The 261,349-nt window shown below is 39.0% G+C and overlaps 2 protein-coding genes and 1 long non-coding RNA gene across 3 annotated transcripts; 1 reads left to right on the forward strand and 2 right to left on the reverse strand.

Moving 5' to 3' along the window:
• Positions 1–14,077: 14,077 nt before the first annotated feature.
• RNF125 (ring finger protein 125) lies at positions 14,078–46,723 on the reverse strand. Its single transcript, XM_080821931.1, has 6 exons — positions 46,384–46,723; positions 31,046–31,199; positions 27,145–27,239; positions 24,921–25,011; positions 17,848–17,955; positions 14,078–14,944 (listed from the first exon to the last, which is right to left on the reverse strand). Exons 1-6 carry the CDS (start codon positions 46,545–46,547, stop codon positions 14,858–14,860), a joined length of 699 nt encoding a protein of 232 aa, XP_080678057.1. The 5' UTR covers positions 46,548–46,723; the 3' UTR covers positions 14,078–14,857.
• A 26,081-nt stretch (positions 46,724–72,804) lies between these two features.
• On the reverse strand, positions 72,805–106,646 carry LOC308353886. Its single transcript, XR_013967823.1, has 6 exons — positions 106,609–106,646; positions 105,468–105,527; positions 84,030–84,191; positions 75,399–75,474; positions 73,226–73,363; positions 72,805–72,937 (listed from the first exon to the last, which is right to left on the reverse strand). It is a non-coding gene; the product is annotated as an uncharacterized lncRNA (long non-coding RNA).
• Positions 106,647–106,716: 70 nt separating this feature from the next.
• On the forward strand, positions 106,717–182,168 carry TRAPPC8 (trafficking protein particle complex subunit 8). Its single transcript, XM_080821022.1, has 29 exons — positions 106,717–107,210; positions 114,645–114,839; positions 120,357–120,446; positions 121,269–121,443; positions 124,005–124,158; positions 126,263–126,356; positions 126,977–127,233; positions 127,575–127,690; positions 128,399–128,549; positions 132,528–132,628; positions 133,893–133,998; positions 142,894–143,025; positions 146,703–146,927; positions 147,881–147,989; positions 149,817–150,011; positions 150,589–150,719; positions 152,907–152,981; positions 153,464–153,590; positions 154,002–154,156; positions 156,409–156,851; positions 160,385–160,532; positions 162,227–162,323; positions 163,584–163,652; positions 163,743–163,801; positions 166,042–166,221; positions 169,484–169,585; positions 173,112–173,257; positions 180,073–180,162; positions 181,094–182,168. Exons 1-29 carry the CDS (start codon positions 107,054–107,056, stop codon positions 181,326–181,328), a joined length of 4,314 nt encoding a protein of 1,437 aa, XP_080677148.1. The 5' UTR covers positions 106,717–107,053; the 3' UTR covers positions 181,329–182,168.
• Positions 182,169–261,349: the final 79,181 nt, after the last annotated feature.

The following is a 261,349-nucleotide window of genomic DNA, read 5'->3' on the forward strand; positions in this document are numbered from 1 at the left end:
CTTACTACAGGGCCTCAGAAGTCTGTTTTGCTGGTAAAAGTGGTTGCTTGTCTTTATAAAGAAATGAACTGGGAAGATGGGGGGTGGAGGGGGAGGGAGACTCATGTTTCTCTGTCTATCCTTTGGTATCTTTTTTAATTGGTACCATGTGCAGTGTCGACTTTCAGCTGGTTTGCACCAGCATAGCTCTGTGAGTCCTTTTTAGCTTGCCTATTCTGGTTGGGCAATAGTCTGTCCTGGTTGGCCAGTGCCCATTTGGTTCCAGTTGTTAAATATTCTTAACATTAATCCTGACCATGTACATAAATAATCTATTTGCTGAAGGCATATAACTTAATTGTTTAAGCCTGTTTTGGAAATGTTCTTTTAAAAAAAAATAAGCAACATTCTTTACATTCCTGATGAATTAACCCTAATTTCTTCTTTTCCCCACCTCACCCCAACACACACACACAGGCAGATGGATGCCTCCGGCTGAGTAGGAAGGAGGTCAAGTGAATAAAAATGTGAAAGAGAAACCATACAGGGCACAATGTTCCCATCAACAAACATTTATAAACCCTGTTCCCATCCCCCACTCTAATAAATCATGATTTTTGTTCAGTTTTCTTTTTTTCTTTTTTTTCCTTTTCTTTTCTTTCTTTCTTTCTTTTTTTTTTTTTTTCCTGGCTATGTCCTTTAGGAGGACATTCTCAGCTCAAGGGGAACTACCATGATTGAGAGGAACCATGAAAAGAACAAGCCAAAGAATAAGCCAATATGCTGACCATGGTGGAGTGAAAGATAGAAGGAATGCAGGACCTTAATGTAGTTAAACCATTCTAATAATCTAATTAACCTTGAAAACTGTCCTACCTACTGTTAAGCCTTTCTACTCGAAAACATTCCTAGTCGACTATTTTGCTACTTGTAGCTCAAAGTATCTGAGCCAGACATTTGCTGGTTGACCATCAGATCTGCTTCCCTACCTATGACCTGTTCTGGTGTATATTGCTGGAGGTAACCATTACAGACAGTTTCCCGTTTTCCCTTGCCAACCGACTTCTGTCTATATTCAGCCAATGTCAGGTACTCGTGAGACACTAGAAGGAAGAAGCCAAGGCATTATTCCCTCCCTCTCTCTGCTTCTGGCTGTGTCTTCATTTCTTCCATGTTTTCAACTTCTGGAAGACCACCCTTCCCTCTCAGGTCCTGGAGCCTGCTGGGCAGTCCCTGCTTTTTCTCAGTGGCTTCTGTGTTTGCCTTGCTGTCGCACATGGTCTTTCAGCTCTCCTGACATCTTTGTAATTGTTTTCCATATTAAACATCCTCTTTTGAACTACTTACTGAGAGCTCTGTTTCCTGATTGGATCTCATCTCAGTGGATTTTCCTAACAGAATCAACACTTTAGGAGGAGATAGGAAGGCAAAGGAGGATGAAACACTGCGGAAGTGGTTCCTCTTTCCCCAGAGAGAAGGAACCAAGTTACTTGTCATTGTGAGTTTAAATCCTCTCCTCATAATTCTACAAATTAACACAAACAGAAACTCAAAAGTTAGATTAATAATATCAAGTATGGAATATAAGGGAATTTACCCTTTTTTAGTCCACCCCAGTTTGGGATGGTTACATTTCAAATCTTTCATAAATGTCACTATGAATATGCATTTTTCATGCTATTTAATAACATTTAATTTCCTATCAGCAGTATTTTACATACTATTGGACAGCTATAATTTTTATTTTATTTTATTTATTTATTTGAGAGAGAGAGAGCGAATAAAAGAGAGCATGAGAGGGTAGAAGGTCAGAGAGAGAAGCAGACTCCCTGCAGAGCTGGGATCACGCTGCGGGACTTGATCCCAGGACTCCAGGTTCATGACCTGAGCTGAAGACAGTCGCTTAATCAACTGAGCCATCCAGGCGCCCAGACAGCTATCATTTTTACCAATATCCCTATTCGTAACACTAAAGGTCTTTTTATCCTATAGAACCCAGCTTCCATGTTACAGTTTAATAAAATAGAGGGGATATAGGGCAAACATGTGCCAGTTACACTCTCTCCCAAGAAGGTAGAATTGAGATCCCTCTGTTCTACTCAGTCTCTATTAGTGCCTTAAACATGATGGACAGCACCCTATTCCTTTGCCCAAGCAGAGAAAACCGCTCAGTATAGAAACCAAGCCAAAAATGAAACAGATATTTTGAATGCAGCTGAAATTGTTTCATGGACTAAACTATGCTGTCCTAGGAAGCAGAGCTATGGATTAGACCAGAAATGGCAATAGAGTCCAACAAATTAACTCACCTTTCAACTTTTGTTTGATGTTGCTGGGTTGCTGGATTTTTTTCATCTTTGAGAGAAATACAAAATTTTAAATTAAAACCTCTCCTTTTCTTTTCTCCTCCCCTGCCTTTTTTCTTTTTCCTCCCCTCTCCTCTTTTGCTTCACACCTTTATCGACATCCTCTGGGAACACAGCTTAGATAAAGGCAATTATAACAAGATTAGTTCCAGTGTAACAGTGAAAACAAAAGCCTAACACCAGTTTTAAAAAGCAAACAAAGCCTGATTTTTAGAGAACTAGAAGAACCCTCCAGCAGAAATATACACCTAGGGGCGCCTGGGTGGCTCAGTGGGTTAAAGCCTCTGCCTTCGGCTCGGGTCATGATCTCACGGTCCTGGGATCGAGCCCCACATCGGGCTGTCTGCTCACCAGGGAGCCTGCTTCCCCTCTGTCTCTGCCTGCTGCTCTGCCTACTTGTTATCTCTCTCTGTGTCAAATAAATAAATAAAATCTTAAAAAAAAAAGAAATATACACCTTTCTTTCTATACCTAAAGTTCAATTATTCCATCCATTCCTCCTCAATACATACACATATATTACTTCTTCAGGACACAATCTAAAGTACCATCCAGCTATGATCCTAGAGGCAATGTCATGGACTATTTTTCCAGGCCAGTGTCTCATAATTTATTTATTTATTTTTAAAGATTTAATTTTATTTATTTGACACAGAGAGAGAACATACAAGTAGGCAGAGTGGCAGGCAGAGGGAGAGGGAGAAGAAGACTCCCCGCTGAGCAGGGAGCCCAATGTGGGGCTCGATCCCAGGACCCTGGGATCATGCCCTGAGCCTAAGGCAGCCGCTTAACCGGCTGAGCAACCCAGGCTCCCCTCATAATTTATTGTAAATAATTTATTTATTCCTTTAGTTGAGTCTTAATCTGATCCAGTTGTAATACCTCATGATCCTATAGCCTTAGACTAAATCATAAACATAATCCCTATCAACTACCTCTTATGTACCACAATGCAGAACAAATACAACTACTATGAAAACTTCCACTTAGAACATGGAAAGAGGGGAAGAAATCACAGGGTATGTATCATTTTCCTGCTGGCCAGAGTTGATGAAGTGAAGCAGAGAACCATTGAGTCTCATTGGCATCATTTGTTTGACTTGGCAGTGGTGAGAGTTCTGTTGTCACTAATACAGTTCTCTGATACTGCCTGCTAGAATCATTCCTATCACTAAGGGAACACCTAAAAGGCCATTAGAGTAAACAACCTGTTTGGGGAAAGAGGAGGGGCATATTTCATTTGCAATTTATTTGTTAACTGTATGGGGTGGGAAAATGGCCTGAGGCCATCTAAGGAGTTTGGACATTCTGTGCCATTGATTTCAGCCCATCACCGGCCTGTTATACAGTATGGTTTTTGCTGGTGCTACAAATTCGAATAAAACCACAGTCACCTGTCTTATCAGTCTCATTTTACGTGAGCTTCCTAAAAATTAAACACCAAAAACTTTATCAGGTCAGCATAGCTGCTCAGTGGAAGAGCCAAGGCTGGGCTCTAACTCACAGATTTTCTGTTCAATAGCAGCAACTTTGGGATCCACACATATGTAGCACATTCTATTTGACAAAGTTTATTTCAGGACAGTGTGGGTGAAGAAACTGTCTGGGGGGGCAGAGAACTCTTCTTTCTCTTCGAGAATGAATAGCACCCTGCTCCCAAACTGAATTCCAGGCCAGTGTAGTTTGCACTGGCAGTGTCATCCTGTTTGTCAGGAGGGGAGCCAGGGTGAGGCACTCTGGTGTGGCCCCGTGTATCCAGGTACCCCACTTTCTCCATTAATCCCTCCCCTTTGCAGTTGACAGGATCTCCCACTTTCTCAGTCAGCATTTCAATCATACACATAGAAGATGAAGCAAGTCAGAGAACTTGACCTCTCTGTACTTTGGTCTGTCTTGTTTTGGACCTCAGCCTTATTATTTCCCAATTCCTCTTTTTTTCTGCTCACATTCAGAAAAATCTTGATGGCTGCATGCAAATTTTTTGTTGTACCTTACTGGAGGTACTCAGGAAAAATCAGCACAATCTGATGTATCATTCTGGGTACAATTCGGAGAGAGAAATTACACAGTAATTTGGCCAGAGAAACTTTAATATAAATTTTTTTTTCTCCCTAATAGGGGATTGGTATAAGAAGTAAAGAGGACTGTGAAGAATATAAGCTCGAATCCTTGCTTTAACAGTACATGTCCTAAAATTAGAACCATATAGAGATTAGCAAGGCCCTTGCAAAAGGATGACATGAAAATTCATGAAGCATTTATGCTTCATATTTAAAAAAAAAAATTAAAAGAGAGTTGAAATAGAGTACCCAGAGAAGGGCCCCACCACTCTGGATGGAGATCCAGACCTTGCTGGAAAGGAGGACCCAGCTGTGGTTCACTGGTTGGCAGAAATGTCTCTATGGTATCATGCTGGTAGAACTGGCTGGAAACATATCCTCCAGGATGCAAGGGAAAGCTGTTCACAGAGACACGTCTCATGGAGGCATTCTGTTGCAAAACCATCCAGGGGGACTTTGGAGGAAAATGTGGTCTGGCAGATGCAGCTGGGCACTGCACACTGCCGAATCCGGGGTTGGCTCTGCGCGCCGTGGGAAGCGAGCAAACGAGAACTAGGAGACAAAACCCTTTTCCTCCCACAATTTCTCTCTAGTGCCCTCTGTTGGAAAGACCTATTATTGTGCCAGCTGGCAAAGGCAAAACGTTTAAGGGCCCAGATCTATTTTCACACAGCAAGCAAAAAGTATAAATTTGGAACTTCGAATTAACAGACCAATAACTGGCAGACTGATCCAGTGACATTTTGCTACTAAGTTTTCTAGAGCTTTATCCTTTATAGCCATATGCCTTAAGCCCAAGAAACTTAAGGATATAGTGTTGGCAATTGCTTTGTATCTACATACAAAATCTTAAATTTCTCACCTTACAATGCAGGAATCTGTACTTGTCCCAGTCCCTCATGGAACCACAGCTCAGCTAGTTCTGCATTTTCTCTGATGATCTGAAACAATGATCCCACTTCTGGTATTGATGTCTATATCACTTGGGACTCTAAGGTTGTGAATTACAGAATCCAACTTGAACTAGGTAATGGGGGAGATACATTTTAAGAATGCAGAAATATTGCACAGAAGCCGTATGAGTCAAGTTTCTTTTTGCACAGGAAGTGATAGAAATCAAAGTATTAAAACAGCTTAAGCAATAAATAGAATTCTCTAGTTCACATAATTCCAGTGATAAAGCCAAGATGATACGTGTTTGAAGCCAGACACTCAAAAGATATCATCAGGATTTAGTTTTTCACTTCCTCTTGGCTCTTTTCTTGGATTCACTTTAGCCTTAGGCATACTTCCCTCAAAGTGGTCCCCCAGTGCTAAATTATTTGAGCTTAAGATACTCAGTGTGAAAAAAAGTAACAACAGTACCAGCAACAAGAACAAAAACTGCCTTCTTAAGAGTTCCATCAAAAAATCCCATAATGAAGTGATATGAACCCAGATTGGTGACTCATAACAATAAATATCTAAGAGAGCGTACAACCACTGCAAATAGGGGGAAAAGAAGCAAACAAAGCTGTCTGCCTTAAACTTTATCCCAAGTCTGGAGAGAGAGCAGTGGGTGGAAAAAATAGCAATCGGGAGGAGAGTTGTTCAGTCTCTATATTTAAATACTTTATTTTTGAAATCTCAAGAACTTTACCAGTGTGATACTTCTTTCCTAAATTTCACTGACAATTATAATTTTCCAAACTGGGTGGCACAGAATTATATATAGACCATGGTATTTGGTTTACCCACACACCAATTTTGTTTGTTTGCTTGTTGTGGTAAAAAACCATATAACATTAAATTTACCATTTTAACCATTTTCAAGTGCATAGTTTACTAGTGTTAACCATATGCACCTTGTTATGCAATGGGTCTCTAGAACCTTTTCATCTTTTCAAACTGAAGCTCTAAATCCATTGACCAATAACTCCCCTTCCCTCTTGCCCCTAACAACCACCATTCTATTTTTTTTTCAATTTTTAATTAAAAAAAAAAGATTTTATTTATTTATTTGACAGAGAGAGACAGCACAAGCACAATCAGGGGGAGAGGCAGGCAGAAGGGGAAGCAGGCTCCCACTGAACAGGGAGCCGAACATGAGGCTCAAACACAGGACCCTGGGATCATGACCTGAGCTGAAGGCAGACATTTAACTGACTAAGCCACCCAGGTACCCCACCATTCTATTTTCTGTTTCTTAGAGTTTGACTAGATGATTACAATTTTTTATTAGAAAGTTATTATTTCTCTCTTTAAGATAGTTTTCAAACCAGCATGCCTCAAGACTGAATATTTAGAGAACACACTTTTGAAATACTATCAAAGGACAGTATGAGTTTACTTGTAAGATTTTGACCTTTTTTTAAAATTTTTTTTTTAAATTTTAAATTTAAATTTTAAATTACTCATTTGGGGGAGAGAGTATGTGTGAGAGTACAAGCGGAGGGGAGGGAGGGAGAAGGTCAGAGGGAGAGGAAGAAGCAGACTCTCTGCTGAGCAGGGAGCCTGACCTAGGGCTTGATCCCAGGACCCTGGGATCATGACCTGAATCAAAGGCAGGCACTTAATTGATAGAGCCACCAGGCGCCCCAGATTTTGACCTTTTTGCATACATTATTAAGAATGTATCAAAGGGACAAAAATCAAATACACTTAGAAGTATATTAAATTTTATATATATATACATGTATGTGTATGTATATATATGTGTGTATATATATGTGTGTGTATATATATATATATATACACATATATATATAAAATATCAAATCCCTCGTGATGGGGTTCGTGCCCTTATAAGAGAGTGCTCGTGCTCTGTTTCTGCCACTTGAGTACAGCAAGAAGGTGGCCATCTGCAAGCCAGGAAGAGAGCTCTCACTGGAAACCAAACCCTGATGGAACTTGATATTGGAACTTCCAGTCTCCAGAACTACAACAAAATACCATTTCTGTTCTTTAAGCCACTCAGTATAAGGTATTTTACTATAACAGCCCTAACAGCCTAAGACATATGTACTGATTGAGTTTATAGTGAGGCTCTTTGGAGGTAAAGATAAATGCCATCCCCTGCCCTCGAGGAAATTCCAGTCTCAAGAGCATTTGGCCTATACACAAAGAAATATGACGACTGTAGCAATGAAGGTGAGGTTGAGGGACAGATATAAAGGATAGTGACTCTACCTGGATGGCTCAAGAGTCTTTAAGGAGAAATCATGAAATTTATTTTACGCTAAGTGGAAAAAGTATACAAAATCACGGAGGCACGAAAGCATATGATGGGTTGGGGTTAGGAGGACTGGAACAATAAAATATTTCTTAAGAGCTTAGAAATAAGGGTGCCTGGGTGGCTCAGTGGGTTAAAGCCTCTGCCATTGGCTCAGGTCACGATCTCAGGGTGCTGGGAGCGAGCCCCGCATCAGGCTCTCTGCTCAGCAGGGAGCCTGCTTCCCTTCCTCTCTCTCTGCCTGCCTCTCTGCCTACTTGTGATCTCTGTCTGTCAAATAAATAAATAAAATCTTTTACAAAAAAAAGCTTTTATAAGAGCTTAGAAATAATTTAAATCTCTGGGAGTTAAAACTAATCAGAGTTGACAGGGTTTAAACGTGATAATTTAGATATAAATTCTTCCCAGGCCGACCTGACAGTAAACTGAATGATGTATTAACATCTTTAGTGACAGTGCCAATCAAAAGGCCACATTTTAAAAACTATTGGCCTGGGGGTGCCTGGCTGACTCACTCAATAGAGCACGTGACTCTTGATCTCTGGGCTGTGAGTTCAAACCTCATGTTGGGCACAGAGATTACTTTTAAAAAAAGAGCAAAAAACAAAAACAAAACAACAACAAAAAAGAGGTCTTTAAAGAAATAATAAAAACAGGGGCGCCTGGTTGGCTCAGTCATTAAAAAGCGTCTGCCTTTGGCTCAGGTCGTGATCTCAGGGTCCTGGCATCGAGCCCCGCATCGGGCTCCCTGCTCAGCGGGAAGCGTGCTTCTCCCTCTCCCACTTCCCCTGCTTGTGTTCCCTCTCTTGCTGTGTCTCTCTCTGTCAAATGAATAAATAAAATCTTTAAAAAATAATAAAAATGAAAAATATTGGACTCTAATTTATGCACTTTTTGTTTGTGTGAATGGCACTGCAATAAATATGATCCTGCATATAGGTTCCATTTTGGAGTAGAAATGCCAGGGAATATTTCCAGAAATAGAATTATTATGTCAAGAGGGAAGATATCATCACCAAATTGCTTTGGAATGTGTAAATTATACCACTAAACCACCATAGTGTGCCAGCTCCACCACAGCTTTCTTGTGTGAAGAACTATCAATTGAGAAATTCTGCTGACAGACTGATTCAAAAAATATACGAGAGATCATACTATGTCAGACATTGTGTTGAGAGAGAAAAATAGTATTATAGTGTTCAGTATCTCTGATAACCAGTAATGTTTGCATGTTTTATATATATATATGCTTTACAATGCTTCTTTATTGTTAACTATATATTTACATTCATTGCATATTTGTCACAGATGAATGTTATCTCCCAGAATTCATGTTAAAGTCCTAACTCCTTTTAATGAAAAGGAAAAAGTGACTCAAAAGACAAAATTACTGTTTTATGTTTGAGGAACTGAAACATCTTTCATTTGGTAAAATAATCCTAAATTTTGAGTAAAGTTAAGCAAAACATGACAATGGCAAAATGAATATGAGTTTATGTTTCTAAAAAGGTAGTCTCTTTTTGGCGTTTTGTCTCTCCTGGCTCAAATTCATGACCCCGAGATCATGCTCTACCCACTGAGCCAGCCAGGTGCCCCTCCACACGTATTTGTAATACCCTTTTGCTGTGGACCTCCTGGTGTCTGTCAGCTCTTCCTAGCTTTCTACTCCCATGGTCAGCATTACCATTATTTCCCAATATTCAGTTCTCTTCTACCTAAGGAAGATTGCGTTTCTCCCAGTGGCTTGAAATTACATCTGGCCATGACTTGCCTTGGCAAACGAAATGTGAGTGGAAATGACCTGTGTAACCAACTCTCCAGCCCATTGTGGTAAGGGGTGGTGGGGAAGCACGAGGTAGTATACAAATGCCATGAAATCAAAACAATCTGGGATTCTGAGGCTGGAGAACAGCTGTCTGGAGAATAGCCAGGAAACACAGGAGACTTTGGGTGAGCGCAGGGTTTGGGGTTGTTTGTAATCACAGGATAACCTAATCTATCTTGACCAATCTCTCACTTTCTCTGGGCTCTCATATGGCTGCTTTGTGGCAATGATTAGCCTTAATCAAGACCCATGGGTGGCCTTCTCTGAAACCACGATTAAAAAACCAGATGATTTTCCAGTAAAAAAAAAAAAAGTAGAAATTTAAATATTTCTTAACTTCAAGGATCTCAGGCATAGGTTTCCCTCTGGAAATATTTTGTCTTATCTTCAGTTAAAGATAATCTAGGTGATAAACATAAGTCTTCTTAACCCATTCTGAGTTGCCTCTATCTTTTACTTTCAGTAAACAATCATGAGAGGTCAAGTCAATAACATCTGTGTTCTGGCCTTTACCTCTTCTTGTGAAAAATCCAAGCTCTTATATGTTTGGACATACTCTGATCTGGGGTACATATGATAGCTATTGCCACCCAAAATTTCATATGTATTTAGTAAGGAATAGGATTTATAGAGTCCATTTACATCTTACCTTTTAAATTCCAATGGAGCCCCTTGTAAACAGAACTAGTACTAAGTCCGTGACACTCAGCATTACTACCTTGGCCTAAATCTGGGTTTCTAAACCTCAGCACTGCTGACATTTTGACCAGGGTAATTCTTTGCTGTTGAGAGCTGTCCTACGCACTGGAGATGTGGGGCAGGATCTCTGGCCTCTATCCACTTCCCTGCAAATAGCACACCCCAGTTATGACAACCCAAAACGTATCTGGACATTGCGGTGTCCTCTGGGAGGCAAAATCACCCCTATTCGAGAACTACTGGCCTAAAATGAAGGTATATGTTTGTGATAGATATTGCCAATGATGATAATTTTAAAAGCTAAGTTTGTAAACAATTATCAAATCCATATTTAAGAACAGACACAGGGGGTATTTTAATGAAAGCAATGGTCCTGCCATTCTTTATTTCTAACAATAATACATATTTACAGAAGGAAAAGAATTGTACATTTTAAATTCTGATCATCATACAGATTTGTTGTTGCAATTGAATAATAAAAAAACAAATCTCTTAGTGACTTTTTAAAATAACTTCAACGTTCAAAGGTACAAATGATGGTATCATAAACTTCCCATAGCTGGAGTAAGCTCACTTCAAAATGAAAGACACCTAGCACCAGGAAAAGAAATGAACCAACAAAGGATCTCCTAGGAGATCTGATCTGAAGCTCTGTTTATCATAGATGCACTATCCAATTTTTCAACCTACATTTTAGAAACTTGAGGAAAAAGCACATGAAGAAAATCTCTGTAGGTTTTTGTTGGGTTAGAAGACTTTAGCTTTTAGAGAATCTTTTTTTTTTTTTTTAAGATTTTATTTATTTTTTTGTCAGAGAGAGTGAGCACAGGCAGACAGAGAGGCAGGCAGAGGCAGAGGGAGAAGCAGGCTCCCTGCTGAGCAAGGAGCCCGATGTGGGACTCGATCCCAGGACCCTGGGATCATGACCCGAGCCGAAGGCAGCCGCTTAACCAACTGAGCCACCCAGGCATCCCAGAAGACTTGAGCTTTTAAAGAGTAACATGTGAATCAGTTTTTCCCTTTATAAGGCCTTGAAAAAAATGCATCTTGAGGTGCTATAAAGAAAATGAGTGAAACTTTTTTGTTAGTAATCAACAGCTTCAAATACTGGTTTTCATCCCCCCCCCCTTTATTGAGAAATAATTGACACAGATCAGTGTATAAGGTTTAAGGTATACAGTATGATGGTTTGGTCTGTGGTTTTCCCTTTTGAAAACAATGAATTATAAATTCCTTTTTATAAAAGGTTAAAGGCACAGTGAAACAACAAATATTTGCACTTCACCATTTTAGAACTCAAAATAATTCAGAAGGCAAAATAATTCAGGTGGCCAGCACCTCATTTGTCCTGTAGGTGGCAAAATTATCCTAAGAGGAATCCAGGGAGAGGCTGCAGATTTGCTGCACTGAGGTTAGTAGTGGTAGATGACTTTTAAAGCTTTACCTAAAATCCAGGTTTTAAAGTTTTGAAGTTTTTTCAAGTTTTACAGATTTAAGGATGCCTTTTGTGTAGCTCTGAACTAACAAAGACTTATTTTCTGGATAGTCGGTACCCAAGCTCAGAAATACATTGTTTTATTTTTTAGGGATTAGATTTTCAATCTGATTATCTCTGAAAAATTCCTCTCTTTTTGCACTTGTTGTCCAGCGGGTTTTGCTTTATTGGATAACCCATCCAAATTGCAGGACAAGAGCTTGTGAAACTAAAAATCTGTTCTTGCTTGTCTGCAGCTGTGAAAAGCAAGCTTGAAACCAGTATCTAAAAGGGAGGGAATAAGGCTCTCCAGATTTCATCTGGGTTTACCTTTTTCTAAATACTTCACAGTGGATGGCAGAATAGTAATCTAGTCTTTAAAGAAGGAAAGGATAATTTATTATAAAAAATTGGGGGCACCGTGACTATGACTATATTTATGTCTAAGGAACAAAGTTCACAAATGATGACAATTAAAAAGCTAACTACGGCCAAGTATTTTATCCTCAGTTGTTATCACTAGTTTTCATAGCTTCCTTTGCTTGCTTATACTACAGAGACGTCATTCTGCATCCTGGATGCGTCATTAAAGAGCCAAATATGAAAAATAGAGCCATCAGATAATCACTAGTAGCAAGCACTGACTATATAGTTATTTGAAGAACTAAGACTAAATGGGGGTTTGGGGCGCCTGGGTGGCTCAGTGGGTTAAAGCCTCTGCCTTCGGCTCAGGTCATGATCCCAGGGTCCTGGGATCGAGCCCCGCATCGGGCTCTCTGCGCGGCAGGGAGCCTGCTTCCTCCTCTCTCTCTGCCTGCCTCTCTGCCTACTTGTAATCTCTGTGTGACTTGTGATCTCTGTCTGTGAAATAAATAAATAAAATCTTTAAAAAAAAAAAAAAAAAAGACTAAATGGGGGTTAGAAGGGAGAGAGTATAGTATGTTATACCAGTATGTTCTGGAAACGCTGACATAGTATGACTTCTGAAAACAGAGAATGGGAAAGGCAAATGGAAAAATTTTAATTGTTTCAGTTATCAAATTGGTGGTGATATTAGCACTGTTATTCTGAGGCTGCTGCATGTGTAAGGTAAGTAAAGGAAATGAGTAACTGTGGGATATTCTAACTCTATCATGCCCTATATGGGTCCTTGAAAACCAGGATTCTCAGTATAGAAAATGGAAATACAGTTGTAATAGAAAGCATTAAGAAAAACTCTGTAGTTCTCAATTTGATTTGGAAGTTTCACAATAAACTCACAAAGTGTTTTATCTTACTAAAAAAAAAAAAAATAGAGATTTCCTAGCTCTCTCCTAGAAACAATGGCCAATCTAACAGCAATGAACATTCTCAGAGCCCTGATTATGGTTTTGAAATACCATTTCCTACTGAAAGTAACCAGGCTTCTTAGAGAAATGGCTCATTCCATGTCTGGGGCAGGTAACACACCAAGTTGAGCCTGGAATATCTTGTCTTCCAGATAGCAAGGAAGGTAATAAAGACAGTGTAGTGTCAAAATGACTCAGAGGCAACTTGGTGAGGCTCCCAATGGCAAAAGATGGGGACAATTTGAACTTAAATAAGGTAATATTTGAAATGGGCTGAAGCCTATCAAATACGTTTGAACCCATGAGTTCATAACACTGAAAAAAAGTGATCTCTGGAAGGTAACTGGAAACAAGTTTATTATCTTGAAAATTAGTAAATGAGAGGAAAATACAAATATTTAGTTTCCCTTTCTTGTACAAACATGACCAGTGGTAAACCAAATAGTGGATATGGGGAAACATCTCTTTATAAAAATGTTCTAACTAATAAATGAAAGAGAAATAATAGAATTAGAATATCCTCCAACTCACAATAAATCAGTAAGTGGATCTAGACATTGAGTATTAACTTCAGCTGACATCACAAATAGAGAGAACCAGACATTGTGTACCCTCTGGCAAAAGAACACACCATAACCTATAGTCTTGCCAAAAAGGACTGAACCTGAGTCTAGTCAAACATCTAGATCCGTGTGTCAATATCCAGAGGAAAGAGGAACATGCTGAGTACCATGAGTACATAGTTAGCAAAATACAACAAAACACAGACTGTGGGAAACTCTATAGGTCATGAGACGAAGTTCTTTAGTAAATTCTAAGGAAAAGAAAGAAGGGAGAACCTATAGGTTAAAAAGATGTAAGAGATGTAGCCAATAAAACAATTTTAAGTGGGTAAGATTAAAATATAGTGTGCAGAGATACACACTTGGGTAATAATAAAGAAATGCAAGGAGGTGATTATAATGGGTATCACTGTAGTGGTTACTTCTGTGGAATTTGGGAAGATGGTTGATAACTGTGACTGGACACACAGAGGATAACCGAGTGGCTGTCAGAATTCTAAAATGGTGTTTCCTTATAATGATGTAAAAAGCTACATTTTGTTTGGTTTTCAGTATTTATATTTTGTATTTTTCTAAAGGAAAAGAAGTAAAAAAAAATCAAAGCCCTTAGGGTTTTCCACTAAAAATTATGGATGTGAACACTTCTACTATAAATATCAGGTTCTTAAGAAACTGCCTATATTGTAGAAATATTTCTAAATAATAAGCTACAAATATTTGAAAAATATAATATTAGATTCTTATTGTGCATAGTTATAAAATTCAAAGAATTAAGTATACATTCCTAACACAAAATTTATTTTGTTACAGTATTATGTTTTACAATGTGGTTAAGTGGACTTTGTTGACTTTCAAAATTTTCCTTATCTACTCTAATACAAGGCTACTCATATTATCCTATCAGAGATTAGATGTACACTAGAACAGATTTTGTATTTCCTTGAATGTCCACACTTGGTTATATTCTCCGTCTTTTTACACAGAACAAAGATTAGTTATCTTGCTCAACCATGATAGTATATATTAATATGTAACGTTACACACAGTATCATTCAATTTGCAAATAAAGACCCTTCACCCACATATCCTGCCTTAAGTTCTCTTCCATATATTAATGGCTGATAGAGACTACTTTTTGTTAAGTTTCTAAAAAACTCAAGAACGTAAAACAGATTTAAGCCATCAAAATGAAAGCAGTTTTAAAACGCAATATAACAAGAAACATGGACAAACGTATAACCGTGTTGTACATTTTCGCCCATCGAACATCGACAATTCCCCTCCACTTGTTCAAGCAGCATCTTAACAAATGGTCCAAGTGTATGGTTTCCTTCTCTTTCCTTTTAATAAAATTATGTGGTGTTTGAGTGATTCACATATTCCAGAAGTGACCGGTCTAAGACCCTTCGGATAAGAGCTTCTTCAATTATATTAAAATCCTACAATAAAGAAAAATAATTAGAAACATATAATCAGAAATGACAGTTTTCAGCAACTGGAGGATAAGGGTCAAGGCAGTGCCTCATTTGGCAGGAAAGTAGAGCCCCGAATTTAGCAAAAACTATCATAAATACCCAGGACTTCTGTTCTGGGGCTAGTGCATTTTCTATTTAATTTTACTGCCTAACAACTAACTCGTTATTGTCATAGTAAAATAGTCTTGATTTGGAATTCAAATTAGTAATTTTAGTCAACATTATAAATCGCAGTTACGGTGCTATGTTCCAAATAAACATGTAATACAGAGTAAAGTCAAGACATTCCTGTAGAATTCACCAATCTCGGCAGTACTACTGAGTATCTATTTCTGAAAAATATGTTGAACACAAAACTCTCTTTCTCCCTGCCTCCCTATGGCCAAAATGGCTTTCAAAACTTTAAGTCAGCACATTCTGTAAATAAAACAAAAACTATTAATAGCCCTATTCTCTGCAATCCATCTCCTCTTCAGCAATAAATCGAACAAAAAGAAAAAAGTAAAATCTCTTTTGGAAATCCATTCTAAAACATAAAAGCATAAAAGCAAATCAACAAAATCCAAAGGAAAGCCATAAAGCCCAGAAAAGCACGAGATCTGGAGTGAATCCTGGCTTTTTTGTAGGCAATTATTAACCTTTGAGCTTAAGGGGTTTCATGCTAAGTGAGGACAGTGACGCAACACTCACTTCACAGAAGCTGCTCTAAGGAATAAAATGAGACACTATACTTAAGGTGCACAGTACAGTACCCAGTAGCTTGGGAAACCAAAAGTCCAAACAAACAATTTGGCTTCCACCTCACTGCCACATCCAAGTGGCATCCAGTTTTGTGTGGGCTAAAAGGACTCTCATCAAAGTTGCTTCCTCCTGACCAGTCCTGGATTATACTTTGGAAAATCCTGAGAAGAATGGACTGAACATGAATAGCTGGGACAGATATGAAATCAACCTGGTTTTTAGAACATCTCATGGAGCGAAGGTAAAGAGGAAGCCCTATGGGTTGTAAAAAATGAGAACCTATAGACCAGAACGAGCCTCTGCTGAGTCCGTGTGCACTTCAGGTTCCCAGAAAAGACATTGTTTGAGCATTGGAGCCTGTGTTGTGGCGCCTGCTCAGCTCTTCAAGTGGTCCTAGTACCCTCTCCCCTTTTCCAGGTGGCCTAATGTCCTTGCCCAAACCGTGCAAATCACTTTACACGCACTGTCACATTTAATCCTCAACAAGAGCTTTGGGGATCAAGTGCTTTTCCTCTCCTCACTTCACACATGAACAGACAGGCTCCATGGTTAAGTACCTTGCCCACAGTCACAGAGCTGTGACCGAGACAGAGCTGTTACTCAAACCCAGGTCAGAACCCAAGCTCCTTGTGTTGAATCTGGATACAGTGGGCAGATCAGAAAGCAAGGAGACATTTTCAAGGGACAATCTTCAACAATTATTAAATTCTATCATGAAATTGCATACAAAGACAGCAGTCAAAAATCATGTGAAAATTACATGCAAAGCTAAATTTAGCTCTTAATACTTCATGTATTTAGATAGCGGTGACAATAATAATACACTACTTCACAACATGGCTATGAGGGATTTTCCTTCTATAATAGGCAATACCCCTTTGTTGAAAGGGACTCAGGAGATAACACATTACCCTCACATGGCAACACACGGAGCAAAGCAGAACAAAGGCTACATTAACTTTTCACTTGTTATTCTCATTCCTGATCATGGGAAATACAGTCATAAGTTAGAACTATTCATACTACATCTAACTTTTCTTCTATCCTAAAAAAAAACAAACCAAACCAAAAACCAAAACAAAACAAAAAACAAAACCTAAGTTAGAACTATTCATACTACATCTAACTTTTCCTCTACCCTAAAAAAAAAAAGAAAATCTTGGGTTGGGGGAGGGAGCATGGGAGGAAAGGCGTCGAAAGGCACAAACTTCCCCTTGTGAGTTAAATAAATACTGGGGATGAAATGTACTACATGAGGACTATAGTTAACACTAATGTATAGCGTGTTCAAAAGCTGGTAAGAGAGTAAATCCTAAAAATTCTCATCACAAAGAAAAAAAATTCTGGTATCTTTAGGAGATGATGGATGTTAAATTATTGTGGTGATAATGTCACACTACGTAAGTCAAACCATTATACTGTATACCTTAAACTTACACAGTGCTACATGTCAATTATTTCTCAATAAAACAGAAAGAAAAAAAAGGTTAATATAATGAGATTGGCCATTAGTTGGTAGTTATTGATGGGTAGTTACTGATACATGGGGGTCCGTGGTACTATGCTGTCTGCTTTTGTATATGTTTATAATTTTTCATAATACAATTTTTTCAGTGTAAAAACGTTCAGTAGACACGAGTTTTGTGTCTCATGGAATTTAAATAAAAAATGAGGCCTGTATGTCTTACTACACTGATAATGCTTTATCTGTTTTTAGCCATTCAATGTACTATAATAGCAAGACGCAGAACAAACTCTGAGCCATTTCGTTACTGATGTGATTTCATCTCATCTCAGCTACGTAAGTTTTCAACTTCATAAAAATTAAAAATATATATAGGGAGGGGCCCAGAGTAGAAATTAAAATAATTTGAAAGTGAAATCTAGTACCTTATACAATGACTAATTACCCAGATCACAAAGAAAATAATTTTGTCTAAGGCAGATGATATCAATAGTCAAGTTTATAAACATTATATTTTTATAATTTCTTGCTTAATGCTAATACTTAACTTCAGGTCTATACATATTTTTTTCTGCTGTAATTTTATTCACTTGGATTTAAAAAGGTAAGCTTAATGCACAACAAACAGAAACATAATGTAAAAGTAAAATAATATACTTACTATGAAATCATCATAAAACAAAGTGTGATTGACTTGCAAATGTCTTATTAAACTGCCACTAAAGCTGCCTGGATTCTCATTAGGTAGTAAACGGCAAAGTGGACAGAACTGGAAATAAAGAAAATCAGGAGTTCAAGAAAGAATGTAAAATAATCAGTGTCGGAATTAAAAAATTAAATAACCATTCAACAAAATGAAATTTAACTTTATGAATCTACTGGCCATTTCTCAGCATAATATTTAAAAACTGCATAAATATTAACAATATTAACCAAATAAAATTGCATTTATTTCTTCATATGCATTTCCTGTACTTACCAGTATGGCTATTTATTTCATATTTATCAATCTATTATTTAAACAATATTGCAGTTAGTAGATGTACCATTACTTACTTAATTAGTTTCCTCCCTTTTTAAATACTTAATGGCTTTAAAAAATAATCTTTTTAATATTCAAGTATTTATAAACTCAGGAAAAATTACAAAAATAATGCAAGATTTCCCATGACTCCATCATCCAGCTTCCCCAGTGCTAATACTTTGTAAATGCAGTACTTTACTAAAACTGGGAAATTAGCAATTAACTAGACTACAAACCTTAGTTAGATCTCACCAGTTTTTGCATGAACTCCATTTTTTGGGTGTATGTGATGAAAAACTCCGGGGACCTGGGTGGCTTAGTCGCTTAACTGTCTGCCTTTGACTCAGGTCATGATATCTGGGTCCTAGGATCAAGCCCCATGTTGGGCTCCTTGCTTGGTGGGGAATCTGCTTCTCCCTCTCCCTCTGCCCCTACCCCACATGCACCTGTGCTCTCTCTCACTAATAAATAAAATCTTTAAAAAATATATATACTGCTTTATTACTTTTTTTTTTACTGCTTTATTACATTTTAACCTAGGGTTTTTAAAATTCTATTTCTTCACATTTTCCTTTTTTAGAATATGAGATGCAGCACCATTACTGACGGCTAGGTATGTGTTAGGCATTAAATTAGGTGGTATTCTCATCTGATCCTCACAACAATCTAGTGAATTAATTATTATCCTATTTCTTTCATGAGCCCACTCTCAGAAAGAAAAAAAAATTAGCTTAAATTTATACCACTGTATATCAGAACTGGGATCTAGGTCTCCTAATAGACAATTCAACATTCTTTTCATATTATAACAGAGCTTAATTTATCTGTCAGGATGGTAACATCTCCCTTTAAATTTAAAAGAGGCCTTCTTGTAATTCTTATTGTTTTATAGGGGTCTCAGTTTCTGTATGCTCAGTATCTAAACATAGTTCAAATTCCAAATCTTGCTTTACTCCATTAATCTTTGTCTTATTTTGAACAGAATCACATCATTTATTGGGAAATTTATTACTACTGCTTTATAGTCACTTATGATTTTCTAAAGCTCTAGCTATCTTCGTTACTTGCCAACACTGGCTATCCCCAAGATAGCACTTAATATACCCTGAGACCCCTAGGCGGTAATGAGAACACAGCTGAGACCAAGAAATATTTTAACAAAAAAGCAACATTAATTTTTTTGCAATGTGAAGGAAGGGACACTAGTATAGACATTTGTTCACTCAGTACTCTTTATAGTGCCCTCTACTATAGGCTGTACACCTGGAATATGGAAACCAGTGAAGACACAGTTGTGTTGCATGACCTGTGAAGTCAGAAAGCCTTCAAATCCCAGCACCAGCTCTTACCAGCTGTGTGACTGACTTGAGCACATGAACTTCCCTCTTGGGTCAAGTGGAGATACCACCACCTAACTTGTAGAGTAGTTATGACGTTTAGAGATAATGTCCTCTATGTGCCACGTACATACTAGGCATTTAATAAACACCATGTGTTTACTACTGTTTGATCCTTGTTTCTGAAGAGCTGGAGCTCCATGAGGGAAGAAAGCCCATGTGTCCTGTTCACTTCTGCATTCCTAGGACCGGGAAAATAGTTCCCAATTTCATCTCTGCCTCTCACTGACTTGGCCTTGGCAAGTCATTAATCTTAATCTGCAACAGGAGACTTAGCTCTGCTTTGCAGAGCTGTTTGTATATTTAAAAGATGTCATTTAACATTATGAAGCTCAGTCATTCTATTAGCTCAGTCCTTGGCACAAATCATAAATGGCTGCTATCGTTATCATGTAAGCAGATACTTTCAATACTGCATAGCAAGTGCTATACCCAAGATGTTACACCATATATTCAAATGTTATACTCAAAAAGGCAGTTCAAGACCTAAAAAAGGAATCATGAATTTTGCCCAGGAAATCAGGAAAGGCGTCAGCCAAGCTGCTGGTAACTGAAAGGAGTCTTGCAGAATGAGCCAGCAATGCCAGAGTGAGAAGCATCACGGGCAGAGAAATAATGTGGGAAAAGGACAGGCCTGCTTAGGGAATGGGAAAAGCTCTGGGAAGCTGAAGGTAGGGCATGTTGGGGGGAGTGGTAGGGGACAAGTTTGGAAGGATAAGTTGGGACCAGTTCTGCTCAACAGATATTTGAGCACCTATTAGGGTTTCCGGAGGACCCATGTCAAGAGTCAGAGGTACAGAGATGCTAAGCCCTGATCCAACGATTAAGGAGATTCCAGATCTAGAGAAGGACAAAGATACAGAAAACCTGGAACTTTAAGCCAAGTAGTTTTTGTTTTCAGTCTGATGTTGACAGGAGGTAGTGGAGACTTTGGTCTTCTGCTGCACATAGTATTTAGTTGTGTAACTCAAGAGATTTCTTCCAGAAGGACACTGGAAAACAACAGGTGACTATCTGTACTACTCTAAGGATTTATTTTGTGTCCTAAATCAAGGGATCTGACCTGAGGGAAGAGAAAGAAATGGTAAGAGACTGACTAATCATCACCAAGTACCTAAGTGTTCACCTACATTCTCACTAACATGCCAATTTGCTACCATCAACTCATCCTTTATTATGTGCCTCCACTCAATGCTCCCAAGGCCATGATACTCATATTAGGAATCAATCAGTGCACAGTGTATATTCAAAGGATGCTGACCTCATCTCAGTATGGACTTTATTTGGTGGTGAACTCCACAGGTGAGAACAGCCACCATACCAGAAGTTACCACCAACTTCAATCCTTCAGAACATTTATTACAAGGAAAACCCAGTTCTATCTATGGTTTAGATTAACCTCCATAGCAACTATCTGATGGCTAGTGCCATCTGGGGAAAAAATTCAAAATTCCTAAATCCAAAAAAAGAGAAAAGGGACATGCGCTAAAATAATTACAGGCAAATATATAACCAAAATTAAGGTACCAGATTGCACATCTAATTTAGCGAGAGTCTGAAAGCAAATTTAATAAAGATTTTTCTTCCTTCCAAAACATTTATGCACATACACTCCCACAGCCTAGTCGACTCACAGATATTCTAAATACCCACAGAAATAAACCACTGTGGGGCAGGTGGCTCAGGCTCTAGTCACCATAGTTTATGTTCCAAACCAAAAGAAGTCCTGTCCCTTCCCTTAAGAAATGAATCTTGGGAGCAAGGCAGAAAATAAGAGACAATTTGAACGCTTGAATCTGGGTGAATGGAATTATGTTCTTCTTTAATATCTTCTTTTTCATTATCACTATAGCCACCCATGTGCTAGGTTCTCCGCCAAGAGGTGGGCAGGCAGTGTTGAACAAGGAAGTTGAGTTCCATGACTTCATGAACCTGACAGCTTATAAGGAGAGACAGACGTGAAATGAACACATGATTACGAATTGTGATAAATGAGAAAAAAAGAGGGGAGGAAAGCAAGAGCTGAAAGTAACTTGATATCATGGAGGGCTTCCCTGAGGAAGAAAAGATTTCAGCAGAGTTCTAAAGGATGAATAGGAGCCAACCACCGAAAGAAAGAGCACTCTGCGGAAAGAACAGCCAGAAAGTGTGGCTTTTGCTGAAACAGGTTCTCTCTCCAAAACAAAATATCAAATTTCTCTCAAAAGTGGTCTCTCAATTCAATCTGAAGCATGCTGCTTATGTCACTGGTCTCCTGTGAGTTTAATATTCCACAGACACAAATTTTCAAAAAATAAAACATGGCAGGGGTGCCTGGGTGGCTCAGTCGGTTAATGAGTTTCGGCTCAGGTCATGATCTCGGGATCCTGGGATCAAGCACCGTGTAGCAACAGCACTTAGGGAGGGAGGGGTCTGCTTCTCCCTCTCCCTCTGCCTGCCCCTTCCCCCCCCACTCCCATGAGTGCTCTCTCTCTAATGAACAGATAAATCGTCAAAAAAATAAAACATGACAGAAATAATTACTATGTGACAGAAAGGAGCTGTCGGTTTTTAAAGCTGCATTTAAGAAAAGTAAAAATTCCTTCGTGTTCTTAACCTGCTACCTACCCCAGTCATGAGCAGCTCAGAAAAGATTAGTTGCTCAGGGTTCTATCTCAGAATTATCTAATTTTATCTAGAAGGCAAAATCACTTGCTCAAATCCCCAACTGTCATGAAACTTCTTACACCAGATTAAGTCAGATGAGGTCACTGATCTTATCTGCAAGCAAACCCAACAACCCAGCCCCTCAGAGCAATAATTCCTTGCTAACTTCTGCACCAATCCAGAATCAGCTTTGGATCTAGGACTTCTCCTGAGGTGTTTTCGCCAACATGTCCCCACTGGGCATCCCTAAGCATGTGAACCCCAAATATGCCACAGTATGTACTTCCAGCCTTTTCATAACCAAAGCACATATCCTGAATTCTAGTGGTTCTAGATCCTTCAGAGTGACACGTGGCTCAAGTTTCTACTCAAGAATGAAACATTAGCAGGAAAACTGAAGGTTTTCTGTTCTAGACAGCCCTCATGTATTACAGAACCACAGATTTTGTGAACAATCTGCTCCTGCCTCAAGGCCATGACAGCATCCTGGTCTTTTGAAATTCACCATTTCACTCCCCTACCCTTCCAGCTTGGGTTCCCCAACTGCAAGAGCACATGGCTTCCTCAAAATCTCCATTAGCCTTGGTTTTATGTAGTTGCTAAAGTGGTAGTAGCCCATCATTAACCCCTGACTCATTCACTGCTACCCTGTGAAAAGGACATCATTATCATCCCCATTTTACAAATGATGAAAGAGAGGCAAAGACACTGGGATTGGTACCAAAGTTTATCTCCTCCAAAGCCTACGTTTTTGACTATTAATTCTACAGGCAAACCGATCCCACCATTCCTGGTTTATTTCTTCCCTTACATCCATTTTCTTCAGTGTCCTCTATCTATCACCTCTAAATCAAGGAAGAGCTAGCTTCCATGGGCCACCTTCAATCTGATGGTCAAACTGAGCAGCACAGGGACTGGGATTCCTGCTGGAACAGGTGCACAGTACCAATGGCCAGCCCAGTACATGACCTGCCCCAGAGTGCGGTTGCCATGAAGCCCAAGACCATAGTCCCAAGCACCTGGTGTTCCTCCAGCCAGAGCAGCACCTGGGTACTAGTGGTTAGGGCTCAGGTTTTCTGGCTAATCCCTTCTTAGGGTTGCTAGGAGACAAAGGAGCACTTAGAACTCAGTTAAGTGGTCACTATTATTATGCCATCCTAACACTTTCTTCTAACTTCCTCTAGCTCCCCAGGGACCTGTCATAAAACAGTTCTGTAACCCAGTTCCTCCCACAGAGCATCTACAGCAGTAAAAGCCCATGATAATCTCCCTTGCTCTCCCAACCCACATCAAGCCATTCCAAGAACCAAAACCCCTAAAACATTAGGATCAGTAACAAATTCTTTTGACTGTGCTGTGTGGCTTTTCTTGGGAATTTTCTAGTAGAGCACAGGGGTTCACCATGCTCAGGGGCTAGAATACTGTATTCAGATTGGCTCACCTATTTTCCAGCTGTGTGAACTTACAAGACTTAATTAACTTCTCTGAGCCTCAATTTATCATTTGTAAAATGGAAGCAATCACACCTATCTTCTAGGACTGCGAGAACTACCCCTGTTGGTAAATTATCTATCTATCTAGTATAGTAACTATGTTTCAATCTCATCACTTTCCAAGAGGATTTTATAGAAAAAGAAAATCCTTAATACTCAAAATAAAAAAAAAACTCGTATCTATATTAACCACACACATACACATGTCTTTGTATACAGATATATACACGTATATTCATATATACAAATATATACATGTACACATTTATAACATAAAACATTTTATATCTCCCAAGCCTTTATTTTAATTTTAAAATAAATGTACCCAGTATAAGCCAGGTTAAGGTGAAAGTGGTTTACTCCTAAACTATAGACAGAAATATAAATTGACACAACCTTTTTGGAATGCATTTAGAAGTATATTTCAAAAGCTATTAAAAAGTTTGCAGTTTCTTGGTCCCAGAAGATAAATCTAAGAATTTCCTCTTGGGGAAAAAAAATCTAATAGAAGGAAAAGTTCAAACGTACAAAATGAATTAAAATCCTAAAATTGGTAACAAGTGTACAAAAAATAGCAAAATGGTTAAGTAAATGAGGATGTACCCAGAACCACCCTGCTTTCCTTCACAACTATACAAAAATGAAAATTATCAAAGCCACACTGCAAAGTAGAACTAAAATGCCAGGCTGAAAAGAAAAAAAAAGGAAGCATCACAATGAACTAGGAAATGATGAGCAGTATGTATGGATAAATAGTCAGACTATGAAATAAAACAATAAACTGAATAAGATGAGTAACTTTCTACTTTTCATTTCTAATAAATTGTCATGATATCCCTATTTGTGTTATTAAAAAATGTTTTTTACTGAAGATGTGGCCACGGTTAGTATACTTAAGTTGGATCTTAGCTATGTATTTCGGATCTTCTTAGTTGATTATGCCCGTAATTATGTGTAAGAGAGAATGTCTAAGTTCATAAATGAAAGAATGATTGTACATTAGTAATTATTGCCACTTTCAATTCAACACCTTCGCATATTACTAATAGTCTTGGAATTATCACAACCTTGACATAAACTATCCTTTAGAACTATGAGTAGAAGCCTACTCAATGATTTCTAGTGTATATTATTTGTAGACATTACAGAAATGTCTAGTAACAAAATTCCTTACCACAGACCTCCTTTCTGATCTGTGATGGGTAATACAGTGATCCAGCAAGCTCTCTTCTTCCAACTCCCTCTGACAAAATGGACACACACACCTGGAAGTCACACAGAATACAAAAATTACTAACGTTGTCGGCATTTAACTAAAGGTAAAAAAATAGAATGTATGCAGATCCAGTTCCCAGCCCTCGTTCTTTCCGATTTGACATTACTTTTCCATTCTGATAATGGGCAGGTGCCCACATTTTTTCTCGTGAGAAAAGTAAGTATCCTCATAGGGACAGGATAGAGAAACAGTTAAATAAACTGAACATGAAGCACTTCATTCTCTTTGGAAGAGAAGTGCAGACTGAGCTCCCACTGACTGAGAAACTGAGGGGGTCACATCACCCAGCTGTCCCTGGGTCACTTTTTCTGTTTCTTTTTTCCCCTCCCTTCCCTAATTCAGGTCACATAACTGGGTGTTACTTTTTCTCCAGCTTCACCAAGCATCTGTAACTACCGGGGTAGCTAAGGAGTATTTGTCCCTTACACTGTGCTGTCCACTACAGGAGCCTAGAGCCATACATGTGTACTGGCACTTGAAACATGGCTAGTGAGATTGAGTTGTCCTGGAAGTACAGAATACACAATGAGTTTCAGAAGCTTAATATTAAATAAAGAGTAAAATATCTCAATAATGTTGATATCAATTACAAATCAAATGATTGTATTTAAGCTATCTTCAGTTAAATAAAATATACTAAAAATTAATTTCACTGTTTCTTTTTACTTTTTTAGTATGGCTATGAGAAAATATGAAATGACCTATCTGTTTTATTGGACAGTGCTGCCTTAAACTCCTAGGGACAATATGGAGGCTTGGAATTTTTTGCTCACTTTCCATCACAGACACAACTTCCTGTTCCCTGACACTTGTACTCCAGATAAGCTGCCTGTGTAAGAATTTTAAAAATTTCAATTATGTACTAATAATTTATTTTATAAATCAAAGATTTCTACCTTTGATGCAAATATTAATTTATCTCCTAAGACTGATTAATCAAAACCCCTCCTCATTTTCTGTTATTTTAATTCTTTATTATCAATTCTAATTAGCAGAAGAAACTACGATTTAAATGAGCTCACATATATTTTTAAATTTTCATGAAGCCTATCAAACTTACAATTAAATCCACACCTTTTCTTAGCCCATTTATTATCCTTCCTTCTTACTGGCCCTTGCAGCCAATCTAACAGAATTCATACTCCGCTTTGAGCTAAAATCCTCATTTAAATTTATAACATCACGGTATAAAACTAATCCTACAATAAAGAATACATGACAAAAGGAAGTATGGCAATCTTTTAGACTTTCAGGCTAGGAAATTTATGCTTTGAGTGTATTTTCTTAAATAATGAAGACTAACATTTTCCTTCAGGAGAGAGAAAAAGAAAGTCACATTCCCACTGAATACCACTATTTGTAACTGAGCTTATAAGGAGATTTAATGGTTTCCAAGCCATTAGCCTATGTAGGGAAACACAAATCATTTCCTTATTTTGTTGGGAGAGAGACTTCAAACTTTGCAATTATAGGATAGGTCATGGCCTGACAGGATAGTAATGGCCCAGATTCATTTCTCTCTCTTTTTTTTTTTTTTAGGAAAAACAAATAATGATCAATATTCTCCACTGCCCCTACTAACCACCTCCATCCTTCCTCCAGCCCCGTTAAAGATTACCCACCAAAAAGTACCGGGTTCAGGATGCCTGGCCCAGGCCTGTTCTTCCTTGCTAGACTATATACCGAGATGTCACTTCCTACCTTCTAAAGCCAAACCAGCAAAACCAGAGGAAAGGAGCAGTGGCAATGGAAGGGTGAAAAAGAAAAGGCTCTGAACCAGGACCGACTTAAAGCCCTTAGTCAGAAAGCAGAGCCTTGCGGAACTTGGACGGTTCCACATTCTATTTTTGGATCTTCCTTAATGCAAACTTGTCTGAGGAAGTTCTCCCAATCTCTCCAGCACTCGGTTGGTTCCCCTCATGAAATGTTTCTTAGGTAGAGAAAGCAAAATTCTTTCACAATTACTGCCATTAACAAAAGACTACCAACAACAGGTGTATGGTTCAGAGCCTAATTACAACTCCACACATATGTTCACAATAAGAAGGTTAGCCTATCCAGCCTATTAACTTCTTTACAGGCAAATCAAGTTTAACATTTAACTACTTTTGTCAAAACAAACCTGGTTGTGGTCTCCCCAAGTTCCTGCAGCGGTCCATACTTATCTATATACTTCTCACAAGATCTTATGTGTGCCCTCATTTCGCTGAGGCAAACCTATATAAAAGCAAATTCAAAATAAAGTCCCTGTTGAAAAGGGGCTCAATGAAGTCTTATGTGATCCAGCTTTATTACTTTCATTATTGCAAATAAGGTCATAACAATGGGTCAGCTGATTGAAAGGATATATTCCTGACAAGAGTAAAACAAAGTTCAGGCATTATCAAGAATAACACTTTACAAATGTTTCTAGTACTTAGAAGACCCAAATGTTGAGTTCTTGAGTTTGTTTTTCTAGAAAGCATATTTATTTTATTTTATTTTTATTTTTAGAATATTTATTTATTTGAGAGAGAGAGCGAGCGAGCACACACATGCCTGAGCAGTGGGAGTGGCAGAGGGAGAGGGAGAGGGAGAGAGACTCCTCAAGCTAACTCCACACTAAGCACAGAGCCTGATTCAGGGCTCCATCCCAGGACCTGAGATCACGACCTAAGCCAAAATCAAGAGTCAGATGCTTAACGGATCGAACCACCCAGGCTACCCTAGAAAGCTTATGTTTTTTAAAGTGGAAAGACAGGGCACCTGGGTGGCTCAGTCGGTTAGGTGTCTGCCTTCCGTCAGGTCATGATCCCAGGGTCCTGGCATCAAGTCCCACACTGGGCTCCCTGCTCAGTGAGGAGCCTGCTTCTCCCTCTCCCTCTGCTTCTCCCTCTCCCTCTGCTTCTCCCTCTCCCTCTGCCCCTCCCTTCTGCTCATGCTCTCTCTCAAATAAGTAAATAAAATCTTTAACAACAACAACAATGTGGAAAGACATATTAACTCAAATTTACTTTTTTTGGACACCATTACCTAACTTGGTGATGGTAAGAAGTGAGAAAGAGAAAGGCGAGAGGGGAAAGAGATCAAGCAAGATGGAGGGGGGAAAGAAGTGAGAAGAGACGGAAAGGAAAAGAGAGATAAAGAGAACCAGTAGATGCATTTTAATTTTAAAGATGGCCGTAGTAAGTAAAAGGAAATCCTGTGCCTCGGGGAAGGATATAAATACCACGGTTTTATAATATATCCAGCAGTATTACATGAATTCACAATACACAGTATACTTAATGACCCCATTAAGAGCAAACATAAAAGACCGCTCTTACAGTCCATTTTTACCAAGGCAGAATAAAGAGCCCTTGTTCCTCCAGATATACATTCGGAGATCCTCACCATGAGGGTTCTGTGGCTAAATAACACAGTCTACTAAATGTTTCATTAGAAACTCTGATAAGATCTTGCACTAAAGGAAGCTTTGCATAGCTGTGGTAAGGTGGTCCACCCACCCTGCTTCATTTTGCTTGAGCTACGGAAGTTAAACCTCAAACATGAAATCTACCCAGTCAAGGAAACTGTTATGATTGCTTAACAAAAGACAAAAATAAGAGCAAGTGGAAAAGTGAAAACAAATCCCTGTTTTACCAATATCCACCTAGGCCCCACTGAGGTAGCTGCCTTAAAACACACAGTTTTCCAAGCTTTCATACCCAGCTTTGCTCATCAATTCTCTTGCATCTCTATTACTTTTCTTAAAAGTGCCTTTCTTCCTCTTTGTATTCCTTGAACAACAAAGATAAGCAAGCATTTTTTTTTTTTAGCAAGCATTCTTGATACAAATTAGAAATCATGGCATGTCTAGTCACAAAATTATAGAAGACATTGTAAGAGATGGCAGAGGAAACATAAGGCACTGTGCTTGCTCTAAAGGGGCTTATCACCTAATGGGGGCGGGGAACCACACCTGGACAAGTAGACAGGAAACTGTTTGGTACTAGGGACTGTAATACTAGGAATGGAGACCTTGCTGGGACTCTGAAGAATAAAGAAAGTCTGAACATTTGATTCTAGAAGGAATGGCAATATTCCTGGCAAGAGGAGTTACATAAAAAAGAAGGGACGGATGTAAGAAATACTTTAAAGGAAAAATAAAAATACTTGTGAATAATCAGATATAAAGAGTGAAAAAAGGAAGGGGCTTTCTAGTCACGATATTTGAGAGAATAATCCCGTTTCTGACAGACACCAAAGGTGGGATGAAACACTGGATGACAGAATACTATAGTGAGTTTGACTTTGTGCGTGTTGAATTTTTTATGATGACAAAAAATACCAACGCAAAAATAAGTAATAATCTATTATTATGAATGTAAAAAGCTACTGATTTTGAGCATTTACCATGTTCCAGACAGTGCTACAAGCCATATATATTTTATCATTTTCCCTTACAACTATTCACCATTGTGTGACACGAATGTTACCTTTTCCCTCCTTTTACAAAGAGATGAACAAAAACTTAGATAATAATGTCCCTACATCACAAATAATGAGTGAGAGAATTCACGTTTGATCCCAGAAAATCTGACTCCAAAGACCGTGTATACATTCTGTAGTCAGACAGCCCTGAGTCGGTTACTGAGTCTTTGATAAATATTCAAAAACTGTATGTGCCAGTCACTGTTCAAAGGGCTGGGTTCACACCCAGTCTCCAGTAAAACCTACACAGTCCTAACCCTCATGGAACATAACTCTGGTGGGCATAACTGATGTATGTAAGTTTAAAAATCACAAAAGCGTAATTCCAAATGTTGACAAATAGTACATAAAGAAAGTGCAGGGTACTCAGAAAGCATAACGGGCTGTGATGTCAATTAACAATCGAGAAAGTATTCAGACCCTTAACACATCATCTCCCTCTTGATCTCTAGACTCCCTATGATAGCATCTTCCCGTTAGCAGTTCAAATGTTAACATACTTAAAAATTGGTGGATTCTTCTCCAAATCTGCTCCCCGTCTCAGCACCTTCACCTACACCTACACGTGTCAGAAACCTAGGAGGTATTTTTGACACTGTATACTCTCATTCAGCCCCACATCCAGTCTGTTACCAATTTCCTTCAATTCTCTCCTAAGTGCCCCTGAAAAGAGCCTCTTATTCCCTGCCCAATGCTCTCACCGTAATCCAGCTTCCTTACCTGACCCATCCCAAATTGGCTCCACCAATCCTGCTCTTGCCCCCTCCGAGCCATTTTCCATTCACATGAGAGAGCAGTTATTTTAAAAATATATACCCGATCTGGTGCGCCTGGGTGGCTTAGATGGTTAAGCGTCTGCCTTCAGCTCAGGTCATGATCTCAGGATCCCGGGTTTGAGCCCCACATCCGCCTCCCTGCTCAGCAAGGAAGTCTCCCTCTCTCTCTCTCTGCCCCTCCCCCCCAGCTTGTGCTATCTCTCTCTCAGATAAACAAACAAAATCTTGATAAAAATAGATGTATAAACCTGATTAAAAGCATACACTCTTTCCATGACTCACATTTAGGATAAAACCTAGACTCTTTTCCACAGTCTCCCAAGACTTCACATGATCTAACCAGGCTAGTACAGGCTAGAACCAGGCTAGAACTCGCAACAAGGGGACAGGATCAACACAGAGAAATGCTGCAAAGTCCAGAATATAGAAGGAATTATGCCGCCAGATTTAATAATAAAGCTATTCATGGATAGGCTGCAAAAGGGTAGCAGGAAAGGAGGCCACATGATGGGGGGGTGGGGCGTGGGTTGGTCACAGGAGTGATGGGAAGGGAGGAGATGGAGGTGGTTGGTGAAAGTATTTGTTTGAAAATGAGGAGATGGTAGGAGTCGGGTGCCAAGTTCACCAGAGCCTACACATACGAAACTGGAGAAAAGGCAGGGGAGAGACAGAGACAATAAACCTGAGAAAGATGGGGTAGGATGAAGCCAAAGGCACAGGTGAAATGATTTGCTGCGTGACAATCTTCTCAGCGGTCCAGGAACCATGGGCACAGGCAGAAAGAGGGTCACATACCGGGGTGTCACACTCAGTGCACTTCTGGTACTCGGATTTCATTCTTTTCGCTACATCAGTTGCTGGAACTCCTTCCGAAGGAAGATAGGCCCGGCAATAAGGACAGGTCCATTTGTTGTTCTTTAGACTGGTAGCAATACAGGAACGGCAGAATCTGCCCAAAACAAACCGAGAATACGTTATTTTCCTTAAAGGGTTATCAGGGAGACAGCACTATGTATTCCTTTGTGTAAAGTGTACGTTAATGACACCTTGTACACTAGGAGCTGTGTCGCCAAGTTCATGGTGCATTTGCACCCTCTGCTTGGCAGAGAGCCTCTTACCTTCCCAGGAAGACTGCTTTGGAGTCAGAATTTCTCACTACACACACTGCATGCGTTTGAACAGAAGGGCACAAAGTGGTGAAAAGAGCATTCCGATATGCAGGATTAAAACTATAACCCAAAGGATAGCTAATGTGTTCTGCCTTTTCTCTAATCCTATTTTACCCCAAATGTAGTTGGGGGGGGGTTGGAAATAGGTCTCTGCTCTGTGGGATTTCGTATGTTAGATAAGAAAATAGCAAGAGGCCAAGGAGGTAAAATACCATGCATGTTATCCATCTTGTAACAATTTTCATGTCCTCCCCACGTATAGAAAATTATCTAATCCAAATGACCGCTATTAGGAATGTCCTCTGAGTCAAGAAATTTATTCTCTGGTTTATTTAAAGATGATCATAATAAAATCTTAACATAATCAACAGAATTCACAGAAAATCTGGACCTCTTTATAGGATCTGTTGAAGGCTAAGTGCGCACAAATGTAAAAATGACATTTAGGTAAGTTATACACATAGAGTGACTTGAGAGCTCTTAAGATACTCACTATACCATATCTGGGAGTATTACTATATGGCAAAAGTTAAGCTTTTTTAAAATTTAAATATACTGGGGCACCTGGGAGGCTCAGTTGGTTAAGCGTCTGCCTTTGGATCAGGTCATAATCTCAAGGTCCTGGGATCGAGTCCCACAACAGGTTCCCTGCTCAGCAGTTGAGTCTGCTTCTCTCTCTGCCTCTTCCCACCCCTTGCTTTCTCTCCCTCTCTTTCTCTCTGTGCCAAATAAATAAATAAATCTTTTAAAAAGTTTAAATATATGATATATATTGAAATCTTCACATATCAGAGGTATATAGTTCATTGAAATTTCCCAAACTGAACTCTCAAGTGTATTAGCCAGGACTGATGCTTAAAAGAACTCTCTTTTGCATCTGTTATAAAATTCTTATATGCACACAGAAGATGCTGACATTTGCACTGTTGTTCTTGAGGCATCTGCTTGATTTTATGTCTGTCCAGCATCCATTTCCTCTTTTTCTTGCAATAGCACCCTGATTTCACTCTGCAGGAACTGTACCTCTTGAAGAAGATACAATCTGGTGGGACCTCAGTCAAGGGGCCCACAATCCCCTGCTGAAGACAAAGACCTGAGTCCTCTGCCGTCTTCCACTTCTCTGTGCTCCAAGTGATGAACTCCAAGTTCTAAGACACAATCTGCCCTTGCATTTCTCTGAGTCCCTGAGAAGTGGTTCTCAGAGTGTAGTCTCGATGATGGCAAAAAAATATCAAGCAAAAATAAGTAATAGTCTATTATTATGAATCTATTATTATTACAAGTGGTTCAGATGCTCAAGTTGTAACCCTCATACAACATCTAGGGTTCTGACATGAATTAAATTTACATGATTTAGGGGCAAGCAGATGATACTTTTTTTTTTTTTAAGATTTTTATTTATTTATTTGATAGACAGAAGTTACAAGTAGTCAGAGAGGCAGGCAGAGAGAGAGAGGAAGAAGCAGGTTCTCCGCTGAGCAGAGAGCCTGATGCGGGGCTCAATCCCAGGACCCTGAGACCATGACCGGAGCCGAAGGCAGAGGCTTCAACCCACTGAGCCACCCAGGTGCCCCGATACTTTGTTTTCTTGGTCAAAGAAAGTCTTCCCCTTTCCCCCCAACTTACTTGAGTTTTATACCAATACAAACAGAAGATATTGGTGCCGAGCCCTGTGGTGGGCGCTGATAGACATGATCTCGTTTAGCTCTCAGAGTGATCCTAACATGCTGCTCTCTCCTCACCTGACTGGAGGCGAACAGACGTTCAAAGATGGAACAATTTGCCGCATTTACACAGCCTGAAGACAGCAGTACTGTGAACCTCACACAGTTTCAGAAGAGACTCAAAAAGTATGAGGGGAAGTCCCCAACTTACAATGGTTCCACTTGGGATTTTTTGACTTTATGGTGATGCAAAAATGATACTCATTCATTAGAAACTGTATTTCATTTTTTGAATTTCGAGCTTCTCTTGGTTGGCAGTAAATCATCTTCTCTCCATGCTGGGCAGCTCCCAGGCAGTCATGCAGACGAACAACGGATACGCTTGCAACCACTCTACACCCATCCAACCATTCTGCCTTCTACTTTCACTACAGTAGTCAACACATTACACAAAATACTCAACACTTTTATTATGATATAGGCTTTGTGTTCGATGATTTTGCCGAACTGTGGGCTAGTGAAGTGTTTTGAGCTATTTAGGGTTGATGAGGCTAAGTTAGGATGTTTGGTAGGTTAGATGTATTAAATGCATTTTTGACTCACTTTAACTTAGAATATGGATTCATCAGGACATAACCCCACTGTGAGTCAAGAAAGATCTGCAGTCCTTTTTTTTTTTATACAGATTTTTGTTTATTTATTTGACACAGAGAGAGAAACGGTGAGAGAGGGAACACAAGCAGGGGTAGTGGGAGAGGGAGAAGCAGGCTTCCCGCTGAGCAGGGATCCCGATGTGGGGCTTGATCCCAGGACCCTGGGATCATGACCCGAGGTGACGGCAGACGCTTAATGACTGAGCCACCCAGGCACCCCCTATCTGTAGTCCTTTTTAAGTCACCTCAATTCCTCCCAGTGACAAGCAGAAGCAGCAGAACTGTTAGACTGAGGATGTACCTGTATAAACCAGTCAAGTTTGTACAGAGTACATTTCTACTGTCATTTTGTAAGTGCTTTTGCACCTGTTTTTGTAGCTACAACTGATAACTACAACAACGGAAACGCCTACTAGATACACATGAAAAGCAGCACACTTACGGCATCTTAAAAAAAATCAAGTCCCTCATTGTAACTCCCTTACGTTTGCACAATGGTGTTACATGTGGCATGAAACTCTCAAATGAGCATTAGACAGACATTACTGCACTGTATGAGAATACTAGTTGCAAATCCTATAGAGCAGTCAATTAGCTGTACCCATTTTAACAAAAGTGATTATTAAATGGAGAAAACACATCAAGACTAAGGTGTTTTGGGACAGACTGAACTTGCTGCTTATGAGTTACATAAAAACCATGACTTTTTAAAGTGTTACCAATAAGGAGAGGAATGGATGCCACTGCAGCTTAAGTCTTGGTTTTTGGGGTGCAGAAATGAGATTGCAGAACCGCTTAGTTCAAAAAAAATCTGAGGTTAAAAGTCTCCCGTTAGAGGTACAGATATCAAACTCAAGTCTTGTGAACTGGAGAATTTAACATCCTTACTCTGGTACATTAGCATACAAAGTATGTAAGTGATCAAACATTAAATGAATTGTCTAATTAGAATCCACACAGGGCTATTCAGGTTTAGGCAGTGTGTGTGTGTGTGTGTGTGTATGCTATATAACAAGGTACAAAACAATATAACTCAAAAATAAAACCTCTTAGAAAGCAAACTGGTGCAGCCACCTTGGAGGTGTCTCAAAAAGTTAAAAACAGAGCTACCCTATGACCCAGCAACTGCACTACTAGGTATTTATCCAAAGGATATAAAAATAGTGATTCAAAGGGACACCTGCAGCCCGATGTTTATAGCAGCAATGTCCACAAGAGCCAAACTATGGAAAGAGTCCAGAAGTCCATCAACCAATGAATGGATAAAGAAACCTGGGTGGCTCAGTTGGTTGAGTGTCTGCCTTTAGTTCAGGTCATGATCCTGGGGTCCTGGGATCGAGCCCCATATTGGGCTCCCTTCTTGGTGGGGAACCTGCTTGTCCCTCTCTCCCTCTGCCTACTTGTGCTCTCTCTCTCTGTCAAGTAAATTAAAAAAAAAACTTAAAAAAAAAAAGATGTGGGGTGTGTACACACACACACACACACACACACACACACACACACACACACACAATGGAATATTATGCAGCCATCAAAAATAAAATCTTGCATTTGCAACAACATGGATAGAACTAGAGTGTATTATGCTAAGCAAAATAAGCCAGTCAGGGAAAGACAAATGCCATAGGATTTTACTCATATGTGTAACTTAAGAAACAAAACTGATGAACATAGGGGAAGGGAAGGAAAAAAACAGGATAAAAACAAAGAGGGAGACAAACTATAAGAGACTCTTAATCTCAGGAAACAAACTGACAGTTGCTGGAGGGGAGGTGGATGGAGAATGGGGCAACTGGGTGATGGACATTAAGGAGGGCACTTACTGGGATGAGCACCGGGTATTATATACAAGTGATGAATCACTAAATTCTAAGCCCAAATTAATCACACACTGTATGTTAACTAACTTGAATTTAAATAGAACAAAAAGAAAACAAAGTACAGAAATATATATATATACACACACCTAATGAGCTATTTATAGGTTTACAGATGTATAAAAACACTGAAAAAGATTTAAAAAAAAAAAGAACATTTACCTACCTTTTGGAGAAATGAGAACTAGAAGAAAGGGTGGATATGTGATAGAAATAAAAAAGAACATTTACCCAGTTTTTTTTTGGAGAAACGGGAATGGAAAAGAAGAGGTGGGTATTGTCATTGTCAAATTTCAAGTTTGAACCCTATGGCCATATCACCTACAAAATAAATGATCCTTTAAAAAGTAAATCACCTACAATCATTTGGAATCAATGGTCTGGTAGTTTTTTATAAAACAAAATATATAGGCATCCTTTGGTCCTGCAATACCAAGCTCATGTATTCATTAAATAAAAAGAAATGAAAACACATGTCTCTTTGTACAAGAATATTAATAAGGAATGTATTTACAACAGCCGCAAACTGGAAATAACCCCAGTGTCCATTAACAAGAAAATGAATTAGCAAACTGGGGCATATTCCTACAATGGAACACCACACAGCAATAAAAAAATAACAAATTACTAATATACACAGCAACATGGATGAACCTCAAAGACATACTGAGTGAAAGAAGCCAGACACAACAGAGCACAGTCTGTATAACGCCACTGATACGATGTTCTTGAACAGGCAAAACTGATCTATGGTAAAGAAAAAAATCACAATGGCTCCTGTCGGGATATATGGACAGGGATTGGCTGGAAAGGGACATGAGGGAACTATCTGGGGGGAATGAAAATATTTTATATCTCATAGGGGTTATACTTAGGATGTTTTCATTTCAGTACACGTGTAATTTACCTTAAAAAAAAAGTCTGGTTAATAATATGCAACTTTTTAAAAAAGATTTTATTTATTTATTTGAGATAGAAAAAGAGAGAGAGAGCAAGTGAGAGAGAGAACGTAAGCTGGGGGACAGAGGGAGATGGAGAAACTGGCTCCCTACTGAGCAGGGAGCCCGATGTGGGCCTCCATCCCAGGACCCCAGGATTATGACCTGAGCCAAAGGCAGATGCTTAATCGACTGAGCCACCCAGGTGCTCCAATATTGTGTATCTTGATATAAGAAGGAAATAGAGTGTGCTGATCATTGTAACCTACTCTGAAATGTATCCAAAAGAAGATGAATTGATGATGGGTAGGTATGTGATAAAATGAGAGAAAAAAGCAATATAGCAAAATTGATAATTGTAGAATCTAGGTAGTGAATATATAGTTGTTCAAAGCACATTCAACTTAGCTCTATGTTTAAAATTTTTCATAGTAAAATGTTAGGGGAAAAATGTCAGAAAAATTAACCACCTTACTGTGACTTAAATTTTCTTTACTCCTGAGAAAAACTGCGTTGTAAAATTAGGAAGGGAAATGTTTGGAGGGTAAGAGGCCCGAAATTTTTAATGGAACATGAAGAGAAAAACATTTTTAAAAAAATATTTTTAAGGGCATTCAAATTCAGTGTGAGGAAAAGATTATACTGCATTTATGATTATTTAAATAAACATAAAGAACAGAACAATTTTGAATATAATAAAGGGCTGAGGAGAGAAAATATAAACCATCTAAAACTGGATATGTGTAGCTTTTAGCAAGAACAGTTAATCCATGGTTCTAGAGAAGACTATGAGAGAATATATAAAAGTGCACAAACATCCCTAGACCCACCCATATAAGCATTCATGCACTGGTGAAACTTTTAGCAAGAGGCTTACTACTGACAGCTTACATTATGCCAGGGACGAAACTGTGGCAGTGCCTAAGGTCCCTGCTCTCTAGAGTTCTAGAATGAGGCGGGAGGCATTAAGCAGCTAAACAGATTGGCAAATGATAAATCCTTTGAGAAGAAGAAAACATTTGACAATGAAAACAGAGTGAGTGGGGCAAGGGGAGCATTTAGGTGGGTGGTTCCTGAGATGATATTTGAAGGCACCCCTCTAAGGAAGATCTGGGAATGGTTTTCCAAACTGAAAACAAAGGGTACAAAAGATGGGGACCATCCTGCTGAGATACAGAAAGCCAGCATGCTTGAAAGGCAAGGGGCCCCAGGGAGAGTTAGTGGAGATGTGGAAGGGGGAGTAAAGTGGACAGGAGACAGAGCATTAAGCCATAACTCAGGGTGATAGATAGGTACTTGGACAGTTTTAAGTAGGAGGGTGACAGAGTTTGATTTACATTACATGGATCACTCTGGTTCTTGTGTAAAGAACAGATTACAGAGGTACAAGAGCCACAGCAGTGAGGAGCTCAGGGTTAAGCCACTGGAAGAGTCAGTTCAAGAGAGGATGATGGCTTCGACCAACAAAGTAATAGGAGGCAGTGTAAGTAGTCAGGCAGATTTAGGATTTATTTTGGAAGTGAGGCAAAGGGACTTAAAACATACCAAATGACAACAAACACATTATACTAAGTGAGAAAAGTCAAACACAAAAAAGACTACTTACTGTATGATTCCAAAACTTAGTGACAGAAAACGGATGGGGTTGTTGGAGCCTGGGGTTTCGGGAGGGGATTGTGCACAACAGATTTGAAGGAACTTTTTAGGGTAATGGAATTAACTGTTCTAGATCTTGTTTGTGGAGAAAGGTATATAATTACCAAAACTCCTCGACTTATACACTTCGTATGAATTATACTGTATCACCTCAATAAAACTGAAAAACAACACAACCAAACAAAAATGCCCCAGTGACAAGAGGCCAGAAACAACCATCGCGTGAAGCAGATCACAGAAATACACACAGCTCAGAACCATTCAGAATCTTGCTGGCCTCCCTCCTCCACCACTCCAGGCACAGAGTAGTTACTCAGTAAATTTAAATAACTGAAGCAGTTATGCAGAACAGATCAAAGGAGAATTTTCTGGGCAGGGCCCAACATTCGCATTAATAAGGAAGAGCGTAAGAGTGTTGGGTCCTTCTGAAAGAACCCAAGGGATAGAAATGAACACAAACCTAAAGAGATAAGAGATAAGAGATTCCCGTTTGTCTCCCCCTTCTTCACCTTCATAAGGTGGCTGAGAATGATGAATGAGGAGACTGAGGAGAAATTAGGTGAAAGAAGCTGAGGATAGAAGTCAATTACTTTTTTTTAGACCAATTCAGTGTTTTCAAAAATTCTGAGTTGCCATTGCTTTAATATTAGACTTTGTGGGGTGTCCGGGGTCTTAGGCTTCAGTGGTGGGTGTGACGCCTGCTTAAGATTCTCTCTCTCCCTCTCCCTCTGCCCTATCCCACCTAAAAATTTAAAAAAAAAAAAAAAAAAATCAGATTTTACAACTAAACCCAAATTTCTGGCTTCTTTTAAAAGCTAGTCTTCTCCAACTCCGGCCTCAATTCCCATGTGGACTCACGGGCTGGCACCCCCATCCTGCGGAGGACTCACCCTCCACATTCATTTACATTACCTGGCAGTTTGCAGCTCCTGAAGACCTGAATTAGGAACTGGATAATGGCTCTGTGAACTTTGAAACCAGATGGAAACTAAACTACCCCACTCCCTTTGATAATTTTATTAGCCCCTTTCTGTTTCCCTAAATTCAGTGATTATCAATAAAAACCCTTTTATAATGAAGAGGTCAGCAAAGCACTGTAGAAAAATGAGGAAAGGCTTGCTGAGGACACTGGGTAAAATCAGGCATCCAATCTTAGGAGGTAAAACTGAACCCTAAGTATTGTCAATTTAAGGAGGGAAGGGACATTAGGGACTCCATGGGTCTAGCACTAGACAGGCAAAGTAAGTATTCAGACATGGTTCCCAAATACAGCTCTGCAAAAGCCACTGGCAACATGAGGCCAATGTAACATTTTATTTATGTTCTCAACACTAGGCTGCCTCACTATGGGGAGGCCAAGCTGAATGGATCGGAAGCCCTCGAGAAGGGGCTTCGGGAGCTCTACACAGAATAAGGGGAACTGTTATTGTTATTGTTATTCTAAGTGATGATAAGAGTCTCAGACTAAAGTATTCCAGTGTAAGGCAATAAACACACACACACACACCCCCACACACACTCCCTCCTGGCCTGCAGGTCAGCCTAGCCAGCCCTGAGTGTAGCTATTCCTAGAGCTTCCAGCCCCCCACTGCCCCTGAGATTTCCTTTGATGTTATTTCTGTATCCAGTTAGGTTCCAGAGTTCATCCTGGGACTCATTCAGCCTTCAAACCCCAACTCTGCATATTTCTACACTACATTATGTGTTGATTTAAAATTTTACCCCTTCAAGACAATTTTATTTCCTTTAACTTAAAATCTTAGCGGGGTGCCTCTCTAGAACCTTCAAACGTGGTCCTCAGCTTGCTGTATTTTACTGTCAATTAAACAGGGTTAGCTAAAGCTGTGCTTCAAACTTTAAAGTGAATATAAATCACCTGAACATCCTATTAAAATGCAGATTCCGATTTAGTAGGTGGGAGATGGGGCCCAAAATTCTACAGTGCTGCTGGTCTGCGGGGCCAGTAACCAAGTTCTAAGGAAAATCTGGGCATAAAACTCCATCTGCTACATTACTTAGGTTCTGTTTGTTAGAGAATACATAATTTAATAGATCACTAATATTTAACTTGCCTGTGACAATACTAATGTTACTAAATAAACACACAGCAGTCCAACAAACAGAGGCGGTAAATTTCAGGCCAGCTTCATTACATCTTTCTGAAATTCTCAGTAATCCAAGGACAGATGAGCAACCCCATAAAAAGAATGGAGGTCAGAAATTACCATGGGACTCCTATCTATTACTCAACCACAGAGCATCAGTTGGCTGGCACTATAGAATGGCTGTCCTCGCTTGAGGGGCATTCACCAAAGTATTCCAACTGCATGGTATTTTGGAATCACCCATTAATTCAATGAATACTCAACACCCACTAAGCGCCAGGCCCTGAAGGAGTGGCAATGTAGAAAGCAGCATTCCTTTCCTAGAGCAAAGGCTCGCCAGAGTTTTTGGACCTTGAGGGTACCAAATTCTCTCACCACCCCATTTTAAGTGATGCTTACCCAAGCGCACTGGGAGGAGGAAGCATTCTATATACATTTGTTTTAGCATCAGAGGCCTACATGTTCATATTTAAACTTCAAAGTTTCGCCTTGAAGTCAAGTCACAGGTCAAGTAATATGTCAATGGTAAGTGGAAATCAGATGGAAACTTCCACAACATTTCACCTCTTCAATTCAACTCCCTGCATCTGTGCCCCTTTAATGCCCTACATCCCATGAAATGGAGGAACCGTCCATTCTCCTGCTAAGGCCAAGCCTTCCCCTGGCCCCAACCCCTGCTGCAACTCCCAGCTCCTCTCTCCTACTCAAGGGCATTGCTCCTGAAATTTTCTCTTCTTCTGTGCATCAGTTTCCCTCTCCCTATTGGGTTATTTCCATAACCATGTAGAATATTCCATTTTCCTTCTCTTAAAAAAAAATTTTTTTTTAAGAAAACTCTTTTGATCCCACTTCTCCTTTCAGCTATTACCCAAATTCTCTTCTTCGCTTTGCTTCTACAACTCCATGAAAGGGCCTTCTACGCTCCCTGTCTGTGGCTCCTCTGATCACTCACGAACCCACTCCCCTCCCCAAGTGGTGGGGCCCACCATCCCACTGAAACTGCTCTTCTCAAGGTCCTCAAGAGCCTCCACATTATGATATCCAGTGCTCAATTCTCTTGTATAGAAATCTGACAGAATAATTTCATGTCTGTTGAATGTAATTAGTAATTTTAAAAACGAGGGCTTGTATTTTACGTAACTTTGTTTTTTAATTTTGTTTTTCCATAATACATTTTTCATTTTATAAAATACAAAATATTTTTATATATTTATATACTAAAAAATAAAATATTTATATATATATAATATATATTTTTATATATTTTATTTTATAAAATATAAAATATAAAATAAAATATCAGCCAGCGATGGGCTGAAAACAACAAACCAAACCAAACCTCACTGTTTTTTTTTAGCTGATAATTTGACAAACGCTGCTTTGAATATCTTAAAATTGCTACTCCCCCACATACTTCCTATCACATTTCCTTACTCATTTTTTTTTTATCCTTTACACCTGTCACTATATAACAAGAGACATACTCCTGGCTGGAATCTTGTTTATTGTCCACCTGCCGCATGAGAATGCAAACTCCAGGAGGGCAAGCAATTGTGTCTTATGCGCTCAGCACAGAACAGGGCAGATTTGCTGCATCGATAAATCACAGCACTCCATGGGACAGCAGATCTAACCAAACAACCCATAAAAAACTAAAATGATAAGGATGAAGTAAATGAACAAAGATTTTATTTTAAAGAACACTTTGCCGATTCCTACTGTCTGCTTGAGTGTGTGCATGGGTGCCTGACAGCCAGACTTCTTAGAAGAATTCTGAAGGGCCTATCGGAAAGCCTGATAATGATCTAATTTTTGTTTTTGATAACTTAAAATCTCGGTTGGTAGATGTGATGGTTAGTCTCCTGTGTCAACTTGGCAGGATACAGGACTCCGTTATTTAATCAAACACTTATCTAGGTGTAGCTGTGCAGGTATTTTGTAGGTGTGGTTAACACCTATAATGGGCTGACTTTAAGTAAAGAGACTATTATCCTCAATAACGTAAAGCAATTCCTTAAAATCAGTCTTTCTCACACATGTGCGCGCGCACGCACACACACGCTATTGGTTGTTTCTCAGGAGAACCCTCACTAACAAATAACATACGAGCGGGCCATAAATATCTGTAATAATTAATAAAACAAGTAGCTTTATAATCTTATGTGAAAAATGAAGTCTTTGGGATTATACACCTCCTGTAAGAACGAAAGGGGCAGCAAAATGGACAAAAGGGGGTCAAAAGGTACAAACTTCCAGTTATAAATCAGCCATGGGGCTCTAAGGTACAGAATGGTGGCTGTAGTTAAGAAGATGGTGTTGTATATTTGAAAGTTGCTAAGACAATAGATCTTAAAACGTTCTCAACACAAGAAAAAAATATGTAACTATGTATGCTGACAGCTTGCTAGACTTTCTGTGGTGTTCGTCTTCCAGTATGTACAAAGTTCAATCATTATGTTGAACACCTAAAAACTAATATATATCAATTACACCTTGACAACATTTTTAAAATAAAAAATAAAATATACTAAATTTTAAAAAAAGATTGAAAGCACTGCTGTATATTTCTGGGCCAGCTGAAAACTCATCAGGAAACTCTCGGGCCCTCTTTAGAGAAGCCCTAATTTGATGCAGCCTGTACTTGACCACAAATGGAAAGTTTTAATCTGCTTACCTCAAAGTCCTTCAGAATTATCCTCAAGAGTTTCCTTTTAAAAATTAGGAAAATTTGGGACGCCTGGGTGGCTCAGTTGGTTAAGCAGCTGCCTTCAGCTCAGGTCATGATCCCAGCGTCCTGGGATCAAGTCCCACATCGGGCTCCTTGCTCGGCGGGGAGCCTGCTTCTCCCTCTGCCTCTGCCTACCACTCTGTCTGCCTGTGCTCGCTCGCTCTCTCTCTAACAAATAAATAAATTTTAAAAAAAATTTAAAAAAAAATTAGGAAAATTCAAAAAAATAAAAAATAAATTAGGAAAATTCTGTGACTTAGACCAGTTTAATTCAACTCAATTCAGTGAAGATGTGGCTCTTTGTACCTTCAAGTATGCCCCAGTCTGTACCTATCAGGTTTGCTAGACCCATTCTCAACCTCTGCATCCTTTTAGGTAACTCCCTAAGCTCCAGCTCTGACCTTCCCCCAAACCCATTCTCCCAGTACCTTGAGGATATTTCCATTTGGGTATCTCCCTATCAGACTACTATACACCTGACAAGCTCCATCACGAGTTCAATATCTCCGGGGCTGAACTCTGCCCCACTTTATCTCTGTCACCTGTTAGGGAGTTGCCTTCCACTCCTTTCTCCCCCTTTATCTATCATACCCAACTGGTCAACATTTCTTTATAAACACTTATTTTAAACGTAAATCGGATTCCCTTTCAGTTTCACTTATACAGCTTCAACTTATCAGCACCCTCCTCCCACCCACTGATAACCGAAGAAAAGGCAGAGGTAGGAAACCTTTTCCCCAAAATCTGTTTAAACAACTGATAAACAGAGATATGAATAAAGTCAATTTGAAATGACAGCACATTAAAATAGAACTTCTTAAATTAAAGGCCACCAAAGGAAAAAGAACCAAGCTAAAAGGAAGGCTATCTGGGATATGTCAGAAATGTCATAGGTCTATCTTTTGTGGCCCAGTTTTATTCCAAAAGAAATACAGATAAGACATAATACCCATTCCTGGATTTTTGCTTTGTGAGACGACTTTAAAAGAAACAGAAATTATGTGTTGAGTCTTTATGATGGGCCACATTTACATTTTAAAAATACTCATATAAAAATTCCATTATTCACCATATTTTACAAATGAAGAAACCGTAAAAAGAGATTAAGCAATGTGTGGTCACACAGCAGGTCTGTGGCAGGGCTGAATTCAAATCCTGCTCTCTCTCAAGCCCACCATTTCTACAATTCATAGAGTGCTACATACATATTCATTCAATGCATTTTTGCCATTATTAATAACTTGCTTGACTTGCAATAGGTTTCAACAGAAATCAGCATCAACAAAAGAGTTTGTTTGGAAATCAGCTTCAATATGGGGTAATATAGAGAGATTTCATTTGCTTTTCTTTATTTTCCAATATAAGGTCAATGGAAGGGAGTAATTCACTTAGGAAGGACAAATGGTGTTACTAGCACTCACTATCGCCAGTGCAGAAGGAACTCTAGTTAACATTTATAAAGTGGAGGGGGCCCAAGTAAATTTGCCAAAAGGAGGAATATGGAAATTCTGCCCACAGCCAGAACAATGGACATAGATTTGTCAAAACAAAGAACAGTAAAGTGCGGGAAGGCCATTCGTCCAGCCCTCGTGCTACTCCATGACTATTTTTCCAGTTGCTGGTTTCCTATTCAAACTCTAACAAAGAAAAAGAGTAAACAAAAGATTTAACTTTTTACACATTTATATTATCCTTTAGCAGAGGCAAAAACACTGCAAACAGCAAGTTACAGCCTTCAAAATCCAAACCAGGGAAAACAATCCCCAATCAGACAACAATCTCCAGTAACAAAGTCACCCACTTCAGTTCTACAAAAGGAACCTTCAAGACTTCATGTGGATCTCTGGGGCAACTTAATGCTCATACAGACTAAACTTACCCACAGTTACCAGGAGGCTATTACCACCCTGAACTAATCAATAGGTTATACTGTTACACAATGGTACCTTGGCTTCCATCTTGGCCCTGCGATTTATGTCAATGAGCTACATCTGGACAGCTGGGAAACAACATCAGTAATCAGTCAGGAGGTCAATTAGACTGGAGTTTAAAGTACATAGCTGAAACAACAGGCCTTGAAAATAGAGCCACAAAATAATGACTAGGGCACCGAGCTATTTAAACACTGTGTGGGCTGCGTTTTTCTTCCTGCATCGCAGGCGGCTTTTCAGTGGTGCTTCTCAGTTACTAGTCTATAGGTGTCAAGGGCCATCTAAGTCCTTTGAAAAACCTTTTGTGCCCTTGCATTTATAATGAGGTATTTTTTCCCCTGGTAAGCCAGAAGCACTTCCTAGCCATTGCGGTATGGCCCCGGTCAGCCAGAGACATTAAGTGGGCTTCCACTCCCACTCTATGCAACTCCTCCAACATGCACACACCCGGTGGCACACCCGTGCAGCCACCGCAAGAAAGCTTCTAAGTAAACCGAGAACACGAATCCACAGATCCAACTCCCATTTCTAGTTACTCAAGCACACATTAAGGGCGTGCCAATTTTACACAGGGATTCTGTTTTCAAACTCTTTTTAGAAACTACTCTTTTTTATCTACACTTTCCATCGATTTAGGGAAGCGATGCGTAAGGCAGACTGTAGCCTCCTGTCACTTCGTGGTTGGATTTTAAGGGCTCCCTCAAGGCTTGGTGCTAACGTTCAAGTCCCTGCCACACCCCGACAGGTATTTAAACTCTAACGACTACAGAGTCTCTTGGACGTTCCAATTTGAGTTGATCTTTGAGGGGCTTGAGTGTTTGTATGAGGAAAGGGAGGTGGGGGTGGACGGCCAGTTTGCACAGATCTGTGTTTGCTCAAGAGGCTAGCCTCAGTGGGCGTTCTGGACACGTGCAGAGAGCCAGCAAAATAAAAACGACCTGGGTGGGGGGCGGTGAGGGAAGCACCTCTCCATTAACTGAGCTCGGCGGGTAACTGCTCTGCAGCAGCCTACTCCCTTGTGCCCAAGCAGGTGCCGGCTGTCGGGCCAAGAGCACCTTCCCCCGCTGGTGAGCCCTAGCTCCTGGCGGGTCGTTCGCCCGGGAACCCCATCCCTGGGCTCTACACCTAGGCTTCGGGAACAAGCAGTGACCGGCGGAGGGGCCGGGGGCGGGGGGGATAGGGAGGCGGGAGGCGCTGCAGGGCCCGCTTGTTGCTGTTTTCGCCTCCTGAAATCCTGTGTCACCTTCCGACCGGTCATTTTTCCCGTGGCGTGGACTCCCCAGGTCCGGGTGTCTCCCTGCAGTAGCACCATTCAGGCGCGGGCTTCTGAAATCCCCCACGCCCTCGGCTCCCCCACCCCACCTCGCCCTCCCCAGAAGCGGGCGCGCAAGCCGAGCTCCCCCGGCACTTACACGTGGCCACAGCGGGTCCGGACAGGCTGGTGCAACACCTCGAGGCACACGGAACAGTCGAAGGACGTGACGGGCAGCTCGGGGTCCCCCCTGCGCTCCAGGGCCCGCGGGTCGGCCGAGGCGGGGGCGGATTTGCCGCTATCGCTGCTCAGCACGGAGCCCATCGCTGCGCTTCTCGCCCAGACAGCTGCCAAGAGCTCAGTGCCTGCTGCCGGTTGTTTTGTTGTCCTGCGGTAGAGGAAGGAAGTCCCGGCCCAGCTGTGATCGCCGCCTCCCAGCGCGTCCAGCTAGAGCAGCCTAGCAGCAGCCTCAGCCTCGGTGGCCAACCTCCGTCTAGGGCAGACGAGTGCGCCGCCGCGCCGGGAACTGGCTTTCGCCGGCGGCCTCGGCGGAGACGTGCAGGCGGAGGCGGCAGCCGCACGGTGCGCGATGCGACAGCCCGAGCTCCTGGGAGAATTGAAACCTGAAACCTCAACTGCGGAGCCAGGGACCTGGGCCGGGCGTGAGCCTCCGGGCGTTCGCATACATCCTCTTTACCCATTCTTGCAAGTTCGAGGGAATGTGGGTCTGGTCGTGCTTTATGGGAACCAGAACCCGCTGGTAAGGTGATGATCCTGTCCGCCCTGCACTGTTGTAATCATAAAAGGCAACGAAGACCATCTATGACGGGTGCGTCTCCTAAGACTGTGCTAACCAGGATTTGAAGATCGGATCAATCAATACTCCATTAAGAGAGAGGTCGCATGGGGCAGTGAAAAGGGTTGTGGAGATCCAGATTCGAAGCTCAACTCTAGGACAAGGGTTCTAGTGCTAAATTCTACCACCCCAGTTTCCTCAGCTCAGGGTCTCCTGCTGTTGCTCCGATTCTCTGCCCCAACCTCTTTTAGACATGACCAAATATATCATTTAATAAGTCACACATTTGGGCGCCTGGGTGGCTCAGTCGGCTAAGCGTCTGCCTTCTGCTTGGTGACGATCTCGGGGTCCTGGGATAGAGCCCCACTTAGGGCTCCCTGCTCAGCCGGGAGTCCACTTCTCCCTCTTTTGCCCCCCTCCTCTGCTCCTCCCCCTCTGCTCTCTCTCTCTCTCTCTCTCAAACACATAAATAAATAAACAAACAAACAAATAAATAAATAAAATTTAAAAAAAAAAAGTCACACATTTAATAAGATTTCTTTAGTGTCCGCTGCATGCCAGTAATGGGAACACAGTTCCTGACAAGGAGACAAAATCCCAGCTCTCACAGAACTTACTTTAAAAAAACAAAAGCAAAAGCATTTCTTTCGAGATACAGATTCATACACTTATCATTTATGCATAACACATATAATGTAATATATGTAATTATGTAATATACATATACATAAATATACATATACATATATGTAATATATATCCACACTATACATCATGCAGTAATACATGTAATACGTAACAATCCCATAAACTTTACCCATTTTTCCCCAGATGTTATTACTTTTAATGAGAAGATAAAAGTAATCAACAGATAAACGAACAAGTCATTTCACATGATAAGAGCCATGAAGAAGGTAAAACAGGGACTGAGGGTGGGAGTGGGGAGGATAAGAAGGTCAGAGAATACTTTTTGGATAAGGCAACGTTTGAGCAGTCATGAATAATGAAAAGGAGTCAGCCATTAAGAGATGTTGGAAAAAGCTTGCTAAGCACTGGGACCAGTCAGTGAGCAAGGAACAAAGAACAGAAAGAAGCCATGTAGAGACAGAGCACAGGACCAGTAGGTTCGAATGGGATCCCGTAAGATAGGAGAAGGGCCTGATTATATTCGATCTCATAGGTTAGGACCAAGAGTTTGGATTTTATTTCAAAACCATGATTTCATTTACTGTGACTGTTTTGTGGTTTCAAAAAGCTAAGAACAAAATAAGAATGGAAGCAGAGAAACCGATCAGAGGCGACTGAGTTAGCCCAAGTGAGGATGGTAATGGTTCGAACCAAGGAGTTATCTGGGTCGAAGGCAAGGGACGGACAGATTTGGGATACATTTATGAGAAAGATGCAAAGGGGCTTGCAAATGAATTGGATGTAGAGGTGAAGGAAAAATAGCCATCCCTATTTTTAAATATTTTATTTATTTATTTATTTATTTATTTATGAGAGAGGGAGAGTGCATGCATGAGTGCGGAGGGATGGGGGAACAGAGGGGAAAAGAGAGGGATGCCCCACCAACCCTATCTTTAAAAGAAAAGAGGGAGAGGGCACTCTACCATTCCTATCTTTAAAAGGAAAACAGGGGCACCTGGGAGGCTCAGTTGCTCTAGCGCCCAACTCTTGCTTTTGGTTCAGGTCATGATCTCAGGGTAGCGAGATGGAGCCCCACACTGGGCTCCATGCTGTGTGTGGAGCCTGCTTAAGATTCTTTCTTTTTCCTCTGCCCCGCCCCCACACTCATGTATGCATATGCTCACACATAATCTCTTTCCCTATAAAATAAATAAAATCTTAGAAAGAAAGAAATAAAAGAAGCCCCTCCCTTGATTCCACATGTCCCTCAGTTCCTGCCCAATGTCCTCTTGAAGGCCAAATTTCTTGACCTACTTCTCCACCATCTGTGTCTCCATTTCTTAATTATCCTCTCTTTATCTAGTCCAGCCTGGGTTCTGAACCAACTTCCCACACCACTTCCCTCTGTCTAAAAGCTGCTTCGTTACCAGTGTCACCAGTGGCCTTCTTGTGGCTGAAGCCAAAGAATCTTCTTAGTCTTTTTCTTCTGTGACCTCTCAACTACATTTGTTGGTATAGAGCACTCCCTCCTTGTAGAAACTCTTTGGCTTTCCCACTTTCTTTCTGGCTGTTCTTCTCCATCTCCTCTGCTGGCCTCTTCTTCTCCACGGAAAAGCTAAGTGCTAGGGGTCCTAGGATTCTGTCTTAGGACCTTTTCTCATTCCTTGCTCCCTCCCTAAGAATCTCAAAACTTACGTAGATTCTGTTACCATCTTGGTTCCAAAAACTCCCAAGTCTTCATCTCTCCTCTGGCCACTCAAATGCCCAACTGCTTGCTTGACATAACCACCTGGTTGCTTCAGGCACCTTCATTCAGCCTGTCCAATAATGAACTCATTGTAGTGAACTCCCACCTGCTCTACTTCCAGTTGTTTATCCCTCTCTTAGTAAATGGTGCTATAATCCAGCGGGTAGCTCAATCCAGACGCCTGGGCACCATCCTGATTTCTTCCCCTTCCTCATTCACATTGAATCAGTAACAGTCACAATCACAATTCTGCCTCCAGTGTATCTCTCGGTAGCTCTTGAATGAGTTCTCTAACCCCATGGTAACCACATACTTTAAATCATTGCATTCTCTTTGTGGCCTGTTGCAATAGCTTCTATCTGCTACACCTGCTTCCACTTCCACATACCATTGTCCAATCTATTATGCACATTGTAACTAAAGTGATCTTTTGAAACGCAAAATTCATCCCATACTTAAAGCTTTTAATGGTTCTCCATAACCCTTAGAATTAAATTGCAGATCATTAATAAGATCTACAAAGTCCTGTGTGATCTCTCTTTCAATAAATATAATAAAAATGTCTTTGGTGGTAGGGAAATTCAACTAAAACTGCCTGAATCAATATGGATATTATCGAAGGTAATTTAGTCCAGAGGTGAGCACTTCCAGAGTTGGCTCAGTAGTTCAGTGATGTCCTCAAGTGTCCAGTCTCTTGCCATCCCTGGTGTATCCGCACTGCCTTCCTCAGGGTAGAAAGACTGCAAGAGCAGTTCCAACTATCACATCTACACAAAACAATCTCCAAGACCAGAAAGGAAAGATGGGGATTCTCCTTCTACCTCTGTCCTTTTATATGGAAGGAAAATGTTTCCTAGAGACCTTCTTTTGCAGATTTTGCCTTATATCTCCCTGATCCAGATTGGGTCCCATGACCATCCTTACACCAATCACTAGCAAAAGACTGAAATTCTATCTGAACAATACAACTGGGGGTTTTTTACCAAGAAAGATGAGGGTAAGTTAATTGGATAGGCTAACAATAAGGCTTCCCCAAATAACCATTTTTGGCCCCATCTGCTATCATTCTCTCCCTTATTCTCCATGGTCCTAAATTTTCCTACTTCTTTCAGTTCCTTGAGTAACTAAGTCCTCTTTGACCTCTTTGGCCTCTACACATGTTTTTTTGCTCTGCCTGAACACTTCCTGCCAATACCCACCACTTTCAACTTCCTCTAAGTCAAAATTCAGGTCTTAGTTTGGTGACTACACCACCTCCATCTCATATTATCCTTGATTTTCTCATTGCCTGCTGCATTTGCCTTCCTATTTATCTTGCTGGAGATACCTCTAACTACTTCATGAGTTAGAGATAATGCGTATAAAGTAACTTACATGTAGGAGGTGACATATATATTTGTACATGTAATTTATACAAATCTCAAAGGTAGATATTATTGTTCCCATTTTATAGGCTCAGAGAATTTAACTTAGCAAAGGCCACATAGTAAATTATGGAAAAACAATGTTTTAATTCTAGATCTTCTTTTATTTTAAAATTCATGTGCCTGCAGTGCCTGGGTGGCTCAGTCGGTTAAGCGCCCCACTCTTGATTTTGGCTCAGGTAGGGATCTCAGAGTGGTGGGATCCAGCTCCATGTAAGGCTCCCACTCCGGGCTCATTGGGGAATCTGCTCTTCTCCCTCTCATTCTGTCCCTCCCTGCTGCTTGCACCAATGCGCTTGTGAGTTCTTTCTCTCCCTGTCTAAAATAAATGAGTAAATCTTTTTAAAAATAAAAAATAAATAAAATAAAATAAAACCCATGTGCTTTTCACTAAGGAGCTTGTGTAGAGAATAGAAGCACTAAGAATCTTAGAACTAATAATAAGACAAAATTAAATAAAATAAAACAGAAAAATGGAATATGGGAAGCTAGGTAAAAATGAAACATCTGATATTATTTATAAGGGTCTTAATCAATTTATGAAGGTGACAATAATGATAATGATGATGATGGTATCAGTGAGAAATAAATTCACAATCCAGATTCTAAGTCATAGAAAGCATCAGTATAAATCAGTATAAAGGAAATTTCAAAGCCTTTCGATCAACATCTCTGATATTACATGGAGCGGGAAGAAAGACTTGTACTATATGATCTTTTGCACATTTTGACATTGTACTGTGTATATCCATTGTAATAGATGAAAATTAGCAATCTTTACATACATATGTCCTTTATCTCAATAATTCTACTCCTTGAACCAATGTGTGGACAAACATGTGCACAAGAAGGCATAATCAGGAATGTTCTTTGTAGCATTGTCTATAACACCAAAAATTTGCAACCAACAAGGTTTCCATTCATAAAGGAATGATTAAATATATTGTAGTCCATACGTGTTGTGGAAGGCAATGTAATTGTTAAAAAGAACAAGCAAAAATTTTATAGCATTTAACTCTATATTAGATATCAATCTAAGTGTTTTATATGTGTTAACTATTTTGTTGAAGTCATTGTTGTTGTTGTTTGTTTTGTTTTGGTGGGCAGCAAAGTTTATTGAGAGTACAGTAAAGTACAGATAGTACAAAGCTCCCGAAGAAGGAGGGGACCCAAGAGGGTTGCCCTGTGTTAACTAATTTAATCTTCATAATATCCCTAGGACATAGGTAACTAATATCCTGATTTCCAAGAAAGAGAGATACAAAGAGCTTGAAAACTTGCCTTAGATCACATTTATGGTAAAAAGCAGAGTTGGGAGTCCCACCCAGGAAATCTGGTTCTTCAGGTCTACGAACTTCATCCAGTACTGGCCTTCCTCTATTGTGGACAACATGGAGGTATCTCTAAGACACTTAATAAAAAAGGATGCTGCTGAAGAAAAGCATGTTATTAAACCAAACAAAAATCAATATAAGGTATACTTCTCATGGAGAAAAAGCATTATATATTTCTCACTGAAGGAAGGCAGCACAGTACATTTTCAAGATCCTAGTTTTTTCTCTTGCTCTCCCTTTTCTCCCTGTGCATGCTCTACATTACTGCTTTGGTCTCAGTTCCCTCAGTTGAAAACCACAGATAATGTTTACTTGTAGAATTGTGAGAGGCAGACCTCAATAACATTGAAACCCTCACTCATTGCCTGGCATGTAGTTTTAGTTCTCTCCCTGATGTCATTCATTCTCCAAACATCCAGTGAGAACCTACTATGTGGCAAACTCTGCCGGAGACACTGGGGGCACAACCAGGAGCAAGACTCAGTGAGGTGAAGAGCTTCTCCTCTTCGTCTATGACAGCACCACACACTCTTCCTTTGGAAGAATTTTCCTTCCATCATCTCACATGACTCTGGTGGGCTTGCACATCACACAGTCTGCTTTTTACCCCTTATGGGTAGGAGTTCCTGTTGCTGTGATCTGCAGTTTCCCTGGTGTCTGTCCTTCCTAAGTATAGTTGATACACATCCTTTTTATTTCCAAGCTATGCAGCATCTTACCAATACCTCCTTTTGTTCTTGATTAATTTATTCAAAGTTGAGTTTTGTTGCCTGCAACCAAACTCACTGACATATTTGTCCTGTGTCCTCAAGGACTTCCATCACCTAACAGGTAAGATGAACAGAGAAACAGAATTACATTTATAATTTGGTAAAACCCATGTGTAGACAGAGAAAGAACGATGTTGCTGCCTTATGCCAGGGGGATATAACAAAGGGGAACGCTGCAGATAAGGGAACCTGGAATGAAGGAAAGAAAGACAGAGCATTCTAGAAAGAGGGGACCTGATGAGCACAGACAAGGAAGAAAGAAGGAGTGCGCTCTGTTTGAAGGGGGTACAAACATTTCCTTGTTCCTGGAATTTTAAGCATACAGCGGGCGATGGGGAAAGAACTGGAGTTCTGGGCAGAAGCGAGGTCATGAAAGCTGTATGCAGGTTAAATATTTTCAACTTGCTTTGTGGTGTGGTGGAGCCAATCAGGAGCTTAAGTAGAAGAGACGTGTCGATACCTGCAATTTTGACAAGTCACTTTGTTTATGCCAAGAGTTCTCTGACTTGGGGTGCGTGGGTGGCTCGGTCAGGTGAGCGTTTGCCTTCAGTTCAAGTCATGATCCCGGTGTCCTGGGATGGAGCCCTGCATTGGGCTCCCTGCTCAGCAGGGACTGTGCTTCTCCCTCTGCCTCTGCAGTAACCCCTGCTTGTGCTCTCTCTTTGTACAAATAAATAAATACAATCTTTTAAAAAATAAAATACAAAAAGGAAAAGTCCTCTCACTTAATCCAGCAACAGAATCACCTGAGTAGCTTATTAAAATGGCCCCATTCCAAGATATTTTAAAACGGTGGGCTGGGGTAAGCTACAGAAGCTGCACTATTTTTAAGAGTAGGCTCCACACCCAATTTGGGGGCTTGAACTCACAACCCGGAGATCAAGAATTGCGTGCTCTACAGACTGAACCAGCCCAGAAGCTGCATTTTTAACAGACCCCCAGCTGGTTCTAATGCGGGGGTCAATGGATCATTCTTGGAGAAAGAGGATTCCACACGATGGGCAGCAGATGCTTCGGGTGACTTTGACAAGATGCAGAGATGTCAGGTCGGAGGAGAGAGTCACTTACATTCATTCCTAATGAAATCTGTCCATGACCACGGCCATGCCTCCTTGATACTGGAGACATAACATTGGTTCATACTCTGGCACTGAAACATATATACTTCTGAACTTACCAAGACCATTAAAAAACTTCTAATCCATTAACCTGTGGAGAGTAATAAAGTTTCATTATATTCTACAGAAATATAAATAGCCAAGAAGTGATCTTGAATAGTGTTTAGAACACCTCCACCATCTGTTGTCTGATGGTAAGATGAGGCACTCTTTTCTTCTTCAATGGAGAAGGACATCATCATAAATGAAGTTCTATTGAATGAAAGACCCAGGAGTTCAACCAGGGGAGTCAGTCAAGTGCCTGGATCCTCTGCCTTGGTTTCAGCACAATTGGTTTTTCAAAGACGAATATTGTCTTCAGTTTTCCTGCCAGCTGGTCTCACTCCTCGTTGCTGCTACTCTTCCCAGATAGCATTTCGGCAGCCATGCCATTCTGCCCATTACAGTTTCCTGGAGCTGTGAACAGTCCCACTACAGCATGTCTTCAAAGCGTGTGCATTACTCTAGGAATGACTCTCAGTGAATACTGCTGTTGACTTTTAGTGGGCAGCCCAACTATGTAATCATTGAACCAAGTCCACATTTGGGGTGTTTTACTTCAGTGACCATGAAGTCATGGCATGCTTGGAACAGGAAAGGGTCACAGAAGGCATCTGACCTCGTCCTCTCATCTTGCAGATGAGTAAACATTTCCAACGAGGTGAAAGCATTTGAGTTGCATCCTTCAGCATTTCAAATGCACACATCTGAGAGAAAAATTAAGTCACTAAGTACTTGGGAAGAGCTGGCCTGTTTATAAGAGATATAAGCTATTTCTGGAGGCAAGATCACAAAAGGTGAAAATAAATATAACAATAAATGATTTAAATAGGAGCTTATTTTTTTTCAAGATTTTATTTATTCATTTGACAGAGAGAGAGATCACAAGTAGGCAGAGGTAGGCAGAAAGATGGGGGAAGCAGGCTCCCTGCCGAGCAGAGAGCCCGATGCAGGGCTCAATCCCAGGATGCTGAGATCATGACCTGAACCAAAGGCAGACGTCCAACCCATTGAGCCACCCAGGCGCCCCTGAGCTTATTTTTAATTATATATATTATATATATAATATATGTAACATATATATATATATTTAAATATTTTATTTATTTATTTGACAGAGAGAGAGAGAGATCACAAGTAGGCAGAGCGGAGCGGGGGGGGGGCAGGCTCCCCGCCGAGCAGAGAGCCTGATGCCAGGCTCGATCCCAGGATCCTGAGATCGTGACCTGAGCTGAAGGCAGAGGCTTTAACCCACTGAGCCACCCAGGCACGCCAAATTATATATATATATTTTTAAGTAATCTCTACACCCAATGCGGGGCTCGGACTCCTGACGCAGAGATGAAGAGTCACATGTTCTGTGGACTGAGACAGCCAGGTGCCCCTACTTAAATAGTAGCTTAAAACAAAATTAGAAGCAATTTAAGAAAATAGTTGTAGGGGCGCCTGGGTGGCTCAGTGGGTCGGACCTCTGCCTTTGGTTCAGGCATGATCTCAGGATTCTGGAATCGAGTCCCGCATCGGGCTCTCTGCTCCGCGGTGAGCCTGCTTCTCCATCTCTCCCTGCCTGCCTCTCTGCCTCCTTGTGATCTCTGTCTGTCAAATAAATAAATAAAATCTTTAAAAAAAAAAGAAAATAGTTGTAATTAATTGTATACAAATATAAGATCTTTTTTGTGATTTTGCTGGTAATTATATAAATAGTTTGCCATTGGACATCCTTCTATTACCCATACAACTAGCCATCTTTTATCAAAGGAGAATGTTTATGCCTCAGCTTTAATTCCAAAACATGTAATTGCTTCCCATGCTGCCATTATAAAGGGCTAGTATCCAAAATCTATAAAGAACTTAGTAAACTCAACACCCAAAGAACAAATAATTAGATCAAGAAATGGGCAGAAGACATGAAGAGACATTTCTGCAAAGAAGACTTCCAAATGGCCAGCAGACACATGAAAAAGTGCTCAACATCACTCAGCATCAAGGAAATACAAATCAAAACCTCAATGAGATACCACCTCATACCAGTCAGAATGGATAATAATTAACAAGTCAGCAAATGACAGATGTTGGTGAGGATGTGGAGAAAGGGGAACTCTCTTACACTGTTGGTGGGAATGCAAGCCAGTGCAGCCACTCTGGAGAACAGTATGGAGGTTCCTCAAAAAGTTGAAAGGAGAGCTACCGTACTACCCAGCAATTGCACTACTGGGTATTTACCCCACAGACACAAATGTCATGATCCGAAGGGGCACGTGTACCCCAATGTTTAATAGCAACAATGTCCACAATAGCTAAACTGTGGAAAGAGCCTAGATGTCCATCGACAGGTGAATGGATAAAGAAGATGTGAGATAGATAGATAGATAGATAGATAGATATAGGAATATTATGCAGCCATCAAAAATTGAAATCTTGCCATTTGCAATGATGTGAATGGAACTAGAGGGTATTATGCTAAGCGAAATAAGTCAAACAGAGAAAAACAATTATCATATGATCTCACTTAATATGTGGAATTTGAGAAAGCAGACAGAGAGGATCATGGGGGAAGAGAGGAAAAAATCAAATGGGATGAAACCAGAGAGGGAGACAAACCATAAGAGACTCTTAATCTCAGGAAACAAACTGAGGGTTGCTGGAGTGGAGGGGGGTGGGAGGAATGGGATGACGGGGTGATGGATATTGGGGAGGGTATGTGCTATGGTGAGTGCTGTGAATTGTGTAAGACTGATGAATCACAGACCTGTGCCTGTGAAACAAATAATATATTATATGTTAATTTAAAAATAAGCAAATAATATAGATAAATGATGTCTTTTCACTTAAGGAGGAGATAGAAATATATTTTATCAGTATATGTGAGTGTATGTAAATATGTTCCTATTATGGAAGGCTTCTTTAAGCTAGTAGATAATAATATAAAAAACAAGAGATACTATTTTGATTGATTTCTATGGGTCATGCACAATGTTTAAAGCTATATATGTATGTGTTCGTGAATGTATGTGTTGATATTATAACAATTCAACCATGCATATGTACATATAAATACATGTGCATTTATATACATTTGTGTGTGTATAGTTTAATGTTCATGACAATAGTTTTTTCTTATCCCCTTTTCAAAATTTAAGCTCAGAGAAAAACTTGCCCAAAGCCAAACAATCTCTACATGGTAGAGCCAGAATCTGAAATCTTGTTGTTTGAGGCTCCTAAAAGTCTTTGCGTCTGACCACAGCACAAACATGGTACCGGTTTTTTCGATCCTACCATCAGACATATAGGTTGGACTGTGTCTGTTCTGTTTATGTTGCTTGTTTTTTTAATGTGTTAGAAGTTTAATATTCTGAATTCCCAAATCCCAGAAAATAACAGGATATAGTAAAAACTGGCAGATTGGATTTTTTTAAGGCACAACGTTGGTAACTTAAAGTATCTTATAATATTGAAGATGTCCCTGGAATAAAACAGATGTAAACTTTATTATACTGATTTCATAAATGAAAAACTCAAGCAAATAAAGGGGTCTAAAATACCATTTACTTCTAGCCAATGCCCTCAAAATTGGAAACATAGGTCAGCTGAAAAATAAACACACAGAAATTATGGTAGAGGTTTAATTCCAATGATCTGGAGTGGCAACAACAATTAGGGTAGAGATTTTATGCAGAAATTTCTGGGAAACTTGGTGGTAAGAGCTATTCTTCTGTGACTCCAACTAAAAGATCAACTTCTTTTAAAAAACAGCATCGTGGTTAAGAGCTATGGGCATCATTTTCTGACATTCTATCAAAACCCGTATCAACTGTACCCTGTGAAAGAACTGTGGCATCCTCAGATGTTGAAGTCAACAGCAAATTGCCTATAAGAAAGAGTTAGAACAATTACATTTTGTGTGTTGTTTGTGTTCCTCTTCCCCTCTCCCTGTTTCTATTTGGTCTTTTGCTTCAACAGCTGGAAAAGTGGGGCAGGGTGGAGAGACGTGGTTCACATGGGAATTAGGGGCCACGGACAAAAGTAGGTGCAGACCGGTGGACCAGGTGGGATGATGACGTGGAGCGAGGCAACTCTCCAGATGCCGTCCCAGGTGCACAAACCTTTCTCACACCTGGTGCCCTGCCAGGGCAGGTGGCATGATGGCTGGATGGAGTCACTCTCTGTCCCTTTACAATGAGCAAAAGCTGTTGAAGGAACAGATGTAGTGAATCAACGGACACTGGATGAAACTTATTAATTTTACAACTTCAACTGGGATTACTAAAAGGGTAGAATTTCTCCAAACTCAGTACAATATTCCAAAACAACATTACTGGTAATGAGTTTATTAAAAGCACAATATCCAAGATTATAGGAAAAGGTCATACAAAGAGAATTAACTTAAATTCATAAATCCTTCTTCATGGCCCTGGGCAATTGGATACAGCGTGTCAAGAATTTGCCACGATTATTTTGTAATATATATATATATACCTCTAATGAATTGTATTGGCCTCTTTTCTTCTTCTAATTGATTCCAATAGAAAACTGGCTACCTATCACTCAGCATAGGAAGAGGGCTGTTATTAAAATGCCAACATGTGTATCGTGAACAACTTTGTGGTCAGAAATGCATTAATATAGTGTGTCACATTTGAAGCTGTTAATTTAGTAATTTACATATGAGTCTAATCAAAGACCAGTCCACTTAAAGAAAAGTAAGTACCTCTAAGTTTGCTTTTTTTTTTTTTTAACCTTTATGTATAATTGCTAACCATAATACATAAGCTAACAAACTCAGGAGACTTAATGACAATATTGCTCCATTAGATTTGCTGTAGAGTATTATCTGGAACTCCATGCCAAACGAGAACGAATAGCCAGAAGATTCGGCCAAAACCTAAAGTTATTAATAGGGATCTGTAGAGTAGCAGTCATACAAGGACAAGAGGGCTTTCAATAGAATGAGGTTTATGTTAAAGTAATATAAAATAAACGTTCATCACAAAATTGCAGGAATAAAAATGAAGCAAAGTATTTAAATGGAACCACAATATCCCTGACACCTATAAGGCCTAACTCAGAAATAACGGCCTTTCCCACAGCAGAGCAGTGCCCTCTCTCTAGCTGGTCTCTGTGTTAGCAAAGTGAATACAGAAAAATCAGCTGATTCCAGGTCAGCAGCTGCAGAGGTAATGGGGAAAAAAAAAATCATTGTTTTCTTTAAGGCTCTGGAGAATCCCCTTACAGGAGACGGGAGAAAAAATCAATGCCAGATGGCTCTCAAGGAGATGCCACTAATGGTTCTTCTACTGCAAGTCCGCTGTGAAAAAAAATTCCTTCACAGCGAATCAATAGGGCAATGCAGCACCAGAAGCTGCCCGTCTCGTGAACCACTGATGTCCCCAGCAGAGGTCGGCGCCTTCCTCAGTCTCACCCCTCCAGGCCCAGCAGAGACCATTTCTGACAGCGACAGTGATTGATGACGTGGTTCAGACAAAGCAGCAGAAAATTTCCCCCCTCTCACTTCTTATTCGTTGTTGAAATGGTATTTTAACCTACTTAAAGAAAATTTATAAATAATATTAGATACCATTCATAAGGCGCTTACTGTTGGCCAGTAAAGTGTGAAGGGCATTGCCCTTTTTTACTGAAGTATAATGGACATACAACTATTCATTAGTTTCAGATGGATGATATAATGATTCAACCTTTGTATACATTATGGAATGAGAACCACCGTAAGTCTATTCTCTATCTGTCACCACACAAAGTTACAAAAATTTTTTTTCTTGAGACAAGAACTTTTAGGATTTGCTTTTTTAGTTTTGTTTTTTCCTTCCTTCCTTCCTTCTTTCCTTCCTTCCTTCTTCCTCTTTCTTTCCCTTTCTTCCTCCCTCCCTCTGTCCTTCAATCTTTCCTCGCTCCTTCCTTCCTTCTTTCCTTCTTTCCGTCTTCCTTTCTTTCTTATAAGCTCTATGCCCAGTGTGGGGTTTGAATTCACAAACTTGAGATCAAGAGTCGCATGTTGTATGGACTGAGCCAGCCAGACGCCCCTCTTAGCAACTTTCAAATTTACGATATATTATCATTGATTATAGACCCCATGCTGTACATTACTTATTTATCTTATGACTGGAAGTTTGTACTTTTTGACCCCCTTTGCCTATTTCACACTCTGCTTCCCCACAACAACCAATCTATTCTCTGTATCTATGGGTTTTGTTTTGTTTGTTCATTTGTTTTATTTTCGATTCCACATGTAAGTGAAATCATGCAGTTGTCTTCTCTGACTTATTTCATTTAGCAAAATACCAACTAAATTCATCTATGTTGCTGCAAATGACAAGGTTTCTTTCTTCTTGGGTGCCTAGATGGCTCAGTGGGTTAAGCCTCTGCCTTCAGCTCAGGTCATGGTCTTAGGGTCCTGGGATCAAGTCCCGCATTGGGCTCTCTGCTTGGCAGGGAGCCTGCTTCTCTCTCTCTCTTTCTCTGTCTGTCTCTCTGCCTACTTGTGATCTCTCTCTCTGTGTCAAATAAATAAATAAAATCTTAAAAAAAAAGATTTCTTTTCTTCTTTATGGCTGATTACCATTCCCTTGTGTGTGTTTGTATGTGTGAGAGACCGCCCTTTTTTTTTAAAGTATGGTCCACACCCGAAGTAGACCCCAACTTGGGGTTTGAACTTACAACTCTGTGATCAAGACCTGGGCTGAAGAATCAGATGCTTAACCGACTGAGCCAGCCAGGTGCCCCAGTGACACCTCCTTTATTCATTCATCCATCAGCGGACAGACACTGAGATTGTTTCCATAACTTGACCATTGTGAATCACGCTGCAATTGACATAGAGGTGCATATATCTTTTCAAATAAGTGTTTTCATTTTGTTCAGATAAATACCCAGAAGTAGAATTGTTGAATCTTACAGTAGTTCTATTTTTAAATTTTTCAGGGACTTGCATCCTGTTTTCCATAGTGGTTGCCCTGGCTTGCATGCCCACCGACAGGACACAAAAGTTCCTTTTCCTCCACATCCTCACCAACACTTGTTATTCCTTGTCCCTTTGGTAACAGCCATTCTGACAGGTGTGAGGTGATGTTTCATTGTGGTTTTGATTTGCATGTCCCTGATGACTGATGGTGAGCATTTTTCATATGCCTGCTGGCCGTCTGGATGTCTCCTTTGGAAAAATGTCTATTCAGATCATCTGCCCATTTTTTTTTTGAAGATTTCATTTATTTATTTGGCAGACAGAGATCACAAGTAGGCAGAGAGGCAGGCAGAGAGAGAGGGGGAAGCAGGCTCCCTGCTGAGCAGAGAGCCCGATGCGGGGCTCGATCCCAGGACCCTGAGATCATGACCTGAGCCGAAGGCAGAGGCTTTAACCCACTGGGCCACCCAGGTGCCCCCTCTGCCCATTTTTTTTTTAAGATTTTATTTATTTATTTGACAGAGAAAGAGAGATCACAATTAGGCAGAGAGGCAGGCGGGGTGGGGGGTGGGGGAGCAGGCTCCCTGCTGAGCAGAGAGCCCGATGTGGGGCTCGATCCCAGGACCCTGAGATCATGACCTGAGCCTAAGGCAGAGGCTTTTTGTTGTTGTTGTTGTTATTGCAAAGTTTCTCTGTTTTTTTTTAATTTTATTTATTTATTTTTTATTTATTTGTCAGAGAGAGAGAGAGGGAGAGAGAGTGAGGGAGCATAGGCAGAGGCAGAGGGAGAAGCAGGCTCCCTGCCAAGCAAGGAGCCTGACGTGGGACTCGATCCCAGGACGCTGGGATCATGACCTGAGCCGAAGGCAGCCGCTCAACCAACTGAGCCACCCAGGCGTCCCCGGAAGGCAGAGGCTTAACCCACTGAGCCACCCAGGAGTCCCCCTCTGCCCATTGTTAAAATTGGATTGTTTGTGTTCTTGTTATTGGAAATCATTCATCCTTCACTCTTGGACAGGTATTATTTTCTCCATTTGAAGTGATGTAACTGGCATGAGGCCGTGCAGCCTGCATATGGTGGAGCTGGAATGTAGACCTACACCTGTATGGTGGAGCTGGAATGTAGACCTACGCCTGTATGGCCCTGGTTTCTAACCACCACACTATATATTCTGTTCTAAAATACGAAGTTGAGAAGAATAAATTCATAAATAATCCCATAGCCCTGGGAAGACTGCTTTCATTTTCTTGCATTCCCTTTCTTTGCGGGTCATATGACTATTGCTGCAAACTTCTTTTTGGTTTATTATTGCCACACACACCCCTTACCCGCCCCCCCCCCCCCGCTGTCTCCTTTCGGTTCAGCAAGAGTAACCGCTTTCCTAGAAGTGACTTTGTACCCAACACACCTCCCCAGCCACCAGTCACTGTTTATTAGTTCAAGGGTGGCTACCTGAGCCAAGCTGGGCTTGGAAGTTTGTTCAGGAGGAGTTTTGAAATTTGGGCAGAGAGATGTCAAAAGCTAGAGAAGGAGGGAGAAATGGAGGGAGGAGAGGAAATGAATCCATTTCTCGTTGCTTTAGCTAGAGCACGTAAGCGTCAGAAGCTATGCGTAGTCCCGTTCTTCATCGTGGCCTGCAGGGATAGAGAAGACAGCCTTTGCACAGTGAGAAAAAGGCAGAGCACCAGAGAGGGGTGGAGAAGGAGGACACTTGGACTCCCCACAGTGTTTCAGGCTTTGCTTTGTTCCCAAGGCCTGGCTGTGACTCTGTCCTTGGGTTCTGCGAAATGTGTCGATTTTCCGAGAAGGTCTCTCTCTTACTTAAGACAGTTACAGTCTGCTCTTGTCACTCACCACAGGCTTCTGAACTGATTTTTTATAACAAAAAATAATACTAAAAAGTGCTCTAAGCATTTGCCCAGTTGTCCGTCTCAGAAACACATCAATAGGTCTGGAGGGGAGACGGTGTCAGTGGAGTGCACAGACGTCCCTTCGATCAGCGGGGAGCAAGGACAGTCTGACTCTCACACCAACTGGACCCAGAAGGAGACTTACCCGCTGCTGCAGCTGCAGGCTCAGAGCAAGGGCAGGCTTCTGGGGTGAGTTAATCCAAAGGCAGTTGCACCATTTCCTTTTGCATTGTCTCCTCCGTGCCCATCTTCTTCTTAAGCCATAGCAGGACAACGGCCACCTGTGACTTAAGGAGGTTTTCCTAGTGTCCCCAGTGTATTTTCGTGGCCCTCAGTTCTTGCTACAATTCCTGTGGCCACGGTGGTGGTGTGTGCTCAGGGGAGGCCCGAGTTCCTGAACCAACATCTGGAATGTCGGATGCAGGATGGAGAATATGAAGATCATGGCAGTTCCTGTAGGGCAGGCATGGAACAGATGAGGGAGTTTCTTCCACAATGTCTGCTCATGGTCCTTTGGGGTCGACTAGCATCCTTGAACATGCGCCTTTCTCTTCCCTGCTGAGAAGCAATGGCTATGAACAACATTGGCTGTGGAGACAAGACTGCCAGAGATCTTTCAGATTTCTGGCTTTTCTCTGAATCTTCTTCCTGTCTTCAGCAGCACCTGCCCCTGTCACATTCCTTGCTTAAGAAACACTGGAGTCTTTGGTCTGCACTGAGGAACCTTGACATGGTGATGATAGCCCCTTCTGAGACAGCCAGGGAGGCTGGGGAGGAGCCAGGCAGCTCCCCGGGGCCGGTAATCCTTGTGGCCCTGCGTGAGCTAAGCCCGCTGCCGAGCTTTATCTGGGCTCATCTGCTTCTTGTGACAACTTGCTATTTTTCTTGGCCCTGAATTTCTGAGCAGTAGTACTGGGTCTGGAGATGGCTGGCACCTCATAAATACTACCCAAGTGGTTGAGAGGCAGAACAGATCTCTCAAAACAGAATGCCTAGGCTTGTATCCCAGCCTGGACATTTACCAGCTATGTGACCTTGGACAGCCTACTGAACCTCTCTGTGCCCCATTCTCTTCATCTGTAAAACAGGGTTAATCATGGGTTAAGTGAGTTAATGTACGTGAATCATTTTGAAGAGTGACGGGTACATAGTAAGCCCTAAGTGTTTGCTAACATTATTGTCATTATCATTTATTACCGGAGGTTGAATTCCCAGCGAACAGACTCTGAGACAGGAATTTAGGTAGAGTCACGTTAACCCACAGTACTTTGCAATCAACCCCTGGAGTGAGATTGGGATTGCGCAGAGGGAGGAGTTGAACTGTGATGCAGTTGTCACCCAGCCCAAAGGGAGAGGTGGGCAGGGCATTGTCCTTTGAAGATTTTGTGCTGCTCCTCACTCCACCTCCCTACCCTCTGTGAGGAATGTTGGCTGCAGGCTTTCCCTGAGGACAGGTGTGACACAGAGCCCAGACAATTTCTAAGGCGAGACCTGGCTGTGAGCCACTAGCAGACATGACTCTGGGTATGAGTGCTTTAGTCATGGAGGGGAGATGTGGGCGGTTCCCCCAGCAACCACCACATATGTCTTCCTACCGGACCCACTTAAGAGAGGACTCAGCCCAAAGACATTGAGCTGTGGTATCAGCACCGGCTTCAGCAAGCCGGGCATTGTGTTGTCCTCTTTATGGATTCCAGCTATAGCTCCTCAGGGGTCCCGTGTCTCAATTATAAATCACCCCCCACCCCAGTGTACAAAGAACATGACAACCATAAAAAGTTGTAAAATGGGGGGCTGGGCAGCAACACACATTTCCAAACACATATCCTCTCCTGTTGGGGGGGAATAGCAGAAGCTCCTGGCCACGCACGGGGGTGAGGTCCTTTGTTAGCCACACTGGCTATGGACACTTACCAGCTATGTGACCTTACAGCTGAAGCTGTGCTCCCAAGGGGACTGCCCTTTCTATTGCCTTTGTTGAGCCCAAGTTCTGTCCTCTGGGAGGATCTCTTCTATTCAGTGTCCTCTCTGGCTATATCTGGGTTGAACATCAGCACAGAAATCCTCTCCTAAAGGATATATATCTATTAAGGAAACTGTTTCTGGATGGTAGGCTTTCCAGGTCATAGAATCACTTGGAGTTTGAATGGTCATGAGGTATTAAAAAAATACTTCCCCAAAAGCCCCACAACAAACTTCCCTTATTGGCTTGAATCAAATCAAATCTAGACTTAAAGTAAGAATGGTCTAAATAGCTTGGGCTTGAGATCCTGAATTAATAATTGGGAAAGGGGATGGGCTTATCAGGTTGGGTATAGCCCTATAGAGGTCATCAGTTTCCCAAGCCCTGGGCTGCTAGCCAATGGGAAAGTGAAGCAATCGATGTTGGGCAGGGATCCATCTCTTGGCCCATTAGCAATTTAACTGGATCAACTGCTTGAGGGGGCAAGATATATAAAGCACTGATGAATTTTGAGAAATTTGCAAGCTGATCTCCTCCAGTCACACTAAAAAATCCACAACTGTACCTTTAGCCTAAAAAAATTGCTTAAGGGAGATGATCTATTCTAGAGTAAGGCTGAGGGATTTTACCAGCAGCAGAGAGGAACAATTAGCAAATCAATTATTTGGCCTTACTTATATCACTATCATATGATGGCTCATTGTTCATTTCAGAAATGTTAATTTTGAAATCATTAATGTCAAGGGTTACCTAAAACACAATTATCAAGTGCTTTATCTGTCTCCCAGTTAGGGACCCGATCTCATTCAGCCTTACAGACCTAATATCTAGCGGGTTTTAAACACAGTAGGAACATGATGAGAATCTGTTAATAGCAAGGGGGAGGTTCCTTGTATCTAGTTACTCCCAACAACGCAACAGTTACCGATATTTTTAAAATGAGCTCTGCTTGGAATGCAACCTTTTCTTCTCTCATCCGTCTGTATACTTAGCACAAAATGTAGGAATACAGGGAGTTTTTGAGAAATGGAATCATAATATTAATGTCAACATACCTTTAAAGCAAATGAGGTCTTCTAAATTCTTTGAAAGTGATGGAAAACGGTTTGCTTTTTCAGGTGTATGAATATGTCCGCTATTTCCTGTCCTGATAAACCTTTCCTTATGGGAAAAGTAAAAATGTGTCGAGTTTTCCAAAGCCTTACCTGTTCACAAGCACACGGAAAGGTACTAACAATCTCACCGATTCTCAGACCCTCACTCAGTGATGCGGGAGCTCTTCTATCCCTTCCTCTACGAGCATCAGGGCTTCTGGGGTCCTTCGTTAGCCACACTGGCAGCCTGAAGCTGTTTCCCATACATGCTTGCAACTCGGTCTCTTCCCATGGGGCACCGTCACTGCCGCACAGTACCTTCTTTGTCAGATCGTACCACCCTTTGCTGGCTGCTGCTGCTGTATACCCTGGCAGGGCTGTTCTGATTCTCTAACACAGGGTGGTTTGCCTGATATCTTTACCTACTCATTCACGAGAGAGAGAGAGAGAGAGAGAGAGAGTAGGCGAGTGGGTGGGGAGCAGAGGGAGAAGAGAGAGAATCCGAAGCAGGCTCCACGCACAGCCCCGAGCCCAATGCTGAGCTCCATCTCATGACCCTGAGAGCATGACCTGAGCCGAAATCAAGAGTCAGATGCTTAACCAACTGAGTCACCCAGGTGCCCCTTACCTACACTCTTAATAGGCACCCTTCTCTCTGTTGGTTACTATCACTGATTCCATATTAATACATATAATTATATAGAATATTTTTATTTGCTCATATTGTTATTTATGGACACATGAGAATTTGTATACTTTTACTGCACATTTTCATGGCACATTTTACTGCACATTTTATGCATGGACTGTAACTGATTTAATGAATTCCCTATTACTGGACATTTGGTTATTTTCTTGTTATTATAAATAATGCTGCACTGAATATCCTTGCAGTCAAACCTGTACCTTTCCTTAAGTTTTGCTTTAGGATCATAATAGCTAATTTAATCTGTTTTACATGCTTCTTAAAAACAAGGAAATGATTTCATAAGTAGTTCAAGGCCTGAACAGTTTTCAGAATTTAGAAGAGCAACTGACAAAAATAGAAAACACTAACAATCCTACCATGTATACCAGCTTAATTACCAGCTACAACAATTCAAGGAAGAGCTGTCCAGTGGCCTAGAGCAACGATCTTCCTGGCGACTTTGGTTTTGTGTAGAAGCTGCTTACCATCAAGTAAACAATGTGGTTTTGAAATAATTTTCAGATGTTTTATTGTTTTTGCTTTAAATCTGTAATGAGCCATTTGAATCTAAAGAAAATACAACTGAATAAGAACTAAAGGAGCTCCTTTACTTTTTACCATTTTTTACCTGGGTAAGTAGTACAAACATTTAAACAGGAGAGTAGAGTTTATAGAAGGGCACACTCTGGAGAGACTAATAATGGGAAATCTAGTGAGAGTAAAGAAAGGACTTCAGGAAATTTCTAAAGCAGAGCTGGCTGTTTGATTTGCTAGGACTGTAGGAAAACTAGCTGAAAAGTGGAAATTAGGAAGGAGATTGAGGGTGTCACCATTTATCTTAGTTCTACTTTGTTCCTTCCGCTGGTTTCCTCACTATGAACCAGAATCTAAATCGGCTTCGGGAGAGGCAAATCCTAGGTCAACTATACACCTCTTACTCCAGGGCTCTCTCCTTTTCCATAGTGGTTCTGTGCACCATAACCCTTACTCACTGATAGGAAAATTCTCTATATCCAGGTAGATCTCCCAGTCATGACCACTACATTGGGTGACTTATGAATTAGTTGTCTGCCTAAAATAATAACAGCTATTATTTTTATGTACCACATGCTGGAATAAGGTCTTTATTTTCATTATTTTATTTTACCCTCATAATAAACCTTGGTTCAAGCCTACTTAAACAATAAGAAATTGTACTGGTTCGTATTGTAAAAAATGCAAAAGCAGTATTGGCTTCAGGCAAGGTTTAATCAGGGTTCTGTTTCCATTCTTCTGCAATTCTACTCAGTTGTATGTCTGCTGTATTCTGAAGCTCAATTCCCTGGTTATATGGAATGGGTGCTGGTGGTATGGGGGCTCCTTATATGCTTTTTTGAAACATTGCGGGGTAGGGCTTCAACAGATGAGTTCTGTGGGGACACATTTCAGCCCACAGTCTTTCATATCTCCTTAGCCATCATCCCTGGCCCAATCATTATTAGCAAGGAGAATGGGATTCTTATCATTGCCTTAGATGGATCAGCTGAGATAAAAAGAATTTGGGGAAGTCAACCACAAAGTATATGGTAAAGTAGGTACACTTTGCAAATGAGGAAACTGAATCTGAGATATGTTGAGTGAATGGCCAAGGTCATGCATATAATGAGTGGGAGAGTCAAGATTTTAAACTTGATTGACTCTAAAGCCCTTGTTCTTTGCAGTCCATGACACTAGTGTCTCTTGTTTGCTTTTCTAATTTGCAGTTTATCTGCTCCTTCTAATTTTAGGCTGTGTCCTCTTTCCATAGCAGTTACCCTGCCCCAGCCTTGCAACCTGAGTGGACAACCCAGGACCCTGAGCTCCATGCCCCACCTTGGGCTGCAGGCATGGAGGGTCAGACCCAAAATGTGAAAGGTTCCCCAGTGTCCTCTGGACTGTTACTTAAAAACTTTTTACAAAGTCCTTACTTTCTGAAGGCGCTTTAAGTGCTCTTTACTTAACTTTTTTGGTGGGATGCCACCCTTCTACTTTCCTGAAATCTCCATCAACGTTTAGATCTCCTAGTACTTGTTCACACTGTTCCACCTGATTGGAGGTCTCTGACTGGATTTTGTGACCCTCCTGCTGGGAAAAAATAGAAATGTTGAAGTAAGATAACCATGATACTGTGATTTATAATGGGAAACATAGATTTGGTCTTCATCCTTGCTTCCGTTTCACAGACCTCCAAAAGCTCTTGGCATTTCCTAAGTGACAGGAGCACTGGGAACATCTTTTGTTATACCATTTGGTCTTTTATTCTTCATTCCTGAAATAGCTTGGGAGCCATAAAACCGTAAGGAATGTCTTGTTATTCATAACAACCCCCTTTCAACCACACATGAGCTTATGTTATTGAGGTGACATAGATACAGATGTGTTATTCTAGGGACAGGGGCTGGTTGCCAGGGGAACCAACCATGGTTACAGGATGGAACCTTCGGTCCCACCTTCCAGCCTCCAGGAAGGGGAGAGGGGCTGCAGGTTGAATCCGTTGCCGGGGCCAATAATTTAATCAATCATGCCTATGTCATGAAGTCTCCATAAAAGCTTAAAAGGACAGGGTTTGGAGAGCCTTTGGGTTGGTAAACACATGGAGGTTTGGGGATAGTGGTGTGTCCAGAAAGAGCAGGGAAGCTCCGCGCCCCTTCCCACATAACTTGCCCCATGCATCTCTTCCATCCGGCTGTTCGTGAGTTCTATCTTTTTGAAATAAACCGGTAATCTAGCAAATAAATTGTTTTCCTGAGTTCTGTGAGCTGCTCTGGCAAATTAACCAAACCTGAGGAGGGGTTGTGGGAACTTCCAATTTGTAGCTGGTCAGTCAGAAGCAAAGGTAGCAAGCTGGACCTTGATTGGCAAGGGAAAGGGGAGTGGGGGTGGGCAGTCTTGTGGGACTGAGACCTGTTGAAATAAAACTGCTAGACCCAAGATGGAGCCGCTCCTGCGTGGGGTGCCACATCAGCAAACTAAAACTTGGATAATTTTCGCATCCCTATAAACGCTTGCTTGTCCAGAATTGCTGTATATCCAGCCAGCCAATTCTCAACTGCCAAGAAATTGTAATGATTTCCTTGTTCTAAATAAGGTCAGATATGTGACCTCAACCAATCGACTTAAGCCAAATACCTTTTCCTGATTCTGATGGACCTGCTAGTCTTATAAGGAAATCCCCGACCTCCTAGCCAATCATACCCTGTTTTCACGTTGCCTTTTCTAACATTTTCTAAAAATCGCTCTCTCCCAAACAGCCCTTGGGAAGAGTGCTCCACCACTTGGGAGGCACAGGACTCTGCCAACCATGGATTGCTTTCCAGTGCACAAAGGACATCAAACTTGTTACTAAATTGTTTTATTTTTGTCATTTGACAGCCCTTAACTCGTGGGATCTGATAGTATGCCCAGGTCGGTACCATCAGGATGGGGTAAAATTGTGGGACACCCTGGTGGTATTCCAGAATCGGTGGGTATATGGAAAACCCACACCTTTGGTGTCAGAGTGAGGTAGTATTGTCATCAGGTATGGAGAATAGGGGAGAGACAGAAGAAGTAGGTTTTGTTTTTTGTTTTTTTGTTTTCCTTTGCAGACACATGGGTTCAAGCCTTCTCTTCTATTTCCTGGCTGAGTGACTCAGAACAACTTGGTTAAACCTTCTGATCCTCCGTTTCCTCCCTTGTAGATTATAGATACTAATACCCATTTCACAAGGTTGTTCTGAGACATTAGAATCCATATGCGAAAATGTCAGACAAGAAATATGAATGGGAAGTCCTACTTCCTATTTCCTTCATAAATTTTCTTTCATCTCAACCTGAGCTGGTTACGCTCTCAGAACTGTCATAAAAACCACAGCTAACACAACTGGTTTGACTAACACAACTGGCACTATGTTGTGATAACTCCTCTGTTGTTGCCTTAGACTTCCATTTAAAACTCATAACTACTTAACTTTCCAATTAGATTATAAGTAACTCGCAGTCTCTGTAAGATGCAGCACAGGGTCTTGCCCATAGATTTGGAAAGAATATCCAGTGCAAAACTTTCTCTTCTTCAGGCATAGTTAACACTACTTTAATATGCTCAGTGAATACCAGTCATTCTCAGCTATGAGGCTGACAGTAGAAACACGATGTAGGAAAACTATGTCCCCCCCTGCATTTTGAAGGATGGCAGGAGTCATTGTGAATAAGAACAAAGACCCTTATTGCTATTCTGATGTGGATGTTGTTAGTACTGCCTCTGAGATTCTCAGTAACCTCAAGAACAGTCCGTTCAAGCCTCCACGGGTGGTCCTGGGCCAGTTTCCATTTCAGGGTCCCTTTATCCCAGTTTTTTTTTTTAAAAGATAGCTTCTGCCTTGGTTCCTATTGCAAAAGTTGTTTTCCTGGTATCCTTCCAAGAATTCCATGCCAAGAATGACATGATTGTCATTTGTTGTCTCTAGTAGGAACTTCTTGATGATGAAAGGGGATGCTATTTATATTTACATTAAGAAAACAGGCCTCATGCAGTACTAGTCTAGGCTAACTAACCATCCTTCTATCCTAGTACTGGAGCTTTGCCTTAGGTTTGCTTGTTTTTTCCTTGAGGACCAAGAAGAGCCTGTCATTGAAATCCAGGCTGGTTGGTGAGTAGAGGTCACCACCAAACAACGGATATCCCAGACATGGATTGCCTTACCTGAGGACACTGTCTTTTGTCCTTCTGGCTGGACTCCTGTGGTCAGCTGAGTCAAAATCTCCCACCCCCTTCCCACAGGAGTAGACTGGGCCACATCCCAAGATTAGTCGGTGTTTTACTCAGAGAAAATAGCCACATTCCCATGCGATGGGGTGAGTGCTGGTTAACCAATTACCTGGTTAAGGTACAAACAGTCCTCATATAAGAGCACAATAGACACGGTGCTTTGCACTTAGAGAACTCTTCCATTACCACGTGTGCCGTTATTTACAGCACTCCCAGCCCGGCACGAAGTAGGTCATTGGGTCAGAACGCTTTTGGGGAGTTCTAGCAAACCAGTGTTGCCTTGGCTGTGACTCCCAAGCAACTCCCCACCCACCCCAGCTTTTCTCCTGGGGGTCTTGTCATCTCTGCCAAGTCAAGAACTTGGGTTTTAAAAGCTAAGTGAATTGGTGGGTATGCACTTTATAGTGATTATTGTAAAGTGAAAGTATCTTAAATGAAGCGGTGCACCTTAAAGATAAATTTTTGGTCAATTATACCTAAATAAACCTGAAGAAACAAACAACAAACAAAGAACTTGGGTTTTTCTGAATCCTGGTTTTATTTATTTATTTACTTAGTTACTTATTTTTGACTCCTAGTTTTAGACACCACTTGATGCCAAAACTTCCCAAGACTTCTTTGCCTCTCATTATATTTGCTCCTTGAGCTAAAAGCACTTTCCCTAGAAGGCCATATTAAAATTGCACATTGACTTGAAGGGGAAGAATGTCAATTAGGACACAGATGATGCCATTGCTTTTGGGTGATCAGAATACCGACACCTCAAAAAGGCAGCGTTTTTAAGGTTGAGGGTGGGGGTTGGTCCCTAGATATGTTTGCCTAAGGGCTTATCAGTATAGTTTCATCTCCTTGAGGGTATTTCTGTTAAACAGGAAGATAAGATCAGAAGACTCCAGTTAAAAAAACTTCCTTGAAGTAAGTTCAGTCCCCTTTTCTTGGTCTGTATCGCTCTTCAGTGATCTTTCTGCCTCTGGAAATTCAAATAAACTCAATTCAATAAGCATTTATAGAGGCCAACTTTGTGCATGGTATTTTAATAGGCACTGGTGATACCAAGTAGAATGAGACGTAGTCTTGGCCTTCAGGAAACTCGAAACTAGGGGACACCGGGGTGGCTCGACTGGGTAAGCAGCTGCCTTGGGCTCAGGTCAGGATACTAACGTCCTGGGATGGAGTGCCACATGGGGTTCCTTGCTCAGCGTGGAGCCTGCTTCTCCCTCTTCCTGCCAGCCCCCCGCCCCACCCTGCTTGTGTGCACGCTCTCTCTGATTTGAAAACAAAAACAAAAACCCCTAAAAATCTGGTGGACCATCTGAGAGAACTATGTACCCCATAAAAATTATCTGCCCTCATTTTCAAAACTTCAGAGCTCCCACGTTATTTTTTTTTAAAGATTTATTTGAGCGAGTGTGTGTGACAGAGACAGAGCACAAGAGTGACAGGCAGAGAAAACCTCAAGCAGAATCCACACTGAGCACAGAGCCTGACGTGGGGTTCGGTCTCACAACCATGAGCTCACGACCTGAGTGAAAACCAAGAGTCCAATGCTTAATCAACTGTGCCATCCAGGCGCCACACCATGTTTTTTATTTCCTTTCCACTAAAAACAATCCACCACCCAAGGCTACCTGCTGAAAAAGAACAGATTATACACATCTCTTTTAAGGAAAAATTCCCATTAGGTTGAAAATGCATTCTAATTCTCTATGTCTTTTAGAGATTTTTTTGGTTGTTGAGTCTCTATATAAAGTAGATTAAGTACAACTAGATTCACATTTATAGTAAATTCTAATGCATACTTCCTTCCCACCTGAAGGAGCTCGAGAAAAGACAAAGAGGGTGGAAAGGAATATCACAGCTATTTCCATAAAGCTGAAAAGCTGCAACCTGCACGGTAGATGTGCTCACTCTGGTTTTCTTCAAAAGACACGTGGGTCTGCATAAGCACCTATGGGCACATTTAGAAGGAACATTAGAAGGAACGTTAGCAAAAGTCTTCTAATTACTAAGTTTCCTAAAAATGGGAAGAGGTCCCATGAAGTAGTACATTCCTTTTCACTAACTTTATTTTTTAAAAATTTAAAAAAGATTTTATTTATTTATTTGCCAGAGAGAGTGCACAAGCAGGGGGAGTGGCAGGGAGAGGGAGAAGCAGGCTTCCCGCTGAGCAAGGAGCCCGATGTGGGACTCTATCCCAGGACCCTGGGATCATAGCCTGAGCTGAAGGCAGACGCTTCACCCACTGAACCACCCACCCACTTTCACTAGCTTTACACAAAGTTGAAGCTAGATAACCTGTTGAAAGGGGTACTATAAGGTTGAAGATGCCTATATATTTTTTAATGAGGCATCTGGGGGCTGCACGCAAGGGAGGGAGGGACCCCTGGAGGATGCTGGGCCAGTTTGAACTGAACATTTTGAAAACCAACTTTCTTGCTGCCCTCTAAAATATGAGTATGGTATATTTACTGAAAGAACCTCTTCTCTTGGGAGTGGAGGGAACTTGATAAAAGACAATATTATCTACAGGATTACGCAGGTTTGGAAGCTCTCAAGGAAACTAGGATCGCTGATTGTGCCCCCAGGTTTTGTCAATTAGAAACCCACATCTGTTGGAGGAGTGACTCGCTTTAGGCTGAAAGGCTGTTGCTTTAAAAAAGAGACACAACCTGGGACATTATTCAAGCATTTAGAGCAAAGTTTAAACCCAGCCGGGATCAGTGCTTGGGTATTCATCAACTTTGCAAATGAAAACAAAATAAGGGATGTCTGGGTGATTCAGTTGGTTAAGCAGTGGCTGCCTTTGGCTCAGATCATGATCTGAGAGTCTCATGTCCGGCTTCCTGCTCAGCAGGGAGTCTGCTTCTCCCTCTTCCTCCCACCTCTCACCCCACTCGTCCACTCACTCTCAAATAAATGAAATCTTTAAAAAAAAGTAACAAAATAAAATTGAAAACAGTCATACGTATATTTGCCTGTTCGTGAAGATGTACTTTTAATAATGTTGTTGCTAAATTGCCACTGATGACAATTTAAATACAAGTTTTAAACCAATTGCACATTTTCTTCACAACTGTTTTAAATAGGACTGTATCATTAATTAAAAAAACTGGTCACTGTGGTATTGTGATTTATAACAAGAAATATGCATGTGTTCTTTATCCCCCTTGCTTGCACAGAGTTCCTAAAATGCTTGGGATTTTCTAAGCTAAAAGGGCAATTAAAGTGTCTTTTGTTATGTTAATGAAAAGACTTTGGAAAGCGCCTGGGGAAGCTAGTTGGTTGCTGAATCCATCAACACTGGCCTTTGAGTTCACTAGTAATGTCTATGTAAGACCAAACCTTTAACCTGCAGGATCTGATGCTATCTCCTTGTAGATATGTCAGAATTGATTGACATCAGTTGGGGTCCCAAGAAATGCTTGATGGTGTGGGGACCCACCCCCTCTGCCAACACTGGAATTAGTATCAGAAGCTATTTCGATACCTTGTAGCCTCTCAAGTATTTACTTGGTTCACTGTCTGGAAAACTAGTATTCTTAGATTCAGAAATCTAAGTTATAAAAATATGAGATCTTCCAGTCCATCCCTGCATCATTTATAGAGTTGTTTCATCTACATAACAACTGTTCTTTTATGTTTCCTAAAAAAAATTCATAATAATAGCTTATACTTACCCATATTCTGAGCCACTCACTGTTCTTTACATGCATTGACTCACTTAAGAAAGCTACTTTCCAGGTTAACAATCTTAAGGAGAAAAATAGACCTTTTTCTTTTATAAGCAGTTCTTATGTCCGTGATACATATAGCAGAAATGATCTTTCGTTTTTTGTTTTTGTTTTGTCTTGGTTTTGCGCGTGTGTGTGTGTGTGTGTGTGTGTGTGTGTGTTTCTCAAGGGGACTGTCATGCTTCCCTTTCCTTGTGTCTCATCTCAGAAGCTTCAGAAAAGGGAATTGATTCCAAGACTCCTAATACTCACTGTATCAGAATCTCTGCCCGCAGAGCAATCTTCCTCTTCCGTTTCTCGGTTCTTCTCTGTCACTGTTGCTTTTACTCTGTTAGGCAAAATGGAAAATGTGCATCATCCTGAGAAAATAAATTTGGAGCCCTCTTCCTACATTTTTCTGTAATGCCATATGTTGGGGGAAGAGGTAGAAGAGAGAACAGGTACCCTAGGCAGAGATTGTTCTTGTCAATAAGGTCAATCACTATATCACATACATACGCCTTCAAGATTTGAACCTAGAGCTACTCTTTCATTTCCCATAGATATCATCACTAGCAGCGGCTTACAAAAGCAACACTTTTGTGTTTCTTGGTTTTTCAGATTTTCTCATCTCTCATAAACTATGTTTATTTATCCAGCTAGTAGTATATTATGAATTTTGAAAAAGTAATACATGTTTGTGGTAAAAAAACAATTAAAACAGTCCCAAAGGGCACACAGTGAAAAATAAGGGTTCCCCCACAGTAATACCCACCAACGGCATACCACTGTGGCCAATTTATGGGGTATTTTCCAAGCATACTCCATGCACACCAAACATATAGATGTATATATAAGTCCCTTTTGAATACAAAACAACATTCCATGTCTTCTTTTATTCATTGACTAGATCCTCTTTTTTCACTTCATGGTCAAAAGATGACACTGAGTTCTCTTTGATACTATGCTTATTCTGTTTCCAGGCTTTCTGAATTACATTTCCTTCAAGGTAAACTTCAATATCACCATAATGAAAAGGCTGAGGATTATCTGACACCACTCTGTTATTTGGATCCATCCCAAGTAGATCTTTGATTCAGTCAACAACATTGCACAGCTTACAGGTAGAAGGAAGCAGAAAAGGATACAGAGGAGGAGAAATGGCTAAATCACACACCAGTACTCATTAGGGCAGGAGTTTACAACGGTAGATTGTGACCCACAGGGAGGTTGTGAAATCCATTTACTGAGTTTGAAAAGTCCAGGATTCATTAGAATTAGAATATCCTGCAAGTAAAGCAGGATAGAAAACAGGCACAGCACCTATAGAAGAGCTAAGTATTGTCTTACAAAACATTCCTGTCAGCATTACATTCACAGGCATGTGTGTACTGGTTTCCCACATGAAATCTATCCTCCCACCTGAAGTCACAGAAAAAAAAAAAAATGGAAAAACATTGTCCCCGAGTTTACTCCTTAGGAGAATAAGTCCTTTAAATCTTAAGAAAAAGTTTGAAAAAGTCTGAGAACCAGTTTGTTTTTTGGAGATTCAAAACTTATACCAGTAGAGGAAGTTCTGCAGTGAAGCTCATTTAATCAAGGGTTTCCCAAAGACGGGCTGCAGAACTCTTCCCTGTGTTCCAGAGATAGCGTGAACCTCCTCCAGCACCAGTGCAGGGAGAAGCGCAATTTCATCTGTGTTGTCATGGCCTCCAGCTTCTACTGCCAAGCTGTCTTCTTTGAGAGTGCTAAATCCTGTCCCGGATTTTGATCTCCTTCTGTCTAGCCCTGAATACTACAAAGAGGGCTAAGACTGCTTCTCAAGTTTCCTCTAATCCAGACATGCTAAGGTCTGGGGCCAGAATGCAAGAACCCAGGGTCTTCCCTTAATAATTCCTTTTGCAGCTCTGCTGGTATTTACATAAGGAGCACTGGCTTAAGAGCCAAGTCCTAACATCAAGGAGTAATGCAGTAACACTTAGTCTAAGATACTGTCATCCTAGACAAGTTACTTAACTCCTCCATGTCTCTAGTTACCATATCCAAAATAAGGAGGCTGGACACCGATTTTGGAAGTCCCATTTTGCACAAGTGTTTGGGTCTTTATCTGGTATTTTGAATTTTCATAGTAATCCTGAAACTTCTCTCCAGCCTATCTCCCTGCCTTCCTTCTTGACTTACTTTCCAAAGTTTTATTGAGAGTCTGCTCTTTGCCAAGCATTGTATCAACTGCTGGAGATATGATGGTGAACAAATAATTTTTACATCCCGTTCCCAGCAATCACCTGCCTGGACAAAATGGTGTTTCCTTAACTCTGTCCAGTCTTGGCCCACGTGAATTTTGAGAAGGATATTCTTGCTCCTGATCCCTCTTATTACTACAGAAAACATTTATTCATTTTACTGAAACATCTACTCTGCTCAAAAATAAATAAGTAAATCTATGACTATATTTACATTAGAAAATGGATTGTGCCAGTTTTCTATTTGGGATACTTCCCCAGTAATACCCCCGTGTTCCGTTGGAGAAGGCCCATGATATCTGTAAGTGCTGCCACCATACAGTGTGTGGTCTCAGTTCTTATTATATTCATGCTCTGAATAAGTCCTATCCAGTGGAATTTGTGCAGGCAAGAATCACTTCTGAGCAGCTGACAGACTGACTTAAAATTAAGTGAAAATGCTTGTGGATGCTAATGTAACCATTCCTTAAAAAGGGTGGAATATCCATGTTAAACCTAAATATCAAATATACTGAGAAGGTGGGCACAAAACTAAATGTCCCATGAACTTTAACTGTATATTCTACAAGTCCTCTTTAAAACACACGTACACACACACAAACAGAAAAACAAAATAAGCAACATATGCTGGCTATTCTTTTAACATTCAGAAATACTTTTGGAATGCCTGCAACATACATGACAGTCACTGTAAAACCTTATTTTTAGAAAAATTCTTATGTGTTAAATGACATTAAAAAGGTATACTCTTGGGGGGTGCATGGCTGACTCAGTCAGAGGAGCATGTGACACTGGATCTCGGAGTTGTGAGTTTGAGACCCATGTTGGGGGTAGAGATCACTAAAAAAAAAAAAAAAAACAAAAAACCACCCCAAACTTCAAAAATAAATACATAAAAAATAACGTATACTCTTCAAAGGATGGAAGATGATCATAATGTTGTACTTTTTACTGATCAGATCACATCTGGAATGCTGTCTAATTCTAACACAGAATTTTTAGAGCAATACAGACAAATGAAAGTGTTCTCAGAAAAGCAGGGGAAAATGGAAAAGAAACTTAAAACCATGCCTAAATGGGACTGTTAAAGAGGTATATATTTTTAGTCTAGAGAAGAGCAGATTATAAGGGCACACAGTAGCTAGCTGGCTCTCTTTGCATTTGTGAAAGGAGGTAGTATTTTTGCTATATATTGCTCTGGAAACCAAAATCCAGACAAAGCGTAGAAGTCATGAGGAGACATGTTTCAGCTCAAGCTCAGATGTGGATTAGACCTTCGCTTTGGTACTCGATCACCAGGGGCAGCCAAGCAGAGGCTAACCTAATACCTGCCTGGAATATTGTAGCTTTTAATTCTATTTTCAATATTAGGTTTTTATGTCCCTTCTTGCCCTTTGATCAGTCAGTGTGAAACCCAGAATCTGATAAAGGAACATACAATTCTACAATACATTTGAAGAGCTTTAGCTGGTACTAGCTGGTACAGAACCTCGGGGTTTTTTTGGAACCATGTTATTCACAATAAACTGACTGCAATGTTGTGCGTGACCTCATTCATATTTCTGATGTGTATTTCCAAGCATAAGTACTGTAAAATATCTCATCTTAGGACCTCAAGGACATAATTTCAAGATATGTATAACTCGCAGAGCCAGAAAAGTAGTCTTTTGGCTTTTTAGGAATCGAAACTTTAAGAGGATTTCCTTAAAATAGATTGAGTTCAACTTGCCCTGCAATTTTCTGGAAGAAAACCTGCTATCAATTTTCAGAGAATCAGCCTGGAAAGTGCTCCCTGACTTTCAGGAGGAGGATGAAAATCGCACTCCATGTGTATCACATCCTGTGCGTGGGCAGAGTGACTCCATCAAGTGTCACTCATGGATGCGTGCCCTGAGTGAGAATTGGGAGTAGGTGACAGGACGAAGCCAATGAGGGCATATGGCATAAGAAGAGAGAGTGGGGGAGGCCGTGCTAGGAGGGTGGAGCTCTGTAGGAGACAGGAACGACTGGCAGGGCCTCTGCAAGCAAGGGTTTCAGCATTCAGCAGAGCAGTGAGAGTAAGCACAGACCCATGCAAGGAGACTGGACAGAGTAAGAGTCCTTTCCTTTCCAGAAGGCATTTAAGTTGCATGAAAGAAGAATTGTATAGTTTCAGATTTCAAGCCATTGGTATTGAAGAATAGAGAAGCCCACTGATTCTGATGGCAAAAATACTACTTTATATTTGAATACTACCTTTGAAACACTATTTTGAATTGTGTAGTATTTTGAATGGTATTTGAAATACTATTTTTCAAAGTTCTTTGTCATTTAATGGGACCAGATATAACACAGTAGAAACTTCAAGAGTCTTGAAATTTTTGGAATCCCAAACCTGACTAATGACTGCAAAATTCAGCGTATCAAATATCTTGGTAAGGCCAGTGAATTTAGTGGATATCACTAATACCTCTGCATTTTATTTTTGTAGTAACTTGTAAAGAGATCATGGCCCAAATTTCACTATTCTGGCCCATTGCGTATTTTGGAAGGTTAGAGTTAGTTTTGTGGTGCAAAATTCTGTCCAGAGGGGAATTGGGCCAGGACATTGCTGCTATAGCTTAAATAGGCATGAATGGCAGGTCCAAGATGTGTTTTATAAGTTTATTCTGGTATATTCTAACAGTTTTTCTTTTTTTCTTACAGTTTTAAGGCTTGTGCCAGTGATTCCTCAAACAAAAGCAGAAATGCTGAGTGTTTTTTTTTCAAATCAATATTCTTCATACCTTGTAGTCGTACTTAGAAAGTGCCAAGTCTATTATTTTTCAAATACATTATTAAGAATTCTAGGGGGGCCCTTGCTGCCTTAGTCCGTTACAAGTCCAACTCTTGATTTCAGCTCAGGTCATGATCTCAGGGTGATGAGATGAAGCCCTGCGTGGGGCTCCATGCTGAGTGTGGGGCCTGCTTAAGATTCTCTCTCTCTCCCTCTGCCTCCCCCTCTTCTGCTTGCACTTTCTCTCACTAAAATAATAATAATAATAATGATAATAATAATAATAATTCTATTCAGATTCATTTATTGAGCATTTATTGAGGAGAAACCTGAAATACAAGTTATGATATTATAAAGATTCAGGGCAACAGAAAGGGGTATAGCATCTAATAGATAAGAGTGTGGAGTCAGAGTCTGTCAGAATTTAGATTCTAACCACTACTACATGATACTTCTTGGGTGAATCAGTTTCTCTAATACCAGGACCCACTTCTTAGAATTGTTGTAAATTTTCAATGGACTAATGAATGTAGAACACTCTGAACAGTGTCTAGCCTTTGGTAAATGCTCTGTAAGTGGTAGCTATCTTTTTCAGAGATTTCTACTTGGAATTCTAAGGATTCAAGTGAAAGTTTCCTTAATCTTACCATATATTTTGAAGTATTGGGAAAGGATTTTAGATCTTGGGGCCTTTGGGAATGCCCTACTGAAAGAATTTCATTGTAAAAAAATCAGAGAATTTAGGTATATGTAGATTAAGGGATTTGCCCAAGATTCGAAAGCCAAAGAAAATATCAGGAATTCAGTCTTCTTATAATCTTTAGAGCACTGCATAAACATGCAAGCAATAACATGCGGGCAAAAGTAAATAAATACCCAGAGACAACTTTGGATCACAGATACTATTAACACTTGTACCCTCTGGTGTTTTATGTACATAGCTTTATTTATCATTTTTAAAAATTATTATAATTTGCTGTTGTTGTTTTGAGAGAGAGAGAGAGAGACGCATGAGTGGTGGGGTTGAGGGGCGAAGGGAGAGAGAGAATCTTAAGCAGTTTCCACACTGAGCAATGGAGCCTGGTGTGGGGCTCAATCTTACCACCCTGAGATCATGACCTGCGCTGAAATCAAGAGTCAGCTGCTTAACCAACTGAGCTACCCAGGTGCCCCTGTACGCAGCTTTAAATGCAAGATGAGTTATTCCAAGGTGAGTTTAAATGAGTCACTTGAGTCATCTTACCTTTTGGAAAATGCACTCATTTGTTTTTCTAAGCTAGCAACCTTAAGACAATCATCTATACATAGGCATGGTAGAAGGATTAATTGGGGAAGGCGAACCATATAATTCAAACCAAATGACCCTTTGGTCTGAACTGTCCAAATAACTATGATTAACTTGGTTGTGTTTTATTTTGTTTGCTTCATTTTGGAAACTGGGGGATCAGCAAGAGAAGTATATGAAGAAAGAACTGAATTTTTCAAACAATTGTCTCAATTTTCTACCGTGTTAAAAATAATCAGTGTTTCACCCTTAAAATAGATAATAGGAAGTGCTTTGAAAGTGTTTTACCCCAAAATAAGGACACTCAGATCCTGTCATTTCACTATTCTACAAAATTTCCATTTCCATTTTATGTCTAAAAAGTATTGCTATTCTTAAGATGTTTACTCTAAGCTGCTATCAGCCAAAACTTTATAGTGCAGTGTCACTACTGTCCATCAGCAGAGAGCAAGGCTAGCACAAAGATTTTGAAATACTTGTCTCAGAAGAGAAAATGTCTTAGACATGAGGACCCAGTTTTCCAATATGCATGCCTTGGATTTAGTCCAAAATGTAAACCCTAAAATCACCTATCAGTGAGAAATTGAGTTACTGCACATAGAAATGAAAAAACTAGAGCAAAATCAATTATTACTTGCCACTTTTTAAAAATATCAGAATCAGAAACCTCTTCAGAGTACTTGTCACCATAGTTGATGTGAACTAAACTATCAACTACTTTAAGTGATACTGACAGAACTCTACACCTAACAACTACAGAGTTGTTCTCTTTGCTTGCACCTTTCAAATTTCTTTTCAAATTCATGTTTACTCATGAATATTGACTCAAAGACATTGACTCATTAAAAACTATCAAATGAGTCAATCATAATCATGTAGAAAATGCTATTTGACTACAGAAGTATTAAATTAGAAATCACAAATGAGAGCTTGGTATTAGGTTGCTCAGGCTACTACAACAAAATACCAAAGAGTAGGTGGCTTAAAGATTAAGGTGCCAGCAAATTGGTTTCTGGTGAGTCCTCTCTTCTTGGCTTGTACATAGCCAATTTGTACTATGTCCTCACATGGATGCATGAGAGGAAAGGGGAGAGGTGAGAGGGCTCTCTGATATCTCTTCTTAGAAGGACATGCTAGGGATGCCTGGGTGGCTCAGTGGGTTAAAACCTCTGCCTTCGGTTCAGGTCATGATCCCAAGGTACTGGGATTGAGCCCCGCATCAGGCTCTCTGCTCAGCAGGGAGCCTGCTTCCTCCTCTCTCTGTCTGCCTACTTGTGATTTCTGTCTGTCAAATAAATAAATAAAATCTTTAAAAAAAAAAAAAAGAAGGACACGCTAATCCTACTGGATCAGCACCCCACCCTTATGACCTTATTTAACTTTTTTTTTTTAACCTTATTTAACCTTAATTACTTTCTTAGAGTCCTATCTTCAAATATAGCTACACTGGAGGTTAGGGCTTCAATGTATGAATTTTGGGAGGACACAAATGCTCAATCCATGCTACTTGGAAAACCTCAAATATTTAGAAGTTAAAGAACAGGGGCACCTGGGTGGCTCAGTTGCTTAAGCAACTGCCTTCAGCTCAGGTCATGATTCCAGAGTCCTGGGATGGAGTCCCACATTGGGCTCCCCCTGCTCTTTGGGGATCCTGCTTCTCTCTCTCCCTCTTCTGCTCTGCCTGCTTGTGCACTCCTCTCTCTGTCAAATAAATAAATAAAATCTTTTTTAAAAAAAAGTTAAAAAACAAACTTCAAAGTGTCCATAGATCAAATAAGAAAAGACAGGAAATTGGAAAATATTTCAAACTGAGTAACAACGTAAATACAAGATATCCACTCTGGGGAGGATGCAACTAAGGCAGTGCTCAGAGAAACATTCATAGCTTTAATTTTTTTTTTTTTAAGTTCTATTTTTTGAGAGAGAGAGAGAGAGAGAGAGCACACACAAGCAGGGAGAGAGGGCAGAAGGAGAGGAGAGAAAGAATCTCTAGCAGACTCACTGCTGAGCATGAAGCTCCAATGCCAGGCTTGATGTGGGTCTTGATCTCACAGCCCTGAGATCATGACTCCATCTGAAATCAAGAGCTGGATGCTCAACCGACTGAGCCACCCAGGCAATCCTATAGCTTTAAATTCCTATATTAAATAGAAGAAAGGTCTGGGGTACCTAAGTGGTTCAGTTGGTAGAGCATGCAACTCTTGATCCCCAGGTGAGACATTCGAGCTCCACGTTGGGCACAGAGTTAACTTAAAATAAATAAATAAATAAATAAATAGAAGAAAGGTCTAAGATCAGTGATCTAAGATTCCACCTTAACAACCTTAAAAACAGAAGAGCAAAGCAAACCCTAAAAGTGTAGAAGGCAGAAAATAAAGCAAAGAGCAGAAATCAATGTAATAGGACACCTCAAACAATAGAGAAAGTTAATAAAGATAAGAGTTGATTTTACATTATTCACTAGTAATGCTAAAAAGCTTAGAATCGTCAAGCCTTAGATAAGTAATCAGGAAGAAAAAAGAAATAATACAGTACCATCAGTAATAAGAATGATACAGTAATTACCACAGATCCTATAGACATTGAAGTAACAATAAGAAGATATTATTAAAACATTTTACCAGGGGCACCTGGGTGGCTCAGTGGGTTAAGCCTCTGCCTTTGGCTCAGGTCGTGATCTCAGGGTCCTGGGATCGAGCCCCACATCGGGCTATCTGCTCAACAAGGAGCCTGCTTCCTCCTCTCTGTCTCTGTCTGCCTCTCCGCATACTTGTGATCTCTATCTGTCAAATAAATTAAAAAAAAAATTACCAATACATTTGATGCATTATATAAAATGGAAAAGTTCCTAGAAAAATATAACTTACCAAAACTGATGAAGATGAAATAATATTTCAATACTGCTATACAGTAGTCCCCTCATCTTCAGGGTCTATGTTCCAAAACATACAGTGGCTGAAACTGAGGATAGTACCAAGCTCTATATATCTCATGTTTTTTCTATACATACGCACTCGTGATAAAGTTTAAATCATAAATTAGGTACAGCGAGATATTAGCAAGACCTAGTAAAATAGAACAATTACTCTAATACTGTAACAAAAATGTGAACGTGGTTTCCTGCTCTTTCTCAAAATATCTTATTATATCATATCCACGCTTCTCATGATGATGTGAGATGATAAAATGCCTGTGTGATGAAATGAAGTGAGATGAGTGATGTAAGCATTGTGACATAACACTGGGCTACTACTGATCTTCTGACCATATGTCAGAAAGAGGGTCATCTGCTTCCAGACTTCAGTGGATTGTAGGTAACTGAAACCATGGAAGGCAAAATCAGAGATAAGGGAGAACTACCTACCTATTAAGGAAATTGACTTTTTCATCAAAAACCTTTCCATGAAGAAAGCCCCAGTGTCAACGGTGAATACTGAAATATTCAAGAAAGAGATAACAACAATCTTACATAAACTCTTTTAGAAATAGAGGAAGAAAAAAACAGTTATCAATTTGTTTTATGTGGCCAGCATAACCACAAACCAGACAAATATAAAAAAATAAATAAAATTGAAGACTAACAGCTTTCATGAACAAATACTCAAAAATTCTTAATAATTAGTCAATGAAAGCCAACAATATACAAAAAAGGAAAATATATCATGATCAAGTAGAATTCTACCATGGAATGCAAAATTGGTATAACATTTAGAAAATTAGTATCATTCACCATAGTAACTGAATAGAGAATAAAAATAAAATCATTTCAATAGATGTGGAAAAAGTGTTAGACCAATCTCAAACGCACTCATGAGTCATTTAACACCTGAATATTGAACATAACCAATGGTGAAATAGTGAATGTTTTCCTTCTAAAGTTCAGGATCAAGTAAAGGACACTCTTTTTCATTACTTCTATTCAACCTTGTGATGGAAGTCTTAGTCACTGCATTAAGGAAAGAAAAATAAACATAAAACATGAAAATCAGGGATGAATAATGCTATCTTTGTTGATGAAATGATTGTTTACTGGGGTGCCTGGGTGTCTCAGTGGGTTAAAGCCTCTGCCTTCGGCTTGGGTCATGGTCTCGGGGTCCTGGGATCAAGCCCCGAATAAGGCTCTCTGCTCAGCAGGGAGCTGCTTCCCAGCCCCCTACCGCCTGCCTCTCTGCCTACTTGTGGTCTCTGTCTGTCAAATAAATAAATAAAATATTTAAAAAAATAAATGATTGTTTACTTATAAAATGCTAAAGAACACCTGCTAGAAATAAAGGAGTTTAGCAAGGTCATAAGGTAAAAGGTCAATACACAAAAGTCAATTATATTTTTATATGCTAGTAGCAAACAATTGGAAATTGGAAAGGAAAAGATTTCATTCACAGTACTACTACAAAACATTAAACACCTAGGAATAAATTAAACAAAAGATATGCAAGACTTTCTCACTGGAAGTCTCTTTGCTGAGAGAAATTAAAGACCTAAATAAATGGTGAAATACGCTCTGTTCAATATTGTTAAACTCTTAGTTCTCCCCAGATTGACTTAGAGAAGCAACAGGATCCCAACATCATTCTAGTGGGGTTAGTTTTTGCAGAAATTAATGAACTGATTCTAAAATATGACTTAGAACAGACACAGTAAAAATTTTCAAATGCTCATTCTATGAACATTTATTGATAGGTGCTATGGAACAAAGTAATTTTAAGACAGAAAGGACAAAATTGGAGGACTTCAGCAACTTGAGTTCAAGACCTACTATAAAGTTAGAGTAATCACGATGGTGCAGAATAAAGATTCCAGAATTAGAAAGTCAGATATATGGAGAATTGATTTTCTACATATTTGCCAAGGCAATTCAGTAGGAAAGGGAAGTACTTTTAACAAATGATGTTTTAATAACGACATCCTTATGAAAAAAAATAATGTCGACTGTCTTTTTTTTTTTAATTAATTTATTTGACAGACAGAAATCACAAGTAGGCAGAGATGCAGGCGAAGAGAGAGGAGGAAGCAGGCTCCCTGCTGAGCAGAGACCCCCGATGCGGGGCTCGATCCCAGGACGCCGGGATCATGACCTGAGCGGAAGGCAGAGGCTTTAACCCACTGAGCCACCCAGGCACCCCTCCTATAACATTTCTTGTACAAATCTTTCGACGCACATATGTTCAATATGTGTTCAATATGTATTTGAATGGAATTGCTGGGTCCGTAAAAGTGTGTTTAGCTTTATTACATAAATGAGATATAGGGTTTCTCTCAGGGTTCTGGTCCAGATAAGCAGGCCAGTAGTGGATTTACTTAGTTTCCAGAATTCTAAGTGTAAAGAGCAGCCGCAGCCAATGGGGCTGAATCTCCTTAACCTCCCATAGCAGAATATAGGAACACCTATATTCTATATATTGTGAACACCCAAAAACTGGCAATAGCATAATGTTAGCCAGTATGTTGTGTGACAACTGATGTGGGGCACCCTTTTATTTGTTTATTAGGCATTTGGATGTCCTCTTTGGTGAAGCACCAGTTCAAATCATTTGCCTATTTAAAAATTGCATTGTCGGTCTTCCCTACTGATCTGTAGAAGTTCCAAATATGCTCTGGATACAAGGGTTTTTTGGTCATACATCTATATTGTGAATATCATCTCCTCTTCTCTGATTTGCATTTTCACTCTCTTCATAGTATATTCATTGTATAGAAATTTTAATTTTAGTCAAGTCCAATTTAGTAATCTCTTTCGGTATCTGTCTTGTGTTATGCTTTAGGAAATCTGCATATCCTAAAGTCTTCGGCATATTCTCCTGTTATATTTTTAAAAAAGGGTTCTTTTTTTTCTCTTAGACATTTAAGTATGAGCATCTGGCATAGATTTTTGATGTCTGTTTTTGAAAATCCTGTTCTGATCTGCTGATCCATTTGTCTATGTTTGAATCAACACCATACTGTTTTTATACCTGTATTTAAAAATTAGTTTTGGGGTGCCTGGGAGGCTCAGTGGGTTAAAGCCTCTGCCTTCCGCTCAGGTCATGATCTCAGCGTCCTGGGATTGAGCCCCGCATTGGGCTCTCTGCTCAGCAGGGAGCCTGCTTCCTCCTCTCTCTCTGCCTGCCTCTCTGCCTACTTGTATTCTCTGTCTGTCAAATAAATAAATAAAATCTTTAAAAAAAATAAAAATAAAAATTAGTTTTGATATCTGATAATGTAAATTCTCAACTTTGTCTTCTTTCTTCGATATCGAATTTTTCTTAGCCCTTTAGCTTTTGAGATAAACTACTTACTATTATTTTTTAAATAGCATGACAAATCTTTTTATACTTATATTTTTATATTTTGCATTTTTATATTTTATTTATTTACTTAGAGGTTTTATTTATTTGAGAGAGAGAGCACAGAAGCAAGGGAGAGGCAGAGAGAGAGAGGGAGAATCAGGCTCCCCACTGAGGAGGGAACCAGACACTGGGCTTGATCCCAGGACCCTGGTATCATGACCTGAGCTGAAGGCAGAAGCTTAACTGACTGAGTCACCCACTCACCCCTATTTTATCATATTTTTTATTTATCTAAGAGAGGGATGAGCACGGTAGGGGCAGAGGGAGAGGAAGAAGCAGTCTCCCCCCCTGAGCAGGGAACCTAATGTGGGGCTCGATCCCAGGAGTCTGAGACCATGACTTGATCTAAAGTCAGGTGCTTAACCAACTGAGGCCCCAGGCACCCCTTTGATATACATTTTAGAACCAGTTTTACTAAATTTTCTATTTCTGCAAAAACTTTTCTTTAATTTGCAAAGAATTGTCATCTTTAAAATATGGAGTTCTCAAATCCATGAAGATTTATTTGCTTTATAACCTTGATTTATTAACCAACTTTGATTTATTTGAGTCTTCTTTTTCTCTGTGATGTTTTGTTATTTTCTCAATATAGGTCTTGGATAGCTTTCATTAATTTTTTTCCTTAAGTATTTGATTTCTTTTGATGAAACTGTGAGTTACATTGTTTTAACATCTTATTAATTTTTTAGATTGTATTATGTAGTTTTTTTCCTAGTATATAGAAATACATGTGATTTTTATATATACTGACCTTATATCCAGTGACCTTGTTAAAATCACTTACTGATTTTTTGATGCAAAAATGATGTTTTGCATTGTTCTGCAAATTTCTGTTGTAATGTTCTGATTTTCATGTGCACAATTATATCATCTGTGAATAAGGAGTTTTACCCTTTCTTTCCATTCTTTGTGGCTCTTGTTTTTCTTTCTTAAATACATAGTTTATATCAAGTAAAATGGTGAATAAAAGTGGTGACAGTGGACATCCTTTTCTTTTTTTCAGGAAGGCTTTGAGTATTTCATCATCAAATATATATTCTTTAGGAGTTTGGTAGATACTTCTTATCAGATAGGGTGTATCATTTTTCCCTATTTGCTGAGAGTTATTAGCATCAATAGGTATTTTCATATGAAGGGATATTAAATCTTACCAAATGTTTTTTAGGATCAATTGAAATTATTGAATGATTTCTCTCCTTTGTTTTGTTATTGTGATAGATTACAATGATCGGTTTTACAAATGTTAAATGAACTTTATGTTCCTTGGAATAAACCCAACTTGGTTATTGTGTCAACACCTTTATCTATGTGTATTTAATTTGTTAATATTTTATTTACAATTTTTGCACCTATGTTTGTGAATAAACCAGAATTTCCTTGTTTTTGTAACTGTCAGATTTTGATATCAATGTAATGGTGGTTAGGTAAAATGAGTTGGGAAGTATTCTTTCTCACTTATCTAGAAGAGTTTAGGATACATTTTCCCTAACATGTTTGGTAGAATTTACTAATAATGCCACTTGGGACTTGAGTTTGCTCTGTGAGATTTTTTTTTTTTAAAATTACAGATGCAGTTTCTTTAATAGTATAATATTATACACATATTCTGTTTCTGTTGGTTCCCATTTTATAAGGGATTTGGTCCTTTGATCTAAATATTCAAATGTATTAACACAATTCATTCTCTTACTATCTTTTTAATGTCTTTCACATCTTTTTGTCTGCTTTTTCATGCTTATATATGCACCTTCTACCTTTTTTCTTGTTACATCTTGCAAAGGTTTGTTTTAAACATTTTATTTATTTATTTGAGAGAAAGAAACAGAGAGAGAGAGAGAGAGAACACAAGCAGGGGAGTAGCAGAAGGAGAGGGGGAAGCAGACTTCCCACTGAGCAGGTATCCTGATGCAAAGTGGGGCTTGATCCCAAGACCTGAGATCAGGACCTGAGCTGAAGGCAGATGCTTAACTTTAATCGACTGAGCCACCCAGGCAACGCTGCAAAAGACTTAATAAAAACTTCAAAGATAGGGGTGCCTGGGTGGCTCAGTTGGTTAAACGGCTGCCTTCGGCTTAGATCATGTTCCCAGAGTCCTGGGATCAAGCCCATAGGGGTCCCTGCTCAGCGGAGAGCCTGCTTCTCTCTCTCCTTCTGCCTGCTGCTCTGCCTACTTGTGCTCTGTCAAATAAATAAATAAATAAAATCTTAAAAAAAAAAAAAACACAAAAAACTTCAAAGATAAACATTTTGTCTTGTTGAATTACCTCAATTTGTTTTCTATTTTTTTGATTTCTGATCTTATCTGTATTATTTCCTTCTTATTTTCTTTAGATTTAACTTGCTAATTTTCTTTTAGCTTCTTTAGGTGGATGCATAGTTGACCGCCAGCATTTCTTTTATTTTTAAATACTTAAGTCTCAAATGTCCCTCTAAACACTACTTTAGCTGAGTTCCATAACTTTTAAATGATATATTTTCCTTACCATGTAATTCAGAATTTTTCAAATTTCATTCTATTTAGCCAGGAATTATTTATAAGTATGAAATTTCCATGGATTTGTCGATTCACTAGTTACCTGTTATTTATTTCTAGCTCAATTTCTCCATAAAGAACATACTCTCTATGATTGTAATCTTTGATCTTTGACTTTTTAAAAAAGATTTTATTTATTTGACAGAGAGCGAGATCATGAGCAGGGGGTGAGGAGCAAGGGCAGAGGAGAAGCAGGCTTCTTGATGCGCGGGTGCCTGATGCAGGGCTCCATCCCAGGAGCCTGAGATCATGACCTGAGCTGAAGGTAGACGCTTAACAGACTGAGCCCCCAGGTGCCCGATATTTGATTTCTTGATTTCCGACCTAGCATATGAGTTATCTGAATAATTTTTTGACGTGTATTTCTAAAGAATGTGTATTCTACAGTTGTTGGACTGTATTTTATTGTACTATATTTTATGTAATGGGTAGGTCAATTTTTTAATTGCCTTATTCAAATATTAAATGACCTTATTGACCCTTTTCTGCTTGTTTTGTCAATTATTAAAAAGATTTGTTTTTTCCCTAATTCTTCAAATATTAGCTTTGTGTATTTCAAGGTTGTATTATTAGGCAAACAACTTCATTTTTATTTTATTTTATTTTTACATTAAATTTTATTTTAAGAATATTTAACACAAGATCTCTCCTCTTAACAAAAGTTTTAAGGGTGCCATATATTACTGATGACCATATGTGCAGCAGATCTCTAGGGCACATTCATCTTGCTTGGCTGAAACTTTATGCCCATTTATTAGTAACTCCCCATTTCTTTCTTTCTTAAGCCCCTGCCAACCCCCACTTCACTCTTCACTTCTGTGAATTTTTAGATACCTCATGTAAGAGAAATCATGCAGTATTTGTCTTTCTGTGGTTGGCTTATTCCATTTAGCAAAATGTCCTCAAGATTCATCCATATTTTTGCATGTTGCAGAATTTTCTTCTTCTTCTTTTTTTTTTTTTTTTAAAGATTTTATTTATTTATTTGACAGACAGAGATCACAAGCAGGCAGAGAGGCAGGCTGAGAGAGAGGAGGAAGCAGGCTCCCTGCGGAGCAGAGAGCCCGATGCGGGGCTTGATCCCAGGACCCTGAGATCATGACCTGAGCCGAAGGCAGCAGCTTTAATCCACTGAGCCACCCAGGTGCCCCTCTTCTTCTTTTTTTAAAAAAGATTTTATTTTATTTATTTGACAGAGAGAGAGATAGAATCACAAGTAGACAGAGCAGCAGGTCGAGAGAGAGGGAGAAGCAGGCTCCCCGCTGAGCAGAGCCGGATGTGGGGCTCGATCCCAGGACCCTGAGATCATGACCCGAGCGGAAGGCAGAGGCTTAACCCACTGAGCCACCCAGGCGCCCCCAGAATTTTCTTCTTTTTAAGGCTGAATTATATTCCACTCTACGTATATACCATATTATCTTTATTCATTCATCAGCCAATGGACATTAAGTTTATTTCCATATCTTGGCTAATATGAATAGAGCTATGTGGGACATTAGTGTGCTAACATTTTTTCAAGATCCTAATTTTAATTTTTTTTATATAGTTTCCAAGAACTGGGATTGTTGGATCACATTGTAATTGTTTTTAATTTTTTTAAAAAGATTTTATTTATTTGACAGAGAGATCACAAGTGGGCAGAGAGGCAGGCAGAGACAGAGAGAGGGGGAAGCAGATTCCCCGCTGAGCAGAGAGCCCAATGTGGGGCTCGATCCCAGGACCCCGGGGTCATGACCTGAGCTGAAGGCAGAGGCTTTAACCCACGGAGCCACCCAGGCGCCCCTGTTTTTAAATTTTTGAGGAACTTCTATACCGTCTTCAATTGTAGCTGTATCATTTTGCATTCCCACCAACCATGTACAGAGTTCTAACTTCTTCATATCTTTGCTGACACTTGTCTTTTGTTTTTCTGATAATAGTCATCCTGAAAGGTATGAGGTGTTATCTCATTCTGATTTTGATTTGGATTTCCCTGATGATTTGTAACATTCAGCATTTTTTCATATGCCTGTTGATTATTTATATATATATACTTTTGAGAAATGTCTATTCAAGTCCTTAGCCCATTTTATTAGTTATTAAGTTTCTTTGCTATTGAGTTGTAAGACATGTTAGATATATGGTTCGCAAATATGTTCACCCATCTCATATGTTGTCTTTTCATTCTATTGGTTCCTTTGCAGTGATTCCTTTACAGTGGAATTTTGCAGCTGAAACTATTTGAAAATAATCTCAAAATAAATTTCCTTCTTCTACCTGAATCTCTAAGTGACTATGCCTTTGTAACAACCTCTCTTCATCTGTATTTTACATTTCTTTCTTTTCTTTTTTTTTTTTTTTGTATTTTACATTTCTTTCTTATTACCTCTCTTTCCTACTCTGCTTCACATCTGGGGAAAAGTTATACAGGAGATATTAGTGAACTTGTGTCTTGATGGTCAAGTATAATTCAGAACCATGGAGAGCAGCCTATATGGTTCAAACTTTGAGTAGTCGTGCTATGATTATAGAAGGACTCTTGGCCTTACTCTAAACCAATTTGTGCAGGACTATGAACACTTCTTCCATAGCTCTTGATACATGCCACTAAATTGCTTTTCAAAAGTGGGATATTAATTTACAGAGCCGCCAAGTAAAACTTCCATGATTTCTCTCTTTATATCCGTTTCTTATTTATCTTACATGGGTGATGAAATGAGTGCCTACTATGTACTTGCTCTCAAAAAGATAAAAATTTAGATGGGGGAACAAATAAGAAAACAAATGATTATACTACAATGAGATAGATTCTATACTAAAGTATGCTATGAAACATGTAGAAGTACACATTACTGCTAAACTTTAAAGTCAGAATTCTATCTCATGAGAAGGTGTAATTTGAGCAGAATGCATTTGGGAGGCAAGAGACTGGTAGGAGGACAAAGGTGAGGTGAAAATATATCCTAATGTGTCATGCCAGGGATTTGGATTATGGGGAGTCACTGAAAATTTTTATGGAAGTGAATCACATGTTTAGATACACATTTTAGAAAGTTCACTCTAGAGAATGAAGCTGGTTAAGACTGGAGGCTGAAAGTGCAATTAAGGGCTTTTGAAAAATTGAGGTCATATATACTATGGAGTACTATGCTTCCATCAGAAAGGATGAATAGCCAACTTTTGTATCAACATGGACAGGACTGGAAGAGATTATGCTGAGTGAAATAAGTCAAGCAGAGAGAGTCAATTATCATATGGTTTCACTTATTTGTGGAGCATAACGAATAACATGGAGGACATGGGAAGATGGAGAGAAGGGAGTTGGGGGAAATTGGAGGGGGAGATGAACCATGAGAGACTGTGGACTCTGAGGAACTAACTGAGGGTTTTGGAGGGGACAGGGGTGGGAGGTTGGGTGAGCCTGGTGGTGGGTATTGTGGAGGGCACATATTGCATGGAGCACTGGGTGTGGTGCATAAACAATGAATTCTGGAACACTGAAAAGAAATTTAAAAAATAAATAAAAAATTTAAAAAATAAAAAATAAAGTTATGGATAGAAAAAAATAAAAATTGAGGTGAGGTATAATAAAACAGGAAAGTGAGGCAATAACTGAGGATGGAAAGAAGTGAGACTGATTTGAGAGATGCATAAGAACAAAAAGATAGGAGGCAAGATTTATCATAAATATAACAAAAGCAAATATGTTTCTCATAGAAAGGTTTTATTACAACTACATATGAGAAACATGCTTGCTTTTTTTTTTTTTTTAAGATTTATTTATCTTAGAGAGACGTGGGGAGGGGAAGAGGAAGAAGGGGAGAGAGAAGCCCAAGCCAACTCTGCACTCAGTGGTGGAGCCTGACGTGGGGCTCGATTCCACAACTAATGCAATCATGACCTAAGCCAAAAGTCCGACGTTGAACTGACTACACCACCCAGGCACCCCGAAACATATTTGCTTTTTGTTATATTTATGATAAATATTTCTTCCTGTCATGTTATTTTCTGAATATTATATTTTTTGCTAAATAAGAGTTTTAAATTTTGAAGTAGTAAAATTTACTGATTTCTTCTTTTGCGATTCCTCATATTCTTAAATTTAGAATTGAATTTACAGATTAATTTGGGAAGAACTGTCATCTTCACAGTCCATAAACAAAGTATATCTATTTACTTAAGTATTCTTTTAAAATTATTTAGCTTTTCAAAAAAATAGTTTTCAATAAAGTTTTGTAGTTTTTTCAAAAAAATACTTCCATGGGGGCGCCTGGGTGGCTCAGTGGGTTAAAGCCTTTGCCTTCGGCTCAGGTCATGATCCCAGGGTCCTGGGATCCAGCCCCACATCGGGCTCTCTGCTCTTCAGGGAGCCTGCTTCCCCCTTTCTCTCTGCGTGCCTCTCTGCCTACTTGTGCCGTCTGTCAAATAAATAAATAAAACCATTAAAAAAAAAAACCTTCCATGTTAAAAATTATGTGTATGTCATATATACAAATATATACTATATATATTTCAATGAGGTCAAATATTTAATTGCTATTGAAAAATGTATCTTAGGGTGCCTGGGTGGCTCAGTGGTTAAGCCTCTGCCTTTGGCTCAGGTCATGATACCAGAGTCCGGGGATTGAGCCCCACATCGGGCTCTCTGATCAGCGGAGAGCCTGCTTCCCCCTCTCTCTGCCTACTTGTGATCTCTCTCTCTGTCAAATAAATAAATAAAATCTTTAAGAAAAATGTAACTTTTCAAATGTCTATTTTCTAGGTATCTGTTGCTGATATGTGAAAGCACAATAGATTTTTTTTTTTAAAGATTTTATTTATTTATTTGTCAGAGAGAGTAAGCACAGGCAGACAGAGTGGCAGGCAGAGGCAGAGGGAGAAGCAAGCTCGCCGCTGAGCAAGGAGCCCGATGTGGGACTCGATCCCAGCACCCTGGGATCATGACCTGAGCCGAAGGCAGCCGCTTAACCAGCTGAGCCACCCAGGCGTCCCAAGCACAATAGATTTTTTGATCTTTGTTCTAGCAAACCTGTAGAACTCTTTTTCTGTTGTAAATAATTTTTCTATGATAATAATATAAATTTCTCTCTAAATAATATCATCTGCCAAATAATGACTTATTTTACTTTTCTTTGTGATCCAAACACCATATATTTCTTTCTTGCCTTATTATACTAAGACCTTCAGTACTATGCTGGATAGGAGCAATGACAAGTGTTCATTCTTAACTAAAGAAGCCTGTTTATCAAGAGGACTTACAATACTACATGTTAATGTACCAAATAGAGAGCTTCAGATTACATAAAGCAAAAACTGGTAGAACTGAAATGAGGAATAGACCAATCTACAATTATAGTCAGAGATTTCCATCTCTGATTATTAATTATTTATAGATATACTCTCCCAATTATTAATAGATATACACCAAAAAAATTCACTTTAGGGGCGCCTGGGTGACTCAGTGGGTTAAAGCCTCTGCGTTCGGCTCAGGTCATGATTCCAGGGTCCTGGGATCGAGTCCTGCATCAGGCTCTCTGCTCAGCAGGGAGCCTGCTTCCTCCTCTCTCTCTCTGCCTGCCTCTCTGCATACTTGTGATCTGTCTGTCAAATAAATAAATAAAATCTTTAAAAAAAATTCACTTTAAGTCTAAAGATACAGAGGGACATATTCTTCTATGAGGATGGATGTAAGGGTATAAGAATAGATATAAGGACAATGTTGTGGGTTCAAAAGCATCCACAAAATAGATGTGTTGAAGTCCTAACCTGTATACTTATATACTTATAAATGTGACCTTATTTGAAATAGGATCTTGGCAGATGTGATCAAGTTGATGAGGTCATACTGGATTACAGCGGGCCCTAAATTCAATGAGTGGTGTCTTTATAAGGAGGGAGAGATTTGAAGACACAGAGACATGGAGAAGCAATCCAAATAATACCAGAGTCAGAGACTACAGCTGCCCCAAACCAAGGAATGCCAAGGATTGTCAGTATCCAAAATAAGCTAGAAAAGGGAAGAGGAAGAGGAATCTTTTTTAGAGCCTTCTAAGGGAGTATGGCCCTGCTGACACCTTGATTTTGGACTTCTAGACTCCAAATAAATTTCTGTTGTTTTTAAGTCACTCAGTTTGTGACAATCTTTTGTTACAGCAGCCCTAAGAATAAACAGATAATAAAATAACAGATAAATTTAACAGATATAAGAATACAAGGCAAAGATGTAGAAGACTTGAAGAACATGACCAATCAATGTTACCTAATGAACATTTAGAGAACATCCTCGCAACAAGAGCAGAATACATAACTTTTTTCAAGTATGCACAGAACATTTACCAAAACAGACTATATTCTGAGCCTTAAACCAACTCTCAATAATTTAAAATTATACATTCATACAAAGTATGTTCTGACCACAATGGCATTAAATTATGAATCAATAATAGAAACAAATAAAAAAAATTCCAAATATTTAAAAAATAACAAAATTTTCATTAATTGAGATAACCTCCTAATTCAGGAGTGTGGATTTGAATGTGATATATATATATATATATATATATACACACACACACATACATATATATTTTAATTTAAATTCTAATTAGGTTATTCTTATTCATTTCTATTGATTTTATGAACTTAGGAGTTGAATACTTTTATTAATTCTCAAGATTTTTTTTTTTTCAGTAAAATTGTCTGGGTTTTCTGAGTATATAACAACCTGACTTTCCTTCCCAATATTTATATTACTTATTTTTATTTCATTTGCCCCAAATTTCAGAACAATATTAAATATTAGTAGTAATTAACAGTGCTTTGTTCCTGACTTACACCAGAATTCCTCTGATGTTTATCAGCTGTGATCTTAAAAGTTAAGAACCATTGTTTAGAATCATGAGTTACTAGCATTCATACAATCCTTAATCTACAGGAGATGATTCTTGAGATCATAAAGGTTAAGTGACTAGTATTCCAAGATCTTAGAACTAAACAGTGGAAGAACCATGACTAGAATTTCTTTCCATTTACGGTTTTGTTGTTACCAAACTTTACAACACAAGTTGTAATGGTTTTTCTCATCTCTAATCTTTTAACTGCAAATTATTGCAATTGCACGTTCTTTAAGTAACAAGTGTTGAGTTCTAATTCATATAACATACAATTCATTCACTTAAATCATACAATACAGTGGATTTTTAGCACCTTCACAGAGTTATGCATCGTAATCACAATTATTTTAGAATATTTTTATCACCCCCCAAAAGAAGCCTGGCAGTCCATAGCCATAACCTTCCAACTCTTCCACTCCCCCCCGCCACTTCTGCCCCCCCAGCCCTAACCTATTTTTTATCTTTATAGATGTATCTATTCTGGATATTTCATATAAGTGGAATCATATGTGGTCCTTTATGACTGGCTTCTTCCGTGTAGCATGTTTTTAAGGTTCATCCATGTTGTAGCATGTATCAGTAATAATAATAATAATATTCTGTTGCATGGTATATACTTAATCATCAGTTGGTGAACATTGGAACTGTTTCCATTTTTTGGCTATTGCAAATAATACCATTATGAATGTTCATATATAAATTTTTATGTGGACATACATTTTCATTTCTCCTAGATGGAAAAGTGCTGCATCATATGGTAGCTCTATGTTTAGTAGCTGAGAAACTCTATGTTTGAGGAGCTGTTTTCCAGACCACGGCACTGCTTTAACCTTCCCACTAGCAGTATAGGAAGTCTCAAATTTCTCCACATCCCTGTCTCACTTGTTATTATTTGTTCTTTGAGATAGCCATCCTGGTGGGTGTGAGGTGGCATTTTAGTATGGCTTTGATTTTCATTTTGCTGATGATTAATGATGTTGGACATCCTTTCATTTGCTTATTGACTATTATCTTTCTTTGGAGAACTCTATTCATATCCTTTGCCCCCCCCTTTTTTAAGAGATTTTATTTATTTACTTAAAAGAGAGAGAGAGAAAGAGAGCGTTAGAGAGAGCATGAGATGGTGGAAGGACAGAGGGAGAAGCTGACTCTCCCCTGAGCAGGGAGACCAATGCCGGACTCGATTCTGGAACTCCAGGATCATGACCTGAGCTAAAGGCAGTTGCTTAACCAACTGAGCCACCCAGGCACCCCTTTGCCCATTTTTTTTTAACCTTGAGAATATTTAAATGTTTATTGACAGTTCAAGTTTCCTCTTTTGTGAAATGACTGTCACTTGTCTATTTTTTCATTGCATTGTTTCCTTTTTTTTCTTATTAATCATAGTTCTTTAGTGTAGATATGTATCTTTCAGATTTGTAGCTTGTATTTTTGCTATCTTTGTGGTCTTTTGATGAAAAAAAGATCTAAATTCATTATCAATCTTTTCTGTTAGGATAAGCACTTTGGAATCTTGTTTAAGAAATCTGTCCCTACTAGGGGCATCTGGGTGACTCAGTCAGTTAAGCATCCAACTCTTTTTTTTTTTTTAAAGATTTTATTTATTTATTTGACACAGAGAAACACAACGAGAGAGGGAACCCAAGCAGGGGGAAGCAGGCTTCCCGTTGAGCAGGGAGACTGATGTAGGGCTCCGGACCTGAGCTGATGGCAGACACTTAATGACTTGAGCCACCCATGTGCCCCAAGCATCCAACTCTTGATTTTGGCTCAGGTTATGATCTTGGGGTTGTGAGACAGAGTCCTGCATGGGGCTTCATGCTTGGCACGGAGTTTGCTTGAGATTCTCTCTCTCCCTTTCCTATTGCCTTTCCCTCTGCTCTCTTCTAATTAAACAAATAAAATCTTAAAAAAAAAAAAAGATGTGTGAAAGGAAGGCAGTATAGTGTATCAGTGTATACCATATTAAAACAGATTGAAGAGGCAGATTACCTAAGTTCAAACCACAGCTCTTCTACTTAGGGCTCTGAGACAATTTAACTAACCTCTTTTCCTTCAGTTTCCTCATTTATGAAATGAGATGATATTAACAGTACCTACTACATAGGGCTGTTAGGAGGAATAAAAGTTGGTATATGTAAAATGCTTAAAACTATAGCAGGTATGTAAGAAGCATCAAGTAAGTGTTTGCTATTATTATTTGCATCTTTATTCTACCTGATCTGATTTTTTTTAATGAATTGGGTTTTTGTTTCAAAGAGATAACCAATTATTAAAGCACCATTTATTGAATAATTCATCCTTTCTGCATTGCCTTGTTCATGTTTCAGGTTGGTCTATTCTGCATATCTCTAGTCTATTCCATTGATCTACTCATCTACATCTGTCTTTTAATAACTATGTTATAACCTTAGTGTGTCTGGCTTCCTGGTAGAATAAATCCCTTGGTATTTGCCTTCAAAATTATCTAACTATTCTTAGACCTTTGGTCTTAAATATGGATTTTAGGATTAGTTTGTCAAATTCCATAAAATCTCTGTGGGTATTTTGATTGAAATTGCATTGAACCTATGGATTAATTCTTGTAGAACTGACTTCTTCATGGTGCCTCTACCACTACCAATGAGAGCATAAATTAAAGTTCTCCAAAAACATGTTTTCTCATACAACACACTTTTGGATAGGATTCTTATAAGCTATGTCTAGCTGACCAAAACCAAGTCAAATGATGATGCCTTGAGTCTAAGACCTAAAAATATGAGTTGGGCCTTCTACTTCTGGGAGACAAATGAAGAGATGAATAGCAACATATATATGATGAAGGTACCTATATATTTAGTTTACTGTACCATTCCCAAGTGAGTATACTTTTTTGAAGATACAATATTTATTTATTTACGAGGGGGTGGAGCACAAGCAGGGGGAAGGGCAGTGGGAGAGGGAGAAGCAGACTTCCCACGGAGCAGGGAGCTGTTGCAGGGCTTGATCCCAGGACTCTGGGTCATGACCTGAGCCAAACTGAGACACTTAACCGTTTAAGCCACTCAAGCACCCCTAAAATGAGTACAATTTGGTTTCTTTCTTTTCTTTTTTAGTTTTGTTATGTTTTAGGGTTTATTTATTTATTTTAGAGAGAGAGCTAGCACAGGGAAGGGCAGAGGGAGAGGGAGAGAAACTTTAGCAGACAACTCACTGAGCCTGGAGACTGACATGGGGCTCGATATTATGACCCTGAGATCATGACCTGAGGCAAAACCAAGAGTCGGAAGCTTTACTGATTGCACTACCCAGGTGTCCCTTGTTTCTTCCTTTTGAAATCCTATAAGTTTTGCTTATTTTTTTCTTCTTTAGCTGCTCTTATAGAAAGCTAGAAAAGTACTGAATAGAAACAGTGATAATGGATATCTTTGTTTTATCGTGATTTTAAAGTAAATGATTCTTATATTTCATCATTGAGTATAATATGGATTATTGCTACATTTTTACTCAGTTTTGGGAAGTAAAAATACATAATTTAAAAGCAAATAGTAAAAAAAAGCAAGCATTAATATTATCTCTTATTTTAGAAGCATAAGGGAGAAAAATACTTATAAAAGATTTTTGCTGGGGCACCTGGGTGGCTCAGTGGATTAAAGCCTCTGCCTTCAGCTCAGGTCATGATCCTGGGGTCCTGGGATCGAGCCCCGCATCGGGCTCTCTGCTCAGCCAGGAGCCTGCTTCCCCCACTCTCTGCCTGTTTCTCTGCCTACTTGTGATCTCTCTCTCTGTCAAATAAATAAACAAAATCTTAAAAAAAATATTTTTACCTACAGATTTAATTAAAGAAGACTTATATGGAGCTTAAATACCTATAATAAGTATAAAATAGAATTAGGGGCATCTGATTCAGCAAAGAAGTCAAACTCTCACTCTTTGCAGATGATGATTACTTTATGTGAAAAACCCAAAAGACTCCACCCCAAAACTGCTAAAACTAATACAGGAATTCAGTAAAGTGGCAGGATATAAAACTAATGCACAGAAGTCAGTGGCATTTCTAGACATCAACAAGACAGAAGAAAGAGAAATAAAGGAGTCAATTCCATTTACAATTGCACCCCAAACCATAAGATACCTAGGAATAAATCTAACCAAAAAGACAAAGAATCTGTATTCAGAAAACTATAGAATACTCATGAAAGAAACTGAGGAAGACACAAAGAAATGGAAAAACATTCCATGCTCAGGGATTGGAAGAACAAATATTGTGAAAATGTCTAGGCTACCCAGAGCGATCTACACATTTAATGCAATCCCTATCAAAATACCATCAACAGAAATGGAATAAATAATCCTAAAATTTATATGTTATTAGAAAAGACCCGGAATAGCCAGAGGAATGTTGAAAAGAGAAGCAAAGCTGGTGGCATCAAAATTCCAAATTTCAAGCTGTCTTACAAAGGTGTAATCGTCAAGACAGGATGGTACTGGCACAAAGACAGACACATAGACCAATGGAACAGAAAAGAGAGCCCAGAGGTGGACCCTCAACTCCATAATCAACTAATCTTCGACAATGGAAAAAAAGACAGTCTCTTCAACAAATGGTGTTGGGGAAATTGGACAGCCACATGCAGAAGAATGAAACTGGACCGTTTCCTTATACCACACACAAAAACAGACTCAAAGTGGATGAAAGACCTAAATGTGACACAGGAATCCATCAAAATCTTTTAGGAGATCACAGGCAGCAACCTCATCAATCCACAGCAACTTCTTCCTAGAAACATCACCAAAGGCAAGGGGAATAAGGGCAAAATTGAGCTATTGGGACTTCATTAAGATAAAAAGCTTTTGCACAGCAAAGGAAACAATCAACAAAAGACAAACGGACAGAATGGGAGAAGATATTTGCACATGACATATCAGATAAAGGGCTAGTACTCAAAATCTATAAAGAATTTATCAAACTCAACACCCAAAGAACAAATAATCCAAACAAGAAATGGTCAGAAGACATGAACAGACTTTTCTGCAAAGAAGACATCCAAATGGCCAACAGACACATGAAAAAGTGCTCAACATCACTCGGCATCATGGAAATACAAATCAAAATCTCAATGAGATACCACTTCATACCAGTCAGAATGGATAATAATTAACAAGTCAGCAAATGACAGATGTTGGTGAGGATGTGGAGGAAGGGGAACTCTCTTACACTGTCGGTGGGAATGCAAGCCAGTGCAGCCACTCTGGAGAACAGTATGGAGGCTCCTCAAAAAGTTGAAAATACAGCTACTGTACTACCCAGCAATTGCACTACTGGGTATTTACCCCAAAGATACAAATGTCATGATCTGAAGGGGCATGTGTACCCCAATGTTTAATAGCAGTGATGTCCACAATAGCCAAACTGTGGAAAGAGACTAGATGTCCATTGACAGATGAATGGATAAAGAAGACTGGTGTATATATATAATGGAATATTATGCAGCCATCAAAAATTGAATTCCTGCCTTTTGCAATGATGTGGATGGAACTAGAGGGTATTATGCTAAGCAAAATAAGTCAATCAGAGAAAGACAATTATCATATGATCTCGCTGATATGTGGAATTTGAGAAACCAGGCAGGGAGGATCATGGAGGAAGAGAGGAAAAAATCAAATGGGATGAAACCAGAGAGGGAGACAAACCATGAGAGACTCTTAATCTCAGGAAACAAACTGAGGGTTGCTGGAGTGGAGGTGGGTGGGAGGAATGGGGTGGGGGGGCTGATGGATACTGGGTAGGGCATGTGCGATGGTGAGTGCTGTGAATTGTGTAAGACTGATGAATCATAGACCTGTGCCCCTGAAACAAATAATACATGTTAATAAAAATAAATAAATGAAAAAAATAGAATTATGGGCTTTGGAGTACAAAATTGTAGCTATGATTCGCTCTTAAAATAATCAGGAAATGGATGTCGTGTTAATTTTAGAACATTAATAAATAATTTTAAAACATTCCAGCGCAGTAAATAAAATTAAAAAGGGGGGCCAAGATATGGATTATATATTTAAGTCATTTTTTCCTCCTAGAGTTTAAAAAAATTTTTTTTAAAGATTTTATTTATTTATTGGACAGACAGAGATCACAAGTAGGCAGAGAGGCAAGCAGAGAGAGAGGAGGAAGCCAGCTCCCTGCTGAGATTCTGGGATCATGACCTGAGTGGAAGGCAAAGGCTTTAACCCCCTGAACCACCCAGGCACCCCCTTCCTCGAGTTTTAAAGAAACATAATGTAAAATCTTTGAGCTTAAAAACTTTTAACGTATAAATATGCTGGGTATCCCCTGACCTCCAATGCTCTGATGTACAGGTAGGTATTACCTAAGTGATAACTATGCACTCAGTAATTAGAGTGGTTTTTTAACCAGGTTTTGAAGCCAATACTCAATAGCGCCATCTACCGTTGACACAATGAAATTTAATAATAATGGAAAGAATAGATTCTCAGATCTTCACATTGAAATGAATACAAGAAATCTTCTAGCCCCAACTTTCTAAGCTTACAGGTAAAGAATGTGAGGCTCAGAAAAGATAAGGGATTTGTCAAAAGCCACAGATTTCTTGCTAAATTTCTGGAGGTGCTTTCAAAGGAAGAAAACATGGAAAAACAATTTATCCTAGTGATCACGTCTCTAGGGTTAAACTGTGCTGGTTCTCTTCCTGGCTCCAGTGCTGATTATCTTTGGGGAAATTAATTAACTGTTCTGTGCTTCAGTTTTTACATCTGAGAATTGGCAGTGCATGCACTTCTCAGGGTTTATGTGAGAAGCAGAAGCAGCAGAGAATATAAAAAATTATGCTTGGTAGATAGTGACCAATAATGGTGATACTATTTCTATCCACAAGTTGTAGCACTATTTTCGGACCCCCTCTCTGACTTCAGTGTCTGTGTTCTTTAAACTTGACTTCACCAGCCATCAGAAACCGGCAATACCATACATACAAAATAAAACAATCGATGAATGTTTGCTAACACAGTATAGATATAAATATAAGCCCACTGGCTTAGCATAAATTTTATGGCATTCTTTTATTTTGGGGAGAGAAGGAAGCTGGTTCTCATATTTAATATTGAAAAAGAGGTCCTTAGTTGTTTGTGTTATTGTTAACTCTTTTGTCCAACAAGTTGCCTCTCTTTTAGTGATAGACCCTATCCTCTTGACTTTGAGGCAGGGCAAATAGCCAAAGCCTGGACAACCATAGCATCTCACTTTTCCTGGACACAGTGAATAGTCCAGAGGACGAGTGATGAAAAAGGGACAGTGTCCAGAGGAATCATAGAAATGAGAGATGTGTGGTATCTTGGACCCCATACAAATACATTCTGCAGGATACCTCATTCCTAATAAAGTGTGGTGGACACCTTTGACTTTTTAAATAATATTCCCTCTCCTCTTCGTTTAGTAAGAGAAGCCTATGTTTTGCAGTCTCTGTTGGAGATATGTGTGATCATGAGACTCACTGAGGCCAGTGGGATGTGAGTGAAATTATTGAATTCCATTAATACAATTTGATCCTAAACCATTAACCATGTGATTTTCCATTCTCTTTTTTCCATTCCTGCAGCCTGGAAAGCAGATGTGGCAGTGACTCAGCATTAACTTTTAGATGAGGACATCTTAGAAGATGAACACCTTAGAAGACCAGGAGAGACTAGGGAAGTAATAGATTTTTACAGTGAGTTACTCACTGGAAACACTATGTGTGAATGTGGTGTTAAGACTGTAAAGTCAATGCATAAGACAAAAATCCATTTAGGGTCAGCCATAAAAAGGAAAGAAATAGTAATACATGCTACAACATGGACAAACCTTCAAAACATTATGCTAAGTGAAGGAAGCCAGACACAAGTCACATATTGTATGATTCCATTTATATGTAATGTTCAGGATAAGTAAATCTATAAAGACAGAAAGTAGATTAGTGAGTTTCAGGGGTGGAAGGGTGAGGAGTATAGAGTGACTGCTAATGTGTACCAACCTTCTTTTTAGGGTGATGACAATGTCCTGGAATTAGATAGAAGCAATGGTTGTTCCACTTCAAAAATACTAGAAGCCACTGAAATGTACACTTTAAAGGGATGAATTTTATTGAATGTGACTATCTCAAAAAAGTTCATTTGGGCTAAATTACTCTTGAAAGTCCCTCTCAGGGAGGCTAATACAATGAGTTTTAACTTTAGTGTAAAAAGTATGTTGCCTTTTTAACTCTTACTTTGAGCTAAGTGCTAAATCAAGTAGTATGCATGCACTGAGGCGCCCTCTTAACCAGAAAAATATGTAACTTGAGTCATACTCACTTGTACGGATTCTCACATAAGGAATTGAGATCTGAGGTATTCAAAAGGAAACGTGCACTCCTGGGGATACAAGAAGAATTTCCAAGAGGCGCTCAGACACAAATAATTTTAAAATGAATTTCCAAATCCTCAACTTGCACGTTATCTTTTCTAAATTGATCTGTGGCTAAGCTGACAAGTCATTACGTCCTTTTGTCCTTTCCTACCTCCCATCTCAATTTACGGGAGGAAGGATACCTCTTGCCTGTCATAAGTTCTCACTACGGTAAAAACCTCAAGGCGCCAAACGATCCGACAATTTGAGATACTCGTGTTGGGGAAGCCTCCTTTAAATCAAGGTACCATAAAACTGCGATAGAGCGTTGTATTTTTCCTTGCTTTATGTTTTTGGCAAACAACTCAGAGAAAATTCAAGCAATTCCGTGACACGATAGTAGAATCCCTTTCATTCACTTCTACTTATGTAGAGGATCAATCTCTAAAAAGGAACGCTAAGAACTGAAGCCAGTTTAGGACTCCATTAGGTAAGGAATTACTGGCTTCCCACACCTCCATGGCTCCGAAGAAAACCTGCCAGCATAGTGAAATAAAGGAGACGCGGCTGCGGACGAGACTCAGACGTTTGCAAGCACACTCTCTGCAGCAGCGCGAGCTTCCCCTTACACTCGCGTTAACTGCAGCACCCACAAGAGCACACAGCTCTGCTCACTGGTTGAGTCCACGTTCGTTCGTGGTAGTCCGTTTCTAAAAGCATGGCTGCGTTCAAGCGATACCAGCTCTGTTCAGGCCGGCGCCACGGGAACCGTGAGCAGGTGTCCCTTGCTGTTCTACCCGGGGCTCGGAAAGCACAGCGAACAGCCACATTATTTGCCTACTGTTTTTAGGGAGAGCCTTTGGGGCTCCAAACAGACCCGGCTCGCGCGTAAAGCGAGAGAGTGCCCCCACCACTGTGACAGCACGGATCTCGAACGCTGACCTGTACGCTCGCCCCTGGCACCTCCCTTGGCTTTGCCAAGCGCCAGTCTGAGAACCAGGCCTAGAATGGCTCATCTCCTCTTTGGCTCCGCCCATCGCGCTGGTGGCCTCGCCCCTCCCCGTAGAGGCCCACCCATCGCACCATTTCCGGCGCCAGCCTTCCTACCGGCCTCTGTCGCTCTTCACTTCCCTCTCCTCGGCTCTTCCCCCCGCCCCCATCGCCTCCTTTAATACCGTCACGTGAGGGGCGAGCGCGGGGCCTGCCGGGACGGGTACTGCCGGTGGGTCAGGGTTCGGCCTCAATATGGCGGTTCCGGTCGGGCAGTGACCAAGGTTTTGCCGTCAGGAGGATTAACTGGCGATTGTCGGCGTCTCCACCTATCGGGGTGTAATGCGAGGACGCCGGGGCGAGCCTTGAGGAGCGGCGGTGCTGGGGAGGGGTCGGTGCTGTGTGGCCGGGAGCCGAGGGAGCGGCGTCTGTTCCTTCTGTGGGTCTCAAGGCTTCAGTGTGGGGCCCCGCCCGGCCGGGTTAGGCCGGCGGGCGGCGGCAGTAGCTGCTGCAGCCGCAGGATCAGCCTCTGAGAGTGGGCCGGAGGGCGGGCGCCGCCGCGATGGCCCAGTGTGTGCAATCAGTGCAGGAGCTAATCCCGGACTCCTTCGTCCCCTGTGTCGCCGCTCTGTGCAGCGACGAAGCCGAGCGGCTCACTCGTCTCAATCACCTTAGCTTCGCGGAGTTGCTTAAGCCCTTCTCTCGCCTCACTTCGGAGGGTATGTGGTCTCCTCCCTTTTTCACTGTGCTCCCTCAAACAGGGCCGGGAGAAGGAAGTTGGGAGCGGGCAGGGAAGAAAAGGGCGATGTTTACATCTTGGAGCCGGTAGAGTGGCGTCTGGGGCTGGGGCCCCGCGGTGTCTCCGGCGGCGGCTGGGGGAGGGGCCATGAGCGAGGTTGTCAAGACTGCGCGGTCCTAACCTCCGGTTACTCTGGGCACTTTCCTTCTTCCCGGGACAAGCCGGGCTGCTCGGTAATTAGTCTAAAGAAAAACATGAGCCCCGGAGAAGGGCGTTGAGACAGTTTGAACGGCCATAGGGAGGGAATTAGGAAGTTGCAAGGCGAGTGAAGGTAGGAAGATGCTGCCTCTTAGACCGATGAGGTCTTAGTAAAGAAGACGAATCATCTTCCTCTGGGTGTTAAACTGGACTTTCAAAGTTGTCTTGAATATTACATTCTTCGGGTAATGGGGCCTTACTCATTCTAAGCTTCTCATCAGTTATTTTATGTATTTTCTTTGAAAATATAAACATTTTAGTAGGTGTATAATACTTAACCTCTTCCGAAAAAAAATTACGAAAATAATAACTTGTAATAGCCTTGATGGACGAGAAAGTAAGGACAAGTTGTGATTAATCTAGATAGTTGGTGTTGAATAGGTTTATAGGAATGGGAAAGTCCTAAAATTTAGTTTTTCAGATAAAAGTTTAATCAACAAGAGAAACGAGTCTTTTATTTAAGAGTTACCTGTTTTCTTCACCTTTAGTTTCTTTATTAGGGAGAAATAAGCATAATAAAACTCCTGAGTATTTAACCAGTAATATATCTTCCTTTGTGAACAGAGCATAAAGTATAGGTGAAGTGCTTTGTTAAGGTCTGTATAAAATGAAGGGTTCTGTAACAAGGCTCTGTCAGGCGAACGACTATGATTATTATTTGGTTATGATGATTTTTCCACAAAATATGCTGTGCCATAAATTTATGTATTTACATGCCACAGGTGTGTATTTTTTGGGAGAATAGCTCCGTAAGTTCACTTTATTATTTAAAGGAGAGCAGGAGCTGTCCAAAAAAAGTTTGGGAACCCTTGGATTTCTTCAGCTTGTACCTTAGCCATCAGTCTCAGCTCCTCCAGTGTTGCACTAAATCAACAAGAACAACAAAGTGCCCTATATTCTTAAAGTCTTTAAAAAAAATGTGAGAATCTGTTTGACTTTGATGTGTATGCCCTTTCCTGCTTTGTTAATAAAGAATAATAATGCTAATACTTGATACCTGCTGTATTTAGCTTTTCTCTTTTAGTTCTCATTGAATCCTGTGAGGTAGCTAACTTATCACCATATTAAATTTGGGAACATTGAGGCATAGAGATGTTAACTTGTCCACAGTCTTCCACGTAGGAAAGATTTAAAAACAGGCATTGTGACTCAAGGGGTTCTTAAGTCATCTTATCTCCTGGCAATAGGATCATTTATTCACACTAGAGAGCAGTGCTGTCCAGTAGAAATACAATGGTATTCACATACACGATTTTAAATTATTTAGTAGTCACACTGTAAAAAAAGTAAAAAAAAAAGCCCGGTGAAATTAGTTTTAATATTTCCAAAATTCTAGCATTTCAACATGTAATCAGTATAAAACATCTTTGTATTTTACATTTTTTCTGTTGCCAAGTCTGAACTTTGGTATGCATTTAAACATTTACATTATTTATATTTTAGTTTGGACTAGACATTTTAATTGCCCAATGACCACATCTGGCTTCTGCCTTCTGCAGTGAATAAGGGCTCACTTCAGTATTCTGATTTCCTTCTGTAAACTGCAAAAGATTTAGGGAAGAAATACAATGAATTGGACTTTCATGGTTAAGTAGAAAGTTGATGGAAAGGAAAAGTGTCAGCATTCCTTGTTGAGGAGGGGGATGAAGTTAGAACAGCATGGGCAAAAAGGTATAAATTATGATTGAGTGGTTGGGGAACAGTGAGGAAACTGTCCCTATCAGAGTGTAAGATAGTAAGGGAAGATGCCTAGATAAGGGAGGGTCTTAAATTCTAGGAAAGAGATTTTGGATTTCATATTTAATTTTTTTTAAAATTTATTTTTATTATTATTTTTTAAAGATTTTATTTATTTATTTGACAGAGAGGCAGGCAGAGAGGCAGGCAGAGAGAGGAGGAAGCAGGCTCCCTGCTGAGCAGAGAGCCCCATGCGGGGCTCAATCCCAGGACCCTGGGATCATGACCTGAGCTGAAGGCAGAGGCTTAACCCACTGAGCCACCCAGGTGCCCCTCATATCTAATTGTTAAGTGTGTGACAGTCACAGATTCTTGAGCAAGGGTAGCAAATTGGGGAGATTGGAATTGTTTGGTATTTAAGGGTAAATGGGAGTTGATATCCATTTCAAAGTTTAAAATGATTAGGCATAGACTTTGGTGGTGGTATTAGAAATTCGGTGAAAAGGACTTAATTTTCTGTGGTTTAACTTTTTTGCTGGTGAATAAATTTTGGGGTTCTTTGCCATCCAGAAGAGGCTACTTTTTTTTTTTTTTTTTTTGGTCTTAAGTGTCGGGACTCCTCTAAGTTAGCTTATCTTTAGGCAATAAGGCATGAGAATATAACTTCAGCACATAATTTAAGGATACAACTAACCACAACAGCTAAAATTTCCTTAGAAGGAGAAAGGAATGTTAAAAAAAAATTGGACTCCAATTTCTGGCCTGCAGGTATTTGAGGTCAAAACTTGCTTTGACCTCAGAGGTAGCAATGTACACTGTTGAGTATTTCCAGGGAACTTTTTTTGGTCTTTTTTCTTTTTTAAGATGTCAGAAAAACATGGTGTAAAGCTGTAATGGGAGGGTTGAGAAAACAAATTTGAATGCTGTGCATTTGTAGCACCTCAAAAATAGAGTTTAGACTTGATGTCGGTGGAGAAACATTCTAGATTCCTTGGATAAATTTTTTTAAACCCAACAAGTATTTCTTTATATTAAATAATAGTGTTATAATTTTACGATCATTATGCTAGATCTCATTTAAGTCTCATTATATTTGAGACTTAAAGAATATATTTGTGTCATTTCAACACAAAGTTTGTAATCTTAATACTGCTTGAGAAATTTCCACTGGCCATCCATTTCAAAGAATAATGGTGATAGTATTACTTAACCAGACCTCACTGTTTTTGCTGTCATAGTGATAGTTCTTCAATAATTCTAAGCGGTTTTCAGCACGTCATTCAGACATTTATAAGGAAATTTCACTTAAACGCCAGCTTTTGAAAGTATTTGGTTTTTGCTTTCAAAAGGTATATATTATTATTTTAAATTGACTAAATTTATTTAAGGGTTTAAAAAGAATAGAATGTAGTTTTTATGTAAATCTTGAATATTTTCTGAAGGACCTTTGAAGGATACTCACTGCCTCTAGTTTTCTTAAGTTTCTTTTAAAAAGTTAGTAATTCATCAAAAAATATTTCATCAGTCTTAACTACTTCAAGTACCAAATGATAAATTCAAGCCAAGTTTTCAAAATTTAGATACATATATATTTTTTTTGTCATTTCTTGTACTTGAGGATTTTTTTTCCCCCAGCAATTGAGATAAAACAGGTGAAGTTTCTTGTGCTAGGTAAAAACATAAAAGATATCATTATTTCATTTTAAAAATATATTCCATAGAGCACCTGATGTGTTATACATTCTCTGGAAATGAATTTTGTGATCAAATAAGTTTCCTTCTAATAGATGTGTTTGGGAGAATTACAGTGTCATTTAACATATTAAAAGCTCTGGGAAGACCTGGCATAAAGAGACATTTTAAAAACTTAATTCTATACTTCTCAAATTTATATGGAATTGATTTTTCTAAAACAGCTCTTAACTAGCTTGAGGAAAGAGTATTCCATGGAACTGCACATACTGGGAAATGTTACTTTGTAATAACAGTATTCAAGAAATTATATGGTAACATAAAAATAAGACGGTAATAGAGCTGAATTTTATTTTGAAATTGAGGTGTTATGTGATCTATAAAGTCAGCTTTTGTGATGCTGTACTGTTAGTGAAGGCAAGCTTTTGATATTTTTTGTATGTGATTTTTTAAGAGCTTTTCTCTTAATCATTCTTAGCTCTTATCTTCCTTTTTATTAGGTTAGTTTTGTGATACTCCCGTGTTTTGCTTATCTATTTTGTATAACAAATTACTCCAAAATTTAGCACCTTGAGGGGGGAAAAACATTTATTATCTCCCAGTTTCTCGGGCATCTTGGAGTGGCTTAGCTGGGTGGCTCTGGCTCAGGGTCTTTCTTGAGGTTGTAGTGGAACTATTGGCTGAGACCATAGTCATCAGGGGCTGGAGGATCTGCTTCCAAGCTCACTCATGTGATTGTTGGCATGTCTCATTTCCTCACTAGGTATTGTCCTGAGACCTCTGTTCTGTGCCATGTAGGACTCTCCACAGGCTCCCTGAGTGTCCTCATGGTGAGGCAGTTAGAGTCTCTCAAAGGGAGTGATGAGAGAACCCGTGATAGGAGTGTACTCTTGTAACCTTATTTCAGAAGTAATATGCCCTTGTTTTTGCTGTGTTCTTTGGTCCCATATGCCAACCCTGGGATGTGGGAAGGGACTACACAAGAGTATGTGTAACACAAAGTATGGGTTCATTGGGGACAATTTCAGAAGCTGGCTGCCACATCTGTTAACTCATTTCTGGATTTATTAGTAGGATACCTAATAAATTACCTCTGAACAAAGGGCAAAACTAGAATGCCTTTTTTTTTTTTTTAAAGGTAATCTTTACCTTCACTGTGCAGCTCTAACTCACCCCCCTGACCTAGCCACGGACCAGAAGTCAGGTGCTCAATGGACTGAGCCCCGCAGGCACCACTAGAATGTCTTTTTTTGGGTTAACACTTAGGAATACTAAAAAATAATTAACCAATTTAAAATTTTGAGAGACATTTAATACACAAATGGCTACTTATATTATTTGACAATTATAGACCAACTTTGGGGAGAATACTTACACAATAGCTTCTTAAAATATCAGAAATACAACATGGTATTTTCGTATTTTTCATTTTTTTCTATTTCATAGTTGGACTATCTTCGAAGTTTAATTAGGGAGAGAGGCTTGCGTGTGTTTGTTTAAACTAGAAAACAAACAATGAAGAATTCAGAGAAGTGAATTTCCTACTACCCAGCTCCCTACTATGCAGAACCAACTAATATTAATCTTCATGTCATATTTACATTGTAATTTTTCCTTTCCTTTAACAAGAAATCAAACATACGATTGGAGTTTCTTTCATCGTGGGCAATCATTATAATGGAATTTGCATGTATACTTTCTATATATGTATTCTTACAAGTCACATATTTATACCTATATACTTTTTTTATTTTTATTTTTAATTTTTTAAAAAGATTTTATTTATTCATTTGACAGAGAGCCAGCGAGAGAGGGAACACAAGCAGGGGGAGTGAAAGAGGGAGAAGCGGGCTTCCTGCTGAGCAGGGAGCCCAATGCTGGGCTCAATCCCAGGACTCTGGGATCATGACCTGAGCTGAACACAGATGCTTAACGACTGAGCCACTTAGGTGCACCCATATATACTATTTTTAAAAGATTATGTTTGTTAATTTAAAAATTAGATGTCAACAGAGAAGACATCTAGGAAATTTAGGAAGACATTTGATGTAACTTTATTAAATATAGGCAGGCCTGAACTTAAAAGCTTGATATAAAGATTCTCCCCTGAGGAAAAAGTGTCGGTTTTTTATGGGTAGTTACCCAGAGCCAGTTTTCCAAGTCGTCTTTTATTTGTATAGAATGATCCATGCCATACTTGAAATAGTATATGTGATACCTGCTGCTGTCATCAGTTCTTGAGTGCCTATCTGTGTAGTTATGTACGTGGCGGGTGTGGTATTCATTGCTTTATACTTACCGTCTCATCTAAAAATAGCTCATCTAAATTCTTCAAAAATAAACCTGTGAAGGAGACATGAATTTACATGCCAGAGATGAGGAAATTGAAGCATTGACAAGTTAAAAAATTGTTTAGGATAACCCAGTTAACATGTGGTGGGTTAGGATTTAAAGAAAGTCTGACTCTGGAAGTTGAGTCCTTAATATGATGGACTGTTTTTAATATTATTGTGGAAACTAATCGTCTTGTCTGGTTATATTTATGTGAAAAAATATGCTCGCATTTCCTACTGTGCACTGTGGACACTCTTCCTGCTACAGTCTCCTGCAAATCCGTTTTCTCAAAAGTTTTGAACCACTGGTTATAAATCCTATAGGCTAAGGCAAGGCCTATAGTGGTTGGAGGAGTCAGGAGATTTTTGGGGTGGGAGAAGGGATCTGCGTGTTGTGGTTTGTTTTGTTTTGTTTTGTTTTAGTAGACTTTTTTTTTTTTTTTGAGCAGTTTTAGGTTCATAGTGAAATTGAGCAGAGAATACAGAGTTTCCATATACCTCATGTTCTAGCACATGCACAGCTTCCCCACTATCAACATCCTGGACCAGGGTGGCCACTGACTTTCTGATCATGGAATAGGGCTGGGAATGCAGGCAGTATGCTAGGAGAAGCAGAGGAAGCCCACAGGCAGCACTTAATTTCCCTTTCTTCTCCTTTATTGTTTTCAGCATTGGTACCATAGATCTCACAGGTCACACTGCCCTGCACTGGCCTGAGGGTGAGGTGAGAATTAGGGGTTTGGTATTGATGGGGATTGGTCCCCATCAATTGGCGATTCCAAACATAGGGGGAAGGAAAGGACCCACAAATCAGAAAGTTGTGAGCAGTTAGCATTGTGGGAGGTTAGACTGCCTAAGCTAGTCCTTTTGGTATATAAGGAAGTGTTCTAAGTCGTATTTGTGGAAGACTGTTCAACTGTTCCATTTGGAATTTCTTGTTTCTTTTTCTTTCTTTTTTTTTTTTTTTAAAGATTTTATTTATTTGAGAGAGAGCACTAGCAGGGGGAGCAGCGGGTGGAGGGGAGGGAGAAGCAGGCTCCCGCTGAGCAGAGAGCCTGACATGGGACTGGATCCCAGGACCCTGGGATCTTGACCTGAGCTGAAGGCAGATGATCAACCAACTGAGCTACCCAAGTGCCACCTCCCTTTTTAAAGATTTTTTTTTTTTTTTTTTTTTTTTTAATTTGACAGAGAGAGAGAGAGAGAGAGAGAGAAGAACCATGAGCAGGGGGAGAGGCTGAGGGAGAGGGAACTCTTGATCCCAGGACCCTGGGATCATGACCTGAAAGAAAGGCAAATGATTAACTGACTGAACCACCCAGGTGCCCCCTCTGGTTTCTGATTTGAGCATTCTTTTTGTGAAGTATTAACTCAATTGTTTATTGTTGTTATACTTGGGTTGTTATGCATTGCATAGAATTAATTTCAAGTTTTTTTCTTTTTTTTTTTTTAAGTTCATATGAGAGATCCTAATAATCAGCTCCATGTAATAAAAAATCTGAAGATAGCAGTAAGCAACATTATCACCCAACCACCTCAGCCTGGAGCCATTCGGAAGCTTTTGAATGATGTTGTTTCTGGCAGTCAACCTGCGGAAGGATTAGTAGCTAATGTGATTACAGCAGGAGATTATGACCTCAACATCAGTGGTATGTAATAAGTTTTTTTATTATTATTTAAGTGAAGTTTTCTTTTGTTAGGAAAGCAGTTCTGTATCTTGGAAATCATTCAACAAACACTTACATGCCTACTGGGTGGTAGAGGCTGTGAATACAGTTGTGGAAAAAATAGTGCTTGCTTTTATGGAGGTTATAGTCAAGTAGGCAGCCAACTATGAATAACATGATTACATTTTATTTTTTTTATAATGAGAATGTTTTTATAGTTCTCCTTGTAAAGTTAATAGAAGGCTCCATGAGGACAGGAACTTTGGCTCTTTATTTTCTTTCTGGGGCTTAAAATAATGTCTAAAACATATGCATAATAAATATTTCTTGAATGAAAGAACTAGCAGTAGACAAAAAAGTGTTTTTTATGACATAAGTAATACTAAAGCATTAAGTTTATTTTATTTTTATCCAGCTAATTGTTAAGTTGAAGAAATTTTTGTAATATATGAATAAATATTTAATCTTTTTAAAGTGTTTATTAATCTGATTTAAGTGGTAAGTGTTTTCTTAAAAGATTAGTAGGTGAAATATATTAATATGTAAAATGAGTTGGCAGTGTTTGGTGTGACTCTTCTCGAATGAAAAACACTAGAGACATGGAATAGACCTTTAGAGGGAAAAGATTAAAAGTACATCATCTAATCAGGATATTTCAGCAACATAATAAAATAATCTTTTTAGGTTGGTATAATTTATAATCTGATATTTTAACACCTAATCGCATATTTAAAGATTTCCTTAAACATTCAAAGAGAATTTAAGTGGTATCTTTTAGGTCACAAAGTTAATTGGTCTCACTTATATAGTTAGAAATGTTTGTAGAATTATTTTGTTTAGATGTCTTTCTATGTTATTAGCTTTAATTCTAGCAAAAGTTAATTCGAGTATTTTAAGTTTAGAATATTATGGTTATCTTTTACACATTAAAAGAATCTGAATTTTAACTTAACGTATTTTGAGCAGTTCCTGGCATAATATGTTTTAACACAAGACAGATTTTGGATATTTCTGGGAGTAAGTGTTGGAATATGACCTGTTGTTTCCCTGTTACCATGGGAAATTCATGTTGAAATGTGAAGGACAATAAATGCCAGAATGTTCAAGTTTTTATACTACTATAGTCATTAGTTAATTGGATAATTTGGATAAGTCACTTATTAAGACTTGGTTTCAAATTCAAGAGAATTTGTTTACATTCTTTTTTAAGGCCTTTCCTAGAAATTTAATCCTGTGATTCTGTTTCCCAGGGTCTTTAACACTTCTGTGATTCATACAACAAATACTGATTTCCTTCTATCTATCTTGCATCAATAAGACGTTATATGAGTCCATAATCTGGTGGGGAGATAAACATCTAAATCAGTAGTCATAATACATTCTAATTTATAATACCTTGTAATCATAATACATTATGACAGAGATGTGGCATATCTGATATGCCAGAATGCTAAGGGGTACAGAGTGGACTTAGCTATCATATTTAAAAAACAAAAAATGTCTCTTTTTATACTGCAAATATCTTCCTAACCTCCGAAATCCATAGTACCTTTTACTTTTAAAAAATTTATTGAAATGAGAAAAAAAAATTATTGAAATGATATGTGTACACATAGATCAAATGCTGAAAAGACCAGAAAAAGCCGTGATGTGCTCCCTGAGTCTCTGCCCCACCAGTTCCTTTTTTTCTTTTAAGATCTTATTTATTTGTTAGAGCACAAGCAGGAGGAACTGGCTCCCAACTGAGAGAGAGCCAGACTCAGGGCTCAGTTTCAGGACCCTGGGATCATGACCTGAGCCAAATGCAGATGCTTAACTGACTGAGCCACCCACGTGCCCCTCGCCCATCAATTCCTCTGGTATTTAGTTAAGTGTTTTTTGTTTTGTTTTGTTTTTAAGATTTATTTCTTTATTTTAGAGAGAGTGTGAAAGAGCGAGAGAGTGCGAGCATTGGAAGGGGCAGAGGGGGAGGGAGAGAGAGAATCTCAAGCAGGTTCCACACCCAGTACAGAGCCCAGTGTGGTCCTTGGTGTAGGGTTTGATCTCACAACCCTGAGAGCATGACCTGAGCTGAAATCAAGAGTTGGATGCTTAACCGACTGAACCACCTAAGTGTCCCTTGATTTAGTGTTTTTTGGGGTTTTTTTTTTAGATTTTTAAAAAATTTTATTTACTTATTTATTAGAGAGAGCGAGTGAGTTGAGCAAGAGAGCACAAGCAGGGGGAGCGGCAGGCAGAGGGAGAAACAGACTTTCTGATGAACAGGGAGCCTGATGCGGTCGGTACTGGATCCCAAGACCCTGGGATTGTGACCAGAGCCGAATGCAGATGCTTAACCAACTGAGCCACCCAGGCGTCCCTGATTTAGTGTTTTTAGGTAATATCTGTATGTGGCTATCTATGGCTTAATCAGTTTTAAATTTTATTTATTGATTTCTCAATATAGATTATTTTTTTGGAGTTTTTTTTTGTTTTGTTTTTTTAAGATTTTATTTATTTGATTGAGAGAAAGGAGGAGAGAGAATACCAGTAGCGGGAGGGACAAAGGGAGAAGCAGACTCCCTGCTGAGTAGGGAGCCCGATGCGGGACTCCATCACAAGACCCTGGGATCATGACCTGAGCACCCAGATGCCCTATAATTGATGAAGAGTTAGCTTAATTATTCCCTCTTCTTTCCCCATCTTCCTAGTGTAGTTTTCAAAATTTTTGGTTAATATTCACTCTCTACAGTATTAAGATTAAATATTATTCACTTCTTCATTTCAAAGCCAAATATTGGGCTTAGTTTGTCCTTATCATTTTGTTTTTTTAGGACTTAGTAATTGTCTTTTTTTTTTTAAAGTAAGCTCTAGGCCCAGCGTGGGGCTTGAACTTAGATCCTGAGATCAAGAGTCACGTGCTCTACAGACTGAGCCAGCCAGGTACCTGTAATTATTATTTATTAGAGAGAGAGAGAGAGTGCACATAAGCAGGGGGAGCAGCAGATAGAGGGAGAGGGAGAAATAGGCTCCTGCTGAGCAGGGAGTCCGATGCAGGGCTCAATCCCAGGATCCTAGGATCATGACCTGAGCCGAAGGCAGAGCATCCAGGTGCCCCGTTTATTCTTTAATATTTTCTCCTAAGTTTTTTATTTAAGAGCAAAAAGCATAAAGAGCACTCTAAAATAGTGGCAATTATTTTAAAAATGACTAGTAGAAAATAGGAACTTAGTGTTCTAGTTTCTCTAATATCTTGAACTCCTTTTCTGTTTTTCATCATCCTAGGAATTATTTATCAATTACGCCAAGCTACAAGAAAGTAGAAGAATGGTGAAATTGTATAGAAAGATGTTGCAGTGGTGAAATAGTCACTGTTATTTTATCATCCTTTAGTTTTTAATTTCACATTGCCCAAAATACTGTATTTTCCTTTAAGAAGGTATAAAAGAAGTCTGGAACATACCATCTTTGTAATCTGTCTTTGTCTTCATTTTTTTTTCTTTCATTGAGCATAGTTGAGAATTTTTCATTTTTAGTCCACATTGGCAACAGAAAGAAAATAGACCATGGAAAACACATTTTTTCATTTATAGATAAATCAGAAGGTGAATACAGTGAAACAGCAGTATTCTAGACTAATGCTGCCCAGTAGAAATATATGAGCCACTTAAGTCATTTTCAATGTTTTGTAAATACAATAAAGTATGTAAAAAGAGCACACCTGGCTGGCTCAGTGGAAGAGCACTGGACTCTTGGTCTCGGGGTTGTGGGTTTAAGCTCCATGTTGGGAATAGAGGTTGCTAAGAAAATTAAATAAACCAGAAGAAAAATGTGAAAAGAAACAGGTGAAATTAATTTGAATATATTTTATTTGACCCAGTATGTACAAAATATTACTTCAACATGTAATCCTTGTAAAATTCTTCTTTTGATACTATCTGAAATCATATGTGTATTTTATATCTGCAACACATCTTAGTTCAGAAAAGCCACATTTCAGGTGTCATATGTGGCTAATGACTACTGACTTTAGTGGACAACATAGTGTTAAACTCTAATGACAATGATGGAATTAATCAGGATTTTGAAAATATACCGAAATCCTAGTCAGTGAGTCTTCAGATGACAGTATCCAATACAGATTTTTCTCAAGCTCAAGAATAAGTGAGCAATGTATGTGTAAGAACAAAAAAGAAATACAGTATTTTCATCTAGCTAGTCAGTAATTTAACAAGAAGGACTTCACACAGTATTTTGAGACAAGAACTTAGACCATTCTCTTTTGTTAAAGGACATGTGACAGTATTTTTTCATGCTATATGGTGTTTGTATAACAAAATTAATTAATTAATTTGTATAACAAATGCTGAAGCAGATAGGCAGGTAGGTACGTGTATGAAGGGGATTGGAAGGGATTAGATGACATAGAAATGAAAAATTCACTGGGTTTATTGATCTTCTGTTTGTTATTTAGAGGTCTAAAAATGAAGATGTTTTGTAGTGATGGAGCAAATAAAATGAACTTTTTCTCTTCAGCAAATTATGAGCCATCAAATTTTTCAAGATGCAAGTGCAAGAAGGAACAGAAGTAATGATAAACTAGAACTTAGAGATGTATTTGAATCTGGAATCAGTGTTTACAAGATGGCTGTATTCCAAGTTAATGAATGACCATTGAACAGTTAGTTGTATTCAAGGGACATTGCATAATTGAGGCATGTATGTCTTTAAATCAGGGAAAACAAATTTGAGTTTGCTATGTTTAAACTCTTACTAAAATTTCTAATAATTTTTTTTACTGTGCCTTTATTCATTCTATAAATAAAAGTAAATTAAAAATACAATAAAATATCAAGGATCAATTAGATTCAATGGTAAATGACAATGACTTTTTTCTTGATATACTAAGGGTTAAAAGGAGTATAGTTTAAAAGAGGACAGTTTACTTAAAAAAATCTTCCATCCTGGTGTCAGAGAAGTTTAAGATTTAAAGATTACGCATAAATAAACATCTCTTTAGAATATTTTGATTTTTGCTGATTTTTCTGAAAAGACTTGAATGGAAATAGTCTCCTCAAAATAGTTCTCAAGGGAGTTGTTGAGATAGAAGAAGGTAGTATTTTTTAAATTTTCACATTAAAATATTTTAATGATTTGAAAAATGATATTTATGAAGAAAGCCACTTGTGACAACGTGACTAGTGGCAGAAGCACAAAACTTTAGTTCCAGAATCTTTTTACTCATATAGGTAATATTTAAAGGATTAATAGGTAAGTAGGTTCTGGGATCGTTGTATAAGTTTAGGAGTAGTTGGATTTATTTATGCAAATACATATATATGTAAATCTTAAAGAAGAGGTGAAAAATGTTTTATATCTTTAAGTACAAGTGAAAGTGCTTATTTACCGCTGGGAGTTATCTTTCACACCTTCTAGCAGTATGGACTTAAAATACTGTCTGTTGTAAATTGATTTCTATTGAGCAATTTTAACTACTTTATATAATATTGTTCATTTTAGCTACTACTCCATGGTTTGAGTCTTATAGAGAGACCTTTCTTCAGTCGATGCCAGCATCAGATCATGAATTTCTGAACCACTATTTAGCATGTATCCTTTGACCTTTGTGATTTCTTAAAATGAAATGTTTTTGAAGTTATCAGTCTCAGAAATAGTTCTATGAAGGCAAAATTGTTGAGAGGACGTGGAGAATGGAGAAATTTTTTATTGATGATGCTTCAAGTTTTTATTAATTTTTTAAAAAACGGCATCCTAGATACAAGACTGGTTAGAATAAATTAATTTTTTAGTACAAAGTAAGAATACTGAGGGCTTGTTTATTGTTTTTCTTTTTTCTCCAGCTCAAATATTCCACATTTAATGAGTTTCTAAGCATTTTACGAAGAGGAAAGGTAAACTGTCAGTGTTAACTGCTTTTGCTGATTGCCTCAAAATTACTTATACAAAAGCTCATATTTAAAGATAGTTTTCCATTTTTCTAGTAACCTGTTTTACAGCTTTTAACCTCTTCTGACCATTATGGCTTTTTAGTTTTCTTAATGAAGTTGCAGAGAGAAGTTGAGAGGTAGGATAGAGTATGAAATTGCAATGAGATGATTGATTGGAGAGGAACAGGATTCAGCAGAGCTGTTGAGGATGTTGATGTATAGTTTTGATATTGTTTATTTTTATGTTCATGGATTCCCTATGTATGTATGTATGTATGTAAATGACCTAAATAACTGTTAACAAAAAACTAAGATTTAAAACCTTGAGTTATTTGGTAATGTTGGAGGAATTATTTTGTGTTTGCAGTGAAAATCTAAGAAGTCAGATTTTTTTAGCTTGAAAAATCTCCTTTAAGTTTTATTTTAATAGGATAGTATTTATCATTTAGTGGTAAGTGGTAATTACCTTAATGTGGTTTATAAGGTATGTTGGTAGCATCATCTAGTGAAGCTGAACCTGTGGAACAGTTTTCAAAGTTATCACAAGAGCAGCATCGGATTCAGCACAACAGTGACTATTCCTACCCCAAGTGGTTTATACCAAATACACTTAAATATTATGTACTTTTACATGATGTAAGTGCAGGAGATGAACAGAGGTAAGCTTTTTTTTTTTTTTAAATTTAAAATTTTCCCTGTTAATAAACATTGGTTTGGACATGGCTTGTTTAAATTGTAGATGTATTTTTTATCTAAGAAAGTAAAAGCTTATTAATTAAATATTTAACTCTTTTACTCCAGAGTTATTTTCGACAACTAAGTCATTTTATTGTAGATTTCATGTGGATATCCAGACTTCCCTTTCAATATATATTTCTCTGTTACTACAATCTTTGTACAAAAGTGCCTGCCATTTTACACCTATAGGTCTTAGCTGTTATTTCTTACTTTAAATTTCCTGTTTTTTTCTTTTCTCCTTCCTAGTTTTTTTCTTACTTTTCACTTCTTGACTGTTTTTTAAAGGACTTCTTTTTTCACTCTTCACCCTCTTGTCACTTTATATTTTTAGCCTTGATATTTTCACAGTCTCAAAAACATCCAGACATTTCTTTCTTACTTGCCCTTTAATAATCATTATAAGTGAGTTGCCATAGTCCTTTTATCTTTGGTACAAATGATAAACTTACCTTTAAACATAAGTCTTGAAAAAGGTGCAGTTGTTTTTTTTTTTTAAAGATTTTATTTATTTATTTGACAGACACAAGTAGGCAGAGAGGCAGGCAGAGAGAAAGGAGGAAGCAGGCTCCCTGCTGAGCAGAGAGCCCAATGCGGGGCTCTGGGATCATGACCTGAGCCGAAGGCAGGGGCTTTAACCCACTGAGCCACCCAGGCGCCCCAAAAAAGGTGCAGTTTTATTTTGGAGTTTATTTTGACTTTTTGATTCAAGATGTGGATCAAATTAATCTTGTTTCAAGCTGTTATTGTGATATCTCAATGCCATTTAGGAAATGCAGTCAAATAATCGTTTCTTGCCCTTGTTCTGAGCACATACCATGTATCTGTTAAATAAATATTACTTTATTTTTATTTTTTATTTTTATTCATTTTTTAAAAAATATTTTATTTTTATGTAATCTCTGTACCCAGTGTGGGGCTTAAACTTACAACCCTGAGATCAAGAGTCCGTGCTCTGGGGATCCTGGGTGGCTCGGTTGGTTAAGTGTCTGCCTTATACTCAGGTCATGATCCCAGAGTCCTGGGATCAAGCCCCACATCAGGCTCCCTGCTCAGTGGGGAGCCTACTTCTCCCTCCTCCCTCTGCCAGCTGCTCCCCCTCCTTATGCTCTCTGTCTCTCTCAAATAAATAAATAAAATCTTTAAAAAAAAAAAAAAGTTGTATGCTATACTGACTGAAGCAGCTGGGCACCCTTAAATTTTCCTTTATAGCCAAAAAATTTTTCTGAGGAGTAATTATTATTTAGGATTTTTTTTAAAGTTTCCTGTATAAATAGAAATAATTTGAACTATTAAAATTAGTTTCTATCAGTTGAATATGGTATATATCTTTCATATTGAATAGTTGTAACTAGGATATTTAAGTAATTCAGGTATTAGATCAGTCGTTCGAATGTTTAGCAGTATCATTGGTAAAGTGAGCAGTTTATTGTACTTAAATATATATACATATATGCACAAATACTTGTATCTGTTTATACAAATTTATAACTTATTCAGTCTTAATTTTGTAGTGTATAAATAGGATTTAATAAGTTTGTCAGGCCTGCTGTTTGTGTAGTCGATATAAGATTTCTGGGTTTGGGGGGTTTTTTTTGTTTGTTTTTTGGTTGTTTTTTGCACTAGATGGCTAATTGACTAAAAAGATAACATTTGAATTAGAATAGCTATATATACTAAAATTCCATTTTTCATCAGAATATGCTGTTTTGTTCTTAGGCTGTCTTATCACTTGAATTATCTTTTCACCTACCAACTTTAATAGTTTAGGTAAAATGTGGAAATAAAAATGCTTTTTGTTGCATCTGAGATGTAACTCATGGAACTGGCTGTTAAAAATTTTGCAAGAAAAAGAGGTGGATTTTATGGAATAAAACCTATGGAATAAAAAAATCTTCAGCTTTTCTCTCCTTTATTCCTTCAAACTGTGTCCCTTTGAAGACAAATAGGGGAAGGGTAAATTATGGCAGTGAAAGATGTTTTTGAAGTTTTGGGGTGCTATACTTTTCTGTTTAGCACTTAGTTTTTTTTGATAAATGTTTGTTATCTAAGATGGAATTTCCAAAAGTTTACTTCTCAAAGCCTGGTTCTCAGAGTTGAAAGAGTTCCTGATCTAGAAATTTGAAGCCATTTTTGGGAAATTCACAGCACATATTATTTGCAAACAGGAGGCTTGGGCGTGGTCTCCTGGCTTTGTTTACTGTGGTTCTCTAACTAGTTTGACTACCAGAACCCTCTCTTTGAATAATGTAGGAGTATCTTGCAAAATTTTATTCCATGAAGCACAATTTGGTAACTGTTTTAAGGTGATATCTAAGCTAGCTAAATTTCAGTTAGGATCATGATCTTTGTTTTAATATTTTTACTATTTTATCTCTGATTTTCTGTTCTGCCTTTTTTGGGGATAATTTTTACATTACTATCTATTATTGCCTAAGGTATGCTCTCCATTTACTACAAACCTTTTTTCCATTGTTTACTTTAGAGCTGAATCAATTTATGAAGAAATGAAACAGAAATATGGAACTCAGGGTTGCTATTTACTTAAAATTAATTCTCGAACATCTAATCGAGCATCAGATGAACAGATACCAGATCCTTGGAGTCAGTATCTCCAGAAAAATAGTATTCAAAACCAGGTATATGTAAAAAACAACAATGAAGCAAACCACAAAAGCTGTATTTCAGTTTTATGGCATATTGATATCACTATAGAATTTTTTTATGTCTTCATTTAACTAGAATTGTTAATATTTATTTTGTGGAATCTGGCTAGTTCTGATCCATCAGCATGTGAGCTCTTAATTCAGTGGTTTAACACTGTTTTAACTAACACATAATCCCTCATGTGTACTCTTTTCAGGTATATAATATCAGTGTTGATTGATCTTTTATTAAAAGGTGAAAAGTGAATTACATAAGAATTGAATTAGATTGGCTAGACTACTATAGAGAATAGAATTTTTTACTTGCACGTTTAATTCCTTATGAATGCTTACAGTCAATTCTTTATTATCCACATGCTCTGGGGTTGCCTTCCTTCATTTTCAACTTGCTGTTCTTATGGCCACCTTTTGGAGCTCATACTTTTTAGGTGGGTGGGCTTTTTTCCCTAACTTTCCTTTGATTTCCTTTCCTTCTGAATTTTCAGGAAGTGTTATTTCTTCCTAATTTGCTCCTTTCTTAATCTAGAATTCTAGACTAATGTTAATCATCTGTTGGTTGAAGTGGGTAGGTATAAGGTTTCATGATTTGTCAAACTTTTAGATAGAATTGTATGCCGCCTGGTAGTAGTCAGATGCCAATTTCCTATGCTTAGTTCAAGATAATCAAGAGTTCACTGTTTTCTGTGTGGAAGGGGGATTTTGTAAAGAAATGGAAAATGTATTTGTATTTTGTACATTTAAACTACGTGTGTATTCTTTGATATTTTTAAAAATACCAATTATAGATTAATTTTTGATATCCTAATATAAATATTGTTTAATCTATTTATTTCCCTTATTTTTCTATCTTACATATGAAATTTTTGATGATATAGTGCTATACTGATACTTTAAGATAATGCTGGGGAAAAGTGAGGAAAAAAAGAACAAGTTGAATATGAAGGAGTTTTATTTTAAAATATGGTCTTTCCGGGCACACTCAGAATAGGAACAATATTGAAAATAGGAATTTAGAGTCCAGTCATCCTAAGGAAGGGAAGCACAAGTCAGATTGTCCAGTTTGAGAACTTTTAACAGAAGGCAGAGGTATCAGAAATTCTATAGCGAAGCCCGGGATTGGAGGATAGTTTTAAAGTTCATCAAATCTCACCCCCTAATCTGATATCCTTACCTGTGAACAACCTCATCCAGTACTCACTCTTTTCTCAAGTGACCTGTTCCATGTCTGACCAGCTGGAGGATCAACCAAATATCGTCTCCCTTTGCTTTTATTCATTGGTCCTTTGGGACCAGTTTTTCATTTAGTCAACTTTCAAAATAGGATAGATATAGTTCTCATGTTCCCTTTTATGTTTTTTCCAGGCTAACTATACCTAATTTTTTTTTAACTCTTTCTTGAATAGTGGTTTCAGACTGTTTCTCGTCCCGATCACTTTTATCTTGTTAAGTTTCAGTTTATGTATTTCCCTGAAAGTAAGACACGTGGAACAATGCCTCAAGATTTACTACTCTCATAGAGTAGTCTGGTTTTTTTGTTTGTTTGTTTTTGTTTTTTTGGTCATCTGGGTATTTTTATTTTAAGTTTTTTTGTTGACTGAAAAACTAGCGCCTTTGTACAAATAAACGTCGTATTGGTATTTTTACCCTATGGTGGATTCAGAATTTACTCCAGCCTGTTAACACCGTATCCATGACCCAGGAGATTCCATACCATCCCTCTTATTTACCCCTTCCTGACTAGTAGTCCATCTATCTTTGCATTTATTTCTTATTTCAGACACTTCTACAGGTACTCATTTAGGCATGTACTTACCATATATAAACAGGAAAACAGAGATCATTTGGATTCAAAAGAATTTGGGTAGTAGATTGAATGTGATAGGGAAGTTAGGAATACAGGAGGTATGGACTGGAATGATAAGATATATGGAAGAAGTTAAGAATTTGGAGGACTGAAAACAAGGTGTCTTGCTAAAACTGATAAGGCTGATAGCAGAAATTGTTGATGGATTTGGTAGTATCTTAAACATGATTAATAAATTATAACTGCTAATGCTTTTTTATTTTATTTTGATAGGAATCATATGAAGATGGCCCTTGTACTATAACTTCAAATAAGAATTCTGATAGTAACTTGCTTTCATTGGATGGATTAGATAACGAAGTCAAAGGTCTTGCTACTTTCTCTAAGTTTCTCTTTTGATTGAAAATATGTACTGTTCTCAAAGCATGCTAATCCTTACAGATAAAAGATGGGGGAAATTTTCATAATTAAAAAAAGAAAATGGGAGATTAGTTTTTCTTTGAAGAATTTTTTGAATCATTTGAGTTTGACTTTTTTTTGACGTTTAAAAATTTATAAGAGTAATGTATTTCTTTTAAACAATTTGTAGAAAGCAAGGGGGAAGATACTATGTGCAGCATTAATTATTCCCAAAGTTGACATGATCTTGAGAGCTTTGTTTTTGTATTTTAAATTACAGTTTTGATAGTGGTATCTCTGAAATTTCTTTTGTTAAAAATTTTTCTTATTAGCTGTTATTTAAAGTGTATTATTTTAACACTGTTTTTCTTTAATTTACATGAATCTTTAAATTTCTACTATCTGTAACAAGTGTTAATTCAATTTTAGGAATTTTAGGAGGGAAAATGTTAATGTTATTGTATCTTAGACTTACATACAGAAAGATAAAGGCTTCCAACATTGTTCTTTTTTTCTTTAGCAGTATGGTAGTAATATCACAATTTTCTGTTGCTTCCGAGAGTAAAAGAAAGATCTGTTTTTCAGTAGATGGCTTACCAAATAACTTTAGAGCTCACCCACTTCAGTTGGACTCATCCAGTGACCCTTCTAACAGCATTGATGGCCCAGATCATGTAAAATTTGCTTCATCATTACATGAAACAAAGAAAGCAAATACTGGAATTATTCATGGTGCATGTTTAACTCTTACTGATCATGATAGAATTCGACAGTTTATACAAGAGTTCACATTTCGGGGCCTTTTGCCACATATAGAAAAAACAATTCGGCAATTAAATGATCAGGTAAGCTTTAATTGTTTGGATTAGTTTTTTTTTTAAATTTCAGAGAAGAGTGAACTTGGGAACATAGTAGTGTAAGTAATTTAAAAATATTTTTTTTTTTAAAGATAGACCAGTATTAGGATTTATTAATGTCACTATTAGTGATGAAATACTGTTAAATTCTAGAAGATACTTACTCATTTACACTAGGGATTTTGCTAGCTTATTGAACAATTTTCTTTAAATCAGTGTTACTAAAAGGAATATTTGCTCACTTTTAAAGATTTTTAATTATTTAGAATTCTTTTGTATATAAAAGTAAAATACTAATTTTTCACATTTGTAACAATCTTTTTTGGTAGCTAATATCAAGAAAAGGTTTAAGTCGATCTCTATTTTCTGCAACTAAAAAATGGTTTAGTGGCAGTAAAGTTCCAGAAAAAAGCATTAACGAACTGAAAAATACATCTGGACTGCTGTGAGTAAAATATTATTGTTTTTGTTTTTCCTGCATTTAACTGACTGGTGTTTGACTCTGTGATGTCTGGCAAAAAAGGATTATCTTTTTAGTTTTTTAATTTCATATTGGTTAAAACTTAGGTAGATAAGACCAGTGACTATAAGTTAATTGCATTAAAAATTTCTTTTAAACCATTAGGTAATTAGATATCTAAAAATAAGAACTGGGAAAGTCCCTTACTTGGGGTTTCTTTCCCTATTTGTAAAAAGATGGAATTAGATTAAGTATTCATTAATAACTCATCTAAATTAAAATATTATGGTCTAGCGATTCTGAGTCATAGCGTACATTTAGATAGTTTTCATTAATATAAAATCTTGTTTTAAGAGAAAATGGAATTCATCTTGGGTTTTTATGTTTTTCATGGTAATATATAAAGTTAGTCACTTAGACTTAACCATTTACTTCATAATTTGACCATGGAGAAAATGCTTACCTGCTATTGAGAAGTTCTCAGTTAATAGGGCTATAAATTATATAAATATAATTGTTCCCAAATATCTCTGAGAAATAACAGTCTCTCGTTGGAGATAGAATTCTTGTAAGACCAGATTAGTTTTTGTAATGTTTTAGACAATTGAATAGCTTGTTAGACATTTTATAGTATTTAATGGTTTAGGGGTCATAAATTATAAAATACTTTTTAAACTTATTTTATATTTACAGGTATCCACCAGAAGCACCAGAGCTTCAGATCCGAAAAATGGCTGACTTATGCTTTTTGGTGCAGCATTATGATTTGGCTTATAGTTGCTATCATACTGCAAAGAAAGATTTTCTTAATGACCAAGCAATGCTTTATGCAGCTGGTGCTTTGGTTGGTATTCTATAATAGTATAATTTCTTACTTCTGTTATCATAAATGATTTAGAAGTTTCTATTTATAAAATGGCAAGCAAAATACCTAGGGATGAAGTTGTACTCAAAGAGGATGTAATGCATTACAGATTTTGAATTAGTTTATGCTGAATTGATGGATTTTCCTCAAACTAGTATATTTAAATATGTCATATATGAGAGTTGATGTCTTAGCTTTCACAAGTTAGTACCTTCTAATTTTGTGTATGCAAAATTTAATTTGAATTTCAGTTATTATGTTGAGTGTAGCTTATTTTTAGCAGATGGTTTTAGACCTATTGAAAAATACTTTAAAATTGCTTAAAAATTTTTTTTTTTGATGTATGACTATATATCAGTTAAGAATATGTACTTTGGTGTGAGACAGACTATCATCTGAGGTAAATATTGAACATCTCTAAGCCTCAGTTTTTTTGCCTGATGTGAATCCTGATGGCATAGGGTTAGATATGGTATAAGGCTTGCGCTGTGCCTAGCATACTGCTTTGTATATAATGGGCTATAAGCAGCAACTATGTTAGTTTTTATAGTTGATATGTAAACCTTGGTGTGTCAGAAAGGCTTTTTAAAAAAAATTTTTATTTTGGAGAGAGCAAAAATGAGTGGGGGGAGGGGTAGAGAGAGGAGTGAAAGAGAATCTTAAGCAGATTCCATGCCCAGAGGGAGCCCCATGTGGGGCACCATCTCATGACCCTGAGATCATGACCTGAACCGATACTGAGAGTTGGATGCTTAACCAACTGAGCTACCCAGGTGCCCCCCAGAAAGAATTTTCTATACTTATATGCCTTACAACATTTTAAGTTCTTTAAAAGTCATACGTGTATCCATAATCTGCTTTCTCTGTGTAGGAAAGAGTAAAATTAACACTGTTCCTTTCTACATAATCACTTTAAAAATATATGTTTGTAAACAAAAATGTGAAGAACAAAAATGTGTAAGAGTAAATGTTTCATTGGAAATTAGACATTTGTTTAATAATTGCCATTTATTTTGCATTTGTTTTAATATTATATGTGTATAAAACTAAAATAACAATGTAAAACTAAAATAGCAAAATTATTTTTTTATTTCTGTACTATTTTTAATGAAAAACACCTGCTAACTTTTGAAAACCTTGTTTAGGAACTGAAATCTTTATGAGTTGAAGTGCTTGAAAACTTACAGGAATTGTCCTTGGCTAGACATTTTGTAATCTTTCATTATAGTCTAAATAATATAGTCTAAATATTATAGTCCAAAATAATGACTATATGGATATAAAATCATAAATACTTAATGTTATTTCATAAATACTTTACAACACAGGTATGAATTTTTAACTTGTACATTATGTACCTGCTAATTGAATGTATAGAGGTAGAATCTTATAAAGGTATGGCAAAAGATTTCTGTGGTTTTATGGTATATAAGCTTTTTCATTTTTATCTGCAATCTGATAAATACCATATTTAAACCATTTAGGTAGACATATTAGTAGCAACTGTATGAGAGAAGATAGTTTTGTACTGGAAAATAAAGTCATATCTTCTATAACATAATATATGAATACCTGAAAATTCTTGTGGTTTATGAAAACTGCCCTAAAAACAAAAGGCTTTGGAGAAAATTAGGGTTGGGACAGTTCTTAAAACATATATGCATCTTTGAAACCAGACTACAAACAAAAACATAAAGTGTGTTTGTACCTTGTGAGATCTATGTAATGTAGTGAGACTACTCCACCATGGCTAGAAGTTACCTCAGGGAATAAAAACATACACAAAACCAACATGTAAATACTGGCTGGAAGTAGAGGTGGAGGAGAGTAGCTCCTAACCAGTGGACATGCCGTAAAGTAGACATGGACAGAAGTGCAGCTGCTTTGAGCCAAGAACTGTGCAAGTGCACTGGGTTTGTACTCTGGAGAGGGGGTCCGAGTGCACCAAAGTGTAGGCAGTTGTTTTCTGTTTTGTTTTTTTAACATACAAATGGAAAGAATTCCTGCCTGTGCAACAGCTGAGCTCAGGGCTTGTTCCTTTCACCGTACTGCTTGCCTCTTCAGCTAAAAATTGAAGATATTTAGTTATGATGATTTTAAGTTAAAATATATATCATAGCAAAACCAGTAATAGGGTTTTTTTTTTTTTTTTTAAAGAGCAGAGCATGCATACATATGCAAGTTGTGGGGGGAGGAGAGAGGGAGAGAGAGCATCTTAAACAGGCTCCATGCCAGTGCAGAGCTTGATCTTACAACCCTGAGATCATGACCTGAGCCAAAATCAAGAGTCAGACTTAACCAACTGAGCCACCCAGGTTCCCCAGTAATAGGAGTTCTTCCCCCCACCCACCCCAGTAATAAGAGTTCTTAAAGAAATACATTTTTTTTGTATTTAATCTGTCACAACTACCTTAACTAACTGAAGGGTAAGTAGATCACTCCTTGATGAAAATCTTTGTAAAAAGTATTAATCCATATCAAAGACTGTAAGACATGATTTAATGGTTTAATGGATTATTGAATATCATAGGGTAACTTGGGGTGATCATTTTGAATGTTCTCACCAGATCTGTAGAAATTATGTCAGTTTTGTTTGAATGTATATTGATTTAATATTTCTTGCAGTAATAAATTAGAAAATAATGTAGAATTTGGGGACATTTTTCTTACAGGATTTTTTCTTAGTATTTTTTATTAACGTATTGCTATATGATATATATAATTAGTGTATAGCAAATATGTGTTTCTGTACAATATGTATGTTCTCAGTACACTTTTGTTAATGTATTAATATGTAATATATATAGTTTGTGTATAGTAAATACGTGTTTCTGTACAATATATTATTCTGCCAAATATTCAATATGTATTTGCTTTTTTGTATAATATAGAAGCATATGTATATTCATTATGTATATTAAAATATAAAGTAGTTAAAACATGCTTAGAGCTGTAGTATATTTTGTCACATGGATATACTATATTTTCATTCAGCTAATTCATTAAATTTTGGAGCAAATACTGTTGGACACCAAGGATAGAAATGCATTCTGAAACAGATGCAGTTTATATTATCATGGAACCTATAGCTTGTCAGGTTAAAGGTTTTAATCATTCTCCCAATTTTTAGATCATTATCTGATTTTTTTCTATTTTAAAAAATGTTGCAGAGAAATACATTTATTCATTCTAAAAGTGGATTGGCATTAAGTCCACCCCTCCCAGTTTACGAAAGGTTCTTTTTTTCTAGTTAAAATTTTTTTGAAGCTTGGTCTGTAGGAGGACATAGTAGTATATTTTACCAAGAAGGCCAAAACCCTGTATTTGAGTCTTCACTTCTAAATTCGTTAGCACCATTGTATATTATTTGCATTATTAACTAAAAGCATAGACATCGACAATAGAATGGCTTTTAAAAGCCAAGTAAAAAGACCTAGAAAATTAACAGTAATATATATCTAAGAAATGGGTTTTTGTGCCTTTTGTATGGTATAGGATGTAAACTAGAGTGTGTAAGTAGCTAAAATACATAAAGTGCAAGTTGTGAACTCTGCTGTCATGTTCTGATGCTAGTGATTAAGAAAAGATGTACTTTGCCTTGTCTCTGTATATCAGTCTGTTTACTCATTGAGGGATAGAGAAGAACAGGGAGATGGTGGTGGCAGAATCTTAAGCTAGGTGGACTTGGTAGTTGTAGATACCATAACTCAAAGTGTTTATCAGGTCTTCTTGAAAAATCTTATTTAAATACTGAATGACAGACTTTGGTATTTGACTAGACAATTTAAAAACTAAAACTATATAAATACATTTTTCAAGTTTGCATTAATCCATGAAATTTATACGTGTGCATATATAAAAAGCATCAACAAACTCCAGTCCAATTTGTAGGCTTCCAAATGCTTAACTATAAGAATATTTCTCTTTTTGAAGTATAAATAATGTCTTTTTCTTTAGGAAATGGCAGCAGTGTCAGCTTTTCTTCAGCCAGGAGCACCTAGGCCATATCCTGCGCATTACATGGACACAGCAATCCAGACATATAGGGATATCTGCAAGTAGGTGACTAGAATGTTTATGTTCTATCCATTTAGAGGTAAACTTAACAATCATATTGTTCCTAGGTATAAATGGTTTTTTGTTTTTCATGCTTTAAATTTAAACTAGCTCCTGAATCAAGTTAATACAGTTAGAGACAAGATGAGGTGATTTTTTAAAACTAGTGTTTTATTACGTCCTTTCTCTTTCTATTTTGTTTGGGTTTGTGGTTAGGAATTTGTTATGTGTAATTCTGAGGTTATATGGTATAGTGAGGGTGATCTTATTGTGTGGACATTTCTAACCTAAATTACTGTTAAGCTTACAAGGGTTAGCCATTTTGAACTTTTTTTGTTAAATAGGTAGAACACAAAGAGTTAAATAATAGTCCAGGGAAGAAAATGAAAAGTGTTTTATATACATAATGAGCTCTGTCAGAACTCCATAGGAGTTAGAACTCACCACCTCTGAGGAGACTGATCCAGAAAGTGGTCAGAGGAGGTTTCATAGGATTTTTGAGGAATGGATCTGAAAGAAAGGTGGTTGGGATTTGACAGCCATGAAGTCATTTCAGGAATTGTGATTGGCAGAAATAATGTTTTGGATGCATCATCACGGGTGAAAGGGAATAGAGCCCTGGCTAGGGTACAGGGTGCGTGTGAAATAGTGTTTTGGGAGTTACCGGTATGTGGAACCTTCATTCTCACTTATTACTGTTATTGCTAAGCTGTAGTTATTTATATAGTAGCAAATGGAGAATTCTTGAGTATTGTGTAGATCCTTTGACATAATAAAAGTTATTTTTCAGAAAGATTTTTCTGACTGTTCTATGTAGAATGGGTGGGTTGGAAGACAGATAAATAGAGGTAATTCTGTCTCTTATAATATTAAGGAATAGGGATAATAGTGATAGTGCATTTACAACACAGTACTAATAATCATTAACATTTTTTTGTGTGCCCACCACTTGCTGCTAGGCCAAAATAATTTACACACTTATTGAATCTTCATAACAAATCTGTGAAATGGTGGGTACTTTTACCGTCTTCATTTACAGATTAGGAGAATGAAACTTAAAAAAGAGTTTAACTTGCCTTAGGACTGCAGCTAATAAGTGGTGGAGCCAGTTTTGGATCCCACCTCTTAAACCTTACAGTCTATTCCAGAGTGTATTTGGAGATTCTGGCAGCAGATACAGCCCTCTGTGAGAACACATGGTTACTGTGATGTATTAAGGTTTTACTGTAGTGCTAATTATATTTTTCTTGTCTTTTTTGTCTTTAGGAATATGGTATTGGCTGAGAGATGTGTATTGCTTAGTGCTGAAATCTTAAAAAGCCAAAGCAAATATTCAGAGGCTGCAGCTCTCCTAATACGGTTGACTAGTGAGGTACTGAAAATGTGTAGTATTTACTTTAGTAATGTTTCATAAATCTTAAAAAATGTCTTTTTTTTTTTAAAGCATATGCAAAACATGAAAGTAGAAGGCAATTTCTTTTTAGGAATTTACAATATGGCTACATATTTGTTGAATTAATTTTAAATGTATTTTAGAAATATTTTATGAATTTATTTCTCTATTTTAAGTCTACATTATTATTAACTACAAACATGTACATCTTTTATGAATTAGTTATTGACTTATGCATAGCAATATTGATCTAAAGTTCTTTTTTGGTTTTTAATTTTTTACTTTGAGTGTAGTTGACATACATTGTTAAATTAGTTTCAGGTGTGCAACATAGTGATTCAACTTCTGTATACATTAGGTTCTGCTCCCCACAGTGTAGTTACCATCTTTCACATACAACACTATTACAGGATCATTGAGTATATTCCTTATGCTGCCTTTTATCCCTGTGACTTATTCATTCCATAACTGGAGACCTCTATCTCCCACTCTCCTTCCCTCGTTTTGCCCATTTCCCTATTCCCTTTCCTCTGGAAACTCACAGTTTGTTCTCTGTATTTATAGGTCTGATTCTGCTTTTTATTATTCGTTTGTTTTTAAGTTTCCACATATGAATGAAGTCATATGGTATTTGTCTTTCTCAGTCTGACTTGTTTCACTTAGTATAATACCATCTAGGACCATCTGTATGTTGTTGAAAATTGCAAGAGTTCGTTCTTTTTTATGGCTGTGAATATTCTATCATCTTCTTTATCCATTTGTCTATCAGTGGACACTTGGGTTGCTTCCATATTTTGGCTATTGTAAATAATGCTGCAATAAACATAAGGGTCCATATAGTTTTTTAAATCAGTGGTTTAATTTTCTTTGGGTAAATACCCACTAGTGGAGTTATTGGATCATATGATACTTACAGTTTAGTTTTTTAGAGGAACTTCCATACTATTTTCAACAGTGGCCATAACAATTTGAATTCCCAGCAGGGCATGAGGATTCCTTTGTCTTCACATCCTTGCCAATATTTGTTATTTCTTTTTTATTTTAGCTGTTCTGACAGGTCTAAGTTGATAATCTCATTGTAGTTTTGATTTGCATTGCCCTGATGATGGGTGATGTTGAGCATCTTTTCATGAGTTTGTTGGCCGTCTGTGTGTCTTCTTTGGAAAAATGTCTATACAGGTCCTCTACCCACTTTTTAATGGGATTATTTATGTTTTGGTGTTAAGTTCTTTATGTACTTTGGTTATTAATGCCTTTTTGGGTGTATCATTTGCAGATATCTTCTCCCAGTCAGTAGGTTGCCTTTTTTGTTTTGATGGTTTCTTTCAATGTGCACAAACTTTATTTTTATTTAGTCCCAGTAGTTTATTCTTGCTTTTGTTTCCCTTTCCTTAAGAGACATATCTAGAAAAATGTTGTTAATGGTCAATGTCAGAGAAATTATTGTATTATCTTCTAGGATTTTTATGACGTCAGGTCTTTATATTTAGGTCTTTAATTTATTTTGAGCTTATTTTTGTGTATGATGTAAGAAAGTGGTCCAGTTTCATTTTTCTCCATGTAGTTTTTCCAGCACCATTTATTGAAGAGACTTTTTTCCCTGTTGTATATTCTTGCTTCTTTTGTCATAGATGGATTGATTGTATAAGGATGAATTTCTTTTGGACTGTCTACTCTGTTCCATTGGTCAGAGTGACTCATTTCTTGCCAGTCCCATGCTGTTTTGATTTTTACAACTTTGTAGTGTGTTTTATAATCTGAAATTGTGATATCTCTAACTTTGTTCTTTTTTCTCAAGATTGCATTGGGGTCTTTCATGGTTCCATATAAGTTTTAGTATTGTTTGCCCTATTTCTGTGAAAAATGCAGTTGGTATTTTGGCGGGGATTGTATTGAATCTGTAGATTGCTTTGGAAGTATGGTAATTTTAATAATAGTAATTCTTCCAGTACATGATCATGGAATATCTTTCCATTTATTTGTGTCATCTTCAATATCTTTTATCAGCATTTTATAGTTTTCAGAGTACAGCTCTGCCACCTCCTTGGTTAAGTTTGTTCCTTGTGCAGTTGTAAATGAAATTATTTTCTTATACATAATAATATTTAAAGCAACATGTATATGCATCATTGTAATATTAAATTGATACTTAAAGTGAGTAATTACTAAGGAATTTTTTAATCTTAGTTTCATTAGTATGAACTTGTAAAAACATCATCTTAAGCATTTAAAATAACCTTTGTTATGAATATTTTAGAAGAGGAAAAAGCAATCCATTTATAGTTGCTATTGAAAATTTACAGCAGATATTATTTTTATTATTTTGCATCACTAATAGGTGTGTAATGTATTACTTTTCTACCCCATCTCCAAACTGGCAAACAGTGTTTGCGCATTTGCTTTAATCTCAAAGAATAAACATCTGATATCAGCATGCCAGGTGGTTTGGGGTTGGATGTTTCTGACCTTGTTAGCTCAAAGGTCTAGTTAAGAGGAGGGATTGTTGGCTAGGGCTCAATTTCAAAGCTACTTCTATAGTATCTAACTTGTTCTCTTCCTACTTTGAATCTGGTTGGTAGTAAAAGATTTAATAGATAAAATTTGGTAGGTAATACACCAATATTAAACAAGGGCAAAAGTGTGTTTTTAAAATTTTTTTAAAGATTTATTTATTTTAGTGATAGCAAGGGGGGAGGGGCAGAGAGAGAGGGAACGAGAGAATCTCAGGCAGACTCCACTGAGTGTGGAGCCTGACATGGGGCCTGATCTCACAACTCCCATCTCACAACTCTAAGATCACGACGTGAGCTAAAATAAAAAGTCAGACTCTTAACTGACTCAGTCATTCAGGTGCCCCAAAGACTGTGTGTAGATGGAAAGTTCCAGAAGAACTCCTCCTCCTCCGTCTTCTTCTTCATCACTTAACACGCAGTGCTGATCCCAGCAAGTGCCCTCCTTAATGCCCATCACTCATTTAGTCCGTCTCCCTACCCACCTCCCTACCAGCAATCCTCAGTTTGTTCTCAATAGTTAAGAGTCTCTTCTGGTTTGCCTCCTTCTCTGTTTTCATCTTATTTTTCCTCCCCTTCCCCTATGTTCATATGTTTTGTTTCTTAAGTTCCACATATGGGTAAGATCATACGATATTTGTCTTTTTCTGACTGACTGACTTTGTTTAGCATAACATACTCTAGTTTTCATTCTTGTTTGTGCAAATGACAAGATTTCATTCTTTTTGATGGTGAGTAATATTCCATTGTATATGTACACCATAGCAGATGTTACTAAATTGTGTCAACTCTGGGCCTATAAATAATGATAGTGATTTTTTTAATAAGTGTGGCTAAAGAGATTTTTTAGATGAATACCTGAGGAAAAAAACAAAAACAAAATCAAATACTTCCTTTGTTTGCCTTTTAAATGTTAATACACTCTATGGTTTTAATCCTTGGATCACTATACTTTTTACTCTATACATTTTTTGGGTGATCATTTCTTAGGGATGATATTCACTCTTGTCTCCAACACTGACTTCTCTTTGAACTTTAGATTTGTAAAGCCAGCTGCCTTTTAGACTTACTTATTTGGGTGCTTCCAAAGCAACTTCACAACATATCTATACTAAAGTCATAAACTTGCTTATCTTGTTGATCATATCTTAAAATTATAACCAGCTAGTTTCTCATCTGCCAAGGCAGAAACTGAGATGTGCCTGTAGTCTTCTGTCAGTAATCCAGGTTTTTTTTTAAATTTCTTACACATGTTTTCTTTCTGTATCTCCAAATAATTTACTTCCCTTTCCACTCCCCCACTCTTTAAGTCCTTCCTCCTGCTGTCTTGGTTCATGTCCGTAATGTCCTTCTGGACTGTGGACCTTTTCCTCTTTGTTCCCTTGTCTACTAGTCCTTATATCAGTCATGTCCTTCTGATAGTCATCTGCAATACCCCAGGTTATCCTAAGTGTCTATCTTCCTCTCTCCTATAATGCTGTCAGACCTGACTTGTCACATATTGGAAATTATATTTAAGTTCTTGAGGGTAGGAAATTGTGTTGTCTTCTGCATATTTATCCTCAGTGCCTGACACTGGCCTTGGTGCATGGTGTATAATTTACATGTTTGTTGAACTGAACCATTAATTATTCTAAAAGGTTTCTGTAAGATAGCTAATTAGGTTAAGGGATGATATTAACAGTATCAGGTAATTGATACTGCATGGACATTGACCAAAATGAATAGTTGCTAGACATAAATTATTTAGTAGAGCTGAATATAGATTCTTGAGTGTGTTTATGTTTTGTATTGTAATAAATAATCTTAACTTCGGTTTGAATATATTGCTGTTTTTGAATCGAGGGACTATCATCGCTTCTTGGCCTTTTGGCTAAGATAAGTGCAATCTAAGGACTATCAGTGAATGTAAAGGCAATTTATGGTTTTAGGAGTTTGAATAAAAATTATTTGAAGCAAATTCTTCTGTCTGCACTGCAACCTTGTATTTTCTGTCATTATTCTTTTTTCCTTTCCAAGTTTGTTTTTACCTTTTCAAACCTGGATGATGTGTCTTGTCATCAAATTTGAAGAAACTTAAATTATAATCGTTGTTTTGGGGTGAGAGGTGGGATGAGTAGTGGTACATTTCCCTAGAAATTGTCATTCCCATGGTTTTTTGTGCTATCCCTTTCAGATATTTCTTTCAGATAACTTGAAAGTAAAGACTACTGGGTATAGTGTGTATAAAATTATGTTAAATTTTAACTACTAATTGTATTTATTATATGCATTCTGTCAATTAAAAAGGCTTATAATATGTGAAAAGTGCACTTGCTTTGTGGATAGGGAACAGAGTTACATACTCTTGACACTAGTGAATTAGGTTTCCTAGGTTTTTGGTAGCACTGTTTTGGAAAAGACAGCTATGAGGTCTGGGTGGACAGAGTTGTACTTTGGCTTTATTTTTTGGACTGTAAATTTATGGGCAAGTGGATCTTATTCATGTTATGTGCTGGGATTCTCAGGATGACAGAGCAAGCCCAGGTAATGATAAAACATGCCACAGTTACCACCATATAGGACAGTATGTTTGAATTTGGTGCTTAAGATGTGATGCTTTTTCCCTACTGTGTCTGTGTTTCTGTGCTGAACATTTATTCTGGTCTTAATAGCCCCTTTGTCTGTTACTGCATTAAAACACAGTAAATGAGTTTTTTTACTATTGGGGGTAGTAATAGCAGTTTTTACAAGTTTCTCCACCTTGGGAGGAACTGTTCCTGTGGTAAACTGATCAGCTCATAGCATCTTTCCTACTAACTTCAGTTACACAAGGAAAAAATTTGAAAGCCATCCTTGAGATTTGATTTATTTAAGTCTGTGCAACCAGTGCCCACATCCATTGTGTTTTTATGGAAGTGTTTATTGAATCCTCTACCTCAGATGATTCCCCCTCCCCGATATTTATCCTCATGTTTTAAGTTAATGTAGCAGTTTTTTAAATTATCTCTTGGGTTACAGGCAAAGTTCATAGGCTGGAATTCCTGTTGAAATAGTATCACAGATTTTTTTTTTCTTAATTTTTTGTAGAGCATATGTAATAGACTTGTCATATCATAGATATGAATTAACACTAAAATAAAACTTTATTCTTCAACTCATTAAAAGCCTCTGCTTTCTAGATAATATTGTCACTTTGTGAAATTCTTTCATTTTTCTTCCATCAACACTGAGGGCAGTTGTCATTTTTTTTCAGGGCTATTTTTTGGTTTAAAGCAATATATTTTCTGCTGTAGGTGTCACAGTAAGAGACAGGGACTGCAGAAGAACAAAGTTGCAGGAGTCATGGGAGTAGGGCATTCAGCTCAGCAGATCAGTTCTTTCTCAGACAACTGCCATATGGATGCAAGAGTGAAATTTTACTTCAGCTGAAATGATATATGCTGTGGACCTCCTGGTCTCCTAAATTGGTCAGCCCTTGAGTACTAAATTTGACAGTGCTGAGGGTTTACTGTGCTGGTCTCAGTTAGATTGTACATTAGAATCATTTACATGCCATCAAAGATATCTAAGGCATGTTCCTTATCTTAATTAGAATGCCCAGGATTGCTTCCCTTCCAAGTTTTCTAGTTTAATGAAGCTTCATAGGCAATTAAAAAAATATGTATGTATTTATGCTCTATGTCTGTATGTGACTGCATGTGTTTGTGTGTACATACTAGGAATAAATTTATAGCACTTTAAGAAAAAGACTGTGAAATATTATTGAAAAGCCTAAATAAAATTCGGAAACAGAAGAAGTAATTAGAGGAAATTACCTGTTCCAGATATTGAGATATATTATAAGGCTACAGAAATTAAAACTGTTTATAGTGATAAGACAGAGTAATGGAGTAGAATGAGATTTTAAATATAACATATAACGAGGTGTCATTTAAAATTAGTGGAGAACGTTAGGTTATTCACTAAATGGTATTGTGATGTCTAGCTGTTTGGAGTTGGATTCCTAGCTTACTTGCTACATGGTAATATAATTATAGCTTGATTAAGTTATATGAAAAAATGAAACAAATATATATAGCAGAATATATAGGAAAGCATTTTTTAAAAAATCTAGGAATAACATTCTTTCATAGTTTGACGCATTATCTTGAAGCTGTAGAGGCAAAAGTTAGTATGCTTGACTACTAAAGAAAAAACTCATTCATGTCAAAACTGGGAAATACTATTTGCAAATGTATGACAAAGGCCTAATACTGATTAAGTGTACAAAGGGCTCTTACAAACCACATAATCACAAAAACCCATTCACAAAAGAATATAAATGAGCAATTCACAGAAAAAATACAAAGAGCCTTAAACATATGAAGAGATTACCACCCTTACTATTAAGTGTATGTTGAGGAGCAAAGTGTCATCTTTTTTTAATGAAAGAGGTAGAAATTTTTTAAAGTTATTTTTGTCTGAGTAAAGTGGGAAACATACACTCTCATTCTCTTGATGAGATTATATATTGTTACTACTTTTTTTTTTATAACAGTTTGGCTCTATCGATTAGAATTTGAACTATATATATATAGCTTTCAGTAACTGAGTGGTTCTGCTTCCAGGAATGTGTCCAATAAAAATATATAATTACTCAAAAATGGTTTTATAAAGGTTTTATAAAGATCAAAGCACTTTTTTTGTAGTAATAAAGTAGTAAAAGTATATTAAATTAGTCAATATTAATTAATTAATAGCAGTACTAAATTTGTCAATTGAGACCATATTAACAAATTGTGGTATATTTATATAAACAGAATACAATGTAGCTTTAAAAGAAATAAGTATAAATGTCTTAGAAGGATGTCCATGATACTATATTAAGTCCAAAAAATGAGATAAAGGATATTCTGTATGAAAAATTATGTTTATTTTTAGAAAACTATATATATTTAACATAAAAGCACAAATGTAGAGAGGGAGAAATTACACCACCACCACGCTGGTGACTGTAGTTAGTCTGGCAAGTTAGGTGAGGCATGGAATGGGGCAGAAAGATGTTCACTTTTTTTTTCTTCAAACATTTGTTCTTTAAGGAAAAAAAATTATTTTTTAAAGAAGAAAACATTTTCCTAAAAATGAAAAATGCACTCCCTCGCTCCCTTAACCCTAGGATAAGAACTGCTTGTCAATTGTACATTCCTGATTTTCCCACTTAACTAGGTTTTGGATCTTACTTGGACAGAAACATTTGATCATTAAGTTTTTGTCATAGGGGAGTTGAACTGGGTAATAGTAGCTACCATTTACTGAATGCTCTTTAGATTGTTTCCTCAGATCTGTTTCTACTCTAATTTTGTGATTGCTACAGAGATAGTGATAATAATCTATGATGAGCACTTTTTTGATGTAACTATAATTTGTTGACATTATTGCATTTAAAGTAAATGTTTTCTGTTTTCAACTCTCCCTGGGGAAAATAATGGCAGCAGAACACATGGAAGGGCATGGTAAGTTCAGCTTGAGAATAGCTGAAAACCTAGAGAAAGTTTTGGTGAAAATGTTGTTGATACTTGATCAGCATCCTTCACTACTTTCTCTGTTATTTGTAAAGTGGTGATGGCTCTTTCATTTGAAAGGTTGTCCTTATGGATGAGGATGTAAATGTGGTATGTGGTTTTTGTAGACACTAATGTAAGAGTCCATTGAAGTGGAAACTAATTTGAGTTGTACTATTTACTAATAATGCTAATAGCCGGTGATAATCTTTGAAGGGGAAACCTTCTAAACTTCTTAATGAAAAGCAGTCACTTGGTATTCTTGAATTAAGCAAAAATTGAGAATTGCTTTTACATACAGTAAACTTAATAGAGGATAAAGCAGAGTTTAGATTATTTCATAATCTACATACATTCTCTTTTATCTTTCCTTTTTTTCTTGGGTGAATGGAAATATGCTATTGGATATATCAGATGAATTTCCTGAAGAAATTGTGTGAATCTGTTGTTTTCTGTGCTCTCCTTTCTGGTTTGTCTTTAATCAGTATATCTGTATTCTCAGTTTATGTACTTTTTTTTCTTGCCATTTGAAAAGGGATTGCATTTCTTCAGAGATTAATTATACGCTGCATATTATAACCAGACATTGGGCTTTATGAAAAACAAAAGAAAATATTTAATAGTAGGGAATTTTTTGAAGGATTTCGAGAAAAATTTGTGCTTATTGGAAGAAAGAATCATCAAGATTGGATTGACCTTTGATTTCTGTCCTCAGATACTCTTATGCTAAATAGTGAATATGCTATATATTATTTTTAGAAAGTAAATGTTTTTTACCAGTTATCTTTTTGCTTTTAATTTTGTGAAACTAACCTTATTTTTTTTTTTTAAACATTCAATAGGATTCTGATCTTCGAAGTGCACTTCTTTTGGAACAGGCGGCACATTGCTTTATAAACATGAAGAGTCCCATGGTTAGAAAATACGCATTTCATATGATATTGGCAGGCCATCGGTTTAGTAAAGCTGGGCAGGTGAGTGTATTTTCTTTAAAAAAAAAAAAAAAAGTAATAGTTTATTTTAATTTTTGTTATTAGTTATTTATTTTATAAATGTATACCATTCATCAATTTTTTATGATTTTAAAATTAATCCTAAAAATGGAAGCAAATTTTCTTCTGAGGTAATGTGTTATATTGGTAAGGGCATGAGATTTGGATTTAGATAAATGTGGGTTTCAATCTTCATCTGCTCACAACTTGACTTGGGTTTAAGTTACTTCTCGGAGCCTCAGTTTTTGTATTTATTTTGGGATTTTGGAGTTTTGCCCAAATTTTTGTGAGGATAAAACAAATCATACACATGAAGGGCTGGATATACTGAATGCATTTAAACAATTTTAATTATCCTTCCCAGTGGTTGGACTCTCTGCTTCAGCTCTGGTCTTCTGTTATTTCTCAAAGTGCCTTATAATGATATTTACTAAATATTTAATGAGTAGAAATCCTGTCTCTCTCTTCTGTGGAAGTAGTTGGGTTGGAGAGATCTTTATTATTTTAGAGCGATTTCTCCAGCCCCAGTTGCCCCTTTAATTATTAGTTGGAGGGAGAATTGTTAGAGGCAGCGTGGTAGGAGCAGTAAGTCATGGTTTACTGTAAATATAGATAAGTATGGATTGAAGAATCAGCTCTGAATTCCTGGAACTATACAAGGAGCTTAGTATGTACTATAAAACCATAGTCTTATCTCTTAAGGAGCTTTTTATATCATAGGGAAATATGAGTACTTAAAAAAATTTGGTTAATAATGAATTTTTATGAACATACTTCTGTTTTTCAAAGTCTGTGCTAACCAAATATGTCAGTGTTTTAAATTATATGTTATTAAAACGGTGCAAAGAAACAAAAGCATTCAAAAATTACTCTCAATTTCATGTAAAAATGCCATGATTTTAAAAAAACAAGTATTTCACGATTGGGTTCCTTCCTCTATTTTTGGAAACTGGCAAGTTAGAAAATAGGTGAAATTGCTTTATATTAGATGCAAAACTGTAAAAATATTTATAAAATTAAATATCTTTTTAATATATCAATTTATAATAATTGATACACTCCATCAACTAGAATTTCTCAGGTTCTAGAGGGGAACAAAATTTTAAAGTATCATTTCTCATAGCTCTTCTTCCATAGTAAATGCAAATGCATCTGAAACATGTTATCCCATTGTTTATTGTCATTTAAAAATGTTTTATTCAAAATGTAATAAGCATGTGGTTCCCTTTGTTTGGGAGGAAAATTAAATACCCCATTAGGAATGATCCATTGTCTCTTATTAAAAATAAGTCATCCTTTTCCACATCTTTGTCCACTTTTATGAATGGTTTCATTTATGAACATGATGACGTCATTGGAATTGGAAACAACCACTCATATTTCATCTTCTGAGATTATAGGACATGTTACTTCTAGGAAATACATGCAAATTAAAAATGCTACCTTTGTAGTAGGTTGACATACATTTACTATTTGGCTCATTAATCATCTTTTTTTTTTCTTTAAGATTTTGTTTATTCATTTGAGAAAGACAGGGATAGCACAAGCAGGGGGCGGCAGAGGGAGAGGGAGAAGCAGACTCCCTGCTGAGCTGGGGACCCCCCCCCCCCACAATATGGGGCTCAATCCCAGGACCTGGAGATCATGACCCAAAGCCAAAGGCAGATGCCTAACCATCTGAGCCACCTGGGCACCCTCTTATTAATCATCTTTAACTCAGTTATCTTGTGGAGTTAGTGATTCCAGGGTAACCCATTTCTGTATTTTGTGACCACTCTGTATATAACCCTGCATCTAGAAAATCTCTTTCTCAGACAGTATATAGAAACTAAAAGTATAACTAGAAATGCTTTTCTATTGGAAAAATAAATATATGTCCTATTGTATTTGGTCAAGAACAGTATCTTCCTTGGAAGGTGGGACATAGAACAAAAATAGTTGTCAGTGAGGCCAAGTTGTTCCTCAGAAGCAGCACTTTTTATGACATTTCCATTAAAATGTGTGTTGTTGGCTGGGATTAGAGGACGTTAGAGAAGATTATGTGTATATAGAAAGGCCATTTCTCAGTCCTCTCTGAGAGTTTGTGCCAAATTGCTTATCTTGTCCGCAGCATTTTTTAATAGCTCCTTTTTTTACCGTTAAGTTTTCCAGTAAGAATTATCAACAAGTAAAAGGAATTTAAAAAAAGGAATTGGCATTTCCAAAGATTAAAATTGGTAAAAGATTTAAGAAAGTGCTAGAGAGGGTGTATGTGTTTGTGTCCCGTATACCCCTAGACACAACATACCCCTGTTTCAATTTTTACTTTAAAAGGCAGACTTTAAATCCTTGTTACCTTTTAAATCTCTAGATGCTTTTCCAAGAAATCGTAAAAATGCACTTGAACTCAACATTTTGACATATTGTTTCTTGTATCTCAGTTTTTAAGACTCAGTATTTGTGTTCCTTTTTGCTAAAGGAAGTATGGAGATCAAGAAATATCACTTAAAATTATTTTGAAACATTCTCAAACTTATGAAAAAGTTATAAGTACAGTTCAGAAACTTTACCTGAGTGATTTGATAGTTATCTACCTGGTGCCTCATTACTCCCAAATATTTCAGGATGTATTTCCCATTTTCTAGAAACAAGAGTTTTTCTCCTCTATAACCATAATACATCAATCAAATCAAGAACTTAATACTGACACAGTACCACTAGCTAATCCTCCAACCTTATGCAGGTTTTGACAGTTGTCCCATAAATATCCTTTATAGCATAAGGATCCTGTTCAGAAAGATCCTTTGACATTATGACCTTGATACTTTTGAAGATTACAGGCCAATTATTTTTATAGAGTGTCTCTCAGTTTGTTTGGTGTTTGGTGTTTCCTCACAATGAGATTCAGATTGGGTATCTTTGTAGGAATATCACAGAAGAGAGACTGAGTTCTTAAATTGCATGCTATTAAGTGGCAGATGATTTTGATTTGCTTTAATTTTTTACCAGGAAAACATTTTCTTAAAAAAAAAAACAAGCAGTTCTGGCTGTACAGGATACAAAGTTGTAATCCACCCTGGAGAGGGGAGTTAGGTACAAGAGTACACTCTGAAGCAGAGTTAGTGGAGTGAAGCCTCTTCTTTGGTACCAAATCCCAGTTTTAAGATAGAGGTTGTCTGAGTTCAGAGGGTGTCAGTAATAGGCAATTAATGCCAAATATCTGCTCACAGGTGTGGCAGAATGTAGCAGTGGGCAAAAGAATATACCATACTCTTACTACCAAACGAAATCGTAGTTTAGTTAGCATTCAGCCCAGTGCAGTGGTATAGAGATGACCATAACACAATCAGTAAGATAGTTCTCAGTTACAAAATAACAACCTAATATATGACTCTGTATGCTACTCTCTGAAAACTCCCAGATGGTTTTTCATAAAGTCATGATTATTTTTGACTTCTTAGTCTTCCTGCTCTTGGACAAAGCAGTCACTTGCCTGCTTCAGGACCTCTTATTTTTTAGTAATAATTGCAAAGGGGTCTTCATAAATGTTAGTTTCATTGTTTCATCATTCTAGTCTTTGTTAGAAGCACCAGTTACCAGGTTCGTGATTATGTGTGTGTTTACTTTTCCTAGTCCAAGAGAAATTTGGATTTTAATACTTTTTGTTTATTTTCTTTCAGAAAAAGCATGCTTTACGCTGTTATTGTCAAGCCATGCAAGTTTACAAGGGAAAAGGCTGGTCTCTTGCAGAGGATCATATTAACTTCACTATTGGCCGCCAGTCGTATACCCTTAGGCAACTGGACAATGCTGTGTCTGCTTTTAGGCATATTTTAATCAATGAAAGTAAACAATCTGCTGCTCAACAAGGGGCCTTCCTCAGAGAGTATCTTTATGTTTACAAGGTGAATACTTGTTTTCAGTAGCAGATATTAAAATTTAAGTCATTATTTTTAGTTAAAAAAAAGCAAAAAACTCCTTTAGTAGGAGTTCAATAAAATGGTTTTCTTAGAATTTATGTAATTATCTGTCATAATAAAATGTGGCATTATGCCCTTTGGCCATAGATCTGAGTTCCATTGCCCTTCTACAGATCTTTAAAAGGGAATTTTAATATTCCATAAACATTTGATCTGTGCCTATTCTTGGAACTTAAAAAGAAAAAAAAGGAAGAGATGCCGTGACTTTCTGGGCTCCTTCTTCATTATTATTTTTTTTGAATCATAACAAATTTTATAACATATTGGGTCTTCATACCATCCTTTGGAAAAAGTACATTCCTTTTCCCTATGAAAGATGAAAAGGTTATGTGTCTATGGGAAGTGGCCATATTATGGTCTAACCCATAAAAATTAATAAGAAGGAAAAATACTTCACTGAGACAGGAGGTTAGAAAATACAAAACATTGTTTTAGGGAAAAACTTACCTTTCAAATTTTTTAAGTTTAAAATTTTTTCAAATTTAAAAATTTTTTCTTCCAGACTTGTGAATAATGGATATTTTATCTATTCTGCAGAAAATATGCTTTCATTCCTTACTAATTTGAGATCAAATGGGTTAGAATTTTGACAGATATGATGCTGTGAAGAGTCACAGGAAGTAAAGTGCATACAGTAGTATTTGGAAGTTTTCACATCCAAAGAGAGCCAATTAGCTGAGGAACTTTAGGAAGATTCTCTTGGCTAGAATAAATGTTATTTAAAAGTTTATGGCTGATATATTAAGTAAAACTAGTAGTTCTTTATTTTAATATTCTTGCTTTACATATTTTTAATTCCTTACATATTAAAGAATGAGAAGGCAAATATAAAGAAAGTGGAATTTTCTCAAAAAATTCTTCTTCTGTATTTCTCCTAGAATGTAAGTCAGCTATCACCAGATGGTCCTTTACCACAGCTACCTTTACCGTATATTAACAGTTCAGCAACACGGGTTTTCTTTGGCCACGACAGACGACCAGCAGATGGTTTGTAAATTTTATTTGGCCTTGTTACATAGTGACTATTTTTTTAAGTGTTTTTTTTCTTTATTTAAGAAATGATGTTGTAATTGCTAAAGCATATTTGAAAATAAATAACTTTGTACTGTATCACTTATCATTCTGCCAACTGAAGATAACCAGTACTTCAGGGTTTTCCTTCCAGCTCTAAAAGCTAAAAATAAAAACAAAATAGCTACAATTATAATGGGTTTTTTCAAATAGTCTTATTGAACATTTTTAATGACTGTAAGATACTTTATTCAATACATATAAATGAAGTACTTTAATATTTAATATTTGCTAATAGTTGGACTGTTTCCTTCTTTTTCTTATAAAAAATTATGTTTGATGGACATTTTTGTGGATAAAACTCTTTTTTTTAAAGATTTTTATTTTATTTGACAGAGAGAAAGAGAGAGAGCACAAGCAGGGGGAGAGGCAGGCGGAGGGAGGGGGAGAGGCAGGCAGAGGGAGAGGGAGAGGCAGACTCCTTGCAGAGCAAGGGAAGCCCGATATGGGACTCTATCCCAGGACTCTGGGATCATGACCTAGCTGAAGACAGTGGCTTAACTCACTGAGCCACCCAGACACCCCTAAAACTTGTTTTCTTAACTTTTTGTTATAGAAATTTCAAATATATGTAGTAGCAGAGAACAGTTGCCAATATTCTGCTCTTCTTGTAAGACTTTTTAAAATACAGGCTTATTTTCTTAGGATTGAGCCTTAGAATGGCACTACTGGGCCAAAAGTGTAAATATGTTAAAGTAAACTTTGTAATTCTAAGCATTCTTATATTTGAACTTATTAATATGTTTCTCCTTGAGATTTAATATAAAATTTAAAAATATTTATCAGTGGGTGCCTGAGTGGTGCAGTCGGTTAAGTGTCCAACTCTTGGTTTCGGGTTGGGTCGTGGTCTCAGTGTCCTAGGATCATGCTGTGTATTGGGCTCCGTGCTCAATGCGGAGTCTGAGACTCTCTCTGCCCTTACTTGTTCCTCTCTCTCTTTAAAATAAATAAATAAATCTTAAAATATATATATATATATGTATATTTATGAAAATGTTTATGGCAGGAATGGTTTTAATAGCAAAAAAAACTGGAACAATAGAGGAGATGAACTGATAAATTTTGGCATATTTATGTAATGGATTCATGCTGTAGGACATGAATGAAATTGTTCTATATGTTTCAGTATGGATAATACACCATAATGTTGAGTGAAAAAAGTTACAGAATGATCAATCAAATGTAATTCCATTTATATAAATTTCTAGTGTCAAACCAATTCATACTACGCATACATTGTTTATGTATACACTAATATGTGGCAAAGTAAAAAATATGGATGAAAACACTGTATTTCAGTTTTGGAATAGTTCTGGGAAGAAGTGCTAGTGGAGATGAAGGAGAGAAGTAGGATTTGGGAGGGTTACACAGAGGACTGTAATTATTTGTAACATAAAGAATATTTGGGATCTTATGACAAACGTTGACATTTGTTAAGTTTCAGTGTATAAATATTTGTTATTCTCCATGTGTTTCTGTGTGTTTGAAGTATTTTATATGAAATTGTGAAATATTAAGAAAAATACATTCTTTCAGAGTTAAGAAGAAAAGAACAAGAATATTATAAGTCAAGTTCCATTTAGGCTAGGGTTATTAAGAGAATATTTTTCTCTCAGGTAATTAAACAGGCACGAGTGAGTGTGTATATATATATTTGTTTGGCTACCTTGAATTTTTAAAGTATGTCTCATTTGAGGGAAAGTGTTAGTATATATGTGCTTAATTGTGACTTTTTTTTTTTAGGTGAAAAGCAAGCAGCCACTCATGTAAGTCTTGATCAGGAGTATGATTCTGAGTCCTCTCAGCAGTGGCGAGAACTTGAAGAACAGGTTGTAGCTGTGGTTAACAGAGGAGTAATTCCAACCAATTTCTACCCCACACAATACTGTTTGAATAGTTACTCGGATAACTCAAGATTTCCACTGGCAGTTGTAGAAGGTGATATACTTGAATTTTTATTCATGGTTTTTTGTTTGTTTTACTTATAGCAGATAGACCAGAAGGCTTGAAAAAATAAATTTGGAAACATAACTTAGTGAGTTGCATGTGTAAAACTAGGCATTGTGGGCTCTGATACTGGTACATATAGTGTGCTATTGGAATATAGAAGAGAGAATGACATTTGTTAGTACATAGAAATTGGGGGGAAATCTTCTAGAGGAAGTCTTTTTTTTTTTCCCCTTAAGATTTTATTTATTAGAGAGAGAGAGCATAGAGGGAGAGTGAGAGGGAGAAGCAGATTTCCTGCTGACCGGAGAGCCCGATGTGGTGCTTGATTCCAGGACCCTGAGATCATGATCTGAGCTTAGACAGCTGTTTAACTGACTAAGCCACCCAGGCTCCCTTAGAGGAAGTCATTTTAAAACTGAATCCTGAATAAATGGACATGTATAAGGTGGTAAGGGATAGTCTAGGCAGAAATGCAGAGCTGTGAAAGTAAGGTGTGTTAAGAGAATTGAAGCATAGGGTAATAGGTGGGGTTTATTAGTTATTAATTTAGGCCTTTCTTTTGTAGAACCAATAACAGTGGAAGTGGCTTTTAGAAATCCTTTGAAGGTTCCACTTTTGTTGACTGATTTGTCATTGCTGTGGAAGTTTCAACCCAAAGATAGTAGTGGAAAGGATAATGAAGAAGTTAAAGAACTAGTAAGTTATTAAAAGGTATTTGTAATAAGCATGTTTCAGTAATAGTTGCATAACATTTCAATTTTTTCTGTTCAGTGAGCTATACTTATTCTTTTTTATGCTTATTTTCCCAAGTTATAAAAAGTATGACATACACTTACTGTTGAAAATTGAGTATACAAAGAACATAAAAAATAAAACTGTCTTCTCAGTATTTAGAAATAACCACTTTAACGCTTTTCTGTATCTTCCCAGTCATTTCCATTTTTTTGTTTTCTCTCATATATGGGATTCTTTCATATTATGTTGTTTTTTTTTATTTTGTTGATTCATATGCATATTTTGATAGTAAAATGTCTCAGTATTTCATTTCTGTATAATATTCCACCGTGGATGACCTGTAAGCTCCTCTAGTATCTCTCCACTGATAGTTGTAGAAGTTTCCGTTTGTTTACTATCATCATCATACAGTGGTAAAAATTTGGGTGTACAGTATTTTATCCTGATAATTTCTATAGTAAAGATTCCTGGGCATGAAGTTAAAACATTTAGGGAATAAGTATTTTAGTACTCTATTAGTTTTCCAAAAGGTTATACCAGTAGGCTTTTCACTAACAGCACATGGGATTGCATATCTCATCTTTGCTGCATTAAATGTTCTTACTTATTAAAAAAAAAAACAAAAAAAAATTACTGATTCGATAGGTAAGAAAAATGCTATTTTGTTATTTTCCATCTCATTCATTAATTTCTGGTGAAGTTGAAGTTCTTGTATTTCCTTTTTTGTGGCTTGTCTTTATATATACATTATCTTTTTCTTTTCTTAGTCATGTCTATTAATAAGCTGTTTATTTGAGATAAGTTATTTTTGAAACAGCAGTGACTTGAATAAATATTTTCTGTTACCATACTGATTGTAACAAATAACTGGGATGGTACATTTTTCACCCATTTATTAGGTTATTCACCAATATTTGCTGTATAACTTTTACTTTTTTATACTACCTTGCTATATACTTTAGAAATGTGGTAAATATTATTTTGGAACTGGGAAATATCCCAACATTTTGGCATTGATTTATGGAGGGAGAACTTGTAAGAAGATGTATGTCATACTAACTTTAGTATAAATTATTTCTCTTGAAGTATTTTGATATTTAAGGATTGCCTTATATAAAGTCTTGTTGGTTAAGTCCATTAAAGGTGTTTTGTGATTATTTATACTCATTGTGAAAAGTTTGAAAGATTGAGATTTTGTAGGCTCATCTTCTGACTGGAATTTTAGCAACCTCTTGAATTTTTCTAATGTTTTTTAGATGCCTAGAATATAAATTAGAAGTCTATAAACTGTTTACTCTTGGGAAAGTTTTTTTAAAAGATCCATTAGCTTTTTAAGTGTATTAGTCTGTATACTGCTAGATTTTAAAGGAGGTTTATTAAAGTTGAGTGAAAATTTTCATTGTGTATAATTAAGTTACACTTTTTCATGTAAGTTTTAAACTCTTTGGGTTTCTTCATAAGCTTCTGCTGATGGATTAAGATGCTGGCCTGGAATTTAGGGAAATGTAATTTTTATTTATTGTGTGAAGTAACTCACTTCATGGTAAAAGTAAAACAGTGTTTGTGAGGACCAGCTTTAGCCCAAGTGTAAATCAGTTAACTCTGCTTTGTTACATGACCAGAGATTATAGTCTCTTACAGAAGTCCTTGAATTGGAGGACGCAGGCTTTTTTTGCTCTTACTGCCCTTATTGGCTACCGGTCTTTTATGCGTCTTGTTTAGGTGCCATTACTTTTTTTATAATTGGCTAATTTGGAAAAAGAGGCTAATCAGAGTAAAAGATGGAGAAATTTCTTCTGATTGCAAGATTAAGTGTCCATTTTGGCCATTGTTGATGATTAGTAACTGAACTTTATTTGTTGAAGTTTTGTCCTCTTGGTGGCTGCAACTGAGTAGCTCACTTACCCTCCTCACTTGAATTGGACTGAGTGAAATGAAAAAATGTGTATAGCACGCATTCTGCTATTGTGTGGCTTTACTCCAGGTGTGAAAGTTAAACACTTTGCTATTGCTTAGCACATAGTAAGAACCTAATAAATGCTAACTATAATTATTGTTACTGTTCTTAAGTATTGATGTATAGGAATGTTAATATTCTGGTACTTTATTCATTAGAGTGTATATTTTACAAAATAATTTATTTTTCAGGTAACAGGTGAACCTGTAATGATTGGAACTGAAGTTATTTCAGAATTTTTAATTAATAGTGAAGAATCTAAAGTGGTAACTATTTTATTGTTTTTTTTGTCTTAAGCTTTTCAAAAAGTAAGATGCAAACATTTAAAAAAATCAATTCAGTTTATTTTATAGTCTAGTTTTCTTAAAAGCTAAAATTTGGAAGGTTAGGAAATAGGAATTGCATAAGAGGAAATTGGTGGAAAGAGGAGATTTGCAGTGGTCTTTGGTTTGTTAATTTCCAAAGAAGCCTGATGAAAACTTTTTGCTTTTTTGGAGGTGGTCAGTGTGGTAATTTCATGTAACGTTTGCTTGACCAGAATATTTTGTTTTTTTGTTGACTCGGAGTGTTAATGAAGATCCAAGCCTGTATCTTCTTTTGAAGAAGATGCTTTTCAAAATAAGAAATTAATTGATTATTCAAAAGTTTAGGTCATGAGTTTATATTTTTACAATATTGCAAAATTTAAGTATTGCGCTATTTAAGATATTATGAAAACATAATAAGAGTGGCTTAAATATCTCCACAGGCAAGACTAAAGCTCTTTCCCCATCACATAGGGGAGCTGCATATTCTGGGAGTTGTTTATAATCTTGGCACTATTCAGGGCTGCATGACAGTAGATGGTATTGGTGCTCTTCCTGGATGTCACACAGGTAAAACTATAGCTTTACTAAACAGATAGAAAACTAGTAATTAAGTCTCCATAAACAAATGAATGAAAATGAGGTGTTTTTAAAAAAAATAGGTTTAATGTACCTTAACAAAGTCACTTAGGTTATTTGGGTTGTTTTAAACTCTGCCATTGCTGCAAAAATAAACAAATTTATTCCCTTCTAATGTATTTTGTATATGTAAAACAAGTAAATCCTAATGAGAAATTAATCCACATATAGGGGTGTGGTTAAACATAAAAATAAAATGCGCTTAATTCTTTGATTAACCATGCCACTCAATAATTGTTTAGGATTCTTCTAGAAATAATCTGAAAGCTATAGTATTTAAGCTAAATTGGTGTCATTTAACATATCAAATTATTTTAGGGCATTGATTGTTTTTTGTTTCAGGAAAACATTCCTTGAGTATGTCAGTCCGAGGGAGACAGGATTTAGAAATTCAAGGTCCTCGACTTAACAATACAAAAGAAGAGAAAACGTCTATTAAATACGGTCCTGATCGACGTTTAGATCCCATTATCACAGAGGAGATGCCGCTATTGGAGGTATTTCACTTTTTAAAATTTCATGGATTAATAATTATCTGTAAGGTCATAGTATTTTCAGTCAATTAATTTTAGACTTTGAAGTTACTGATACTACATTGAACCATACTTTTTAATTATTATTAAGTTAGGTTAAATAGATCCAATTCACAAAGAAAAATCACAGCCAGGTTATAATATATAAACCTCAGATTATTAATGGAAATTGTGAAAATACATTTAAGAAACACTTTGTTTATTAAAATCAGTGACTTTATTAAAATCAATGGCTTTTTTGGATAAGAGAGCCTGCTTCTCCCTCTCCCACTCCCCCTGCTTGTGTGTGAGCTCTGTCAAATAAATAAGTAAAATCTTAAAAAAAGAAAAGTAGAAGAGCAGTCCTCTTTGAGTCCCCACTGTGTAAGCATTATGTTGTGTATATGTTGTGTATATAGGCATTATGTTGTATATATTATTCAGTGAGACTTGTGTGGTAGACATTTGATTTGGTTCCAGTCATTCACTGTTAACAGATAAAACCACAGTGAATAACCTTATGCATATCATTTTCTACTCACACACTTAACAGCTTCAGGATAAATTAGTGGAAATGAGAGTCCTGAGTCTTAATCTTATTTGCCATTTAAATTTGAAGCTGTCACCAAAAGGACTTTTAGCATCTATATGTTTGAAGTAAGGGCTAGATTACTGATTATTCTTAAAGAGCCAATATTTAGTAAAATTTTTGTTCTGAAGGTACGTTACAGAATATCTACACATGGTCCATCACTGTTCTGCTAATTCCAGCACCCTTTCCATTTTACTAATGCCTTAGCCTTGACGGTATTCATGTGTCTGTGTATTTTACTGTGTCTTTGCAGTACTCTTTCAACTGTTTTTGACATATTACCTCAAAATTTACATTCCTTCACAAATTTTAACTTACTTGACTAAGTTTATTTGACACTGGCTAAATCAATACATAGTCAGCATCTTAAATATAATCCCATGCCTGTTTTTTTTTTTTCTTAACCTGTGTTTTAGATTTCTACACTACAGTAATTCCTTATTTTCTCATACTTGTTTTTAAACCTTCTGATGTCTGCAGAATTTATCTGCTTCTTAAGACTGTAGCCATAGTGAATTTCCATTCAAATTTAGATTAATAAACGTAGATATTTCCGGGGATGGCTCAGTTGGTTAGGTGTCTGCCTTCTTCTCAGGTTGTGGTCCCAGGGTCCTGGGATTGAGCCCTGTGTTGGGGGCTGCTTCTCCCCTCCCCACCATGCTCTCTTGCTATCTCTCTCTCTCAAATAAAATCTTAAAAAAAAAAATAAGTATTTCCACTAGATTTTAATAACTCCTGTGGGACTGTCAGCCAAAACTGTATTAGAACATTTTTTTTTCTATACTTGTACCTTTATATTCCTTTTTTCTTAGATATTGTCAGTATCTGACATTTACACTTAAGTATCTTTTAAGTACAAATAACTTAATAGGTGATTTTGTTAGCCCTTATTTCTCCTTCTCTAGTACAGCTTCACATTCACTTATCTGAAATCCTGAGGCTAGATATGTGTTGGAAATCATTTTTTATCCTTAATTTTTAGAAATTGTGTGTGTGTGTGTGTTTATATCCAAAGTGTTATGTCACCGCTACTGGGTTTGTGGTAGCATCTGGAAATCAAGCATATTAATATTGTGTGAATGAACCACATGAATGTCATACTGAATGGGAAAGGGTAAGTCAGATCAGGTTTCACTCCCATGTGAGTTACTAAAAGTTTGAGGTTGTTCAGAGCTTTTTAGGTTTTAAAGTTATGGATATGGAATCATGGATCTATACATTGTTTCCTTTTAAAAGATCTCTGGTGTATTTTTGCATCTTAATGATGTGTAAAAATTGGTTGAATTATTTTCAAGTTGACCTTGAATAAGGACTTTTCAACTGATAGTTAATTCACATAGCCATGTTAAATTACTTGTAACTAACTTGTCCATAGTCTACACGGTTGGTTTGTTCATAGCTCACTTGTCACTGATGTTTTATTTTTAATTCATAACTCTGTAATCTGCTACTGAATAGCATTGATCTCTGTCTCATCTTTTGTAAAATGGAGTGTTAATTGCTATATATTCAGGGAGATATCAAAGAGAATTAATAAAATAATTGTAAACCTTTAGTAAAGAAATATAGCATCTTAAATTGTTACTCACTAGAGGTTTGGAATTTTTAACAGACAATATAATGATATTTTTTCCCTCCAATGCAGGTGTTCTTTATACATTTTCCTACAGGGCTCCTCTGTGGAGAAATCCGAAAAGCATATGTAGAATTTGTCAACGTCAGCAAATGTCCTCTTACTGGACTGAAGGTTGTTTCTAAACGTCCAGAGTTCTTTACTTTTGGTGGTAACACAGCTGTTCTAACACCACTAAGTCCCTCAGCTTCTGAGAACTGTAGTGCTTACAAGACTATTGTGACAGATTCTACCTCTGTGTGTACAGCACTCGTATCATCAGCTTCCTCTGTAGACTTTGGCATTGGCATAGGGAGTCAGCCAGAGGTGATTCCTGTTCCCCTTCCTGACACTGTTCTTCTACCTGGAGCTTCAGTTCAGCTACCAATGTGGTTACGTGGGCCAGATGAAGAAGGTGTCCATGAAATTAATTTTTTGTTTTACTATGAAAGTGTTCAAAAGCAGCCTAAAATACGGTGAGTATTATAAAACTTTCTAGATTTAACCTGTGTTTAATGTATATGTACAAATTCAAATAAACATTTTGGTATTTGTTAACATATCATTGTTTCTTAAGAAATTATCCCCTTCCAAATTACGCATGATATTCATATTTGAGCCTGTCCCTAATATAAGTTCTAAGTAGCCGAAAGTACAAAAAATGAGGCTACCTAACCTTTTCAGTGTCTTTTATTTACAAACTTCATGATTCTTTAATAAAACCAAGTACTCTGGCCAAAGTTATCACATAATAATGAAATTCACTGGTACCATTTGTATATGAAGACAACCTGCTATAGTCATCCTGTTTCAAGAAAATTACTGTGTTTCACCTTTTCTTAACCCTTGTGCTCTCTCCTAACTCCTGAGAATGTGTGGGGAAAAAAGTATATATTTGTAGAACAGATGATTAGGGTGGGGTTGTAATGCGGCTCACCGAAGAAATCAAACCTTGGTGCTCACAAGGGTTGGTGGCCTATATATTATTAAACAGCAGTTATTTTATTTGTGATAATGCCATTGTCATTTTTATAAAATTAACTAGGAATGATTTTGTTACTCCATTTTTTTGAAGATTTTATTTATTTATTTAACAGACAGAGATCACAAGTAGGCAGAGAGAGAGAGAGAGAGAGAGGAGGAAGCAGGCTCCCTGCTGAGCAGAGAGCCGGATGTGGGGGCTCGATCCCAGGACCCTGGAATCATGACCTGAGCTGAAGGCAGAGGCTTTAAACCACTGAGCCACCCAGGCGCCCCTTGTTACTTCATTTATTAATGGAATATTTTAAATATGTTTTAAGACTTATTGTGAGGGCAAAATAACAGTTTTTATAAGAATGGGGACATTTTAGATACTCAGTAAATATTAATTCTCCTTCAGAAGACAATAGAGTATACTCTGGCCGAGGCAGTCGGGGAAGGCTTTGCGGAATACAGTAGTGGTAAAATGAGCTTCCAAAGAAAGTAAGGATTTCAGAATTTGGATATCAAGGGGGATGGGCAAGAAAGTAGTGGATATTCCAGGGAATGACTGTATGTAAATGAAGATTTGTAAATTAGGAATTATAAACTGAGTATAATTAGTTTGGTTATAGTGTAAAAAATGTGTAAAAGAAGTAAAGGGGAAACTGTTAGAACTAATAAATGAATTCAGTAAAGTTGTAGGATACAAAATTAGCATACAGAGATTGATTGCATTTCTATACTGTAATAATGAAGTATCAGAGAAATTAAGAAAACAGTCTTATTTACAGTTGCATAAAAAAGAATACTTAGGAATAAATTTAACCAAGGAGGTAAAATACCTGTACTCTGAAAACTATAAGACACCGATGAAAGAAATTGCGATGACACAAACAAATGGAAAGATACACTGTGTTCCTGAATTGGAAGAATTAATATTGTTAAAATGTTCAGATTATGCAAAGCACTCTACAGATTCAGTGTAATCCTCATCAGAATACCAATGTCATGTTTTATAGAACTAGAACAAAGAATCCTAAAATTTGTATGGAACCATAAAAGACCCTAAACAGTCAAAGTAATCTTGAGGAAAAGAATAAAGCTGGAGCTGTCATGCCCTGATTTCAAACTGTGCAACAAAGCTATAGTAATCACTGCAGTATGAGACTGACACAAAAATAGACACAGGTCAATAGGACAGAATAGAGAGCCCAGAAATAAATGTATGTGTATGTGGTCAATTAATCTATGACAAAAGAAGCAAGAGTATATAATGGAGAAGATAGTTTCTTCAATAAATGATATTGGGAAAACTGGACCATTATCTTATACCATACACAAAAATAAATTCAAAATGGATTAAAGATGTGAATGTAAGACTTGAAAGCATAAAACTTCTAGAAAAAAACCTAGGCAGTGAGCTCTTTGACGATCATTGATCTTAGCAATGTCTTTTTGGGGTCTATTCAGGCAGGGGCAACAAAAGCTAAAACAAATGGGATCACACTAAACTAGAAAGCCTTTGCCCAGTGAAGGAGAACATCAGCAAAACAAAAAGGCATTCTACTGAATGGGAGAAGGTATTTGCAAATCACGCATTGAATAAGGGGTTATAATCCAAAATATACAGAGAACTTAACACAATTTAATATAAAAAATTAAAAAATGGACAGGGGATCTAAGACATTTTTCAAAAGACGACCTACAGGTGGCCAACAGACACATGAAAGGATGCTCAGCATCACTAATCAGGGAATTGAAAAATCAAAATCACAGTGATATGTTACCTTGTACTTGTCAGATTAGCTGTTATTAAAAAGACAAAATAGTAAGTGTTGGTGAGGTTGTAGAGAAAAAGGAAAGCACATACACTTGGTGGAAATATGAATTGGTACAGCTTCTTATGGAAAACAGCAACAGAACTACATAAAACAGCAAAAAAACTACAATAGAACTACCATATGATCCAGCAGTTCCAATTCTGGGTATTTATCTGAAGAAAACAAAGCCACCAATCCAAAGAGATATATACACCCCTATGTTCATTGCAGTATTGTTTACAATAGCCAAGACACTGAGGCAACCTAGGTGTCCCATCTGTAAGGATGAAGAAGATGCGGCATGTGTGCGCACGCACACACACAAATGTTACTCAGCCATAAGAGAGAATCAAATCTTGCCACTTGTGATAACCCAGGTGAACCTAGAAGGTATATGCTAAGTAAAATAAGACAGAGAAAGACCATATTTTTTCACCTACATGTGGAATCCAAAAAAAAACAAAACAGAAACAGACTCATAAACACAAGGAAGAAGCTGCTGGTTGTCAGAGTGGGGAGGAGATTGGGGGGGTGCAGGTGAAACAGATGAAGGGGATTAAGAGGTATAAACTTCCATTTCTAAAATAAGTCATGGGATGTAATCTGCAGTATTAGGACTATAGTCAGTAATATTACAATAGCTTTGTATGATGACATGGTAACTAGATTTACCAAAGGAATCATTTCATAGTGTATACAAATACTGAATCAATATGATTTATCCCTGAAACTCTTAGGACATTGTATTTTAGTTGTACTTAAAAAAAAAAAAAGAAATTTAGGAGATAATATTAGAAAAAAGAAGTAGTAAAGGGGAATTAATATTGAAATGTAAAAAGCTCTGTTGCAGAGGGCCTTCAAGGCCAGGTGAAAGTTTGGGGTTTACTTGATAAGGGATCAGTTGCTTTAGAACCATTATCAGAGAAGTAGCATAATCAGGACATTGTTACATGAAAATTATTTTCATGTGCTGTACTGATGAGTTTAGTGAGCAGACATGCCTGGAGTCTGGGAGACTATTAGTTTCCTTCCAAATTGAGAAGAAAGAATTGAAATGAAGTTATGCTAACTAGATAATTTTACTGTATTACACTCTGTTTTTGTCTTTGTTTTAGAGTATAAATGGCCCTGGGAGCAATTAGGTTTTAAAAGCTTTTTTTGGAATTAGAGAATCATAAGAAATGGAGAGGTTCTTCCGTTAAATTTGCAATTTTATATTTCTTCAGGCATAGAATATTAAGACACACTGCAGTTATTTGTACCAGCCGATCTTTGAATGTACGAGCCACTGTCTGCAGAAGTAATTCTCTTGAAGATGAGGAGGGCCGAGGGGGCAATATGCTAGTCTTTGTGGATGTGGAAAATACCAATACTGTAAGTTGGTTTAAAACTAAATTTTATTTTTAATTATATTTGAAGGGTTTGCTTTGTTTTTAGTAAAGGATTTTTTCCCCCACAAGATAGCATAAGCTAGGAATTTAGGAATGTTCATATACAACAGTGTGAAAACATCTTAATTTTCCATTAGCTTTCTAATTTTAGGTCTAAAAAGGACCTGGTGGTATTAATATATTCATATGATATATAGCTCTATATGTGAGTAATTCAGTACCACAGAGATAAAGTGCATTCTAGTCTCAACCATTGAGAACCTATTGATATAACTAAATTTACAGAGTTGTGTTAGGATTTCACATTCCATATTAAATTGATAACATTCACTTATACATTTCTGAGAGTATCATTTTCTTCATATAAGCATTTCAGACCTTTTACCATTCCTGTTTAAATACTCTAAATATAAAAATGAATATTAAGGGAATGAGATCTCATGAGTAAAATAGCATCTTAGTTTCAGGTTGATTTAGTTCAAATACTTATTTGAAGTGTTACTCTGTAATGTCCTTTACTTTTGGCTTCATAAACTTGTAAGGTTGCTTCTTTTTAAGATATTTGCTAATACTTTGGTGATCTTCAAAGAAAGTAACATTTGTAAAAATAAAATTTTAAGATTTTATTTATTACTGTTTTTAAAGATTTTATTTATTTGTCACAGAGCATAAGCAGGGGGAGTGGCAAGTAGAGGGAGAAGCAGGCTCCCCTCTTGAGTAAGGAGCCCGATGTGGGACTCTATCCAAGGACTCTGGGATCATGACCTGAGGCTTAACTGCCAGAGCCTCCCAGGTGTTCCTAAAATTTTAAGATTTTAATAATTTCAAATTAGTTCTCATTCAGGAGAATAAAAAATTATGTACAGTTTAACTTTATGTGCATTGGCTATATTTTGGGATTCTGATTTTTGTTGTTTGTCTTCACCTTAATGAGAATGAGATACCTCAGAAAGATTAAAAGAAATTAAAAGAAAATGTTACAGTTTTGATTCAAAATTGACAACAAGGGGTTCCTGGGTGGTGCAGTTGGTTAAGCCTCTGATTCTTAGTTTAGGCCCAGGCTCTGCTGTCAGACTCCACGCTCAGGGCAGAGTCTGCTTAAGTTTCTCTTCTCTCTCTCTCCCTCTGCCCCTCCCCACCACGCTTGCACACACACACTCTCTGTCTCTTCTCTCTAAAATAGGTAAGTAAATCTTCAAAAAAAAAATTGATAACAAATAATGTTTGATTTATTAAATACTCCCAGTAACTCATTATGATAGGTTTTAATAATTGAATACTGTTCAATATTTTAAAATTTGCCGTGGGGTGTACATTATAATTAAAATATAGTTTTTGGGTAAAATGTTGACTTCTCTGTTTTCAGAATGGTTAAGGAGGGGATGCCTGGGTGGCAAAGTCAGTTAAACATCCAGCTCTCAATTTCAGCTCAGGTCTTGATCTCAGGGTGGTGAGTTCAAGATTGCATTGGGCTCCATGCTGGGTGTGGAGCATACTTAAAAGAAAAAAAGAATGTCTAAGAAAGAATTTAAATAACTTAAGCTTTCTGAAATGTATATTATTTCAAAATAAGAATTTTGTCTTATGTTACTTTGGTAGCAGTGTCAGAATATTGTTTTCATTATACTCTAAGTTTGTGCTCCTAAGTCCTGAATGACTCTTATTTCTTTTTGATAGAGCGAAGCAGGTGTTAAGGAATTCCATATAGTACAAGTATCAAGTAGTAGCAAACACTGGAGGTTACAGAAATCTGTAAATCTCTCTGAAAACAAAGGTAGGTTTGTGACTTTTTCCCTCTTCATAGTAAATTTTCATATCTTCCTTGCTTCAGAGTATCAGAGTAGTACTATAATATCATATAAGATTGTTGGTATCTTTTCAAAAAATAATTTAATAATTAACTTTTTTAAGCATTCACTTGTGTTTTCAGTAGTTTATTTGACTGTGAATCAAATTACCTTTCTTAATCCATTCTTCTCCATCTTTTTATTTCCTTCCACATCTTTCTGTTTGCATTTTCTTTATTCAGTTGGAAAATCAGTGTCTAAGTACATGATCACTTTCAAAATTTCAAACAGTACAGAAACATGTAGACTAGAATATGGAAGTTTCTTTTGGTTTCCTTTGCCATTGGTAGACTGTTTTTCTGTGTATAATAATGATACCTCTATAGTGACTGACTTTTCCATGTATTTCCATACCTATATAATACTCAAACAGAAGAATATACATACTTGTGATAAATATATTGACAAATTGTTTTCTGAAATATTTCTTTAGATTTATTATCCTGGCAGTAATATGAGAATGCTAAGTGCTTGTTAAGAGTGGAGTGAAGCTGGCAGAATGATATTTGCTTTTTCTGGAGAATTATACAGTATATTTCAAAAAATATGAAAATGTTTAAACTCATATTTAGTCTGTTGGTAATCCTTACTTTTGGAATTTATACAAAGAAATTAATTCAAAATACATGAAAATCCATACATTGAAAACAGAGCAGTGTATTGCAAGGTTATATTTAATGCAGAGAAATTCAGTGTAGATTTAATATGAATTAAATTATAACTCAGACTATTTTTTAGTCATTAAAATACATTAACATTTTCAGAGTGTTTGCAATAGTGAGAAAATGCATCGTAGGACAGTATGTGCATATACTAATATTGATATAAATCATATATATGAAAAAATACTGAAAGGAAATGAAGGTGGGAATGTGGGCTCCCTGTTTCCCAGGTTCTGATCTTTTAAACTTTTCTGTTTATCTGTAATGTCTCTCTCACACACACACACACACACACACGTGTGCATGCATGCACGAACGTGAATTTCAAGAAAATTGAATTTCTTCCTTTTTAAGAGCTGAATGAAATTTGCTTTATGGAGATGAAAAGAGATATTTTTCATTAAACATTATTTGTAATTATGAATTATTTTTCAGTTTAACTAAGGAAGTTTGAATAATGAATTATGTTTTACCCTGTCATAAGCAGCTGAGAAAGGTCTTAGAAATTTTTTCTTTTCTTTGTAGATGCCAAACTCGCTAGTAGAGAGAAGGGAAAATTTTGCTTCAAGGCAGTACGATGTAGGGAAAAAGAAGGTAAATTCATTTTATTTTCACACTTTCCTAAGGGTCATTTTATATTTCATGACAATGATATTGATTAGTTTGTTTTCCCCTGTTTTTTAGTTGCCACACAGTTCTCAGAAAAATATATCTTTGCAGATATCATCTTTGGAAATGAACAGGTATGCAAATAAGCACAGTAGCATTTGATTTTAAAAGTCACAGTTTTAGAATATCTCACTATTTTGGCAAAACTATTGCTTTTGTAATCCACAGAATCTTTTGTGGATGAACATGTCAGCTTTGTTCAGATTTACAACTTACCTTCGTGTTCTAAAACAGAGCAGAGATGCTATATGGATTATAACATTTTAATTTGTTATTTAAAACTAACTTCCTTTTGAGAATATCACAGGTGAAAAGTATAATCCTTGGGATTAAAAAATGAAACTGGATAATACAAGGGAACTTATTTATTAGGGAAAGTGGTCAGAGTGGAATATAAAGATGATAAACATGTAGATTTTGGTGTTTCATATGGTTCTGACATCCAAATAAAAAATTTTGAGGGGGGGCGCCTGGGTGGCTCAGTGGGTTAAGCCTCTGCCTTCAGCTCAGGTCATGATCTCAGGGTCCTGGGATCGAGCCCCGCATCGGGCTCTCTGCTCGTCGGAGCGCCTGCTTCCTCCTCTCTCTCTCTCTGCCTGCTTGTGATCTCTCTCTCTGTCAAATAAGTAAATAAAATCTTAAAAAAAAAAAAAAAAAAAATTTTGAGGGATTTTAAATATGTTGTCTAGGACAGTGATAGTCCAACTTAATTATTTGTAAGAATCACCTAGAGCAGTGGTTTTCAAACTTTTAGAGACTGTGCGTATGAGTCATCTGGGGTTCTTGTTAAAATGCAGATTCTAATTCAGTTGGCCTGGGGTGGGATCTGAGGGTCTAAATTGCTAGATGGTGGGGCACCTGGCTCATGCAGTCAGTGAAACATGTGATTCTTGATCTTGGGGTCATGAATTTAAGCCCACATTGGGCACAGAGTTTACTTAAAAAATACGTATAATAAATTGTTATAAGTTCCTAGGTGATGTTGAAGGTATCAGCCTGTAGACCCTATTTTTGATCTAGGAAATTTTGTAAAAATGAGAGCTTTGCCTCCCCAACTCTAAAACTGTGGTTCATTACATCTTGGGTGGTTTGGGAATGTGCATTTTCAGCCAGCTCTGGAGATAATAGGAAGAGGTGATCTGGTGATCTGTTTTGAGAAACATTGGACCAAGAGTGTAAAATTCCATGTAGTTGTGCCCTGTTACTACTGATTCAGTTACTGTTTCTTCTTTGTATTTTTTTCTTTGATAATCCTAGACATTCTTACACTTTCGTATTTCTCTCATCATTTGCCTTTATCTCACACATTCTTTGTGGCTATCTTTTGACTACTTGAAGAAATAGTTATTTAGAAATATCTCAGAGTACCAAAAGCCCAGTAATTTCCAGATAAAGCCACATTGTGCCTCTTGAATGATTGAATTTAGATTTCATGATTTCAGTTGTTTGTTCTGTTCATTTCTTTTTGAAACTTAAAATCGTTAGAGACAAATCAAGGCCCTTAAATTATATTAAGATTGTAATTTTTTCTGTATTTGTTGCCAAATAATTTTGTGTAGTATTGTTGAAGAAAACAGAAACAAAGACATTTTCCCTTTTGATGAATCTGGTTGAGTAAATAGAACTCACCAAGCACTATAGGTTAATGAGAAACCTATTGGAACAATTGTTTACCAGAAAATAGTTCACTCTTAAAGGCAAAAACTTACATATTATTATTTAATAATTAACTTGAAACTTAGCATTTATATAGCATGGTCTATAATGCAGGGAATCATAAGTATAGAGATTTTACTATGAAACAATATTCCATTAAAGGAAATCCTGTAGTTCCAATTCCATTTAAAATTTTTTTAAAGTTCTTTTTTCATGTTCTCTCCCTCCAAGTATAAAAGCCATATTAAGATTAGCAATTACATTTGCATTCTGTTTTGTTAGATGTTGTCTAATGTTCTAAGTATTTGAATGAGATACTTGTTATTTTAATAGTATAAAGAATATTACTTTTCAGCAATTTATTTTTTATTCATTTTCTTAGAACTATCCATTACCTTCCTTTGATACTTGGACTAATGTCATGGCAGTGTAGTTTAACTATTTTGAGATAGCAACTTTAAGATTCAGGGTAATTTGTACCTATTTTAGGTGTTTAACTGTCTTAATGTGTTTTACAGCCTCCCTGTACTAACACATTGACAAGAAATGATTGAATAAGTCTTTTAGTTAATATAGAAATATAGAGAGAAGTATACATTTTGGCAGGGTATATTTAGTTGAAAACATTTATGTAGGTAAGTGATTTTTTTCTTAACAGATAATAAGCTCAGCAAGTCCATGTGCAGACTTCTTTTATCGAAGTTTATCTTCTGAATTGAAGAAACCACAAGCCCAGACATCTGCATCTGTGCATGCAGAAAAACAGTCAGTAGAGGATGCTGTGAGATTAATCCAGAAGTGCAGTGAGGTGGATTTGAATATTGTCGTATTATGGAAGGTATGTGTTATAAAATTATTTCAGAAGCCTTGCTTTGTAGATACTTGAGCCTTAAGCTAAAGAACAAATGTAATCTGATATTTATATTTTTCTGCATAAAATTTTCAGTTTTAGTATTTATTTTATACCTTTTTTTTAAACAGTTCCATAATTACTTTTTTTTAAAAATTTTTATGGTGTTATGTTAGTCACCATACAGTACATCATTAGTTTTTGATGTAGTGTTCCAAGATTCATTGTTTACATATAACACCCAGTGTGCTCCATGCAATACATGCCCTCCTTAATACCCACCACCAGGCTCACCCATCCCCCCACCCCCATAATGACTTTTTAAATCTTTTTTTTTTCCTAAGGTTTTATTTATTTATTTGAGAGAGAAAGAGAGAGAGTGCACATGCACAAGCAGGAGGAAGGGCAGAGGGAGAGGGAGAAGCAGACTCCCCACTGATTGGGGAGCCTGATTTGGGGCTCGATCCCAGGACTTTGAGACCATGACCTGAGCCAAAGGCAGAAGCTTAACCTACTGAGCCACCCAGGTGCCACCCCCGCCCCATAATGACTTTTTTACTTAGAAAAGAATTCATTCAAATTAGATAACTTTCTTCTTTGTTATTGTTACTTCTTAGTGGTACTGAAAATATTGTAGATATGATAAGCTTCATGACAACGGGTATCATTATTAAACTCCTTATTATGGGCATTTTCAAACACCGAAAAAGAAAAAATAGCGCTATGAACATTCAGGTACCCATTACCCAGGCTCCATGGTCACTAGTATGTTGCTCTTCATTTTTCATCTATTCCATTAGCCCCTCTCCTTTGTTTTCTTTTATTTTTACCTTCCTTTATTTTTTGCTGTAGTATTTTTTAAAATAACATAATATTTTATCTGTAAGTGCTTCCATATTTATTTCTAGCAGATGAGAACTCTCTTATTTAACAATAACCCCAGAGTATTTTTATCTCACCCAACTAAATTAACAATAATTCTGAATTATTATCTATTTGTTGGGTTTGTTTTCAGTTTTCCAGAGTATTTGAAAATATTTTAAGTTTTAAAAATCATATCCAGGTAAGATCCACACATGGCAGACCAGAATGAGATGGTTTAGCCATTAGTCTTCCTTGAAGTTACTTACTATAATACAAAGGAGGCTTGTTTTTCACAGTGTACTCTTTTGTATTTTATGCATATAAGAATTTGTAATTATATATAAATTATGTTACATGTAATGTATAATTATATATTACTTTTTAAAAGACAATTCTACAGTGAAATTAAGGGACTTGTCCAAGGATAGTTACCTGAACAGTATGGAAAGGTTTCATTTCCTGGTGTCTGAAACAAGGACTCACATAGAGATACTCCCGTAGTAGATGATCAATACACGTATTTTTAAGTTGGTTCAGATATTCTGTTCTTTTTAATTATATCATACATTTTCTAATAAACATTTTTTTTAAACCAAGCTGGTGTGAGTTTTTTTTTCTTTTTCTTTTTGCATGAATTTCAATAAAACTGCTTAAACAAATTGATACTTTCATTGAATTGGTATTTATTATTAAAAAGATCAGTTACACATTTTTAGCTTGAAATTAAATGTTCTTAAAGCTTAGAAATCAAGAAGCTTCTATTTTCAGGCCAGCAATATTGCTCCTTAATGTAAACGAACCCCTCACTAAATGTATACTAGATCCTTGGGATATGTGGCTGCACTCCCCAGATTTCTGCCATGTAACAATTTGTAATATTTCCGAGACAAGATTTTGAGTAATGTATCTGTACTCTTTTAAGTCCACAGTTACTTTGGCTGGGGGGAAAAAACAGCCCTGAATAGCAGCCTACTACTACTACTAGTATTGCTGATTACATGAAGAAGAAAGCTAAGATTATGTTGCTCCTTGGCCAGAAAATGAAAGTTTGAATAGAATAAAGAATAGGATATTAAATTGGTAGTGACTAGTATCTAAGATAAGGTTATCAAATCTCATTTGAGAAAGTGGTAGATTTTCTTTAGTGAGGTCTTTAAATAATGCAAAAATGACATACTACATGAAAGGAAACTTAAAAAGTCATTTAAGTTGTGGAGTAGGAAACAGGAAGCATGGTAGTCTTTCAATAAAATAGGATGTAGAAGAAAAATGGAGAGGCCAGACAACATTTTTATGAAAAATAATTGGAAAAGGGGTACAGAACAATTCCTGACCAGTCTTAACAAAATATAAAGGTTTGTTTTAAAAAGTTAAGCAGAGAGGAGAAGGCATTAGAGAATTCAACAAGGCTATAGGGGATTTTTGTTCAATCCCATGATTCCACTGGAAAAAACATAGGACATGTCTCAGACCTTACCCTTCAGTATTCATCCTCTCCACTAAAGGCCTACCCCAGCAGGTGTTTAACTCCAGCATTGCTGGGCTGTGTGTTAATGTGCACTGAGCAGGTCCCGGGCTGTCCTGTGTCTTCATGGAGCACTATTCCAAGTGTGGTCTGCGGGTGGCAAAACTAGCCATGATTAAATAAGTACAAAAATTGAAAATATGAAATGAAAACATTTAAAACTTCTATAGCATTTTGCCTGAGAAATTTTATGTCTGTTGAATCTGATAGTAAAAAAAATTGAGCTTGTCAAAAAGTTTTTAAGCCTTTGCATTTGCATAATGTGATGATAACAGTATATCAAAGCCATATACATATAACACTTTCTGGCACAGAAGCGTTCAAGACAGTGATGAGTTATATGCTAGGCCCAGTGTTTTGATATAGATGAAATCAACTTTTTTTTTTTTTTAAATGTATGTACTTACGTTTAAGATATCCAAGGGTGTGGCATTTCCACTTAGAAGATTTATGACTGTACTCACTGATTTTGTTCTACTAGGTGATAAACCCTGAAGCATTTGAGAAGCAAGACTGAGAAAAAATGTTTTGCCTGTATATTGGCAGTCCAGTAACAAAAAGACTTGTGTTCTAGCACTGTTTTTTGGACTAGTTTCTTAAGAGCTCTCTTAGAAAAAATTAAAAAAGATCTTAAGATGTATCCCTTAAATATTCAGGCCAACTGTGTTACATTGAGGCAAAACGGATTTTGATAGATTCTTTATTGATTGAATGAATATACAAAAGTAGAAATTCTGACACAGCCATAGTGTTGATAATTGTTAAGTAGCTGTAATATTTCTACCTTCTATCAAATATTGCATTCATTCCTTTTGAGGTTACTGCCAAGAAAGTTAACATTTTTGTGCTTTGTATGTTTAGGCTTATGTAGTGGAAGATAGTAAGCAGCTTATTTTGGAAGGTCAGCATCATGTTATTCTTCACACTATAGGAAAAGAAGCCTTTTCATGTCCTCAGAAACAGGTAATAAGAGTTTTCTTTGGGTCATCTTGTGAATTGTGGAGTTTTTTGTTTGGTTGGTTTTTGGGTTTTTGAAGGGGTCTGGTTTGATCAGGCTTTTATATTGAGATTTGAGTTGGGGGGTTAGTGGCAGAACACTAAAAGGAGAATTGGGCATAAATTAAAATTTATTAGCATCTCATAAGAGTATTAAGATGCACTTGTGATCTTGAGATTTCTAATAAATATTCTATATTGAATCTAGAATTCATAGTTGCAAAAAGATAATTTGCTTGAGAAGAAGGGAAACATGCTGATACTACTGCAGAACTCCAGGGAGGGCAAAACATAAAATGTAAAGGATGCCCCGAGGAGTGGTGCAGCAGCTGGTAATAGTGTTTAATACAGTGATTTCTGATTTCTCATGAGATACTATTTCATCTTACCAAAAAGTTCTCATAGTATATATGAACAAACTTTAAGCGCATCCAGTAATTTGAACAGTGACCTCATATTGTATCTATGAGTATTGGATCTCAATTTCAAGCTTTCTCATTATTTTGAAAACTTTTATTTTGAAATAATTTTCAAACTTGCAGAAATGGTGCAAGAATAGTATAAAGGACTCTTCTACTTTTCACTATGGTTCAACAGTGGTTAGCATTTTACCTTCTTGGCTTTGTCATTTTTTCTTTATTTATGTATACATTGATTTTTCTTATTCTTAATCATCCCCAAGTAGTTACTCCCAAGTAAATTGCAGACATCCTTCCTTACCCCTGTTTACTTCACTGAGTATTCTGAAAAATAAGGATAATTCTTACATAATCACAGACACTATTATTAAATTCAGGAAGTTTGTACTCATATGTAGTCCATATTCAGATATCATATATATGCTTGACAATTTTTTTTTCCTACCCATGATCCAGTCCAGGATCATGTATTAACATTTACTTATCATGTCTCTTTAGTCGCCTTTAATCTGGGACAGTTTCTGAGCCTTGATCTGTCATTTTGTCATTGACGTCTTTGAAGAGCATGGGCTATTTATTTTAATATAGAATAATGCCTTTTTGAGTTTTTCTTGTGTTTCCTCATGATTAGATTAAGATTATACATTTTTGGCAGGAATACTACAGAATTGATGTTATGTCCTTGTCAGTGTATTGTATCAAAAAGCGCTTGCTGTTAATTTGTTTCGTTGTAAGTGATGGATCATTTGATTAAGGTGGTATCCCCATATTTTTCTGCAGTATAGTTACTGTTTTTCCTTTCCTTTTCTACTAAGTAATTTGTGGGGAGATAATTTGGACCTTTGTAAATGTCTGGTTTCCAATCAAACCTAGGTCCACTAGTTTTAGCATCCATTAGCAGTTCTCCAACTTGAATCAGTTTTTACTTCAGTGGTTACAAATGGTAAAATTACATTAGTTTTAATGAAGATACCAAATTTAACCCCAAATCTATTTCTTTCTTTCTTTTTTTTAAATTATTTTTTTTTAAGATTTTATTTATTTGCCAGAGAGAGAGAGAAAGAGAGTACACACAAGCAGGCAGAGAGGCAGGCAGAGGCAGCAAGAGAAGCAGGCTCCCTGCCGAGCAAGGAACCCGATGCGGGACTCGATCCCAGGATCCTGGGATCATGACCTGAGCCGAAGGCAGTGGCTTAACCAACTGAGCCACCCAGGCGTCCCCCAAATCTATTTCTTAAATAAAAAATTATTTCTTCACCTTTGATTAATACAGAAGTCTCAAGTTTTAGTTGTATATGTATGTTATATAACTTCTGATAATTTGCAACATCTTAAACATTGGCAAAATTAGCATTTAGAAAATGAAAAAGTGATTTCTATAAAATTTATTCTTGTTATATTGTCATTTTATATACCATGAATGGCATATCATTTTTATTTCTATTTCACCTTTGAAATATTTTTTATTCTCTTTATATGAGTAACTGAGCTTGGGAGATAAAGCAGTTTCATAATACTGTGAATAATAAATTTGGAGCCCAAAGACTTTCAGATTGATGACCAAATTACTTACATAACTTACTACTCACTTATAAGACAAAGATAATAGTTCTTTACTCCTTGCCTGTCTTGTGGTGGAACTGTCATAAGGTATGAATCAGATCCTTATTGTCAAATTACTGGACAAATATTTATCACTGGTTGTGAAAATACTTTTTGCTACTTTTAAGCTGGGAGGGGGGGAACTTTTAAATATTCTCTCAGTAAATTAGCTCAGGTCTTTAATATTCTTCTGTGGCCATTGTTCACGTGTTTTTCACTGGTAAGTGGTATATGGAAATTTATTTAGTATACTTTAGAAGTCTCAAACAATAGCTTGTTTTTTTATGTTTAGAATATTTTAAACAAGAATGCATTTTTTAAACATTCTATTAAAGTGTAAGATAAATACAGAATAGTTGAATAGCTCTGAATTTCACAAATTGAAGAACACTCCGGTATAACCAGAACCCAGATCAAGAAATAGAACATAACTAGTTCCCCAGAAGTTCTGCTTCTCTTCTTTTCTTTCTTCCAAAGTAAACCTTTAGTTACTTTTCTCTGACTTCTAAGTCAAAAGCAAATTTAGTTCTTGCTTTTACAGCTGTATACATCAGGGATCAGCAAACTTTTTCTGTCAGTAGCCAGATGATAATATTTTAGGCTATGCTGGCTAGAAGGTTCTTTGTCTTAATTACTCATCTCTGTTGTTGGAGTCCAAAAGCAACCATAGACAGTATATAAACAAATGGATATAAAACTTTCTTTACGAAAACGGGAAGCAGGCTGGATTTGGCCCGCGGGCTATAGGTGGCCAATCCCTAGTGCAGATCAAAAATCCCAAGAAGGCTAGCAGGAAATTAAAAATCAAAAATTTCCTGGATGGTAAAGAAAAATGGAGGAAAAAAGCTTAAAAAAGATAATAATAGTAGAAAGGGGGCGATATTCTCTGTTTTCATTTAATGATAATGATACTGAAATGTTTATGGTGTGCCTGACACTGGCTGTATTGAGACTTTTACATGCATGTTAACTTTCAGTTAATACAGGTGAAGTACTATAATCTATAAAACACAGCAGTCTATTTTCAAAATGAAGTTTTAAGGCAATTTTAGTTCTTCAACAATTAAAGCAAGTACTATACAATTCAGTGTCTGTGGCTTAAGTACTAAGTAATAAGGAATTTACCAAGTGAGAACCACAACAGATTTTGAAATTATGAACCCCTTTTTACAAGTAAGGAACTTCAGTCTTAAAGTATTAAATACCTTATCCAGATCACAGAGCTAATACTTGAAGTTGCCAGAACTCAACTCTAACTCCACATAATAAATAGGGAATGAATAAATGACTCTGATCCTAGATTCTTTATTCCAAGTTGTATCACAGATGATTCTGTTACTGTAAATAAGAGCAGAAAAAGTATTGTTCATGCTTTCCTTTATCTCAACTGGTTTTAACTTCTTTTGTTTATATATGTTATATTTTAACAAGACAGTGTTTTTATTGTCAAATATATTTTTTTCTTTTCTCAGGAGCCACCAGAAATGGAACTATTAAAATTTTTCAGGCCAGAAAACACTACAGTTCCTTTAAGACCATCAGTAGAGCAGCTTTCTAATCTCATTAAAACAAGTCTTCACTATCCAGAATCATTTAATCATCCATTTCATCAAAAAAGGTCTGAGGTTTATTTTAAAATTTTTCTGCAGTGCACGCGTGCGCACACACACACACACACTTATTTATTTTAACAAGGGCATTAACCCCAGTATTGAAGAAGAAATTCAGAATAATATTGAGTCTATGGAAATTGCTCTTAAATAATTTACCCTTTACTATGATTACTGTATGCTGCAGCTGTGGTTAAAGGTGGATATTGCCTTCAACACCTCAGTTGCTGAATGTTTCCTCTAGGTGAGCAGGTTTATCAGTAAGTCAAAACCAAGAAAAATTATTTTATCATTTTGGTTTTGTTTTAGACACAAATTAAATGTAAGAAATGACTAGAGTGTAGACTTGTCAAACAGTTCAAATTTAGACAACATTACTAAGATTTATTAAGTGCTAAGTGCTAAACTTCTTGGAGAATCATGTTCAGTTGACCCTTGAATAATGTAGTTCAAACTATGTAGGTCTACTTGTACATGATCTTTTTTGATAAATACAGTATTGTAAATGTATTTTCTCTTAAGGATTTTCTTAACGTTTTCCTTTCTCCAGCTCACTTTATCATAAAAATATAATATATAATTCACATAACATAGCAAATATGTGTTAATCGACAGTTTATGTAAGTAAACTTTGAGTAAGGCTTTGAGTCAAACTTTGAGTAAGGCTTTGAGTCAGGAGCAGGCTATTAGTAGTTAAATTTCTGGGTAGTCAGAAGGTGTACACAGATTTTTGACTGTGTGGAGGTCGGCATCCCTAACCTCTGAGTTCTTCAAGGGGCATCTGTATTTGCAATTTTGGTAAGTAGCTTGATTATGTAAACTTAAGGTTCTAAAAACAAGAAGTCCTAAGTCAGATGACACTTCAAAAAGCTGCTAGTTTGCAGGTATAAGAAAAGATGGAGAGATGTCTATTAGAACAAGACTTTTAAGTGATAATTGAAGGTATGAATTTTGGTGAAAAATTCACCCTGGATAAGGGTGGGGATGGTGTGGGATAGAACAAAAAGAGAACAGTGACCTGCAGAACAATGACATGTGAGAGAAAAGCTGAAGAAAAAGGATCCACAAAGGAGACTAGTTAAGAAGTAATTAGAAAGAAAAGACCAATGAGGAAAAAGTTCTCACTCAAAAGCTGAGTGAGAACAGTTCAAGGAAAGAAAAATGGTTTAACTGTTTAAAATGCTACAGAAACGTCAAGTAGTAAATGGATGAAAAAATTATTTATTGGATATGACAGTGAAGAGGTTATTAGTGGTTTTTTTTAGAAGAATGTTACTATATAATGGGAATGGAATCAGGATATAATAGGTTGAGGAGAGATTGGGAGGTAAGTAAGTGTAGTCTACTAGTGTGGACCACCCAGGAAGCTGGGCTATGAACAGGGATCTGGGAATAGCCACTCAATATTGTTTTCTTAATAGTAAGATATGGTTATGTTTATGGTCTTAAAGGAAATGATGGGATACAGGGAGAATAACAGAATCCTTAACAGATGGAAAGATATACCAAAGAATGATGGGGTTAGCTCTGGACTGCAGAAGGGACTTCCATACTATTGAAACAAGGAGAGAAGAAAGTAGGGAGAAATTTTAACATTTCACACAGCATGGAGTGCTTCCATTTTAGGGAGTATTTCTAGGAGCAAGCTTAGCTTCTCAAAGTAATGTAGGTGATAAGAGAATAAAGGAAAGAACATTTTTGAGAAGTGAAATTTAGGGTAACTTCTGAGAAGAATGAGAAGAAGCTGGCTAAGGACACACAGATTGCTGGGCAAAATTAAGACCTTGACAGCATTAACATCAGACATATTTAAAAAGTAACTTAAATGGTGTTAACCACTTTTAAGCCCTTTCTTTTTTAAGGTTAACACACAGAGAAGTGTTCAAAAACAACATGTATGACTACGGTGATTTTTTTTTTTCCCCACAAAGTTAACACCAAAATAACCACTTCTATTGAGGAAATAGAATATTGCTAGCATCACAGAAGCCCCCTGTGTATTCCCTCCCAGTTACTATCCCGTGTGCCCCCAATATGGGTAGTCACTTTGTTTCTCTTTATAATTTTTCCAACCAAATATACAACTATATTTTGATTTGCTTAGGGCATTTTTTGAACTTCTTATATAAATGGAATTATAGAGCATATTCTTTTTATGTCTGGCTTCTTTCATTTAATAATATGTTAGTAATTGCCAACTGTTGCATGAAGCAATAGAATTTTCATTGCCTTATGAATGTTTGAACATGCTGGAACAATTTATCTATTTATCTACTCTACAATTGATGGACTTTTGGATTATTTTCCTATTTGAGCTATTTTGGATTCGGCTGTGAATAATCTTGTGTATAATCTCCTGGTGTATATGTGCTTACCTCTTTTTTTTTTTTTTTTTGGACATACTTACCTAGGAATTCTTCCAAAGTGGTTTAACCAACTTGTACATCCCACTAGCAGTATATGGGAATTCCCTTTGCTCCATACCTTTACCAACACTGTTGCCAGATTTTTAAAAATTTTAACCATTTAAGTTATTTATAAAATCCTTTTTGTTCAGGCCTTAATGTTGCTGTAAAGTGCAGCCATAGTTGAGGAAAAAATTTTATGTTTTATCTCTGTTGAATTTGTCTTGACTTCATGAACTTTCATGAGCAGTTTTGATTCCCTGATGTTTCATTTTAACCCATTGTTCTACTTTGTCTCTTGTTCACTGGACCCGTCCTGCTTCACGTACTTCCTAAATATCTTAGATTCCACAGTGCTTCTTTTTAACCTTAGCGGTTAAAACCCTGGCTGTGCTTTAGAGGCAAGGGCATTTAATAGTTTTCCACATGATTCTGTTGGGGTTAAAAAGAACCATAGAAGCTAGACAGTGCAGGGAAGTATGTGAAGCAGGGCAGGTTTGATCATCACTTCACCTCCCATTCATCTTACATGCCTGTGAAGAAGGGGCATGCCACCTAGATGATCAAGCTAAAGTAGAGTCATGGATTAAAAATAAAATATCAGAGTTAAATAATAACTGTGGAAGTATGTGAAAACAAGACAGGTTAGAAAAGAATAGAAAGTGGCAGTTTTTTCCAACCCAAGCTGCACATTAGAATTACCTGGGGGATTTTTAGAAAATCCCAGTGCTCAATGCCATCTCAGTCAGAATACCTGGCAGTAGAACCCAGGCATCTGATTTTTTTAAAGTCCTCAGATGGTAGCAGCGTGCATCCATATCAGTCATTGTTGCCACAGTAATGCTTCCTAACAAACCTTTCCAGAATTCGATCGCCTGCAAGGCATTCTTACACGCATGGATCTGCAGGTCAACTACTATTTGGCTTGAAGCTCATCTTTAAGCTGTGGGTTGGTTGGGTTCATGTTTGCACCATATATATTTTGGGCTTAGTCCATATGGGCAGTAGCTCCTTGGATATGTTCTTCTCCTGGCATATCTTGAGTACAAATGTGAACCATATTGTGAGAGCACATTTAAGGCTTCTGTTTGCATCAAAGACATTAATATTCCATTGGCCAGTTAGCCTCACCTTCACAATCAACAAGGAGGATCCACAGTCCCCCAGTGGGAAGGGTGAGGGGAGTGAATAACTGCTAAACAGTAGTTATGCCATGGTAGCTGAAGTTGAGAAACATTGAAACAGAGGGCCAAAGTGATTGGTCATCCCTGTGACACTAAGAGTAGAAGTATGAGTGAGAGAGCTGGAGAGATGGGAGATAGTTGTTAGAGAGTGGAGTGACAGAGTATTATTTCAGAGGTAGCTATTTTAGGTGGCTAAAAAAAATCACAGCATGGCCTTGGAAGGTAGATGGCTGAGTTTTGAATATACTAACTTGGAGAAGATGTTGACTGAGTGGTCTACTTAGATGGTAAAGTTGTCCACATGATGACAAGACTCGGGATTAAAAAGAGGAAAGCAAATTCATGCTGAAGCTTTTAATAATTGAAGCCAAGAGATGATACAGAAGAGAAGCCTAGAGCAGTGTTTCTCATCTAGGTGGTATGCTCCTGCTTCGCAGACGCATGAGATGAATGTGAAGTGAAGCAATGTTTCCCTCATCTTTACCTAAGATATTTCAAAATATTCATCCTTTCCTCTTCCCCCAAAGAATCTGCTGTACTGAGTTACTGTTGCTGGTTTTAGTATGTCAGTATGAGGACATAAAAAATGAAAAACTGTGGAGAAGTTTATGACCAAAAAAAAGATGTTTTGACAGAAGAGATAGGAGGAAGAAATCATCAGGAAGTGGCATTGAGAACTATGTTAATGATACATTCTGACCAGAGATGTGGAGGATGGTGGAAGAACAGCATCTGTTGTCAAGAGGGCTATAGAGGAAGCTGTGTACTCAGCCAAATTTCAGTTAGAGTTAAGATATAGAAGCATAAAAAGAAGAGATTGAGGACTTGGAGGAGTATGCTTCATGTAATACAGACCTGTGGGATGGAGCGGGACAGTAGGAGGTTTAATTACAGCAGTAGTACACAGACTGTACAGGAATAAGAATATGAGGAAGACAGTGTGACCAGAGATAACAAAGATGTGAGCCATACTGGGTTTAGCTGCCATAGCTTTCAAAGTAAGAAGTCGTATTAGATGTTGTTCGTGGAGTTTTTGAACATGTGCTAGGCATTATTCTCAGCACTTAGCATATTTGATCTTACCTAATCACCATAACGAGCCCAAGAAGTAGGTGCAGTTATTGTTCCTAGTTTACACTTGAGAAAACTGAGATACAGAATTGTTGAGCTAATATTTAAACTTTAGTCTAGCTGTAGAACCCATGGCTTTAATAATGCTAAAGCTGGTGGGGCGGGGATAGTTGTCAGCAGTTTGGTTTCTAGGTACTATGTGTGGCTCATCATATTAGCGCTTATGAAAGTCTGTGGAATAAAGTGATTTTTAAAATGTGATCTCAGACGAGCAGCCTCAGCATTATCTGGGAACTTGTTAAAATGCAAATCCTTGAGCCACACCCCAGACCTGCTGAACCAAAACTGGGAGTGGGGCCCGTAGTCTTTTTTTTTTTTTTTTTTTTAACAGGCCCACCAGCTGATTCTGGTCCATGTTCAGGTGGGAAGCACTGGTCAGATATGAGACACAATCCATGTGAAGAATGGATTACATCAGGGTGCTAATCCAGAGGCTGTTGTAGTAAACAGCCTTGAACTTGTAAGGAAAAGAAAATCAGGTGAAGTAACTAGCTTTCAGAGTTGTTGGGAGAAAGAATTGATAGGAATTTGTGAAGAATAAAAGAAAATTGGAAGTGGGGATAAGTGAGGCAGTAGCTCCCATTCCCAGTTAAGAAGCACTTACTATGATCCCTAAGGTTTGCTGGGATAGATTGGGGGTGCTAGCCACTGAAACAGTGAGTGGAGGAAGAGAAGGAATTAAGATAATGACTTTGGTTTGGGGCTAGGAAGTATCTAGATGTTCACATTTCTAGAGACATTTAGATAAGGCATAGAGAATTTGACATTTGAGGATCAAATGGGAACAGAATACCAGAAGTTCCTAAGGTTTTGCTTTGTGTTATAAATTAAGCAATTGGATTTAACTTATTAAGGAGGTACTTCAGACTGGAAACCTACTCAGTAGTCTTTATTGCCCTCCTTTCCTTGTGAGAAGTTTTTTGGGGAGGTAAGGGCACAGCACCAGCACAACTGAAGGACATACTTTTTTTTTGAAATTATCTGAGCTTTTTGATTGAGGGAAATCTGTTATTTGCAGTACTGTTTGGAAAATATTTCTCAGTAAGAGGTTATAAAATTTCTGAAAGCATTAAATACACTCAGCAGAATTTTAAAGTTATTTTGCGTGAACTTATAAGGTTGCTATATTTCATTTTTTTTTAAAAAGATATTTATTTATTTATTTGACAGAGAGAGAGAGACAGAGAGCACAAGCAGGCAGAGAGGCAGGCAGAGGCAGAGAGAGAAGCAGGCTCCCCACTGAGCAAGGAGCCCGATGCGGGGCTCAATCCCAGGACCCCGAGACCATGACCCAAGCCAAAGGCAGCGACTCAACCCACTGAGCCACCCAGGCGCCCTGCTATATTTCATTTTTTAACTATCTCTTTATTCCTTATAAAGTATTAATAATAGTATGTAACCAGGCCTCATTTATGCCTAGGTTATGTTCATTTATTATGTTCTTGATTTGAAATTTATGCCAGTCTGTTTATATGTCCTCTTCTGTCACTGTCTCTTCTATGCTTAATAATGTTTTAGTAGTTTATTAATTATAAAGCAATGTCAGAAACTGGATTACCTGTAAATGTGTCCACTTAAAAAGGACTTCCTCATAATTGGTTGTATAGAAATAATTTTCACATTCTCCAAAACATGGTGGCTTTTATTCAGATTTGGTAGAAAAGCAAATGTCAGTCAAGGCCAAGTTCTCAAGATAAAATAATTTTCAAGAAACCTAAAACAGGATTAGTTGTTGGTATTTTCATGATTTATTTTTACTTCATTGCTCTTTCCTAGTTGAGATGATTTACAAACTTTTGTCTTTCATTTTGAGAAATAACCACTGAGAAACACTTTGGTTATTTTTTAAGAGTTGCTCGAATAAATGGAAACAAAATGGTTTTGTGGATTTATATATTCTGATACTTAGCATTCAGGTATTTTAGGAACATGTTTTCCTTCTTATTTACACAAGTAATGTGTCTTGATTGATTTTGGAACTCAGTTTTTGCCTTACTTGAATCTAAATGTTTTAAGGAGCTTTTTAGGTATTTGTGTTATTTTCAATAAAGTTTATTTAAAAAAGAAAATGCACAGCTTAACCTCTCTATTTTCCTTCCACAGCCTTTGTTTAGTACCAGTCACCCTTTTACTGTCCAACTGTTCTAAGGCTGATGTTGATGTAATAGTTGATCTTCGGCATAAAACAACAAGGTAACGATTAGTACCTTTAGTACAATTTAGTACATCATTATGTACATAATGATCTAACATGGATAGAAAAAGTTTACTCAGGTGTGCCCTGGATTTGTGTTTGCCATAACACAAATGTTATAGAGGAGTTACAAAGGATTGTCTCAGCATTACAATAGTGACAGGAAGACAGGCAATTTCCAAAAGAAGCAAATTGTTTTATCAGAGACAAAAATTTTTATGAAAGCTGTTGGTGATAAAGAACTCTAAAATTGAAAATCAGCAAGTTTGCAATGGAAGTTTTTTTTAAAAGTTTTTTTTTGGAATTATAAAATAATACTTAACAAAAAAAATACAGGGTCCATCTTCCCATATCTGATATCTCAAGGCCTAGATGTTTTTTGGAATTCAAAAGTTTTTGGATTTTTAGAAAAATAATGTGAAATGTATACAGACTATTATTGTATAAAACCCCAAATAGGATCTGGGGCAGCTCTCTGGAATCCGGACATGTTCTGTGTATGATTGATTATGTGTGTCAAAAATTAACTAACGCCTTATTGGTAGATACTGGGTTGCTTTCCATTTTTCAGCATTATAAACAGTTTCAGTATTACTAGCATTCCCATATACAAACTATTTTTAGTTATGAATAACCAGTTGGTTAAAAGATGAGGTTTGAAATCAGATTCCATCATTTACTAGCTGCTGTTGTTGAGCATTAATTGAGATAACACTTGTGCCTGGAACATAGTAAAGGTTAACAAATGTCGGCTGCTATAGCAACAGTAATACTAGCTATTACCATTATTGTCATTATTAATAAAGAGTTGTCTTCATGAAATAGTTTCTAGAAGTAGAGTCTCTAGATGAAAGGGTTGTGTTACTGGGACTTCGGGAAAAATTTCATAAAGAAACCCCTCCAACTTACCATTTTCCTTTTCCCACATAGTCCAGAAGCATTGGAAATCCATGGATCATTTACATGGCTTGGACAAACACAATACAAACTTCAGCTTAAAAGCCAGGAGATTCACAGTTTGCAGCTGAAAGCATGCTTTGTGCATACAGGTGTTTATAACCTTGGAACGCCTAGGGTATTTGCCAAGTTATCGGACCAAGTTACAGTGTTTGAAACAAGTCAGCAAAACTCCATGCCTGCCCTGATCATCATTAATAATGTGTGACAACTTGCACATTTGTACAGAAATCCACAAGAATCAGTTTGATCTTACTGAATGGGTTTTAACAGCAGTATTTGAAATACCTAACTTGTTATGGAGGTTGGTTTCGGATCGCTGCAAAATACTTTCGACTTGTCAATGTGTTGATGATGCAAAGCACGTTGGACTGAGAATCTTACTTACATTCTTTTTTTGTATTTCTTTGAACCCTGGTAATAATTTACATGCTCATAATACAGAGTTTCAACATTTCCACGCACCTTATTAAGCCCTGTCTTAAAAACCAGTGTCTAAGTCTGCTGTTACAACTTACTGATGGTAGATGAATATTACCAGATGATTCCGAGGAAGGAAAGGCCTTATTGGCAATACTCCTGTTAAGCCATTAGTCTGTAAATTCCAGCTTTACTGTGAAGTTATAGAGTGTTAAATACAAGTTTTCCTGTCTTGCTTCACACAATTCTCTAAAATCAGTTTTGACCTTTGGTTATAGAGTCTTCATACTTCAGTATCTGGTGGTTCCTATGGCTTATACATAACTTTGTAAAAAGAAAAAAATTTTTTCTGATGCTTTGAATATAGTTTTGAAAGGAGTTTGACTTTTTTTTTTCCCTTCATTCATCTCAGCATAGGGTGCACTATTTCACAATATGAAAATTTTTTGTCATTTAAATTATCATATTCTTTATTATGTAACTTTAACAATTGAGTTGATCTGTTTAAAATATAAATCTACTCGTTAATTAAAAATAAGCTTTTCAGAAATGTATTATATTTATAACAAATGTAAATAGAATAAAGACATGCTATTCACTGTATAGATTTATTAGAATTATTTAATTCAAAGTACTTAACATAGTCTTTATTTAAAATGAATGCCAACCATATTAATTATAGCAGGCCAAACCAATTTCCTGAGAAAACTTTGTTTCCAAACATGAAGTACAGTTTTTGTTCCTACAGTCCTCAGTGTCCATGTTTTACACAAGCAAATGAATTTTGTCTTCAGATGTGTCATGTCTGATGCCCCGTTACAAATTTGGGTAATTGTTTTATATCCTGGGAAAAAGGAAGATCATGCTTACTGAACTGTTGAAAATAACCACATGGCAGACTGTGATGCTGCGTATGGTAGACTAGGTGATTTAGCTTCCAGCTGAAGAAAAGTAAGGAGTCTAAATAAGAGAAGGAAACAGCTTACTAAAAACAAACTGTTAACAATGTAATCAGTTATTAGTGGACCAACATCTAGGAGAAGAAAGTCTAGAGAGAAGAGACCACCTTGGGAGTGTTTATCTACTTAGGAAGAAGCAGCTGAGAGGCAGAGCCTTACATGCGATGCACTTTGAAACAAGAAATATGGGTCAGGAGAAATCAGGTAAGCTGAAGCAAGAAGACAAAAGTTTGGAAAAATAGTCACAAGAAGATAAGGGACCTACTGGTTTCAGTGAAAAAGTTTTATGTTTATTTGGAGTCCCAGAAAGAAGAGAGAGAGGCTAGGGCAGAGGTGGTATTTGAAGGGAATTTCTGAGAATTTTCCAAGATGGACATCAAGTTACAGATTCCCATAGTAAATCCCAACAACATAAATATAAAGAAACTGTATTGCAGGCCACATAGTGAAACTCTTGGGAATTTTAAAAAAGGGATATAGTCTTGAATACAGAAGACAAGTGGTAGCACACCTGATAGCAGACTTCTTGTCAAAAATCATGGAAACCAGAAAATGGAGCTGGGGGGTGGTGTCTTTAAAGCGTTGAAAGAAATGAGCTGCTAGACCAGAATTCTAAACTCAGGAAATACACCTTTTAAGAATGAAATGAAACAGATATTTTCAGATAAAACCAGGTGGCTCTAGGATAATGGTGTTTATCAAAATCTTAATCTTTCCATTCATTCTGCAATTAAATATACAAATCACCAAGTGCAAGTAAAGCTACACCTAACTCATACTACTGGCATAACTAGATAGAATACTATTAACTTCGAATTATCTGTAAATAGAGAGTTTAGCACTGAATGCTACAGGCTGCCTCAAGCATGTACTTATAAGCCTTTGTAGAGAGTGGAGGTGAGGAAGACAGGAATCCAGAAGGAATTGTGGAGAGAAGACAAGAGAACTCAGGGTTCAGCTGAAGTCACTCTGAAACAAGCAAATCTCTCCCCTAACTGTAAAAGTACTCAACAAGAGACAGAGCTCTTGTAGTGGGGCCCCTCTTGTAGTGGGGCCTTGTGGAGCAACAAGGGACAGGGTCCATTCATCAGGCAGCTAAGGAAATGCCTCCTAACAGGAGTAATCTTAAAATTGGCTACTTAGAAGAGCGTTGAGTATTTTCATTCTTGCATGTCTCAAAAGAACTTTCGATCTCAACTGAGATTTTTCCATTAAGAGTCATACCCCTAAGCCTGATTTCCAGAAGACTCCATTAAAATGCAAATACCCTGATAACCTACTATAATCAGTAAGATTTGCCCAGCACCTTGTGAGAGCAAGGCTTTACTTGGAATGGGACCCAAGCACTTTGCTTAGAAGGGAGGTGAGGGGTGCTCGTGGGAAGAGCAGAAATGGGGCCAGGGGGCTGAAGGGGCCAAAGAAGAATTTAGCCTGTTACAGACTCTTGCTTAGGGTCAACCCTGTTTGGTAATATTCTATTGCTCCTTCCCAGGATTATTTGGCCTCAAGAAAAGAGTTTGCATGTCATGTGTTCCCCTTTCTCCTCCATGTTCCTCTTTTGATTTGTAAGCTATGCTAGAAGTCAGCTTTTTTAACTTCAACATTTCTTCCCTTCCTTAGTGATTGAATTAATTATGCTGTACTTGGGGGCAGAAAGGGACACATCTGAGAATTAGATGTTTTTGTGAAAGGCAAAAAAATGGATGTTCTGTTTTGCATTTAAACAGTATGTCTTGCTTCAGTAGACATTCCAAGAGGATTATCCTTTGAAGACTATTATTATCTGTTGATTAGAAAGTCTGATTTCAAAATAACTTTTTAACCAGAGAAGGAACATTTGGCTGGGAGAGGCACATCTAATTTTACTACAGAACGTTGGTACATGGCAGATAAAGGAAGAGGAGGAGGCATTTCCAAGGGAGCCCTCTGTAATTGCAAGAGGAGGACAGGCTGTGGTGTGGGCTGGAGGGAGCCAGGCTCAGCCAAGCCTGGAGCCAGTGGAGCAGCCCCCGTGCCTGCTGGGGCTGCCATAGTTTGTTCTACTATGCATCCCAGCAACCCTCTAGGGGGAACTGCACAAAAGTGAGGAAAGTTCAAAAGACCTCATTCAAAAACACTGAAGATTCAAAACGGCGCAAAACAGCTCTTGATAAGAGCAGGGTTGCGCACTTCTCTGACACTGCTGCTTGCACTGTTGGGTCTTATGCTACTCTCCCCAACTCTGCATTCAGTGACATCTTGCACTGGCAATTGGAATTGCCCATAGTGGAATATTTACCCCAGGGGCATCCAGTACTACATATTAGGGCTTGATGTATTGATTTTTGCTGTTTACTCTAGATCTTGAAAGCAATGGAGAAAATGTTAATAATGCAGATTAAGTTTAAAAGTGTTACATGAAGGTAGCTGTTAAATTACAAATAGCACAAATAACTTGAAGAACTATTCCTCCTGGATCTGAGAACTGTTTGGCCAGATAGGCAAAGAAGTTGCTCAGGTTATTGATGAACAACATCAGGTGAGAATTAGCATATCTTCTCACTTTCTTCTTCCACCTTCACATAAACAAAAATATCAATCAACGGTCATACTGGAATTGTTTTCATTTGTTAATTGCAAGATAGGTTGGTTGTCCAAGAGCTTGGCAAAACTCAACAAGGGCCCTCTGTAAGGATCACTGGGGTATATGGAATTTTTAATATAGAATATTGCCCTTTTTATTATTTGTCAGTTGTATGCTATGAAGACTTTATATATGCTTTAAAAGTTTTTTTTTTTTTTCCTGTAATTTGATAAGACATTTACCAGCATACCTCTGGGTATGGACATAGACCATAAAAAGGTTAGTATTCTGACATCCACATTGCAGTTAACCAGGAGTTGAAGCATCTTCTGGAATATTACAGGCTTTAGGATTCAATAGTGCAGTGATTCACAAAGTGTATGATCCTAATCATTCACTACTGAAAATGTAACTCCAGAGGCTACTTCCCCAGAGACTGGTGATCTACCTGCCTAGACCAATTTTGTTGGTCTGGTTTGAATATGGAATCTTGTTCTTGTTGTTGAGGTTTATTTGTTTGTTGTTTTTAAATCTTGTGGTTTTAACAATCCCTGGTGCTAAAGAGGGGACCAGTACACTACACTTTCAGAAACATGGCCTTTGGGAGCCTGAGAAGCACTGTGTGTGGATGCAGATTTTTATTAAGATTGTTTCTATCTAGTTTTTAGTCACATCATGGAAATTACTCTTCTTTGAAAGTTCTAGGTGACTAGGCCAGTGTTTTAAACATACGCTCCTAAAATGTGACAAATTGTTCAAAGATTAACTTTCTACTTAAGGATAGTGGAAGAAAAATTGAGTTTACAAAAGCTGTTTGCTCAGTTAAAGTGAACAGTGGGGCTGCGGGTGACATTCAATCCCAGCTTGCCTGTCACCTTATTATTTCTTGGCTGTTGATCATAAGTAACTATTGGATCTTACTAGCTCTGGGTGTTTCCAGTTTTGGTATTCACAGTGACTGGATTCTTTTGGGCAGGTATTTGTAGTCTCTGCTAGAGATTATAGATAGGATGGCCACGTAAGTCTTTACCCAAAATGAGATAATTTGAGAGTGAAAGGAGGCGCTATTAATCATCACAGTGGGACAAACAGGCATAAACTGGGTCTGTTCCAGGCATGCTAATATGTGTGCATATTAGCATAGGCTTTCCTTCCCCTCAGGCTGTTTGCTGACTGATGCATTACAATGAATTCTGCCACGTGTACAAATACTACACATTCATAAAGCAGCCATAAGCCCCATTCCTACATGCTTGGAGAAGTTCTAGTTCCCTGCTTTTTTGGCAGAAATGTTCACTCAATTCAGATGTGATGATGAGTGGTAAGATGCAGCTAATCTTCAGATTGGAGTCAGTGACAGAATTCCTTGATACTTAAGGGGCCTGAACCAGGACTGAATTTTTGTCCTAAGCCGAGATTGTCACTCCAGTGGGTATGGGCTATTGGCCTATTAAGATTCTTATACCCTCTCCATGTAATTGTGGAAGAACTTGTACATACTTAATATTTCTAGCCAATACACATATCTTGAACCACTTATATCACCTTTATGTTGGTAACACTCTCCAATGTTAAGTGAGGCAGCAGATATTTGAAAGGTTTGGATAGCCATTTTTGGATTATGGACTGACAAGATTTTCAATGGCTAAATAACTACCCCTGGGTTAGGTACTTCAAGTGTTTTTTAACTACTCCTAGGTGGTTAAAATGAACTTAATTTATATATCACCCTCTGGTGAGCTATTTTATTTCTTTTTATTCAGAGAGAACAGTGAGAAGGGGAGAAGGAGAGAGAGAATCTCAAGCAGACGCTCTGCTGAATGCAGAGCTGTTGCAGGGGTCCATCCCATGACCCCAAGATCATGACCTGAGTGGAAGTCAAGAGTTGGGTTCTTATGGGATGCCTGGGTGGCTCTGTTGGCTAAGTGTCTGCCTTTGGCTCAGGTCATGATCGTTGGGTCCTGAGATCAAGCTCCGCATCAGTTTTCCTGCTCAGTGAGGAGTCTGCTTCTCCCTCTCCCTCTGCTTGCAGTTCCCCATGCTTGTACGTTCTCTTTCTTGATATCTATTCAAGATAAATAAATCTTGGGAAAAAAAAGACCCTTAGACAACTGAGCCACCCACACACCCCTGGTGAACTCTTTTAAAGTAAATTATACTCAATAAAATGTTTGGTTGTAACTTAAGTAAATGACTATAGATGTACCAGGATGGAATATTTCCTCTTAGATTGATAAGAACTGTAATAATGGGGCACCTGAGTGGCTCAGTTGGTTAAGAATCTGCCTTTGGCTCAGGTCGTGATCCCAGGGTCCTGAGATCGAGCCCCACATCAGGCTCCTTGCTCAGTGGGGAGCCTGCTTCTCCCTCTGCTTGTGCTCTCTCTCTGTCAAATAAGTAAATAAAATCTTAAAATAAAAAACTGTAGTAAGACTTAAGTCTTCAAGCACAATATTATAAAACAGTATTTCCTAGAATGTTTCCCACTGAGTAGGATGTTAATAGATATTAGGCGAAAAGGAAGAAGAGTTCCTTGACTGTAAACAAAATTAGAGGTTTCTTTACTGCTCATGTGCATTCATGGGAGTTTCCCAAACATATCCAACTAGGGATCATCCCTCCCTTGTCAAGCATTTCTCAGAACTAGTGATATGCTCATAAAGTAAAGATGGGTGAGCTTTTTCTGTAAAGCATCAGACAGCCTTTCAGGTCTGTGGGGGTACATACAATCTCTGGCTGCCAAACCCAGTTTGTAAATGAATGGATGTGGCTGTTTTTGTAACTAAACACCTGTTTCTGTAAGTAAGAGAATAGTAAGTGTTAATTTGTTTTAAAACTGTGACATCATTAGTACATCTTGGGAACCTGGACAGGACCAGAGAATAAAGGAGGAAAAAGGAGAGAGGACTGAGCATAAGGAGAAGGAATGTTTCCTTCCTCTGTGTCAGGTTTCCCTAAGACTTGGCAAGTGATTCTCAAAATCATCTATATCCACTAGAGGGCACCAGGAATGCAATTTTACTTGGGTGCCATCCATATTTTTTGCTTTTAAAATGTTGAAATTAGCATTTGATAAGGTATCGCTTAGTGGAGTTTGGTTTAGCATTTTTCTTCTGCTACAGAGAATTAGAATCAGGCAAGTTAATGATAATTTACCAACCTAACATGTAAACGATATTAACCCAGCAGATATTTCATAATTAAAATGATTATGGACTTTTTAGTAGCCTTTACATTATCTGGAGAATCAAGACAGATGGATTCTCTTGAAACATTTAATATCTTGTTTTTTTATTGGGTGGGAAGGGGCAAAGGGAGAGGGAGAGAAAGATTCTTAAGCAGGTACGACATGGGTCTTGATCTTAGGACCCTGAGATGATGACCTAAGTCAAAATCAAGAGTCTGATGTTTAACCAGCCGAGCCACCCAGGCACCCAAGATTTTATTTATTTATTTATTTATTTATTTATATTAATTCATTCATTTATTAAAAGATTTTATTTTTTTATTTGCGAGAGAGAAAGAGTACAAGCAGGGAAAGGACAGAAGGAGAAGCAGACTCTGCTGATCAGGGAGTCCAACATGGGGCTTGATCCCAGGACCCCTGGATCATGACCTGAGCCGAGGGCAGACACTTAACCAACTGAGCCACCCAGGTGCCCAAAGCTTTTAATATCATAAGACACTGTAAAGTTTTACTGATCAGAGAGTCATTTGAATTTGTCATAGTAGAGGGGTGCCTGGGTGGCTCAGTTGGTCAAGTGGCTGCCATATATATATATATATATATAATTTTGCTTATTTATTTGACAGAGCAAAAGCAGAGGGAACAGCAGAGGGAGAGGGAGAAGCAGGCTCCCTGCTGGACAGAGAGCCCAATGTGGGGCTTGCTTCTATCATCTGAACCTCATGACCTGAGTTGCAGTCGCTTAACTGACTGAGCCACCCAGGCATCCCTCTTTACTTCCTTATAATGCAGGATTCTTTTATGGTATATATGAAGTAAGAAAATGGGTTTTAAAGTGTATGGAACATGGTTGGTGTCCAATACATATTGGATAAATCCCACATAGTAAGCTGCATGTTTAGGTTTCCCTAGAATCTAGAATCCCTCCTAGTGGGATATAATGTTACAGAGCAAGATTACTGAAGCCAGAAGGGACCCCTGGCTGCTGGGGAGAACAGAAAAACTTACCACCTTGATTCAGTCATTTGGACAGCTTTCTGAAGTACCTCAGTTACCTCAAAGTCAAAATCTGGCACTCTTTAGAAATTGGCATAAATAATTATAAAATTTTAAAACAGAAATTGTGTACTATAGACTAAAATCTTGATTTCAAGATCAATGACAAGATTGAGGTATCAAGTGTATTACACGAATACTTCAAGTATTTAAAGGGAGATTATAATATTTTGTAAGCAGTAAAGTAAGGGCCTGTAATTTAGGACTTCCGAGTTTCCTTGTGGGTAATAGGCTAGAACCTCTGCAAACAAGACTGCCTCAGAAGATCTACTGTGAATGGCTCCCCTTTCAGATGACCTGGGTTTGAATCCGTAGCTTTAGTCCTTACCAAGTATAAGACCTTGGAAAAGTAAAGTAACTTAACTAGTTCTCTCATTGGTAGAGTGTGGCAACTGCAGTTCTCATATCAATGGGTCATTGTGAAGATCAAAGGACTTAAGTCCATAAATATATTAGTTCAGTGACTGACAGGTAATAATTAATACATGTTTTCAAATATGATTTACTTAAATTCCCTTTGAGAATGCCCTTCATGAGGTCTTCTAACAGATGCAGTTTGAAATGGCTGCGTAAAGTGTAAACCCATAATCTATTCTATCTATAGCAGCCATTGCACTATTTTAAGTTTCCAATTTTGTTCAAGATTATAGGCTTTATTTTGATTGCAGGCTTGGGCCTCATGCACATTAACCATGAGATTTACTTCCTTCATATCATCCCCTAATACCTATAGCCATGCTGGATGCACCGTAGAAATGCTTTTGAATTGAAGAATTGATTAAATTACCTTTTGTCCATTACAACCTGAATGAATTTCATGATTAGCATTGCCAATATACACCACAGCTTTTCAATGGCTTTAATATAACATGTGTGGAATGTTTTTATAAATAATAATATTCATAATCCTGGCACTTAGTTTACTAAAAATGAGCTTTCAAAACAATTCACTTAATTGTGTGCACAGGAATTCATTTTCTTGTTTAAATAATAGGAAAAACGGTAAAAACTGAGCCTTTTACCCATGACAAAAAGTTTAAGGAATTTAGGTAAGTGGAAACATTGGATTTGATTCTGTATTGTGCTATCTTGCCAACATTGTCATTAAAAGTGATTGTATAGAAGTTATAATGTGTCCTTTATCCAACAAATATTAATAGACTTTCTCTGGCACTGTTTTAAGGTCTAGAAACACTATCCTGGGCACTGGCTGCAGGAATATCTAATGTTATTTTAAGAGATTAATTTTTAGCTTAACGGAGATAGTAGTCTTTAGACAACAACTATATGAATACTGCATTTGTGAAGAACCAGAATTTAATTTCGAAAGATACGGGAAAATGTTTTGCTATGTACATTTACTAGACCAAGTAATGAAATATTTTGTTCACATTTTTCTGGTTATTACATTAAAATTTTTTTTTGTTCACTTTCCTTACGTACTGTAAAATTAATTGCTTTTTGACAAACATATATAGTCCTGTGACTGCCATCACCAGACACAGAACAGTTCCACTACCTCCCCAAATTCCCTCCTGCTGCCCCTTTACTTCAGTTTGCTACGGCTGTCACAACAAGGTACCACAAACTGGCTGGATCACACAACAGAAGTTTACTGTCACAGTTCTGGAGGTCGGAAGTTCAAGGTGTTGGCAGTGTTCTTTCCTTCTCTGAGAGAGAATCTGAGAATCTGTTCTATGCTTCTCCCCTGGCTTCTGGTGATTTGTTGGCAGTCTCCGGCTATTCCTTGGCATGTAGAGCATCACTCTGTCCCTGCCCTCATCTTCATGGGAGGTGTCCATGTCTGTGACCCAGTTTCCCCCTTTTATAAGGACACCAGTTGTTTGGGCCTGGGGGCCCACCCTACTCCAGTGTGACTTCATTTTAGCTAATGACACCAGCAATGACCCTTTTTATAAATAAGGTCACGTTCTGAGGTACTGAGGGGTCAGGACTTAAACATATGAATTTTGGGGATGCAATTCAACCCGTAACAGTAGTCAACCACTCCCCTAACCCCCAGCCTCTGGCTGCCATGGACCTGTTCTGTTTTCTAAGTTTTCCTTTTCCAGAATGTTGTATAAATAGAATTATACAGTATATGTACCCTTGTCTCTGGCTTCTTTCATTTAGCATACTGCATTTGAGATCCATACACATTGTGTTTCTTGTTTGTTTGTTTTTTAAAAGATGTTATTTATTTGACAGAGAGAGAGCACAAGCAGAGAGAGCGGCAGGCAGAGGCAGAAGCAGCTTCTCCGCTGACGTGGGGCTTGATCCCAGGACCCTGGGATCATGACCTGAGCTGAAAGCAGACGCTTAAGGAGTGAGCCACCCAGGCACCCCCATAGACATTGTTTTATGTGTGTGTCAGTAGTTTATTTTTATTGTTGAGGATTATTCCAGGATGTACTAAGTTTGTTTATCCCCTCACCAGTTGAAGGACAGTTATTACCAGTTTTTGGAGATCATAAATAAACTTGTTATAAACATTCACATTCATGTTTTTATGTGAAAATAGTTTTGACTTCTTTTTGGTGAATTCCTAGGAGTGGGGTTACTGTGTCATGAATGTGCAGGTAGTGTATGTTTACTTTAATAAGAAACTCAAATTATTTTCTAAAGTGGCTATACTGTTTTCATTCTCACCAGCAATGAATGAGAGTTCTTACTGCTCTTCTCCTTGTAGCAACTAGTATTGTCAGCTTTTAAATTAATGTTTAAAAACTCCAGTTTTTAAAAATTAATGTTTAAAAATTCCAGTATAGTTCATATACTGTATTATGTTAGTTTTGGATGTAAAATACAGTGATTCAGTCCTTCCGTACATCACCCGGTGCTCATCATAAGTGCACTCCTTAGTTCCCATCCCCTCTTTAACCCATCCCCCCACCCACCACCCCTCTGGTAACCAGCAGTTTGTTCTCTATAATTAAGAGTCTGTTTTTTGGTTTGCTTCTCTCTTTTTTTCCCCTTTTCTCATTTGTCTTTTTTCTTAGATTCCACATATAAGTGAAATAGTATGGTATTTGTCTTTCTCTGACTTATTTCACTTAGCAGAATACTCTTTAGTTCCATCCATGTTGTTGCAAATGGCAAGATTTCATTCGTTTTTTATGGCTAATATTCCATTGTATATGTACACCACATCTTTTTTTATCCATTCATCAGTTGATGGACATGTGGGTGGTTATAAATGTACTCTTAATCTCCTTCATCTATCTCACCCATCCCCCCACCTACCTCCCCTCTGGTAACCATCAGCTTGTTCTTTATACTTAAGGGTCTGTTTCTTGGTTTGTGTCTCTTTCCTCCCCCCCCCCCCTTTGTTCATTTGCTTCTTAAATTCCACATATAAGTGAAATCATATGGTATTAGTTTTTCTCTGACTGGCTTATTTTACTTAACATTTTACTCTCCAGTTCCATCCATGTTATTGCAAATGGCAAGATTATAGATTTTGGTTACTAGCCTTTTATCTGTTAAGACATTTTCAAATATCTTCTCCCATTCTATTATCTTGTGGTTCTGTTGACTGTTTCCTTTGCTGTGGAAAAGATTTTATCTTGATGAAACCCCAGTAGTTCATTTTTGCCTTTGTTTCCTTTGCCTTTGGAGTGATGTCTGGCAAGAAGTTGCTGTGGCTGAGGTCCCATAAGTTGCTGCCTGTGTTCTCCTCTAGGATTTTGATGGATTCCTGTCTCACATTTAGGTCTTTCATACATTTTGAGTCTATCGTTGTGTATGTTGTAAGAAAATGGTTCAGTTTCATTCTTCTGCATGCATGGTGTTTTGGGTTTTCCACATAAAGTATCATGTCATCTGCAAAGAGAGAGGGTTTGACTTCTTTGCTGATTTGAATTGTTTTTATTTCTTTTTGTTGTCTGATTGCTGACGCTAGAACTTTTAGTACTATGTTGAATAGCAGTGGTGATAGTAGACATCCATACTGTGTTCGTGACCTTAGGGAAAAGCTCTCAGTTTTTCCCCATTGAGAATGATATCCACTGTGGGCTTTTCATAGATGGCTTTTATGATATTGAGGTATGCTCCCTCTATCCCTACACTTTGGAGAGTCTTAAGAAAGGATGCTGTACTTTGTCAAATGCTTTTTCTGCATCTATTGAGAGGATCATATGGTTCTTGTCCTTTCTTTTAGTAATGTAGTGTATCATATTGATTGATTTGTGGATGTTGAACACCCTTGCAGCCCAGGAATAAATCCCACTTAGTCGAAACGAATAATCCTTTTAATGTACTCTTGGATCCTATTGGTTAGTATCTTGATGAGGATTTTTGCATCCATGTTCACCAGGGATATTGGTCTGTAATTCTCCTTTTTGGCAGGCTCTTTGTCTGTTTTGGGGATCGAGGTAATGCTGGCCTCATAGAAAGTCTTTGGAAGTTTTCTTTCCATTTCTATTTTTTGAAACAGCTTCAGAAGAATAGGTATTAATTCTTCTTTAAATGTATGGTAGAATTCCCCTGGGAAGCCATCTGGCCCTGGACTCTTGTTTGTTGGGAGATTTTTGATTACTGTTTCAATTTCCTTACAGGTTATGTGTCTGTTCAGGTTTTCTATTTCTTCCTGTTTCAGTTTTGGTAGTTTATACATCTCTAGGAATGCATCCATTTCTTCCAGATTGCTTAATTTGTTGGCATATAGTTTCCCATAATATATTCTTCTAATTGTTTGTATTTCTTTGGTGTTGGTTGTGACCTCTCCTCTTTCACTCATGATTTTATTTATGTGGGTCCTTTCTCTTTTGTTTTTGATAAGTCTGGCTAGAGGTTTATCAATCTTAGTAATTCTTTCAATGAAACATCTCCTAGTTTCGTTGATCTGTTCTACTGTTCTTTTGGTTTCTATTTCATTGATTTCTGCCTCAATCTTTATTAATTTTCTTCTCTGGCTGGGTTTAGGCTTTGTTTGCTGTTCTTTTTCCAGCTCCTTTAGGTATAGGGTTAGGTTGTGTGTTTGAGAACTTTCCCTTTCTTGTTTCTTGAGAAACAAGAAACTTCCTTCTTAGGACCTCCTTTGCTAGATCCCAGACGTTTTGAACAGTTGTGTTTTCATTTCCATTTTTTTCTATGAATTTTTTCCATGAATTTTAAAAATTCTTCTTTAATTTCCTGGTTGACCCATTCATTCTTTAGTAGGCTGCTCTTTAGCCTCCATGTATTTGAGTTCTTACCAAATTTCCTCTTGTGGTTGAGTTCTAGTTTCAAAGCATTGTGGTCTGAAAATATGCAGGGAATGATCCCAATCTTTTGGTACTGGTTGAGACCTGATTTGTGATCCAGGATGTGATCTATTCTGGAGAATGTTCAATGTGCACTAGAGAGGAATATGTATTCTGTTGTTTTGGGATGGAATGTTCTGAATATATCTGTGATGTCCATCTGGTCCAGAGTATCATTTAAAGTCTTTATTTCCCTGTTGATCTTTTGCTTAGATGATCTGTCCAATTCAGTGAGGGGGGTGTTAAAGTCCTCTACTATTATTGTATTATTGTTGATGTGTTTCTTTGATTTTGTTATTAAGTGGTTATGTAATTGGCTGCTCCCATGTTAGGGGCATAGATATTTTATTATTATTTTTTTATTGTGTTATGTTAGTCACCATAAAATACATCATTAGTTTTTGATGCAGTATTCCAAGATTCATTGTTTAGGTACAACACCCAGTGCTCCATGCAATATGTGCCCTCCTTAATACCCATCACCAGGCTCACCCATCCCCCAACCTCCCTCCCCTCTAAAAGCCTCGGATTGTTTCTCAGAGTCCATAGTAAGGGCACAGTTATTTAAAATTGCTATATCTTCTTGTTGGACAGACCCTTTAAGTATGATATAGTGTCCTTTCTCATCTCTTTATAGTCTTTAGCTTAAAATCTAATTTGTCTAATACAAGGATTGCCACCCCAGCTTTCTTTTGATGTCCATGGTAAACTATTTTACACCCCCTCACTTTAAATCTGGAGGTGCCTTTGGGTCTAAAAGAATATCTTACAGACAACATATTGATGGATCTTGGTTTTTGTTTTTGTTTTTGTTTTTTAATTCATTCTGATAACCTGTGTCTTTAATTGGGGCATTTAGTCCATTTACATTCAGAGTAACTATTGAAAGATAAGAATTTAGTGCCATTGTATTGCCTTTAAGGTGACTGTTACTGTATACTGTCTCCATTCTGTTCTGATGTATGTTACATTTAGGTTCTCTCTTTGCTTAGAAGATTCCTTTCAATATTTCATGTAGGGGTGGTTTGCTATTTGTAAATTCTTTTAGTTTTTGTTTGTCCTGAAAACTTTTTATTTCTCCCATTTTCAATGACAGCCTAGCTGAATATAGTATTCTTGGCTGCATATTTTTCTCACTTAGTTCTTTGAATATACCATGCCAGTCCTCTCTGGCCTGCCAGGTCTGTGTGGATAGTTCTGCTGCCAATCTAATATTTCTACCTTTGTAGGTTACAGACCTATGTCCAGAGCTGCTCTTAGAATTTTCTCTTTGTCTCTGAGACTTTTAAGTTTTACTATTAGGTGATGGGCTGTTGACCTATTTTTATTGGTTTTGAAGGGGGTTCTCTGTGCCTCCTGGGTTTTGATGCCTGTTTCCTTCCCCAAATTAGGGAAGTTTCCCTCTATAATTTGCTCCAATATACCTTATTCCACACCTCCCCCTTTCTTTTTCTTCTGGGATCCCAATTATTCTAATATTGTTCAATCTTATGATATCACTTATCTCTTGAATTCTCACCTCGTGATCCTGTAGTTGTTTATCTCTCTTTTTCTAAGCTTCTTTTTCTCCATCACTTGGTCTTCTATATCACTAATTCTCTCTTCTGCCTCATGTATCCTAGCAGTGAGTCTCCATTTTTTATTGTACCTCATTAATAGCTTTTTAAAATTTCAACTTTGTCAGATTTTAGTTCTTTTATTTCCCCCAGAAAAGGATTCTCTAGTATTTTCTATGCTTTTTTCGAGCCCAGCTAGTATCTTTATAATCATCATTCTGAACTCTAGGTTTGACATCTTACTAATGTCTGTAGTCTGTATTGATTAGGTCCTAGCAGTTGGTACTCCCTCTAGGTTTTTTTTTTTTTTGTTTGTTTGTTTTTGCTTGTTTGTTTTTTGAGGTAAGTTTTTCCACCTTGTCATTTTCTCCAGATGAATGAGAGAACAAAATGCTAAAAGGGTAACAATGACCCCAGAAAAATATACACTAAACAACTCAGAAGAGATCTGAAACTGGAGGGAAAAGAAGGGGAAAATAATATGATCAGATTGGTGAATAGAACAGAGCCACACACTTGATTTTGGGTGTATTTTGTTCTGTTAGAAGAAACTGCCTCCCAAAATTTTAGAAAGAAAAGCTTATATATATACAAAAATAAGAGTAAATATGATGAAAGTATGGAAGACGACTGTAAAGATGAAAGTTTAAAAAGATTTTTAAAAAGGAATTGATAAGTTGGTTGAAAAAAGAAAGAAAAAAAATTTTTAAAGGAGATAATATGATCAGGTGGGAGACTAGAACATAGACTTATGCTAGATTTAGGGTATATTTTGGCCAGTTAGAATAAACTGTTTCCCAAAATTTTAATGAAAGAAAAACATATGTATACAAAGAAAAGTTTAAATACAATGACGGGAAAAAATATGAATATAAAAATGAATATCAAAGATTTTTTAAAAAGTTATTGATAAGATGTTGGTTAAAATAGGAAAGAGAAAAAATTCAAAAAAATGGAAAAAGAAAAAAAAATAAAGAAAATTAAAAGAATTTAGCTTTGAAAGACTAAAGAATCGCAGGAAAAAGGCCATGAATTCTATGTGCTGCATTGCCCTAGCTCTGGAGTTTTGCAGTTCTCATTAATTGGTAAAACTTGGTCTTGCCTGGATGTTCTTGCTGATCTTCTGGGGGAGAGGCCTCTTGCAGTGATTCTCAAATGTCTTTGCTTGAGGTGGAATTGCACCACTCTTGTCAGGAGCCAGTCTAAGTAATCTTGGGTTTGCTCTTGGTAACTTTTTTTCCCTGAAAACTTCCTGTACAGCTTTGGAGGACAAGAATGGAAATGGTGGTCTCTCAATCTCCAGCCTGGTGGAACTGAGAGCTTGGAGTCCCCTGTTCAGTGAGCCCTCAGAGAAAAGCCATCAATCACTTCTGTCTCCCTGGTGTCTGGCCATGCTCCATGCTCACGTAGGCCTGTGACTGAGCATTTCTATCTCTGGCACACCATCTGTTTGGAGTCTTCAAACCCAGCAGATTCCTGCAGCACAATCCCACACTGCTCCTTGCAGGAAAGGAAGTGGAGTCTGCCCAGATCTGTCACTTATGGGGTTCCTCCTCAAAGAGCAGTGGTCCAGGGATGCCTGGGTGGCTCATTTGGTTAAGCCGCTGCCTTGAGCTCAGGTCATGATCCCAGGGTCCTGGGATCCAGTCCCACATCGGACTCTTTGCTTAGTGGGGAGCCTGCTTCTCTCTCTGCCTCTGCCTGCCACTCTGCCTGCTTGTGTTCTCCCTCCCTCTCTCTCTGACAAATAAATAAATGAAATATTAAAAAAAAAAAAAGAGCAGTGGCCGAACTGTGCCAGGGATCATAGTTTATGGCAACCCCGAGCTGAGAACCCCCTTCTTGGCTCTGTCTTTGCAGCTGGCTTCCCTGCTCTAATACCTGGGAACTCTGCCACACTCAGGCACCTCCAGTCTTTCTGTGACCCCAAGGGACCTGAGACCAGACTGTCCCAGTGAGGGCTCCACCTCCTGCTTAGCCACTAGAGTGATGTTCCTCAGTGCAGCAAACTTCTAAAAGTTCCTGATTTCATGCTCTACTGCTGTCACTTGCCCAGAACCAGCTGATGGGGTCTCTTTCACACCATGGTCTATCTTCCAGTATATTGCCTTGGATTCACTTCGCACATCCTACCTTCCAGAAAGTGGTCACTTTTGTATTCATAGAATTGCTGCTATTCTTTTCTTTGATCTTCTGTTGAGTTTGTAGGTGTTCAGAATGGTTTGATAACTATGTAGCTGAATTCTTGGCACCAGATGAAATCTAGGTCTCCTACTCCTCCACCATCTCCCCCTGAAACTCATTTTGAACACAGAGATACAACCAGACTGAAAGTGAAGGGATGGAGAACCATCTTCCATGCCAATGCACCTCAAAAGAAAGTGGGGTAGCCACTATTCTATCAGACAAATTAGATTTTAAGTTAAAGACTGTAGTCAGAGATAGAGAAGAACACTATATCAGTTTTTTTTAAAAGATTTTATTTATTTATTTGACAGAGATCACAAGTAGGCAGAGAGGCAGGCAGAGAGAGAGAGAGGAGGACTCAGGCTCCCCGCTGAGCAGAGAGCCCCATGCGGGATTCAATCCCAGGACCCTGAGATCATGACCTGAGCCGAAGGCAGAGGCCTTAACCCACTGAGCCACCCAGGCGCCCAGACACTATATCAGTCTCAAAGGGTCTATACAACAAGAAAATCTAACAACTGTAAATATCTATGCCCCCAACATGGGAGCAGCTAACTACATAAGGCAATTGTTAATCAAAACAGACATATTGATAAGAATATGTTAATTCTAGGGGATCATAACACTCCACTCTCAGCAACAGACAGATCATCTAAGTAGGAAATCAACAAAGAAACAAGAGCTTTGAATGACACACTGGTCCAGATGGACCTCATAGATATATACAGAACATTCCACCCTAAAACAACAGAATATTCATTCTTCTCGAGCACACATGTAACTTTCTCCAGAATAAACCATATACTGGGTCACAAATCTGGTATCAACCAATACCAGAAGATTGAGATTATTCCCTGTATATTCTCAGACCACTTTGAAACTGGAACTCAGTCACAACAAAAAGTTTAGAAGAAATTCAAACACTTGGAAGCTAAAGACCATCCTGATCAAGAATGTTGGGTTCAATCAGGAAATCAAATAAGAACCTAAACAATTCATGAAAATCAATGGATTAAAAAACACATCAGTCCAAAACATAGGGGATATGGCAAAGGCAGTCTTAAGGAGGAAATACATAGCCATCCAAGCCTCATTCAAAAAAATACAAAAATCCAGAATACACAAAACCTCTTTCCACCTTAAAGAACTGGAGAATCAATAACAAATTAAGCCTACTCCCATGTATGAGGAGGGAAATGATTAAGATTAGAGCAGAGATCAATAAATTAGAAACCAGAGATACAGAAGAACACATCAATGAAACTAGAAGCTGGTTCTTTGAAAGAGTTAATAAGACTGAAAAACCATTGGCCAAACTATTCCAAAAGAAAAGAGAAAGGACCCAAATTAATAAAATTATAAATGAAAGGGGAGAGATCACGACTAACACCAAGGAAATAGAAACAATCATCAGACTTTATTATCAACAGCTATATGCCAATAAGTTAAGCAACCTAGAAGAAATGGATGCATTACTGGAAACCTATAAACTTCCAAGACTGAAACAGGAAGAAGTTGACAACCTGAATAGACCAATATCTAGTAATGAGATTGAAGCAGTGATCAAAAACCTACCAAAAAACAAGGCCCAGGACCCGATATATTCCCTGGGGAATTCTACCAAACATCTAAAGAAGAAATAATACCTATTCTCCTGAAGCTGTTTCAAAAAATAGAAACAGAAGGAAAACTTACGGACTCTTTCTATGAAGCCAGCATTACCTTGATCTGCAAACCAGGAAAAGACCCCATCAAGACGGAGAATTTCAGACCAAGATCCCTGACGAATATGGATGCCAAGATTCTCAACAAGATCCTAGGTAATATGATCCAACAGTACATTAAAAAGATTATCCACCATGATCAGGTGGGATTTATCTCTGGGATGCAAGTGTGGTTCAACATTCACAAACCAATCAATGTGATAGAACAAATCAATAAGAGAAGGGAGAAGAACCACATGGTCCTCTCAATTGAGGCAGAAAAAGCATTTGACAACATAGAGCATCCGTTCCTGATTAAAACTCTTCAGAGTATAGGGATAGAGGGAACATTTCTCAACTTCATAAAATCCATCTATGAAAAACCCACAGCGAATATCATTCTCAATGTGGAAAAGCTGAGAGCCTTCCTCTTAAGATCAGAAACATGACAAGGATGCCCACTCTCACCACTCTTGTTCAACATAGTATTAGAAGTCCTAGCAACAGCAATCAGACAACAAAGAGAAATAAAAGGTATCCAAATTGGCAAGGAAGAAGTCAAACTCTCTCTCTTCGCAGATGACATGATTCTTTATATGGAAAACCCGAAAGACTCCACCTCCAAACTACTAGAACTCATACAGCAATTCAGTAATGTAGCAGGATACAAAGTCAATGTCCAGAAATCAGTGGCTTTCTTATACACTAACAATGAAAATACAGAAAGGCAAATTAGAGAATCGATTCCATTTACTATAGCACCAAAAACCATAAGATACCTCGGAATAAACCTAACCAAAGAGGTTAAAGATCTGTACTCGAGGAACTACAGAACACTCCTAAAAGAAATTGAAGAAGACACAAAAAGATGGAAGACCATTCCATGCTCTTGGATGGGAAGAATAAACATCGTTAAAATGTCTATACTGCCCAGAGCAATCTATACTTTTAATGCCATTCCAATCAAAATTCCACCAGTATTTTTCAAAGAGCTGGAGCAAATAATACTAAAATTTGTATGGAATCAGAAGAGACCCCGAGTTGCTAAGGAAATGTTGAAAAACAAAAATAAAACTGGTGGCATCACGTTACCTGATTTCAAGCTTTACTACAAAGCTGTGATCACCAAGACAGCATGGTACTGGCATAAAAACAGACACATGGACCAGTGGAACAGAGTAGAGAGCCCAGATATGGACCCTCAACTCTATGGTCAAATAATCTTTGACAAAACAGGAAAAAATATCCAGTGGAAAAAAGACAGTCTCTTCAATAAATGGTGCTGGGAAAACTGGACAGCTATATGTAGAAGAATGAAACTTGACCATTCTCTTACACCGTACACAAAGATAAACTCAAAATGGATAAAAGACCTCAACGTGAGACAGGAATCCATCAGAATCCTCGAGGAGAACATAGGGAGTAACCTCTTTGATATCAGCCACAGCAACTTCTTTCAAGATATGTCTCCAAAGGCAAAGGAAACAAAGGCAAAGATGAACTTTTGGGACTTCATCAAGATAAAAAGCTTCTGCATAGCAAAAGAAACAGTCATCAAAACAAAGAGGCAACCCACGGAATGGGAGAAGATATTTGCAAATGACAGTACAGATAAAAGGTTGATATCCAAGATCTATAAAGAACTCCTCAAACTCAACACACACAAAACAGATAATCATATTAAAAAATGGGCAGAAGATATGAACAGACACTTCTCCAATGAAGACATACAAATGGCTACCAGACACATGAAAAAATGTTCATCATCACTAGCCATCAGGGAGATTCAAATCAAAACCACATTGAGATACCACCTTACACCAGTTAGAATGGCCAAAATTAGCAAGACAGGAAACAACGTGTGTTGGAGAGGATGTGGAGAAAGGGGAACCCTCTTACACTGTTGGTGGGAATGCAAGCTGGTGCAGCCACTTTGGAGAACAGTGTGGAGATTCCTCAGGAAATTAAAAATAGATCTTCCCTATGACCCTGCAATTGCACTGCTGGGTATTTACCCCAAAGATACAGATGTAGTGAAAAGAAGGGCCATCTGTACCCCAATGTTTATAGCAGCAATGGCCACGGTCGCCAAACTGTGGAAAGAACCAAGATGCCCTTCAACGGATGAATGGATAAGGAAGATGTGGTCCATATACACTATGGAGTATTATGCCTCCATCAGAAAGGACGAATACCCAACTTTTGTAGCAACATGGACAGGACTGGAAGAGATTATGCTGAGTGAAATAAGTCAAACAGAGAAAGTCAAGTATCATATGGTTTCACTTATTGGTGGAGCATAACAAATAATATAGAGGACAAGGGTAGATGGAGAGGAGAAGGGAGTTGAGGGTAATTGGAAGGGGAGGTGAACCATGAGAGACTATGGACTCTGAAAAACAACCTGAGGGTTTTGAAGGGGCGGGGTGGGAGGGTGGGGGAACCAGGTGGTGGGTATTAGGGAGGGCACAGATTGCATGGAGCACTGGGTGTGGTGAAAAACAATGAACACTGTTTTCTGAAAATAAATAAAAAATTTAATTAAAAAAAAAAAACACTGTCAGCCTGCCTGACCACAGTCTGGAAAGTATTTGTGGAAAATCAACTTTGATTATTTAATTATTTAATTATTAATTTATTAATTAAAATTTTTTTGTGGTATGTTAGTCACCATAAAATACTTCATTAGTTTTTGATGCAGTGTTCCATGATTCATTGTGTATGTACAACACTCAGTGCCCCATACAATACATGCCCTCCTTAATATCCACCACCAGACTCACCCACCCCTGCTACCCCCCTCCCTTCCAAAACCCTCATTTTGTTTCTCAGAGTCCACAGTTTCTCATGGTTCATCTCCCCCTCTGATTTATCCCCCTTTACTTTCCTTTCCTTCTCCTAATATCCTCCATGTTATTCCTTATGTTCCACAAGTAAGTGAAAACATATGGTAATTGCCTTTCTCTGCTTGACTTATTTCACTGAGTATAATCTCCTCCAGTCCTACCCATGTTGGTGCAGAAGTTGGGTATTCATCCTTTCTGATGGTTGAGTAATATTCCATTGTATATATGGACAACATCTTCTTTATCCATTTATCTGTTGAAGGGCATCTCGGCTCTTTCCACAGTTTAAAAATGAATTTTAAATTATGTTGGCCAAACCCTAATCTCATTACATTCTCTCTCTCTCTGTCTCTCTCTTTCTCTCACACACACACATCCTAAAAGATGTCTTAAAATAACACTTTAATTGGAGGAACAAGGCCATTATACTTAGTTGCATAATATATTAAATTTTGATGAATGAGATTTTGAGAAGAATAGAAAGGTTAAAAGGGAGTTCTGGGAGGAAATCAGATCTTTACTCTTATAATTTGAAATGTAATGACAGTAGCTTTTATTTTTATGGTTCCTTAGAATTTAAAAATGGCTTTTACATACATCTTTTTCTGGGCAAATTCTCCTTTTGATAGCACCTTTCTTAGAGCTGCCTTCATGGATTCATTCTGTAAACTGAGTATCTAGATAGCTGGATTGAATGTTGGCGGTATCACTGTATCCAAGATGGAGGACATGAGGTCCACTCCTGATTGGGAGTCAGAAAGGGGGTGGCAGAAACTCAAGACTGCAGTGGAGGAACCCTGGAGCCACACTGTAGGAGTCCGCCTGCCACCCAGCAGGAAACCAGTCCATTTGGAGCTGCACAGAACCCTGAGAGCTGGAGAAACCTGCATGCCCCCCCTGAGGATGCCCCCACGTTCTGTAGCCCCCCCCCCCGCTACAAACCCAGAGCCTGATGTACCACCTGACCCCCATCTTCATGTCAGCCCCTCGGGCAACCCACCTCAGCACCCACAGTTCAGGCCTGCCACGCCCCTAGCTCAGCACTCCTCAAGGACCCCTGTCAGCTTTGGGCAGACCTGGAACTCCCCTGTCTGCCGCAAAGCTCTGGGATCCCCCCTCCTTCTTCTAAATTGACACTGGCCCAAGGCTTTCATGAGAAAGGGGGAAGGCTACCTCCTGAGTGCTTAACACCTCCTTCCTCTTCTGCCATATTGCTCTCCACTTACCTTTGTACGTGAGCAAACTGGAAGGAACATATCAGTGGAACATGTACATGCTCTGAGATCGGAATCTTTCATGGCAGCTTTCTGTGGGCTCCTTATGCATTCAGAAACTCGTGTATCCCACCACAGAGTTTTTGAAAATGATCATCTACGGGACAAGAGAGTGAAAATCCCTCCAATTTTACCTCACTCTTCATGAAGCAGAACATGGTCTTCTTTTCTTCATTGACTTCAATTCCAATTCGTTTCCATGCAGTGTTAATTCCTTTGCTTCAGGGGTAGGATTTCCTGATTTCTCACCTGCATAGAACACCCAGAGCTCATCACAACATGTGCCCTCCCTAATAGCCATCACCCATTGAACCCTTCCCCTCCACACCCCTGCCCTCTAGCAACCCTCTGTTTGTGCTCTAAGTTTGAGTCTCTTTCCTCATTGGCCTTTCTCCCCTCACTATGTTCATCTGTTTTCTTTCTGAAATTCCACAGGAGTGAAGTCATGTGCTATTGGTCTTTTCTTACTGATTTTGCTTAGCTAAACCCACTCTGGATCCATCCACATCCTTGCAGATGGTAAGATTTCATTCTTTTTGAACCTGGCTCCTACTTCATTAAGAAGATGTGGGAGGGCGCCTGGGTGGCTCAGTGGGTTAAGCCTCTGCCTTCAGCTCGGGTCATAATCTCGGGGTCCTGGGATTGAGGCCCGCATCAGGCTCTCTGCTCAGTGGGGAGCCTGCTTCCTCCTCTCTCTGCCTGCCTCTCTGCCTACTTGTGACCTCTCTCTCTCAAATAAGTAAATAAAATCCTAAAAAAAAAAAAAAAGTTGTGGGAGATTATATATCTACATTCATATATATATATATGTATATATATATATATCAGTCATCAGTGAATGTACATTGGGACTCCCTCCATAGTTTCGCTATGGTTGATAATGGTGCTGTAAATATCATGGTGCTTGTACCCCCATCGACTGTGCATTTTTGTATCCTTTGGGGAAATACCTAGGAGGGCAATTGCTGGATTCTAGGGTTGTTCCATTTTTAGCTTTTGGAGGAACCAGCAGACTCTTTTCCAGAGTGGCTGCAACAGCCCGCATGCCCACCGACAGTGCAGGAGGGCTCCGCTTTAAGCAGAACATTCCCTGCCAGCAATTTCCTAGGGAGGAAACAGAAAACCTGTGGAATAACCTGACTCACCCAGCGTCAGGCAAGCAGCCACAGAATTCACCCCAGGGTTCCTGACGCCAGGCCCCTTGAAGCCACCAGAATGCCTCTATCCAGGGGAAATCCCAAAGACTCTCCTTCTGACTTCACCACCCATGAAACTGCAGAGAAAATACAGCATGCCCAACTATCTAGATGGTCCATTGAGTGAAACTAAATAGTCAAGCTTCCCTTTTCAATCATCCAAGGCTCCTTGGAATCCGTGTGAATTTTCCCTCTGCCCTCATTGGAACTCTTTGGATGAAAAGACGAATCCATTAGGATACATCACCTTTGACAAAGGACAAGACATCATCCAAGTCTCTATCTGACCACAAACAGCCACCTAACTCTAGATGCTGGCCATGCCACCACAGCCCAGGCCCAATGGAATAAACACTTTCAGATGAAGGAACACATTCTAGATTCCAAACACACACCGAGTCCATCTCATCTTCCCTTTCGAATCTGAGGCATTGCCTAGGAAAGAGATGTTCCAAATACCTTTGTACATCAGAAATAAACAGAAAAAATGGGATCCCCTGCCATGGTCTCCCTGCAGGGAAACTCAGGAACTGTGGCACCCACTCTAGATGGCTGACAGCTGCTTCAGTTTGACTTTGTGGCTCCCCTGGAGACCAGAGAAAATCCCAGGAGGTTTGGGGTGAAAGAGAAGATGTACCTCCCATCCTGGCATGGACGTGACATTGCGCCCAATGGGCTTACTGTTTTCTCTGAATGCTCATGTCCTGGGACAAGCTGCATGACTGACTCAGCTGATTTCCAGACTTCAGGTCTTGTGGAGCCAGAGTGAAGAAGGGTTGTCAGGTGGGGATAAGCAGGCACCTCCCACCTAAAGCCTGCCACCTGGTCCAATTCCTGGGAGAAGGAGAGACACATGCTTGTTTCTTAAGTGGTAATTAACTTCCTTCTAAAGCCGACAAATGCCCTTGTCCTTTTTGGAGAAGAAAATATACTCTTCCAAACAAACACTCACCTCCTGGGTTCCAAATGCAACATGAGTCGGGTTTGGATTCCCCATACCCCGCCCCGCACCCCCCCCCCCCCAGCTCCAGACACCCACCGGGAGGACCCTCCTGAACCATCCTGACAGCACATTATTAGCACACCTGGGGAGACAGGGCACAAGGCTGAGTGGGGGTCCAGCTCTAGGGGTTGTTACCATCACTCTAGAGCCTGGAGAAACAGAAAATCTTCAACTCACCACTCCCTCCTGTAAAACCAAGCCACAGTGCCTCACCTGTCAGGGTCTCTCACCCAGCACTTCACCACTGCCCTCAGAGCCAACAGGCTGCACTGGCTTCTCTTCCGGCGTGTTTGCCACTGCAGCTCGCCACTGCCTCCAATGACGGCAAGCAGCATTACCATGCCTTCCAGGGACTCTCGCACCGCACCTCACCACTCCCTCCCGTGGCGTGAACCGACACTGCTGGGCCTTCCGGGGTTTCCTAATGCAGCTCACATCTGCTCTACTGTTCTAAAGCCATACTTTCACTGTTCCTCTAGATTGGGCACATCTCAACTAAAACCGAGCAAAACCGAGGATTCTGCCAGCCACCCAGGAGGAAATCATGTCATTGGGAGCTGTGCAGAACCCTGAGAATGGAAGAAACCTTCATGCCTCCCTGAGGCCACCCCTACCTTTGACAGTCCCCCTGGTCACAAACTCATAGCCTGACGTGCTTCCTGACCCCCTTCCTCAACAAAGCCCCCCAGGGATTCCACCTCAGTGAGAGGCAGGTGGGGCCTGCCATGCCCCTAGGTCCCCTCCCTAACCCTTGGTTGGGTTTCCAGGCCTCCATCCCCACAGACCTGGCCCCAAAGCCCTCCATATTGGGGAGGGCTTTGCGCACGCCAGATCCCTGCAAGCCACCCAGGAGGAAGCCCTGCAATTTGGAGCTGTGCAGAACCCTCTGATGGGAGAAACCAGCATGTGCCCCTGAGGCCAGACCCAGGCTTGGCATCCCCCCGGACACAAACCTGGAGCCTGATGCCCTCAGGAGCCAGACAGACCCTGCCCTCAACTCAGTCCCCTGGGGAGCCCGCCTCAGCACTGGCAAATCAGGCCTGTCGTACCCCTAGGTCCTAACCCTAACCCTAGGTTGGGTTTTCAGGTGTCTGTCCCCAGAGGCTTGGCCCCCAAGCCCTCCAGACTGGGGACCCCTGAACCCCACCCTACAGCTCCGCCTGCCACCCAGGAGGGATCCATGCCGTTTGGAGCTGCATAAAACCCACCGAGCGGGAGAAACCAGCATGACTCCTGAGGCCAGAACCAGCTTTGGCGTCCCCCCAGACACAAACCTGGATCTTGATGCACCGCTAGACACATGCCCTCAACCCAGCCCCTTGGGGAGCCTGCCTCAGCGCTTGCAGATTGGGCCTGCCATGCCTCTATGTCCTAACCCTAACCCTAGGTTGGGTTTTCAGGTGTCTGTCCCCAGAGGCCTGGTCCCCAAGCCCTCCAGACTGCGGACCCCTGAACCCCACACCACGACTCCACCTGCCATCCAGGAGGAAACCGTGCTGTTTGGAGCTGCGCAAAACTCTCTGAGTGGGAGAAACCTAGCTGCACCCCCTGGTCCACCCCATCTTTGCCCCCCCTAGCCCACAAACTGGGCGCCTTGACGGCTCAACTTGGACCCCTCCCTCAACTCTGCCTCTGGAGAGCTCCCCTCAGCGGGGGCCCTCAGGGGAGCAGCGTGGGCCTGGCCAGTTGTCCCAGATGGTCGCAACAAATACCTAGCGAGAAATTGCTCCACACACCAGCAGTGCGCCCAGCCCGAATTGCCGCACAGTGCCAGACAATTCTTATGAGCTTTCTACCCAAATCAATATTGATATGTGGAGAAAGCTCATGTGAGATGGCTGGAAAATTGGCCGGAAACCCCGGTGAACTCACTTCCTGCATCAGGGGCCTTAAGGGGAGCCATCTGGGCCTGGCTGGTGGTTCCATAGAGTCCACACCCCAGGACTCCATCTTCCATGCAGGACAAAACCATGCCATTTGGAACTCCAGAAAGGATTCAGATGAGCCAAAATCTGCATTCCCACCCCTGGGCCCCCAGGAGCAAACCAGGAGATTGACACTCACCCTGAACCAATCCCTCAACTCCGCTCCCCAGAAAGATGGTAGAGTACCGGCAGATCTGGCCATTTGGGACTCTGGGAATGGTGAAGAGTGGAAGGAATCTGCATGCCCACCTGAGGCCATTCCCACAGTGAGTGGACCCCTGACCAAAAAAACCCAGAGCCAGTCACTCACCCTGACCCACGCCCTCAACTCAGTAGCCCAGGAAGCTCTCCACAGAGCCTTCAGATCGGTCCTGCCATGCCCTTAGGTCCCAACCCTAAGCCTTGCTTGGGTTCTTATAGGTCCATCCTCAAGGGCCTGTCTTCAAAGCACAATGGATAGGGGACAACTGAGCAATACCAGTGGACTCAGCCTACCACCCAGAAGGAAACAGCACCATTTGGAACTATAGAAAGGATTCAGAGGAGCAGAAATATGCATGCCCATCTGAGGCCATCCACACATTCAGTGACTCTGTGGACAGAAGCTTGGAGTCTTATGCTCACCCTGACCCATGCCCTGATTTCAGTCCCCAAGCCTCCTCCCTGTAAAGTTTGAAACAGCGCCGACAGATCAGCCTGCCATGTCCTTAGGCCCTAATCCTAACCTATAGTTTCAGTTCTGAGGTTTCTGTCCACAGAGGTCTGGCACAGAAGCCCTATAGTTTGGGAACACATGAGCAATAGCAGAGGACTCTGCCTGCCACCCGGAAGGAAACCACGCCATTCGGAACTCTGGAAATCATGAATAGCAGTAGAAATCTGCATGCCCACCTGAGGCCATGTTCACACTGAGTGGACCCCTGGACACCAAGCCAGAGCCAGAAACTCAGCTTCACCCATGCCCTCAACTAACCCTCCAGACAGGTCTCCATGGGGGTCTTCAGATGAAGACCTGCCATGCCCCTAGACCCTCATGCTAACCCTTGGATGGGTTCTGAGGGGAATTTCGCCAAGGACTTTGCTTCTAATCCCCAGGGACTGGGGACACTGGAGCAATACAAGACAATACAGCCTGCTAGCCAGAAGGACACCATGCCATTTGGATCTTCAGAATGGTTTCAGAGCAGGAGAAATGTACATGTCCACCTCAGGCCACGCCCATATTTAGTGGACCTCTGGATACAAACCCAGAGACAGCATTCACCCTGACCCGTGGTCTCAAAACAGCCCTGGGAACCCTCCCAAAAGAACTTTTAGATCGGTCTTTCCATGGCTCTGGGTCCTAACCCTAACTCTTGGTTGGGTTCTGAGGGGTCCAACCCCAGTGGCCATGCTCTGAAGGGCAGGAATTTGGGATACTTGGGCAGTAGCAGAGGACTTACCTGGCCTCACTGAAGGAAATTTTGCCCTTTGGAACTCTGGAAAAGATCCCAGTGCTGGAGAAAAATGTGCATGCCCATCTAAGGCCTCCCCCCACATACAGTGGCCCACTGGACACAAAGCTGGAGCCTGACACTCACTCTGACATTCTCTGTCAGCTCATCCCCCAGTAGAGATTGAAAGACCTGGGCCGTTCATGCCTGACATGCCCCCCTAGGGCCTAACCTTAACCCTAGGCTGGGTTTTCAAGGTTCTGTCCCCAGAGTCCTGGTATGCATGCTTTACATGTTGGGGATACCTGAGCAATACCAGAGGACTCTGCCTGACACCCAGAAGGAAACTGTGCCAATCAGAAATCTGATAAGGATTCAGAGTAGGAGAAATCTGCATGTCCACCTGAGGTGACACCCACATATAGTGGACCCCTGGACACAAATCTGGATCCTGACACTTAACCTGATCCACACTCTCATCTCGGCCCGCCCCGCCCCCCACCTGGGAAGCTCGCCAATGTACCTTCACTTTGGTGCTGCCATGCTCTAGGCCCTAATACTTACACCAGGTTCTGTTCTGAGAGGTCCGACCCCAAGGGTCTGCCTCTAAAGCCCCAGGGAGTGCGGACAACTGAGAAATACCTGAGAACTAAACACGCAACACAGAAGGACAATGCCATTTGGAACCCTGGAAAGGTTTCAGGGCAGGAGAAATCTGAAGGCAAAGCTGGGCCCATCCCAGCAATTTCATCAACCCCCTGAACACAAACTCTGAGCCTGACCCTCACCTTATCCCTAAACTAACCCTAATCCTAAATCTTCAACTGTAACCTTATCTCCTAACCTCTAATGCCTAACCCTCACCCTAAGCAGAAGAAGAAATCTGGAGAATGGTAGAAGACATTTCAGACAGTCGGGCAGGTGGACATGGTTGAAGTGGGCCTCTGGTCCTCTTTATAAGGTGGAACTTGGGATGATCTCATTTCAGGTTATGTGGTGGTTCTGCAGGACACTGTCCCTGTTTGGGGTCAAACACACTGAGGCATCCTGTCTGAAGTGGCTAACGCGGTAAAGAAATGACAGCTGGGGAGTCCGAGTGTAGAGATAAAGTGCATTTGTGCTGCTGTAACAAGTTGACTGCACGTTGAAATCACTGCAGAGGAAATGACTCTTCCAAACACCCACATTAGCACCACGTCACAGAAGGAGAGAGGACATCAGACTTTGGGATGGAGGCCAAGCCCTGCCAGATCCAGTTCACCTACCATGGAGAGGCCACTCGCCCTTGCAGGAGGCCACATCTTAGCAAGAGACACGTGGGAGGATTAAATCAGGGGCCCCCATGTCTTAGGTGCAGAGCGATTTGGAATTCCAATTCTCTACAACACTCTACCACAACCTGGCTAGAACTGTGAAAAAGCATGAAGGAAGCCTCAGTAAAGTGGACTGGGGTCTCCAGAAGGGGAGGCTGGAAGGGAGAGCCTGCTGCTCAGTGTCCATGTGGCACTGAACATGACCCTGGCCCAGTGCAGACCCATGCTCTGATCTCAACTAAGTCTCAAGCCTGGCCCTGACCCCAATCCAAGACCAGAAGCCTAGCCCCCAACCCAAACAGTGTTCACAAGAATCAAAAGGTAGATACTGCAAATATTCATCCATTGTGAATGCATAAACAAAGTATGGTGGAAGGATTTGAATTTGGGTTCAGGTTCAGGTTTCAGTCAGAGTTCTAGATCAGGCTTTGGGTTTTGGGTCAAAGTGAGGATTTTCAGTGAGGGGCAAGGAAACAGAACTAGAGTTTAGGGCTTTAGGTTTATGACTTAGGGTTTAAGACTCAGGGCTTACGGGATTAAGTTCAAGGTCAAATTTGGGGTTTGGGTTCATGCCGGGATTTGGGTTCAGGGTTCTTGACTCAGAGTTCTGGTTTAGGGTTTAGGTTCGTGGTTCAAGGCTTGGATCCAGGGCTTAGGTTCAGGGTCGAGGCTCTGGGTTCAATTTCAGATTTGGGATTCAGGGTTCCAGTTTGGGCTTTAAGGTCAGGTTAGGTTTCAGTGTTAAAGTTAGGGGTTAAGGTTAGGTTTAGGTATGACAAATTTTCTTCAGTTGACAACATGGACACAAAATTTCTATTGGAAGTTTCTAAATCTGAAAAGTATTTCGTCTGGGTGTCGGGAGCTGGTTTGGAATTTAGGATCCCAATAACTCCCTACCGACAGCATTCTGGTCCTAGAGTCTCCCAGTCACACAGAAGTGGTTTTTGTCTTGGCTCAAACATACCTATAAAGTGCCAGTATGTAAAAAAACAAAACAAAACAAAACAAAACAAAACAAAAAAACCCTTGGCAGAGAAGGCTGCTGCCAAAGTTGGGGTGATTTCATAATGGCAGAGGTGTGAAAGCAAATATCAGGAAAATGTTCATGGAAAATGAAACAGGAGACAAATAACTGGTCGACTCCTGATTCTTCCACAATAACAAAAACCAAGTTTCCAACAGAATCTGATAATGTTCCCTAGGAAGGCCTATGGTACTCATCACCAGTCTTGAAAGAGGGCCCCCTCCCCTGTTTTAAACTAAGAATCACAGGAGGATATTTCCTAATTTGTGTCAAAATAAAATTTTATTATTTGGCGGTTCCCGTGTACAATTTGTGGGAGCACTGAGAACACTTTCCCTTCTCAAAACCTCATCAACACATGGGTAAAATGCAGGCAATGTTGTAATGAACTGCTCAAGGAGGGCTATTAGAATCAATAAAAAGATATCGAATATGAAACCTAGAAAAAGCACCCTTTATGGGCACTTAATGAGGATCCCTAACCATAGGATCCAACGTCTCATCCTATGGAATTCACCCATAAAAATCATCAATAACAATAGCCTGCTGACCACTGCAACCACCTCACCATTGACCTCTGGGTTTGTAATACACACTCCAACCATTAGAGACACACTGCTCAGCAGCAGAACAGGACTTGCCCACTCCCGGTGGACCAACTTACAGTGAAGCCAAAAAACCCCACTCCTTGGAAATCCCAGCCATTAGGACAAAGTCAAAGAAACCACACCCAGAACTCAATAAAGGACAGACATCTCATGAAGTGGATGCTGCAAATCATCACCACTCCCATGAAGTAACTCTACAGTGGACGTCAGGTCTGTCCCCTGCCTGGGATTACACAGGGCACCGCATTCTTCCAATACTCCATCCTCAGAACAAAACCATGAACTGTCCTCATCAGTCCTGTGTGCCAGCTCACAGTGAGCCCTGTGAAAGCTAGACATCTTCTTGAGAGCACTCAGCCTCTCACACCTATCCTAGGAGATGGAGAGTGCTGCTCACCCCAACTTCCATACCAGCCAGACAATACTTGGAACAAGTCTTGCCATACTCCATGCAAAAGTCATATTCCCCATCTGCAAAATGATGGACAGTGAAATGCCACGGATTCCCCACACCTTCTTGAACCTAGGTAAGAAGGAGATACAGCTTGGCCAACCCCCTACACACACACACACACACACACACACACACACACACACACACACCTTCCCTTGTGCATTCCAGACCAGTTTCCATCCACTTTGCTCACTCTCAGCCATTGTCTCTGCAGAGTATTACAGTAGTACTAAAGTGCTGGGACTGAGGTGCCAGGTGCTGAGCCAGTATCTTGGAGCCACTTACTATTAGAAATTAATATTCATGGGCACCTGGGTGGCTCACTGGGTTAAGCCTCTGCCTTCAGCTCAGGTCATGATCTCAGGGTCCTGGGATCGGGGCCTGCATCGGGCTCTCTGCTCAGTGGGGAGCCTGCTTCCTCCTCTCTGTCTACTTGTGACCTCTCTCTCTTTCTCAAATAAATAAATAAAATCTTTAAAAAAAAGAAATTAATATTCATTTTATTAACAGATGCATCCCAGAAGATCTTGCCACCACGGCCATTAGAAAAGTCATTACAACAGAGGTCCTAACAACCTGTGCCACTCTCCATGGCTCCACTCCCTGGTTCCAGGGATTGGCTCCTCCATGGGCATGTGACCTGGTTCCAGCCAATGAGGTGGGAGGAACCTCAGATTTCAGCCTGCAGAGCCAAGCATGGGGTGGACCACCCAGGCCAGGGGCTTTTCCATTCCAATTGCAGAAGTGGCCTAGGCCAGGCTAGTACTACAGAGGGCCAAGGAATCCAGGTGCTCCATAATATTGCTGAGGGCTGAATTAGACTCATCCTGAAACCCACATGTGCTAGATCCTCTGCTAATTTAGGAGAACCCTAAATATGCTCATGGTCTTGGTCTGAACAAGATGACCATCTGTGTGGTATAGAACCCACAAGATATACTCTCCAGGCAATGGGGACTTACTCAGGCAAATAATATCTACCTATTTCCTGGGACAAATGTGTTGTGGGAAGCTCGAGGCCTACAGAGAAATGTGGGTGAATTCTTGAGGCCTTAATTGTTGGCCAATCTCACTATCATCTTTTTCTCCTTTCAAATGGAGGGGCCAGGGTCAGGTAAGATAGATCCCAGTGTATTCCCACTCTACCACTAGAAAAGAAGAGCCCTCTTCTCTATCATCAATCATATTGCAGATCTGGGGTGTGGGAAACTACTACCCATGGGCCAAATGGGATCTCCCCCCATATTCTGTCAATCAAGTGTGGCTGGAACCTTAGTTATGGATGGTCTGTGGCTGCTTTCAAGCCACAGGGTAAGAGTGGGGTCATTGTCAGAGACACCACATGGACTGCAACACCTAACAGAAAATCTTTACAGAAGACTTTACAGAAAAGTCTATGCCAATCCCTGGTCTCAAAGATCCTAGGATCATTTCACTTCTCTGAGTAGAACATAGGGCCTTCTGGGTAAAATCTAATTTCTTTGCCCCCAGAGGCAAAGACTTCCATACTTTTAGCCAGAACTCCATCTCCACCCTCCTCTATTTATACCTTGAATGGCATGTCTACAGGTCTGCAGCCCAATGGGAATTCACTGTAGTTTACATGGTAGTGAAGCTCAGAAACAGAAGTGTGTAAAGTTGTGAGTGTGAGTGTGTGTTTCCTCTTTGTTAGCCACAGTGTACAAGGATAATACAATAGAGTAACATGTTTTCTGTCCCATAGGAACGGCCACGCAATGTGGTTCCATAATGATCTCAGAAGGAAGCCACCTTCATAGAACAAACGTCATCTGGGAGGACTCCCAAATCCCTTGTCCTAGACTCTATGATCCACCAATGCTGGGGGCACACAGAGGGACAAGTACTCCCCCTGCCCATCAGGGTTTTGAAGGATGCCTGCTGTTCCAGGACAAAAGATCCTGAAACCATTCATCCACCTGTCATCCAGTCAGGCATCTGTGAGAGAGATCTACTCCAAGCAGAAAGGACAGACCAAGAGACAACAAATGACAGCCTTGTGTGACAAGTGTCATGACAGGGGACACTCAGGAGGACTGGGGGTGTGCAGGGCTGGCCAGACTCAGGGCCAGGGGCCTGAAAATGCTCCAGGAGGATGATCGCAACTGTGTCACTAAGAGGGTTGCTCAGGAGGACTGGGGGTGTGCAGGGTTGGCCAGACCAGGAATCAGGGTGACTGGGAATGCTCCAGGAGGATGCCATAGTTGTACTTGTGTGTGGCTACACGTGTTAGTGTGACTGGGCATTGGCCAGACCGGAAATGACAGGGCAGGTGAGGGGTGGTGTCCCTAAACTGTCTTTTGCAAGGCAAAATTTCAGTAACAAGATTTCTTTCAGTACAATTTCATTTCACATGCATCTTTGAGTCCCTAAAGCTGATTGTGCAGAACATGAAGTATGTAGTTTGTCATTGGTTTCAAGTCTGAGGTGCTGTGGGCAGAGCACACTTGATATTTCCTTTTGTTGCTTTCAGAGCATGATGACTTTTCCCACCTTCATCTCCTACCCAAGGACAGGGAACAAAGGCAACAAAAACCTGCACTTTGAAATGTCAACAGAAATCTGCAAACCCAAGTTCTTGCAGGAGCCAAAGGTTCAGGACCAGGGTGACAGAAAGGGGAGGCAGATAGCAAGGAACCAAAAGAATACGTCATGTGCATATGAGCTGGCCCACTTCTCTACCTATTGGAAGCAAGCCATGCCTGAAAGGAGGGAGTCACACCTGCACCTGGTCTGTCTGTTTGCTGCCTTTGAGCAGAGCAGAGGATGTGCTGAGCTGGGTGTGGGTGTCAGGGGGGAGATGACCAGCTGGCCACATAGGCTACCTGCCAAATACCTGTAGGACCAGCACCTGGTCCTCAGCTAAGATGAAACAATAATTATGTTTAGTTACCTATTTCCCGGGACATGTAATGTGCTCAGTGCTTTTGTGATTAAATCCTCTCTCATTTTATTTTTTTAAAAACACTTTTGGCAGGTAAGATTGACACATGAAAAAGCTGTCCATAGTTAATGTATGCTACTTGACCCTGGCCCTAACCCTAATATCTAGTTAAGTTATACTCAATTTAGAATATCACTCATAAATTAGAGGATGGTTTTTAGGAGCTAAGGAATTCAGGGACCAACCTTCTGTCTTATTCTCCCTTGAATCTGGAAGTCAGAACACATTTTGCCACATGCTATCTGGAGAGTGGCCACACGGGGGCAACAGTGAGTAAATATTGGCACAAACCTCACCGCAAAGACACTTCTTCCTTCATCCTGTCAAACCCTGTTCGTTCAATGTTTACAGATCATTGTTTAGATTATGAAAAGTGAGACTTTGTTGAATTTTTTAAAAACCAAACCAATTCTTTGAACTTGTTAAGAATAGAAGATGTTTTCTAAAATCTTGGAGTTGACGAGCAGATGAAGGCCCAGGGGCCTGGGGAAAGGCAGTGACTCTTGGATCTATTCGGGTCTACATAGGAAACAAGGATGACTTCTATTCCACTTCTTTTCAGTAAGAATTTGTGTCAACTAACAGTACTGAACCCACACAAAATAGTGCAGCTCAGAGGAAAACAAAGGGAGAATCAATAGCCTCCAAAAGCAGAGGCAGAGGACACCCAGGAATGAAGAAGACAGACCACAGAGGCTCTGCTCAGGCTGATTTGCAGTCTGCAGATCCTCTGCAGCTAGAATGCCCCCAATGATCCTGGGGGTCGTGGGTCAGGCAGAGCGCACACCCTGATGCTGCACTGTTGGAACCCGTGACAGCCTCCTGGTCCATTCCTCCACGAGACAGCCCTACCCCCTGACGACTCCAGCCTGCTTCTTGAACTCCCAATCCCCTTTCTGACCCCATCATTCACTTTTCCCATCACTGCCATAGTATAGAGTATGTTTAACTACATACTATCCTGTCATTTAAATGTTTTTTGTCATGTTTGCTGTGAAACTATACCTTGCATCATCTACCCTGATGTAGAATCACTTGTTGCATTGCATGACTTAACTGTGGATTCTGAGTGCCCTCACAGTGTCATGGGGCTAGTGTCCTGGGCAAGGTCCTCACTAAGCCGGCTCAGTTGTTGCAGTAAAGGCCTGATCCAGGCACTGCTATTTTTGTGCAAGTAAGACAGCACAGCTAAAACCTTGGTTTGGGTTCAGAATTGGTCAAAGCCCCTCATCCACATCAGATGGCATGGGGGCACACCCTGAAGACACTTGTTAGTCCAATGTTGTCTTAAGTAATTTCCATAAAACAGCCATTGTGTCCACTGGGGGAACTCAGTAGGAGGGGGGAGGATGGCAGTCAGAACTCCTGAGATAGGATCCATCTTGGAGACTGCCCAGAACTTCCTTGGAGTTCATTCCATACTCCTGAATGAATCAAATAATCTAAAAACTTTTCCTCATTTATTTTTATTATTTATTTCCTCATTTATTATTTTAAAGATTTTATTTATTTATTTATTTATCAGAGAGAGAGAGAGAGAGAGAGATAGGGTGCACAAGCAGGCAGAATGGCAGGCAGAGGCAGAGAGAGAAGTAGGCTCCCTGCCAGGAAGGAGTCCGATGCGGGACTTAATCCTAGGACTCTGGGATCATGACCTGAGCCTTTGGCACAGTTTAGCCTACTGAGCCACACAGCCATCCCAAAGCTTTCCCCCATTTTAGAAATGATCAGCCTGAAGGTCCAATGAACTGACTCTTCTAGGTCATATTGGAAATCAGCGAAAAAGCCAGACTGAGATGTGAGATGGCCTCCAGCATGATCCCCCAGAGTGGCTTTAGCTAGAGCTGCAATCACCCATTTATCTTTCTTGGACTCCCAGACTCTCATGGGACTCTTCATGGGGCATATTCTGGGAACAAAGTTCATGTCAGTGCCATAGAAACCTTGGACACTGGTTATAACGAGACTCTGTGATGTCAATGGAGTCCCAAGCCATAAGCCATCTCAGAGTTTGTCTGCAAAGATATGGCTGGAGGGAAACCCACATGCTGATAGAGGGTTGGGGAAGATGGAAAAAGCTAGGGAAAGAGGGGGTGTTCATGTCACATCTGGCCCCAGATGACATGGTGGTGTCCAGCAGGGCAAGCCCCCCACGTGACCCCTACTGCCTTCACAGAACTCACCCCTAAGGATTGAAGCTGAACTTCACATATGTGTCGTGAGTGCTCCAGCTAGCTCAGGGAAGCATGACACAGGACATAATAAAGCCGCAGCCTTGACAGATACATATTCACGGAGCAATAGATTTCTCCAAATATATTCTGAAATGGTAAAAAATTCACTGATAAAACATGGATATTTTTGATTAAAAAGAGCATCATACTTTTCAATTAATAAATATTTATGGAATATTTACTTAGTGCAAATGTATAGCTCTAGTCCCACCTGGGAACTTCCAAAGTGTGTGAGATATAATCAATGGATCAACAATAGGAAGGAATGCAGGCTAAGGGCTAAGAGAGCCATCCTATTCAGAGAGGCCCATTAAGGAAGCCCACTGAGAATATCCTTTTCAGCAAAACCCAGAAAGACAGGGCCAGCAAATCCATCTGTAAGAAGACCGAGAGAGCAACTCGATTTTTACTTATTTTGACCATAAAACATAAATGTCAAGAAATATTGTCTTAAGTGTTGCTTTGGAACATTTGGTTCTTCTCTGTAACTATTTGGGTTACATGCTAACCTTTACTCACTGTAAAATACTCTCAGAAAATGTCTGATTTAAGCATAGACAACTTGTATTAAAAGGCAAATAAATCAACCCTGGAAAACTCCTAAACTACCCCTACCCCTAACCCCTAACCCAAACCCCTGAGCCTAACCCCTGACCTTAAACTCTGACCCTAAACTTGACCCCAAGTGTGACACTAGGTTGGGCTCAGAGGAGTCTGTCCCCAGAGACCTGGCGCCAAAGCCCCAGGGACTGGGGACACCTGAGTAATCCCAGAGGGTTCTGCCTACCACCCAGAAGGAAACCATGCCATTTGGAGCTCCAGAAATGATTCAGAACAGGAGAAATCTGCATGACCACCTGAGGCTACTCCTCACATTCAGTGGTCTGCTGGACACAAACCTGGGACTTGAGACTCACCCTGACCCATGCCCTCAACTCAGCCCTCTTGGAGTCTTGCCACACAGCTGGCAGGTTGAACCTGACATGATCCTAGACTCTAACCCTAGCCCTATGTTGGATTTCTAAAGGACCACACCCAGAGGCCTTGTTCCACATTGCCAGGGAAAGGGGACACCAGAATGAAGCAGAGGGCTCATCCTACAACAAAGTCAGAAATCGTGCCTTTTGGAACTCCAGAAAGGATTTAAGGCAAGAGAAATCTGAATGACATCTTGAACCAATCCTTGCTTATATATACTTTCATACCATACTGAACACAAAGCCTGAGCCTGATACTCTCCTCAACCCTAGCCCTCAATTCAGATGTCTCTGAAGGTCTCCACACCTAAGCAGATCACACCTTCCACACTTCTGGGACTACCCCTATCCTAGCTTAAGACATAGGTGAAAACATGAAAACACCAAAAGGACATACAAGAGACCAAGAGACACACAAAATAGTGCTCCACATCAATAGCCACCAGGGAAATACAAATCAAAACCACAATAAGATACCACCTTACAACAGTTGGCATGGCTAAAATGATCAAGGCAGGGAACAACAAATGTTGAAAGGACATGGTGAAAGGGGAACACTCTTATATTGTTGGTGGGAATGCAAGCCTGTATAGCCACTCTGCCAAATGTTATCAAGTTTCTTCAAGAACTTAAAAATAGAGCTACCCTACAACCCAGGAATTGCATTACTAGGTATTTACCCTTAAGATACAGATTGAGTGAAAAGTAGTGGCACCTGCCCCCCAGTGTTCATTGCAACAATATCCACTGTAGCCAAAGTATGGAAAGAGCCCAGATGTCCACAGACAGAGGAATGGATAAAGAAGATGTGGTTCATATCTACAACAGAATATTATTCAGTTGTCAGAGAAGATGAAGACTAACCATCACATCCACCTGGTTGGAACTGGACAGTATTACGCTGAGTGAAATAAGTCTGTCAGAGAAAGACAATCAGCACATGGGTTCAATCATATGTGAAATAGGAGAGACACCACAGAGGATCAGAGGGGAAGGGAGGGAAAACTGAATGGGAAGTCATCAGAGAGGGAGAAAAACCAAGAGAGACTCTTCATTACAGAAACAAACTGAAGGGGGCTCCTTGGTGGCTCAGTGGTTTAAGCCGCTGCCTTCGGCTCAGGTCATGATCTCAGGGTCCTGGGATCAAGTCCCACATCGGGCTCTCTGCTCCGTAGGGAGTCTGCTTCCCTCTCACTCTCTCTGCCTGCCTCTCTGCCTACTTGTGATCTCTGTTTGTCAAAAAAATAAATAAAATCTTAAAAAACAAACAAACAAACAAACTGAAGGTTGCTGGAGGGGAGGTGAATGGGGGATGGGATAACTGGGTGATGGACATTAAGGAGGGCACATGATGCAATGAGCACTGGGTGTTATACACACCTGATCTATTATTGAACACTACATCTGAAACTAATGATGTACTGTAAGTTGGCTTATTAAATTTAAGTTAAAAAGAACTCAAGCAAACACTCCTAAACATTTGTATGGAACCACCAAAGATACTGAACAGCCAATGCAATGTTGAGAAGAAAACCAAAGCTGGAGAAGTCACAATTCCAGATTTCAAGTCTGTCAGAATGTAGTCATTCTACATTCTACATTCTACATTCTATATTCTACAAAGCTGTAGTCATCCTAGCAGTATGGTACTGGCACAAAAATACACACAGAGACCAAGGGAACAGGATAGAAGCTCAGATATAAACCCACAATTATGTGGCCAATCCATCTTCTGCAAAGCAGGCAATAATATCAAAAAGGAAAAGGACAGTCTCTACAACAAATGGTGTTGGGAAAACTGGACAGCTATGCACAGAAAAATGAAATTACTCTGCTTCCTTACATCATACAGATAAGCAAACTCAAAACAGTTTCAAGACCTCAATGGAAGACCTGAAACCATAAAAATCCTATAAGAGAGCACAGACAGTAACTTCTTGACATGGACCAAAGTAACATTTTTCTAGACTGTCTCATGAAGCAAAGGAAATAAAAGCAAAAATAAACTACTGGGACTATATCAAAATAAAAAGTTTTCACACAGCAGAACAACTAGGAAAAAGTAATAATAATAATAAGACAACCTACTGAAAGGGAGAAGATATTTGCAAATATGCTATGCAATAAAGGGATAGTGTCCAAAATATATGGAGTGGATACAACTCAACACCAAAAAAACACAAATAATCCAGTTAAAAAATAGTCAGAGACATGAACAGACATTTCTCCAAAGAAGAAATACAGATGGCCAATGGTCCCATGAAAAGATGTTCACCAGCACCCAAGCTAAGGAAAATGCAATTCAAAAGTATAATGAGATATTATCACATACTGTCAGAATGGCTCCCATCAACAGCACAAGGAAAAACAGGTGCTGGGAGGGTGTGGAAAAAGGGGAACCCTCGTGTACTGTTGGTGGAAAAGCAACCTACTGCAGCCACTCTGGAAAACAGTATGGAGGTTCCTCAAGATGTTAAAAATAGAGCTAACCTAGGAACTAGCAACCACACTACTGGGTATTTACCCAAAGCATGTGAAAACAGTAACTCTAAAGGATGCATGCACCCCTGTTTTCTTGCAGCATTATTTGCAAGATCACAATATGGAAGCAACCCAACTGTCTGTTGATAAAGTGATAAATTAGATGGTAAATGTGTACACATGAACACACACATATACACACAGTGGAATATTACTCAGCCATAAAAAGAATGAAATATTTCCATTTGCTGCCACACGGATGGATCTAGAGAGGATTATCCTAAGTGAAATCAGTCAGTCAGAGAAAGACAATACCATATGATGTCACTATTATGTAGAATTGAAAAAACAAACATACATAAATAAAGGAGAAAAAAGAGACAAACCAAAATACAGATTCCTAACAATAGACAATTGTTAACCTTTGATGGTTACCAAAGGGAGGTGGATGGAGAGATGTGTGAAATAGATGAAGGCGACTAAGAGTACAGTTTTCTTGATGAGCACTGAGTAATATGCAGAATTACTGACTCATGCTATTTTGCACCTGAAACTAATATAACACTGTATATTAACTCAACTGTAATTAAAATAAACAATAAAAAATATTTTTCTTTCAGTAACCTGTTTGAAAAAGTTTTGGTACACAATGTTCATATACCCTGCTTGGGAGTATTTCCTTGACAATATTTATTCACTTAATGCCTGGAATTTCACTGAATTCTCATATTTTACCTGTTAATCTTACCCACAGGAGCCATGGTCCCTTTCCATCTAGGATCAGCACCTATTCATTCAAGAGAGCATAAGCAGAGATAGATGCCATGTCATAATCCAGAAAGCTATTACTGTTTCTGTCTTAGTATGAGATGGTCACAGAGTGTGGGACAGGTTTCAGAGCAGGTTTGTTCTCTATCCTGGATCACTAATTCAGTGGTCATTACTTGGAATCATTGGGCTAATAGATTCCCTGTGGACAATCTTGCTTCCAAACACACCCATGGAAGGTGCAAAGGTGGGTGGGCTCAGTGCAGGACAGGAAGAGGATCAAGTACAGACAAGGGTACAGTCCCTCCCCTGATCCAGGAACTGCCATGGGTGTGGGTATGGGAGACAGAAGCAATGGGAAAACACCAAGCTCACCAGCTGAATGCAGGAAGTACAGGTCAAAGGATCTTGTGATGTGGGGCATGGTGGCTTCTCTGAGCTACCTCTGGGAGGGAGGGGGGGGAAGGAATGAGAAAGAGAAACTGCCTGCACCTGGCCCAGGCCACTTGCCCACCACTCTAGGAACACCTCAGTCTACAGCAGGCTCAGGATGCCTAAAAGGCATGGGAGGTTGACCACCTCCCCAACCCCAGTCTCATACAACCTTCTTCTGTCCCCATAAAGTCGTGGTCTGCCCTCACAAAATACCCCAGGAAACTAATCTTTAAACTGAATGCTCCCTTCACACTCTGGTTCAAATCTTGTCCAACCACAATAGTATGAAAGTAGAAATCAGTCACAAGAAGAATATGGGACAGTCACAAATATTTGGAAATGTAATAACATGCTAGTAAACAACAAATAGTCAAATAAGAAATCAAAAGAAAATTTAAAAGTACCTTGAGACAAATGAAAAAAGAAAACCTATGAAAAGTTATGGGATGTAGCAAAAGTAGCTCTAAGGGGGAAGTTCATAGAAATTTAGGTCCTCATCAATCCATCTGAAAGCTCTCCAATACCTAACCTAATATACACAGGAAAGAAGTGGGGGAAAAAAAAAACAAGCAAAGCCCCAAATCAGTAGATAGAAGGAAATAACAGAAAGGAAAGTGGACATAAAATATAAATTATCATATGATCTCCCTGATATGAGGAAGTTGAGAGGCAATGTGGGGGGTTTGGGAGTAGGAGGGGAATAAAATGAAACAAGATGGGATCAGGAGGGAGACAAACCATAAGAGACTCTTAATCTCACAAAACAAACTGAGGGTTGCCAGGGGAGAGGGGTAAGGAGAGGGTGTTTGGGTTATGGACATTGGGGAAGGTATGTGCTATGGTGAGTGCTGAGAAGTGTGTAAACCTGGTGATTCACAGACCTGTACCCCTGGGGCTAATGATACATTATATGTTAATAAAAAATAAAATAATTTAAAATAATTTGAAAAAAGAAAAAAAAAGAGTAGAATAAAACAGTAAGTGTGTACAGCACACTTTTATCCAAATAGAATTCCTTGTTCTTTATCATATGGACAGACCTACATTGCCCATACTAATGGCAGGCACCACAAGTTCAGTTCTCATTTATATGGTTGATCTTATGTTTTTCCTTTTGGTATTTGTATCTTGAAGTCAATGTCTCAATTGGTTTCTTAAAATAAGAAAAATAATGACATGGTCATGTAAACGTCTGGATCTCCATAATCAGACAACATGGCTCTGGTTCAGGTAAGGATGAAGACACAACCTCATCCCAGGAAGCAAAGCCCACACCCTGAGGGATACTGACACGCTTCACAGGTGATGAATTCCTTTGCTCCATGGAGCTGTCTGAGTGCAAAGATTATAGGCACCCTCCAGGGTTCATTCTGTTTTCTTCATAAATTCCCCAGTTCAAGTCGCAAGTGATCCACCATGTCAGGTTTCAGAGCCCAGGATAGGCCATCAGGTGAGCAGCCACACACATGCACACACACCACTTCCTCTGCCCCCTGCCCCCACCAGGGAAGGGTAACAGGGGCTTGTGTTCCATTGGGAGCACAATGAGCCACTCCCCAGGCTCCTAAACAACCTACATTCCTCCTCCATTTCTCCCCCTCACAAAGGACACTGCACCCTGTTACAGCTCTAGGCTATGCTTTACTTTTAAAATAATTTCTTTTTTTAAAAGACTTTATTTATTTATTTGACAGAGAGAGGCACATCAAGGGAGGGAACACAAGCAGGGGGAGTGGGAGAGGGAGAGGCAGGCTTCCCACCAAGTAGGGAGCCCAATGTGTGTCTCAATCCCAGGACCCTGGGATCATGACCTGACCAAAGGCAGATGCTGAATGATGGAGACACCCAGGCACCCCTCAAAAATAACTTCAAATACCAGAAAGTGGCTCACAGAAGAGAAAAACATGGACCCCCACAAAAGATTCTTTGACTATTTCAGAAGACTCCCATTGCTTAATGAAAACAGGAAAGAAAAACACACAGACTTTCCCTTCCACTAGCTGGTCTGATTCACTTCAGTGATTGAAAGAAGAGCAGGAAATAAGAGGAGCAGATGTTCTGATGAACCATCATTCCAACCATCGAACTTTTGAAACTTCACCCACATGCAAAGAAAGAAGCACAAACCAACATCTGGGCCTGGCAACCCGGAGAAGTCAGAACTGGAGTGACAGGGACAGACGATGAGGTTGTGCGTGTTGGGTGAGGCTGGTGGCATGGAAGAAGGTGCTCTGCCAGCTCTCCACCTGTGCCTCACCTGTCCTCATCCAGGAACATGCTCACAGCCCTGACTTGTCACAACAGTCACAAGAGAGACACATAGCCACCCCTGCAGCCAGCCCTGCCCACAGCCTCTTGCAGAATGCACTCAGCTCTCCCCTGGAACCCCTATCAGCTCTAGACAGACCAGGAACTCCCCTGTCTGCTGCAAAGCTCTAGGGCCCCCCACTTCTTCCAAAATTACACTGGCCCACGTCTTTCACGAGAAAGGGAGAAGGCTACCTTCTGAATGGTTAACACCTTCTTTCTTCTTTCATATTTCTCTCCACTTACCTTTCTTTCCTTTTTTTTTTTTTTAGATTTTTATTTATTTATTTGACAGACAGAGATCCCAAGTAGGCAGAGAGGCAGGCAGAGAGAGAGGTGGAAGCAGGCTCCCCACTGAGCAGAGAGCCCGATGTGGGGCTCGATCCCAGGACCCTGGGATCCCAGGACTCGAAGGCAGAGGCCTTAACCCACTGAGCCACCCAGGCGCCACACTCCACTTACCTTCCTACCTGGGCAAGCATAGGTAACATATCAATGGAACATGAACATGCTCTGAGATCTGAATTTTTCATTGCAGCTTTCCAAAGACTACTTATGCAATGAGAAACTAGAGTATCCTACCACAGTGTGTTTGAAAACTATCATCTACAGAATAGAAGAGTGAAAATCACTCCATTTTTACCTCACTCTTCATGAAGCAGAACATGGTCTTCTTCTTTTCTTCATTGACTTCAATTCCAATTCGTTTCCATGCAGTGGTAATTCCTTTGCTTCAGGGGTAGGATTTAGTGCTTCCTCACCTGCATACAACAACCAGAGTTCATCACAACAGGTGCCCTCCATAGTAGCCATTGCCCATTTAACTGTCCCCACACACACCTGCCCTCCAGCAACCCTCTGTTTGTGCTCTAAGGTTGAGTCTGTTTCCTCATTGGCTTATCTTTCTCCCCTCACTATGTTCATCTGTTTTCTTTCTGAAATTCCATAGGAGTGAAGTCATAGGGTATTGGTCTTTCCTTACTGATTTTGCTTAGCTTAATCCACTCTAGATCCATCCACATCCTTGCACATGGTAAGATTTCATTCTTTTTGAAGCTGGTTCCTATTCCATTGTGTGTGTGTGTATATATACATACACACACATATATCTCCCACATCTTCTTCCTCCACTCATCAGTGAATGGACATTAGGGCTACCTCCATAGTTTTGCTATTGTTGATAATGCTGCCATAAACATCATGGTTCTTGTACCCCATTGAATGTGCATTTTTGTGTCCTTTGGGTAAATACCTAGGAGTACAATGGCTGGACCCTACAGTTTTTGGTTTTTAGCTTTTGGAAGAACCACCAGACTCTTCCAGAGTGGCTGCGGCAGCCTGCATGCCTACCGACAGTGCAGGAGGGTTCTGCTTTAAGCAGAACATTAACTGCCAGCAATTTCCTAAGGAGGAAATGGAAAACCTATGGGATAATCTGACTCGCCCAGTGTCAGGCAAGCAGTTACAGAAATTCACCCCAGAGTTCCTGATGCCAAGTCCCTGGAAGCCACCAGCATGTCTCTATCGAGGAGAACTCCCAAAGACTCTCCTTCTGACTTCACCTCCAATGAAACTGCAGAGAAAACATGGCATGTCCATCTATCTAGGTGATACATTTACTGAAACCACAAAGTCAAGCTTCAAATTTTAAGTTGTGAAAGTCCCTTTAAAATCATTTTGAATTTTTCCTCTGCCCTCATTGGAACTCTTTGGATGAAAAGATAAATCCATTAGGATACATCACCTTTGACAAAGGACAAGACATCATCCAAGTCTCTATCTGACCACAAACAGCCACCTAACTCTAGATGCTGGCCATTCCTCCACAGCCCAGGCCCAATGGAATAAACACTGTTAGATGAAAGAACACATTCTAGGTTCAAAACACACACCAAGTCCATCTCATCTTCCCGTTTGAATCCGAGGCATTGCTAGGAAAGAGATGTTCCAAATACCTTTGTAAGCCAGAAATGAACAGAAAAAATGGGGTCCCCTGCCATGTTCTACCTACAGGGAAACTCAGGAACTGTGGCACCCACTCTAGATGGCTGACAGCTGCTTCAGTTTGACTTTGTGGCTCTGCTAGAGACAAGAGAAAATCCCAGGAGGTTTGGGGTTAAAGAGAAGTTTTACCTCCCATCCTGACATTGATGTGACATTGAGCCCCATGTACCTGCTGCTTTCTCTGAATGCTGACGTCCTGTGACAAGCTGCATGACTGACTCAGATGTTGATTTCCAAACTTCAGGTCTCATGGAGCCAGAGTGGAAAAAGCTTTTCAGGTGGGGACAAGCAGGCACACCCGCACACCCCACCTAAAGCCTGCACACCTGCTCCAATTCCTGGGAGAATGGGAGACACATGCTTGTTTCTTAAGTGGTAATTAGCTTCATTCTAAAGTTGACCAATGCTGTTGTCCTTTTTGGAAAAACGAAGTTACTCTTCCAAAAAAAACACTCAACTCATCAGTTCCAAATGCAACATGAGTTGGGTCTGGTTTATCCCTGGCTCCAGACACCCACCGGGAGGACCCTCCTGCACCATCCTGACAGCCCATTACCACCAAACTTGGAGACATGGGGCACAATGCTGAGCGGGTGGGCAGCTCCAGGGGTTGTTACCACCACTCTTGAGCCTGGGGAAACAGAGACTATACAGCTCATCACTCCCTCCTGTAGAAACAAGCTGCAGTGCCTCACCTTTCAAGGTCCCTCACCCAGCACCTCGCCACTGCCCTCAGTGCTGATTGGCTGCAATGACTCCTCTTCCAGTGTCTTTCACATTGCAGTTTGCCACTTCATTCAGTGGTGGCAAGCAGCATTGCCATGCCTTCCAGTGACTCTCACACTACAGCTCACCACGCCCTCCAGGGTGTGAACCTGCACTGCTGGGCCTTCCAGCATCTCACAATTCAGCTCACAACTGCCTCCACTGGTCTTGAACTGCACTGGCACGTCTTCCACCATCCCTAAGACTGCAACTCAGCATTGCCTCCAGTGGAAGAAAGCCACACCGAGTCGCCTTCCCATGCCTTGCACTGTGTCTGTCCACTGCATCCATTGTCTGGATGCTCCAGCAGCACATCTTCCATTGTTTCACCCATAGCAACAGACCACTGCTTCCCTTGGAGGCAAGCTGAACTGCCTCATCTTTCAGCATTTATTGCACTGGAGCTCAGCACTGCCTCCAGTGGTGGAAAGTTGAATGATGAGAGCTGCTTGATGGCATGGCAGTGCAGAAGTCTGTCACTGGAGGCAGTCCTTAGCTGCATTGGGAGAGCTGCTGGGAGACGTGCCAGTGAAGCTTGCAGGCACTGGAGGCAGTGTTGAGCTGCATTGTGAGACCCTGGAAGAAGTGGAAATATCAGTTCCCACCCCTGGAGGCAATGGTCAGCTGCAGTGCGAGGGATGCCAGAAGGATTTGCAGTACTTCCGATGGCCATGAGAGGCGGTGCGGAGATGCAGTGCAAGACCATGGATGGTGTGGCTGTGTAGCTTGTCACCACTGGAGGCAGTGCTGAGCTGCCATGGGGGACACTGGAAGGAGTGACAGTGAAGTATCCCGCCATTGGAGGCAGTTTAGGATGATGCAAGCAGTGGCAGTGCAGTTTCCTACCACTGGAAGCACTAGTGAGCTGGAAGGAGAGGCAGTATCCGTTCCCGCCACTGGAGGCAGTGGTCAGCTGCAGTGGGAAGGATGCCAGAATGCTTTGAAATGCTGATTACCGCCACTGGAGGCAGTGGTGAGCCATACCATGAGAGGAGCAAGGAGCCATGACACTGCAGCTTGCCTCCGCTGGATGCAGCGGTGAGCTGCAGTGTGAGATGCTGGAAGGAGGGGAAGTGTCAGTTCCTGCCACTGGCAGCAGAGGTCAGGTGTAGTGTGAGAGACACCAGAAGGCTTAGCAGTGCTTCTTACGGCCACCAGAGGCAGGGTTGAGATGCAGTGTAGGACCAGTGATTGTGAGGTTGTGAAGCTTGTCGCCACTGAAGACAGTGGTGAGTTGCAGTGCTTGGCTCTGGATGGAGTGGCAGTGCCAGTTCCCACCACAGGAAGTATGAGATCTCAGTCCAAATCTCATGAGAACTCAGTACTCATGAGATTTTTACCCAAATATCATGAGAACTCATTCCAAATATGAGATGAGAACTTATTCCAAAGCTCTCTGCCCAAAGAGATCTCACTTGAAGTCATGTGAGAACTCAGGCAATTCTAATGAGAATTCTACCCAAATCTATTGATGTGGGTAGAATTCAAATGTTGAAAAAGAAAAAACAAAACTGGGGCATCACGTTGCCTGATTTTAAGCTTTACTACAAAGCTGTGATCACCAAGACAGCATGGTACTGGCACAAAAACAGACACATAGACCAGTGGAATAGAGTAGAGAGTCCAGATATGGACCTTCAACTTTATGGTCAAATAATCTTTGACAAAGCAGGAAAAAATGCACAGTGGAAAAAAGACAGTCTCTTCAATAAATGGTGCTGGGAAATTGGACAGCTATGTGTGGAAGAATGAATTGGGTAGAAATCTCATGAAAACCATTTCAAATATTGTGAGAACTCAGGGACATCACACGGTAGCTGTCCAAATCCTGTGAGATTGCAGTCCAAATCCCATGAGAACTTACTTCAAAACTTGAGAGATCTCAGTCCAAATCTCCTGAGAACTCAGGCAATTCTCGTGACAATTTTACCCAAATATATTGCTTTGGGTAGAATTCTCAAAAAAATTGGGTAGAAACCTTGTGAAAAGTCATTTCAAGTATTGTGAGAACTCAGAGACATCACATGACCTCAGTCCAAATCCTGTGAGGTCCAGTCCAAATCGCAGGAGAATTTATTTCAAAGCTTGACAGATCTCAGTCCAAACCGATTTGGGCAGGAAGCTGATGAGAATAGACGATTCAGCCTGCACAGCTGTCCAGTATTTGGAGTGCTTTCTTGCTAGGTTCGTATCGCAACCGTCTGAGATTATGGGCTGGGCCCATGCAGATCCCCTGAGGGTGCCCGCTGAGGCAAGCTCCCCCGGGGGGGGGGCAGAGTTGAGGGTGGGGATCAGGCTGAGAATCAGGCTCCAGGTTTGTGGCCCAGGGTTGATGGGGGCATCAATGGTGGGTATGGCCTTACAGGGTCATGCAGGTTTCTCCTGCTCCGAGGGTTTTGCAGAGTTCCAAATAGCACAGTTATCTCCTAGGTGGCAGACAGAGTTCTGGGGTGTGGCTCAACGGTCCCCAATCTGGAGGGCTTGGGGGCCAGTACCCAACCTAGGGTTAGGATTAGGGCCTAGGGACATGGCCAGCCCCATCTGACAGTGCTGAGGCAGGCTCCCCAGGGGGCTGAGTAGAGGGAGAGGGTGGCTGGCATTCTGAAGTGATTTGGGCCACCCACATGCCTGGCATTTAGAACACTTTCTCACACAGTTTGGGCTGTGACCCCTCGGGACCATGGGCCAGGCCCAGGTGGCTCCCCTAAAGGCCTCTGCTGCCAGAAACAAGTTTACTGGAGGTTTCTGGCCAATTCTCACGAACTTTTGATATGGATTTGGGCAGAAAGCTCATGAGATTTGGCTGGCACTGTTTGGCGATTCAGCCATACCTGCCTGGTGTTTGGAATGCTTTCTTGCTAGGTTTGTCTTGGGACCATCTGGAATCATGGGCCGGGTCCAGGCGGCTCCCCTGAGGGCCCCTGCTGACAGGAGCAACTTGTGGCAGACTCGAGAGCAGGGGTCAGGCTGATCGTCAGGCTCTGCGTTTGTGGTCCAGTTGCGGGGGGCGGGAACTGACAGTGGGGGTGGCCTCAGGGAGGCATGCAGATTTCTCCTGCTCTGAGGGTTTTGCACATCTCAAATGGCATGGTTTCCTCCTGGGTAGCAAGCAGAGTCCTGGGGTGTGGCTCAGTGGTCTCCAACCTGGAGGGCTTGGGGGCAAGGCATCTGGGGACAGAAGCCTGAAAACCCAACCTAGGGTTGGGGTTAAGGTCTAAGGGCATGCACTGAGGCAGGCTCCCCAGGGGACTGAATACAGGGCAGGGGTTGCAGCATTCTGAAGCCATTTGGGCCACGTGTGCACCTGGTGTTTAGAGTGTTTTCTCACGAGGTTCAAGACTGCAACAGCTTGGGACCAGGGGCCATGCCCAGGTGCCTCCCTTAAGACCCCTGTCACCAGCAGGGAGTTTGCTGGTGGTTTCTAGCCAATTCTCAGGAGATTTCTGCCCGAGATATCGATTGGACAGAAAGCTCCTGAGAATTGGCCTGTGTTGTGCAGAGATTTGGGCTGTGTTTGGAGCGCTTTCTTGCTAGGTTTGTGTTGCGACCATCTGGGACCATGGGCCGGGCCCATGTGGCTCCCCTGAAGGCCTCCACTGAGGCAAACTCTCCAGGGGCAGAGTTGAGGCAGGGGTCAGGCTGATTGATTGGTAAACTGGGTCTTAGCCAGATGTTGTTTCCCATCTTCTGGGGTAGGGTCCTGTTGACTGATTACCAGGAGTATTTGTACTGCCCTTGCCACAGGGCCAGGCTAACTAACATGCTCAGGTTTGCTCTCTGTGGCTTTTATTCCCTGAAGGCTTTCCATATAGCTTTAGAGGATGGGAATGAAAATGGCTGCCTCCCAATCTCTGGCCTGGAGGAGCTGAGAGCTCAGGACCCCACTTCTCTGTGAGCCCTCAGAGAAAAGCAGTCAAGCACTCCTGTCTCCCTTTTCTCCATCTGCACTCCCATGCTCACCCAGCCTGTGACCCAGCATTCCTATTTTAGGCACACGACCCCTTTGGGACCTCCAAACCCCGTGGACTCCTGTGGGGCCCACTGGCTGAAGGCTCCCTCCCCCGCAGTTTATCTTTCTATATATCACCTCAGATTCATTCTCTGCTCGTCCCACCTTGCAGAAAGTGTTTGCTTTTCTATTTGTAGAATTGAAGCAATTATTTTCTTAGTTCACCAGGTGAGTTTGCAGGTGTTCAGAATGATTTCATAGCTATCTAGCTGTATTCCCCGGACCTGACAAAACGGTCTCCTTTGCCATCTTGGACTCATTAAAAAAAAAAAAAAAAAAAGTTTTTTTGTTAATGTGGTAGGTACCCACTCTTTCTAGTGTAATTGTTATTATGTGTGTGAATCTAGTTATCTCTTGATATTTGAGGGCTCTCTCTATGTTTTGTTTAATGGAAAATAATTTTGTTTTCATTAGAAGCTTAAGACTTGTAATACATATCAAGGAGCATGTGACATAATTCTGCCCACAGGCCTTTACTTACAGCCTTAGTTTAGTAAAACTCAGTTTGAGCTTTATTATTTCTTGGTTTCCTGTACCGAAATGTAGTATTTTATCTTAAAACAATCTAACAACCTCATTTTGTTTAAAAAAAGAAAAAATTCCCTAAAGCATTACAAATGTTAAATTAGGTTTGCTTTCTAAAATTTGAATGGATTATAACCTCCATGCCAATATGAGTCAATTGTAGCAGCTACTTAAATACATATTTGGGAAAACGAATGCTTTTTAGCTTATATTTCTGGAAGGTTAGAGGAGAACCTTGTAATGGTTGTCTCTGGACTGGAAAGGGGAGGGAATACTTGTGGGACAAAAGGAGGGGGGTGAGGGGATATTTCCTTTTACTCTGTATTCTTTGTCATCATTTATATACCAATCCATGCAAATATCTTTATTTTAAAATTTTCAATAATTAAAAACAAATAAAAGCTAATTTCCAACCCCATGCCAGATATTTTAATTAAGAGCATTTGAGTAGGGAGTCACGAATTTACATTATTGTTGTAGAATGCAATGTTCAATTATATTAATGTTGTAATGTAATGTTCATTTCTTTGGTTTCCTCAGGAATGTGACGTTTTTATGAATGCAATGATAACATTTAGAATCATCTCCAGAATGAATGCATGGTATCAATATTTACCATTTGTCACTGGCAGTTATCATAGTCTTCACATCAACTAGATCAACAATCTAGTTTTTGCCTCTAAATGACATTTTTTGGATCCATTCCCCTTGATAACAAAGAACTCAAGTATTCTCACAGAGATTCTCCAGAATTAAGTAAGTGAAATGTAATTGACATGTGTACAACATATTGGTTCGATATTTGTATACACTGGGGAATGGGAAGTACAGGCTTCCAGTTAAGGAATGAATAAGTCACAGGGATGATAGGTACAGCAAAAGGAATATAGTCAATGATATTGGAATAGAGTTATATGGTGACAGATGGTAGTTACACTTGCGGTGAGTATAATGTATAGACTTGTCTTTCAAATCATTATGATGCACACCTGAAACTAATGTAACACTCTGTGTCAACTATATTTCAAAAAAAATTTGTATACATAGCAAAATGACCACCACAGGAAGTCAACTTACCATCACCACACAAAGATATAAAATTTTTTTCTTGGGATGAGAACTTTAAAGATGCACTTTTAAAAAGCAGCTTTCAAATATGCTATACAATATTACTGACTATAGTCACCGTGCTGTATATTACATCTCCGTGACTTATTTATTCGATAACTGAAAGTTTGTATCTCTTAATCCCTTTCACACATTTCACACACCCTAACCTCCCTTCTCTGGCAACCACCCAGCTGTTCTCTATATTTATGAGTTCCTTTTCTCAGGAATTATTTTACATCACTCATATAATACTTATGGACAAAACAGGTCCCATTTCCTCACACAATGCCCGATTGTTTCACTTTCTGAAGTGTCAATGACCCAAATTCTGTGTTTCATAGACACTGGAAGATGTGGCAATGGAGGGTTGTTATACTGGAGGGCAACACAATGGCAGCTGCTATCCAGGCAGCAATCTGTTGATGACCTTTGCCTCAGGCATCATTTTCCACTGATCTACTTTCCCAGTTTCCATCTCCTCATCTGGCTACCAAACTTTGCTCTGTGCCTTTCCATCTGCCTCCTGAAATGCAATATTCATGTCTTACAGACTTATGGACTCCATAGGATGCTACAGGAAACAATTTCTTTTCCTTCCCTTCCCCAGTACACACACTGAAACCCACCTAGATGAGCTGAATGAAATTCAGCATCTTATGCTTTCAGTCAATGCCCTCCAGTAACCTTAAATCTCAAGGACAGCCTCAATTTCAATAATTAAAATTTCCAGGGCATCTAGCTGGCTCAGTCAGTAGAGCATGTGGCTCTTGATCTAAGGCTCTTGATCTCAGGGTAGTGAGTTCAAGCCTTACTTTGGGTAGAGAAACTATTTAAAATTAAAAAAAAAACCCACAAAAACACAAAACCACACAACTATCTCGGTAAACCCAGCCTTAAAAAATAATTTAAATTTTCAAGCACCTTGTTTATTTTCATTAAATCTTTAAATTTTAAATCCAGAATAGTTAACACAGTGTTATATTAGTTTCAGATGTGCAATACGGTGATTCAACAGTTCTATTCCAAGCACTTTAACATCCAGCATTCTGAATTTTATAAAGTTAAACCTTTGTATCTCTACTGAGAAGCCTTAAACTGGGGAGGAGCATGACCAACTTGTCCCTTCTTCTATTATGTCTGCTCCCCTTCTGTCTTGGTACACCTGACTGCCTCCAAATCTTCCAGAATTTGGTGAGAGAACTAAGTAAGAGAAGCAAGGTTAAGGAAAGTCTCACCCCACTGGTACTGTGGCAACCTGGCATTGATGTTCTCTGGGCTCTCTGATCTTGGCAGTTGTTTAACACGGACTCTATCAGAGAATGTTTTGTGTTTTTTGGAGCACTGCCGTTGCTAGACATTTCTCACTTAATGTGGGTGTACCTCCTTGTGTGGCTGTTGATGGCTCTCACTTCCCTCTAGGTGAATCCCTTAAAAAAAAAAGATTTTATTTATTTGACAGAGAGAGAATAAGAGAATACAAGCAGGGGGAGCATCAGGCAGAGGGAGAGGAAGAAGCAGGCTCCTGAGCCCGATGTGGAGCTCAATCCCAGGACCCTGAGATCACAAGCTGAGCCAAAGACAGATGCTTCACCGAGCCACCCCGGCCCCCCTAGGTGAACCCCTTTTAAATCCAGATGCCAGTTGTCTTTGTCTTGAACATGGCCCACATCTGGTACTTAGTCCCAACAAACTGGAAATGCAGACTATTTCCAATGCAGCCACATCTCTCCTTGCTTTTCCATTGGAGAAACTAGCCAGTTTCTTGTCTTTTGGCTTTTCTGTCCATGGGCCTGAACTTCACCTCTGTTCCTTAAAGTCTCCATGAGATCCAGGTCACACTCTCTGAGAAGCTCCACCAAAGCCCTCTGGACATACCCTTTTTTTCATACCCTAGAGGGGCATGTTGAGTCAAGACTGTTTAACACCTGCCTTTGGAATATGGGAGTACTTTCCACCTTTTGTGTTATTCTTGGAATTTGGGATATCAGTGAAAATGAAAAAAAAAAAAAAAGAGTCCCATTTCATTCATTATACAGAACAATTTAGATTTCTTCATGTCAGTTTTATTGTATATTGGCCATTTCCTAAAGGTAATACAACCAAAATGACCGAGCAGAATTTTTGAGCCTGTTGTACTCTTCATAAAGAATTTTACTCTGCTCATTTCCACTTCATTTCTCTGGATTTTTTTCAATTTTGTTCTCAATATCCCTGCATTTTCAGCAATATCTCACTTTTGTGCTGCTTCCAATATAGACCTCACTTGTATATTTTGTTTGCCCCCTTTTTTTCATGTCATTCTCATCTCGTTCTTATGATCTTATGATCTCTTGTCCTCACGCTCTTGTTCTGTAGAGGGGATTGCTTCATTAAGTGTTTTTTAATTTGATGGATCTATGTTTGGTCACATACTCTCTCTGCTCTATAGCTACATTATTCAGGTACTTTTTCCTGTATATATATATATATATATGTATGTATATGTATATGTATATGTATATGTATATGTATATATGTATATATATACATATACACATATATATATTCATTCTAGTCTGGTTTCTAAAGTCATCCTCAAAAGAAATGAGTTCCTTGACCAACTAGGTTGCGAGAGGCTAATGGAGAGAAGGTTGTGTATGTTTGTTAATGCTGTGAGGCAATCATTTTGTGTGCATATGTGTGTGTCAATAATTTTCCTTATAATCGAGGGTTATATATATGAATAATTTTAACCTTTGCTGTTTCGTAGCCAAGATTAATAACTGGGGATGTTCTTTGTGAATATTTTGCCTCCACTCTACCTCGTTGCAAGATTTTTTTCTTACAGAAAAGCCTTGTTGGTGTAATTTCTTGTGCAGCCCTACCTTCTCTGTTTTTCTTAGATTCAAACTCAAACAATAGAGACTCTCATCTTGACTTTCTGGTTATCCTTCAATATGTCTGATATTCATTATGAGACTCTTTTTAAAGCTCATTTTTCTTTATTCAACCATCAACAGTTGGGTCTAATCCTTTGTTAAAGAGTGGACTGGTTTGGGCACAAAATGAGGTTTCAATTAAAAGGAGAGGCTTGATTCCACTCCTATTTTTAATTCCCATGCTGGCATGGCATCTTGGGTTAGTAATCATAAACAATCACAGGGAAACAGACTTTTCTCCTGAAATTTTAGGATGCATAATGAAGTACTTAAAAATTAACAGTGCTCAGGACTAAATGAATTAACAAAAAGATAACACAGAAATAGCTTTATAATAAAATTTCAGAGTAACAAGATAAAATAAATTTTTAAAATATTCTTATATAATAAATGAGAGGTAAGCATGATTTCTTTAGAAAACTATCCCTCTATTTTGAAAAATAGAATTGCCAACTCAAGGAAGGTTAATTAAAATCTAGGAAATGTCTGTCAGCCAAAAATGAATTGTACTTCAGGGAGATTCAAAACTCCTTATTAAGTTTAATATTTTAAAAATTGGGACTGTCCGCCTCGTAAATTTTTTATGCAGCATATTTCACATTAATGTATTGAATCAATCAGAAAATGGATAATTGCATGTCAGGTATCACATGTAAAATAAATTATTATCGTTAATGTAATAATATAAGTAATGTAATATAATAATTCTTATGTTTCTATGTATTTACACAAATACTCATCTACCTATTATAATTATTTTAAAGTGTAAATTTAGGGGGTGCCTGGGTGGCTCAGTTGGTTGGGCGGCTGCCTTCGGCTCAGGTCATGATTCTGGAGTCCCGGGATAGAGTCCTGGATCAGGCTCCCTGCTCAGTGAGCAGCCTGCTTCCCTCTCTGACATTCCCCTCTCTCATGCTCTCTTTCTCTCACTCTCTCTTTCTCTCTCAAATAAATAAAAATAAAAAATATTAAATGTAAATTTAGTTCTGTCATATAGGAATTTGGAATTGGATACTTTTCACAAACTCACATTTGTCAGTTATAATTATTTTTATTTCATTTATTTTTTATAAGATTTATTTATTTATTTATTTATTTGTGAGCGAGAGAGAGAGAGAGAGAGAGAGAGAGAACACAAGTACCAGCAGGGGGAGGGGCAGAGGGAGAAGGGGAGAGGAAAAAAAAAATCTCCAGCAGATTACCCATTCGAGCGCAGAGTCCAATGAAGGGCTTGATCCTACAACCCTGAGACCATAATCTGAGCCAAATTCAAGAGTTGGATGCTTAACCAACACAGTTACCCAAGTGCCCCAGTTATAATTATTTTTAGAGGTGAACTTAGATCCATCATTTTGAACATGATGATCAATTATAAATTTATATCTCCAATCAAAATTTCTCTCTGAGCTTTAGCCCTAGATATTCAAACTTGGCATGCTTTGAGCTATCCCACCCTCCCCCACCTTGATGCTCCTACCTTACCTCACGAGGGCACTATGCTTCAGAAGCCGCACACCAAAGCCAAGACGCAGAGACTTGTCCCTAACTTCTTCCTCTCCCTCATTCTCCACAGCCAATAAACTGTCATGTTTTAATACTATCTCCGATCCCATGAATTTGTCTACTTACTCCTTTTCAATTGCTACCCCCAGACTCCAGGCTTCTGTGATGACTACACTATTTTGCTACAAAAGTTACCTAATGGGTCTAATACTCATATCACCCCAACTCCAATCTAGTTTCTCAATTATGGCCAGAGTTTTCTTCTAAAGTACAGATCTGATCAGGTAATTGAAAGTATTCTGTGCAACGTCTGGGAAGCGTCCTTCATGGGATGGGATGTGCCTTCCTTCTCTCATTACTCTTGCTGAAGGCCAGGATGCAGACTAGGCTGGCTGGGGCTAGAACAGCCATCTTCAGCCACAAGGTGGAAGCCATGTATTGAGAATGGGTCGACCAGTTAGGAGAGGCCAATAGTCCTAATATAGCCCTAATGACCGCAGCATCTGCATAGTAGCCTGGAATTCTTTACTTGGACTTTTGTGAAGAAGAAATGAACTTAATTTTTATTTAAGACATTTTTACTATCACCCTAATACATCTGTGTAGCCATTACCAGTAAGTCTGGTTTGGTGTATCATAGTATATTGTTTATGCCCAATTTCTAATACAGCAGTTAATTTGGTTGGGTTTAGCATTGCTCTTATAGGCCATTTATCCCCCCAAATTCTCCATCTTCTATACTCAATTGTTTGAAGTCTTGTTTTTGACCAGGTCCCCTCCACTATCTCTAAGGATGCTTTTCTACTATAAGGCCATCTTGGTTCTGCTTGTCTGGAGAGCCACTGCTCTCACTTCTGCAAACACGTCTGCCATTGGGCAAGTAACACACTTCTCTTTGGCTGCAGCTTCTCCCATGCCACTTGACCTTAGTGTGGGCCAACCCACGTCCTTCCTTAAGGCCCCAAAGCACAGCTGATACTAAGCTATAGTACTGGAACGAGAATTAACAGAAGGCTTGCAGTTAACAAGAACACAAACTAGAATCTGTTTTCTAAACAGAATTAAATTGCCCAAATGCCCAATTTTCCTAATTTAAACAAAAGCGTGAAGTTCAGTTTTTGCCATTCCATTTGTCTCATTGGGTTTTTACTGGTTGACAGTGGGGCAACATTGATTCAAACTGCTGTTTATAAAATATTTACATCTTTTGCAGTGGGCTGTAAGCACACCCGCCTTACCTTCCCTGCACACAGGGACATTTGCTTTGTTCTCCTGGACACTAGCTTCCAAGGCTGCTCACTCTCCAACTATTCTAGAAGAAGGAGGTCTGACACAAAAGGCCAGATAATGTTCACGGGACATGCAGATATGCAAGACCCATGGACAACTGTCTCCCAACGGAAGGCCATTATGTCCCTTGCAGGGTACCCCAAACATTTAAGATGCTTCCTTGAGTAATATTAAGAGTAGCAAAACACTTTTAGAATGTACTCCACCTGGGAAATTATCCAAGGCATGTAGTCTTATAGAGAAAAAGAAGTGTTATATCAAGAAATTGTTAGGATTGCTAGCCAAGAACCTAAGAATATGAATAGCCTTAGAAACCCTATTTGTAACCTCTTGTGTTACATCTTAATAATCTGTGCTAGACATTTATTTCTTGGCATCACAACACGATTGATGATAATCAGAAGTTCTTTGCAGATGAAGACGATTGTTCTGTAGTCTGTATGGGCTCAAATGACAGATAGTGCAATTCTAGGCTTCCCAAATTTCACACGAACCTTTCCATTTGGGGAGGCTTACACCTGGTCTGCAGCTTGTTATTTCCTTTTACTTATTTCCTATTTTGACTCTGTATGCATCCAAAATGTTCTATGTTTTTTTAAAGATTTTATGTATTTATTTGACATGGAGAGAGCACAAGTAGGCAGAGCAGCAGGCAGAGGGAGAGGGAGAAGCAGGCTCTCTCTTGAGCAGGGAGCCCCCTGCAGGGCTCAATCCTAGGACCCTGGGATCATGACCTGAGCTGAAGGCAGCTGCTTAAGTGGCTGAGCTAAAGATTCCACATTTACCGTGACTCTTCCCCCATGTGAAATGGTGTGATATTATAGAGAATTTTTAATTCTTGCCAGCTGAAGTAACTTTACCTTCAGTCCCTTATTTATGGTGGAAATACCTCAACTCTCATAATTTACAGCATGTTTTGTTCTTTCATTTTTTTTTTCTGGGATGGAATAATATGGTGGGAAAGCTATGATTTTTAAAAGAAAAGAAAGAGATATGGCACCCTGATTGAATAAACTAAATTCTGAATTTTATGTCAACTTTTACGTGATTGTGACTTTGGGAATTAAAATTCTATGTCCTTCAATTTGTCAATTAAAAAACATGTGGGTGTGATACACACTTCCTAGTGTGTAACATTTATGTATACATTTATTTAGTGGTTCATAGAAATAGCTATTTTGAAAATTAAAATATTTGCAGTGTTGGTCAAAACAACATCCCTAGGTGGCTGGAACGGGTGCTGAGGTTTTATGCAAAGGAAGGTCTAATTTGTTTATTAAGTTCATTTCAAATTTTCACTTGTTAAATTCTCTTAAAACACCTGGTTTTATACTGTCGCCATTTTGAATGTTAAGCTAGGAGACCAGGTGCTGCGGAGGCTGTCTGCTGCGGGGCCGGCACCGGCTGCTCTTCCCAAACGTCTTCTTTATGTAGTTGTATTTGCCTCGACCAGTTCACTGCTTTCAAGGGACTTTTCCAAAGCCTGGCATTCTCAGAAATTGGGCTTTGACAGAAAGCTAGGAGACATATTATGTGTATACATGGAGGGATGTGTGTGGTCACATGTGCACATACACACACACACACACAGAGGTGTGTGTATAATGTATGCCCGTTACTAATTAATGAAAAGCAGTAGGACTGACATGTGGATCTGAAAGCTCCCACTGTCAGAGCTGTCCTGTGCCTTCTTGCAGCCAAGCTACCACGGAAGCCAAATTATAATCCAAATGTTGTTTGAAGAGTATAGAGTCAGAGCACAAAGAGTTTCTTTTTTTTTAATTTTTGATTTAAATCTTCAGTGGCACTGAACTTTCTCATGAAGAAGTCATACCCTGTTTAGAAAATTTGGGAGTGAACTTTAAGTACAGTCTGTGTCTGAAAAGTTTACAAATATGCAGTCCTCCAATCTAGATTACTCTGGAACAAAGGACAAGAAAGTGATCATAATTTAGTCAGAGGAAAAACAAATTATATGAAGCCCTGTTTGGAGAAAGATTGCTTGAACACAAGGGGATCAGTCAAAGTCCACAAGTCAAAACTTGTTCCTAAAGAACCAGAGTTTGGCAAAACCCATGCAAGAAAAATTGTGCCTTCAGTTCTGCATTAATCCCCACCAGCTGGTGACCTAAATGGGATGTTCAGATCCTTCTGATATTTCCTCATTAGAAAATGAAAAATCCTCACACCAGTGCTGTGATCTGAATGTTTGCATTTCCCTTTATTATGAGGAAGCTTGAAAGGAGTTCAGACTCCTGTGGTATTAGGAGAGTGTGTCAGCTAAAATCATCTTCAGAAGCCTCTGTGCTGACCCTCGAAAAGGACACGTTTCTCAAAAAAATACTTTTTTCTTTCTAAAGAAATAACACCAGTTTATTATATGCAACTAATGAATCATTGAATGCTACATCAGAAACTAATGATGTACTTACGTTGGCTAACTGAACTTAAAAAAAAAAAGGAAGAAATAACACCAGTGAGTGAATTAGGTCTTTTCAGTCTGTGTCAGGTGACCGAGATTTTTTTGATAGGGAACATAGAAAAGTGAAAAAGCAGAAGAAACCATCCTAATTACAAAGTATCCAGCCCTCAGGAGACAGAACATCAGGGCTCTCTGAGTGTGACCACAGCCGATGGGTCGCCCCTCAGGAGCCTCACCCCTTGCTTCTGCTCTGATGATGCTTCTATTTTCTGCTCAGTTTCTGTGTCCTGGAAAGACTCTCCTTTCTTCTACCCTTGCTTGAACATCTCTCTACCCTACTCTTCTCTACTTACAAGTTTACAGCCATTTCTTAGAGAGTCTGTCTGGTTTTGCTGCTGAGAACTCCCTTTCTATCCATGTGTCACCATCAAAAGCCCCTTGGGGTTGGGTCTGGATTTTTTAAAATATATTTATTTATTTATTTATTTGAGTGAAAGACAAAGATGGCACATGTGTGCGGGAGCAGGGGGCAGGGCAGAAGTAGAGGGAGAGAATCCCAAGCCAACTCTGAGCTGACTGAGCACCAAGCCCCATGCAAGCTGATCAAACAACCCTGAGATCACGACCTGAGCCAAACCAAGAGTCAGACGCCCAACTGACTGAGCCACCCAGGGCCTCCCACTCTGTTTCTTAGAGACCTCGTGGGAAGCAGCCTTGAAGCGTCGGAGAGCAAAGTTCTTGTCCCACAGAGTTGAAGAATGAATCTCAGGGACAACAGAGAGTGAGTAAATTGATAGAAGTTTACTAAGTTAAGATACAGAAGAAGATTTTAAGAGTGAGAGGGGTCCCGATGGATTGTCACTGAGGGCCTTTAGAGTTGGTCTTTTATAGAAAGCTAACCAGGGAATTTAAATCTGTTTAAGATTTCTTCTGATATCACTGTGGAGCAAGGAGCAGTGATAACACCTTCAATGGCTTACTTCCTTTTTAGAGTCTGGTTATTCTTTGTTGGTCACAGGTGATTATCATAAAAAAAAAGACACCCATCCCACATGCCCAGGGCAGGGTGATCCAGTTTGTTCCCTTATCTCTGGTTTCCCCAAACCTCCCCATTTTTAGGATTTCTGTGAACCTGATCACCTGGTCCTCTATCTCTCTCTCCCTACCTAGCCCCTCCCCCCTTACTCAGCCTCAGTGCAGGCCACCTCATAGGTTCCTTATTATGGGTAGTGGTTCCCAAATGTGGTTAATCATGTGGGTGTATTTAAAATGCAGAATCCATCCTTTCTCAGGGAATTTGTGTCAGTGGGTCCAGCTAGTTTCTCATAAGACTTCTTTGTAAGAAATTTTCTAGATGATTCTGAAGGACTACTTTAGATGGCTATCTCTACGTTAGGCATACATTTCTGGTCTAATTTGTTGTGTTCATGATTGTTGGGTCCACTTACAGAGAATGAGAGAACTTCATTTATCTGCTGTTCCAAGAAGAGGGGAGTATCACTGCAGGCCCTATGAAGCTTTAACCTGTTGAATGCCATGTTGGGAATGGTTGGTACCTTAGCAGCATAGTGAAGATCTGTTAGAGGAGTTGAATTTCTGAGTGGACCTATGGAGCATGAAATTTTACTTAATTGAGTTCTGATGTTTTGATTAATGAGCTCTGGAACACATCTCCTATTTTTGGGTCTTCTGTCTGGTAGCCTGGCTGTCTGTAAATTGTAAATCCAGAGCAAATTCCATTGGATGCTCACAGAAATAGAGTCTATAAGCAAGCTTTAGGAAATGCGGGCATGGGGCGCCTAGGTGGCTCAGTTGATTAAGTGACTGCTGTCGGCTCAGGTTATGATCCCAGAGTCCTGGGATCGAGTCCTGAATCAGGCTGCCAGCTCCATGGGGAGTCTGCTTCTCCCTCTGATCCTCTCCTCTCTCATGCTCTCTCTCACTCTCTCTCTCAAATAAATAAATAAAATCTTAAAAAAAAAAAAAAAGGAAATGCAGGCATGGAGGTTAACAAAATTAACCATGTTATTTTAAAAATCTTGAATATAGGGGCGCCTGGGTGGCTCAGTGGGTTAAAGCCTCTGCCTTCGGCTCAGGTCATGATCCCAGGGTCCTGGGATCGAGCCCCACATCGGGCTCTCTGCTCAGCAGGGAGCCTGCTTCCTCCTCTCTCTCTGCCTGCTTCTCTGCCTACTTGTGATCTCCGTCTGTCAAATAAAAAATAAATAAATAAAATCTTTAAAAAAAAAATCTTGAATATAATATATTCACCAAAAACTCCCTGAGATTTCCTTGAAAGACAAAATGATATTGTTCATTCTCAGGTGTTGTTTTTTTTGTTGTTGTTGTATGATCTGATTACACCAGGGAATAAAAACAGTGACACATCTATTACCTCAACGTTGAAGATCTTGACTGGCAGTACCAAGTGTTCACTGACATACATATTAGCTATCCTAGGCCTGTCCCAAAGAAAATAGCCATATGTCAGGGACACGTTTTAATTTGCTGTGTATTTATCAGCTAATGGAGCCTTGAAGGAAAACATGATTTGGGTGGTGTTTATTGAAACTGTGTTTAGGTATTGGCGTGAGGAATGTATTTATTTGTTATGCTTTTTGTTGCAAGTGAGAAAACCAAATCAAGCCAGAGGTTACTGGCAACAGCTCCAAACTCCTTACGCTGTGTAGTTGCTACCTTTAAGAAGAGAGAGACAGACTTGATTCTCCCTTGGTTCCAAGGTCCCAAGTCCCAGGAATGAGCCTCACTGAGCTCACCTGACTCAGGTCTACACCCCTGGCCAGTGGACTGTGGCTGAGGGGTAGGAGTAGGAAATGGAATGACTTTCAGAAGAAGGGAGGTGGGGGTGAGGGGAAGTTATGGAGAGAAATAAAGAAGAAATAACAAGGGAGGAAAGGAGAAAGGTAAAGACGTGGCAGGGAAGATCGCTGACGTCCTGAAGTCAGCAGCCACAGTGCATTAGTGTTACGATGTCACAAGAGTGGCAGGGAGGCGCCCCATAGGTTGGCTTTTGTTCCGCAGGCCTTGACAGAGGTGCTGTGTTGTCAGTGGTTGATAATAAATGACTGTTAGTCCATCTCAACACGTTGGGTGTTCAGCGATGACTTCAGGGAGGAACAGAGAATTTAGAGAATTGCTTTAACTTAGAGTAGAGTCTCCTCAAGGAGAGAGCACTGCAAAGGAACATTCGATAAAGGGAATGAGGGCAACTAGGGGCTCCTGTGTGGCTCAGTCGATGAAGCATCTGACTCTTGATTTTGGCTGAGGTCATGATCTCAGAGCTTTGCACCGGGCTCTGCACTCAACAGGGAATCTGCTTGGTATTCTCTCTCCCTCTCACTTTGCCCCTCCTACCCCCACCTTGCCACACATGCATGCATATGCTCTCTCTCTCTCAAGATAAATAAATAAAACTAAAATTAAAAAATAAAGGAGATGAGGGTAACCAAAGGGATCAAGTGAGGGAAAGGAACGAGAGAACTGGCCAGTCGGGGTGGGACTGCTGCCTTCATGTCTTTCTCCTAAAATTCAGCTTGAGCAGATCCCCAGCCTGCCCCTCCATTTTTCATTAGGATCTTTAGGTTAGGAATTTACTGTTTCCTTTTCAAATCATGTCCCTCCCAATGCTTTGTAGAGTGAAATGCATTTCACACTAAAAGACTTACAGGATTTCAGTGCCTTTTGTGAGGTGTCTTGAGGGGGACTGAAGAAAGAAAATACTGCCAACGGGATCTGGGCTTTTAGAGAAACTGGTAAATAGGACCTGGAAGTTTTTAATATTTACCTGTCTGCTCCTTGGTATAGGGCCAACAGTCCTTGTGTTCTTGCTTAGAGACAGGAGGACAGTTGGTATTGCCTGAAGCACTATCAGTGTAAAACAAAGAGAAGCAAAGGCATTGCAAATTCAAATATTGAAAAGTTTGATAGAAATTAGGCACATTTTCAGACATGCTTGGGATGCAGGTGAGAGGTGGGGAGGGGCATCCAGATGAGCAGGGGTTAGAACGTGCTTTTGGACATACATTCTGAGTTTTGATCTTATGTAATTAAAAAAAAAATTAATTCCGTTTTCCAAGGAGGTTTCCCAGCGAAAAGAGATTATAGCAAATTGTAAATGTTGAAGTTGGCTTTCTGTATCAAATTCATCCTATTTGAGCCTGAATGTTGGCACCCCATTTCTTGGGGCCTCACATCACCCCAAGATGAACAGAACATTGAGAGTCTGGTGCCAAAGTTTGAAGTATTTCTGAGTAATTGTGAGGACTTCCTTGACTTCCTATTTCCCCCAAATTTCAAGATATAAAAACACTTTGAAAAAAAATTCTTTTTGCAAAATGGTCATAAATAATAAAATGTGATGGGTGCTATAAACTCATGTTGATTTATGTAATGTTTCCGTTTGAATGACATATTTGTTAATTCATTGTACAAAAATTTCAAAGATGATTAGTTTTTATTTCTGATTAGGCTGCAGTTGGCAGCCTCCTACATTTCTCTGCCTCAGTTTCTTTTTCAAGTAATTAGTGAACCATAACACCCACCATGCTCATGTGCACACAGAACTTGGGGGTGGGGATGGGAGTTCATGTAGAGGATTATAAATCTGTGCCAAAACGAAAGCAGAAACAAAAACAAAACAAAACAAAACACCTGCAAAAAAGCCCAACAACACTTAAAGGGGCTTTCTATTATTAATAAAACTATAAGATTAATTTTAGGGACCCAATTTTTAAAATCTATTTTTTAAAAAGATTTTATTTATTTATTTATTTGACAGAGAGAGAGAGACAGCAAGAGAGGGAACACATGCAGGGGGAGTGAGAGAGGGAGAAGCAGGCCTCCTGCTGAGCGGAGAACCTGATGTGGGGCTCGATCCCAGCACCCTGGGATCATGATCTGAGCCCAAGGCAGACGCTTAACAACTCAGCCACCCAGGCATCCCTTTAAATCTATTTTTAAAGAAACTGTAGTTATAGTGTGACAAGAAGTGACACTTTAAATCCCAGGTCAAGCTGGGTTTTTAAGGCACTCCATGGAATTGCCACAATACAGAGCTGGTTCTCAGCGTCATAAACATATCAGCAACCTGATTATGAATATATGTACATACATACACATATATGAACACATACACCTGCACATACATATGTACAATATATGTACATACATATATACAATATATGTGCATACACATGTACAATATATGTACACATATATGAACATATGAAAATATGTACTCTTTAGCGAAAATGACTCATGTTATTCAAATTCACAAATGATAGCTATATTAACTAAAATACTATTTTATTACTTTTTAATGAGGAATATTAGTTTCTAGTGTTAATAATACTCAAGACCACTATATAGTAACAAATTACCCAAATTGTTGTTACAACAAAAAGTTATTATCCTGGTTTTTGTTGGGTCAGGGCTTCAGATAAAGGAGAGGGGATGGCTTGTCTTTGTTCCATGATGGCTGGTTACCTCAGCTGAAAGATTGAGGGCTGGGGGTTAGACTCACGGAAGGCTCATTCTCTCACATGTCTGTCTGGCGGTTGATCCTGGGTGTTGTTGGAAACCTTAACTGGGCTGTTGTTAACTGCAACATCTATATGTGACTTCTTCATGTGGCCTCGGCTTCCTCACGATATGGGAGGTTGAAGACCCAAAAAAATCAGCACACAGGGAAACTGAATTATTAATCAGAATAATGCTTAATTTTTATGATTTGCATGTGTGAAGTACATTTTTATAACTTTCAGAGATAAAGTAGGTCATCACTTGCCATCTGGAAGATCAATCCATTGCCTACATGCCACCACTACGTCATCTGGGCTCACAGTGAATGTTGTGCTAAATACAGAATCCTTCACAGTGCAGTGTTTCAGGTAATCATGACCAATAATCAGGGTTCAGCATACACCTTGACATCTGTCTGCCATCCTAACAAAGGATTAGTTTTCCTTAGGTTTTGACCTAAGTCAAACAAATTGCCCTGCTTTAGAAAACAGCAACTTTGTGATCCCAAATTCCAATTTCTGCTGAAGACACTTGCCCACTTATTCTGGGACCGTCCATACCATCTTCTTTATGTTCCTGTATAAGATGTATATACACATGTATTAAAATATTTAACCGATTCTGTCATTATTCTAAATTACCTAAATTTTTATCATAAACCTGGCTGGATTAATTTCTTTTAGTGGTATACTGCAGCATGCCTGTATTAAATTTCCAAATACATTGGTAAAATTGCATTTTTCAGAAGATGCATTTTGATCCTTTGGATAGTGTAATTTGTCACACATCCTCCACCACTCACTTTTTAAAAACTGTTGTTCTATAGATTAGTCATTTTCCCAGCAATCTGAACTTACTAATTGCAATAGATTTTAGTAGTTTGATTTTCAAAGATTAACCTTATTTCCCAGTTCCAGGAAACTCTGGCAACATAAATTTGCTGATGAAATGGGAGAAAAAAAAACACTTTAATTTTACAGACAATGTTTGGCTATCCCTTCATCTGAGCTTGCTACATTTCTGATTATTCCACGAAGGGTTCAAATTGCTCTTTTTTTAATAGTGAAATAAACCTGAACTATATTTTATGATAGTCCAAACCCTATTCCAACTCACAAAGATACTATTCTTTTATTGTACTTACTGGAATTTGTGTGTATTAATAAATGAGCCATTGAATTATGTCAGGAAATCCTTGCTATCCTGAAATTTCCCAGTAATGACATTAACCAACTTTTATATTCTATTGCTTAAAATAAAATACTTAAATATTTTAGGTTAATCCAAGTATTTTTATAGATCAGATAGAGCTAAGGGCATTCATCTGTTTCAGAAAAAAAAAATACAATCAGAATAAAAATTGACGTGTTAGAGGAGAGCTGTTTGACATATTAATTCATTCACCTTTGACCTCTGAATGGCATTTATGAAGCACTAACAAACTACTTCATTGGGGTTGTTAGAATTATTTAATTTGATTTCATGTATTTTATTAGTTTACATATATATTTGAAAATTTAAGTACATAAGTTATTTGATACAGGCCTTATACATATTAAGCTCTTATTATACAGTAGCTATTGTTTATCACTATATTATCATTACAAAATGACCCTAAGAGCTAAGTGTCTAAGGTCACACAAGTTGTCAGTGACCCACCCACGTCTGGAATTCAGATCTACTGATTCCTTCCCCTTAACATGATAACTTTATATCATTCCTGGGACAAGTGACCATGATAGAATATGAGCACCAACCCAGCCTAGGTGGGGCTGAGGGTTCTGTGTGTGCCCTACTACAAGGACAGAGCAAAATGACAGGTGGACAAGACCATGATTAGTCCAGAATTTTAATTTTGTTGCTGGTAGTTATTAAGACCCTTCTCCCTGGTAGTCTGGAACAGCTGTCAGGGTTACTTGAAGGTATTTGAGACCCATGTGGCATGCAGATTTTAGATTCTGACCATAGAAAGATGCTTCTAGCACCAGGGAACAAAGCTGTGTTCAAAAGCCCATCCCAGAGATGTACAGAGGACACAGAAACCAGGAATTTTCTTATGACTATGTATCTTTTCTGGATTGTTAACTTCTTTCTGAACATCACATATGTCCCCAGGCAAATCTTGGGATTTCTGGGTGTTTCATGCAACCCCATGTTTCAAAATTTGAGTTTTGTAGATTTGGCTGAGATGGACAATTTTGATACTATTAGGAAGTGGTAAAGTACAACAGATGCAGCAGAAGTATTCTAAAGCAATTAGCTAGGACAGCAGAAGCTACATTAGCATAATAATTATGCAAATCCAGGGCCATTAAATGCTGGTCTTCCTGGCAAAAAAGAGTGTCAAAACCAGCCTGAGACCCAAAGAAAGGGAAGGGAAGATAAGTGCCTAATGTTTTCTTCAGCACAGTTCACCAAATTCAGGACAAAGCTGTCCTTCTCACACCAGGCTGACAAACTGTGCTTCACAGCGAAGACCAGCAGATGATTTCTGAGGGAAACGATGTGCCTTTAGTGTTCTGGTTTGATTCTCCTTTCAATATCTTCTCTACTTTGCAGGTTTTTTCCCCTAAGTTTCAGGGTCAAGGAGACTCAAGAAAATAAACAAGGAAAATCATCTTTTCAAACTGTAGTCCATTTCCCTCCACTCAGTAGTTCAAGATAAACGGATGTGATTCCTCTTTCTCCTCACAATCTTCTCTTCCTGGGAGCTGGTCCAGCTTAGTGCTGAAAGAGGTCCTCAGCTGCCTCCATTTTGACTTTGAGCTTTCTAGTTGGTTCTTCTTTCCAGCTTGTCTCTTGGCTCAGGAGGAAGACCCTGAGGGCAAAGCATTGCCTGGTGGGCACGGAGACGGCCCCCTCAGCGGTAAGGGCTGCCCTGAGCCGGCAAGACACCGCCCATGCTGGAGTCCAAGACCGTGATGGACTTGACCTTCACTGCCCACCTGAAAGTACCCACTCACCTGGGCCCCAGCTCTTCCTTATAGAGACCTGGAGGCATTTTTGGCCTCTTGGAGTTAAGTCTTTGAGATGTTAGTCTGCTGTCTTCCTGATGTCAGCCCCCCTGAAAGAAGTTCCTTTCTTGTCTCACCACACTCGTCTCTCTGCCTTTGGATTCTGTCAGTGGGGAGCCGGCCCAGCCTGGTCTATCTGCACCCCTGCATCCCGGCTTCCCCTGCAGACTCCATGCTAAAAGAGGAAAGAAAGCGGAATGCAAGCTCATGCAGCTACTCTGGAGAACAGTGTGGAGTTTCCTCGAAAAGCTGAAAAGAGAGCTACCTTATGACCCAGCAATTGTACCACTGGGTATTTACCCCAAAGATACAAAGGCAGTGACCTGAAGGGGCACCTGCACCCCAAATGTTTATAGCAGCAATGTCCACAATAGCCAAAATATGGAAAGAGCCTAGATGTCCATCAACAGATGAATGGATAAAGAAGATGTGGTGTATATATATGATGGAATATTATGCAGCAATCAAAAAAACCCCCAAATCTTGTCATTTGCAACAATGTGGATGGAACTAGAGGGTATTATGCTAAGCCAAATATGTCAATCAGAGAAAGACAATTATCATGTGATCTTGCTGATATGTGGAATGTGAGAAACAAGACAGAGGATCATAGGGGAAGGGAGGGAAAAGCAAAACAAGATGAAACCAGAGAGGGAGACAAATCATAAGAAACTCTTAATCTCGGGAAAAATACTGAGGGTTGGTGGAGTGGAAAAGGGTGGGACTGATGGGGTGACTGGGTGATGGACATTGGAGAGGGTATGTGCTATGGGGAGTGCTGTGGATTGTGTAAGACTGATGACTTACAGACCTGTACCCCTGAAACAAATAATACATTATATGTCAATTAAACATTTTTTTAAATAAAAAATAAACAAATAAAAGAGGAAAGGAACGTGTACACCTAAAACCAATGTGAACAGTGTGTCTCAACTACACTTCAGTTGGAAAACAAAAATGAAATAGAAACAAGGACAGTGGCATACTTCATATTATTTTGAAAAGTCGTATGGTACCATAAACCATTTTATGCACCAGTTCTAGAGTCTGTAATTATATGTATGAAAACAACTACAGAGGGAAGAAACGGATGCTGTAATTCTGTAGTTCCGTTAGTGGCTCAAATAGAAAAGCCCAAGGCAAAGAGTGCTTGCATCACAAGGGGGGAAAGGGAGAGGACGACAGTTGTGATGTTGCTCTGCATTCCCCATAAAGATCCAGGCACAGCAGCAGGGGGATCTGCACCAGACTGGGAGGAATGCAAAGGGAAGGATCCAGAAGCAAGCGGGTGAGAGAAACGGCAAGCAGAGGCTTGAGAAGAAAGGGCAGATTTGGTGAGACAAGCCTCAGTTTGGACCAATGGTCTAGAGGGGACATTTCTTTGACGTGGAACCTGACAATCAGTGTTAGGGCCGGTTTAATGTTAAAACCTGTTTAACTATTAGGGCCTGCTTAGCCAGAGCGACTCCATTTTACCTGGGTAGCCATATTGTTGTTTACATCTAAAGAGTTCATTCCGGGAATAAACGCCCCAGTAGTTCCTGGTATCGGTTCTGGGTGTCGATTCCGGGAGTAAACGCCTTGACAATAGAAGCCACGTAACTTGGGTCTGAGGTTATGCCCTATAAAACCAGCCTGTGAGATCGGGACGGGGTCGCCCTCTTTGGAGGCGGCCCTGGCCGGTCAGTCTGACTTCTCTGATGCCTGGCATAAAAATAAAGTTTTGCCTTACTTTCAATTTGTATTGGTCTCGTTCCTTTGATACTGGACCCCAACCATCGGGTTTTTCCATCCGTTCTGACTCTTTAGCAATGGTCTCATAGGTGATGGCAACAGATGAGCCACCAATGGAATCCTCTGTGAACTGTAAATCAAAAGCCAAATAAATATGAGTTCCCAAGAGTGTTAAAGATAAATTGGGGCATAGTAAACATTTTAAGAGTTTATTTGAGAAAAATTGCTTGGAATCAGGCAGCACTGAACTGGGAGGGTTAGGAGTGCTCCACTGACAGGAGCCCAGGGAAAGGAAACAAAGAAGGAAAGTGTTTGATTGCTATCACTTAAAGCTCACATTGTGATCAGCTGTCCTTAGTGTTTTGATTTTGTCACCTTGAGGCATTCACAGGGTTCCATTTGGGTTTGCTGACAGGGAGCCTGCCACCAGAGCCCCTTCAGTCCAATGGCTTCCTTGTTTAATTTAGCAAGTCACACGCCGAAGAAGGCCTAGGCCAGTCCCACCTGGGAATTTCCTCTGCAAACTTCTTGCTTTTCTGTCTGCATCCCTGCTATTCCGAAAGCCACAGCTTTCCAGAAAGTACTTTCTGATGACTGGGTCTCTCAGAGTTAGGGTTTCTTCTTGCTGCCTGAGCCCTGACACATTCCTTCTCATCATCAATTCCCAATTCTTCCCTCCCACACAGAAAACATCATCTCCTCTCCTGTTCCGCCTTTGGTACATCAACAGCCGTGATAAAGCTAGTTTCCTTTGGCATCCAGCCAATCATTACTTGCCTCCTGCCATCTTTCCATCCATGGCCTCAGAGAAATCCCAACCTCTAAGGTAATTCTTGAATGGAATGAATCATGTGTGTTACATTGTAATTTAATGGTCTAACACTCAGGGGTTAACATGTAACTCCTTCTTAAAATATATTGGGGGATATTTCACAGTTATGCCCATATACATGGCACTGTCAGAAGTGGGACTGTCAAGAAAGGTGGGTTTTTGGACTTCGGGGCCTGTTGACTATTGCGATCGCCATTCTGAGCCATGGCAGCATGGCTGGGGTGGCGGGGGAGGGGGAGGGCTTTCCCTCCGAAAAGAACACGTGTTTCTCCTGTCAGTCATCCTGTGGTAGGATGGGATTAGTCTTAGGGGACATCCTCTGAGGTGGCTGGGTCTGGACTCAACCTCAGTCTTGTGGGGTGCCTTGAGATGCCTGGGGTGCAGGGGGAAGTGGAGCCCACTCCCCTACATGGAGGTACATGATGATGTGCTGTGTACTCCGGACTTCTCAAGGTTTACACAGTAATCTCTGTACCATTTTCTGATTCCTACTTTACTAAAAATTAGTAAAAACTACCGTCTGGTCTTAACTCTTCTCTGGGTAATTTGTGGCAACAGAACACCCCAATGAGGACAGAGCAGGAGCCTCAGAATAGTCATCCTGGGGGCAGCTGACCCCAGCAGGGGGCTACTTCACAAGGCTCATCAGAAGACACAGAGGGAACCGTGTGGCAGGTCCTCGGGATGCCTGCAAAGAGGCAGGAAGGCACTTTGAAGGAAGCAGCTCATGGGTGTTCGAGTCAGAATAAGGTGACCACCCAAAGAGGATGTAAGCCTGTTCTGAGGTCACAGGTGCGTGCCACTGGCAACATGAATTCCAGCAGTGTCTCTCAGTATCTCCCACTTCCCTTTCTTCTAAAGCCATGCTCACCAAATGACCCTTAAATAACAATTGAACTTCCCAAACATTTGCCAACAGGGAGAGAATATACTGGTGATGGCAGTGTGTCAATGCCATTGTCTTCTTGTCTTCCACATACTTAATTCTACACTGATGATCAGTTTCTTTCTCTCCGGGCCCACACAGAGAAATGCTTTTGGTAAATTCCTCCACCTGAGCTACAAGCCATTTTCCTTCCTCTGGGACATGCTTCTCTCAGTTTTTCCCTGCCTTCAAATTCTTCCTCTTATTGGCTCTTTCCAGCTTTGGAAGCCCCCGGAGCCCGGTTCTGTCAGCGGCCACCCAGATGAGTGAGCTCGCGATACATTACACAATGCTGAAAAGTGGCATTCCGATGTATTAACATATAGTAACAAGCACGACTTCCAAGGAAACTAGTCATTACTGTTCCTTTGAGACAAAGTTAAATCTCATCTCTTCTGTGAGGCCTTTTCTGCTTTGCTCTTAAGCTTTCCTTGGGCACTCAGCGTATGCTACACATTCTCTAGTCATCCACCAAGTCATCTTATTTATTTATTTATTTTTTTATGTATTTCAGAGTAAACTGAGGACATTGGAATACCTTCCCCTAGGGGTGCCTGATGGGCTCAGTCTGTTAAGCATCTGACTCTTGGTTCAGGCTCAGGTTGTGATCTCAGGGTCCTGGGATTGAACCCCACATTGAGCCTGCATTGGGCTCAGTGTTCAATGGGAGTTTGCTTGGGATTCTCTCTCTGCCCTGTCCCCCACTTTATATATATATATATTTTTTTATTTTTATTTTTTTTTAAGAATCTTTTCCTCTACATCCTTCAGTATGCATGAATTCAATTTTTTTAAGATTTATTTTTTCCCATAGGAAAAATAAAATGCCAAATGCTAAGGGTACATTTGCTGATTTTTGACAAATGCATGTATCTGTATAACCCAAATTTTGATCAAGATATAGAATATGACCCCCACCCCAGAAAATTCAGCCATGTTTCACCCCACCAACCCCTGTAACACTCCCCTGTACCACTCCCTACAGGTAGCCACTGTCTCCCTCCCCCCAATAATAGATTACTTTTGCCTGTTTGAGAATGCTCATATAAATGGAGTCATTTCACACCAGGCTTTTTTCATTTAAAATGTTTTTGAGATATGTCCATGTTGTTGCATATATTAGTGGCTTTTCTACAAATAAAACTGTAGTACAGTGGGTCTCAGTCCAGGGCAATTTTGTGTCCAGGGGACATTTAACAATATCTGAAAACATTTTTAGTTGTCACAACTGAGGGGTTTGTCGCAGGCATGTGGTAGCTAGAAGTCAGGTGTGCTGCTAAACACTTTTTTTTTTTTTTAAAGATTTTATTTATTTATTTGACAGACAGAGATCACAAATAGGCAGAGAGGCAGGCAGAGAGAGAGGAGGAAGCAGGCTCCCCACTGAGCAGAGAGCCCAGGACCCTGAGATCATGACCTGAGCCGAAGGCAGAGGCTTTAACCCACTGAGCCACCCAGGCGCCCCTGCTAAACACTTTCTTGCGCAGAGGACAGCTCCCTCCCTGCTCCTTTCTACAAAGAATTATCCAGTTCCAATGTCAGTAGCAGTGAGGTTGAGAAACCCTGCTTTGGCTAGCTGTAAAATGTTATTGTCTTTCCATCCAATCAATGTCTTCTGTCAGCTATGATTGATCAACTAAGGCATTAAATATGGATCTTTGTTTAGTGTTAGTCTTCATGGGTGTGCTTTTGTTTTGTTTTACATTTTAAAAATGACCTTGTTTTAGCCAAAATAGTTTTTTTTTTTAATAGTAGAAAATTCATCCATCAATAGCAGACCCATGGAGGAGGAAATTTATGTATGATTCTTTCCTGGGGTTCATCATATTTTATCACATTCAGCTTTCTTAAAAAACTCAGGATGTGCCCAACCACACTAGCTTCTAGGGATGACCAGAGAAAGTGCAAAATTAGAAATTTTCACTTTATTTTTTTAAATATCTTTAAATATCCTTATGAATGATTAAGTGGCTACTTGATTTAGAGAAAGGGTTTTATTTTTTCCCTTTCAGATCCATAATTCAATAATAGATATGAGCTGGAGGGTGGGTGGAAGTGGTAAGTACTTGGAAAAGTTCTGTTATATTTTTCAAACAAAGTCATTGACTAATGCAAAGACAAAGAGATTCACAGAAATGTACTGGAGAGAAGTTACATTAAGTGTCTCATAAATTTAATGGCTATTGTTTTGAACTACCTGATAGATTTTCTGGTGTTGAGACTGTCATAAAGTTGAATTTCTTGTTTCAAAGAGAGCCATGATTAGAATTCATAAAGCTCCCAGGCACCACTGAGAGTAGAATTAAACACAGAGTAGAACATTTTTTTCAAAAGCCAGCTGCCATGAAGCTCTCCATTTATGATGTGTTTACTATTCACATCCATATTGAATTGTTTGATTTTAATAGTTTTACCTGTTTTAGCTAATTATTTTAAACACTAAAGAGCAAAATTAATGGGTATAGAAGCCTTTTTTGTAAATTTAAAACTTTATTTTTATTTCTTTGACTTTTCATGTTATAAATCAATGCAATTTAACTTTTGATACTCTAATTTTTAATTAGTCTAAATTTAAATATAATTTAATTTTAATTATAGTTATTTTTTTTTTTTAAATTTTATTTATTTGACAGAGAGAAATCAGAGCTAGGCAGAGAGGCAGACAGAGAGAGGGGGAAGCAGGCTCCTGCCGAGCAGAGAGCCCGATGCGGGGCTCGATCCCAGGACCCTGAGATCATGACCTGAGCCGAAGGCAGAGGCTTAAACCACTGAGCCACCCAGGCGCCCCTAATTTTAATTATAGTTATTTTACATTAATGTATGTCAAACTATTTACAAATAAGTAACACAACATAACGTTGTATGAAATACAGAGCAGAACAAATCACATTGAAACTTAGCTAGTATTGGGGTGCCTGGCTGGTTCAGTTGGTAGAGCGTGAAATTCTTGATACAGGGTCCAAGTTTGAGCCCCACATTGGGTGTAGAGATTACTAAAAAAAAGAAATAGACTTAAAAAAATAAAATAACCCCTTAAAAAAATACTTAGTATTATCTCTCCAACATTTACACTCATATAACTTTCTTAAAAATATGTTTCTTCAAGGGACCCCTGGGTGGCTCAGTCAGTTAAGCAGACCACTCTTGATTTTGGCTTAGGTCATGATCTCAGGGTCCTGTGGGCTCCACGGTAGGCAGGGGAGTCTGCTTGAGATTCCCTTTCTTCCTCTCCCTCTGCTCCTCCCTGTCCCTCTCCCCTGCCACTCATGCTCATGCTCTCTCTTTAAAATAAGTAAATAAATATTTAAAAACAAAATATGTTTCTTCCTAAGTCAAAGTTCTGTCAACTGGCATGCTCTTCCATCTCTATTTTCCAGAATCTCTCCCTGACAACCTCTTGAGAAACAACTAACACAGCCAGAGGATCAGCTCTTGTTCACTGACATGCTTTTCTTTATAACTTAGTTAAGGTATTGTTTATCTCCGTAAGCCAAATATATTCTTTTTGTCACATTAAGCTTCCTGCCCTGAATGGTCCAAGTGATATTTTCCTCATAGATTCTTTCAAAAATGCCATTACTGGTCGTAAGTTCCAGCTGAGAATGTTGTGTCTACTACACAGTAGTATTGTGTTCATTTTCTACGGCTGCTGTAATAAAGGATCACAAACAGTATGGCTCAAAACAAAAATTTGTTATCTCACAGTTCTGGATAAGTAATCTGAAATCAAGGTGTAGGTAGGGTTAGTTCTTTCTGAGGGCCGTGAGGGAAGAATCTGTCCTTGGCCTTTCTCCTTGGTTTGTAGATAGCTGTCTTCATGTCACATGGTCTTCTCCCTGTGCATGTACTTGACTTCAAATTTCTCCTTTTTTTAAAAAAAAATTTTATTTATTCATTTCAGAGACAGAGAGAAGGCCAAAGGGGGAAGGAGAAGTAGATTCCCTGCTGAGCAGGGAACCTGATGACATGGGGCTCAATCCTAGGACCCTGGGATCATGACCTCAGCTGAAGGCAGACGCTTAACTGACCGAGACACCCACGTGCCCCTCCTTTTTTTTTTTTTTAAAGATTTTTATGTAAATTCAAGTTAGTTAACATATAGTGTATTATTAGTTTCAGGAGTAGAATTTAGTAATTCCTCAGTTACAAATAACATCCAGTGCTCATTACATCAAGTGCCCTCCTTAATGCCCATTATGCAATTACCCTATCCCCCTTACTTCCCCTCCAGCAGTCCTCAGTTTGTTCCCTATAGTTAAGGGTCTCTTATGGTTTGCCCCCTCTCTGTTTTTATCTTATTTTATTTTCCTTCCCTTCCCATATATTTACCAATTTTGTTTTCTTAAATCCCACATAGAGACTGAAATCATATGGTACTTGCCTTTCTCTGATTGGCTGATTTCACTTAGCATAATACCTCAAGTTCTATCCATGTTGTTGCAAATGCCAAGGCTCCATTCTTTTTGATGGCTGTGTACTAGCCCATTGTGTATATATACCACATCTTCTTTATCCATTCATCAGCCAATGGACATCTGGCCTCTTTCCATATTTTGGCTGTTGTGGACATTACTGCTATAAACACTGGGGTGCATGTGCCCCTTTGAATCACTGTTTTTGGATCCTTTGGATAAATACTTAATAGTGCAATTGCTGAGTCATAGGGTAGTTCTATTTTTAACTTTTTGAGTAACCTCCATATGTTTTCCGGAGTGGTTACTTATAAAGACACTGGTCATACTGGATTAGGGCCCAACTTAATGACTTAATTTTAACTTGATTACTTCTGTAAAGATCCTATCTACAAAGCTGACAGTCTGAGGTACCACGGTTAGGACTTCAACATACAAATGCTGGGAGGGGCACAGTTCAACTGATAACAAGTGTTATTTTCTAAACTTACTGAGAACTCTTACAGAGCCCAACACTTGTTGATAACGAATTATATATATAAAGTTCATGTTTAAACTGTCCAATTTGATAAGTTTTGACTGTGACATATGTCTGCACCCATGAAACTATCACCAAAATCAAGATAATGAACGTATCTTTTACCCCTTCTACCAAGATTTCCCTGGGCCCCATTGTCAGTTCTCATTCTGGTTCTTCCTCAACTCATCTAACCCCAAGGCAACCACCGATCTGCTCTCTGCCACTATAATTAGTTTTCATTTCCTATAATTTTGTACAAATGGGATCATAATATGTGCTCATGCTTGTCTGGCTTCTTCTCACTCAGCAGAATGGTACTGTGGAGCATCCATGTTGTAGCCTTCTCATTTCTTCTTATTGCTGAAGAGTCTTCCAGTTTTTGGAGGTACTACAGTTTATCCATTTACCTGTAGATGGACATTTAGGTCATTTCCCAGATTTTGGCTATCATAATATAAGTATCTAATAGCTATGAACTTTTGTGTGTAAGTCTTTCTATGGACATACGCTTTCATTTCTTTTGGTAAAATGCCTAAGAGGAGAGCTGCATCCTAGAGTAGGTATATATTTAACTACTTAAGAAACCGCCAAAGGGTGTTCCAAAGTGTCTGCACCATTTTATATTGTCACCAGCAGTGGATGAGAGGTCTTGTTCCTCTACATCCTCCCCAACACTCAGGATGGACAGTTTTTTAAATATAGCCATTCCAGTTGTTGGTGGGGAGTAGTGACTCATCATGGATTTAAGTTGCATTTCCTCCATGCCTAATGACATTGAACATCTTTTCACGTGCCTTTGGGTCATTCGTTTAGAAAAGCTGATTATGAAACAAAATTTCTTAGACAAACTCAGTTTCGCGTGGGAGCAGGGACCCAGTAAAGTTCAAGAGAGAGGGAGAGAGAGTGGAAGTAGAGGTATTAAACAGGTGGAAAAGACAATGATTACATATGTAGCTAATGTTTTTCAAAGTTAAAAAAAAAAAGTTTGCAGTTTCATTTCACATCATGACCCTGTCACTAGCTACAAAAAAAGTCTGTGACAATGTGGCCCCAGATGCCAGATATACTGTCTGCCAGACAGGAAGGAAAAACCATCTCCAAGCAAATGATGAAGATACATCTGTGGTGCTAATCACTGGAATAACAAAATTTCATCCCCCAAGGAGGTGCTGATTAGTCCAATCAGCCTGGAAAGGTGCAGTGGGGTCCACCAGAGAACAGAAGCAGAGCACCAGGGAGTGTAGCTGAATGTTAAACAGGCTGTTGGCTGCAGTGATTGTTTTTCCAGGATCCAAACAAAGCTGCAGAATACACAGTTCTTCTATTTCTGGGTTTGGGGACTATTTTTCCCCCCTTGATGCCTTCAAAGAATATGGGAGAATTTCATTGTTTTAAATAATCAAGCAAGGTGTGTTGAGTTGCTGTGGATTGTCTGGGGAAGGATGCCTCCCCTGAAAAGAGAGCGGAATTGGAAGAATGAGGCAGGTGAACAACATGACAAGGTAGCGAAAAGATTTTTAAGAACAGGTTGTGTCTACTTTTTAGGTTTTGGAATTGCTGTCTTGTCAATACTTCTGTCGACCCCAAATGACAGTAAACTGTTATACACACGAATGCCTTGTTTGAGTGTGTGTGTGTGTGTGTGTGTGTGTGTGTGTGTGTGTGTGTATGTGTGTGTGTGTGTGTATGTGTAAACCTAGGGCAAGAAGCTGAATTTGTTATCTAGCCTGGCACATAGGAGGTATCTTTGAGATTCATGAGTCCTGCCAGATCAGGAACCATGAGCCAGAATTGCCCATGAGAAGGAAAGCCCTGGAGAATTTACAGGAACTCTTGGAGACCATTAGACCTCTTACAAATTTGGGCAGGTAGATTTCAGCTAATTTTATCTAAATCTTTAAAAACAGAGTGACGTTTGGGTCTTATGACTGTTGTGCCATGATAGTTTTGTGTTGGTGTCAATTTTTAGTGTAATAACTTTTTTTTTTTGGATGTAAGCTCTGTGCTCAGTATGGGGCTTGAGCTCGTGATCCCGAGATCAAGAATCACAAGCTCTACCAATGGAGCTAGCCAGATGCCTCTATTTTAAAGAACATTAAGAAGCATATTGATGAAGATGCAACTTTTTTGGACATGTAAATCCTGGTGCAACAGTAATAATCATTAGTCAGTCTCTGATTTACTTAGACTCCTGAACTAGGAAAGGTAGCCCAAGGTTTGGATCATTTTTCTCCCCTCCCCCTCCTAGAGTATCAAGGGACCTTGGCTGTGGTCTGTCCACTGTGGCTCTCACTGGCCTATTTGGCTAACAGGATGGCTGCCATTGGGGTCCACTTTCTCCCCTGGCCCTGTTCTTCTGCATTTCTTTTTCCTCCAGCTGAAGACCTGCACATTTACCGACTACCTGACCAGCTTCCCCTCCCTCTTTTACCATCCATTGCTTCTAGGAGAATTAAGGAATAGTTGTAGGTTGAAATGACCCTGACTGATCTGGTTGCTATGGCTGCATCAGAAGACAAGGTCACTGTGTGATATATATCAGTCTGAGAAATATTTTATGATGATTACATTTATCATATTAATATTTTAAA

Source organism: Martes martes (assembly GCF_963455335.1).
Source record: "Martes martes genome assembly, chromosome: 13".
NCBI lineage: Eukaryota > Metazoa > Chordata > Mammalia > Carnivora > Mustelidae > Martes > Martes martes.

Coding starts and splice junctions, on each gene's coding strand:
- TRAPPC8 (XM_080821022.1), top strand. CDS start 107,054: ATGGCCCAGTGTGTGCAATCAGTGCAGGAGCTAATCCCGGACTCCTTC. Junction 126,357..126,976: donor ATTAGATAACGAAGTCAAAG/GTCTTGCTACTT, acceptor GTTTTTCAGTAG/ATGGCTTACCAAATAACTTT. Junction 154,157..156,408: donor AGGAGATGCCGCTATTGGAG/GTATTTCACTTT, acceptor CCTCCAATGCAG/GTGTTCTTTATACATTTTCC.
- RNF125 (XM_080821931.1), bottom strand. CDS start 46,547: ATGGGCTCCGTGCTGAGCAGCGATAGCGGCAAATCCGCCCCCGCCTCG. Junction 31,200..46,383: donor CGGACCCGCTGTGGCCACGT/GTAAGTGCCGGG, acceptor TGTTTTGGGCAG/ATTCTGCCGTTCCTGTATTG. Junction 17,956..24,920: donor GATCAGAAAGGAGGTCTGTG/GTAAGGAATTTT, acceptor CTTTATTTCCAG/TTCTGTCCACTTTGCCGTTT.